The 288,358-nt window shown below is 39.9% G+C and overlaps 4 protein-coding genes across 9 annotated transcripts; 2 read left to right on the plus strand and 2 right to left on the minus strand.

The window, feature by feature from the left end:
* Positions 1 to 13,141: 13,141 nt before the first annotated feature.
* Positions 13,142 to 19,315, plus strand: LOC308643321 (uncharacterized protein; the record flags this gene model as incomplete). The annotated part of the gene is made up of 2 exons (XM_081283222.1): positions 13,142 to 13,276; positions 17,865 to 19,315. The coding sequence occupies exon 2, from the start codon at positions 17,876 to 17,878 to the stop codon at positions 19,313 to 19,315; it is 1,440 nt and encodes a 479-aa protein (XP_081139348.1). The 5' UTR covers positions 13,142 to 13,276; positions 17,865 to 17,875.
* A 15,901-nt stretch (positions 19,316 to 35,216) lies between these two features.
* ZNF445 (zinc finger protein 445) lies at positions 35,217 to 56,063 on the plus strand. Of its 3 annotated transcripts, none has more exons than XM_081286310.1 (7): positions 35,217 to 35,429; positions 44,611 to 45,247; positions 47,119 to 47,287; positions 47,621 to 47,724; positions 48,001 to 48,127; positions 48,733 to 48,843; positions 49,534 to 56,063. In XM_081286310.1, exons 2-7 carry the CDS (start codon positions 44,819 to 44,821, stop codon positions 51,771 to 51,773), a joined length of 3,180 nt encoding a protein of 1,059 aa, XP_081142436.1. In that variant the 5' UTR covers positions 35,217 to 35,429; positions 44,611 to 44,818; the 3' UTR covers positions 51,774 to 56,063. The 3 variants fall into 3 exon arrangements, with proteins under 3 accessions (XP_081142436.1, XP_081142435.1, XP_081142437.1); XM_081286309.1 differs by having other exon boundaries at positions 44,686 to 45,247; XM_081286311.1 differs by having other exon boundaries at positions 44,704 to 45,247.
* A 17,709-nt stretch (positions 56,064 to 73,772) lies between these two features.
* Positions 73,773 to 109,256, minus strand: TCAIM (T cell activation inhibitor, mitochondrial). Of its 4 annotated transcripts, none has more exons than XM_081288051.1 (12): positions 109,098 to 109,256; positions 102,204 to 102,399; positions 99,373 to 99,508; positions 96,080 to 96,233; positions 91,213 to 91,465; positions 84,616 to 84,738; positions 82,672 to 82,769; positions 82,321 to 82,412; positions 79,297 to 79,529; positions 78,441 to 78,572; positions 75,548 to 75,784; positions 73,773 to 74,305 (listed from the first exon to the last, which is right to left on the minus strand). In XM_081288051.1, exons 2-12 carry the CDS (start codon positions 102,230 to 102,232, stop codon positions 74,128 to 74,130), a joined length of 1,665 nt encoding a protein of 554 aa, XP_081144177.1. In that variant the 5' UTR covers positions 102,233 to 102,399; positions 109,098 to 109,256; the 3' UTR covers positions 73,773 to 74,127. The 4 variants fall into 4 exon arrangements, with proteins under 4 accessions (XP_081144177.1, XP_081144176.1, XP_081144179.1 ...); XM_081288050.1 differs by having other exon boundaries at positions 109,010 to 109,256; XM_081288053.1 differs by lacking the exon at positions 99,373 to 99,508 and having other exon boundaries at positions 109,010 to 109,256.
* Positions 109,257 to 110,082: 826 nt separating this feature from the next.
* Positions 110,083 to 179,744, minus strand: TOPAZ1 (testis and ovary specific TOPAZ 1; the record flags this gene model as incomplete). Its single annotated transcript, XM_081283223.1, has 20 exons — positions 110,083 to 110,302; positions 113,619 to 113,802; positions 116,596 to 116,799; positions 119,783 to 119,947; positions 133,619 to 133,784; positions 135,820 to 135,920; positions 136,536 to 136,710; positions 139,872 to 139,938; positions 148,804 to 148,919; positions 150,603 to 150,695; positions 150,879 to 151,030; positions 155,410 to 155,473; positions 157,133 to 157,258; positions 157,921 to 158,006; positions 159,417 to 159,553; positions 163,013 to 163,077; positions 168,116 to 168,240; positions 168,880 to 168,941; positions 176,464 to 178,975; positions 179,414 to 179,744. The coding sequence occupies 20 exons, from the start codon at positions 179,742 to 179,744 to the stop codon at positions 110,083 to 110,085; spliced, it is 5,151 nt and encodes a 1,716-aa protein (XP_081139349.1).
* Positions 179,745 to 288,358: the final 108,614 nt, after the last annotated feature.

Consider the following 288,358-nt stretch of genomic DNA (forward strand, 5'->3'; position numbering starts at 1 on the left):
AAAGGTATAGTAACAGTACTCATTTATCTACCTTTGGTTACATAGTATCTTTGCTTAGGATGTTTCTAAGGGAAATAGATTGGTATCCCACTCTTATTGCTTATTTTTGTAGATCCATTAATATTTACCTTATATAATTTAAAGCTCTACTGATAAATGAAGAAGTACATGTGAGTTCACTACAACTCTTCAATACATAGCAACGGAACATTTACTTTGTAGCAGGCACTGTCCAGGGTCCTGAGAACACAGTCACAGACAGGATAGAGGCGCCTCCTAGTGGAGAAAAACAAACAAATCACAGGAAATAAAGGCTGTGCAGAGAAACAATAGAACTATTTGAAGGAGAATCCTCAAGTATCTGTTTTCATCATACTTCAATATTTAACAGACTAATATTAGTAGTCCACACATTTGGAAGTTTGTTTATAAAGGTAATAAATTGGAAGAAAGTTACAGTAATTCTTATGCTTTTATATCTACAGATATAATTTTTTAAAAATTCATCCTCTTGCTGGTCATGACGGCACACATCCATAATCCCAGCAGCTTGGGAGGCTGACGCAGGAGTATTTTTGAGGCTAGCCTCAGCAACTTAGAACCTGTATCAATAAAATATGTGTGTATGTATGTATATATGAATATATGTATACATATATATGTATATATGTGGTGTGTGTGTGTGTGTGTGTGTGTGGCCTAAGGGGATGTTGCTCAGTGGTCAATTCCCAGTCAATCCCCAGTACTGCAAAAAAATCATATTCTTGTCTTAGGAGGTGCCATTTAAATTGAACATGAAATGAAAACATGTTTCTATGCCCTTGAAAACGTGGGAGAGGAGCACTCCAGGCAGAGTGACCACTGGGGGTGTAGCTCAGTGGTAGAGTGTTTGCATAGCATGCATGAGGCTCTGGGTTTAATCTCCAGAACCATAAAACAAAGCAACCACACAAAAATGTCAGGCAGAGGGAACGGTTGTTGCAAACACCTTGGGGAATGACCTGTTAGCTGACAGGTAATGGAAGAGAGATGACTCTACCTGGATGGGAGTGACAGCTTCAGAGATGCTGTTGAGTAGGTAGGGGCCTGCTTTCCCAGGCCATGTGGACCAGGTTAATGAATTTGAGGTTGCATGGAGGAAACTGATTATGGGTCCAAATAGGTCAGTATTACAAGATTGCATTTGAGAGAGAATGATGGCTAGGTTTGGACACTGTGGAGAATGGAAATACATGAGTGGATTTACAAGGTATTTTGGAAAAAGAGTGAACTGGGCTTGCTGATATTTTAGAGGTGGGAGGATGGAGAATGAGGGTAACTTATAGGTTTCCTGATGACTTGGAGATTGTTCATTTTTAAAATCAATACAAAATGTTCTGTTTTTAAGCATTTTAAATGCTTATTCTTGGAGTCTGTGTCATCTCACTTTACTATTTCTACCCAGTTTTGTTGTTCTTAGAATTTGTTTGGCATATTTTTCTCCCTCCCTTTTCAACCTTTTCTATTGTTTAGTTTTAGGTGAGTTACTTGCAAAAATCTCTCTCTTTCTGTGCCTCTTAATACATAATGTATTTACATATATTGTGATTAACTAGTGAACATGGACTTTGTGGCATTATATTAGTGTCTCTTATACCCCTTTCATTCCTTCCTGTGTGCCTCCTTTCCTGTTTGTTGATGCAGTGAAAAATCAAATGGGCAAAGCAGAAACAGGGAGGTGTGTGGGCTAGATATACTGGGCCTTTCTAGCATTTCCTTTCCCTGTCCTGTGTCAACCCTCTTCTACTGAGGGCCCTGGTTTAGGATACAGTGAGATAGCACCCTCTTCATGGCCTTTACCACCCATTCCTTGGGTGATTGTTTTTCATCCTCTGCAAGACTCTTGTTTTTTTGTGAGCATCCCTTATTTCCAAATGACACAACTGTGCCAAATCTTTTGGCTAGAATTTCAGATCTTAGGCAACATCAGCAACCACATACTGTAAAAGGAAAGATCTACATATGTAACGTTTTACCTCGAGCCCAGCCAGTGTTGCCCACCAGAGTCCACAACATGAAGAAGTTCTCTAAGGTAATTGTGGAAAATCAGGGCCACTTTGGAGAAGACCCTTGAGTGTGGTAAGAGTGAAAAACTGCAGTGAGGGCCAAAGGCTGTGCCTGCACCAGCGAGCTGCGGTGGGGAGAAGTACTGAGGACAAAAGGTGTATGGGAAGGCCTCAGCCAGAGCAGAAACCTGACAAGGCACCAGAGAACCCATGCTGGGAGAAGACCTAAGAAATCAGTGAGTCACTGCTTGGCCATCATCCCTGTGTGCTCCTTCCTGGTGTGGCTTCTGTGACATGATATGTGAAAAATGACCCAGAGGAAGTCTTTCCCATGCCCACTGCTTTAGTGGCTTCTATCTAAGAGGATATTCTGGTAGGCAACAAGAGCAGAACTCAGGGTGAATACTCCCTCATCTTCAGTACTGTTTTAGTCAGCTTTTTTTTTTTCTATTGTGACCAAAAGAACTAACAAGAACAATTTTAGAGGAAGAAAGGTTTCTTGGGGGTCTCAGTTTCAGAGGTCTTAGTCCATAAACAGCTGACTCCATTGCTCTGGGCCCAAGGTGTGGCAGAACATCACAGTGGAAGGGTGTAGTGGAGGAAAGTGGTTCAGACATAGCCACCAGGAATCAGAAAGTGAGTTCTCAAACACCAGGGACAAATTATAAACCCCAAAGACACTTCCCCAGTGACCCACCTCCTCCAGCCACACCCTGTCTATAATTACCACCCAGTTAATCTATAAGAGGGAATTAATTTTCATAACCCAACCAGTTCCCCTCTAAACTTCCTTGCATTGTCTCACACATGAGCTTGGGCACACCTAATATCTAAACCATAACAAGTACACACATAGAATGTCACTCCTGTGCATAGTTTCTGGTGTTTCCTAAGGCCTGAAATCTGCCCAAAGGATTTCCTATTGATGGAACCAACACATCCCTTCTCCCCTGAGTGACAGGTTGGTGGGTTGTAAGCATGGAACTGAGAGAAGCTTTCTCACACTTCTTAGATATATGGGGCTTCTGTGTGGTATGAATTTCCCTATGCCTCAGGAGAGATAAGCCATGGCCAAAGTTCATGAAGTATCAGCAAGCACCAGAACTTCTCTGCTGCAAGAGAAATTTCTAGGAGGGTCTGCCTGAAATCTGACCAGAAAGGCCTTCACAGGAACTTGCCAAAACTGTGCTTTTAGGGGTTTTCCTTCTTTTGTGCTGAAAGGGTATGTGGTATCTTCCCTTTAAAAATTGGTAGTTATTTTGGTTGGAGGAAAATCACATAAAGATCGTGTAGCTTGTTATGGTTTAGATGTGGTGCCCCCCAAAAGCTCACATGTGAGGCAATTCAAGAAGGTTCTGTAGAGAATCAGATGTGACTGTGTTACTATTACTGTCCTTGATAGAGTCTGCCTGCAAATGGGATATTCTGTCAAGGTACAGATAGGTAACAGTGGACATGCTTGAAAACGAGGTGTCTGCTGTCCTTGGGAGGACTTGCCTGCAAACGGGATGTTCTGCCAAGTGGGCTAGGAGGGCGCTAAGAAAAAACTTTATTTTCTGTTCTTAACAAGAGCAGAGCTCGGCATGCTCCAGGCCGAGAGTAGATTAGCCATGAGAAGCGGGTCACTTCTGATTAGAAAGTAAAACTTCTATGTGCTATGTTTAATTAGCTGAAGGACCTGATTTATTGATGTTGGAAGGCTGCCCTCTTTGTTCACAATACTATAAAAAGATTGCTTGTATACAATAAAGCACTTTTTTTCTGCTGCTGCTTTGCTTGCTCTGCTTCTTCTTTCTTTCTCATGCTGACCTGCAAGTGAAATACTGCAACATTTGGCGTAGTCGGCAGGATCCAGCACCAAAAGGGTAAGCACCCTGGGTTAAGAAAACGAAAGGGTGACTTTCGGAACTAACAAAATATCGAAAGGGTATCGCCCCAGGTTGAAAGAGACTTTAGGGGGACTTTCAGAACTAACATGGGAAACTCCCAGTCCTTAAAGGAACAATATGTGGAGTTACTACAAGGATTATTGTATTCCATAGGTGTGAAAACATCTCATAAGAGACTCAAGGAGTTATTTAAAATTATAGAATGTCATTGTCACTGGTTCCAGTATCAAACTAAGGTCCAGTTAAATTTAGGGGAATGGAAATTGGTTCAAAAAGAGTTCTGTAAGCAGCATCAGGCTGGGAATGTTATTTCTTTGAAGATTTGGACATTGTGTAGCCCTATTACTCAAGCATTACAATTATTAGAAAGCAATAATGAAAAGGGTTCTCTTTGTGAAAGCCAGGTTGATACATCAAATCTGATAATAAGGTTAACAAAACGGAGCCCAAGGAAGATATCTGTGATACTATAGATGATTCTCCTAAATCAGATCTGGGTGATTGTTAATGTCTGATGTGCTTTGGTTCTAGGACTTTTCTTCAACAACAACAATAAAAAATGGCTAACACTGTTCATTATACTTGTCTAATGTTTTGATAAAATAAGTAAATTAATTAGACATAAGATTACTCGTTTATGAGTACTTTTGTTAAACATCTGATTGATTTACAAGGTTAATCTGCTAAATGTTAAATATACCATTAAATGCTTTTAACTCCTCAAATTACATTAGATAACATATTGATAATTTTTAAGTTGGTAAATAATATAAATAAATAAATGGTTGCTTTGTCATCCCTAATATTTAGACACTATATTTTCATAATATGGTAAACAGATGTGTACTACAAATAACAAAATATCTCTTATTAAAATGGGATAATTTGCCTAAATTCAAAAATTTACAAGAATTATTTCAAAGTGTAAATAAAGAAGGGGTTAATAACAACAAAAAAAATTAAAAGGTTGTAGGTATGGATTTAATAGAAAAAAATGTGTTTCTGAAAGTGAGTAAATAAAAGGGTTTAAGCAAGTGATAAAGAAGGTCTATCTATGTTGGCTATATAGGTTTAAGAAAGTGATAAAAAAGGTCTGTGTACGTTGGCTATAATGTAAGTTTTTTGAGCAAATAATCTTGAAAAAATTAAGGATTATACAACTATGGTTAAACAACAACTGTTATTTTGCAATATTCTAATATGTTAATTCTTTAAGAGCTAAACTTAATTGATATAAAAACATCAATATTAATTATGGTACTATTACTCTTCTTTGTATATTAAATGTGTTCATATTTTCCAGGTATATAAGTCATTAAGATAAAAGCTTTTAAAAAATTATATCAGGCTGGTGTTCTCCAAAAGGTTCCATGGTAATTTTAGGCTTATAAAAATAACATATTGGAGATTTATTTATATCATTTAATGTTCTATAACTGGGCTATTATCAATAAGATATATAAAGTTTTATGTTACTTTTTTCACTGAGGTACAATTTAAATGTATTTTTTAAGTTAATGAGAGCCTAATCTACATAGTTTAATATTATAAAACACAAAAACATTTTTCTATTTTTCTACAAAAAGCTAAAAGCTTTCAGCCTTTCTTTATTTCATGTTTTAGATGTGTTTTCATATTGTGTTAGTTAATACTTAAATAAACTTAAATAATTATTTATATAAGATTTATAATATAATATTTAAAAAACAATAATAAACTTTAAAACTACAGCACTTTACTTAATATTTATAAAGAGCCCTGCTTACCTAAGATAAGGCTCTATGTCCTCACTACATGTAAAAATAACTACAAAAATAGTAGGCCAAATTTCAATATATTTTACTCATATTAGAGCACATTCTACACTACCAGGACCATTAACTAAAAAAAAAAAAAAATCAAGATATTGATCAACTATTATTTCCCTTACAAAAGACTCATCTAAAACATGCTTTATATCATACAAACACTAAAGGACTTTATGAAAAATACAAAATAACCAAAAACAAACACATGAAATTATAGCTAACTGTTAATCGTGTGCTCCTTTTAATATTCCTTACTGTCCTCCTAGTGTTAATCCAAGGGGACTCCATCCTAATGCCCTTTAACAAATGGATGTTATTATAATTCAGTCATTTGGATGACTAAGATATGTACATCATACTATTGACACTCATACTCATTTTCAATGGGCCACAACATTATCTTCAGAAAAAGCTGATGCAGTCATTTCTCATTTATTATCTTATTTTGCTATCATGGGAATTCCTAGAGAACTTAAAACTGACAATGCACCTGCATATACCTCACAAAAATTACATTCATTTTTACAAAAATATGACATTACACATACATTTGGCATACCTTATAATAGTCAGGGTCAAGCTATTATAAAAAGGACAAATCATACGTTAAGAAAATATATACTAAAAATAAAAAGGGGAGATATGGCTATGGCTTATACACCTCAAAATATACTTCATAAAACTTTACTAAGTTTAAATTTTTTAAATGTCTGGTCAGCTTCCAAGGTTCCTGCAGCCCAGCAACATTTCTCTACATTTAAATCTCAGCCATTATTTCTAAAATCGGAAATACCTATATGGTACAGGGATGAAAATAAAGAATGGATTTCTGGGTTGTTGCACCACATGGGAAGGGGGTTTACTCTTATTTCTACAGGTAAAACACCTTTCTGGGTACCTTCAATACTTATCAAATTGCAGAATGAGCGACCCATTTGTCAGGCAATTTCAGGAGCTGGTAATGCAGAGAACTTCTACAATGGCAACAAGAACAACAGACCCCCCAACATGGGGAGAGATGAAAAAGTTGACTCAAGAAGCTGAAAAAACCCTTCAAAAGGCAAATCAGCCTTTAAATCCTGTTAATCTTTTTTTTTTCCACTTTTTTAAGAGAGAGTGAGAGAGGGGAGAGAGAGAGAGAGAGAGAATTTTTTTAATATTTATTTATTTTTTTAGTTCTCGGCGGACACAACATCTTTGTTGGTATGTGGTGCTGAGGATCCAACCCGGGCCGCACGCATGCCAGGCGAGCGCGCTACCGCTTGAGCCACATCCCCAGCCCAAAATCCTGTTAATCTTTTATTAGCTATGCTTGCAGATATTAATTGCCAGGTAAGTATAGTTTCTGCCCATTCTTTTGCTTATTGGGCCTATGTTCCTAACCCTCCTTTGGTGCACAGTGTTTCCTGGGGAGAACCTGAAGTTCGTGTGTGTACTAATAATACTGATTTTTCCCCCTCCTGTGTTTAGGGGAATTGAAGATATTCCATTCCATAAAAATCTGTATAATATTTCTAATATAACTGTAGCTATTGAAGGAGTCCCATTGTGTATAGGGGCTCGTTCTTTCTGTTTGCCTCTTATAGCACATAACGACTCTCATTCCTATAATACTTGGGGAATTAATTATTGTAGTTATTCTACTGCTGTTTTTACTGTCATGATATCTTCCCGAGGATTTAATACCTCTAGTATTTATGTTAATCAATCATCGCTATCATCTGAAGAATGTTTTGTCAGAACTCATCTTCCTTTATGTTCAGCTAAATATTTTGAAGCCTTTTTAACTCATTTAGAGTGGGGAAAATGTCATAATCATCACCCTAAAACAGTAGTCAAATATCAAAATATCACTACAAGTTGATTGGAGTCCTGATCATTCTAAATTTATAGAAAGTTGGTCAAATTGTACTTTAAGATGGTATCGACATAATGGGATAATAAATGCTTGGGGTAATGAGACAATTAAAATGCAACATTATGCTTTGGTCCCTCCAATGTTACAGCATATAAAGTTTTCCTATATTCAAGGGGATATATGGAAATTATGGGCAGTATCTGGGAAACTCACTGTATGGACTGGAAATGTCACTTTAGATGTATCCCATTCCTCTCCTTTTGAAGTACATCTGCATAATAATCTGACTTATTTTGCTTCTGCATGTGTTAAATTCCCTTATTCTCTTATGATTGGAAACTGGGAATGGAATGAAACTTGGGGAACAATATCATGTATAGACTGTAATCTTACTCAATGTGTAAATAGAACTAATTGGGAATTAATATAAATTAATAATTATTCTTTAGTTATTGTTAAAGCTCACACAGAATTGTGGGTGCCCGTTAATTTGACTCATCCTTGGTCTGATTCATTGTCTGTTACTCATTTGTACAATGCTGTTCAAGTTTTGTTACATCGCTCTTGATGATTAATAGGAATAGTTATAGCTTCATTCCTTGCAGTTGCTTCTGTAACTGCCACTGCTGCAGTAGCTAGCATTACTTTACATCAAGGCATTCAAACTGCGGATTTCGGGAGAACATGGCATCAAGATGGTCATTTATTATGGCAACAATAAAAGGATTTAGACTCTCAATTGGCTACAGATGCGATCAATTTACAACATACTGTTTCCTGGCTTGGCGATCAAGTGACTATCTTGGCTACCAGAAGTGTTCTGAAGTGTGACTGGAATTCTTCTCATATTTGTGTGACTCCTGTGCCACATAATACCAGTGATTCCTGGGAAACTGTTAAAAGACGGTTAAATGGACATCAAAATTTAACTTTAGAAATTATGAATTTGAAAAAAACTATTATGGACACCTTTAGTAAGACATTACCTGAACTAACAGGATCTGACATTTTACAAAAATTGTCTTCAAGTATTGCTAATTTAAATCCTTTAAGTCATTTCTCTACCTTGTTGTCAACTTCTTTAGGTAACACTGTAATAATTTTTGTTTTGTGTTTTGTTTTGTGTATAGTCTTCCAACACTGAAGAAAGCGAAGGCAACTGAAACATGAAACCTCTCTTATCGCTTCTGCTATGTCTCATTTACAAAAACAAAAGGAGGGAGATGTAGCGAATCAGATGTGACTGCGTTACTATTACTGTCCTTGATGGAGTCTGCCTGCAAACGGGATATTCTGTCAAGGTATAGATAGGTAACAGCAGACATGCTTGAAACCGAGGTATCTGCTGTCCTTGGGAGGGCCTGCTCGCAAACCAGAGGCTTCTGCAAGGTTTAGATAAGGTAACAGCGGACATGCTTGAAAACGAGGTATCTGCTGTCCTTGGGAGGACTTGCCTGCAAACGGGATGTTCTGCCAAGTGGGCTAGGAGGGCGCTAAGAAAAAATTTTATTATCTGTTCTTAACAAGAGCAGAGCTCGGCATGCTCCAGGCCGAGAGTAGATTAGCCATGAGAAGCAGGTCACTTCTGATTAGAAAGTAAAACTTCTATGTGCTATGTTTAATTAGCTGAAGGACCTGATTTATTGATGTTGGAAGGCTGCCCTCTTTGTTCACAATACTATAAAAAGATTGCTTGTATACAATAAAGCACTTTTTTTCTGCTGCTGCTTTGCTTGCTCTGCTTCTTCTTTCTTTCTCATGCTGACCTGCAAGTGAAATACTGCAACAGGTTCAGAGGAGAAATGATTGGGTTATAAGAGTTTTAACCCAATCAGTGAATTAATCCCCCAATAGGGACTAACTGAGTGGTAATTAAAGTGGTAGGGTGTGGCTGGAGGAGGTGGGAATTGGGACGTGGCTTTGGGGTGTATATTTGTATCTGGTAAGTGGACTCTCTCTCTCTCTGCTTTCTGATCATTATGTGAGCTGCTTCCCTTGGCAACACTCTTCCACCATGATGTTCTGCCTCACCTTGAGCCCCAAGGAATGAATCTGGCCTGGTATGGACTAAAACCTCGTAAACCTGGAGCCCCTAAATAAACCTTTCCTCCTTTACAATTGTTCTGGTCGGGTCCTTTAATCACAGCAGGGAAAAAGCTGACTGAAACATAGGTTTATCCTTTGCCCAGACATTGCTTAAAAGCTACCTATTAAAAAGCTTCAAGGGGGCTGGGGATGTGGCTCAAGCGGTAGCGCGCTGGCCTGGCATGCATGCGGCCTGGGTTCGATCCTCAGCACCACATACAGACAAAGATGTTGTGTCCGCCGAAAACTAAAAAATAAATATTAAAAATTCTCTCTCTCTCTCCCCTCTCTCACTCTCTCTTTAAAAAAAAACATAAAAAGCTTCAAGATCCAAAGACAGCTGAAAGATGACCATGGATATGATAATATTGTATTATATATTATATCAATATTATATTATTATTATTATTATTATTATTATTATTATTATTATGGTATTGGGATCAACCCAGTGTCTCAAGTATACTAGGCAAACAGTACCACTAAGCTACCTTGAATCCTAAAATAATTTAAAAAATAGTTTGCCCACTCCAAGCATTAAACTCATTCACATTTCTCTGTCATAGTCAGGAATTTCAGAACTCTCAAATATAACACTAAAGTCTCTCCCTACTCTGGTCCACACTCTGTTTTCTGCCTCCCATCCTCATTCTCTCGGGGCAAACTTGTTCTCAGGGCAAGCTCATGCAAATGAAGTGAGATCTTTTCAGCATGTTCCTGTTGGAACCATTAATCATGCCTCTTGGTCATCCCTGCTCAATTAAGGCACTCACTTAGTGGAAAGCAGTGATCACTTTCTCTACCTTGGGCCACCTTTATAGGGTCTGAACTTTTTATGGATCTCCTGGTTCCTAACAATTGTTAATGTTGGTGGGAAAAGAAGAGATTGGTCTTTGTTTCTCCAAGTATAACACTTAGACCAGCAGGTCTCCATCACCTGGGAGCTTATTAGAAATGTGGCTCTTGGCCCATCCTTGTCCCATGGAACCATAATACTCTTTTTAGTAAGGTCTCCAGGTGATCTGTGTGTGCCTTAGAGTCTGAGAAGTCTTTTATTTGCAATTCCTGCTCCATCTCTAGGAGCTCTGACAGTTCCAAGGAAATTAATAATAATAATAATATAAAAGGGTTTCCATACTGACTTTTAGTCATGTATCACTTCCTCCCTGATGTGAGACCAGATTAGACCAACAACCAGGACATACCCAGATTGTTCCCCTCTCATGTCCAGACAAGTGCTAAATGGTTTCATTTCTCTAACCAGATTTATAAACTAATTCAGCAGGAAATAGCCAAATCAATCATTACCCCCAATCTCTCAAGTTGAGGAAAGAACAAGGGGGTAATTATAATAGGGCCCCTTTTTTAAACTGTCCTTTGCTCCCCACTCCCTTATCCCTCTCTAATACATTTTACTGAAGAGAAGCCCTTCCTTAGGTTTTGTTTAACTAGCTGTAACTAGCTGCAGAAGGTCCAGGTCCATTGCAAAGTCTGGCCAGAGACAAGAAAGGAGACACAACCCTGGAAGATGAAGATTCCACCCAGCACACAACCTTCCTATGCACTACATTTCCTTTTTTTGTCCCCATAAAAGCCTAATCCCTCTAAAAATAGAGCTCTGAGGTTAAACTCACTCCATCCTATTCAGGGCTGACTTTAAATAAGCCTGATTTTTCTTTCTTCCTTCCTTCCATTCATTCATTTATTTATGGTCACTGGGAATTGAACTCAGGGGCATTTATTACTGAGCTACATCTCCAGCCCTTTTAAATTTTTGAGACAGGGTTTTGCTAAGTTGCTTAGGGTCTGTCTCCTTACGTTGCTGAGGCTGGCCTTGAACTTGCAATCTTCCTGCCTCAAGTTCCTGAGTCACTGGGATTACAGGCATGTGCCACCATGCCCAGTAATAAACCTGATTTATTCCATCAGCCTCCATATCCTGAATTTAGATCACTCTGAGTGGTGGACAGAATGAAAATTTGAATCTGGAAACACTAACACCAAGACCTAAGCAAATCCCTTGTCTTAACTCTTACAAAAGTAACTTGAAGTAACTGGATTTTAACCCATCTCCTTTTTCTGTTGTTCTGTTTCCTTATTCCTACCTTACAAAACACATTGTTTTGTCATGTCCAGTGGGAGCTGTTTATCTGTTTTATAGTACAGGACCCTGTCCTGATCCATCAATTCCAAGCAAAGCCAATTAGATTTTTACCTACATTTGTTATAATGTTAGCTTTTGACAGCTTTTGGAACATGAGAATGATTAAAACAGCTTGGAGTACAGGGGAGCCCCTATGGAGCTGGACAGCTGCTCTTTACCAACCTGTACATGAACACTTTAAAAAATGGCAAGAATCAGAAAGGTTGTAACCATATGTACAAACTGAACATTTTATTGCTTTGTACTTTGTTCTACAATTCAAAATGCCACACAAAGCCTTTCCAGGTCATAACCCAGGAAAACAGCCTGTTCTGATTTTCCAGTTTACCTTGGACCCTCATTCTATCTAGTACTTTGAATATACTCTTTGCTTTGATTCCTGGACATGGATTTTAGTTTTTTGTGGAGGTTTGCCCTTTAACCTATCTAGTCTTCCTTATTACCCTGCCTACATCCCTACCCCCGCAGCTTCTCTGATCTCAGCTAAGAGACATGCCAACCCCCATTCTTCCTCCACAGGGAAATAGGACAGGAAGGATTTTATGGGGTGTTATAGTGGGTAGACCAAAGGATATGGCCTCAATGACTATCCAGTTTATTGACCCTATTTCCTTGGGCCACCCAAACTAGTGTGTGGCAGGCAGGATGCTAAGAACTCAGACAAAGGCATCCAAAATAATAATAATAATAATAATAATAATAATAATAATAATAATAAACATGTATTAAAATCAGTCACTCAAATAACCCTATTAATTTTCAATATAGTATTTGTAACTATTTGCAATTTCCATGTGTCATTTCTTACTTATCTGTTTTTTCCACGGAGGTGAAGTTTCTGTAGTAGGTGATTGGGTGTCAGTGCTGGGAAAACAGTCACATGCTGCCTGAGCACTGCTGAAGAGTTGCCCGCTAGGGCTAGGAACTCATCCTTACTAGGACAGCCTTGTTGGGGAATTTCCCTGGGGCGGGACAGTGGAGGCTTTCCTGGGCTTGCAATTCCTACTTTGACCCCCTACTTTGGCTCCCTAACTTTCCTGGGAGGAGAATGCGAAGTGAGCAGCAACCGAAAGCGAGGAGGGGCAAGGTGTTCTGCAGCACGCAGGCCCCCAGGGTGGCGGCGCCCAGCCCGGGAGGAGCCGAGACGTCTACTCTCCCGGTGTCCTAGAGAGGCGCGACGGCCCTGGCAGCGACACGCGTGCGCGACGCGGCGGCGCTGTAGTCAAAAACCAGGACCCCGACCGCTTTCACCTGGCAGTTCAGCTGTGCGGGTTGGACGCCCGAGGGCGGCGGTCTTTAGCTGCTCCGGGAGGGGCCGCTCTGTGGAGCCTCTGGGGTCGGCCTCCGGGTGTGGAGAATCTGGAGTCCGGTCTCTCCAGACGTTCGCTCCCACACAAGTGTGCGCGAGGGCGTGGTCTATGGAAACGGTGAGCGAGCGCGGGTGGGTAGGTGAAGGGAAGTGGAGACCTGCAGTCTCCAGACAGCTTGACGTTAATCCTTTCGGCACCATTGTGCCTGATGTGGAACACCCATAAGAACTTATTAAAAAAAATAAAATTAAAAAAATATATATATTTATATTAGATGGACACTATCTTTATTTTTATTTGTTTATTTTTATGTAGTGCTGAGGATTGAACCCAGGGCCTCATTCGTGCAAGGCAAGTGCTCTGCCACTGAGCTACATCTCCAGCCCCAAGAACTTTTTTTTTTAAAAAATATTTTCTTAGTTGTAGGTGGTACACAATACCTTTTACTGTATTCATTTACTTTTTATGTGGTGCTGAGGATCACACCCAGGGTCTCACACGTGCTAGGCCAGCGTTCTGCCACTGAGCTACTACCCTAGCCCCAAAATACAGTATATAATGTATAATATAAATATATAGTAACCTTATTACATTTAAAGGTAACATCAATTAATATAATTATATAAATTATATAATGTAATACATAATATTATATAATTCATATAATACATATATACACATATAAGACACACACATATGTACATATATATTTAAGCTACATGTTATCATTTCCAACCTATTTTAATGTACCCTTGTCAATTTCGTTGAAATAGTCATAGAATTGAAAACCTGTGATTTAATGGGTTAAATACATGTGCAGGAGCATGTACACTCATGCATGGTACATATATATATTTTACTTTTGGTACATACGTATTTTGATTATGGAATAGGGTCATGCTTCTGCTTTCTAAAAATTTGTGAGTAGTATTGTGATGAAGTATTTGATAAAATAAAACATACATGACATTTGCCATACAGAATCTACAAATTTATCCTTTTAACCTCTTGTGGCATTAAGTACATTAAATTTTTTTTTTTTTTTTTTTTTTTTTTTTTTTTTTGCAGTGCTGGGGATAGAATCCAGGGCATTGTGCATGGTAGCAAGTGAGAGAAGCTAGAAGTGTGAAAGCCATGAGAACCACTGAATTCGTTGACAGAAAAGAAGGAAGCACTAGGCTAGACTTCCAAGAGTGTCCATGACATGGCAGGAACAGGAAGACACCTGAACTTAAGGGACCAGAGACCTGAGGGGAAATCAGGCTTGGCTGGTGATAGGGAAGCCATGGCAGAGAGAACATCGTCAGAAACAGCTTCTTTCAGGAAGGTTGAAGAGAGTGCAGGCTAAGAGGAACACCCAGTTCTCAGTTTGATCAGGGACCTCCCATTATGCCCTTTAAGGAACAGTCACAGCACATGTGAGATAAAGCCTGTAGGAAGAAGGCCCAGAATCAGTGTATAGAGCTGCCTGTGTTCTCTTGAATCTTCTCCTTGGTAATATAATCCTTATGGGAGCCGAGGGCTGGGCTTGGCCTACTTTCTTCCCTCTCTCAACTCAGCTTACATCTACAGTTGTGCCCTTTCCCACATGGGGAACTCAAGAAACCAAGCAGCAGCTCCTGTGCTTCAGATGATCAGTATATTAGTCAGCTTTCCATTTCTGTAACTGCCTGAAGAAATGTAATTAAAGGAAGAAAGACTTAAAGGCTCACAGTATCAAAGGTTTCAGTACATGGTCACTTGGCTATGTTGTTCACGGGAATGTGATGAGGCAGACAGAACATCATGGCAGGAAGCATGTGGTGGAATAAAGGTGATCATCTCATGGTGGCCCAGAAGCAGCAAAAATAAGAAGGGGCCGAGAATAAAATATATTCTTCAAGTGTGTGCCCTTAGTGACATCCCTTTTCCAAATAGGTCCATATCTCCTAAAGTTTGTAGTATTTTGCATTGCCCATTAAACAATGAATCCATAAGTACATGAATCTACTAATGTCAGAGCCCTTATGATCCAATTACCTCCCAAAGGCCCCACCTCTGAACATTGATGCATGGGGGACCAAGCCTTCAACACATGAACTTTTTGGGGAAATAAGATCCCAGTAATAACAGTGAGGCCCCAGATGAGCATGGATTTTTCTTTTTTTTTATTTTCCCCCAAATTCCCATGTCTATGACCCAAATGTGACTGGAGCTTACCTATGGGTCTCTGCCCTGAGGCAGCTCCTGAGGCTCATGCCTAAATGCTTCCCCTAGAGCTGGGTCCCTATTCACAGTTAATGGACTCTGTTTTGTCCTGGATTTTCCATTTCTTTTTTTTACCCCTGTTTTGCAGTACCAGGGATTGATCCCAGGGCCTCATGCTTGCTAGGCAAGTGCTTTACCATAGACTTATCCTTTACAGTTATCAAGAGACTGTACCCTGTGCCCTCTGCACCCTTTGTGTCTCTGCCCTTCAGGCTGGGACTGTTCTTGAGTGGTAGAAACTTGTCATTTCAGGAGACTAAAGTGCATGAGGACCTGTCTGTAGACTATGTACAGAAAAAGTGGAAAGGCTCTGCCCTCAGGCAGAGAGCCCTGTACCAGAACATGATGATAGGAAGTTATTATAGCATGGTCTCATTGGGTAATGATTCAGAGTTCATTCTGTATATTTTTCCCACTATGTTTTCCCCCACTTTTTATTATAAAAATTTCCAAAGTAGAACAGTATATACCGAACCTCTCTGCACCCATACCCAGCTTTAACAATGATGAGCATTTCCTTTACTTCACAATTGATGGGACATATGGTACCTAGTTTGAGTTTTCTAGATTGTAAGGAATTGAGAATCACTTTCTATGGTAGTAAGGAGCTATGTGTTTTAAGGCTACAGTAACAGGAACCCAGAACAAACCAATCAGCTAGACCAGACTAGGAAACAGAGCCTCAAAGAGAATGAGCCACAACCAGGACAGCCCAGGAGCCTCAGCAGCACAAGCAAATGAATTTTATGCCAGTATTCCAGTGTGACTGAAACACAGCTGCTCCCTGTTCCAACTGTTACCCTTTCTTTACTCTGAAACTTGTATCTCCATCATAGTTCCTTCTCAATTCTGTTTTTGGTTTTTCTCATACATTCTTCTTATTGTGGCTTCAAATGGTTTGACTTGGTTCCATGTTTCATTTCAGCTTTAGGTCTCACTCATAATTGCTATCGTTTTGCCGAGTTTTCAGGTCAGAATTTACTTAGAGAAGGGTTCTAATTGCTATAGCTATTAAATATCATCTGTATTTTGGTAGTGTCCTGCTGAGGCCACAGCAGAAGCTAATGACTAACCTAAAGACAAATTACAGTTGGGTCTAGTGCCTAGCTCTTGCCCAATCACCTCATGTGATGCTCAGGGTCACCTGACTCAAAGTGTGACTGCTTGGGCTTCCCTGTCTGCAAAGACTGGGAAAGGGCAGGTTCTGAGATTGACAAACTTACAACAGTGGCCATCTTGACAAAGGGTGGACATGAGAGTCATTGAGCTTTTAACTTTTAACTTTCCATATGGTAATGATATGATGCCCTGGCCTTGGTTAAGACATGATTGAAAGTAACCAGTGTTGTAGTTTTTAGTGATAACTGACTACTCTGCTTTTTACTGTACAGATTTTGTATTCCAGAATTAAAAATTCCATGGAAATACTTATCTGTCTAGTTTCTTTCTTATTCTAGAGAATCAAGATTCCATTCAAGGCGTAGTGGCTCACACCTCTAATCCCAGTAGCTTGGGAGGCTGAGATAGGAGAATCATGAGTTCAAAGCAAGCCTCATCACCAATGAGGCATTAAGCAACTCAGTTTCACCCTGTCTCTCTATAAAATACAAATTAGGGCTGGGGATGTGGCTCAGCGGTTCAGTGTCCCTGGGTTCAATCCCAGGTACAAAAAAAATCCCCAAACATATTTAATTCAAACTTCAAATAATTGATGCTCTCTATATTTCTTTTTCTAATGCCAGAGATTGAACTCAGGGCCTTCTCACACATGCAAGGCAGGTGAGCTTCCACTGAGCTATATCCCTAGGTTTTTAGAGGAGTACATAACTGACTCCTATAGTGCAATGCCCTGGGTACCTATGGTATTCCCACTTTTTTAGCTCTGCTATTCTTTTCAACACTGTTGAAAAGTATGTTCACATCTTGGCACTTTTCTGTCATACAAGATCTCTCCTTTTTAAACATTTTCCTAGTCATATCCTTACAATATAATCTCTCATCAACACACATCTTTGCTGTTTCTCTTTCTTGTATTTAAAATGAGGTGTTTGCCAGCTTTCTTTCTCCCAACATCTTTTCTGAGAAGCATGGAACCATACAATGTCATGTTTAGAAAGGAACATAGAGTTCATCATTTTAATATTGAGATGGTATGACTTCTAGAAAATTGCATCATGCTTTGCCACCTGGGCCCCTACTTTCTGATTGTGTAATTATCTGTTCTGGCTCAACATCTTTCTGTCTTGGTATCTCCTTTTCTACCTCCTCCACTGACCATCTTCCTCCTCTTTGTTTTTCTATCCTGAAGAAAAAAAACCTGATATATTTTCTATTTTCTCTCCCCTTCTCAATGTGTTCTTTTATTCCTTAACCTTATGATATATTAGACTCTTAGTTCTGTTTCCAGAACAGGACATGAAGTGAGTAAAGGTTATTTTCTTCTTTCTTTTGGCAGCAGGTGAGAACAGGATGGAGAGTTCTGAACTCACTCCAAAGCAGACCATTTCTAAAGGATCAGAGTCATCTGATAGGTCACCAGGGGGACTCTTTGGGGTGACTTCTATGGGACCAGAAGCTGAAGATGTCTGTGAAGATACTTTGAGGAAGCTGGAAGGGCAGCCCTCAGATGAAGAGGGGAACAGTTTGGAAATCAATTTTTTTGAAATAACAGATGAGGATAAGAAGAACTCCACAAAAGACAGATGTGAGGATTATAAGGAAGTAGGGGAACATCCAAATCTGTCCCCCAGTCCTGAGGAATATCAAGGAGTCCCAAAGGGACAGAAATTCTTTCAGTGTGATGAATGTGGCAAAGTGTTCAATTGGAGTTCACACCTCATTGGCCACCAGAGAATCCACACTGGAGAGAAACCCTATGAGTGTAATGAGTGTGGTAAGACCTTCAGGCAGACCTCCCAGCTAATCGTTCACCTCAGAACTCACACTGGGGAAAAACCCTATGAATGCAGTGAGTGTGGGAAGACGTATCGGCATAGCTCCCATCTCATTCAACACCAGAGACTTCATAATGGGGAGAAACCCTACAAATGTAATGAATGTGCAAAAGCTTTTAATCAGAGTTCCAAACTATTTGATCACCAGAGAACCCATACTGGGGAGAAACCTTATGAATGCAAGGAATGTGGGGCAGCTTTTAGTCGGAGTAAAAATCTTGTCCGACATCAGGTTCTTCACACTGGTAAGAAACCTTACAAGTGTACTGAGTGTGGGAAAGCTTTCTGTTCCAACAGAAGTCTTATTGACCATCAGAGGATCCACACTGGAGAGAAGCCTTATGAATGTAATGAATGTGGCAAGGCCTTTAGTCGGAGTAAATGTCTTATTCGACATCAGAGCCTCCACACTGGGGAGAAACCATACAAATGCAGTGAATGTGGGAAAGCCTTCAGTCAGATTTGTCAGCTTGTTGACCATGAACGAATTCATACTGGAGAAAAGCCCTTTGAATGTAGTGAGTGTGGTAAGGCTTTCAGTCTGAGTAAGTGCCTTATTCGGCACCAGAGGCTTCACACAGGTGAAAATCCCTATAAATGCAATGAGTGTGGAAAATCCTTCAATCAAAATTCATACCTCATTATACACCAGAGAATCCACACTGGTGAGAAGCCCTATGAATGTCATGAGTGTGGGAAGGTGTTCAGTTACAGCTCCAGCCTTATGGTACATCAGAGAACCCATACTGGGGAAAAGCCCTACAAATGCAATGATTGTGGGAAAGCCTTTAGTGACAGTTCACAGCTTATTGTGCACCAGAGAGTTCACACTGGAGAGAAACCTTATGAATGTATTGAGTGTGGGAAAGCTTTTAGTCAGCGTTCCACTTTTAATCACCACCAGCGAACTCACACTGGAGAGAAACCCTCAGGTCTGCCTCACTCAGCATCATAAGGCATGGCTTTCTGAGACAGAGAACAAGATACTTTGCATGAAGGTTTCCTTAAGAAGGATGTTCACCCTGATCTCCTGTTAGATCCATTAAGCAAAGCAGACTATTGTCTATTGTTTTCCAGTTGGTCACTAAGGTGGGAGAAACTTAGTGTGATTCTTCCCTACATTAGGAAAGTAAGGTCTAGGCATTTAATTTACTTATAGATTGGCTTTTTCTTCCTTCCTTTTTCCTATTTTAAAATTTATCTCATTTGTTAATATGTATCTCATAATCAAATTGTGTGTCAACAGGAATGTTTATATCTTCTGTATTTTATTGCAGCTACTCAATTTCACTACATAAAGTCATTCCACAATATTGTTCCACAGAGCATTTTTATAGTCATTTATAAGTCATTCTATCAGTTTGTTCTTTCCTAGTTCTTGCTATGGCCCTCCACATCCATGTTTTATATTATAATATATATTCACTCATCTCTTGTGTTTTCTTCCTATTTGGTAATCTGGTTTTCTTGTATTTATTGTTCAAAGTCCATCTCATCTCTGAAAGACTTTTTTCTTCAAATGCTTCTGGATTTCTTTTAAACTTATGATTAGATCACAATTCTTTTAAATTAACTGATGCTGCAATGTACAACTGTTGTTAAGTTACCTTGCAAATTGCTCTCAAAATTTGAGAGTATACTCCTTACCAACTTTTCAGGTTTTTGAGATTGGGTGTGGTATCTATTGCTTTTTGCAAAAACATACTATGTTGAGCACTAGTTCTTAAAAATATTTTAAAACCCAACTCCCAAATCTAACCTTCTTTAATGTGGGTGCAGTCTCTCCCTTCCTTACATATACTGGACTGCGATTTTTAAAAATGGAAGTGCTCATGCATGAGGCCCTGAGTACACTCCCCAGAATACAATAACAAAAAAGTATCCATTTCAGGATCTAAAAAAATTACTGAACTAAAAAAAAAAAATTGGGACTATGTCATTTATTAGTATGTATTTATTTTTTTATTCTATTTTCCTTTAAATGATAGGACTGTTTTTTTTTTTTTTTTTGGTGGGGCAGCCGAGAAATGAGCTCCCTGATCCCAAGGAACAACCAGGTGCTATATGAGCTCATGGATCTAGCCCTTCACCCTGAGTTAGACGTTTCTGGTCACATCTTCAGTAGAACTATCTGCCTGTTTAATATTGTAATTTTACCTCCTAGTCCTTGTCTGTGCATTCTCTACCACACTAAATCTCTGGCAGTGGGAACCAACATTATTCATAACTTTTCCCACATCACCAATTGGGTGTATAGTCCAGCAGAAATGAATCCCTTGTATTCCTGAGAAAGCCCAGGCATTTGAATGGAGGGAAAATAGCTGTGACTTTAAAGCCATACTTCCTTTCTTTGTTCATTGTTAGTATAACTTTACCATATATATATATTTAGTTGTAGGTGGACACAGTACTTTTATTTTTATGTGGTGCTGAGGATTAAATCCATGCATGCCAGCCAGGTGAGTGCTATACCACTAAGCCCTAGCCCAAGCCCCTTATTAGTATTATTGTCATCATTACTATTTTGTGGTACTGGGAATTGAACCTAGCAGTGCTCTATCATTCAGCTGCATCCCTAAACCTTTTACTTTTTATTTTGAGACAGGGTCTCACTAAGTTGCTGAGGCTGGAAACTTTCTGTCCTCCTGCCTCAGCCTCCATCCCCAGTTGCTGGGATTACAGAAATGTGCCACCATGCCCAGTGCTAAGTATTATTTATTTATTTATTGTTGTTGTTGCAGTTGGACACAATACCTTTATTTTACTCATTTATTTTTATGTGGTACTGAGGATCGAACCCAGAGCTTCGCTCGAGCTAGGCGAGCGCTCTACTGCTGAGCCACAACCCTAGCCCCCTAAGTATCATTTTTTTAAAAAATTTTATCAGGATCCAGTTACCTTGCGAAATTATTTTTAGTTTTAGTGGTTTTTCGGTTTCTAGGTAGTTACATAATAAATAATGATTTGTTTATATCAGCTTCCAATCTTATGCCACTTTTACATCAGCAAGAAGTTTTAAAATATGTAGCAGATATTGTTTGTCTTTTTTTAAACTCAGGGGTGGGGGACATTCTTAGTGTTTTGTTTTATATGGTGTTCATTATTGGGTTCCGATAAATATTCTGTTGTACTTAGGAAGTTTTCGTTTCTTCCTGCCTTTGGAAGAAGCGGTGTAGTGGTTAAGTGCATAAATTTTGTACCCAGCATCCTGATTCACCTTACTACACCAGACTTTTATGCATTGACCCTGGGCAAGTCACTTAGCTTTTTTCTATTTCAGTTCTTCCATCTATAAAATGGAGCTACCTCACAGGTTGTAGAGATTAAATAAGTTAATATGTATAAGATATTTGAAATAGTGCTTGATACATGGTATGTACTGTAACAATTACTTGGTTGCTAAGTTTTGTGAAGTTTTTTTAAATTGTAATTTTACGGTCTATGTCATTTTAAATTCATGTTGTTGACAAGTTTCCAAATAATTGAAATCTCCTCATATTTCTTGAATAAAAAAGATTTGTTCATAGTGAATTTTTTTCTTTTTTCGTCAAGTACAGAACTAGATCAAACCTGGTGATATTTTGCTAGCTTTTGCAAAATGAATTTGGAAGATTTGTGGGGTTTTTTTAATCACTTAAAATTTGTATAACATGGATTGAAACATTGTTAGAAATAACTTGGGCCTAAATGTTCTTCAACATGGGTGGAGGTTGGATATATCTTAGCAATGGTTTTTAGTCCAGTGAAACTTCCATGGTAAAATACTATGGACTGGTTGGGTAATAGCAGACAATTACTTCTCAAGGACATTCTGTGAGCTTGAAAGTCCAGCATCAATGTGCCAGCGTGATTGAGTGTTGATGAGGCCTCTTCCTAGTTTACAAATGGCCAACTTCTTGCTGTGTCCTTACATGTGAGAATAATAAGAGTCCAGATTTTTCTTTCACTTCTCTTAAGGACATTAATCTAAGAACATTAATCCCATCATGAGGGCCAAATCCTCATGATCTAAACCCAGTAAGGTCCTACCTCCAAATGTATCACATTTTTGGTATTAGGGCTTCAACATACACATTCATAACATTCCACTTTGCCCCCAACATTCATGTCCTTTTATGTACAATACAATTATTCCATCCTACCATCCCCTAAAGTCTTATTTCAGTATCTGCTCTACTGTCTTAAATCCAAACAGTATACCATAGTGGCATGGCCACATCAATGTTTAGAGCAGCTCAATTCACGATAGCTAAGCTATGGAGGCCATCTAGATGCCCTTCAACAAATGAATGTATAAGTAAACTATGGTTTATATACACAACGGAATATTACTTGGCCATAAAGAAGAATGAAATTATGGCATTTGTCAGTAAATGTATAGAACTAGAGACCATCATGCTAAAGTGAAATAAGCCAATCCCAAAACCAAAGCCTGAATGTTCTCTCTGATATGTGGATGCTAATACACAGTAAGGGGTTGTGGGAAGAATAGAAGCTCATTAGATTAGACTAAGTGGAATAAAGGGAAGGGAGGGGGAGTGGGAGTAAGAAAGCCAGTAGAATTAATCAGATATAACTTTCCTATGTTCATATGTGAATGCACAACCAGTGTAACTCCACATCAAGTACAACCACAAGAACGGGAAGTTACACTTCATGTATGTATAATATGTCAAATACAATCTACTGTCATATATATCTAAAACACCAAGTTAAAATTAATTAATTAATTAAAAAGGTATGGGATTGTAGCTCAGTGATAGAGAAACCCTGTGTTCAATCCCAGTACCACACACACACATACACAAAGAAAACTTAAAAATAAATAAAAACATACTATCATTAACATTAGCACCTCCCCCCAAAATGAAATACTTAGGTATAAATCTAACAAAAATATGTACAAGGTCTACATGAAGAAAACTATAAAACTGATGAAAAATAAGATAACTAAATAAATGCAGAGATTAAGATTTAGGTGTTCACAAATTAGAAGATTCAACATTGTTGCTGGGCATGGTGGCCCATGTCTATAATTCCAGTGAAATGAGCTGGGGATGCCACTCAGTGATAGGGTGCTTGCTTATCATGTGCAAGGCCAAGGGTTCAATCCCTGTACCATATATTTAAATAAATAATAGTAGAATATTCAACATTATTAAGATGTCACTTCTTGGGGGTTGTGGCTCAGTGGTATAGTGCTTGCCTAGCACATGTGGGGTGCTGGGTTCAATCCTCAGCACAACATAAAAATAAAATAAAGGTATTGTGTCCAACTACAAATAAAAAAACAAAATATGTAAAAAAATAAGTCACTTCTTCACAAGTTGATCTACAGATTCTGTGCAATATTTATCAGATCCCAGCAAGTTGTGTTGTGGATATTGACAAACTGATTCTAAAGTTTATTTTGAGATGCAAGAAACCCTTAGTAGATGACTCAGTATCAAAGTAGAAGAACAAAGAGTACTGACAAATGCAGAGTCAGTATGAAGCTACAGTAATCAAGGCCATGTGATACTGGATAAAGAACAGACAACTAGATCCATGGAACAGAATGGAGAGCCCAGAAATAGGTGTACATGAATATAGCCAACTGATGTATGACAACGGAACAAAGGCAATACAATGGAGCTAAGTAGTCTTTGCAATAAATGATGCTGAAACACCTGCACATCCACATGCCAATAATAATAACAATCTACACGCAGATCTTACACTCTTCACAAAAAATAAATCAAAATGGATCCTACAACTGAATGTAATATGCCAAACTATCAAACTACTAGAAGATATCATAGCAGAATATCAAGGTGACCTTGGGTGTGGTGATGACTTTTCAGATACAACAAGAAAGACTTAAACCATGAAAGAAATAATTTCATGGATTGAAATAAGCTGAATTTGCAAAAAGGAAAAACTTCTGCTCTGTAAAAGACATGGTCAAAAGAATGAGAAGACAAGTGTCAAATTGGGAGATAATATTTGCAAAAACCATATATCATAAAGAACTGTTATTGAAAAGATACAAAGAACACTTCTAACTAATGATAAGAAATGAATAAACTTTATTTAAAAAATGAACAAAAGACCTGACTGGGCACCTCTCCAAAGAAGATATAATGATGGCCAGTAAGCATATGAAAAGATGTTCAACATCATAAGTTGTTAGAGAATTATTAAACAACAAAATGAGTTACCATCCTATGTCATTTGAATGACTAAAGTCCCGAACAATGACAACACCATTTTTTGGGGTGAGGTACTAGGGATTGAACCCAGAATGTTTAACCACTGAGCCACATCCCCAACCCCTTTCTTTAAATAAATTTTTTTAGTTATAGATAAACACAATACCTTGATTTATTTTATGTAGTGCTGAGGATCAAACCCAGTGCCTCACATGTGCAAGGCAAGCGCTCCACCACTGAGCCACAACCCCAGCCCCCAGCCCTTTTCTATACTTTATTTAGAAACAGGGTCTTGCTGAGTTGCTTAGGACCTCATTAAGATGATGAGGCTGGCTTTGAACTCACAATACTCCTGCCTCAGCCTCCCCAGCCACTGCGCCCAGGTGATAACACCCAATATGGATGAGGATATAAGCAACAAGAGCTCTCCTTCACTACTGGTGGGAATGCAAAATAGGATAGCAATTTGGGAGTTGGAATGCAACATAGTATAGACAGTTTGGTAGTTTCTTATGATACTAAACAACACTGTTTCCATGCCATCCAGCAATTGTACTCCTCAGTCTTTACCTAAACGAATCAAAAACTCACGTCCAAACAAAAATCTGCCCATAAATGTTTAAAAGTAGCTTTATTTATATTTTCCCCAACTTAGAGCCAACCAAGATATCCTTCAATAGGTGAATGGTCAAATAAACTGTGGTAATCCAGACAATAGGAAATGAATTATTAAGCCCTGAGAAAACATGGAGGAAATTTAAATGAAGACCACTAAGTGAAAGAAGCCAACTTGGCAAAGATACATGCAGTATGATCCCAACTACATAACATTCTGGAAAAGACAAAACTACAGGGACAGTAAAAAGATCAGTGGTTACCATGGGATAGAGAAGAAAGTGGAATGAATAGGATGAACATAGTGGACTTTTAGGGTAGTAAAATTATTCCATGATACTACAAGGATGGATATGTGCCATACATTTCTCAAAAACCACAGGATATACAACACCTAATATTGTGTGAATTTTGAGGGCTGATCATTTGTCAGTAAGTTCATCAACTATAACAAAGGTACCATTGTGGTTGGGGACACCTGTAGTGGGTAAGATTATGGATGCATGTGGACAGGGAGTATATGAGAACTCTGTACCTTCTGTTCAGTTTTGCTATGAATTTAAAAGTACTCAAAAATAAAGGTTACTTAAAAGAAAACAACAGAAAGATTCTGTGACAAACTTCATTCACAGGGGTTGACTCCATCAAACCCAGATCTGCTTCCAAATTCATAGCAGATGGTTCACTAGATTTGACGGGCTCAATCTGCTATTTTAGCAGCCTGGGATAGCAGGTAGACTGCAGTTGTGCATAACAGTTGTGCACAACTATGTGACCCTCACATAGTTTCAAAAGAATGTGCCTCAGGCCTGAAATATTTCTTTACATGGAGATAAAAAGATTCCATAGCTGGTGCTGGGTGCTGGGCTCGTTGCCTTGTTTGTTACTGTCTTTCCCTGTTCCAGATTTGATGTGTACTTCTTTGTTCTGTTTAAGTGTGTACATATCATATGGCATCCACTCATCCTTGCTGCTATATCTGTTCTCTGTGGGGAGGAAACAAGTTCTTGGCTAGCAGCACAGAAGATGCATGGCTGTGCAACTGTCTGTGTTGGCGTGCAGAAAGAGCCACCAACCATGGGGACCAACGTTCACAATTGCAGGTAATCTTACTTTGTCTCTTCTTTGTGTAACTTAAGTGTTGTCCCATCCAGTGTCTGTGTCTTTTCTTCCTTTTCTTCCTGTAAACCATGCAGTGGGTTGACATCCCAGGACTGCTGCTCCAGGTGTTAGGTACAGTTATGCTCTTGGCTATCCTCCACATGGGGGACTCCTCTCCTGGAGGTGGGAACAGGTGTCTACTGATTGACATCCAGAGACTGACATACCTTCAGTTTGGAAAAGTACCTATCCCACTCTCAGCAAAATCCATGTGAATGAAGGAATGAAGGAGTATAGGCAGATCTGGCTTCCAAAGCCCATGTTGGCACTTCCTTGTTCTTTGTTTGGGTAAAGAAGCAGGTTTGCTTGAGGCAATTGTGATGAGTGAGTAGTCCGTGATACTGGAAAGAACACATTCTGAAATTAACTCGTTTCTGTTTGTTGTCTCATGCCTTGGAACTCCCACCTCCAGATTGTTCTGAGAGAGCTTTGCTTCTACACAGGATCCTGTGAAACCAAAGCTTTCTGCTTGAGTTTTTGTCTCTTATGCAGACCCAGAAATCAAACACTAACCTGATGGTTTTTTTTTCCCTTACATTCCCATTCTCATAAGTTCAGCACCCCTCCTCTCTTTCCAACACACAGACACACACAGACAGATACACACACTCAGGGTAATGATGTCAGTTAGTAGGAGGAGGATCAAGGCCCTGAGGAAAAATAAAAACTTGCATATTATCAATGTGATAAAAAAGAAAACACTTGCCGTTAAGGGTTGGTTTGTGGCTCAGTGGTAGAGTGCTTGCCTAGCATGTGTGAGACACTGTGTTTGATCCTCAGCACCACATAAAAAATAAATAAAATAAAGGTATTGTGTTTATTTACAACAAAATAAATAAATAAATAAGGTCCATCAACAACTAAAAAAATTTAAAAAAAACACTTGCTATTAGAATGGCAAATGAAAAAGGCAGGATAGAAACAGTTGTCAAAAAACAAAATTATAACAGTTCAATTTAAAGATCCAGTTGGCTTTGATTGGTAATTCTAGAATTGGGCTACATCTCATTCTAAAAAATAGAATAGAGATTCCAATAAGCTGAGCAGATATTAGCTTTATAGGCAGAAAAGGGCTGAAAAGAGAAGAAATAAGGGGGAAAAAGCAGATTAGTTTGCACCAGGTTACTTCAGGTTACTTTCCTTGTAAAGGTTAAGGCTGAGGGGACTTCTTATTATGCTGGCTAAATAAGGCCTACGGGGATTTGGTTATTATCACAATAGAAAAGTTCTAACAACTAGGCTAAATATAGAGATTATTCATTATGTATTCAACAAATATTTATTGAGCACCTGCTATATACCAGTTTTTGAGATACAGCAATGAGAAAAATATGAAGATTCCACAATTTCTCTTCCACATGACTAGGGCCTGATAGACAGATCTCCTGCTTATTACCAATAAAGTTTAAGCTCTCCAAGTTTCTGGCTTCCTGAAACACTTATCTACCATTGTGTCCAGAAGCAAGGAATACCCTCTGCAGAAGAAGATGGGGAAGGGTACTTGAATTCAGTTTTTAAATTTAAGTCCTTTTTAGTACTGCTTTAAAACATCAGTGTTTCTTTGATATATATGAATACACACACACATATGACAAAGTAATTTTAAAAGTAATTTATTTGTGTTAATTTCCTATTTTTCTCCTCAGGGATGGAGTTGAGTTTGGGACCTATAGGGATCTAACCTGACATAACTACAGCCTTCTTGGCTGTAACTGTCCTCTTGCCTGCCTGGTGACCCTGGCACACATTCCAAACCTATGGGATTAACAAAGTTATTAAGACAGTCATCCCAGCATGTTGGGCTGGGCACTGTTGCCTGGACCATCTCTTTGTGTGTGTGTGTGTGTGTGTATGTGTGTGTGTGTGTGTGTTGTGCTGGGGATTGAATCCAGACCTATGTTATTTGAAGCAAGCACTCTACCAACTGAGCTACACCCCCAGCCCCTGGACCATCTCTTAAGTGACACTTGGCATGTTAACATTCTCTGAGAAGGCCCAGGTACGTTCTGGTTAGCAATGGCTCATTTTTGTCTAGCTTAACATAAAAACTCTTTCTTCTTGCTTTGGTGTGGTGATCCTCCTCAAACCATTCAAGACATATCTTTCTGTATATCCCTCATAATTTGCATTCTTTCAATCCTGGATTAGTTTGCCTCTTTCTTCCATCCTCCACTTTTTGCAACTGGTTCTCATACACTGGGTTTTCCTGAAACAAGGCCAGGAAAGGGGTGAAAATCCCACCACAACAATGTGGTTTTTTTTTAATCATTTTGTCCACAGCTGATAATCAATTTTGATATCTTTTCTAATTTTTCAAGTTACTGTCCAGACCCCATCCCTACCCCCAGTGCCCCAATTTCTGTATTCCCTATTGCCCACGTCCACGTAGGCAAGAGAATGGGTTCCCCTCTGGAGGGATGGTCTGGCTGAGAAATAAAAGCTAAGAATAGTACTACAAAATAACCACAGGACACAGAAAAGTCGTTTCAGAGCAGGGACAGCAACATGTCAAGCTGACCAGTTGGGTCCAGCTTCTAACAAAGAAGAAGACTGTTCTTGCTTTATTCATATTGGAATATATATATCCAAGAGTTTCTATAGAAAGTTCTTCACCAAAACAGGGTAGAAGTGGGGGCAGGTAGGCTGCTCCATTCCTAATGGGTCACGTGCATCTCCAGTGCTACTCAGGAACTTTTGGCAGAGCAGAGGGGGAGTTCACTTGCAAAGGGTGATCTTGATAGCAGGGATTGCTGCTGTAAGTTCCCAATTGCCAGATTTACCCCCTCACTGGCTTCAATGTTGAAAAGGTCCTCATGTTTCACAGGTGGCTTCCCACACTTCCCTATTTCAAAATGAGAGAAAAAATTAAGGAGGATCTCCCCTCCCCACACACACACCTTTTATTTGGTGGTATTGGGGATTAATTTTGTTTGTGCTAAGCAGATGCTCTACCACTGAGCTACATCTCCAACTCTCCCCCTTCTTTTTTTTAAAAAAATATTTTTTAGTTGTAGATAAACACAATACCTTTATTTTATTTATTTATTTTTATGTGGTGCTGAGGATTGAACCTAGTACCTCAAATGTGCTAGGCAAGTGCTCTACCACTGAGTTACAGCCTCAGCCCCTACCCCTTCTTTTTGAAAGGCAGAATTTTGAAGCATTTTATTTATTTTACTTTCTTTTGGGGTACCAGGGATTGAATCCAGAGGGATTTAACCACTGAGCCATATCACCAGCTTTTTTTATTTTTATTTTTATTTCAGGGTCTTGCTAAGTTGCTTAGGGCCTCTCTAAGTTGCTGAGACTAGCTTTGAACTTATGATCCTCCTCCCTCAGCCTCTTGACCCACTAGGATTATAGGAATACACCATTATGCCTGGCTTCCTGATGCCAGGATGTTTGTTTTAAATTCTAAAACAAACAAACAAAACCCTTGACATGTATTGTTTGGCATGCAGCAAGGAATCAGGCTAAAGGAAGAAGCTACTCTTAGGTTCTCAAACTTTGAAATTACCTATAGATTTTAAAATCTAGGCATGCCAGAGTCCTACCCACAAGATTTCAATTAATTGATATGGTATATGGATGTTTTTAGAAATATAAAGAGGATTTTAATATGCAGCTAAGTTGAAAACCAGTGATTTATCTTCACAGTTCTTTGCTGCTCCAAGAGTTGTCTGGAACTGCAGCATGAATGTGATACTGGAGACAGAACTTTTGACCAAGTGATGGTAGAAATGAAATTGAGTCAAGTGAGTGTGACTGTAGAGGCAAGGCTTTAATTGGGACTTCAGCTAAAGGGAGATGACACTGATCAAGAAGAGGGACAAGGCTGCTCTCCTAACAAAGGGAGATGCAAGTTTTTATTGATTTGCTGGAGCGGGCTCTAGTCTAATACCTTCCATTGGTAAGTTCCACTGGAAAGGGCACTGTTCCAAAAGATGTTTATTCTTGTATGAGGATCAGGCCACCAGGTGGTCATGGTCAACTTGAACTTTTATATCATGTATCATCATCCTGTGCAAATGCCCTGGCTTTTTGGCTCATTCTGGGCCTAGTGATAGGACTGAAGGACTTTGGGTACTTGAGTTGTTGGTATAGCTGTGGATCAGACAGGAGGGTTGGGTAGAAGAAAACACATACCCGCTCCAAAAAGTAATGCAGAACTTTTAATCTGACCCAAAAGTTAAGGTGGCAAAGGGAATAGTCATAATATTGAAGACAGAAATCCTATCCCAGTCACCCATCAGACATCTGCAGGCTCAAGGGAAGAATCAGTGTTCTTTAGCAAAAGTGACCTGAAAAGTAACTTAGGCAACTGTTATCATTATATCATAACCCACATGTCAGAGGTATTATATACAACAAAACTAGTGGGAAACTTATAATGGATTGCCTAGCTATGTGATCTCCAAAATTAGTGATTTTTTACAATGACTAAGTGAAGTTAGAGAGTTTATTTAGGGCTTTCCCCCAGTAACAATTTCATCTTGTGTAAACATTCTGCTTCTGTGGTTTTATCAGGGCCTCATGACAAATCTTGTTGAAAAGAGCCAGGTGTGGTGGTGCATGCCTATCATCCCAGCCACTAGGAAGGCTAAGGCAGAGGACCCTATCTTAAGAAAGAAAAAGGGGATGTTGGTGGTGCTGGGGACATACCTGAGTGGTAAATCACCCTAGTAACAGAAAAAGAAAACATAAAGGTAGAAAAGCAACATGCCATGCTACAAATAGAAATTGTTCATTGCGCTCAGGGGTTAATTTCATTGTCTTGGTCTTTGTCCCACCATGAGAGTCCCTGATCATCTTAGGTGCACCTGGGAGTTTGTTAGAAATACTCTTTGGCTTTTCTCTAGACCTTCTGAATTCAAATCTGTAGTTTAACCAGATTCCCCAAGTGATTTGCCTTAATGCACATTAAAGTTCAGAAGACCTAGGGCTCTTACCAAGCAAACAGCTCCAATTTGAGAGAATATTAAGCATTCAGGAAATATTGCTGAGAAACTGATGTGACTCCATTTTTAAGAAACCAGCCTCTACCTCAGAGCAAAGCCTGTCCAAGGAAGGGGGCGTGACTCTTGTCCTAGGGAAAACCCACACAGCCTTCCAGGCACATATCCACCCTGCTGAGTTGTTTGTCTGCAAATAACAGGAGAGATCTGTGGCTCCAGGTGTTCCTGATTCAGTTAGTCTAGGTGAGGACCCACAGCAACCCCCTAGCAACACCAATCAGCATGAGACAGGGAAAATACCTGGGATGCTAGATGACCCCCCCCCACCCCAGTAGTTTATGATGGTTGATAACATGTTGGGAAACCATGTAGTTTAGCACATACACCCCTCACGGATTAAACCAATCAATTCAAACGAATCCCCTCTTGTACTAACAAATCACTCACCAGTGAATGTGCTAATCAATGTTAAGAGTTGTTGTTTGACTTTCCCGCGGTGTGAATGATTTGCCTTGTGATGTTGTGATGCATAGAGTATCCCCCAAAACTTATAAAATCTCATTGAACAAAGGATTGGAACTCACTCCTCAGGACCGATGCATCGGAAATGGTTGTGAGTCCAGGCTTGAGCTTGCTCCTGGAGATCTATTGGGGTTCCACAAACCTGGCATTACATTGCTAGTAAGAATTGCCAGAGAAATGAAGAAAACTCATTGTTACAGGTTCAAGTGCTCTGGGCATTCAGAGAAATCACCTAAATAATTAGCAGAACTACTTTGAGCTTCACGATGCTAGTTGCACAAAAATAGAGGCCCTGAAATTAACCCCTGAGTGCAATAAACAATTTCTATTAGCACATTCACTGGTGAGTGATTGGTTAGTACAAGAGGGCTCAGTGGTAGAGTGCTCACCTAGCATGCATGAGTACCACTACCTCTACCAGGAAACAAGTTGAACTGGTTAAAAGTTCCATCCTCAGCACCACATAAATGTAAAAAAAATAAAGATATTGTGTCCATCTAAAACTAAAAAACAAATATTAAAAAAAAGTAGAGACCCAAAGGCTGGCCCTAGAGCTTTGCAAGTGCTAGTGAAGCTAATGTTTATTGATCTGTTTGACCACATCAAATGTGGGTGCTATCTATACTAAGCACCTACCAAGATGAAAAACATCCAGTAAGCACACCCCAAACACAGAGAACCTACAAAAGATCCTCTATGATGGGGAAATTTTGTTCTCAAAACTCTCAAACTCTTTTTTTTTCCTGTTATGGATCATTATGAATCTCTCGCCACCCTTCAAACCAATTATCCAAGAACATTATTTAAAATGGAAATTATTAAACAAATTAGCCAGTAATGATTAGTTCCCACTTTCCGTTTTACATGTTTTTAATATTTTCCAATTGCCCCTCCATATGTACTGTTTGTCCCTCTCAACCCTAATGTGAGACTTGGGAGGCTGACTTTCTTGAACTGCCTCCTGCCTTCCTTTTGGGATAATAGGAGGCCCTGGCAGGAGATCAGAAGATCAGTTTCAGGTTACTTATTACACCAATTTCCTCTGTGCTGGAACATGGGTTGGCTGTATTCCTCACTTGAAGTCCACAGTTTTGTCAGGTACCTTGCTCCAAGGGGTGAACATAGCTTCCAAATACTGACAGCTGTAATGCATTGTCTTAACTTTGTCCACCACCTTTTGGAAATTGCCACTTGAATTCTCCTCAGTTACTCTGTTTGAATGTGTCATCTGTTTTCCTTCTTTAACATCACCCTCTCTCTGGTGTTTGGGAAACATTTCTGTTTTCCTTCTTGGTGACTGGAGTAGTAAAGATGAGTGAAGCAGCTGGGTGCAGTCTGGAAGCTGAGACAGGAGGATCCCAAGTTCAAAGCCAGCCTCAGAAAAGGTGAGGTGCTAAGCAACTCAGTGAGACCCTGTCTCTAAATGAAATTCAAAATAAGGCTGGGGATGTGGCTCAGTGGTTGAGTGCTCCTGAGTTCAAACCCTGGTACAAAAAGAAAAAGAAAAAGAAAGAAAGAAAGAAAAGATGAGTAATGTAAAGCTCTAAGGCACAAATGGACATCATCAATGGAAACAGAAAGAGAGAACTGGCTGCTGAGGCTGGCCACTATGAAGCACATACAGAAGAGTACAAGGACAGCTACCTGGCCATGGACATAGCAGCTTTGCAGCATGCCCAACAGTGATGCAGATAGTCTTATGGTTTAGGATCTGCATCCTAAGTTCTCTGGTACTGGCAAGAGATGACATTTACTCCTAGGGGAAATGGCAGCCTCCCCACATTGCTCCAGCCCGTCTTCAGGCAGCTTCTCTACCTACCAGCCGAGTCCTCCAAGATTCCAGGTACTGATCAGTAGCACCATTCTTCACCTACCAGATAAGCCTAGTTACAGTTTACCAATAGAAGATAATATGTGGAGACCCTGGAAAGCTAAGATTTTGTGTTCCCCTGGGTGTGGAGGTGATGGCAATGAGGAAGGAGTCCTGGTAACTAGTCTCCCATGAAATCTGGTTCTTCTCTTTCAAGGTTACCATGAACCAAGAACCCAGAATCTCATATAAGTGTTTGAGAAAGTGTTTATTTGAGCTAAGAGGACAGCCACTCGGGGAAACATGTATTCTCCTCCAGAATAAGTGCTCTGAAAATAGGTTTGAGGGGTCTGGTTTCATAAGTAAAAAGAAGAAAAAGAGGATACAAAAAAACCCCCAAAAAAACAAAAACAAAAAAACAAAATCCGGGGGAAAAAACCTTGGTTGTTATAGTTGATTGCCCCAGGTTGTTGATTAGTCACTGTTTAAACATCATAGGAAAGCTATAACGGCAAGCAGGAATAGGTATTCTCCAAAGTATTACCTAATGACATCAGTATCTCTACCAGGAAACAAGTTGAACTGGTTAAAAGTTAAAATTAACAAGATTATGAGATTTTGGAATCCATGAGGACAGGACTGCTCCACAGAATGAAATTCACTGACCCTATCTACTATGGCAGTAGATTAGCAAGATTTATTCAAAGCAGGAAAAGGCTCCCGCAATAGGGGAGGTTACTGCTAAGTGTTGTTTTTTTGTCTAGGAATTTTGTAAAGCATGGCTGATGGTCCAGCGGAGGTGATTGGTAGAGCCCGATACTAGCATGGGACAGCGAAGCGCTGATTTCAATAGACCAATTAGAAGTGCATAAATTTAATCCCTTATTTACAAAATTGAGAGGATTCATTCAACCCTGGGGTTTGGCACTCAATCCCAGTCAGAAGCAGTGTTTGGGTAGGGGGTAGATTCTGTGGTTGGCCGTTGCTAGTGGCAGCTAAGGAAGTGCTGTTGTGGTTGAAGCCATCCCTGGCAGCAACAGTATGCTCGCAGGCCAGGTATCTCAGGATGTCATGGTTTCCTTCCTTCCTTTGGGGCCTTTATTCCTATCTGCCTACAGGAGGTCTAGCTTTCTCTTTCAACAGGAGTTTGCAAACCCCCTTTCTTTATTTTTAATTCTTATTTTACATTTAGTACACCGGGAAGGAGGAGGAATGAGCAGTCATTCAGTCATTGTTCCTGCTTCGACTTCTCACCTCCCTTTCTTCCCTCGGGGGGAGAGAGGCCTACAGGGAAGTCCTGCAGACGTACTGGGAGGAATGTGGGAAAACAAGTTAAAGCTGACAGAGCCCTGGGGCCTGAAGGACCTGGGCGGCGGAAGCAATTCCTGCTGTGGCCGCTTAGGGGCAAGAACTCCACCGCGCAGGACCCACAGCGCAGTATTCGGGCCGGGAGGAGGCGAGTCGTTGGCCCTCCTGGCGTCCTAGAGAGGCGCCGTGGCCCAAGCGGCGACGCGCGTGCGTCACCCGGCGGAGATGTGGGCGCGGCGGGGGCAGCTTGTCGGCGCTGACGAGACGGTGAGCTCTAGTGGTGACTGTGACGGTGGCGGCTGTGGGCCCTGGGTCGCGGTGCGGAGGTGTCTCCCCGAGGGCGGCAGTCCTCGGACTGGGCAGGACGGAGCCGCGATCCCTTCCAGCCCCTGGGAAGCTCACCAGGGCCTCAGGGGCGGGTCTGGAGTGCGGAGGATCCGGAGTGGTGTTTCTTCAGCGGTTCTCTCCCACACAAGTATGCGTGAGGGCGTGGTCACTGGAGAGTGGGTAAGTGGAGGGAAAGTGGAAACTGCAGTGTCGCAATCTTCGCGTTCTGGCTGCTTGACGTTAAATATGCGTGCACCGAAGGTGTGCACACTCATACACATGCACACCCATTCACGCGCACACATCTTTTGATTATGAAATGAGGTCATGCTGTTGCTTTCTAAAAACTTGTGCGTAATATTAGGATAAAAATGCGATAAAGCACACATAATACTGGATATGCAATATCTACAAACTTACCTTTTAAACCATTTAGGGCATTAAGTACATTCACAGTACTCCCTAAATATTATAATTTCTAAATTTGCTAAATGCATTTGTTCTTTTTTGTTTGCTTTTTTTTTTTTTTTAAATACTGTGGATGGAACCCTGGGTCTTATGCATGCTAGGCAAGTATTCTACCACAGATCTGCATCCCTAGCCCCATATGTTCATATTTTGGTTACAGTTAGTGCTGGCATGATGACACCTTGACTGCATTTCCCCCCTCCCCCCCAGGATAATTAAGACATTGTGCTTGTAGTTTATTTCCCATAGTACATCATTCCTGTGAAGGAGGTCAGGGAGTGTTTTAGGTGGGGGTAGAGTCTCTGGAGTCAGAGGAGTTGATCATGAGTCAATGGTCTTGGGCATCAGGGGCTGGTAGTCTTTGTAGTAGCCTCTTCTACCAAGAAGAGTCTTTTTTAGGAATCCGCAGGGAGCTTTGGAGGGTTGAAAGTCGAAGTTTTGGAGATGTGCAAAGACAGAGGTCCTATGGGGGTTGCCATATAGTGCTTTGGTGTGAACATTTTGAAATGGGAGTTGTGAATCCAGTGTGGAATGCCCTTTAGTTTGGCTGTGGAGGGGGTACAAAGAGAATGGCAGATAAGGTCAGGAAGACGGAGGGCAAGGGCCCGAAGGAGGGCTTGTTGAAGCCTGTGGAAATGTGGTGTGATGGGATTCAAAAGTGGTTCTGAGAGGGGGCCATGTGCAACTTCATAGAGAGGATGGGCCAAAAGGGAATAGTTGGGAATCCAAGAGTGGAGGAATCCCGCCATCCCCCAAAAGGAGAGAACTTCCTCTTTCATAGTGGGAGATGGTAGGGAAGAAATTAAATTCTATCAGTGGTGATTGCCTTGTGGCTTGGTGTAATAAGACCCAGGTAAGTGATTTGGGGGGTAGATAGCTGAACCTTTGATGGGGAGACCCAATATCCATGGTGAGCTAGGAAGTTGAGGAAGATGAAGGTGTTAAGTCAGACTGGTCTGTAAAGAGGGGCTGCAAAGGAGGAGGTCATCTACATATTGGATAAGTTTAGATTGGGGGAGTGAGAGAGAAGATAGATCCCTAGAAAGGGCGTGGCCAAATAGATGGGGACTATCTCTAAATCCTTGGAGTAAGACAGTCCAAGTTAACTGAGTGGATGTATGAGTGTCTAGTTCTGTCGAGGTGAAGGCAAAAATGTCCTGGGATTGGTGGTGTAAGGGAATGGAGAAGAAGGCATCTTTTAAGTCCAAAACCAAAAAATGAGTGGTGTGTGAGGGAATGGTGGAGAGTAGGGTATACGGGTTCAGAACTGCTGGATGGATGGAGAATTATGGTCCTATAGATGAGGTGAAGATCCTGTATGAGTCTGTAGGATCTGTTTGGTTTCTTGACTGCTAAGATGGGTGTGTTAAAAGGGAAGTTTGTTTGGCATAGGAGGTGTTTTCGGAGAATATCAGAGATTAAAGGTTTGAGACCCCTGAGGTTCTCGAGAGAAAGTGGATATTGGGGTTGTGCTGGGAAATAGGTGGGGTCTTTGAGATATATTATCAAGGGAGGGTGGTGGGCAGCTATAGAAGGGTTTTGGAGGTCCCAGATCGAGGGATCAACCTTTGATGCAGGTAAGAGGTATGGGGTAAGGAGAGTCCTTGGAATTTGTCTGGAGTACAAACAGCAGGGGTACTGAAGGCGAGCTGGGGTTGAGGCGAGACTCAGGCGCAAAGGGAATGGAAGCTCCAGCTTTGGCTAGGAGATCCCTGGCTAAGAGAGGAACTGGGAAGCGGGGAATCACCAGGACCGAGTGGGAAAGGGTAATGCTCTGGAATATGCAGTGAGGAAAAGGGGTTTGTAGGGGCTGGTCTGTGTTCCTTCTACCCTGACATCCTTCTACCCTGACAACAGAGGAACGAGAAAGAGAAGTAGGTCCCCAAAACTCCTTTAGGACTGAATATGTGGCTCCAGTGTCTAAGAAGAAAGAGATGGGCCTACCTGCTACCACAGTGGTTACTCTGGGCTCCTGAGAAGTCAGGTGAGGGGATCCAGGCCTCCTTGGTCATCTGTTGCCAGACCTAGAAGATACGCTTGAAAGGTATCAGAGTGGATGGTCTTGTACCTCTTGGTGTTTGAGGACAGTCGACCGCCCAGTATCCTTCCTGATGGCATTTGGGACATGCACTAGGAGGCTTCTGGGGATTCATTTATGCTCTGGCCCAATGACCTGTTTGACCACATTTGAAGCAGGGGCCAGGGGTCCCCCTGGCTGCTTCCTAGGAAGCGGGGATGCCCAAATGCCCGTGGTTGGGGCAGGTTGAAAGGCTTTGGCCAGCATCTGGTATTTTTGTTTACGGGCCTTCTCATCTCTCCCATTATACACCTTAAAAGCCACTAGTAGAACTTCTGCTTGAGGACTTAGAGGTGTTTGAATTTAGCCTTAATATTGGGGAAGCCCTGGGAGAAGAAGTAGGTCATTAGTAGTTGTCTTCCATCTGGAGTTTCAGGGGCTATATTGGTGTGCTGTAAAAGGGCCTTTGTAAGGCAGTCCAAGACCATTGAGGAGTTTTCATTTTTATCCTGAATAATCTCTTGGAGTTTCTTATAATTAATAGGCTTATGGGCCGATTTTCTTAGTCCAGCCATGAGGCAGGTAATAAATAGGTTCCTACTAGTGATCCGTCCATCCGAATTGTAATCCCAGTGTGGTCACAATTAGGGACTGCTTCAGTGCCAATTGGGAGAGCGGAGGAATTATGAACCTTGTGGGCATAGTTTCTGGCCTGCTCCCAAACTCACCTGTGTTCCTCAGGTAAGAGGGTGTTGGATAGGATCATATGAAAGTCATGGAAAGTTAGATTGTGTGACTGGGTTAGGTATTGGAATTCCGTAATGTACCCTGAAGGATTGGAGGTACATTAGCCTTCTTTCAATTTGAGAGAGGTCACTAAGGGAGAAAGAGACAGGTACCCGAACAACTCCCTCTGACCCTGCTACTTCACGAAGGGGAAGCAGAGGTGTGGGCTGGGTAGAGGGGTCCATGCGAGAGTGAGAGTGAGTAACGGGTAGATTGAAAGTAGGTGAGGGAGGTCCCAGAGGATTCGGAGTAGAAGGTGGAGAACAGTGGTGAGGGGGTTTGTCAGTGGGGCCGAAGTCTGGGATTTCAGGAAGGCGCTGAGGTCGAGGAGAGGGTTTCAAGAGTGAACAGAACCTGGGCTGGAGAATAGGAAGAGCAGAGGGATGGTTCCGAACGAAGGAAAGAGAAAGCCTGAACATAGGGGCTCTCTTTCCATTTCCCTGAGTGCTCACAAAATTTAACAATGTGCCTCAAAATGTTGGGAATCTAGAATGTCCTTAAGTGGCCATTTGAAATCATTGTCTAAGGTATAGAAGGGCCAAATTTAGTTGCAGAGATGAATTAGTTTTCGAACCTTAAGTCAGAGGTAAGGTGGAGTGAATCTAAATTTGCTAAAAGGAAACCCAAAGGGGTGTCCGAGGGCATGGCAGACTTGGCTGCACCCCATGGCAAGAGAGAGAGAGAGTCGGTAGGGAGAAACAGAGGCATCCCTCTGTGTTCTCTTATACCGAATGAGGAAGAGCTAACTGCTCTGGGAGTTGACACTGTTATGGGGAGACGCCATAGAAAGCACTCTAAGTCCAAATTTCAGATCAAAAGAAAGCTTTATTTACTTGGCCAGGGTCTGTCACCCACCGCAGAGTCTCTATGGGAGGACAGCAGCTTCCTGGTCCATCCAAAGAGAATATAAACACAAAAAACACAACTCAGTGACTTGTTTATCGTAATGTAAGGTAGCCAATCATAGAAATTAAAATATTAATAAGTGGGACTTGTGGGCTCTAGGCAGAACTGGAATTTTCCAGTCAGCAAGCAGCGATAAACAGAAACAATAATAAAAAAAAAGCATTAGCTTTGCAATTCAGTTGACCACAGCCCTGGGTTCAAGCAGGTGCTATTGCAGCCTGAATTTGGGCGGGGGTCTGCTGGGTGAGAGTCTGTTTCAAAGTCATGTAGACCCACAAGGGCATTTGTTGCGAGGGGGCAAAATTGTGACATATGCATTCGAGGGGAGAAATAAAGAATGTCCATGCGCTTCTGCTCCTTTCAATGCTTTATTCACTCAAATTACCTAATACAGTTTCACTCTGTAGGTTCTTAAATAAGAAAATGACAATCCTTAATGCTAGGCACTGCATTAGACAGAATCAATTCACAGCAAACAATTCTAGATTAATTCTAAACACTGCAAAACACACTTAATCATGACAGGCTAGTGACAGACATTCCCTCTGCAGGCTAAGTTCAAAAGTCTGAAGCCTTAGGCTTTATGTCCAGCAGATGCACACTCAAACAGTATCAGGTCCAGATCCAAGGCAGGCTTTTCCTGCCGTGGAGTGGATGACCAGTTGAGGAGAAGGTCATAGGGAGAAGTTGCTCTCACCAAGGTCCAGAAGAGGCGGTAGAGTTTGAGGCTCAGAATGATGACAAGTGATGGGATGTCAGGTCCTCATCAGGCTCTCCAGTTCGAGTGCATCCTTGTTTCGGCTAGCTGAATCACTGTTCATTTGCTCTATTATTTATACTAAATTTTAGGGCTTTTGACCCCCCTTTCAATCCTTATCAGCTATCCCCAGATTTCTCAGTGACATCATTTACCCTGGGGTCAGAAACATCTGGTCTGGTGGTCTCCATCCCGATCTTCTAGCCTTTTCCTCTTATCAGGTAAGGACAGCCTGCCAGGGGCTTTATTCTGATTATCTGGGTGAGGGGAAGTAACTTGTTTGTGGTCTTACTGGAAGGCTCTGTGGGTGTGCCTGGTGAAACTGCTGGTTTCAAACTGGAGTTGCTTAGGCTCAGGACTAAGGCCATCCTAACAGCATTCAAACCCAGGATGTAGCTCACCGTGACCACTGCTGCATCCTGAGTAAAGTACAATTGGTTGGGGTACAAAGTACAGAAAGATAATTTTTTTTTTTTTAATAAGAAAACAGCTTTCATTTCAGTTTCTCAGAAACAGCTCTTGTAACAGTGTTTTATAGAAAGCAGCAAAATGGAGTCTTAGGCCTGTCTATGACAGTTCTTGCTTTATAATTGTCTTATCTCACTTATCAAAATCTTATATCTATAATCTATATTTTTTACTAATCTGTAACCTATAACTTACACTCTTATTGGTTGTATTTATCAGTTCACACACAACAGTTACTGCCTCAGGACAGTAGCTGGGGCTAAGGCCTGTAGGGGTTCTTGGTGCCTGGCACCAGGGCATTTGAGCTGAAAGAGTAACCGAGACCCAGAAAGAGAGAGATCTTTTGCCACGGTTGTCAGCCTATGGACTCGGCTGACAGTGGGGACCAACCGTAGCTCTGAAAGCCGTGGTTGGGGTGCCCCTGACCCAACGGGAACCCTGGGAGTGCTGGATGTTCAGCTGTCGCTTCCTGAGACTGGCAGGTTGTCTGAGTTGACTGAAGGCAGGGGAACTTACTCAAATCAGCTGGTGAAATGGAAGGTGAGTTTGTGATGAGGGCTGCCTAGGACCAAGCATAGGATCCCAAAGCAGCTCAGCTCCCCCAAGGGAGAGCAAGTTGATGGGAGAGCCTAATTCAAGTCACTGCACCAGTGAAGGACACTTGCAGAGTCCACGCAAAGTCCAAAGACCACGTCACACACTGGAATCTCACACAAGAGGTTTATTGTTGGTAACACAAGGCAAACCAACAAGGCTGTCCCTCCGAGGAGAGCAGCAGCGAGTCAGCACTCACAGAGCAGCTTTATAGGTTGCAAGAGGAATTTCATAGGCTGCTTAGGAGTTGCAGCATAAGCTGTGGTGGGGTTAATCGTTTAGTAGATACGTGTTCTTACAGGAACTTAAGCAGTATTGCCTCAGAATCGAAACTTTGGAGCCTCTAGATAAAATGGCTCCCGGCCTAAAATGGTGAATCTGATGCCAATATTGATCTGATGCCAGTAGTCAGTATATTTAGGGACTGAAGAATTAGGCTGCTCTAGTATTTTTTTGTAATTCCAAAGAAAGGCAGATAAACTTTGGCTGCAAAAAATTAAATAAATAAATCCATCCTTTCTTATGGTAGGCTGAAAGATGGGAATGTTTTGAAGATTAACTCCAGTATGCACTTAAAAGGAAAGCTGACAAAAGCATGAAAATTGCTAACTGTTCCACCAGTAAGTTTTCTGTGGCTTCTGGTGTCCAGAAATATTAATGTATAATAAACATTCTATGATGTCAGTTGCTTGAGACTAAAAAGATAATACAGTACAGTAACACATAACTTACTGTAATTTGTAGTCTTCAATGTTTTGTCCTAGAAACAATATAAGAGGTCTTGTGAGCATTCCTTTGCTTTCTGCAAGACTGAATTTATGACCTTATTTTTTCATTCTAGGTCTTAAACGTCTCCCTTGTTTTATTTTACTACATACCCCCATCACTGTCTGGCATGCTACTTGCATATCTGTCTTCCCTTAATAAGCTCCTCAAAGCAGTGCTTTTTGTCTGTTTTATTCATTTCTGGGACCTTAGTGCCGCGACATAGTAGTTATTTTTCCATCCTTTCTTCAACTGGCATGGCCAGAACCTCCCATTCAGTGTTTTGTAGAAGAGGTGAGAGTGTATATTCTTGTTTTGTTCATGCTTTTGAGGGGGAATCATCATCCACATCCAGCTTTCACCATGTATGATGTTAGCTGTGGGTTTTTGTAGATGGCTTTTTATCAAACTGAGCAGTTTCTATTCATCAAGTTCTTTTGTCATGTCAGGATGTTTGATTTTGTTAAAACTTTTTCTGCATCTGTTGACAGGAACATGTATTGTTTTTTTAATGGATTCTTCTTATACATGTTATACTTGACATTAGAATCCATTTTGGTAAAATTGTACAAGCATGGAATAGATCCTGTTCTGATTAGGATGCCATTCTTGGGAGTGGGCACCATGGTGGGATTCACTTAGATGTTTTCATATGTGTGCATAGGAAAAATGTTAGCTTTCTCATACTGTCTTTACTATTCCCACCCCACCTTTCTTTTATTCCTCTTTGTTTAATATACTGAACTACTCTTCTTTTTTTTAATATTTTTTTTAGTTGTCAATGGACCTTTATTTATTTGCTTATTTATATGTGGTGCTGGGAATCGAACCCAGTGCCTCACATGTACCAGGCAAATGCTCTACCTCTGAGCTACAACTCCAGCCCTTGAACTACTCTTCTTCCCCTCCCCTGCTTTATTGTGGTTTAACTTCCACATATCAGTGATTGATTGGGAATGTGTGATTTTTGTTTTTTATTTTTTATTCTGCTGATATGTTAATCAGCCTTGCTAGGATACATTCCACTTGTTTGTGGTGTATCGTTCTTTTTATATATTGCTGAATCCCAAAGGTTTTCTCCTTTGGTTGTCCCCCCCCCCCAAAGTTGCACAGTTTAATGTTTAACATTTAAGTCTGTGAACCATTTTGAAATGATTTTTGTACAGAGAATGAGATCAAGGTCTACTTTTGTTATTTTGCCTATGGCTGTCTGATTGCTCCAGTAGTATATGTTGAGAAAACTATCTTTCCTCTTGGAATTGCTTTTGCTTTTTTTTTTTTTTTTTTTAATAACAGATGTCCTGAACTATGAGAGAGAGAGAGAGAGAGAGAGAGAGAGAGAGAGATATTTAATATTTATTTATTTTTTAGTTTTCGGCAGACACAACATCTTTGTTGGTATGTGGTGCTGAGGATCGAACCCGGGCCGCACGCATGCCAGGCGAGCGCGCTACCGCTTGAGCCACATCCCCAGCCCGCTTTTGCTTTTTTATGGAAAGTCGTTTGGGCACATCTCAGGGGTGGACTCCTCTACATGGTGACGTGATCTGAAGCACAAGCCCCTGGGCACAAGCTCCTTTCCTAGATGTGAAGAAACAGACAAACACTATGAGAGCCCACAATGTGCCCTAGGTAGCTTCTCATTTAAATGTCATTATATAACAAGGTAAGATTATGTGGTCATACAGCTAATAAGTGGGGAGCTGGATTTGGCTTGGTTTACTTTCTTTGCTTTCGAAGCTCTGTTGTCTCCTGAAAGTAGCTTGACCTCTTGGATTAAGCTTTGTTATGAGGAGATATGAAAGGAAATGCAGGAAATCAGTGAAAAGTTGGATTAGTGATTTTCACACATTCAATGATTGGCCTTAATCATGATGGGCCATAAAATCAAGGATTTTCCAATCAGCATTTTGTTTTTGAAATACTATATATAATATTAGTAAAATCCTATTTGATGTTTTAAAAAACAAGTTTATCAAATTTGTGTGGGTCTGTTTCTGTTTTTTCTGTTCTGTTTCCATGATCTGTTCTGTTACGTACTAATATCTATTACCTACTAATATCACACAGTCTGGATTACTGTGGCTATAAGTCTTAAAATTATACAGGCTGATTTCTTTCACTTTATTCTTTCAAAATTATTTGGCCTACTCTAATTCCTTTTCTTTCCCATGTAAATTGTTGCATATTTTTCAACTTAAAATTTTAAATATTATTATTTTTTTGTAGTGCTGGGTATTGAATCCAGGGCCTCATGCATGCTAGACAAGCACTTTATTACTAAGCCATATCCCTCATAACCCTCAAAAATTCTTACTGAAATTTTGAAGGTATTACATTAAACCTATAGATCAACTTGGGAAGAATTGATAACTTTACAGTGTCAGGTCTTCTGATACTTGAATATGGTATGTCTGTCAGCTTATTTACATCTTCTTTGATTTTTTTTATCAGATATTTTTGTATTTTAGCTGTATACGTGTTTTACTTTACTCTGGGATGTTTTATTGGCCTACCTCAGTAAGTGACAATCTAGCCCTGCTATGCTTGATACAAGTACATTTGTGCATTATGTGTGCCCTCTTCTCATACATCCAAAGATGATCTCAACCAACAGCATCTAACTGCATCATGTGAGATGGACATCATTTTCCTATCTGTCCACTTCTAAACAGGAACGTTGGTTATTTCAGTGACTTCTGATGTCCCAGCAAATGACATTGGGTACTTTGATGCTCAGAAGATACTCCTGAGGACCCAGTAGCAGACTCTGTGTGCACTTAGCTGGGTCGATCCTGAACAGCAGTGATGCCTCCGGGCAGGTGGTATGCTGTCCATCCAGCTCAGGCCCAGGCTTCAAGGGAGCGAGGGCGCCTTCAAATGGTAAAGAAGGAAGAAGAAGATGAAGGCTATACTTCAGTGCAGACTGCCAGGCCTCAGACACTTAACCGTCCTGGCCAGGAGCTGTTCCGCCAGCTCTTTAGGCAACTTCGCTACCATGAGTCTTCTGGGCCCCTAGAAACTCTGAGCCGGCTCCGGGAGCTCTGCCGCTGGTGGCTGAGGCCTGATGTTCTCTCCAAGCCTCAGATCCTGGAGCTGCTGGTGCTGGAGCAGTTCCTGAGCATCCTGCCCGGGGAGCTCCGGACCTGGGTGCAGCTCCATCACCCTGAGAGTGGTGAGGAGGCTGTGGCTTTGCTGGAGGAGCTACAGAAGGACCTTGATGGGACACCACAGAGGGTGAGTGAACAAGTGTGTGGTACCTGGTGAACTCTACCTGCCTGTCTAGGGGTGGAGGTGGCCCTCTGAAGTTAGCTTGAGTAGTTCAGGGGAGGCCTTTTCTTCTCATTGTGGTGGCATCTGAGCAGCTGAGGAATGGATCCTGAGCCATCACAGTTTTTGTGCACAATGGCTTAAAGTATACAAAGTCCATCTGTACACGTTATCTAATTTGTCTTGAGTCTGACCCCAGACCTGTAAAGAGGTAAGGCAGGAGAAGGACCTTAGGATCAGGACTCTTGGCTTCTGAATGGGAGACTAAGAGAAAGAGCAGTCTACACGTACCAAGTTGCTTCCTCCTCAGGGAGTGTCTGAGGATCTGAGTGGTGGTAGGCGGGTGGACACAAGTGATGGGGGGCAGCCCTGAGCTGGGAAATTGGAAGGCCTCGGGTCTTAAACTTTATTCCAAAATTCTACAGCCTCGGTGTCCTTGGCCATGTTATTGTACCTTTCAGAGTCTCAGTTTATTGAGAAGAAAATGCAGAAACGATCTGATTATGAGAATTTTTTGAGTAAATATTTGAGTGCCTGTTATGTGTCTGGCCCTGGCCTTGGTGCTGGGAGAGAGCTGGCTGTCCTAGGCCTGGCGGGGCGGTAGAGCGGAGGTACATCACCCAGCAGATCCTTCCTGCTCCTTCTGCTGCACACAGGAAGCCAGTAAAGAGATTTATTATTTTTATCATTTTATCAAAACAAGGAGATGTTCAGAAGAACCTAATAATATTATATAAAATGAAATAAGTTACACAGCAGTCACAAAATTATGGCTTGGTTGTATTTAGTTCACTTAGGGCTAGAAGTTAGGTTTTTAAATCCATGGAAACATTGCCAAATGAGCAGAAAGAGCCTTACTAGCTAGTTGAAAACTAGCTAGAAATTTGGCTGGGAGATACCCGCCAAATTCTGAAAAATGAACAGAAACACTTTAAGATGCATATGAAACTGCAGAATCATCCTGTGGCCCATTAAATAATTACCATAGCATGAAAAAACAGGGCCTGGGAAAGTTTGTCTATCTTTAAACTGGTTTGGCTTTGCTCCCTTATTCTTATTATTCCATTTTTCTCCCTTTATTATGGTTTGAGAGAAACAGGAGATAATAAACAATTCATCCTCTGCAGCCTTTTTCTCTATCAGATGTTCATTGGCCTCAGGCTAATATTTGTCCATATCACCCTAGAGAATGTCTTTACCACAGGGTCAGGAAAACTCGAAGTTCATTGGCATAGAGCCCCGAAGTTCATTGGCATAGCTCATTTCTGCATCAAGGACAGCCTTGCCTCAGAGACCAAAGCTATTTGAAGTACCAGGGCAAGGATCTCTTTCCTTAGAAACTTTTTCTTCCATGGCTCTCTGGCTGACCCTCTAGTTAGCATCGCCTCTCTCGGGTGTTACTGTTTCATTTAGATTTAAATAATCTGAGCTAGCTTGATGAAGTCACTTTGCATTTCAGTCCTAGGACAGTGCTTGAAGGAAGATATTGCTTGGCTGCATGTTTGCCCAGAACCATTATCCATGTACTTTTCAGGGACTAATTCTTTCTCTCCGATTTCTCAATTCTAGGCAAGGTAGGGGCTGAGAGGTAGTTGGAGGTGTCATTGGGGCATCTGAGGACTGTCAGTAGTGCTATTACTGATGGCCAAGTGTGTCCTTGGACTAAGGCCAAAGGGTGAGAGGGGCCTACCTGGGTTTTTCTCTGACTGGAGGTAATAGAGTTTGATTTGCTCATCCTTTTCCCCGTGCCCTTTAGAGATTGGCAATGTTGCCTCTTTCCTGAGTTTGATTTCTGATTCCCATGGAGGGTTCCTCTCACAACATCATCTTCTTGCTAGGATCCAGGCCCTGCCCAGAGCCCAGATGTGCATTGGATGGGTACAGGACCCCTGCAGTCTGCACAGACATGGCCCCCTGCTTCACCTCTCAGGAGCAGCTCTGTTTTGGGAGACCACCTGGAGCTTCCCTATGCAATAGGAGTGCGTGACTTCCTGGCTGAGCAATCCGGTACTCTCAGCCTAGCTCTAAGACCCTAGCCTCATGCCATGTCCCCCAAATTTCCCATAGTGTTGTTTTGTCACTGTCTGTCTTCTCTCTATTTCTGTCCCTTACCTCTGTGTTCTCTCAAACCCCACTGTGTCTCACTAGCTCCTCTTCCCAGCATACATCCCCTGCCCCTTTCCCAGTCCCTGTGAGACACTGAGGTCACATTGTATGGGTGTTTTAACAACAGTCAGTACCTGCTTTTGGTCCAGGAGCCCTCTAAGAGTGGGAAGAATGGGTTTCTCAGTGGGTGGCCAGAGCTGGACAGCTCTCTCATGGCTCTTTCTTCTCCCTCAGCTCCTCCTGCTGCCCAGGTGCATGCCATTTCCCAGAGCGAAGGGATCCCAGGAAGCCCAGGAGATGGGGTAAGGGCCACCAGGTCCCTGACGGCTGAGCCCCAGGTGAGTCTTCTGCCCTTCCTTATGTCTCAGCATTGCTGCCTAATGGTGAAGTACACCTTCTCTCCTCCTGGGTTTCTCTGTCCAGTGACTTCATGTCCAGGGACCCATGTCCTAGAGACCCAATTATCCCCCTTGAGCCCAGAGCTCTTCTGCTGGGTGATGGTCTTTCACCTTTGCAGATCCATCCTGGGGTTACTCCCAGCCAACCCCATTCCTCCAGCCCCTCCTGAAAGCTGAGAGCTGTGGACCAGCTCTAGAGCACAGTGTTATTTTCAGGAGGCTATGACTTTCAAGGATGTGGAGGTGACCTTCTCCCTGGATGAGTGGGGATGGCTGGACTCAGCTCAGAGGAATCTCTATAGGGATGTAATGCTGGAGAATTATGGGAACATGGCTTCTCTGGGTAAGTCACCGACATTCCCCATGCTTCTATCAACCTTTACTTTTGTCTTCTTGGTTTTTGTTGTTTTGCATAGAAAGGGACCTGACCTGGGTTTAGATCCTGTAACTACTAACCAGGTCAACTTAATCTATCACCTCATTATCCTCTTTTGAAAAATGGGATAATAATGCCTATCATGCTGGGTGATTATAAAGATTGAAGATGTTTCAAGTACCTAGTCTATTTAGGTATTCAAAAACTGTTGGGGCTGGGGTTGGGGCTCAGTGGTACAGCGCTCACCTAGCACACATGAAGCACTGAGTTAAATCCTCAGCACCACATAAAAATAAAGGTATTGTGTCCACCTACAACTAAAAAATAAAAAAATAAAAAAAAATTGTTGACTCATTAACCAGTTGAGTAATTGTGTGGTTCCCACCTCAGGAGAATCTTAGCAGTCCTTTGCTCATGGCTATCAGAAATGGCTTTCTAGTTCTCCTGCCCTCACTTCCTCCACCTGCCTTCCTGGCCTTCCCTTCTCCTTCAGGACCTCAGACTGAGAGGGTCTTAGAGAGTAGTTCTGTGTGATCCATCCACCTTTCCACCCTTTCCCTCCTTTTCTGCAGTGGGCCCATTCTCTAAACCTGCTCTGATCTCCTGGTTGGAAGCAAGGGAGCCGTGGGGCCTGAATATCCAGGCAGCTAAGCCTAAAAGGGATCCAGGTGCTTCCCCTAGAGGTAAGTTCACAGAATTTACTAGACCCTTCCCTCTTGCATCTGCTGCTCTCTCTTAAGGTCAAGTACCTCACTAGGGACTAGTGATCATTGTTTGCTAGAAGGAATATCTTTAAGTGTCATTAAGGGGTGATGGGCCCCTAGGCCTTTTTCCTCCTGGCTGGACTATGATAAGCCATTTGTTTCTAGCCTTGTCCCTTCCCCCAGTGGCCCTCTTTCTAACAGTTCTTGCCCATCGAAGGACTTACTGTTCTTCCCTTTTCCACTCAGCCTCCTGAGTTGCTGGGGCTGTTCCTTTGATTATTCTTTGACAGGTTTGATCTCTCTAGTCCTTTCAACCAGAACCTACCTCTTAGCTTTTGGGTATCTTTCTACAGTGCCCCTGTCCTAGTCCCATGATTCTTCTCCCCTTTCTTGCTGTTTAATACTCTTTTCTCAACCCTTATTCTTTTCCTGCTGGATAGGATTTCTGCATGTCTGTGTCTGCTATGCTCATCTTGCTTCTCCTCCTCCCTTCCCTGTTATCTGGGGTACTCTTCCGTGTTTTGCCTTATTCCTGACTATTTTGTAAAAGTACTGGCAGTCGGGCAAGAGCCTCACCACCCACGTCATGGCATTACATGGGCCCTTATTGCTTTCTCTAGTTCCAAGTATGGGAAAAGAGTACATTCTCTCGTTCTTAATTTTTGTCAGGAGGTAAGCTCCAGATTGAGACAAACAAGCTCATCTTAAAACAGGATCCATTGGAAGATGCAGAAACGTTCACTGTGCCATCAGGCTGCCCTGTGACTAGTGCTTCTGAAGGAATAGGACTCAGAATATCTTTTGAACAGAAGAGCAGGCCCTGTGGAAAGAAGTACTGTGAAAGCCCCACACAAGTGAAAAATAAGAAGGAAGAGATTGATCTCAGTCATAAAGTGGGAAAAGAATTTGAAGTACTGGGAAGAAGTAATAGTTTTGACCTAAAACACGTTACATATTTGAGAGTTTCCAAGAGAAAGCGATCCCTTAAACATGGCTGTGGCAGACACTTCAGAAAAGGTTCACACCATTATGACTACAAGAAATATGGGAAGGGACTCAGACACACTATTGGGGGGTTTAGCCTCCATCAGAGAATTCATACTGGCCTGAAAGGGAGCGAGGAGGACACAGGTGGAAAGGGCTTCAGCCTCAGTGCTCATCATCAGCATGAACAGAGCCTTTACCTGGTGGGGCCATTGTACAGATGCCATTACTGTGAGAGGACCTTCAATCGCAGCTCCCATCTTGCGTATCATCAGAGACTTCATACTCAAGAGAAGCCGTTTAAATGTAGGGTGTGTGAGAAACCATTTAGGTGGAGCTCAAACTGTGTGCGACATGAGAAAATCCATACTGGAGTAAAACCTTACAAATGCAATTTATGTGAGAAAGCATTCCAACGTGTGTCAGCCTACCGTCTGCACCAGGAAACCCACACTAAGCAGAAATTTGAATTGAATCAGTATGAAGAAGCTCTCACCTACAACTCAGGACTTGGTCACCATTTCAGAGACCAGCGTGGGGAGAAACCCTTTGACTGCAGCCAGTGTAGGAAATCCTTTCACTGTAAGTCCTATGTGCTTGAACATCAAAGGATTCACACGCAGGAGAAACCTTATAAATGTACCAAATGTAGGAAAACCTTTCGGTGGAGGTCAAACTTTACTCGTCATGTGAGGTTACACCAGGAGGAAGAGTTCTGTGAACAAGAGAAACATCGAGAAGACTTCAGACAAAATTATAGTCTGCTCCCACTGACTACTGTTGCCCCCACCGTGGAGAAAACTTTTTCATGTCAGCAGTGTGGGAAAACTTTCACTCAAAAGAAAACTCTCAGTGAGCACCAAAGAATTCACACAGGCGAGAAACCATATCAATGCAGTGAATGTGCAAAAGGATTCACCTATAGGTCAGCCTTCATTGTTCATAAGAAGCAACATGCCATTAAAAGAAAGCCTGAGGCAGGGCCATCTGTTAGTCAGGACACAGTGCTCCAAACTCCTCAGAGCAGCCACACTACAGAGGAGCCCTACAAATGTGGTCAGTGTGGCAAAGACTTCCGCAATCACTCATTCCTTCTCATCCATCAACGAATTCACACCAGAGAGAAGCCTTATAAGTGCAGGGAGTGTGGAAAAGCCTTCAGATGGAGCTCCAATCTCTACCGACACCAGAGGCAGCACTCTTTGCACCAGAAGTACGAGAGTCCTAAAAGTAAAGAGACCCCTGATCTGCAGCCCAAAGTCCTCCCTGATCTGCAGCCCAAAGTCCTCCCTGATCTGCAGCCCAAAGTCCTCCCTGATCTGCAGCCCAAAGTCCTCCCTGGTCAGAAGCCTTTCTGGTGTCAAGAATGTGGAAAGAGCTTTACACGTAAAAGAAGTCTTTTAGATCACAAGGGAATCCACAGTGGAGAGAAGCGCTATAAATGCAATTTGTGTGGGAAATCTTACGATAGGAATTATCGTCTTGTTAATCATCAGAGGGTCCACACCACAGAGAGACCTTTTAAATGTGAGTGGTGTGGGAAGGATTTCATCGGGAAGCACACCCTTTCTGTCCATCTGAGAAAACATACCGCGGCGCCACAGTCTGAATGCAGCCAAGCGGGTTTGTCTTCCTATCAGGACGTGGGGCTGAATGTACAGGAATTAGAACCAAGGGAAGAGAAGCCCTTTAAGGATGGTAAGGAGCCTTGTGACCAGAGTGTCACACTCACTGGACTCCACAGTGTGCCCACTGAGAAGAAGTGCCACAAGTGTAGCATATGTGGGAAAACGTTTAACAAGAGTTCACACCTTGTTAGCCATAAGAGGTTTCACACCCGGGAGAGGCCCTTCAAATGCAGAGTGTGTGGGAAGACCTTCAGGTGGTCTTCAAATTTGGCTCGGCATATGAAAAACCATATTTGAGATTAGCTTGGGGCTATCAGTGACAGTGGGGTGGGGAGTGGTTCCTGACTACCCTGCTAGAGCACCCCTGATTATAGGCATTGAGGGGGAAACCTTCACAAAGGGCCCAGCCCTATCTATTTTGGAAGCTACTGGCAGGGAATCCTGAAGATTTCAATGCTCAGAGAGTCCCCAGCATCCCTGCTGGGAAGTGATACTATAGGGAATAGCATCACCATATTCTTTGGGGCCTTTCTGGAGACCTAGGCCCCTACTAACCATCTTTTTCACAATAGCCTGAGGCTCCCCAAGCCACATCTCCTTTGACAACTCTAGATAGACCATTGCCTTTTGGGGTTGGACAACATGGCTGTGACCTGGGGGGCTTTGTGCTGCTGGAAGGAGCCAGTTGGATCCTCAGTCTTTTCTTAGGTTTGGCCCGTGACTGTGCCTGTTCTGTTGACTTTAAAAGCAACAGCGTCGAGAACTCCTGGTCTCCTGAGCTGCCTCCTGAGTTCAGGCTGGGACTTCAGCTTCATAGCTGGGTTTCTGGATATCCATTAGGGCCTAGATTTGTCTCAGCAGCAGGTAGACGAGAGCAGGGTGGCGGGCTCAATTGCTTGGATAAGGGAGCTCCGCCAGTGCCTCATCAACATCTCCACCCCACAGGTCTACGCAAGCAGCAGCCGTCCGTCAGTTCAGCAGAAATGTCCTGAGCACCTCCCTAATGCCAGGCAGTGACAGAACAGACAAAAGTCACCCAGCAGTGATTGGAACAGATAAAAATCCTACTGTCTTGGATCTTTACAGATGATAAACAAATGACATATGTAGCATCCTGGATGGTGGTGTGTGTTAAGGACAAAGTAAATCAGAGAAGAGTGAAAGTAAATGCTAGATTGGGAGGAGGGCTGTGATTTGAAACAGGTTGGTTGGGGAGGGCCTCAACAGAGAAAGGGAAATCCGAGTTCCTGAAGGAGGCAGGAGCAAGCCAGGTGGATCTCTAGATAGAGTTCCCGGCAGAGGTGGTAGGATCTTGACCCATGTCCTCAGAGGATAGCAGGGAGGTCCCAGGAGCAGAGTAGAATGAGAGAGAGGGCGAATGTCCAGAGTGTCCAGAGGAGTGATGGGTCAGGCTGTGTGGGCTTCACAGGTCATTGCGGGCTGGGGCCATCTCAGGGAGGTGGAGCGCCTTTGGGTAGTTTGGAGTGGAGTGTGGTCTGAATGTGAATTGCGTTCTGCAAGTGTTAACCACAGACCCGAGGACTCAGTAAAGTGTAGCTGAAAGGTTTTTATGCAGTTGTTTCTGCTGACAGTTCCCAGGATGGGACTTTTTACCCATCTCTGACTTCTGTTAAGACCTGAGTCCTGAGCACACATGAAAGCTTAAGTCCCTGTGCGTATATCTCTGGCCTCTGTGCATGGTAGTTGTCATCTCCACAGCTCGCTGTGTGTGCGCTCCTTGCTGGTATCAGGCGCAACACAAGAGTAACTGGGCATGCACCTGTTGCCCTCAGGAGGCAAAAGGGGCATGATGGGGGAAGCATCCCCTCACTTGCCCACCCGCTGATGTTGAAGCAATAAGCAAGAATCATCTAAATGACACAAATGTGAAGGAGTGACATTTCTGAAGTGTATTTAAGTAATTTCTTTGAATTATTGAAGAGCTCAGATTACAAATGTGAGGATAAAATGTCTCAATTATGCAGTGATGTCTCCTTTTACTGCTGTGAGTTGGGGCACAGACTGGGCAGGCCATTTCTCATAATGAGAAGAAACCAGCCTGGTACATGTCTTTTGTTTATGTGAGAGTACTGAGTCTTCCTATCTTCTGGATTGCTGTCGCCAGGAGAAAATGAAGAATAAAGTTGTGTGGTAGTGTGTGGGTAGAGACAGGTAGGGCATCACTCAGTTTTCTGGTGGGAATTCGGTGTTGCCATCTTGGCCCTCTACAGCAGCAGTTGCCCATGGCCTGAAATCAAGTGTTCCCCCTCTGGCACAGATGGGGTGCTAAGACTGGCGCTAGATGTGGCTGGGCAGGGGCCAGTTCATGGGAAGGGCCTTGGAATCATCAGACCTGGGTTCCAGATGCCAGGCTTCATGTACCTTCTGCTGGCAGGATGATCTTGGGCAGGCAAGTGCACCTCAGTGTCAGTTTCCCTGTGTACCCTTGTGGTACTTGGCTTGTGTGGGTTGCTTCCTGGGCCTGGCTTGGGTTGCTGAGGCTCTGGATAGGTGATCAAAATCTGGAGGTTCAACTCAAATGTCACTTGGTGGTACAACCATGGGAAGACCCGTTTTTTTCTGTATCACCTGGAGTTCTTATTCCAATAGGTGTTTCCACTGCTGTTTTTATAGAATGAGATGTACTTATTTTTAAACATTCTGACCAAAATCTAAAACATACAAGTGATGAAGTAAAAAATTAATGGGAATCCTTCTATAATGAAGTATGCTGTTACTGTTTGGGGATTGTATTGGTGCAGTGTGTTTAGTAGCCTGGACTTGCAGATTTTCTTAGTTCTTCAATAATCAATTATTATAGAAATATTAATAAAATCCTGACTCCTTAGAACTAACTACTAAACATTTTGATAATCAGTGTTGGATTTGACTAGTGACCCTCCCTGCACACCCTGGTCTCTCCAGCTTTGTATATCTCCCTTTACCCAGAGTGCCACATTTCTCTATGCTGGTTCATGTCTTCAGCTTTTGGGGCCCTCATCATTATTAGGCCTGCTCCCCAGCCCCGCCACTCTTGCAGCTCAAGTCTTGCTCTGTTGGGTGTCATCTGGTTTCCAGTCTGTCACTGCAGCCTAGCCAAGTACTCTGGAGGACAGGGTTGGATGCTTATTTGTTTTCCACACAGAGGAACTTTTCCATAAAATTGTCCCTCTGAAGGAATCTAGAGCTGACAGGTTCAGCCAACTCAGGGGTGCAGTCTTTTGAAGTGGCCCTTGAGTGAAATGTTGACAGGAAGCCACTGCTCAGGTGCACATCTGCACTTGATAAGGAGCCCAGCTGTGGATGGTTCTGAGCCACAGGACTCCAGCTGACAGTTTCTGATGGTTTCAGCCACAGCCTGGCCTGGACAGCATTCAGGCTTCCTCCAGCCTAGCCCACCTTCTCTACCCTCATGAAGAACTAAAGCTGGGGTTGGAGAAAGCCAGATGGGCTGGGTCCATCACAGAGAAGAGTGGGTGCCAGAAGTTCCTTTGGCCACTGTTTGGTGGTTAGCCTCACCCTCAATGACAGAGACTTTGAGACAGACAAGTGTGTGCAAAGCAGAAAGCACAAGAAATATAAAATATTACAAATTGAAAGCCAAAATATGGGCAAGTGTGTGAGACAACTGAAGTTCATATTGCTTTTGGTGACAACTATGGTGCCAGATGATTTACAGAGTCTTGTAAAGTGGTGAGTACTGCAGTGGCCCTCCTGGCCCTCCTCCAAGAAGAGTACCATGTGAAGAAAGGAATGTTATGCTCTTTGTTGCAGAGCTATTTAGGAAAGAGGATTGGCAGAACCCTGCATGCCATCAACAGAAGAACAGGTAAACAAATGGGTTGCTTTTTGGTACTTTAGAAAGTGAATATAAAAGACTTACATCTCTCAACCCAGATAAAAACCAGGCTGAAGCTGGGCGTGATGGTGCACGTCTGTAATCCCAGCTACTTGGAAGGCTGAGGCAGGAAGATCGCAAGTTCAAGGCCAAGCCTGGACAACTTAGCAAGACCCTGTCTCAGAACCTAAAAAGGGCTGGGGATATAGCTCAGTGGCAGATCGCCCCTGGGTACAATCCCCTGTACCATACACACATGTACACAAAACGCTAAGAATTGCAGAAGCTATGTACTGTGTACCATTTGTGTAAAGTCACATACTGTGTGTTCATGGGCACACACTTTTATTGGTTTGTGTTTTTCTATGATGTGGATAGTAGTGCCAACCTCACAGAATGGTTGGGATGGGGGGCAATTAATGAAATAATGCATGTAAAATGCTTAAAATGTTGTCTGGCATGTACACATTCTTGATATGTAATAGTATTATTTTGCACAATCCACTTTTCTGTGGATTCAAATGACATGAAATAAGAGTGTAAAATCATGAATTGTAATGATGGATGCATGTCACTGCCCTGCCTTTCCAGGGCAGGAGATGCTGATGGAATCAAGGAGAGCACTTGGGGACTTCACTTGTGTGTTCTTTCTAAAAACTGATGCAGATGCATCAGGATGTAAGATTTAACGGGATAACGCGGTCGCTTCTTTTTAACTGTTAGTTAAAATATGTCAAAATAAAACATTTTAAAGCATGGGTTCTGTCATTTCCATGATGTTACTTAGAGTAAGTAAGTCACTTAATCTCTTACGGCCTCAGAGACCTCACCTCCCAAAGTTGAAAGCAATGCAAATGGCAGTGACGGATGGTTAAACAATTGTGCCTCTGGGGAAATACCATGCAACAGATTTGAAAAATGAGGGTGTTCTGTGTGTATTGATACATGGTCTCTAAGACAAACAGCTTATGGGAAATCGTACGTTCCATTTTCTTTAATAACTCCTTGCTGGAAAATAGGAAGTGAAGCCAGAAGTTGTCGACTCATGGTTCTGATGAGGAATGGGACCCTGGGGATGGAATTGTCAGCTTTGTCAGCCATTCTACTCTATTAAAGAAACAAGGGAAAGAGTAAATGTTCACATGCCAACTCCTGCACCTTTGAAATTAATGCTAACTCTAATAGAATGGCAGGATTTTCTGTCAGGTTCTACTCAGGAGTCAGAAATCATGCCAATTACTTAAAGAGAACTTAAGAATTGTTGACTAGGTATTTTAAAATAAAGAGGCAAAAAGAATGCCACAGTGTCATGGAGGCAGAGTCTGCTATAGTCTGCCCTCATCTTTGATGTGTGGCTGCTGACAATTTTTAAGCACTCCCCTCATGTTGCCCCACATTGGCGCAGGCTGAGAGGCCAAGCACGTCCCCTCAATGCCAGAGTGTCAAACCATGCAAACCTGGGTTTTGGCAGTTCACTGAGATCTATCCTGTGACTACAATAACCAGAGCCACTCTCTACCCACAAGAGAAAGGTGCCTGCCCTGCTTCTGCCCAGAAAGCCTCAGTTATGAATGGTCAAGTTTTTCATGATCCCATGTGTGCAGTGTCATTGTTCTCAACATCTGAGCCAATTTGGGGGATGGCAGTGTTTGAATCCCACCTTTGTAGGGGCAGACCACCAAAGCAGGAACAAACAAGTGCTTAGAATGGTTGGAGGTTGGCAGAGAGGCCTGTGGAGCTAAAGTGGAACCATGTGGAGAGAATGCTGCTGTGTGGGTGATGGTAGTGTCAGAGCTCAGGAGGGGGATCCCCTGGTGGCTGGACCTGCTTCTGGGGCGGGGTACCAGCCACTGTCACTAGAGTCTAGGGAAGGTCACCATGAGACTGAATTGCAAATGTTGATTGGCCCCTTTCTGCATGAAGAACATGTAATGAGGTGTGTGCCTTCCAAAACATGGCTAACCCCTCAGGGCCTTCTTCCACTACCTTTTTTTTTGCTTTTAAACCTACAACCAGACTTATGTTGCAGTAGGCTTCAAAGGGTAAAGAGCCAGTGTAACTGAGGACATAACAATATGCTCCCCCAATCTGCATGATTTTGCTAGTTTTTACTGAGAGAAACCTTGGGTATATGTAGGAATGGATGTGAAGAGTGTCATCATGGTACAAGGAATATGAATTCAGATCAGGCCAAATTTATTGACTTGGACCCATTAGGGAGTGACTTGGGTTCATCATTTCTGAGAAACTGAGAATAGCTCTGTATATTGGTTGATTGAAATTCAGATCCAAACCTAACCTACACTAAATAAGTTAACATGCCAGAACTTTATTGGTACCAATGCTTAGGGAAATTGGAAAAAATGAGTGTCTTTATTATGTAATTCCTGCCCAGAGAAGGACAGTAGGGAAGGCTCAGGAATGTCCTAACAGGGGTTCTGGAAACAGTTCTCTGAGACTTTCTTCAACAGGATTTCCATAACCAAAACTCTTAAACTTACTGTATTTGGTGGTGAGTGAGAGTATATCTTTCTCTCTAGTACTGGGAGTTGACCCCATGGATGTTCTACCACTGAACTATATTCCCAGGCCTTTTTATTTTATTTTTGAGACAGGGTCTTACCTTACAACTGAACTCTGTTGAGTAAGTCAAGTTTTCAAAAGAAGGAAAAAAAAGAGGAAGCCAGGCAGGAAAAAATAGAGAGCAAACTGACTGTAGTGGAGACTATTCTAAAGCCATGAGAAATTTAAAGCTCAATTTATTTGTGGGAAGGAAGAAAATGATGCCTTCCATGTGAAATAAAGTGACTGTTGCTGATAAAGCCTCATGAGGGCTGGGGATGCAGCTCAGTGGTGGAGCACTGGCCTAGCATGTGCAGGGTCCTGGGTTCAATCCCTCATACCACCACCAAAAAAATGAAAAAAAATTATACAGCCTCATGAGGGTTTTCTCCTTTTTGGTAACTAGAGTATACTTAAAATGTTTTGCCAATCTTGACACTTTGCAGTGAAATGAATTGCTAGCCAACATTGTTGTTTACCTAATATTCTATGACTTAAACCATCAGCATGATATGGAAATGGCACCAGACGTGTCAACATCTAAAGCTAATCCTGAATCCTGAACACTGTCCATTGGTGCTGATGAAGGATAAGATGCTTGTATTTTATGTGACCTGTGGCTAAAGAATATTTTAGGGAGGCAGGTGTTCTGTTCAAGTTGTATTTGGAAGCCTCCTACATAGCAGACCATTGGGCACTCAGACCTTTGCTTTTTGTTTTTTTTTTATTTTAGGGCAACTTGCAGTTGAACCATTTTATCCATATCACAGTTCTCCCAAAGTGGTCACTCTAATTCAAAGTTATTTTTGGTGTAATTGTGCCAGTCAGAAATATATGCATTCGCACTATAGTAAGAAAACATAAAAGGAGCAGGTATGTGACATGGAAGTGCCAGAGTTTTAGATGGAAAAGACCCCACGGGGACTGTAGCATGTGTACAGACTGATGTGTATGTACTTTTGCATATGAAAACCTGTTAAAGACCAGCACTCGCCAAGAGAAGTTTTCAAATGCTTGGAAGACAAAGTTCTCAGAGCATACTTATCAAGCATAGGAAATTGATCGAAACAAGTAAAATTGAAGCCTGATAATACTCAAAACAAGCCACGTTTTCAAGATCCGGGGGGATGTGGTGATGGGAAGAGTTAATATTTCCTGAAAGACCTGTCCTGTGTGGACAGGGATGGAGCAGTAAGAAGGCAAATGGCTTACCCAGGTCCCCCCAAGTGCGGTGGCTGGAGGGGATGAACTGAGTCGGGGAGGGAGGAGGGGACAGAGGGCTTCTCCCTCATTTTAGCAATGGCCTCATTTTAGGGATAGGCCCACAGTAGTCCCTGGGAAGGCTCAAAGCTGCTGACACCATAGGGGAAAGTTGCCCATGGCAGGCTGGCTAGTCGTGAACACATGGGGACATAGAGGAGATTAATCTACCACTTAGATCCAGAGTGCTCATGGACTGCCCCACATCAAGGGGGCACCACCAGACAGATGAGGAGAAAAGCCAGGTTGGATGACCAGGGGCCAGCCAGTCCAAGAGAATGGTCATTCCATATCCTGCCAGTGAGATGGGCCATCATCATGACACATAGCCACTTAGGGACCCTCATCCAGACCCCACCCCACCTCCGTCAGCAGAGCTGATGTAAGCCTAAGGATTCCTCCTTTCATCTGGCCCTGTTATGGTTATCAGAAAGAGCCAACTTCCTGTAAGTGTAGATAGCAAGATCCTGTTTTTCAAGATTGCCCAACCATCCCAAGGAACATGGGCAGAGGCCTCCAAGTTTGACCTAAAGTAACCTAAGAAGGGGAAGTCATTTAAGACCTCACATATATTACTTGTATGTCATGCATCTGATTTCAAACCTGGGAATGGGCATTTGGCACATGTATAGAAAGCATAATGGACAAGGCACGGGAGTCTGTCAATCACCTCTTAACAGAACTCCCATCAAAGGCAAAGACCTGAAAGCACAGATAAGCCCAGATCCCCTCTCAGCCCTGGGGGAAAATCCAGTCATGCCTCTGCTGCATCCTTACTGTGAATCTTCCTTTGATAAACTCTCAACTGCTTCCCTTTGTCTTAGTGAATTCTTCTTACCACCTGTGCACTGCCTATCACCCAGCTTCCTAGACAGCCCCTGGGTCTGCAGAGTGAGATGCTCCAGCAGAAGCAGCTTGCTGAGGGTTTAAGCTGGGCCTGAGCTGGGGCAGGGTCTCAGCCACTGGCAACCCGGGGACAAGATCTAATTTTTAGAGAGACAAGGGCATAAAGAGGGTGTGAGGTCTTGGGTGAGTGAAATCCAGGGAGTTGGTCTGAAATTCCAAGAAACACTCGGCTTCCTCTATAATGAACATAAACCTTCAGAGGAGCATATCCTCACTTTTCTATAAATTAATGTTCTGGAAACAACAACAACAACCCTGATGCTGTTTGTGGGGCCATGTGATGGAACTGTCAGAGAACTGTGGGAAAGGAAGGGCAAGAACTTCAGGAAGGGAAGGAGAATGATGGGGACACCCCCAGGCTGGGAACATCAGGCACCATGACAGACAGGACTGAGCAAGGGTGAGGTGTGTCTGTGTGTGTGGACATTCTGGAGTGGGCTGTGATCCTCCAATGGAATCCAGACTGGGATAGGGTGGGATGCTTTACATAATAAAGGTCAGGTTGCTAGGAGCCCCCAGCCTTATAGTGCCCCCTTACTATTCTGAAGCTCCCTTCATAGACTCCTCCACCCCAGAATCTTCTGACAGGTGAGACTCAAACCCTTTTTTACCTGTTTAACTCATGCGCTGGTCCAGCCATCCTGATTCTGGGACTACCTTAGAATGTGCTGACATTCCCGAGGCCTGTGGACCTCCAGGGGATGATGGGCAAACCCTCTTTGCCTGGGACAGGATTCCAGAACACCTGAATTTCCTATGGCTGCTGTAACAAATGATCACAGATGTAGCTGCTTGGGATGTAGCTGATTTTCTCAACAGTGCTGCTAATCCTGAGTCCAGCAAGCTGGCTTGGTACACTGCCTAGGGTTTTGCAAACCCCACATCAAAATTTTGGCTGTTTTTTTTTGTTTTTTGTTTTTTTATTTCTTTTCCCTGATTGAACCCAGGGCCTCAGAAATGGTGGGCAAGTCCTTTACCACTGAATGATACCAACAGCCCCTTTTTTATTTGGGTGGGGGGCAAGGGAGTGGGGTGGGTATGGAGTGGGGAAGTGTACTGGGGATTGAACCCAGGGCCTGGCATATGCTGGGCAAGCTACCCCTGCTCCTCACCCCCCGCCCCCACCACCAGCCCTTTCCATTTACTTTAAGACAGTCTTACTAAGTTACCCAGGCTGTCCTAGGTCTCCTGATCCTCCTGCCTCAACGTCCCAGGTTGCAGGGATTACAGGCAAGTGCCACTTCATCTGGCTCCCCTGGGTTTTTATCAGGGCCTCTGGGGAAAATCCACTTCCAGGCTTATTCGTTTTGTTGGTGATTTCCTTCTCCTGGTTCCTACTTAGCCCCTGCCATGGTAGTTAGCCCATAATAGGTGGTGTTGGAGCAAAGGTGCTCTCATAGTCAGGAAGCAAAAGAGAAGGGTTGGGACAAAATACACCCTTCAAGGACACACCTCCAGTGACCTACTTCCTCAGGTTAGGCCCCACTCCCTGGAATGTCCTCCACCTCCCAATAACACCACCAGCTGGGCACCAAGCCTCTACCTATGAGCCCTTGGGGGACATCCCAGTTCCCAAACTGTAACACCATGTAATGAAACATATTCACAGGTTCCCAGGATTCCTGCATAGCTATCTTTGGGAGAACCATTCTGCTGACCACACACGGTCATGATTTTATAAAATTGTAAGGATGATTTTTTGTTTTCTTTTGTGAATGGTCCAGCATTTTCTATTTTTGATATGAGACAGTGTTTTTCAAGTGTTTTCAAGCTTTTCATTGTTGCTTTCTTTCTTTTTTTTTTTCAACATCATGAATTTTTCTATTTATTTTATAAATGTAATTTTTTAATCAGTACATACTTAGCTTTTAGTGGTGAGATAATATCCTATCACATAGGGATTGAGGATACAACTAAATAGCAGAGTATTGCTTAACATTTGCAAGGCTCTGGGTTCAATTCCCTGCACACTATCAAAAAATAAAATTTTATATATATATATATATAAATGGATACATGGACATGGATACATCATAATTTTTTTTCTTTTTTTTATTGGTTGTTTAAAACATTACAAAGCTTTTGACATATCATATTTCATACATAAGCTTCGAGTGAGTTATGAACTCCCATTTTTACCCCAAACACAGATTGCAAAATCATATCAGTTACACATCCACATTTTTACATAATGCCCTATTGGTAACTGTTGTATTCTGCTACCTTTCCTATCCTATACTATCCCCCCTCCCCTCCCCTCCCATCTTCTCTATCTACCCCATCTACTGTAATTTATTTCTCTCCTTGTTTATTTTCCCATTCCCCTCACAGCCTCTTATATGTAGTTCTGTATAACAATGAGGATCTCCCTCCATTTCCATGCAATTCCCCTTTTCTCTCCCTTTCCCTCCCCCTTCATGTCTCTGTTTAATGTTAATCTTTTCTTCCTGCTCTTCCTCCCTGCTCTATTCTTAGTTGCTCTCATTATATCAAAGAAGACATTTGGTATTTGTTTTTTAGGGATTGGCTAGCTTCACTAAGCATAATCTGCTCTAGTGCCATCCATTTCCCTGCGAATTCCATGATTTTGTCATTTTTTAGTGCTGCGTAATACTCCATGGTGTATAGATGCCACATTTTTTAATCCATTCATCCATTGAAGGGCACCTGGGTTGTTTCCACAGTCTAGCTATTATGAATTGTGCTCCTATGAACATTGATGTGGCAGTATCCCTGTAGTATGCTCTTTTAAGGTCTTCAGGGAATAGTCCGAGAAGGGCAATAGCTGGGTCAAATGGTGGTTCCATTCCCAGCTTTCCCAGGAATCTCCATACTGCTTTCCAAAGTGGCCGAACCAATTTGCAGTCCCACCAGCAATGTACAAGAGTACCCTTTTCCCCACATCCTCTCCAGCATTTGTTGTTGTTTGACTTCATAATGGCTGCCAATCTTACTGGAGTGAGATGGTATCTTAGGGTGGTTTTGATTTGCATTTCTCTGACTGCTAGAGATGGTGAGCATTTTTTCATGTACTTGTGATTGATTGTATATCCTCCTCTGAGAAGTGTCTGTTCAGGTCCTTGGCCCATTTGTTGATTGGGTTATTTGTTATCTTGTTGTCTAATTTTTTGAGTTCTTTGTATACTCTGGATATTAGGGCTCTATCTGAAGTGTGAGGAGTAAAAATTTGTTCCCATGATGTAGGCTCCCTATTTACCTCTCTTATTGTTTCTCTTGCTGAGAAAAAACTTTTAGTTTAAGTAAGTCCCAATTGTTGATTCTTGTTATTAACTCTTGTGCTATGGGTGTCCTATTAAGGAATTTGGAGCCCGACCCTACAATATGTAGATCGGGGCCAACTTTTTCTTCTATCAGACGCAGTCTCTGATTTGATATCAAGGTCTTTGATCCATTTTGAGTTAACTTTTGTGCATGGTGAGAAGAGAGGATTTAGCTTCATTTTGTTGCATATGGATTTCCAGTTTTCCCAACACCATTTGTTGAAGATGCTATCCTTCCTCCATTGCATGCTTTTAGCCCCTTTATCAAATATAAGATAGTTGTAACTTTGTGGATTAGTCTCTGTGTCCTCTATTCTGTACCATTGGTCCACCCGCCGGTTTTGGTACCAGTACCATGCTGTTTTTGTTACTATTGCTCTGTAATATAGTTTGAAGTCTGGTATCGCAATACCGCCTGATTCACTCTTCCTGCTTAGTATTGCTTTTGCTATTCTGGGTCTTTTATTTTTCCATATGAATTTCATGATTGCTTTCTCTATTTCTACAAGAAGTGCCATTGGGATTTTGATTGGCATTGCATTAAACCTATAGAGAACTTTTGGTAATATCGCCATTTTGATGATGTTAGTTCTGCCTATCCATGAACAGGGTATATTTTTCCATCTTCTAAGATCTTCTTCTACTTCTCTCTTTAGGGTTCTGTAGTTTTCATTGTATAAATCTTTCACCTCTTTTGTTAGGTTGATTCCCAAGTATTTTATTTTTTTTGAGGATATTGTGAATGGAGTGTTTTTCCTCATTTCCATTTCAGAAGTTTTGTCGCTGATATACAGGAATGCCTTTGATTTATGCGTGTTGATTTTATATCCTGCCACTTTGCTGAATTCATTTATTAGTTCTAGTAGTTTCTTTGTAGACCCTTTTGGGTCTTCTAGGTATAGAATCATGTCATCTGCAAATAGTGATAATTTAAGTTCTTCTTTTCCAATTTTTATGCCTTTAATTTCTTTCGTCTGTCTAATTGCTCTGGCCAGTGTTTCGAGAACTATATTGAATATGTTGCTTTCTTTCTGAGTTCAAGAAGTGGCAACCAGGGCTGGGGATGTGGCTCAAGCGGTAGCGCGCTCACCTGGCATGCGTGCGGCCCGGGTTCGATCCTCAGTACCACATACCAACAAAAGATGTTGTGTCTGCCGAGAACTAAAAAATAAATATTAAAAATTCTCTCTCTCTCTCTCTCTCTCTCTCTCTCTCTCTCTCTCTCTCTCTCCTCTCTCACTCTCTCTTAAAAAAAAGGTAGAAAGATTAAAAAAAAAAGAAGTGGCAACCAGCATTTTCATAAGGAATACAGACTTTAATCATGTAGAAAATATCAGTACATTTCACCATCTGATTTCTCATGAAATTGTGAAGTGTGCACACTCGCATATGTCTTATTGCCATCTATCCTAGCTGGCGAACTAATACTGGGTTCACAAAATTTAACTATTCCAATAACTTAAGAAAATGGCAAAGAAATCACACAAACACACAGAAGTTCCTTTTCAAAATCCATGATGGCTCTCCAACCTTAAGGGTCCATGGAAGGAAAGAGGGCCACTGGAATTCTTTATTCTTATATAGGGGACCCACAAGGGGAAGTTATGGAACATTCTATCCCCAAAAGGGAAAAGGGGTAAGATTACAAAGGAACAGGTGAGTGTAACTCATCCCTATCACATGAAGCCTACTCCTGGAGCCACGCCTTGCTATCTGAGCTGGGGTAACACCCAAGTTACTGTGACCTAGCACTACCCTGCCAGACCGAAGGCAATGATTGTTCAGAACCCCGGTGCATCAGGATTTAAAGGCGTCTGCATCCAGGGCAGCTCCTGACAATATCTGAACTAGGTCAGAATGTAAAGTACACTTGGTATATACTCCTCCCTAAATATCTCCACAGGATTGGTACCAGGACCCACAGTAGGTACACAATTCAAGGATGCTCAAGTTCCTTAGATAAAATGGTATATGTAGTATTTGCATATAGCCTATGCACATCTTCCCGTATACTTTAAAATCATCTTTAAATTACTAACACGATGTAAGTGTATATAAGTAGGCATTATATTATTTAGGGAATAATGACAGAAAAATAAATCTGTGCATGTTCATACAGATCCAACTTTTTTCCTTTGAATATTGTCGATCTGTGGTTGGTTGAATCTGTGGATATGGAACCCAAGGATTTGGAGGGCTAACTGTACTTTAAAATTGTTTAAATTTAACTTTAAAATTTTAATTTTAAAATTAACTTTTTAATTTTTGAAGAGACGATTTTAAAAAAATCTGGAGCCTCCATCTGGGCCTGTTCCTGGTCCTGGGAAGATTTCTGGAGTACGGTGAAGAGCAGGCCCCAGGACAGGTAGGCCTTAGTGCAGGTGTGCATTTGTGGATGCCCAGGTGCCTCCTGCTGCCTCTGACCTGCCACTCCAATGGCGCACCTGTGTTGCCTCTTTTTTCTCCCTTTTAGATATGTCTAGGAGTCAGTTTGGACAGGGGAAGAAACCTCTAGATATATTTTTCTGGCTAAATGAGATAACTGGAGAAATCACCTACCCCCCAGAGAACCCTGACACACCGGCGGCTGCTGAGAAACAGGAGAGGACCGTCGCCCAGCACGGGGGCACTCAGGAGGCCGTTCAGAGGCCCCTGGGCCCAGCCACAGCGCAAAGGCCTGCCCCTCCACCCACTCTTGATGCTCCGCTGAAAGACCCGGACTCTACAAACTTCCTCCGATCTCCGCCAGCCTTCAGCCAGACTAAAGCTGGAGCAAGGAGCCCCCCGCCTTTTGCAGCAATCCCTGTCACCATCTCACCCCCAGGAGGGGCTCTGCCAGCACAGGGTCCCCTTGGACCAGCCCCTCTACCCTTATCTGCTACGTGCAATCCCTGTCACCATGTCACCCCCAGGGGGGACTCTGCTAGTCCGAGGCCCCCTTGGACCAGCTCCTCGGCTCCTACTGGCCAAATTTTCTCCCAGCCCTTCTCCCACCTTGGCCTTCACCGGCAAACTGAAAAATGTCCTTACTGGGAATAACCGATTTACCTTTTGAACCTTGAGAGCATTTGTCTGGCTACACCCTTTAAGTACCTTTCTGAGCATCAGAGCCAGAGTAACCACCTACCTATACCTCACCTCTGTGAGGGCCCCATCTACCACCTGCGTACAGGAATCTCCCAGGGTTCTGAGCAATCTGCCACATGCTCTCAACTGAATATAAAATTTGACTTAGATTTTGACACCCAATGTCTTCTGGAACTTTCTTTACTTCCTGAGCTGTCTTGGTATTTTACTCTGAACTCTTTGCAGTTCAGGAGTTCAGTTCTGATGTTGGAATCAAAGCAATGTGTTTCGTTTCCATCCAGGGTCAGAAGGAGACCCTCTTGATGAGGATGAGAGCAGGTCTGGATAAGTGGAACCCACAGGCCTATTGTCCCTGGGCACAGCCTGGGCTGCCCTGGCTTTTGCAGGCAGCACTCGGGACGGAAGGGGGCTAGAGCCCTGTTGCTCTCAGGTCAGCTTTTTCTCAGCTCCATTCATCTGCTCATGGGAAACGCTCCCTCCTGCTCTGTTCCTCAAGCTCGGACCCTAGGACAAGTTTCAAGGTCAGAATTCCATGCAGGACTGCCAGAGTTCATGTGGACAGACTCGGTGAGGGTCTAGAGGGGGCATGGGCAAGCCACATGGGTCCTGTGTACTCATACAGCGGGGAGGAAGGCATCCTGGTGAGCAGGAACAGCCTTAGAAAAAATATGGAGATGGGAAGGTAAATTGGGTCCTGGAGCAGGTTGGGGCACAGCTGGGGAGAGGAGGTAAGGCTGGGAGGGGAGGGCTTTAGAGAACTATCAGGGAAATGCAATAGCTCCTTTAATCCTGAGGACCACAGAGGGCCTTGGAGTAGGGAGTGTGGCTCTGAGGGGAGTGAAGGGCAGGCAGGTGGGGTGTTGTTCAGGTGGGGCCAGGGATGAACACAGAAGGTGGCCATGGAGGGGCATGAGGCCTGTGGGAACCACTAAGGGCTGAAGATGCACCCTCAGCTTGGAACTGCATCTTCTTCTCCAGGCAGTAAACTTGGTGGGGCAGGAAATCTTATATCCTTTATGTACCACTCTCCACGTTGGGGATCCCGGCTACACAGGACCACCCCTGTGACCCTTCACCAGTGCAGCTTCCAATACCTGTTGGCCGGAGTCCAGCGCCTGGCCCAGAGGAAGCATGGAAAACCCTCAGCCAAGGATTTCAAGGCCTTCTGAGTACATGACTCCCTCAGGAAGGTGTGCCCTCTTTCCTATTCCTGCCTATACCGGGGCAGGACGCTGCTATCTGTCCCTTGGGCCTGTGCATCCCTAAGGGTGACCTGCATGAGTTCTAGGGTTAGAGGAAGGGAAACTTTGAACCTAGGTTTTTGGGATACTGGATTTGTGGATGTGGGCAGGTGGACCTCAGGAGCCTTTCACCTTCTGTTAGAACAACTGAGTCTGTGTGTTTATTGAACACCTGTTAACACGTAGGAAACCCAAGGTCAGGGACACCTGGTGCCCTCAGCTGGATGGCCGTGGAGGTCTGTAGTAGTCTATTTGCTTCCCAGTGATGGGCTTACCATATCCTGACACTGGCGAGGCCTCTGATGGCTAGAGAATTCTTCTGTCTCACCGCTGCCTCACCTCCTTTGACTTAATGCCAATCCCAGGATAGCTAACTGGTTAATCAGCCAGGACAAAGAACATGCTAACCTCAGGCTGTGAGCGGGGGAATGGTCCCGTGGTTATCCACATTCTCTGCTGCATCCATTCCCCTCACCTGAGGAAGTATTTTTGGTCAGAACAGAAGGTGATATTGAGGGTGATGACCCAGAACAGGGGGCCCCAGTGAGCTCCAGACCTGGTTGGCTGGCCTTGCAGATGGAGGCAGTGGGAGGGGCCTGGGTGGGCTCCTGGGTACTATGACTCCCTGGGGCAGTTTACTGATAATCCTGATGTGGCCCAGTGCCCATGGTACTTGCTGGTCTGGTACAAAGGCTTCTCTGCTTGGTGTCTGTGAACATGTGGCTACAGATGTTCTGGAACCAGCTTTACCTCTCTCCTATGGTGACAAGTGTGACCTTTCTGCTGAGGGCCATGGAGGGTTATACCCAGCCACAGTGAGAGCATCAGTCAATAGAGTTCTGGGGTCTTCGGGTCTGGGTTTGAAGCCCAGCTCCTTCACTTCCTAGCAAGCTAAGCAACACCTACCTACAAAATGGGGGTGAGAAAGGGGGCCTGCTCCAGGTCACCAGGGAGGTTGCAGCAAACACTCTCTGGGGTGTGATGTACACAATGGAAGCCCAGCCCTGGCTGAGGAGGGAGGTAGATTCTGAGAGCTGAGGGATTGTTCCGTACAGTCCTGCGCTGCGATACCTGTATAAGAGGGCCTGCCACTCTCCGCTAGCTCAGCTGCTGAGGCTCATAGGCTCAGTGTGGGGATAGGCAAGGTGCTTCCTGGAGGCGCCTTGAGTCCAGCCCTCAAATCCCCCCGGCTGTCCCTCTGCTGGAGAGCTGTTCAGGTGGAGGGAGTGGGTCCTGTTCTGACCCTCATAGATATGGGCTCCTAGCCAGTGTGCCACTTCATGACCCAAGGAGACTACAGGATGGGGACAGTTCCTCCCTGGGACCCAGTCTGTGCTATCACCTGCTATAGGCCCACAAAGGACAAGGAGCCAGCTTATCTTCCTGGACTCATCTTGGATTTTAGCTGGTGGAAACAAGGGACCTAGTAAGACACAGTCTCCGCATATGATATGGGCTTTTCTCCTAGATTCCACGTGGTAGGGGTTGGGGGCTGGCCAAATAGGCTGCACCTGGGCTGAGGAGGCCCGTGTGCTGTCTCTCACTGGGATACACAACAAGAACAGGCCACTCCCGGGACAGTGGGCCAACGTAGTGAATGTGCAGGACCTGGTTCCTATAAGCCCATGGGCTCCATGCTCCTCACCTGCACACTAGGGAAGCCCCTGCTTTATGCAGCCTGGGACCTTAAGCATGCCTCTGTGCCTGCTCATCCCTAGGTCTGTCCACTAGACCACAATACGGCAGCAGTTCTTCCCTCCAGAACACATCCGGGCTACCCTGGGTGGAGACAAATCAATCACAAAGCCCATGCACCTTGCTTTGAGGAAGGGGTGGGCTGCTAATATCAGGTCATCAGGAGCAAGGCTGCTATATCTCAGTGTCAAGGATGTAGATATTCAATAAGATTTGTTTTGTTTTTGATAAATGAGTAATATGCTAGCAAGGCTCAGGAGCCAGGCCACAGGAATGGGGACACTGATAAGTCAGTATTATCCACCTGGGGCCAATTGGTACTGAGCAAGGGCTTGCTGCCCCATGTGCATATAAGCCTAATACTGTGGCATGCTGGTTTTTGCAAAAAGAAAACATTTTATCGGAGGTTAACTGATAAGGAGACAGGAGGCATGCTCAAATCCATCTCACATCGGCTGTTGAAGAGGGGTTTTGAGGACTTTTTGAAGTTGAAGGGGACTGGTGATGTCTTGGGTCTTGATTGGATGCTTCTGTGTCTTTCAAAATGTTAATGAAAAATATAAATTCTGCTTTCTTTTTTTATATTTATTTTTTTAGCTTTCAGTGGGCATAACATCTTTATTTTTACGTGGTGCTGAGGATCGAACCCAGCGCCCTGCACATGCCAGGCGAGTGCGCTAGCGCTTGAGCCACATCCCCAGTCCCCTAAATTCTGCTTTCAAGGAAAAAAGAAATAGTTTATTATGAGCCAAATGTGAGTGCCTAAAGCCCAAGAACAGATTCAAGTTATTCTGAATGATGAGCTCCGAAGAGGAAGAGGTTAAATCAACTTTTATAGTCAAAGAACAAAAAAGTTATCAGTTATCAACATCCAACAAATTCATTGGTGGCTGTGTTAGGTAGGCAGTTATAGCGAGGCAGGGAAATCTTTTCTCTAGGGTTCATACATTATCTTACAGCATTGTTACCTTTTGGGGTTGGTGGAGGCTAATGGTGTCCTTTCCATGGGACCAAATAACAAACATTAACTAAGCTTAATAATACCTTTGGAGATATTTACCTGTTAGTCATAAACCAGACACAAAGGTTAAAAGCAGATAGCTATTTTCCTAAAGTGACTATGACAGTCCAAGATAATTTTGGCTCTACTTTTGGGGGTGGTAGTGGTGGTGGTGGTAGTACTGGGGATTGAACCCAGGGGCACTTAACTGCTGAGCCACATCCCCAGCCCTTTTTATTTTTTATTTTGAGACAGGGTCTTGCTAAGCTGCTTAGGCCTCAAAGTTGAGATCCTCCTGCCTCTGCCTCCTCATTCGTTGGGGTTACAGGCATGTGCCACCATGCCTGGTGATAATTTGGGTTCTAGACATGCACCATTCCATCTCTCCACAATCTTGATGTTCTACTCAGCTGAGATCAAACAGCCTGCAAGACTGAATATGGAGGCAGCTTTTTAGAGAACTTCAGCTTTACTAAGGTTTTTGCTATTTGAGTCCTATGTTATAATTTCATGATTAGTATCCCTGCCCTTGGTTGCAATTCATGTAGCTCCCATTCCTGAATCTAAGACTTTTAAGTTCTGTCCAGTTTGGGGTCATTCTTAGGTTAGATTTTAAGGCGCTTCACAGGACCCCATGTTACGCAAATATATAACAGAAAAGAGGAAGTTACTTAAAAATGTCTAATAGGCAAAGATCTGAGCCTCATAATGATTTGAATATTTTAAAGGGAGGGATGAATATGGGGCTCAGTAGAGTCAGAGGAGGTTTCCATAGCTGCTACATGCAGTGCCACAGGGGTGCACTGACCAGGAGTGCTAGAGGGTACCGCTCCTCCCGCAGGTAAAAGGCTAGAGCTAAACCAAAGAATTGGACTGGCTCAGTGGAGGCTGGCACTTATGGGAGACCCTAACCTGGGAGCTGTGAGTGAATGTGAAATGATATTCATGGAGGACAAGAGAGTTTGCATCCTGCTGGGGTCTAAGACAGACTTCATGATGCCCACGATGGTGGGTTCTCTCTGCAAAGTCCTGCAAGGGCAGAATACAACAAAGTAAGGTTTTTTAATGGTGATCCCAAGTTACCAGGTATGGGGGGGCTTGAATTGTGGCCTGCAAAATGATATGCCCATGTCCTCATCTCTGGAACTGGTAACATTACCTTATATGGCAGGGTTTATGATTATATGGCAAAGTCAAGACTCTTGAGAAGAGGGACCTATCCTGGATTATCTGGTGTGCCCTACGGGTTTTCTTATGAGAGGCAGAGAGAGTTTTGAACTGATGCACAGAGGACGCAGAGAAGAGGAGCAGGTACTGATGACAGGCAGACATTAGAGTGATTGGGCTACAAGTCAAGGAGTGCCCACGGCCAACAGAGGTTGGCAGAGGCAAAGGAAGGACTCTTTCTGGGACAGCAGTCCTCTCAACACCTGATTCCTGCTGTATAAACCAGCTAGTTTGCAATTTATTCCAGCTGCTAATGCACCAAGAAAAATGATGCTTTTTCATCAAACTGAGCTAAATGATGCTCAGTCCTCCAGTGTCAGCTCCTCACAACAGCTTTCTGATTGGTCCCTGCCATGTCACCAGTGCCTAGGATCTCCCTGTTTGTTAGGAATCTAGGAGGAAAGAAAAAGATTAATGATTTTATTTCCAGATTTTAAAATCCTGAGTTCTGGAGTGAAAAATAAAAGTGAGGCACTAGGGTTGGTCTCTACTCCTCTGGTCACACTGTCCTTCCTAAGGCCTAGCTGGTTGTCCTGCTGACCTCCAAGTCTCTGGCTCATGCACACAGATACCAGGTCTAGGCCAGTGCCTGTGGTAGCGATAAAAGAGAAAATGCAAAACCCTCTACCTCTTGAAGATTGGATGGTGAAAATCTGATGGCCCCTCCAGCTTGCACCACATCTTGTACTGAGCAGCACATCCCATGCCCTGGTTGGAACAAGGGCAGAATGAAAAGGTGAGGGACAAGGGTGCTGCCCAGCTTCTCTTGGAGCTGGAGGGTGCAGAACTGATGGGCTCCAGATCAAACACCTGGTGGGGCAGGCTTGCCCAGAGCTGGGGTGTTCCTCTTGCTCAAATCCCTCCCTGGCCACAGGACACCTGGGCTCCAATGCCAACTCTGCCTGCTGCAGTCTGAAGGGTTTGGACAAACCTTTTCCTTATTTTGGGTTTTAGTTTTTCCACTTGTTAACCTCTGTCAGCTCTGGGGAAAAATCCCTAAAACGCTCCATTGTAGGAAGCTCACCGCGGGGCAAGGATTTTGAGTGGCCAATGGAAACAGGCTGTGGCTGCAGAGGCTTGAGGGGAGGAAGGGGTGGCACTCTACTGAGCTGTCTCATCTGTCTGGAGCACTGGCTGTTCCATCTCCTTCTCTGTTCTCACAATTGCTAAGAGGGAGGGATCCATGGACTGGTGGCCCAGGACCACCCATGGCAGGATTCTGGCTTCCGGGGACAGACTTGCTCAGGGTGGACAGAACCTCCAAGAACATGCTCTGCCTCTCTTTTTATAGATGGCCAAGAGTAGAGGGGTTTTGCCAAGGCCACCTAGCATGTGGAGCCACTAGGACTAGAACTTTGGGTCTCCTAGGGCTTGGGCTATGGGATGGTCACCTGCAGTGATCAACTGTGTCAGAGGGGACCAGGTTGGGATCTGCATTGCATCTGATGTTAGGTGACATAGGTAAGAGGGTGGTCTTGGAATAGGCCAAGCTTTGGATGGTCAGCTAATCCTCACCTGATACATCTTTGGCATCCCTGGCCTGTGGGTGGGAGGTTTCCATGGTCCACAGAGGAGCCTTGAGGTCCCATCAGTCTCTACTGGACTGATTTGATCTGTTGATTTGCTCAAGGGAAGCCTAGTCAGAACTGCCCGGGGCAGCTGGGGGTGAAGTGGCAGCCTCCATGACACAGCAGTTAGTATGGAAGAAGTGGGGGCACTGCAGCGACCTGAGCTGGATGGGTTTACCCCAAGGACACTAATCTTTAGAAATTTCAAAGGTGAGCTGGCCCTGAAACTTCTTATCCTACCTGTCCACTCAACCAAGCCTGCCACCCTCTTAATAGCTCAAGGAGGCTGCCTGGAGGTAGCGGGCGTTTGTCAGAGGGAGGAGGAGGAGGAAGATTCTTGGAGATGCCGTTTGGGCAGCAGGCCAGAGGGTGCAGCTCCCCTGGAGGGCAGGACCCAGTTCTCCCTCAGGACAGCCTGAGCTGTGATCTGGAGTGAGGTCCTGCTGGAGACCATTTCTCCCTCGAGGCTTTATAAAACAGAGGCTGGGCGCCCCTTCTCAGTGGTCGGACAGTTTTCCCTTTTGTGTTAGGTCACCAATTTCTTGTAATTTCTTACACTGCCAAAGTTGTAAAACTACTAATTGGACACTATTGAAACTACTAGTAATTGAAAAATCAGCTCTCTGGTTGATGTAGGTATTGTTTATTATGTAATAATGAGTTCTGAGACAAAATCCAATTCAAAACATTAGTATTGAAGATTCTATATTAGTTAATTTTAGCAATGGTACAACTGAAACCTAATTTTCCAATAAATCTTATATAATCTTTGAGGAATTTTTCACTCCCATTATTTGGCTCTGGAAAATGTTTACATGCAACACCACTTATTTTACTAGAAAACAAAATCTGAATATAAGTTGTTAGGCACAAGTTAAAAGGGATGATATGCATAAATGAGTAATTACAAAACAACACTTCTTTTGAACACATATTTGCAATGTGAAGCTGCTTCCATATTTGATGTTTTATATAAATTAAAAACTTCAAGAACTGATTTTAACATCTTTTTGTTTTAATGCACGATGGAAAATAATTCCTTTCTGATTTCTACAGCAGCAAGAGTCATAAAAATGGTCATAAATCCCAAACCAGGATTCACCTTGTTCTCTTGAGAAATGAGCTGAGAGGTTTTGGATCTGGTTAAGGAATCTCAGGAGAAATCTGCAGAGAGAGGGGTACAGAATCTAGAACTGGTCTCTTTGCTGTAGACACCAAAACCCATACCTCTTTGGGATTAAGCTATATTTCTAAGAATGAGAAGTGACTCAGAGAGGCTTTAACCCGGCCAGAGCAAAAGAGGGGATTTCCAACACCTGCAGGAACAGGAAGGTGGGGTTGAGAGAAAACCTGGAAGGTCTGAACTACTTTATACTTGACACTGCTTCCTTGAACCCTCTGGGAAGCTGGCAAGGATTTTCCTGGATAGTCTTTGCCCATGAAATCTAGTTAGAACCTTATTAAATCATTCAAAAATATCTGTTTTTTGGTTTCATGTTACCAAGAGTTACAATATTTTATTCATTTCATTTTTTCTGGGGATTGGACCTAGGGACTCATGCATTTGCTAAGCACATTCTCTCTTGCTGAGCTATATAATCCCAGCTCCAATGTTTATGAATTTTAATGAGTAGGATAAATTATAGGTTACAACTAAACTCTGTCAATGAAGATTTTTAATAAACTGATATCAGACTCTTAAGAACAATGTCAATACTATGTATTTGTTTTTTTTCCCTTCTATTCTTTATCTTAGGCAAAATTTGGTTATCCAATTTTTGCTACCTACCAGTTATCTATTTTGGATAGCAACCGGCTGTTACTGGAAAACACGTGTGTATATATATCCATGAGATGAACTATGAGGATGAGTGTTGGGCTAATGTAATGGTTTCAATACTTCAGAGATGTACTGGGTATGAGACCTGTTTATACTTACATACATACTTGTTCAGCCCCAAACCAACATTCACTCATATAAAAATATATGACTCAGAGAATCCTTCATTATATATCACTAAAAATATTTTCTTTCACTCTAATATCATTTTACGTAGTCTTGTCAATCAACATCATAGAATGGGGGACAAAATCTTTTTAAAACAGGTTTCCTTGAAGAAATTAATTAAAAAAATTAAAAAAAAAATTTTAGTTGTTGATGGACTTTATCGTCTTTATTTTTATGTGGTGCTGAGGATCGAACCCAGTGCCTCATGCATGCTAGGTGAGCACGTTACCACTGAGCCACAACCCCAGCCCTGAAGAAATTAATTTTTAAAAGTGTACTTTTAAAGCAGCAGTTAGGAACTTTGTTCTTGTAATACATAAGTGATAGTGTCATATCAAACTGTGGATTTAAATTAAGTTTAACAGTTTCTTATCTCTTTTAAAAAATATTGCTGTTACTTTATGGCTTCTCCATTCTTCCAATTCCAAGGAATACAAAGGTCTCCATCTTGCATAACAGAGTAAAAATGTGAAACGCAGAGGTGCATCCCATGTAGATAAGGCAGTGACTGTTCTAGAAGTCTCTTACAACAATCCACCATTTGTATACTAGAAATGCTGGGCTCCTTATATAACTTCTCCAGAGAAAATTTCTTTGTTGAAGCCTGTATCAATTCATTTTCAATAACCTTTAACCTATTATATTGAAAATAAAAGTAATAAGGCCATAAGTTATAACTACATAAAAGAACATAAAATGTAAATATTTTCTTATATACTGGGGCTGTAACTTTCTACTCAACACTGAAAATGACATCCATAAATGTCAAATTATATGTTTAGAAGATATGACAACAGTTATCATGTAGCACTCAAAATTATTTCCACAGGTATCTCTCAAAATATTTGTTTCATCTTTTTAGCAGTAATGGGGTAAAATTAATGCATAATTTAAAGAGGTCTTATTCTTCCTCACCTAGTGGCTGCTAGTGACTGAAGAAAGTAGAAAGTGAAGAATATAAAATCCCTAACTTTAGGAGCCACTGGCCAGCTCACAACAAAATCAATAGTCCAAGGACAGGCGCTCTTCATTCTCCTCCCACCTCCCTCAGCCCTTTTGGTTCCCTCCCATTTGTCTGAGGTTGTACCATCCCCCTTCTGGCTCTGTCGGGGCTTCAGGTAAAGCCTAGGAAGGAAACAACTCCAGAGCAGAACTGGCGTCCTTTCCCACGTAGGGACCTGGTGCTCATGTGGGGTGCACGCCCTACGCTGGGGGGCTGAGACCTCCACCTTGCTACACCATTCGGACTATACCTAGACTGATACATGTGTCACTTGGGAAGCCCACCTGACAAGGTATGGCAGACCTTAGGAAAGGCCTCCCAAGAAAGTGAATGTGAGCAGGGGCAGAGGGAGGCGAAGACTCCTGGGAATGGCCAAGGGCCAGGGAGGGAAGCGCCTGGGGAGCCAGGGAAGGCGAGGGAAGAAGACAGGGCTAATGAGGCTAGGGCTGATGAGAAATTAGTAAGGCAGAGTCCTAGAAGCTGAGCTTGGCTACAGGCACCAGCCCAGGACTGTTCCCCAGGTTCACTTAGAGGATAAGAATGGACTGGGGTGGGGGAGGAGAATGTGGAAGCTTGATGACTGGGTAGGAGGTCACCACACAATAATGCAGCCCTGGTCCAGGTGTGGGATGAAGGAGTGAGACTTGGTAGGAATCCGGATATACTCTGAAGTGGGGCTGGGAAGTTGGGGATGGGGAGGAATCTCGAGGACTCCCGGGCTTTCATTTGCCTGAGCAACTGGCAGTTCAGGAGCAAACACAAAGATGGGTGGTTGGGAAAGGCTGGCTAGAACTGCTTCCCAGCGTTTGAGCAGAGGAGCAGTTCAACAGAGCAGTACCACAAACACAAATGCTCGACACCACTCGGGAAGCAGGATTTTCATGTAAGATCTGAGTGAGTTGTCACCAATCCCACAAACAAAAACAGAGATGCAGTTTCTTCATTTATTTTATTCATAAAATGAGTCCCTTATCTCCTGTTAAAGGGACAGTTTCATGTTCTTAGCTGCCATCCTTTCTCTTTATCTCATGAGCCTAGCTTTGGACAGAGGCATCGTGTGGGGACTGAGTGTGTGAAGGCCCCCCCCCCCCCCCCCCCCCCCCCCCCCCCCCCCCCGTCAGCTAACCATCCTGCTCCTCTCCCTGCCAGGCTCCATATCTCTGTCCTCCTGGTCTCTCCTGGAGCCGCCCCTCCCAAACGTGCACAGTTGGCCTCCTCAGTCTCCTGCCTGCTCTCTGCCCTGGACTTCCCTTTATCCTCATCTGCTAGAGCCTTAGCTTTGGCTCTTCCTGCTCGGCTCAACCCTGTGGTCTGGCTCCCACTGCCATATTTCAGCTGTTAAATCTCCCGCAGAAAATGAATTCTGGAAGGCAAAGGACAGGTCTTCATCTGACCATGGCACCTGTCAGTTCCAGGCACACAACAGTCACAATAAATGATGGCTGAATGACTGTACGAACAAAATACTTGACAAACTTCCTCGGGGAGCACTTTACAACAACTGTCTTTTGAACTTCAGACCCTCCTTCCTTCACAGCAGACACATAACACATTACTGGGCAATATCTTACCACTCAATCAGGAAACTCCTGGCTATAGAAAAAGGCCTGCTTATGAACTAGAACAATTTTTATTGTAAAATTTCTTCTGACTGTAACTAAAATGCAGATAAAGTTCTCTTTATATCAGGTAGTCTCAAAAATTTTGAACAATAAAGATTCCTGTTAAGTAATGGCTACTTTCTCCCTTTGTTGCCACCTTTTCCCTCTGTAGAATCTCTATTTGATATTCTTGTTATTCTGTTGCTGGCTTTAAATTTTTTTTTTTTTTGGCACTGGGGATTGAACCTAGGGGTGCTTTACCACTAAGCTATATCCTCAGCCCTTTTTAAAAAAATTATTTTGAGATAGGGTCTTGTACTTTTGATCTTCCTGCTTCACCCTCATGAGCCACTGGGATTACAGGTGTAACCCTACTTTCTCAAAATGTATTATATAATATAGGTTACTATGCTTATAAAACAGTTCACATCCAATCTCTTGCAGGTGTGTGTGGAATAAAAAATATGGAATACCCACAGATTGGTTAATTTCTGATGTTCAATTCTGTTTTTTTTTTTCAGTGTTGGGGATTGAACACAGGGCCTCACACACACTAGGCAAGTGCTCTACTATTGAGCTCAGGCCCTTAGTACAGTTCTAATGTTCCATATTTGTGAATTCCAAACATCTGATTCTTTAAAAGTTAGATGGAACTCCATGACTTCACAGACAGCTAGTAGTACTTACTCCTCCTTTCTTTTCATGTTCTCTCTTGCCTGCTGCACTCTGGTGTGAATAAACCACTGGAGATTTGCTGGATCACAGAGTACTGGGATGTTAAAATGGCCGAGTTCATGCAAACTTGGAGCATATCTGTCACTGCAATGAAACATATATATAGGGAAAATCACAGACTCTTCCACCCCCTGCCAAGAACTGAAAAGGAATCATCAAGAAAATCCACCTTAAAAACAAAAAACAGGGGCTGGGGATGTGGCTCAAGCGGTAGCGCGCTCGCCTGGTATGCGTGCGGCCCGGGTTCGATCCTCAGCACCACATACCAACAAAGATGTTGTGTCCGCCGAGAACTAAAAAAATAAATATTAAAAAAATTCTCCCTCTCTCTCTCTCCTCTCTCACTCTATCTTTAAAAAAAAAAAAAAAAAAAAACAAAAAAACAAAAAACACTGACTTAAACCTCCAATGACTAATCATGTACTACTAAGCCCTGGGTCTGTCCTCTGTAAAACAGCAGTAGCAACTGCCTCATGGTGAGAGTGCGAGATGGAGAAAGAATGCATTTAAGTATACAATGCAGGGCAGGGAGAGCACATGTGCAGTGTGGGCTACTGATTTAATCCTGTGAAGTGTGACTGTCTCCAGCATGAGGCGATATATTCAAAGAATGTCCTAGAGATCCAAATACTTCAATACTCTCATGTTGGCTTGTGTCGTGTGCAGAAGAGGGTTGCTAACATAGTAGTGACATTCTTTTCTTTAATTACTAAGATCCACACTCTGGAATACAAAATAATCTAAAGTCTTTATATACACAATCCCCCTAAAAAAAAAATCAATCATTTGGCCTGGTTCAGGAATTTACCTGTTCAGGATCATTTGTAAGCCACGGAGACTCCGAGGGTGGAAAGGTGCTCGGCTTTTCAATAGTCTACTATAGAACACGTTGAGAAGAGAGTAATATTCTTCAAGTGTCAACACTGGCTGTAATTCTTCGATATAAATGACCTGTATGCCACCTAGCAGACAGCTGATTTGATCTTCTAAAAGCATCAGCTTCCTCTGTAGGTCAAAATAACTTGGCAACCTTTCAAAAAGCTATAGGATTAAGGAAAAGGAAAGATATATTTAGTTTTATGTTACCATAATAACTCGACCTCAGCATCCCAAAAAATGGCATTGAGAATGTTTAAGAAGAAAATTATTTTTCTAAAAAAGAAAAGTCAAGTAGAAGAAAAAAATTTAACGGAATTCTGGAAATATTTATATTAAAAACAAGTAAGTAAGTCTAGAAATTTTAGATGGGAGTTGAAGAGAATGCAGGAAAAAAAAATAAAAGAAATAAGTTCCAAATAAAAACATTCTTGGTAGGAATCTTAAACTAGTTTAGGTGACTAAAGAAGACTTTTAGAAATAAAGTATATGTATGTATTTCAACTCCACATCTCTTTCTTTAAAGTTTACTCTTAACTAAATTAAATTAAAAGCAATAAATATTATTGAACATCTACTGTGTTAAGTAGTGGAATGGGCACTTTCAGCATATGATTATGAGTTTGCTCCTTTGCCAGGGCCTCAAAATTGGGGTGCAAGGAAACAAAAGATTCAAATTTAGTGAACTAAGTGCCACATCAGGGCATGTTGATAGGCATTCAAGCAATGGTTTCCAAGGAAGTCTAATTTGACCAATCTTTTTTTTTTTTTTTAAGTATATTTATTCTCAAGTTTTAGGTGAACACAATATTTTACATTTATGTGGTGCTGAGGATTGAACCCAGTGCCTCGTGCATGCTAGGCGAGCACTCCACCACTGAGCCACACCGGAGCCCCTAATTTGACCAATCTTAAAAGGTAAATCGGATTTAGGAAAAGTGGATGAATGTGGTTTTTCTGTGAACATAGTTTTTCCTTCCTCTCATATAATTGCCCAAGAGTATAATTACCAGGTCAAATGCTGAGCACATTTACTTTCATAAGAAAATGCCATGTCCTTTTCCCAGAGTGCCTGCATAATTTTGCATTCCCAACAGCAGGGCTAAATGATCCAGGTTTCTACATCTTCAGTAACATTTGGTGGTGATGCTATTTTTCATTTTGGCCACTCTAGTGTGCAGTGATATCTCATTGCAGTTTTTTTTTTTTTTTTTTTTTTTTGTGGTGCTGGGGACTGAACCCAAGCCCTCCCACATGCTGGCAAGTGCTCTAGCACTGCACTGAGCTGCATCCTCATCCTCACTGTAAGTTAAAAAAAAAAAAAAATATATATATATATATATATATATATATATATATTAATGTATATATATTTTTTAGTTGTAGGAGGACACAGTACCTTTATTTTTACGTGGTGCTGAGGATGGAACCCAGTGCCTCATTCATGCTAGGTAAGTGCTCTACCACTGAGCCACAACCCCAGCCCCCCATCACTGTAAGTTTTGATGGCATTTCCCTAATGGCTAGCTAATAATGAACATCTTCTTATGTGCTTGTCATCTGTATATCCTCTTTGGTCTTTTCATTTCTTTAGTAAAAACAAGCTGTTTCTTGTTTTTACTGCTGGGTGTTGAAAGTTCTTTATGTATTTTAGATACAAAGTTTTATCAGATATGTAGTTTGAACAGCTGCTTGGGCAAAAAACATGCAGATGGCAAATAAACACATGAAAAATGCTCACCATCACTTGTCATTAGAGAAAGGCAAATCAAATTCATAAGTAGAATCACATTCCATTAGAATATTTAAATTCAAAATTTAAAATAAAATGAAAAAGATGAATATCTTTAGGCATTTTCTTAAAAAATTAAAGTACTTAATGAGATGATCCAGCCATTCCATTCTAGGTATTTACCCAAGAGAAAAAAAAATATATCCTCATATTTGTACACTATGCTTATAATAGCTTTATTTGTAAAATTCCAAACAGACCAAACTCAAAGTCCAGCAACAGGTGAATGGATTCACAAATAGTGATACAGTTACAGTATGGCACAGTACACAGAAATGAAAAAGAGTAGCTCTAAATATTTGTGACAATATGGGAAGAGTCTCAAAATAAGTAAGCAAAGGAAACCAGAGGAAAAAGTACTCTACACTTATAAAAACTCTGAGAAGGCAGCTCAATGGTTGAATGGGGAGGGAGTGGTGGAATGGAGGGGAGGGTTTACAGAGGGCCACGAACATCCTTTGCAGGTAATGGATGCATTGGCCATCTTGTTTGTGGTGTTGGTCTCATATATACCTGTCAAACTTGCCCATTACATACTTTGTTTTTTTATTTTTTATTTTTAATATTTATTTTTAGTTGTAGTTGGACACAATACCTTTATTTCACTTATTTATTTTTATGTGGTGCTGAGGATTGAACCCAGGTTCTTGTGCATGCAAGGCGAGCACTCTACCGCTGAGCTACAACCCCAGCCCCACTTATATACTTTAAATGTGTAATTTATTGAATGTCAGTTATACCTCAATAAATCTGTTAAAAACAAACAAAATAAAACAACAGAATGTAGGCTTGTGGGCTGGGCTTCAGAAAAGACCACTTAATATTACCAGACACAAACTACCTTGAAAATCAGAAAATCCTCCTAAGTATGTGAACTACAGACTACTGAACATCTCATTGGAAAATAGCTAGTGCCATGGTTTAAGGTTTTGTTAGTTCACAGCAGAGGTGTGCACCTGTAGTCCCAGCTACTTGGGAGACCAAGGTGGGAGGATCACCTGTGCCCAGGAGATCAAGACCACCCTGGGCAACACAATGAAACCTGTTTCAAAAACAAAGACAAAACAAATAAAATTCTGTTAATTTATGTAACAGTACTGCTTGAATCAAAAGTACAGGAATGACAACCCAATGATGATTTTTTACTTTTCAGCTCTTTCTTACTTTTGTCCAATGGTGATGGACATCCATGGTTCCCAGCATCACATGGCCCACTGCACTCATGCCAGAACGGTCTGTAAATATGACTGTACATCCTGATGACAAAACATAAACCTTTTGGTAATGATCTAGAGATGCTTCATTCTTTTAGCACTATGCAAATAATTACTTAAATTTAGTTGTAAACTCGGGATAAAATTCAGGAAAAGCCTAAAGACTAATTTTAGGTCTCTGCTTTATTCAAAGGATCAGATATTAAAATTCAGCTCTGATAAAGTCACTTAGTTTCCACTATAATCTACAAATGTGTATAGCAGCTAAGCGATACTATAAAAGAAAGTAGAAAATGTTTACCTTTTGCTTTCTGAAGCGTTTCCAAGTTCTGCTGAGCTAGGCGGCCTAAACTATGCAGCTGGCTGCAGCGGTGGGCAATGCCCCAGCTCCTCTGCCACCTAGGCCAATAGGGACACAGGTGCATTAGCAGCTGGAACCCCTGAGGGGAGCAAACTCTCACCCCAAATGACTCATTCCTGAGAAAGCTCATGAATTTCTTTCTGAAGTAGGGATAAAGTTATAATTGATCTCACATTTCCAAATGAGATGATCTTTAAAGAAGCGATCAAATGGAAAATGAATTGTTTGCCAGAAGGTAAAAATATTACAACCATTTTCAGGTATCCACAAATTTAAAATAAGCAAATGCACTATGTTGTTTCTATATTAAAATAACAGGGTGGGGCTGAGGGCAGAGCTCTGTGATAGAGCATGTACTCAATGTATGCAAGTTAAGAAAAAAAAAGTCTATGTTCTAGACTGCTATAGTTTTGAACTTAAATGTCCCCAAAAGGCCCATGTGTTAAAGGCTTAGTCCTCAGCTGTGGCACTATTGGGAGGTGGTAGAATCTTTTTTTTTTTTTTGGTACCAGGGATTGAACCCAGGGGTGCTTAACCACTGAGCCATATCCCCAGTCCTTTTGATATTTTACTTTGAGACAGGGTCTCACTAAGTTGCTGAAGCTGGTCTTGAACTTGCAATCCTTCTGCCTCAGCCTCCCAAATTGCTAGGATCATAGGCATGTGTATTATGCCCAGCAGGTGTTGGAATCTTTAAGAAGTGGGGCCGAGTGGGAGGTCTTCAGGTCTCTGAGGCCACTAAAATGGATAGTGGAACCTGCTCCTGCACCTTCCTTTCTTTTTTTGCTTCTTGGCCATGAAGCGAGAACTTCTGCTCATCATGGTGTGCTGCTTTGCCACAGGTCAAAAAGCAACAGACCAACCAATCATGGACTGGAAACTTCAAAACTGTGAGTGAAAACAACCTTTTCTCTTTGTAAGCTGATTTATCTCAGGTGTTTGTTATGGTGACAGAAAACTAACATACAGAATATGGAGTTAGAACAATCCTCATATCAGGATGGATTGATAAAAGAGCAGCTATAAGCACACAAACATCCCACATGCTGTGAGTCTAACAGCTTTGCTCTGAATTTTCTTATAAGCTACATAAAAAGGTGACATTATGGTACCCAAATAGTCACTGGGTTCAATAAAAGACAAAAATACTGAAGATGATGGTTGAAAACAATAAACTGTTTGAGCATGAGAGTGAGTGACACTTCCAGGGCTCTAGTAATGGAAGTCCCAGGACAAAATCATCTGGCCCCTTCCTTACTAAGAGCTGTTAAGTCTGGTTTCATAATAAATTTCTACTATATATAATTTCCAAGTTCATGAAAACTTAAATAGTTGTGCTATATATGACATGAAATTAAGAATACAACATCCACTTCCTCTTTTTTAAAAACATTTATTTTATAGTTGTAGGTGGATAGAATACCCTTATTTTATTTTTATGTGGTGCTGAGGATCTAACCCAGTGCCTCACACATGCTAGGCAAGTGCTCTTCCTCTGAGTCACAACCCCAGCCCCATCACTTCCTCTTTTGCCCATTTTTTAAAGTCTCAAATACCAAGTATACATGATAAAAATTACATATATATATATATATTTATTATATATTACACATATATGGAAAAGGGCATTTTTTTCACAAACTCATCATGTAAAAAACTTAAAGCATTATTCTAAACGTCAGAAATTAAGCAATACTTTAAGAAATTAATAATAATTTTCTTATATACATGAATAATTGATTATGTTCATAAGAAGTCAACTGAAGAATACTTAATTATCAGAATAATTAAAGTTAAAGATGCAAATTTTAGCAGCTGGGAAGTCTTACTAGTAGGTGATTTGTGTGTATTTTAACCTCTAAATTAGGTTCTCTTTTTTATTACCTAATATCTGAGAGTTGTAAGAGATGGGACAGCTCCTCTTTTAAACGATCCAGTTCTTTTCTAAGGGGCAAACTATTCTTCAGCTTTTTAACAGCACTTTTCCCATTGTTATCTAACCAGGATCTAGAAAGAAAGAAAGAGTCATACACTTTGCAATGCTAACTAAAATGTTAAAAGACATATATGTGTTATCTTAAAGCAGCTCCAATGTTACACCGAGTTTTCATTCAAACCTTTACTTCTAACAAGTCATTCTTCTTAAGAAATATCTACTTTTAAGAGAGGCTGTCTGGAGGACTGCCAGCACCTGCCAAGTAACATTCTAGTTATGACAATTTCCTTTATAGACTATAAAAAAATAAATTTAATTCACACCAAAACTGTCACTAGATTTCTGGAGATGGGATAATTTTTAAGAAAGTAAAGATAATTCTAAATCTTTCATTTAGGTTTGCTGCAGCATTCAAGAGACTGTATTATATCAGATCCTCATTTATATCAGCTACACACATGAGAGCAGAACTAATAATTATACAGCAAGTGAGCAAATAATATTATAGTAGGGCTCATAAGCTGTTAAAATCAAACCCAAAGAGTTTGACACCAATGACATTAAGAAGTGGCCGCACCTTGAGGAAGGAACTTGAAAATAATTGTTTGTGGACTGTAGCTTTGTAGAATTCAATTTCTCCCTTTATTTTAAGCTTGGATTTCAGTACTCCAAGTTCTCAGTGCATCTTCCCTTATCCCTCTATCCAAATCCTTCCACTGGTCAGCCTTACAGATTTAGTTCTTTGGCCACAAGGTTTCCCAAAATACCTGCTCCTTCCAGGTGGGTCTCTTCACTAACCTGGTGCTCATTTGCACCTCCATTTCTTTTCATCCAACTAAATGCCCAGTGTAAGTCTCATTTCAACTACATCAGCTATATAATACAATAGGCTCAGTAGAAAGATGTTCTCCAATTCTTATTTCTTAGAATATTTTCCTAGATAGTCTTATAAGAAAAAAAATATAAAAAAATACTTTAAGGATTAGCAGGGGACAGCTTTCAGAAAGGAGTGGAAAGAGAGGCTATGTGGCTTTCCAGAAAGCAGCACTGCCTAATGGAGACTGTCTCTTACTGGGTGCTCTGAGCATCATGACATGGATGTTTTTGCTGGTGCTCAGGGACTCTGGCTCCCCAAGGGAAGTCTGGAGAAATGAAAAGACCTGGGTAGAGCCCTGTGGGCTGAAGAGCTGCTGCAGATGTGTGGGCGGGGGTAGAATGGCAAGGTGACTACAGGCTGAAGGAAGGTTTCAGAGTCCTAGATAGAGTGGTGGGTTGCGATCTAGGCATAGGTGTGCAAGAGAAAACTCCAGAAGAGTCGGGGGAAATATATCCAAAGAACAGACATGTCATGGAGCTCATCACCAAGGGGGCACCTGAAACCCTTCTGGAATATGTCAGTGAAAGTCACATAATAAAATCATGCTGCAGAATTCACATGTCCATCTCAAAAACACGGGCAAAAACCTTTAAACTTTCCTTCATAGTCACTTTAAAGGTTTAAGATGTTGTTATTCTCAATATATATTGCATTGAGTTGTGGATAAAAAGAAATAAAGTCCCTGCTGTAAAGGAAGACATACCTAATAAGGAAAAATAGAGAGAAACAATAAAAACAGAATAGGAGAAAATAGAATACTATCAGAAGAGAGGAAGCAACAATTAATTCTCCCTGGAAGGTTCTGTAGAACAGGTGATGTGTGATCTGGAACCTAAGACATGTATCTTGATTTTCCTAGGTAGATAACTAAGAGGGGAGGGCATGCCAATCATGCAAGTACATAGGACCTATGAGATAAATCAATATGCTCAGATTATACGACACCCGCATAAGGTCAGGAGATGAGACTGAAAAGGTAGGGCAGGAGGAAGCAGACCACAGAGGCTCTTGCATGCCAGGATTAAGAAGTGGGACCTCATCCTCTAGGAAAAGGTGTTTAAAATTGATTCATGAATTTGGAACAGCAGTCAATGATCATTCCTTTAAGAATATTAGCAAACATTTTGTTACTTTTGAATGGTATGTGATAAATAAGAAACTAAATAAAAATATCTTAATTTATATCACTATTATTAGGTATTGATTACATTTTCAACCTTTCTTCACTTATTAATACATGTTATTCAGTTTACTTTAAATCATGTAAGAGAAAGCATAATGAATGAAGTATCAAATGACCTACCATGTTTGGTTTGGGGATCAAAATGTCTTAAAATGTAGGTTGAAGGGCTGGGGGTGTAGCTCAATGGGAGAATGCTCACCTAGTATGCACGAGGCCCTGGGTTCCATCCCCAGTTCCGCCAAAAAAAAAAAAAAAAAGTATATTGAAATATAATCTTTTAATTATGCATTCATGACTCTAGAATTCTTACTATTAATATATAAAAATCAACTAGTCTAGTTAATAATTTTTATTAACAAATTTTAACTATTTTGGAGAGAAATATGTTTTTTAATTCACAAAGATGAAGATATGTGTTTCCTAGCTCTGGCCACAGAAGATCAATAGCAATTAAGTATGTGGAGCACACAGATGCTGGTTTCTAATAAACACTCCCTACTAAAAAGAACCAAAGCTTCTTAGAAAAATGGCTGAACCAAACAGTGGGGCAGAGACAGTTCAGATGAGCTTGGAACATCTTGATGAACTAGAATGAAATGGAGTACTCAAGGAATGCTGGGAACACAGGAATCAGTTAAAAGGAAACATTTGGCAACCAGGAAAGCAATGTGATTCAGGCAAGAATCGTCAGTGAATTAGAGTTAGAGGGTAAATAAATATCTGATAAATAAAAGGATATTTACATAGTCCTAAGTATCTCCTCAAAAAACAAACAAACAAACAAAAACTAATTAAAGGGGAAAACAATAACTTTTCTGTGGAAAAAAAAATGGGTGTTGTACTTTGGATCTTGAATGCCCCCAACTGCTCACATGTTGAAGGCTTGGTGTCTAGCCTATGGTGCTATCAGGAGGTAATGGAACTTTCTGGAGGTGAAGCCAACTAGGAGAAAGTTAAATCATTGGGGATGTGCCCTTGAAGGGGACATTGGTATGCCAGCCCCTTCCTTTTCTATCCTTTGGCTTCTGGTTGCGAGAAGGTGAACCAGACCTCCTTATTACATGCTCCTTCATGACATACTGGGCTGCCACAGGCCTAAAGCAAGAGGGCCAATCAGCCGTGTACCAAAATCTCTGACACTATGACCCAAAATAAACGTTTCCTCCTTATAAGTTGTTTATCTCAGGTATTTTGTCATAGTGATGCAAAGATAACTAACAGAGTTAGGGAAATAAGAGATATGAAATCCTTCAAATTAATATAGGTGTAACTTCACCATCAGCACTCTAAGGCATGATGGTGAAGGCATTTAGTCTATACTACAGTTCACTTTGAGGGCCCCAAGAGAGAATTTCTTTTCTTGTCTTTGTTCCGCACAGTTCTGATCTCTCTCATTGTACCCTGCTAGGATCCTCTACTCTAAAATTACACTTTTTAAAAGCTAAATTCAAACCACGTGAGGTGTGATGATCTAGTTCAGGTTACAAAGATAATAATGCTCAAGAAATATAATCTAAGGCCCCTAAAATAAGCACTAAAAACTGAATACAACTATCCACTATAATTCTATGTCATTATTAATTTCACTTTTGAAGCTAAGAAAACAAAGATTCTATCTGGCTAATAATATATTTACATCAATGTCTGTCAAGATAATCAGCTATTGACAACTGGATTGAAAAATAATGATCAATAAATTGGAGAGTTAAATTTTCCCTGGCTAATTTCTAAAAAAATGTTGCTGTCCTTTTTAAGGGTAGATGAGGAGACAAAAATGAATTTTTTGAGTCTGTGTTGATAATTGTCAAAATAAGACCTTGAATTTAAAACCAAGTATACCTTGGAGGAGATCATAGTATCACAACTAATTCACCTAAACTCAGACCTATGACATGTGTCTCTTGCTAAAATCAGCAGTTATCTTTTAGTGAATATTAATGAAATTAACAGGGCACTATAAGAAAAATGACCATCTACATTCATTAATAAGATACTTCCATTGCTACCATCTTTATTAAGCTACTTTATGTTTCCATATTATTAAACTGTGAGTCCTCCAACACATTCATATTAATTCTTTTTTTTTTAAGAGAGAGTGGAAAGAGAGAGAGAGAGAGAGAGAGAGAGAGAGAGAGAGAGAGAATTTTTTAATATTTATTTTTTAGTTCTCGGCGGACACAACATCTTTGTATGTGGTGCTGAGGATCGAACCCAGGCCGCACGCATGCCAGGCGAGCGCGCTACCGCTTGAGCCACATCCCCAGCCCCTCATATTAATTCTTAAAAGTTATTTTTTTGTTGGTACCAGGGATTGAACTCAGGGACCCTGAAATACTAAGCCACATCCCCAGCCTTATTTTGTATTTTATTTAGAGACAGGGTCTCACTGAGTTGCTTAGTGCCTCGCTGTTGCTAAGGCTGGCTTTGAACTCTCGATCTTCCTCGTCTCAGCCTCCTGAGCTGCTGGGATTACAGGAGTACACCACCACACCTGGCTCTTTAAATTCTTTAATACAGGTCAATAAAATGGATGTATGAGTAAATAAGTTCACAAAGAGATGATTAAAACATGTTTCTTACTCTTTTTTAAAAATATATATATTTTTGTAATTATACACGATAACTTTATTTTATTTATTTTTATGTGTGCTGAGGATCGAACCCAGGGCCTTGCACATTCGAGGCGAGCGCTCTACCGCTGAGCCATAACCCCAGCCTGAAAACATTACTCTTAAGAGCCTATCAGTATAATAAAACAAAGTCTACTGCATTTATTAAAGACTAAAGATTTTTATTAGAGGAATGTTTAAAAAGAGAAATGATAAAGACTCTGAGTAGACAAGAAAGTCTGATGAATGCCACTTATCTTGTTGAGCTTCCATTTTATAGTTTTAATTTTTTTCTCCATTGTTTTGCCAGCTGACTAGCTCTTGGTTCTGGGCACTTGGGGACAGTCTTTTCATAATGGCTACATAATCTCTAGTTCACTCAACTGAGCCACAGACTAACTGCTTCTTTGAAGTTCTGACACTTTTTCCTTAAGCCCCTTCAACTGTCATTTGTGTCTTATCTTATCCAATCTCATTTCCTTTCTATACCCTTTAGGCCAGACATTTCCCAGGCCCCCCCTCCTTTTTTTTTTTTTTTTTGGCTCAGCACATAGGTAAGCAGAGCAACATCCTCAGAGGGTAAGAAGTTGGACTTGTATCTCAGGCATCCAAGGCTGAGCAGATCCCTGTCATCCCCTGCTCATGGCAATCATTTCAATTCCCAATACAGTCTCTAGGGCAGCTGCCCTTCATCCTTCCCTCTGTTTTTCCAAATCAAATTTCCAGTATATCAACTTTTATCCCACCCTGATGCTTTTCACTTTTACCCTTCTTACTATCTCATTAATTCTGGACTAAAATTATCATTCCCAATCTCATGTTTTCATTTCGGTTTTGTTTATAGAATAGAATTTGAACAATTAAAATCTAGGTTTAGGGCTGGAGTTATGGCTCAGTGGTAGAGCACTTGCCTCAAATGTTTGAGGTATTGGGTTTGATCCTCAGCACCACATAAAATAAATAAAGGTATTGTGTTTATCTATAACTAAAAAAATTGTATTTTAAAAACTCTAGGTTTAGGGAGGTGATTTATCTATCCATTAGTAGTAACACATATGAACAAATACCATGGCTGGACTCTTACACAGGTACACAAACATGTGCCCTCAGATGCACATTTGTCCCCCTTTCTGGACTGGATTTTGGAATCTAGATAGAGAACAAGTGAGGAGTTCTAGAGTTAGTATAGATAATCCCCATGAAGCAGATAATAAGCCACTGGATAGTTAAGGCTCATTTCCTAAACTGCAGCAAGTCAGAATCCCTTGGTAAAGGACTGGATGCTTTAGATACAGCCATAGAAAAGGAATGTGATGGGTCCTTATGGAGTCTAAAAATGACTTTCTCAAAAAACATTAATGGTGGTTTAGCAAACAAGACACGCCAAAAGACAGAGAAATATTTTGTATCTGTTTTTCATAATTAAAAACATTAGTTTGGCAAGTAATCTATTCAAGATGACATTTTATAATGCTTTACTGTATTTTTTTGAATATACTTCTTAGTTGTAGATGGACACAATACTTTATTTTATTTGTTTTTATTTTTATGTGGTGCCAGGGATCGAACCCAGTGCTTCATGTATGCTAAGTAAGCACTCTACCACTAAGCCACAACCTTGGCCCCTCCTTGTATTTTTTCAGTGTTATGGATTATTATACTAAAGTACACCACTAGTGTACTCTCAAAAAAAAAAAAAAAAAAAAAAGAAAAAAGAAATGCTGCTCAATATGTAAAGAAGCTTGAAAATCTTCCACAGTCTTAGATACAGTCCTATTCCATATACTAGGTGCAACTTGGAACAGAATTTCAAAAACTTAAAATAATCTCTTACATATATTTAGAATCAAAAGACTTAATACAAACTTTTACATACGTTAGGGTTGTTTCTATTCTCGAGACTTGTTCAAGGTCTTCTTCAGGGTCCTTGAATCCAGTAAAGGAGTAGTAAGACTTGTCCCATTTGATGGGCCTGTCAGACATCCTTTTAGTTTCTTTGAGAGGCTGGGAATGCACATTAGTGTTCATGCTTTGGATATGTTCAACAGATAAACTGCAGGAGTTGAGAATATATAATACTGTGCTTAGAAGATCTCTGGTGTGCAAAGTAAATTTGACTGCTCGAAATCCTAGAGAATATAATTCCCCCAAACAATTAATACAGATGATTATTTGCTGTAGCTTAAAAATCTTTCCATGCAACATTTATAAAATCAAAATCTTTCAAAACATTCCATTACTGATTAAAATTCATCTGTGAATGGGAAATTGCTGCTTCTCTCCAAAACTATACAATGCTATTTTTACCTTCACAAATTGCTTTAACATTAGCTGCGTTCTAGTTCAGTGACTAACCCCATTCCCACCCAAGAAGGGGTTCAAATTATCGTCAATGCTGCCCATGAATGTGGTCTCTGAACAGATAGGAAAGCTGCTCTATGAGCAGGTCTCCCCAAAGTCCAATACAGAGAGTGAGCATGTGAGCTCCTGCAGTGTTACAGTGGCTCAGATGAGGAGGGTAGGTTGTCTAGTCTGTGCTTATAGAAACCCATCTTGAATTTTCTTGTCCATTTACTTGCCCACCCAACTAGCTAGTAACATAATACTTTTAGTAGTGATTAAAAATTACCTAATTGTTGGGCTAGGTATGCAGCTTAGTCATACAGCATTTGCCTAACCATGTGCAAAGCCCTGGGTTCCAGCCCCAGTATTGCAGGAAAAAAAAAAAAGATCTAATTGCTTAAAAGTTAGTGCTTTGGGCGGGACCTGGGTTCGATCCTCAGCACCACATAAAAATAAAGGCATTATGTTGTGTCCATCTACACCTAATAAATAAATAAATAAATATATTTTTTAAAAAAGTTAGTGCTTCTACAGTCTGATTTTGATGTTGGGCAAAGTTTGGAAACCTAAATTGTTAAATCGTCAACAGGAAATCCATTGCGCTGTTTTCTTCCTTGATCAACACTCGCTACCTTGGAAGTGCTCAAGAGCTACACAGACTATTTCCCTCATTGCAGAGTTTTCTTGGACAGTGTTGGTCTAACCTTTTCTATGTGCTTGTGTATTACACACACACATACACACACACACACACACACACACACATGCATATGTGCTTACATGGTTTGCATAGTTCATTTTTAATATATAAATGGTGTCAATCTGGATGTTATTTTGAAATTGCCTTTGCCACTTAATGTTGGTGACTCTTTCACATCTGTATGTATAAATCAGCTTCATTCGTTTTAGCAGCTACATACTAGTTCACTTCATGACTTATAGTATAATTTATTTAATGATTTCCAATAGTGATGGACTTATAAGTTGATTTCAGTTTTTCACCATTCCATACTAGACTGAAATGTGTTTTCTTGTCTTTGCAACTGATGATACCAAAATTGAAATCATTCTCAGAGATACATCTTCTGTTTGCCACAGACTTATAAAATACACAATGTGCAAACTGAGAGATTTTTAACCTAATTCATTTGATGATGAAGTGAATGCTACAGGAAAGAGAGTTTCTCCAGTTAGTGAAGGAGGATAAGAAAATCCATATCCTGCATTATAGGTGAGGAAGAAATACTTTTTCCTTAAAATAGCTAAGTCAAGGAAGAAATTTGTTTCTCTCTTAATTTATCAATTTATTATTTAACCCAATGAAAGGACTGCTATATACTGAGGATTGCCTATATCAGAGTGCACATGTCTTTGGGTAGCAAATAGTACTTAATTATTTCAATTTGTACCTGAATACTGAGGCTAAGCATTTTTAAAATTTTTATTTGTTCTTTTTAGTTATACATGGCAGAATGTATTTTGATATAATATATGTACATGGGAGGCTAACCATTTTTATTGTCTATATATTTGGATTATTTCCTGAGCTGTTCTTCATTGACTTTGCCCATTTTTTTTTTTTTTAATGATGATCTGCTGTGTTCTCTTTTTGATTTGTAAGAACTCTTTATATATTAACTTTGTCTTTTGGTCATGTATGTTATGTTTTCTCTCATTCTTAATGTTTTTCAATAACTTAATTTTGTTTAATAAATAGTTGAAAACAACCTTTAACTGAAAGTAGAAGATTTTTTATCTTTATATAGTCAGAGCTGGCCACAGTGATTCGTTTTACCATTAATTCACAGAAAGTTCTTAAAATAAAACTTATTTTAACAATAAACCTTATTTTGTCATGGGCAATCAAGAAAATATGGAACTGAAGAAATGACTAGGCCTTTAAAAATTTCAATGTCTTAATAATATAAAATGGTTCTTAAAATTTCTGTGATAAAAAAACAAGAGTAAATGTTTTATCTTACTAACATCTTAATTACCAATGAAAGGCTGATTAATGATTTTTAGTATTCTAAGAAAAAAATTGATTTTAATTTTACAATTGGATAAAAATGTTAAAGAAAAATGTGTTTAAAGGCTTTGTTAAAGTGCCAATATGTGTCATAAAGGCAAAGGCAAAAAATGAGTACTAGCAATATTTTAAAGAATCATCAATAGACAGTATGGTTTATAAATCAAACCACTGGGCTAGGAATAAGGGAACATTAGCTCTAGTATCAGCTTTGCCCTTAATTTGCTGTGTGGAGCTAAGTTTCATTCTAAGCTTTCAAATTCAGCTTATTCTTTTTTTTTTTTTTTTTTTTTTAAAGATAGAGTGAGAGGTGAGAGAGAGAGAGAGAGAGAGAGAGAGAGAGAGAGAGAGAATTTTTAATATTTATTTTTTAGTTCTCGGCGGACACAACATCTTTGTTGGTATGTGGTGCTGAGGATCGAACTCGGGCCGCACGCATGCCAGGCGAGCGCGCTACCACTTGAGCCACATCCCCAGCCCTCAGCTTATTCTTTAACTACATATATATTCAATATTTAAGCTAGTGGTGATAGTGGCAAGTAGGAGTTGTAGACCTCAGAGTGACTCTCCTAGATACATACAAATAGACTGGAGACACTATTTTAAGAACTGTAAAAGGTATAATTTGCCTCTATTAATTTCATCTGTTTTCTTGGAGAAACCTAAGAATACTGATGTTATTAGTATGATGTTTCTTCAATTCCTAGCCTTTTTTTTTTTTAGGTACTGGGGACTGAACCTAGGGTGATCTACTGCTGAGTTATACCTCAGCCCTTTTTTTTCATTTTGAAATAGGGTATTGCTAAGTTGCTGAGGCTTGCCTCACACTTTTGATTCTCCTGCCTCAGCCTCCCAAGCAGCTGGGATTAAAGGTTTGCGCTATTGAGCCTGGAAAATTCCTAGACTAATCTTGAAGTTTAATAATAAAAACACTATCCATTAAGTAACACTATGAACACTTGGTCTGAAACTAGCAAACAATATGTCTCAGGTGACTCTCATAGCTAAGAAGGGCATATTTATAATGTTTAAACAAATAATGATTATTTACACTTTCAAATGGAATTGTATCACTTAAAATGATACAGTTACTATTTATTATTATTTACAGCATTCTTCAACACAGCTGTTTCTTTAAAAAAGGTCTATGAGTTGACTTTTTTCCTCTGGATAATGACAAACAAGGGGTGATTTTAAGTAAAACTCTAAATCAGAGGTAGATGGAGAACTGTCAAGAAAAGGAATTTGTGATTCTTGATCTCCCATAGGAGAGGAAAAGACTGGAGAAAATATAGCATGAAATTCTGGTCCCTGAAAAGGCCAGGTGTGAAGCCATCATCAGCATTGAGACTCTCCTCAGGCAATCTTTAGATGGAGCCCTTCCCTTTACACCCTAGGTCCTGAGCGCCTCCTGAACATTAGGCAGAAGTGAGGGATCTCCAGTGGTCTCTACACAGCACTCTGGGGTCTTCACCTTGATCAATGAAGACCCCAAAGTTTTAAAGTCACACAGCTCATCACTGGTAGAGTTAGACACAGATTCTAGGTCTCAAAAGACTTCCCAAATTCTGTTCCCAAAACAAATAATAGTTTGTTTAAAAAAATTATAATGCATTTTCTAATTGTTTTAGCCTTTACTCACAAAAAGCTCTTAGTAAATCTTCAAATGGTTTTAAGTTTATTCTAAAAATAAGGTTACTCCCTCAAGGATTGCCAAAGGAGATCTCTCTCTCTCTCCACACAAACACACACACACACACACACACACACACACACACACGGATAAAAGATAAGCCTTCAAAGCTTTTTACCTACCAAAACATTTGTCCCCAATGAAGAATTACTGATCATAACTAAAACCTTGACAAAAAGTACTGGGAAAAAGGCTGTGTTACAGTTGGTTAGATTTTCAAAACAGCATGAGGTGGGAGTTCAGAGACCTGGATTCAAGGTCACAGTCTATCTCTAGGGTCTTGGGAAAGTCACTGAACATTACTGTTACAACTGGGCAAATACTATCAACCTCTTAGGTACTGTTGGCACTAAATGAGAGAATACAAACTATAGTTTTTAGAAGTATAAATTGTTATAGACATGCTTAACACTTAAGACAACACTGAAATAAGGAGACAAACAGGTACTTCAGTTTTACAGACAAGACAGTTAAAAAAAAAAAAACAACACAAAAAATGGCTTATCCAAAGACATGCAGTTAGGAATAGAATCTAACTCTAGAAAAACAATGAATTAAGTGATACTATTTTTCAATGACCAAGGCTTCAATCCAAAGGTATTCCTTAGCAAGGTCAAAATTAATGAATATATGTAGCATGCAGTTTGCAAGGGACACACTAGAAATAAGACCACGTACCGGGAGAACTAAAGGGTTCCTGGCCATCAGAGGGGTTCTGGTCTGTTTCTCTTACATAAAATGTAAGTGGAGTTGGTTTCAAAGACTTGAAGCCTGGTTTCTGGAGGTTTTCTAAGTAGACACTTAATCTCTTAAGAGAATTTTCATTGACTTCCTGGAAAAAAGTATGAATAGCATTTAAGACAAAATAGATAAAGGACACAAGAGAAACTGTATCTAACTTCTTAAACACTATTGAGGGTATTTAATAATCTAGTTTAAAAAATTGGGATTTTCCTTTTTCTTCGTGCAATGGGGATTGAATCCAGACACTTGAACATGCTGGGCAAGTGCTCTACCACTAAGCCACATTCCCAGCCCTATAGAGCTCTTATCAATGAAGTACTAGGGAATCAAGACGAAGACAAAGTTGATGTAGAAGATATCTATGAACTGCTATGGAGTGATTTCCAGCATATACTGTCATGTGAAAAGAAGAAATGCGCTTTAGTGAAGGAACAGCTCTATAGAAGAATGGCATCAATAATCATGCTTCTTGTTACTCTAAGCCTCCTCCCAGGCACACAGTGTGATTGGAAATTAGAAGTAATCATTGTTTATTTTCATATGTTGAATTTATTATAATATGATGTTCTTAGCTATGAGAGTCCATAAGTCAGGTACATTTTTTGCTAGTGTGATGAAATCTTCCAAATTATTTTTGATACATGTTTCTATTTTTGTCAAAAAACAAAGGAAGAATAGGGGCTGGGGCTGGGGCTCAGTGGTAGCGCACTTGCCTGGCATGTGTGAGGCACTGGGTTCAATTCTCAGCACCACATATAAATAAATAAAATAAAAGTCTATCAACAACTAAAAGATATTAAAAAAAAGAAACAAAGTAAGAATAACATTAAAATTAACAAAAATGATTATCTATAGGAAGTGAAGAGAAATGGAATAAAGTAGATAAGAATGGAAACGAGACTTCTCAGTGAGCTTTATATTTAATTTTGACCTTTCAAATTTATAAATGTTTTACATATTTTAAGATTAGTTAACGAGGATTTAAAACAACAACTCTGCATCAGTGTGAGATCCTGGACCTTGAGCCTGATGCTATGACCAAATGGGACTTGGGTCTGCTTCTTGTAAAAGGGAAGACTGGGTGAGTATGTAAGAACAAGTTCCTGCATCAAGCCTGCATTTCAGTAAGGGTAGGGGAAATAAAAAAAACCAATAAACTTCGTAAATAAGGACATAGGATACCCGGAAAAGAAAAAATTAAAAAGAGAAAAAGCACTGCAGTGTAAGGAGGAAAAGGACTGCAGGAGGCAATGTGGGGTAGTAATTTTAAATAGCCTGGGAGAGCCTTACTGAAAGGTGATGTTTCAGTGAGAAGGTAGAGGGCAAGCGTATCAGGGATACCCTGGGGAAGGATGTCCCAGGCAGAGGGAGCAGCTTATGCAAAGGATTGCACAGGGAAGGCACTCAAAAATACAAGGCAAAAGAGTAAGAATGTAAAGTCAGAAGAGCAATTAAACTCCAGGCACATTGTCAGGGAACCCTAGATCAGACTGAGATTCAGTGATTTGCTAGAAGGATTTGCAGAACTCAGAAGAGCAGTTATGTTCACAACTACGGTTATTACAGCAGAAGGATGGCAAATTAAAATCAGCCAGGGAAAAGGCACAAGGACAAGTTCCCAGATGTTTTTTCTCAGTGGAGATTTACGGACAATGCTTAGTCCCCCAGCAGTGATGCACACGAAAAATGAGAAGTGCTGCCCGTTAGGGAATCTCATTCAAGCCTTGGTATCCAGGGTTTAACTGGGGGCCAGTCATATAGTTATGTAGTATCCATGTTACTAACTTTAGTTTTTCAGTCTTTAGCAGACCCCAGCAGTCAAATTGATAATGTGACCCAGGGCCTTATATGAGGAAAAGATGTATTTACCATGAATCACACTGTTAGCATAAACTATGTGGCATGGCTGACAGTTCCTGTTAGATGGTCTTATCCTATAGTTCATTCTCATCAGGTAGGACATTCCAAAGGCTCAAGGTTCATCTCCCAGCATTGAAGCCAGGTCTTTGCAGTGTGCAGGGCTTAAGCAACCCAAGTTCACTGAGTTAATCCTTTACAGCACACAGAGGCTGTGATTTAAGGATATTTTAGGTAAGGGAAAACACTCAATCATTAATAGGTTCATTTTTTTTTCTTCCAGGTTTAAAAACTTTAAATTATTAACAATTCCCCAAGGTAACAGATAACTTTCTGTTGAATCAATTTAATAATTACTTTGAAAGTTTGTGACTTTGTGTAGTCAACATATGTTGGAAATATCAGTAAGGATTATCTTCCTAGAGCAAATAAGTAAAATTGGTATATTTTTGACTGTAGATAGCAAAGGTCAAAAAAAAAAAGTACTAATTTTCAAGAGTTTAAGTTCCTTTTCAAGTTAAATCAGGTACTGATATTGATGAAGATGAAAGGAACCAATAAAATAATTCCAAAGCATTTGGCTTTGTAATTCTATTATTATCTAATGTTAAAAATATTGACTGTCCTAAATTTATCATGTGTTTTTCCTTATCCATTTGTACACAGTAACTGAAATTGTAAGAAGGCAATCCTAAAGCAAAATTACTAGGGCACTGCAAAATATTCCTTGAAACATCCTTAAAAACAGGACTGACTATGATGATAGAGGTTTAAGTTTTATTTCAGATCCTCAATTTTAATCCAAGAACTGGTACAGAAAATATGACTACTATGCCGGCGTGGTGGCGCATGCCTGTAATCCCAGTGGCTTGGGAGGCTGAGGCAGGAGGATCGTGAGTTCAAAGCCAGCCTCAGCAAAAGCAAGGCTGTAAGCAACTCAGTGAGACCCTGTCTCTAAATAAAATATTTAGAGCTGAGGATATGGCTCAGTGGTCTAGTGCCTCTGAGTTCAATCCTTGGTACCAATAATAATAATAATAATAATAATAATAATAATAATAAAATAAATAAAATTTTAAAAAAGAAAATATGACTACTAATACTCCAAAGTTTACATGGAAACTTTATGGCCTGTATAAGAACAATGACAATTTTCATAAAAAACAATCATTATTTTTCCAGTTTCCAGTATTTACTTTTTATTAATTTTATTTGAAAATTTACTAATTTTCAAGTTTCTATATTTCAAATTTGATCAAAGCACTAATTATATCACCATGACAGAATAATCCAAATTTACAGAACTCTCTATATTATATAATGTCAGAGATAAACAAATAGAGACAACAGGTTAAAAAATAAAGATTTACCCTTTCTCGGGGATGCTGTCCAAAGAAATCTGGGTGGACTGCAAAATAGAAAGGCCTCAAGGCATTGACTGCTTCTGCTCCTGATAAAGCTCTTGAGTAGTGGAACCAGTGAGGGAGAATCTTTTCTAGACAGAACCTTTCAAAGAGACGTGGCCTGATTACTCTGAGCACAGACTCATATCCCCAACATGTGCAGTTATAGTCAAGTTAGTACTATACATGGGAAATATCAGAGAACCAAGATAGAAACCTGTGGTTTTCTGAAATCTATTAGGGTTCTGAAATAGTGGTTATAATAAATTCCTCTGATTCAATATGAGAAATACTAAATAATAATAAAATTTCTCTTTCCTAGTCCATTTTGAAATATTAACTGGTTTCATGGCAAATGATAATTTTCTTTGTAAATTTTCTGCCTCAGAAAAAAAAAAAATTCAATATCCAATAGTGTAATTTCTCCATAATGAAAATAGTTTGATAATTACGATGTTTATAAAGAGATGGAAGACGTCTTTTTATTTTAAAATTACTAGTGTGTTAATAACATTATTTTAGCTGGATAACAATATTCTAATTGTGAAATCTTGGCATAATCCACCTGGAATGTTTTTATAATAGTTTTTCCTCAACTAAAAGAAAAGAAAATTTTTTAGGTCCAAATGAAATTATCTGCAATTTTTGGAAAGCATGCCATGAAACCTGTTTTGCTTTTAGTTAACATTTTTGAGACATGGTCTTGCTATGTTGCTCAGGCTGGCCTTCAATTGCTGAGCTCAAATGATCCTTTTGCCTCAGCCTCCTGATTAGCTTGGACTAGGTGTCATCATGTCTTGCTATACCTATTTTTAAATGTTATAATTTACCTTTACTATTCTAAAAGTTCTAAAAAGAAGATCTAGCTTTTATGCACACATTCTTTCTGATATGGTAGGTGTGCTGAGTCTTTGGAAAGGTTTTATATCTTTTTTTTTAAGGTTTTACTTTTTAAAATAAGACATTATTTTAATGTATAATAATTATTAAAATTCTTATTTAATAAGAAAAGAATCTTTTCTGGAGATTTTTCAACAATCTGGAGACTACCAACATATTTTCAGATTACCTTTTGTTTTTTGCATGTATTTGAACCTTTCATAAAGTCAATGTATAAGTTCCACATTAAGTATTTCAACAGGCCTTTGAACAGTAAGTAAAGGAAACAATAAGCCAAGGATTAAAGTCCTCAACATAAGTTCATCTAAGTAGATGACAGTGACAACTCTTCTTATTCCCCCTCTAAGCTGTAGTTCTCATTTCCAAGTATATGACGGACACTTGGTTCTGCCAATCTCTTAAATTTTACATATCTAAATAAGGAGGAGTTATTTTTTTCCTTTCCTAATGTTGTCAAAGCCTAAAATCCAAGCTACCTCACTACTCGTACCCATGTTCAATTACTTTGAAACTTGTCACTTTATAGTTCCTTGAAATAATTTCTTCTTTCCACTTTCTCTGGCCAATTAGCATCACCACAGAAACGGACTGCACGGTACCACAATTAGTCTACTTTCCTGTTTCTTTCCCTAACCACACTGCCTGCCACCAATAGGTTAACTTTCCTAAAACCCACTCACTGTAGTCCTGACACAAACACCTATAATGGCTCCTGCTAGGAGCCACAAGCAAATAATATGATGCATGGCACTTTCGGTTGTAAGGTGACGCCAGCTAGCCATTGAGATGATATGATTATGTTAAGATTTACATTCATATGGAAATTGGACTCCTGCTGTTCACCTTGGCCTGCTACGGGACTCATGTTACGGGACTCCTGGAGAGTTCCCATTGGTTGGGGAAGGATAGTAGGAGGGAATTCCGGGGGAGGTCCGCCCCCCTTCAGGTAGACGCGAGTGGGTGGACTGGTTTTTGGCTTGCCGGCGCATAGGGAGTATTGGCAGCTTTTTCAAAAATAAAGTTTTGTTCCTGCTTGAGTGGCTCGTGATTCTGTGCCCAGCCAGACTGAGGCAGGCTTCCATAATTTCTGTAGAATAAAATCTACTACTTAGTCCTGTATTTGAAGCTGCCCAATCTATCTTTCCAACGTGATCTCCAATTCTTACAGAAACTCCCAGTCATGTCCCCAGTGATCTTCCTCATTTTTTTCCCTTTCTTCTACATAATTATAGAGCCCTAATAATCTTCCCTGCCACCCACTTCCACCTTTCTAAGTTGTATTTGCTTATTTAACAATTACCACATACTACTGTGTACCAGGAGGTATGGTACCCATTCCCCCTAGAACCTTCCCTTTTATATTCTCATTACAAATAGTCATTTCTTCAGGGTACATGTCTCTGATCCTAGCTACTTGGGAGGCAGGAGGATTGCAAGTTTGAGGCCAGCCTAGGCAACTTTTTACCCTGTCTCAAAATAAAAAATTAAAAGGGTTCAGGATGTAGCTCAGTGGTAGGGCAGCCCTGGGGTCAATTCCCATTACCACAAAATAAATAGGAATTTCCGCTTCTAAACTCTAAAATAAGAAAAAAACACTATGTTCTGCATATTTGAAATATAATATCATAAAGTGACTGTGCTAAAGGGAAAGGTGATCTTTTTTTTTTCTCTTAAAAAATTTTACACCCAGTAATATTCTGAAAGACAGCATTCTTTTTCACTTTCTGCTCTGAGTGGACTCTTGGAGGACTTGGCTGTTCATGTGAACTTTGTTTTCCTTTTTTGTTCCTGCCTTCCACTATAACATAAAATAGCCTTAGAATTTGAAATTAACCAAATGCGTAACAGATTCCCCCCTCTTCCCCAATGTTAACTATAAATTGGACCATGAAGCTTACCTCCTCCAAGGTCTCAGGTGGCAGAACATTTCTGAATATATATGTATGTCAACTTCCAGGCATCCATCAACTGCTTAAAAAGTTAAGCAGGGGCTGGGGATGTGGCTCAAGTGGTAGCACGCTCGCCTGGCATGCGTGTGGCCCGGGTTCGATTCTCAGCACCACATACAAACAAAGATGTTGTGTCTGCCGATAACTAAAAAATAAATATTAAAATTCTCTCTCTCTCTCTCTCTCTCCTCTCTCACTAAAAAAAAAAAAAAAAAAATAAAAAGTTAAGCAGAAGCCACAAATGAACAAGTGGAATTTGCAATTAAAAACACATTGCCACTTACGTTACCAACCCCCCAAAAGGAAATATTTAGGTTAGTCTAATAAAATATGGATAAAATTATACTATAAAACTATAAAACTCTGATAAAAGAAATCAAAGATATAAATAAATGGAGAGACATCCCATGTTCATGAATAAGAGGACTCAATATTGTCAAGATATCAATTCTTTTCAATTTTGTCTATAGATTCAGTGTAATCCCAATCAATATATCTCAATTATTTTATGGATATAGAGAAATGGAACCTAAAATTTATGTGAAGAGCAAAAGATTCAGAGTAGCCAACTCAATGTTGAAGGAGAATAAAGTCGGAAAGACTGACACTACTTGACTTCAAGACTTACTCTAAAGGTACAATAATCAAGACAGTGTGGTACTGGCAAAAGAACAAACTGACCCATGGACAGAAAAGAGAACCCCAAAATAGGTCTATGTAAATATAGTCAACTGATTTCTCAAAGGAAAAAAGGCAATACAATGGAGCAAAGATAGTCTTTTAAATAAAAGATATTGGAACAATTGGATATCCACATGCCAAAAAAAAAAAAAAAAAAAAAAAGTAAACTAGACACAGAACTTATACCCCCGATAAAAATTAACTCAAAATGTATCATGGACCCAAATATAAAATGCAAAACTATGAAATTCCCAGAAGATAACACAGGAGGAAATCTAGATGACCTTGAGTATGAAGATGATTTTTTAGATAGACTACCAAAGGCATCACCCATGAAAGAAAGTATAACTGACAAGCTAGACATCATTAAAATGGAAAACTTCTGCTCCATGAAAGTCAAGAGAAGATGACGAGGGCTGGGGATGTGGCTCAAGCGGTAGCGCGCTCGCATGCGCGGGGCGCTGGGTTCGATCCTCAGCACTACCTAAAAATAAAATAAAGATGTTGTGTCCACCGAAAACTAAAAAATAAATATAAAAGAAAAGAGAAGATGACGACAGCCATATATTCAAAGTATCACATATAAAAGATGTAACTGATACTGGACTGTATCCAAAATACACACACAAAAAAAACCTCTTAAAACTCAACAATAAGAAAGTAAACAACCCAATTAAAAAATGGACGAAAACCTGAACAGACACCTTACCAAGAGGATTTACCAATGGCAAATCATATGAAAAAAAGTTTAACACGTCATCAGGGAACTGGAAATTAAAGCGCTAATGAGATATTACCACATACCTATTAGAATGATCTAAATCTACAACACTGACTACACTGACAACAGTGTACTGCACCTACAACAGTGCAGGCAGGGACTTTGAGCCACAGGAGCTCTCATTCACAGCTGCACACTCTCTGTTGATGGGAATGCAAAGTAGTACAGCTTGGCAGTTTCTTACAAACTAAACATACTCTTACCATCCCACCCAACAATTGCATTCCTTAGTATTTATCCAAATGAACTGAAACTCATATCTATACAAAATCCCACACAGATGTTGATAATAGTTTTATCCAATGTTTGAAAGCAACAAATATGTCCTTTATATAGGCAAATGGGTAAACTATGGTACTTTCAGACAATGGAATGTTATTCAGGCTAAAAAGAAAGAGGGTATTGAGCCACGTAAAGACATGGAAGAAACTTAACTAACTGCATATTAGTAAGTTTAAAAAAGGCCCAAATTAGAAAGGCTACAATTCCAAATATATGACATTCCAGAAAAGGCAAAAGTATGGAGATAATAGACCAGTGGTTTGCCAGGAGTCAGAGTTAGGGAGGAATGAATAGACAAGACCCAGAGGCTTTTTAGGGTTGTGAACCTCTTCTGTATGATACTACAATGGTAGAAACTCATCACATTTGTCAAAATCCTTAGTATGTGCACCACCAAAAGAGAACCCGATAGTACAGACTTAGGGTAATAACCATGTGTCAGTGTAGGTTCACTGATTATAACAAATGTGGGACTTGGGCAGTGCGGGAGGTTATGTGTGTCTTGGGACAGGAGATAAGTGGGAATTCTGTTTACTTTCTGCTTAATTCTGCTGTGAACCAAATTTGCTTGAAAAGCCCAAATTACTGAACAATTCAAAAGCTGCATTTAGGCCTATGACGGTAACAATGCAATCTGGGTTTAACTGTCTTGAGTGATATCTCAGTTTATGAAATCATGGGGGATTTCCTCCATTAAAAAGAAAGCTTTTGTGGACAGGCAGAGTTCTTAGAAAAAAAGTGAAGCCCCACCCCCAAGCAGTTACCTCTTTGGGTTTCAGCAGCAATGTTGGCACTGGAGTATTTGCCTACTATGTGAGGCCCTGGGTTCATCCCTAGCACGAGGGGTGGAGGCAAAGGTGTTTTGTGGCTTCATGAAAGCATTACTACAAGTATTACTTTAAGTATTATTACAGTTTCCACTGTATTGAACAATGAGGAAATTTGCTAGTATACATAAAAAAGCTGAATGTTTCCAAGTCTTTTAAAAAAATAATTACTAAGGCTATTCCTAGATTGAAATTTTAGTTTTGATGAAACTGGTCTACACTAGATTTAATATGATTTTTGTTAAGGCTCTTGTAAAATTCAGTAAGTTCTAAGTGGTGTGTAGCTCCCCCCGCATAAGCCCTCTTACTCTAATGCATTATCTCTCACGATGTGAGGCTTTCCAAGAACGCATGTGTGACTGTATGCCAGAAACACCTGTATATTACACTATTACTCCAAACTGCCCTTTAATTCTGAATTAAAATTTTTATTTACTGAATTAACACAATGCTATAGTTTACCAGACTGGAGTTTAGTTTAGTCAGGGAAATTAGTGAATATCTTAATGACTTTTGTTTTTATAAAAAACAGAAAATTACAATTCTAGTTCCAGCAATAAAGAACAAGAATAAAACAAATTAAAGAATAACAGATATATCTATCATGCTTTTATCTGATGCTCACAAGACTAAAGTCATTTAGACTGTGTATTTAAGAAAAAAAATGGCTGAAAGACACATACAAAATACTAGAAATAACCATTAGAGATATTTTAAAAGGAAATATATAATTTAGAACATTATGATTATTGTTTAACACTCTGGATATGGAATCCCACATCTAATTTTTTGTACATGTTTTCAGGAGTACATAAGGTATGAAAGTTGGGGTTAACTATTTCACAGGATTTGTTAAGTAACTTAAGAAAATTCACAGAAGTGGCAACTATCATTATTATATAATTAAGGGTATATAAAAATTGCAGAAGTCTTTTTCCAACTTAGTGAGGGCTTACATATAGATAGAACATGTAGTTAACTATAGTATTTTATTTGAAGACAAATTCTGGGACTGTAAAACTCCCAGAATTATCACAATAAATGATCAATGTCTGAAAATCTTAAAATGTACAATGCAGTAGGTAATTTTGCTAAGACTTCATAGAAGTCTTTTTATTTATTTATTTTTTAGATGTAGTTAGACACAATACCTTTATTTTATTTTTTGATGTAGTGCCGAGGATTGAACCAGGGCCTTGCACATGCTAGGCCAGTGCTCTACCACTGAGCCACAACCCTAGCCCCTGAATACAAGTCCTAAGTACATTAAGTACAAATGACTGACTTAAGTATTACAAACTTTTTAGTAGGAAAAATTATTTTGAATCTATCAGAATAAACATGGCTAATTGTTTATGTTTACTATTTCAAGACAAAATTAGTGCCTGCTTAGTAATAAAACATTCGTTTTGATAGAAATAGTATTTTTTTCTCCTCAAAAAAGAAAACTGATGTGGGTATGATAATGTTGTGGTATGGGAACTGCTTCTTTATAAATTAATACTGATTTTTAAAAACACTGTTCCTTGGAGGACAGTGGAACAGTGAGAGGGAATGTAACTTCTTTTGCTGCTTCCAGCAATTCTCCCTTTTCACATACACCTTCCTATAGAAATATGTCATCAATCATATTGAGAAAGGAGAAAATTATATGTGTGTGTATGTATTCATATATATATTCAGTTAATAATTCTGACATCTACTTAAATTATTGTTTTAACATAAACATTTCCTACACAAATCACGGGAAGAATTAAATGTATATTTTTTGGTTCTTTTTAAGAATTGGAATGGAAATGGATGTTTTCCCTTGGAGACCTGTAAGTGGGAAATAACTATCACATGTTTCCTGTAAACTCTCCTTTAAGCTCTGAAGACTTAAGTGACAGGGAAACTGTGATTTGATCTAGCTCCAGTTTTGGAAAAGGGAAAAGGATAAAGGAAGAGAAAAAATACAACTTTAAGGGCCGAGGTCTCAAAGCAAAAACAGCATCACCAGGAACTTGTCAGAAATGCAGATTATTAGACCCCACCCCAGCTTTCCAGAACCAGAAACTGGATAGGATCCAGAGATCTCTGCCAAGACACACTCTCAGGGTACTCTGATACATGCTCAGTCTGACAACTGTTGCTTTAGGTTCTCAGAGGATTCTGAGGTGTCTGTTAGAAAGCTTTTAAACTTTAATTCACTAAAAATACCTAATACAGGGTTGGGATTGTAGCTCAGCGGTAGAGTGCTTGCCTAGCATGTGCGAGGCCCTGGGTTCCATCTTTAGCATCACATTAAATAAATAAATAAAATAAAAAATAAAATAAAGGTATTGTGTCCAACTACAACCAAAAACATAAATAAAAAAAATTCCTAATACAAACACAGGGAAAGATCTTTAGATGCACAATCATATGCCAATCAAGTAATTTTAAAATTGTTCTTGAACCAGTTCCTTGTTCCCTGTATAGCTTATTTACTTTTTGAGATTTTTAAAAATAAAATTCTAAGTGGAGACAATGAAAGAGTCCAGCAGGCTGTGAGGCATGGCTGCTTGCCTTTGTGTGTGACACAGCTCTTAGTCTTAACCTTGCAAGACCAAGAACCCAACTGTACCGCTTCAGGCATAAATAAGCAGGCCCTGGAAAAACTAAATCAGAAGAGGTCTGTCTGATGATGAGAACACCAACCTTTTAATCTATGTTGAAAGACATACTGCCGAGAATGGTAGAAGATTCAGATCTCATGTTTTCTTCCCTTATAGAACCAGCTACACAGAAAGTCATGTTACTATCAGCTGAAGATACACTGCTAGAGTACTTGGGTGCTCTCCTATGTAGTAAAGTGAGCTGTGAAAGCTTGGGGCATCCACATCAATTGTAGGCTTCTTGTCTTTAAACTCTTAATGCAAGTGGTTCCTGTCCATATTTCACTTAACCGGATAGCCTTCCATTTGGAAAAGGCCTTAGGCATGCTACAAAACAACCAAAGAAGTTAGGCTGTCTTACCAGACTTGGGAGGCATTCTGGGTCCAAGAAGCACCCACCCAAGGCTCATGTGCGTCCTGTGTAAAGTTCTGGGAATAGGGGGAAAAAATCAAGACAGGGCTGGGTTTGTGGCTCAGTGGTAAAGTGCTTGCCTAGTATGTGTGAGGCAGTGGGTTTGATCTTCAGCACCACATAAAACATAAATAAAATAAAGGTGTCCATCTACAATTAAAATAAAAACAACAAAAAAACCCCAAATCAAGACAATTCCAGCTCCCAAAAATCTTAAGTATACAAGAGGGAAGAAGTGGAAAAACAGACACACAGGCAGATGATCATAAAACAATACAGTAAATGTAAGGATACAGATATGCACAGGGTAAAATAGGAAACGGCCAGGTCTACACCTAAGAGCAGGGGCGCTCTGGAAAGTCATGTTCAAGGAGATGGGTGTCCTCCCTATATGGGGACTGGAAGATGGGAAACAATCCATTTACAGATCACTTAGTGTCTGTGCAATTCCAAACCAAATTTATTGGAAAGATAATTGGTGAAAAATCCAAATTATGGGGCAGTGTAAGAAAAACTCTTACTTAGATTACTTTCGCCAGATACAGAAACAACAATTAACAGTGTTTGCCAAGTGGAGGTCCCAGGACTGAGCTTTGACCTCTTGGGACAATTTTCATTTTAAAGTAACTTATTTAACAGTTAACCTTAGGTTACTCTCATTTAAACTGTGACTTCCCTTAGTAACCATCTTGTAAGGTTTTTTTTTTTGAAAGCAGTTTGCTCCATCTGGCTCTTTTCTAAATCCCTTGCTATGAAATTATGTCGTAACAATTTGCAGTAAGACAAACACTTTGGTAAATCTTAAGTCGGAAACAATGAAGCCTAAAGTCTCTGTGTTCTCCTTCCAAGGAAAGATGAAGCACATATAGATACCCGGGCCCCGGACGAGCTTTAAAAGTTCAAAGCCCAAGCTGAGGTGGTGCGAGCTCTGCCTCCGCTTTCTCCTCGGAAGGGACCGACCTACGATCAGGGACTCGGCCCAAGCTCCTCACAGCATGGGCGTTCCAGGAGGCCGAGCTGTGCGAGCGCGCGCTCGCGGGGAGCCACCGCCCACGCCAACCAAGGAGCCAATAGGCCGCGCGCCGCCGTATCCCCGAGCGCCCGCACGCGGCCGGGTGCAGGTCAAGCAGCCTTACCCCAACGCGCCTGCGCGCGGGCCGAGCATCGGGGCGCCCCGCCGCGCTCACGTCGGCGCCACAGCCCTCTGCTTCCCTGCCTTCTTACCGGCCGCCCGGGGGGCTCCGCGGAGAGCGTTAGGAGGCGCTGAAGAGCGCTCCGGAATGTGCGGGACTAGGCCGCAGGGAGACGGGTGGCTAGCCGGCAGGAGGTGGTCTGGCCCGAGGGCCGGGAACCACGAAGGGCAAACTGGGCGCGCGCTGGGGGGCGGGGCACGCATGCGCAGCGCCGCTCCGCCCCGCCCTGCCGCTTGGCGAGGGATGCCGCAATCTACGCACTCTGGGGACTCCCTGAAGGTTTCGCGCTCCAGCCCCCGTCACGGTCACATCTTGTTCTTTATTCATTTTTTTCCTCTCTAAATGATATCAATTTATGGTTTTAAGCACCAGATTAAAAATGAGGGCTATTATGTTGGCGAATACGCTGCAGATTTTGAAGCTGTCTTCGGAAAAGAAGTTTTAACTTCCAAAGTGGTTTGGATAGTTCTCGTATTTGTTACTAATGTAACAAAATACAAACATTCAAAAAGCAGTATTCTAAGATGCACCAAAGGAAAACTTCAGGAAGCATGCCTTTAAATTCAGAAGGTACCTTGAAAGTTGTGTTCAAGTCGCTTTAATATTATTTTACCATTTGCAAAGATTAGTTGTAGGTTAGCTTAGACTGAACTGAGGACACACTAATCCCTTTCATACCCTTACAGAAAAACTTCAAAGTTTTTCTGAACACTTGTTACCTGCTTGCAATGTTCCTTTTTATTAAATGGTGCACAGTATTCAGTGATTTTTTTCACAGTGAAAAAAATGGGGATTTACCACACCGAAGTTCTTCTAAATTAATTTGAAAGGTCACTTTCAGTGTGGATAAAACTATTACAAATTACATATATCAGTACAAACTTTTACTGCTTGAAAACAGTTAACTTGCTATAATTTAAAAAAAGTACAAAAACTCAAAAGTGAAAACTTTATTTTTATTGCTTTTTATTTTCAACAATGATTACTTGAACTTAAAAAAAAAAAGCCTTTATTAACTAATGGTTACTGAAAAGCCAAACCTTTCCAGCCCATTTCATATTCTCTTTCAACCATTTCAGGGCAGAACAATGTTCCAAACTATAAACCTGTTCCTTATTAACATTGACAGTCATGTGCTTAATGAAAAGCTTTGGATCTGATATTCGAGCAGCCATAATTAACCTTTCCACTGCAGCTTGATAATCATCCTTGCTCCGAGGCTTGTTGTCTTCACATCTATAAAGGGAATATCTCACAAAGTCAGAAATTCTAAAAAGCAACAATATGGTTTCTTGAAAAGCTTCATTTATATTGGTACTAAGCCATGACACTCCTTTCACTTTATTGTTTTAGAAGTATCTTTCAGACAATGACCCATGCATGGGAAGAAAGGTATTGTAAATTTTGACCCAGTAATATAAAAATTTCATAAAAAACGAGAAATCTCATAAAATAGTTACTCTGATGATGTACATTTTATATTGTCTTTCAATTTTAACAATGATGGTGGCAACACCCTAAAATGATTGCATCACAAACTAGGCAGCAACTGATGACTTGTAAAATACTGATCTAAAACATAATTACCTATCACTTTGTATTTGCAAAGTTAATGACTGTATAACTATTCACTATAATGCATGAAAGAATATTAAATGGAATGAAGTTTTGCATTACTGACAACTGCATGTTAATTTTATCTTGATATTGACTATTGTTAGTTGAAAGCAAATAATAGTGGCTAATATTTGGTATCGAACTGTATTGCTGTATATCTTAATTTAATGAAGTAACAAGTCAGGACTGAAGAAAGTAAGTGCTAGAATTTACTTTTCTAATAAATACATTTTCTACCAGCTCTCTGCTATCAGTTGTGACTGTGGGTGCTTGTGTAAAATTCATTCTTTAGGGCACTTTTTCCTCTGGGATATAGGATGGGAAGTATTTAAAATAGAGATGTAGGTGTTATATTAGCACTTGAAACAGGAGCCAATGGTCAAAGAGAGGAAAAAGTGGCCAAGTGCCTTCTAGCTTAGCAAGTGGTGCTCTGGTAGACTGAGCATATGCCAAATATGTGTAGTGTTTTGTTTTTTTTTTTTTTTTTTTTTAAGAGAGAGTGAGAGAGGAGAGAGAGAGAGAGAGAGAGAGAGAGAGAGAGAGAGAGAGAGAGAGAGAGAGAGAGAAAGAATGTTTAATATTTATTTTTTAGTTCTCGGCAGATACAACATCTTTGTTTGTATGTGGTGCTGAGGATCGAACCCAGGCCGCACGCATGCCAGGCGAGCGCGCTACCGCTTGAGCCACATCCCCAGCCCATGTGTAGTGTTTTGAAAAACAAAAGATGAGTAATATTTTCTCTCAGAAGAGTTAATATTATAAGGCAGAGATCAGCATGATAATAATAAGAGAAAACATACTCAGCTTGGATAAAAAAGAAATCAAGTTCTATGGATGTCACTAGTTATGCTCTAGGGCCACAAATACTCCCCAAATTCAACAGTGAGAAAATAGACAGCATGTGTGAGGAATGGAATGCTACCAGAAAAATCAAGCCCTCATTAAGATGATGGGAAGCCCAGTTGCCTCAGGCACTATAGTTCACAGTGGTTAAAAAAGGAAATCATCAGAAAACAAAGCTATTAAAAAAAAAAAAAGTGTGTGTGAGGGGGTGCTAATTTTAGTGGGTTTTAAAAAAAAGGTGGAGCTGAAATTATTTTCTTTCTAGTGAGCTAGACTAAATGACTTCTATAATTAACAGAAGAAATCCAAAGTTGTTCACTGTCACTTTGGTTACTAGGTTGTTGGGATGACAATTTTCCATGGTATCCTGAAATTTGGGAAGTTTTTTTGAAAGGCACCAACTATCCTTTGTTCATTATATATAAACATCTCTGAAATTTGGAACAATCTTGAAAGTCAGGATAATTTCTCCTTCAGGAGAAAAAGGCATGTTTATTTACAGCCGTAGAAGATGGAGATAGTATCTCCCTGCAGAACAAAAAGTAGGCATGCTATTTCCCATTATAAAAGATTTGGATTCTCTTAAGCTTAGGACTCCTCTCCTGTAACAGAATCCAGTGCATCTGCAGGTAATACACAAAGGTCCATTTGTGGATTTAGGAATGAGAATGAATAATATAAATATGCAGATAGTCATGCTGTTCCCTGCACCACAATAAAGTACTCTTGTCTCAGGAAACTGTGGCATGCTAACTTGTAACTTAAAGATAGGGTAAAATCTGACACCATTCACAGTTCTTGCTTGATACAGGTCACAAAAGGCCTTGCAGTTTTCTCCTTTTACTCAAGCAACCTATGGAAATGCTCATGTGTTGAACTGAGGCTTTTGGACAATAGGCAATCAAGAGATTCAACTAGGAAAGGCAATGTCTAGATGCAGTCAAGGCATCATGTAGAAGACTACAGCTCCTGACATTCTGACTCCAATTACATGAAAAATTCTGAGTCTCGTAAAAGATGCTGAGCTTGAACCATCCAGCTAAACTGTTCTGAAATTTCTGACTCACAAAAACAAAGATAATATTTGCTATTTTAGGTCACTAGATTTTAGGTTATTTGTTATGCAATAGAAAACTATGCAATAGTATTCAATCTGAGGATCTGATTCATTACATCAATAAACTGAAGCAAAATTCTTGTCAAGAAACTCTAAAATAGGAGTCCTGTGAGATCCTTATGTTTCAGGTTTCCTGGGTTAGGCAAGCAAGAAATCAGTGGTATAAGTCTAAATTCAGGGGACGTTAAAGTGTCACTCTAGTCTAACACCTATATTATAATATCTATGCATATATAAAACATTTTAAAATATGGAAACTAGGCTGATGGCTTCATTTTCAGTAGCATTCTTGACTGAACCAAGTAAAATATCACATATTTCCCTTTTAGACCTGTGGGTTCCCCCACTCCCCTTTGGTACCAGGGATTGAACCCAGGGTGCCTTAACCACTGAGCAACATCCCCAGCCCTTTTTAAAATTTTTTATTTTGAGATAGTAAGGCCCTAAGCAACTTAGCAAGGTCCTTAGTTCCTGGGGCTGGATTATAGGTGTGTGCCATTGCACCTGGCTTAGACCTGGTTTTTACATCTTTCGGGTTACCAAGAAGAACTTTTAGGTACCAATCTCTAAACAATTACAATTTCTAAACAAATAGGTACAATTATAGGAAAAGTGGGTATCTGAAGATCGATCTTTTTCAAATCTAACAGCTTCGAAGTTACTTGAAGTGTTTGAATGCTACTAACTTTTATTTTGGTGGTGCTGGGGATTGAAACCAAGGCTTTGAGCATCTTAACCATGTACCCTACTGCTGAGTTACATGCCCAGCCCCTTAACTTGTTTAGTTTTAAGTCTCAAATAAATCCTATGCTTTCTTAAATATTAGCAAATTTTGTAATACACATATGTTTATATATCTATCTACAGAGTATATGTAAAAATAAAAATATACAAGTACAAAAAACATTTGTAATGTAGGACACATATGGGAACCCATAATCTGCTTTCAGAATGTAGTTAGTTTCATCAACCAACCTTTTCAAAACTATCTGTAACATCTGTGTGGACGTTCCAGGACTCTGAATACTACTAGCATTAGATACCAGGAAGATTTCAATAGCTAAAAGCATTTCAATCTCAGATAAATAAGAAGGAATCAATAGAAGTTTTCGGTATAAATTTCCCTCCAGTGGTGGATAGCAACCTAATGAAACAGCACCTGAAAAATCAAACAGGTCAAACTTTACTAAAGCTCCCATAAGTAAAGACCTAGACATCTGAAATATCCATAGGTGACAATTACATTATGATAGAATAATTCTTCACATTAGATTTACTACACAAGTTATATGGTAGTGAGTTTCTTAGTACACTTGACATTATTCTTTATAAAATACTTTTGAAACATTAGATATAAAGTGGGAAATATAAGACTATCTGAAAAATGACGTTTTTGTGGCAGGTATCATTTTAAGCCAATTACAACATAATTTCAAAAAAACAAAAAACAAAAACACCAGAATAGTTCCTTAGGATTTTTTTTTCCAATGACATCTGGTTTTAGTGTATTTATAGATATTGCCTATTTTGAATTATGAATCTAAAACATGAATTATAACATTAAGTTTTTGCTTGTTATCAAATATTTTTAATTAACTTACAGAGTCATTACAGTTTATACATTACTGTTTCTTACTATGTCTTACATTGTGCTAAGCACTAGATTAAAATATATTTTCATTCTATAGCACTAGGTGTGATATTACTATATTCATCAATTCATGTTCTAAAATAACTTTTCAAGGAGATTGAACTTTGAAACTTATTTTTAGGGGGTTATTAGAAGTGTTAAATGGGGGAAAATCCCTTTAAAACTCCTAGGACATCCAAACTGTATATAGGCAATATTGTTATATTTTACCAAAATCCATTCAAATTAAAATTTAAACAATTAAATTTTAAATAATTAAAAGTTGTTTATGCTTTAAGTTTTTTCAAGCTAATATGGATGATGATTTACTAAACTTTGTGAAACTACTATGTGCCTGTTACCTGTGTTAAATACATAGGTGTTGTCTCATTTTAATCTGCCAATTTACTACCTTTGACATGAGGTACAATTACTCCCATTTATTGATGTGACTGTAAGTCATTAAATTTTTTTTTTTTTTTTGCAAATGTTAAGCTATGTCTGAAGGTAAATCCAAAGGATGATCCCATTGTGTTTAATATATCAACACTGAAGTGTCTGGAGGACTAATTGATGCCTATAAATTACTTACTTGGTTTTCAAGTATGTTTTTGAAAAACCAAGAAGATTCTATACTTCCTCACCTTTCTTGCAAAGTCTCGGAAGTTACACTGCATACGAAATAAGGCATAGGTGTAATTAGGTAAAATAAAAGTGCTAATAAGAAAGGTACTGAATTATATGTAGACACTAACTGCTTTAACATATGACTAAAAAAACTTTACAAGTAATTTTTATTATGGATGAAAGTACAGAAGGCAGGGGAATAATGAATAACTGCTAATGGATATGGAGTTTGTTTTTGGAGTGATGAAAATATTCTAAACTTGGTTGTGGTATTTGTTGTACATCTCCACACTAAAAACCATTGATTTGTATACTTAAGTGGTGAATTGCATGGTAATTGAATAATACCTCAATAAAGCTATTAATAACATTTAAGAATAATTAAGCTTAATTGCTTTAATACAAAATTTTATTTCCAACTAAAAACAGATTTATAGGAGTCACATTTAAATGATTCCAGATTTATATTTTGGTTCTATGGCATATAAATACCTTCTGACAGCATTTCCCAAGTTTCAGAATTAGTTATTTAAAAATAAATTACCCCAGTAACTTCAATTATAAAAACTAAAATCACGAAGTTTTGCATATAGTACGTGTGTGTGCGTGTGAGTAGTGTGTGAGGGGAGTGGGGTTCTAGCAATCTTCAGGGAAACAGTATAAAGAGCTGAAACATGACCACAAAATTACAATGAAGTTTTATGAACAAACAATTCTAGCTCTCCTCTAAATTTCTGATCACCTTTTAAAATATATTGTTTTCAAACTTTTTGTTTAATACATACTACAAAATGGCTCAGCACACACATGTGTATGTATGTAACTGAAGTAAAAATCATACTACCTGAAATGCACCTAATATTTTCTTTACCATTTCTCTGGAGAAAAAAGTTACCACGTGCTAAAGTGATCATAAAGTGAATGTTTTTCATAAGAATGAAAAAGAGTTCCAATTCCCAGATAGTGTGGCTAGGATGTTTGGTACATCTGGCACAGGAAGACAAATCATGGGTACACAAATGATTATATATATTATACAAATGTTATACACACGACAGTGGTAGAGATAGAAATTTAAGACAAATTAGTTCATGAAGGCAGGAAAAATTTCAGATTTAGATCCTAAATGAAATTACTTTCTAGTAAAAGTACCTTTGAGGTGACTGAGACTAGAGAAAGTACTAGTTGTCTAGGCTTACCTATTAGAGAGAAACAGCTATAAATAGACTAACAAAGTTTTATTACTAGAAGTCACGCAAAAAACTTATGTAGCATGTTCCATCGACATGGCAGCTTCTTTACTTCCTATATGACCTTCTATGGGACATTCCAAGCTATAACGACCAGGGATATGTCAGGCATAAGTAAACCATGAAGATATTCTTTAATTTTTTCACTCTACCCTATATTGTTTTACTCCTGTATTATTTATAAGATATGTCAACCTAATTTCACATTTTGTCATTCATTTCCTTTGCTCACCCTCTAGTGGACTTGCCAGTGTACAAAGAAAAAAAAAAAAAGATTAAGTGGAAACAGGAGAAGTAACAGGTTTTGAAAGACAGCACTCATCTGTTCAGACTACTATCTTTGAATATATTTAAATGTCTAGCATTAAATATTATAGATGGATCTTTGTTAAAAAGTAAAATTCAAAACCAATGTATAAATTAATTTTTTTTAAATGGAACTTACTTTTGTAGTGGGTTCTGGCCTTAAGCCATAAACAACTCCTTCCCAAAGAAGTAATCAATCTTCTAAGAAAGGAAAAATCAATAGGGATATTCTTTGAAATCATGAATTCTGCTACAGAGGATGACATGCCAAGACTGTTGCTTTCTATACAGGCATCTAGAAGTTTATTAAAAAGAAGGCTATACTGTGAGACCTCCATATTTTCTGAAATAAAAATAAATTGATACAATGAAATTTAACTATCTCAGTCTCTCAAACTTACTCCCTTCTTCCCCCACCATCCCCACAGACTCCCCTTGATCCTTTCTTACCCACTACAGAAGACACAGTCATTAAAATGCAATGTTATATATTCTCTTAAATAAAAACGCATTTGATGAAACAAAGCTTCATTTCCTTTGTAATGGAGAATATGAAAGGAAGCTGCACACAGGTTTCAGAGGTTGCATTAACATCTCTGTATTTGGTCCCCACAGGAGAATGTGTATCTGCGGTGTCTCGAAAGACTTCATTCCTCTGCATAAACTACAGCTCAGCCTTACACTTCCCATGACCAAAACTACATAATTAACTAAAAAATATTCACTCTTAAATTTAAAAAATCCTTTAGTATTTCTATTCCTTTAGTTATTCATAGAGGAAAGAGAAATTATTGTGGAGACTTCCCAACATTTTCCCCCTTCTATTCTGTTGGGTCTAAGAGCTAGATTTTGTCTTTATCACTTAACGAATTTTTTTTTTTTTTAAAGAGAGAGTGAGAGAGGAGAGAGAGAGAGAGAGAATTTTTTAATATTTATTTTTTAGTTCTCGGCGGACACAACATCGTTGTTTGTATGTGGTGCTGAGGATCGAACCCGGGCCGCACGCATGCCAGGCGAGCGCGCTACCGCTTGAGCCACATCCCCAGCCCGCACTTAACGAATTTTTAGTGGTCCAGGCTTTATCAGAAAATTAATCTCTTTTCCTTTAGCCTCTTCTTAAATATTCCTCCCACAGGAATTTTCCTAACACCAACTTTTTTTACATCCTTCTTAAACCTCAACCTCCAGTGACCCCTTATTCAGAGATGGAAACTCCTGTAGCTTGCCATTTAGGGTTTACTAAAAATCTGGCACAACTATCTGTAACTCCTTATGGTTACTTTGTTTTATTACTGACCCAACTGTATGTTAAAAGTCCATTAGTAGGGATACCAAGATAAAGCTTCTTGAAGGAGCTCACTATCCAGAAGGAGCAACAGATAGGAATGCTAATTGTAATACAGGATCTCTGAGGAATGCATGGGAAAATGAAGATTCAAAGAGAATGATAAAAGCACTGAGGAGAGTCCTTAAATTAATGTTTTCATCATCCTATAAACCCATCTCATGGCTCAAAAGTGATTTCTCATGAACTCCCTGTTCCTATCCATCTATGACTTGAGCTTTAACCTTTAAGAGAACTATTTAGGATTCCAACATGGCGGCGGGCGCGGAGAGATCAAGTCTCTGACCTCTTCAGCCGTGCAGGCATAGGGAGTCGTAAACAACCTAAATCTGTTTGCTCAAGGACCTGAACAGACACTTCTCAGAGGAGGACATACAATCAATCAACAAGTACATGAAAAAATGCTCACCATCTCTAGCAGTCAGAGAAATGCAAATCAAAACCACCCTAAGATACCATCTCACTCCAGTAAGATTGGCAGCCACTATGAAGTCAAACAACAAGTGCTGGCGAGGATGTGGAGAAAAGGGTACACTTGTACATTGTTGGTGGGACTGCAAATTGGTGCGGCCAATTTGGAAAGCAATTTGGAGATTCCTGGGAAAGATGGGAATGGAACCACCATTTGACCCTGCTATTGCCCTTCTCGGACTATTTCCTGAAGACCTTAAAAGAGCATGCTACAGGGATACTGCCACATCGATGTTCATAGCAGCACAATTCACAATAGCTAGACTGTGGAACCAACCCAGATGCCCTTCAATAGATGAATGGATAAAAAAAATGTGGCATCTATACACAATGGAGTACTATGCAGCAATAAAAAATGACAAAATCATAGAATTTGCAGGGAAATGGATGGCACTAGAGCAGATTATGCTTAGTGAAGCTAGCCAATCCCTAAAAAACAAATACCAAATGTCTTCTTTGATATAATGAGAGCAACTATGAACAGAGCAGGGAGGAAGAGTAGGAAGAAAAGAGTAACATTAAACAGAGACATGAGATGGGAGGGAAAGGGAAAGAAAAGGGAAATTGCATGGAAATGAAGGGAGACCCTCATTGCTATACAAAATTACATATAAGATGGGAGGGGAGGGGGGGATAGTAGGGGATAGGAAAGGTAGCAGAATACAACAATTACTAATAGGGCATTATGTAAAATTGTGGATGTGTAACCGACGTGATTCTGCAATCTGCATTTGGGGTAAAATTGGGGGTTCATAACCCACTTCAATCTAATGTATGAAATATGATATGTCAAGAGCTTTGTAATGTTGTGAACAACCAATAAAAAAAAATAAGAGAACTATTTAGACAGGTGCAGTGGTATATGCCTATAATCCCTGGTATCTGGGAGGCTGAGGAAGGAGGATCGTCTGAGGCCATGGGGGCAACTTAGTAAGACCCTGTTTCAAAATAAATAAAAAGGGATGGGATATAGCTCAGTGGTAGAGCATCTCTAGGTTCAAGCCCTAAAATGGCAGGCGGGAAAAAAGACAAATAGTACTACCATTGCCAGCACTGGTATTCCTTCTTCAAACTTGCCATCTGCTTCATTTCCTCCATTCATTTCAAATTTATCTATGTTCCAAGGTGATGTAAACTAAACTTTATATTTATAAAGTCAAAAGAGAAAAGTATTCTTCATTATTCCACTGCCATGAATTTTTTAAGATACAAGGCTTGCTGGGAGTACTTAAGCAAACTGTTTACAGATGACAAGAGGCAGGGAAAAGGGAGTGATGAAAATGTTTGTGTTAGGAACTGCTGACAACCCAAAGATAAGCATCTCTAATTTTCTGAGACCATCAGGAAAGCGTATTCAGTTTGCAGAGAATACATTTTACAGAAAACAACTTCATTAAAAAAATATGCTGGAATATAAAAATTCAACCAAAACAGGTGTAGAATTGTTTCTTATTAACAGTTAAACACCAGATGGGCAAAAGAAATTAAGGCAGACTTTGCAAAAACATACCTTGAGAATTTTGAAAACCTGGTAGATTCTGCAAAACTTCAAATGTCTGTCTGTAAAGGCTCTTGGCTAAGATTTCATGTGCAATTGTACAAAGCAAATTATGTCGATTAAGCACATCCAGTCTATCACAAGGCCAAAGAGGTGTGTTGATTACCCATTCCGATTCTTCCAAAAGAAAAAAAAAAAAAAAAAGAATATTTTACACCATGGAAATTACCCTTAGTTTAATCACAAGTAATGTTTTAAAATATCTTTTGGAGAAAGTAGCAAAACCTAAGACATGAATACTGAGAAAAGATAAATATAGCTCAAATTTTAGAAACAAGTTATAAGTGAGGTCATCAGCCTAATAGTATGCAAACTAAGTCACTTTGTTATGCTTATTTTAAAATTAATACTTCATCTAAGTGTATTAGGCAGTGATAAATTCTAAGTTAATGTTTATTTTATAATGTTAAATTTATAATGAATATTTGGTTTAACAACATTTGTGTGGCCAAGTTTAACAATTTTACAATAAAGAATACTTAATTCAATTAGTTTTTGATCCTTTTGGGGAATAGCTCATCTCCCCCGATTTATTTTTTTTTAAAACAATTTCTACTGTGAAATATTTGATATGAAAGAATATCTAACATGATATAAAAGCTTAATGAGCTCATGTATCCATCACACAGCTTACAAAATGAAAAAAATTACCTTATGTTACAGTTCCTTAATTTCTGCTCTAATTCTTAGATTGATAAAAACAATTTGCTATAATTTATCTAATTCACTCAGTTTTACACACAAAGACTCAATGATGAGGCAACAGGGCATAACATGTAAGTAACATTTTTCTGTCCCCCCTCCCCACTCATTGCCTTCCCAGAACAGTGACTACAAAAGGTGAATGAAGAAATATTTGATATCTATCTGCACGCGCACGCACGCACGCATGCACGCACACACACACACCACACACAAGCTTTCAAACAGGAGCCTGTTTTAAACATACTATAGCCCCTTTGACTACTGATTTACTTAACAGGCTGATACTGTGACAGATAATATTCTAAATACTTTATGAATATTAATTCAGATATCTCCATTTACTCCAAAATATGCTAGAAACTAAATAAACTTAATAGAAAAATTAAGATGAACTTGGTATCTTCAAAGACTGTATAAATCACCTGTAAATATAATTCCCTTTAAAAGTAAAACTGCTAAATAAAACAGAATTTATTTTGATCAAGTTCAATTGGTTTTTGTTAGTCATATATCAGGTAGATATATCCCACTTATAAAAAGTAGTCTATGTATGTAAAAAATTGCAATGTTGGGGCTGGAGTTGTGGCTCAGTGGTAGAGTGCTCGCCTAGCATGTGTGAGGCCCTGGGTTCGATCCTCAGCACCACATATAAATAAAGGTATGGTGTGCATCGGCAACTAAAAAATATTAAAAAAAATTGCAGTGTTTTTCTTTAGTACTTATTCTTTATCAAGATATAATAATGGTTACATTGTTTGAAAATATACCTTACTAGGTTCATTTTAAAACCTTAGCAAATTCTATAGCTATATTAAAAATTCTAAATAAGGTAGTTATTTCATATATTGAATCTACCAACCAACTGGTAATTCGGAAGTAATTAGGAAATTAATAGCTTTTGATTTAACTAATCCACCTAGTTTATCACTCTACCACTGTAGATATATTTATGAGAACTCCTAATAAAAAGTTCACTAATACGCTTAATATTTTTATAGCAATAATAGTTTTTATTGAATTCATCTTCATGTTTTTTCTCTATTCTACAGTTGGGAAATTCGCAATCTTGTGTGATTCCCAACACCACACACACATGCAAATCAGAGTGAAAGGCGTTCATTTTTTTTTTTTTATAATAGTCACTCTTTATCCTCTTACCTTCCAATATATACATATTCAGTCATTACTTGTACATTTGAATACTGGCACTGGGAATATAAAAAGACTATTAAGATGATTTCTGCCCTAAATGAATTTTCAGGCTAGTCAGTGTGATCAAATAACCATCTTTTACCATGGTAAATACTGTGATGAGGGAATATCTAAGATATCTGTTCTCACCTTAATGTGTACACTTATTATAGTCCTAATCAAATTTCCTATAGAACTATATTAAAACCTGATCCAGCAATTCTGAAATTAATTAAGAAGAATAAACCTTGAGGATAATAAAGAATAGTTTAAAAGAGGAGGGTGGTCTTGCCTAAAAAGATAGACGTTACATATTCTAATTGCATATCATACTAGGGGGATCCAAGATGGCAGGTTAGAGGGAAGCTGCATTCTGTTGCACTCCATGACCTGGGATTTAAGTAGTGGGAATACTGTTTCTCTGTGAGTTACTAGAGGACCCCCCAATAGCTGCTCCCACGCAGGACCCCTGGCTGCCCACCCGCAAAGGAATCCCAACTACTGTTCCCATGTGGACCCCCATCAAGCAATGTGGGGCTCCCCCAATCGCCTCCATCTTGGGATACTGCAACTACTGCCATAGTCCCCTACATGCAGTGGCCTGCACCTGGGGACACTGGACAGAGTCTGGGGACAGCTGCCAGCCACAACACTGCATACCACAGAGTTGCATTTCTGAACATGCTGCCCAGTGCCACCAACTGGCCCAACCCGACCTGACACCCTTCCCCCCAAATCTCTGAAAGCATCTGCCTCCATCTTGGGACACCCTTGTCGCCATCTTTAGTTGGGGCAACTCCCAGCTTGGGATACTGGCTAGGGCCTAGAAGGAACAGCAAGGTATCTGTTGCCCCCAACTCCCCTCCCACCCACCCCTCCCAGGCAGCCACTAACCCAGCACAGTGCTTGTGGCTACACAGCCTTGCTCACAAAGCTTTGTCTTGAACCACCCAATACAAAACAGCTCTCCCAGGCAGGTGCACAGCCCATAGAGCGCAGCCCACAAGACCTACAGAGCGAGGTTCCTGATTGGGAAATAGAAAGGGCAGGGGTGAGTGAGATAGAGTTTGGAGACTAATAAATTAGAGACCAGGAATTGTGAGGTTTATAGGCAATATAAGGAGATAAGACTAGGTGCCCACATCACACAAGCAGGCCCCAAAGGAGATCCTTGGGGTGCAGTCTCTCACAGGGGACCGGCAAGTGCTATACTCCAGCTCCAGGCACTCTGCCCCCAAGACCAACTCTTCCACCCATCCTGAGGGTGGAGATACATAACAGCAAACAACAGACAACCCCACTTGGATAAGGAAAACAGGAAAGATACGCAACTCCAACAGAAACAATCTTTGTATTTTCCTTTGAGATTCCCCCCCCCCCTTCCTCTTCTCTCGCCCTCACATCCCCAACATTTGTGAAACCAACTACTTTTTCTACTGAGGACTAGAATGTCTGAATAGTATATTACAGTTGTGTTGTATATTCTTTTACCTCCTATTTTTTATTTTTCTTAATATTTCTGTTTGTTTTTTTGTACTCTATTATGGTCTTCCCAGTTTTCTCCCCCAAATCACTTTCTCTTTCTCCTGCTACTAACCAACATCTTTTTTTTTTTTTAAAAAGAGAGAGTGAGAGAGGAGAGAGAGTGAGAGAGAGAGAGAGAGAGAATTTTTAATATTTATTTTTTAGTTCTCGGCGGACACAACATCTTTGTTGGTATGTGGTGCTGAGGATCGAACCCGGGCCGCACGCATGCCAGGTGAGCGCGCTACCGCTTGAGCCACATCCCCAGCCCCCTAACCAACATCTTTAGATTACTCTTTCAAGCTTCCTAAGATCTAATAACTCTATATCCTCACCTCCTACTCCATTAACACCTCATCCCTCACCTTACCCCAGGTTCTCTTTGTCCACCATCAGAAACTGTAGACCCTTTTGAAAACCTACTGTTTATATTGTAGATAATAATTGACTTACCATTTCTGTGTATTGTGACAAAACTGTAAACATCTTAATAGCAGCTATGTGGTTTAAGGCTGTATATTATTTGTATTGGGATCTACTAATATTGTTCTCCCCCAGAGATACTGGAATCCTGAAGGGACACTATAAGCCTATAGGGTAAAAACTAATACCTTGGATCTGTAGTGCTAGAAGGCAAGACACATGAACAACATGAAAAAACAAGGGAAGAAAGTGCCCCAAAGACACTACATTATTAGAATACATTGGCCAGCACAGCAGAAGAATTGACAGAGAAGTAGTTCAGGATGTAAATAATTAAAATGTTCTGTGAGTTAAAGGATGATATAAGAGAGCAAATACAGGAAACAAAAGATCATTTTGATGAAGGGTTACATAAGCAAATACAGGAAGCAAAAGATAACTTCAATAAGGAGATTGAGGTTCTGAAAAGAAAACAGAAATCCTCAAAATGAAAGAAATAATAAACCAAATTAAAAGCTCAATAGAAAGCATTACCAACAGATTAGACCACTGGAAGACAGGACTTCAGACAATGAATACAAAATATATAATACTGAAAAGAATGTAGCTTACACAGTCAAACTGGTAAGAGGCCATGAGAAGAACATTCAAGAAATATGGGATCTATGTAATGTTTTGAACAACCAACAATAAAATAAAAAAATAAATAAAAAAAAGTAAAAAAAAAGAAAAAAAAAAGAAATATGGGATAACATAAAAAGACCAAATTTAAGAGTTATTGGGATAGGAAGGCACAGAATTCCAAACCAAAGAAATGAACAATCTATTCAATATTAGCAGAAAAATTTCCAAACATGAAGAATGAATTAGGAAACCAAATACAAGAGGCTTACAGGATACCAGGTGTACAAAATCACAACAGATCCACACCAAGGCACATTATAATGAAATTGCCTAGTATTTAAAATAATGAGAGAATTTTAAAAGCCACAAGAGAAAGGAATCAGGTTACATATGAGGAAACCAATTAAGATCTCTGCAGATTTCTCAACCCAGACCCTGAAAGCTAGAAAATCCTGGAATTAACATATACCAAGCTCTGAAAGAAAATGAATGCCAACCCAGAATCTTATTTCCAGCAAAATTAAGCTTTAGATTTGATGACAAAATAAAATCCTTCCATGATAAGAATTTACAACTAGAAAGCCTGCACTACAGAACACCCTTGGCAAAATATTCCATGAGGAGGAAATGAAAACAACAATGAAAATCATCAAAGGAGGTATTACACTAAAGGAAAAACCAGTCAAGGAGAAACCAAATCAAGTTAAATACCAAAATAAACAAAAATGACTAGGAATACAAATCATGTCTCAATAATGGCCTAAACTCAATCAAAAGACATAACTGGAAGTTTAAAAAAAAAAAAAAAAGGACCTAACAATATGCTGCCTTCAATAGACTCATCTCATTCAGGAAAAGACATCCACAGACTCAAGGTGAAAAGTTGGGAAAAATCATACCACTCATGTGGTCTGCAGAAACAAGCAGAGGTTTCCATCTTCATATCAAATAAAGTAGACTTCAAGCCAAAGTTAATCAAAAAGGATAAAGGACATTTCATACTGCTCAAGGGAAACATACATCAACAAGACATAACAATATATGCCCCCAAACAATGGAGCATCTACATTCAAACAAACTCCTCTCAATTTCAAGAGTCAAATAGACCACAACACAATAATTCTGGGTGACTTTAACATACCTCTTTAACCACTGAATAGATCTTCCAAACAAAAGCTAAATAAACTATAGAACAATAATACAATCAACAACTTAGACTTAACAGACATATAGAATATTTCATCCATCAATGAGTGAATACACTTTCTTTTCAGCAGCACATGGATCCTTCTCTAAAATAGACTATTATGCCACAAAGCATCTCTTAGCAAATACAAAAAAGCAGAGATATTACCCTGCATTCTATCAGATCATAATGGAATGAAATTAGAAATCAATGATAAAGTAAAAAATAGAAACTACTCCAATACCTGGAGACTAAATAATATGCTATTGAATGAACAAATGGATCACAGAAGACATTAAAGAGGAGATTAAAAAATTCTTAGAGGTAAATGAGAACACTGATTCAACATATCGAAATCTCTGGGATACTATGAAGGTAGTGCTAAGAGAGGAAAATTTAGTGCATGGGAGCTCATTCCTTAAAAAGAATAAAGTCAACAAATAAATGATCTAACATTACATCTCAAAGCCCTAGAAAAAGAACAAATCAACACCAAAAGCAGTAGATGATGTAAATAATTAAAGTCAGCTGAAATCAATGAAATTGAAACAAAAGAAACAACTGAAACAACTTACAAAACAAAAAGTTGGTTCTTTGAAAAAATAAAAATGGTAAACCCTTAGTCATGCTAACAAAGAGAAGGAGAGAGAAATTTCAAATTACTAACATCCGTGATGAAAAAGAAAAAATCACAACAGACACTACAGAAATACATAAGATAATAAGAAATTATTTTGAAAAATTTTACACCAATAAAACAGAAAATATCGAAGGCACTACAAATTTCTAGTATCATATGATTTGCCAAAACAGAATCAGGATGATATATATACATACACACACATATACATACATACACACAAGTTAAACAGATCATTTTTAAGCAATGAAATAGAATATGCCATCAGAAGCCTACCAATTAAGAAAAGCCCAGGACCAGATGGATACTTCTATAAGACCTTCAAATAAGAACTATTACCAATACTCCTCAAATTATTTCATGAAATAGAAGAAGAGGGAACACTTCTAGATTCATTCTACGAGGCCAATATCACCCCAATTCCAAAACCAGACAAAGACACAAAGAAAACTTGAGACCAATCTCTGTAATGAACATAGATGCAAAATTTCTCAATAAAATTCTGGCAAATTGAATACAAAAACATATCAAAAAGATGGTGCACCACAATCAAGTGGGGTTCATCCCAGGGATGCAAAGTTGGTTCAACATATGGAAATCAATAAACGTAATTCATCACATTAATAGGCTTATAAATAAGAATCATATGATCATCTCAATATATTGGAGAAAGGATAGCCTTTTCAAGAATGGTGCTGGGAAAACTGGAAATCCATATGCAGCAAAATGAAATTAAGCCCCTATCTCTCACCATGCACAAAACTCAACTCAAAGTGGATCAAGGACCTAGGAATTAGACCAGAGACCCTGTGCTTAATAGAAGAAAAAGTAGGCCCAAATCTTCATTATGTCAGATTAGGCCCCGACTTCCCTATCAAGACTCCTATAGTGCAAGAAATAAAATCAAGAATCAATAAGTGGGATAAATTCAAACTGAAAAGCTTCTTCTAAGCAAAAAAAAAAATCAGTGAGGTGAAGAGAACTGCTCCTACAGAATGGGAGCAAATTTTTACCACACGCACATCTGATAGAGCACTAGTCTCTAGGATATATAAAGAGCTCAAAAAACTTAACACCCCCAGACCCCAAATAACCCAATCAATAAATGGGCTAAGAAACTGAACAGACTTCTCAGAAGATGATATACTATCAACCAACAAATATACGAAAAAATGTTCAACATCTCTAGCAATTAGAGAAATGCAAATCAAAACTAAGATTTCATCTCACTCCAGTCAGAATGGCACCTATTAAGGATACAAACAACAATAGGTGTTGGCGAAGATATGGGGAAAAGGCACCCTCATACATTGCTGGTGGGACTGCAAATTGGTGCAGCCAATATGGAAAGCATTATGGAGATTCCTTGGAAAACTGGGAATGGAACCACCATTTGACCCAGCTATCTCACTCTTTAGTTTATACCCAAAGGACTTAAAAACAGCATACTACAGGGATGCAGCCACATCAATGTTTACAGCAGCACAATTCACAATAGCTAAATCATGGAACCAACCTAGATGCCCTTCAGAAGATGAATGGATAAAGAAACTGTTCTGTATACACAGTGGAATATTACTGAGCATTATGAGAATAAAATCATGGCATTTGCAGGGTAAATGGATGAAGTTGGAGAATATTATGCTAAGTAAAGGAAGCCAATCCCCCTCAAACCAAAGGCTGAATGTTTTCTCTGATGTGGACGCAGATCCATAATGGGGGTGTGGGGGGGAAGCATAGGAAGAATGGAAGAACTTTAGATAGGGCAAAGGGGAGGGGAAGAGAGGGGAAATGGGGGAGGAAAGATGGTGGAATAAGATGGACATTATTATCCTAAGTACATGTATAAAAACATGAATGGTATGACTACTTTGTGAACAATCAGAGACATGAAAAACTGTGCTCTATATTTGTACTATGAATTGAAATGCATTCTGGCTTGTATAACAAGTTAGAATAAATAGATAAATAAAAGTTTAAAATTTCAAAAAGTCAAAAAATAATAAATAAATAAGTGTACAGTGCTAGTACCGAAATGGAGATCCCTGGGAGAAAAGTACAGAAACAGACCCAAGCAGATCCAAAATTTTAATATGATAAAAGTGGCACTTCAAAGAAGTGAGTAAAAGGGGCTGGGGATGTGGCTCAAGCGGTAGCGCGCTCGCCTGGCATGCGTGCGGCCCGGGTTCGATCCTCAGCACCACATACCAACAAAGATGTTGTGTCCGCCGAGAACTAAAAAATAAATATTAAAAATTCTCTCTCTCTCTCTCTCCCCCTCTCTCTTTAAAAAAAAAAAAAAAAAAAAAGAAGTGAGTAAAAGATGAACTGGGACAACACTGTAGGGAAATAAACAAAATTAGGTTCCTACCTCACATCAAAATTTAAAACCAACAGAGAATCCCCAAATTTTGAAGAACATATGGGTGACTGAATTCTCAGACAAATAAGAACTCCCAAAGCATTATACAGAACAAAATTTTAAATTAAAATTTAAAAGATAATTTGTTAAGTATAAAAAAATGTAAACTGGGTAAAAAAAGAAAATAAATATGCAAAAAGCAAATGTTTTCATGGAGGGAAATAAAAAGCTGAGAAAAGCATAAATACCAAACAGATCAAGGTCTAATATCTTTAATATGTAATCTACTGCAATATAAAAGGGCATTACTATGCAGCATGATATTTCCTAAGTATGACATACATATTATCCATGTTATCAGAACTAATATTATGTGTATTATAATTTATAAAGCTGCTGGTACAGTGGTGCATGCCTGGAATCCTAGTGACTTGGGAGGCTGAGGCAGGAGGATTCCAAGTTGAATGCTAATCTCAGCAACTCGGCGAGACCTTGTCTCCAATAAAATATAAGAAAAGGTCTGGGGATGTGTCTCAGCATCCCTGGGTTCAATCTCCAGTATAAAAATAAATAAATAAATAAAAAAGAAAGAAAGAAAGAAAGGACTGGGGATGTGGTAATTCAGTGTGAAGTGCATCTGGGTTCAATCCTCAGTACCAATAAACAAATCAACCAACCAGAAAAGTACAAAGAAGGTAGTAGGTCTAATAAGTAAATACAGGAGAAATAAAAGAGACTGTTGTATTAAAACAGACTGAAGTTGGCTTAGCCTAACAAGATTTGTGCTAAGAGATCCATTCAGAGATTGAAAATGAGGACAACACATTTTTCTTAATAAATATTAGAAATGTTTATATGCTTATATTAGTACTGGAGTCATAGTCACTAGTCTAAGTATTTGAGCAAACCTTTATGTTAAATTCTGTAGTAAAAAATAGTTAACACTTCTAAAAAACAACAAAAAAAGCAAAAACACATACATATGCACTTTCAAAACCTCCAGCTATTTCCTCCTTAGAAAGGTACAAAGATACTTAAGAAAAGTCCATGCACCCACCTCAACTAATGTTTACTAAATATTTATTCTGTGTCAAGTTCTGCCACAGGTGGAAGACTCACAAATTTAAATAACTTAAAAAAAAAAATGAAAGTGGTAACATTTATAACAGTGGTTAATTAATGGGGGAGGGGGGGTGCAATAATCTGAAAAGGTATGGGACACACATGAGGTAAGCAAAAATGTCATCATAAGAAGAGTGATGTAGGGCAGTGAACTGGAATTCCTACTCCAAACTTACTTGCTGTGTGATATTAATCTGAACCTGTGTCCTCATCTTGGGATACCACTATCTTAAGGAGGTAGTGTTGATTAAATGACAGTGACAGCACAATGCTAGATACACAGTGAATATTCATATTATCAAATCAATGAAGAAAAATACAGATATCAGAAAACAGACCAAGTTCATGAACAGACCACTGACAGAAAAAGAACAAATGGGAAAATTTCTCTCTAATGGTCAATTAAATGCCTAAATTAAAAGTGAAGCTGTGAATATCATATTTATCCTGCCAAAGTAGCAAAGGAGTATGGAATACTCACTGCTGGCAATGGTGTTGCATAACTCACATTTTCGCACACTGTTAAGATGACTACAGTTACTATAATATTTATTTAAAATGTAGAGGACTTTTGTATTTACCCACAGATATAAGACCAGGAATGTATGTATAGCCATCTTTTAAATATTGAATAGCCAAATTAGGGGTCTGCATAATTTGGAACACTGCAGTCTTCCTGAAACCAAAACAATTCTGCAAATCTGAATAGCAAGAAGGGCAAATTTGACATTTACTGAAGAGCCTTATGATGCCCTTATCCTTTACTACAGTGATTCCATCAGAATTTATCTTAAGGAAAAAAAAAAGATTTAGCAGTGATGTTTAGCAGGGATCATCATCTATAATAGAAATATGGAAATATATTAGATACACCCATCCATCTATAAGATGGAAAACCAAAGAAGCCCTTTTTATAAAGACTGCCTGGAAAAAAAAATGTAGGCTATGAAAGTCTGTAAAGTAACACTAACGTGGATAATAATTATTTCTGAGTGACTAAGGGATTTTAATCATCAGTTTTGCTTCCACTCTAATTTCATATTACATATGAAATATGAAAATCATATTACATATAGTAACATATTCCTTATAAAGGCAATAAAATTAAAATTCAAAAGGCAGTTTCTCAATAAGTGTCTTAACTTTTTACAAAATTTGAATTACAAAGAATTAAGATACTTATTTTTCAAACTCTGGACCATGATTATAAGATTGTTTTAAGACTTTATTTTATGCTGGTATTGGGAGAAGACATGGTAGGAATCTGTTGCTCCTTTGCCAGGATAAAAAGTACTAGTGCTGAGAAAAAGTTTAAAATGGTAAAATGAAGTTAAAACAATAGAATCTGTCTCACCATCAAATCTACCATCCACCAAACCAACAATGTGTAAAATATTCTCCATTTCTCAACCTTGATTAATGTATGTATTTACACCTTTTAAGAATCTTAGCAGGTAACAAAGATAGATTTTTTTAAAAAGGAAAAAGGAATCTTAGCAGGTAACAAAGATAGATTTTTTTAAAAAAAACAAAGATAGATTTTTAAAAAACATGTGAAAAGATAATGTGCCTCTCATCTCTTGTCCTGAAAGCACTCAATTCCTCATCCTGGAGGCAACCATAATTACCATTTTTTGGTGCATCCTTCTAAAAATATTTTAAGAGTATATATGCAAATATGTTTAGGCATCCATTTTAGTATCATTTTTTACAATAATGGTAGCATGTACTTTTCTACGTATTTATTTTTTCACTTGGCAATAGATCTTTGAGATCATTCCAAATGACTACCTATGGATCTGCCTCATTCTATTCTAGCATATGGCTATAATACAGTTTAATTAACTGGCACTCCATTAATGGACATTTAAGCTATCTGGAATCTTTTGTTATTTTTGTGTAACGGAAGATTCCAGACTTACAATGCATACCCTTTTATACTGGCATAAATGTGTTTGCAGGACAAATTCCTAGAAATAGAGTCAATAAGTGAAAAGAGGGGCTGGGGATGTGTCTCAAGCGGTAGCGTGCTTGCCTGGCATGCGAGCGGCCCGGGGTTTGATCCTCAGTACCACATACAAACAAAGATGTTGTGTCTGCTGAAAACTTAAAAAAAAATATTTAAAAAATTCTCTCTTAAAAAAATAAGTGAAAGGAAATATGCATTTTTAACTTTTGGCAGGTATGTTGCTAAAAAGCCCCTCAAGATAATGTCTCTGAATATCCATTTCTTCAAACTCTCATGAAAAATGTACCATTAAACTTTGACAGCATGACAGGTTCAAAATAGTGTTTTGTAATTTTAATGTATATTTATTTAATGAGAGATTAACTTCACTTATTACAAGTAAGATTGATTCATTTGTATTTTCTTTCTATAGAAAGACCAGTTCACTACAGGACCCTTTTAAGCAGGGTGCAGTGGCATACACCTGCAATTCTAGAGGCTTGGGAGGCTGACACAGGAGGATCACAAGTTCAAAGCCAGCCTTAGCAACTTAGCATGACCCTCTCTCTGGGAAAAAAAAAAAAAAAAGAGGGGGGGATGTTGCTCAGCTTACCAAGCTTAGGTTCATTCCATGGTACTAAACAAACCAACCAAAAAACCCTTTTAAGAATTTAAAAAAAAAAAAAAATCTAAGGACAACCGACCATACTTCCATAGTGCCTTCTTTTGAGAAAATAAAATTTTACTAATAGAAATTACTTTCCAGGGAAACTGCCATCGTGAAAGAGAATACTATGTTGATAATTGATAAAACCTAAAAGATAATCAAAGTTGAAACATCAAAATTTACAAATATCTCCAGAGACCACTCCACATTGCTACCATAAATTCTCTCATTTTCTAATTTAAGAAAGAATAGTTTTGCCAGAAATGTTTAGGAAGAAGTTTCCTATAACAAGATTTTACCCAAGCCCATTTTATCAACTATTTACCCTTCTCATTTCTTGCCACATCTCTTAAAAAAAAAAAAAAAAAAAAAAAAAAAAAAAAAAAAAAAAGGGAAACTGTGTGCAGACTTGCATTTCACTAATTCTGTTTCTATATCTCAGTTATTCCCACTTAGGAAACCTTTCTGGCTGTTAAGTTGGAGAAAACCTTTTCCAATGAGCTTCTGATCATGTAGTCTTATTTACAACCTCTACATACTATAATTTCTCAGTACTGAACAAATATAAAGGATCATGTGTACGTGTGTACTAGCATACTAGGCATGGGTGCTAGCATATGTTTTTGATAGCATATATTAGTAATCCATTTGCTTTATTCATATCCATTCTATCTTCCTATCTAAACAGACTCTTATATTGTCTTTATTTTTACCCTACTTTATCAAATCTGCCTGATGGTCCAATTAGCCAGAGCCATTACTGCCTACCATGTAGGGACACTATTGTGCTCTGTGAATTTTTATTTATCTTACAAAGTAACTTTAGTTGCTTCTGCTGGCTTAATTTAATTGTAATTTCTGCTAAATGGACTGCCTTATAGGGAAAATAAGCATCTTCGTTTATAGTCACCTTTGCTTATACTTGTGAAGACAGAGTTTACATTGACTGCAGTCATCATTTCACATAGCAGCTGAAGCCTGGACTCTGAAGCTGGACTGTCTGGGTTTGAATTTCTGTCTGTTCCTTCCTTGTTATGTCATTTTGGGTCAGCTGCTTAATATCTCTGCTAACATTTTAAATGTATAGAATACAAACTGTAATAGTTCTAAACTCTATGAAGATTAACTGAGATAATCCACATAAACATTTAGTATGGTGCTTAGGCCACAGCCAGTACTAGCTTGTAAATCAGCTAAGGCTCATAAAATTTCCTCTTGACAACCAAGTCCACTTTCTCCTTTCAGTGTGTACCACAACCACTCTTTTTCTATACACATGTTCACTAGTATCTGGACTAAACTATCACCCAAAGTTCAGTATCAACTTAAAGCAACGACAGATAAGAATTTAACAAATTTAACAATTATTTTATGTTTGTGGCATATGAGAACTTACCCCTTAATACCCAAATGGCACCATCTAGGCTTCCACTTTTTAGAAAAATTTCTGCTGCAATATTCACAATCTGACATCTTGGTGCTAACTTCTCAGGCCCTGTAAGTCCTTTTAAACTTGTAAAATGTATTTTTAATTCATATAATTTATCTAAGACCTTCCTTCCCTAGAGTGAAAATAAAGAACACTAATTGAGTATCAATTATAGTATTAGAGAGATACAAAGTCAATGGTAATCATGCAGAAGGCAATTATCCATTTTGATTTATCATCCTAGACTGATGGTTGCCAAACTGCTCCAAGACTAATTCTGGAAGCCCCTTCCTGCTGAGCCCTAAAGATGGAAAGGGAAGTGGAATAAGCAGGCCTTTGTCATATTACCTACCCTCTTACTACCACTGGGCACCCCCTTTATCAGTGGTTTTCCTTTCTACTGTTTTATATATGCTTCCTCTCAAAATCTCATTTGAAAGGATTTCATGCTTTCCTTGGAAAACTACTGATTATATGGTTTTACTTCTGTTTTGTTGACCAGTCTGACAGGGAGAGAGAATATAAAGGAAGATATTTTGTTATCAAATTTAGATAAAGAGTGATAGTGGGGGGAAAAGGATAAAACTGTTAGCAGAAAAAAGTCCTCAATTCAATAAAAAAATTCACATATTCTACAATAAAACTGTCTTCATTTTGGATATTAGGAAGTGAACATACATTATTATTTTATACCAGCAGCTAGAAAACTTTCTTGTAAACAGCTACAAAGTAAATATATTAGGCTTTGCAGAACACATTTGGTCTGTTGTACATTCTTTTTGATGGTCCTTTTTAACTTTTAAAAATGAGAAAAACATTTTTAGCTTGGGGGCTCCACGAAAGCAGGCTGCAGGTACAATTTTGCAACACTTGTTTTTATATTTAGATGCTTACTAACTAATGCTTACTAACTTATTCAATTTGACTGAATAAGTTAATACTTTTTTTCAGGATAAATTTAGCTTAATTTCAACATTTTTCCTGTGATGCTGGGAACTGAAAAAGGACCTTGAGCATACTAACATTAAGCATACTAACTGTATACTCTGACACTAAGTGATATCTCCAGGCCATTTATTGCTTTGTTAAAAAAGGAATAGGCTTCATTAAAATAAATAGGCTTCATACTAAATAAGGTGATAATTTTTCTAAATAAGGTAAACATTTTTAATTAACAAAAATTCACTGACATCTTGATGTCTTAAGAAATAATAACCCAAGAAATAAAAATATACTCTTGAATTTTCCGCAAAAAAAGTTTTCAGAAAGTGTCTTCTTTAGTAGTTCTTCTGGTCTAAGTGAAAACTATGACAGTTTGAGAAAGCAGGGACAGGGTACATCCTGCCCACCCTAGGCCTGCCACATACGTGTTCAATCTCCTGGAGATCTTCTGTACCACCATTTTGAGTTAATTTTTTTCTAAATTCATGAATTTTTTTGTGTATACAAGTGATAATATACTTAAATATTATTGAACAAATATTCAATTATAAAATGACCTCTTTTAAAAAAGTAACAGGTAACAAAAGGTAAGTTAATTAATTCAATAGTTACCACACTTTCAATAACTCTACTTTATCAACTCCATTCCTTAGCACTTTCTATTTTGAATTTTCTTGCCCACTACTTGGACTTTATTGAGTCTATAACTCTGCTCACCACCTCAGGGAAATCTAAAGAAGAGAAATACAATATGGTCTTGATCACTAGTCCATTTACTTGGTAAGCTAAGCCTTGAAAAGTTACGACACCAAGATACAGGGTATACAGTGTTCTAGAGCATTTTAAGAGGTGTTTTTTAAAGGAATTTTGTTAATTTTAAAGGAATTTTTGTTAACAAAGGTACCTTGAACTCTTCCAGAATTATAATGCTACTGACACTGAGTTGGCCAAAAAAATTATAAACAGAAAATTGCTTCATATAAATGATTTAGCACAGCCTCTTAAGTCTTACCTATAATGAAATTCTATGTAGTATTCAGTCTCATGTCATCCCCTTTTCACATTTACTTAGTGTTATCATTTAACAATTAACTTATTAGTGTGGGTTCCATTCTGTTGCCTGTAATGACTATTAGCAAATTCTTAATTTCAAGGTTAACCTTTATTCTATTCATATTTTTTAAACTATCCCTATTCAGAATGAAAACAAACATTTAATGAAGTACCTTGGACCACTGCAACAGCTTGTGATAGAAGTACATAGCACTGATTCCAATTCTTCCCAGCAAAGTTTTATCTACTTCACTATTTTGTGGATCTTTGCTAACTGAAACACAAGGTAGGAATATGGAAGAAAATGAAACAATTATTTAAAATGATGGAAAAGGCAAATTAACATGAAACTGATACTACTGAAGCTTGTGAGCTAACAATAGTTTTTATTTTAAAAAGTAAAGAGAACTGTGTGATATCATACATGGTGTGTGCAAAGCCTAAAACTTTATGATCTGGCTTTTTACAAAGTTACTAACCCCAGATAAAAACTGTAGTAACAAAGTATTCACACTAAAAAAACAAACACGCAAATGAACAAAATTCAGTTATGACTTTTGTTGCCTTACAATAGTAAAGATGGTAACTACTTCAGTGTTTCAAAAATTCAGGTGCTCCAGTGAGATTTTCTAGCAATAATTTAGCCACTATAAAGAAAAATAAGAATATAAAACATCTGATACAACTAAGCAGAATTTTAAAAAATCTGATACTAAAACACCAGTTCTTGCCTTTATACCATTATAATATAACTTAACAAGCAGATAGAAAAATTCATATGAAACCTGCAACATTAACTTATCCTTAACATGAAAAATATTAAAAAAGCTTTATCCTCATATCACTGCACCTTTCTCATAATGTTCAGAACAATACAGAGATATTTTACCTGTTTCAGCAAATTCACAAAAAGGAACACCTGGTCTTTCTTCTTTACAGTCTTTTGTGAGTGTTTCAGCAATACAAGTACAAAATTTCTGGAAATCTGCAAATTTTTCACAGCCCATTTTTACGCTAATGTATAAATTTCCCAATTTGGTCCAGTCACCTTTTTCTTTACAATTCTATCAAAATTATTAAAAACAAAACAGAAGAACAAAATGAAAACTATGCAAACATATTATGGGCCAGGCACACATAGGCATTAGATTTTATACAAAGATTAATAAAACAATCTCTGCAAATGTTATAAACTTAATAATGAATATCACATCAATAAAACTGTGGTAACTTTTTAAAAAACACATTCTGGAATGATCCTTTCCATCTTTTAAAATGTAAGGTTTTTTTTCTTTTTCTTCCAGCAAGAACATTTACTTTCTACATGCCTGAAGTTCATGTTCCATCTTTCTTTTCATTTACATTGATGTTTTCTATATCATCACAAATTTATTGTTAACATTATTTTCAATGGTACAGAATATACTTTTGAGCAGGTTTACATGTTATTTGTTCTTCAATGTTGGGCATTTAAGTTATTTACAATTTTCTGCTATTATAAATAGCCCTGTGAATAAAACCTCTGCCAAAAACTTGATCAGGAGTGTTAGATGACTTCCCGAGTGAACTATCAAAACTTCACTTTTTCAAATGAGCATTTTAAAACTGTTTCAGGCTTTTGTAAATTAACTCATTAAGCACATTTTTCAAAACCCTTGTTTTCTTTTCTCTGGATCTTGAGCTGATAGTTCTCAGTTCTTTAGCTCTTATATTTCGAAAATTTGCTCCTTAGAGGAGGAAGGCTACATGAATATGTAGGGAATAAATAATGTGGTCCCAGACACATGTTCAATTATTCATACATTTATTTATTTATCAAAGTCAGTAAAATAGAGGAAAGAAATAGGGCACCGGGATGAGAAACAAGGTAGATGGTCCTGCCTGCCAGGAATGCCACAAATATACCTTTATTTTAGGTTTGACCTCCACCCCCTTGTAACCTGCAAGGCTTCCTCAAGCTGCCCAGCTCTGCCTCTGCACATATCTGTGTGTGGAGAGTAGGGAAAAAGAGCAATCCATGAATCATTCCTAAAGATTATGACCTTGATGAGGTTTACGAAAATGGAAAATAGGGAAACTCTCTGAGATTTTACTCATCTTTTTTGTTTTTACCTACTCTACATGTTTCTTTCCTTGAGCACAATATCTCAATTACTCTCCCCTCAAGCAGGTCTTAATCCCCATGATTTGAATGTATTGACTATTCTCATCTAGGGTATATTCATGATCCAGACCTAAGTAATCAGAGCATTCCATCCAATGGCCATGATGACTGGTGACTAGCTCTAAGGAGAATGTTAGCCTAATACTGCCAGAGTCCCCAGGGAGAGATCCTTCCTGATAAAAACATCTCACAAAATGCAGTCATTCAGTGGGGAGAGAACCAACAAGGGAACAACAGATAAGGCTAGCAGGTGTGTGACAGAGAACACATCTGAAGGGAGACATGGCTTTAAGAGAACTGAAATCTAACAATCAATATGAATCTGCATGGCCATTTAGACCCCTTTTTTTGAGAAAGGCTATTCTCTGAGGAGACTTGACACACCCTGGTATTGAAGAAATCATCAATCTATTCTCATATAGGAGCAAGATCCAAATCAAGGGATATTTCTATATAAGGGATATTTCTATTCCTTGAAAAATGTACATCCAGAGTCAAGTCATTTTTTTCTTATGACTTTTGAGAAAATATAATTCAAATAGCAACAAAGAATTATTTTTCCAAAAACACATATTTAGAGGGAAGGTTAGATTCTGAGGAGACCATAGCCTAGAGTATGTTTAAATCTTGAAATGGTTTTAGCTTTGAGAAAAGCCTTCATAGTTTTTCATCTTAATGATTTCCTATCTCATTCTCCAAGCTGTCCAAAACATACATTTTAGAAATGGAGAAACAGTAAGGGTCTTATGCTATCAGTTATCAAATTATCTACTGAGTGCTTTTTAAATATATCCACAATTATTGGCATTGCTTGCTTTACAGGGGCATTTTCAATTCACTGGACAAATTAAAAACAAAAACAAAACAAAACCTAATGCCCAGAAGTCACCCCCCAGAGATTCTAATGTAACTGATCATAGCTTTACTTTTCTGACTACTGAAAAGCCTCCATGCCTTCCAGATAGCAACATACATGTTTTTTTTTTTTTTTAAAGAGAGAGTGAGAGAGATGGAGAGAGAGAGAATTTTATTTTAATATTTATTTTTTAGTATTCGGCAGACACAACATCTTTGTTTGTATGTGGTGCTGAGGATCGAACCTGGGCCGCACGCATGCCAGGCGAGCGCGCTACCGCTTGAGCCACATCCCCAGCCCCATACATATGTTTTAATCACCTAGTTCTTAAGGAACTTAATAATATTATTTCCAAACCTTAACTGGGCAGTGGAGAGATGAATTTTATATAAAGCAGATGGTGACTAGCATGATGTAAGTCATCTCCACAGTAATATGCAATTTTATTACTTTTGGAGACTGCATTTTACTATTACTTAGCCATTTATAACTTGGGGCCTACATATCATTTTGGGATACAATTCTACAAAAGGGGTTACAAATCAAATTTTAGTAAATTTACTATATTCCTACTATTGTTATAAAATCAGAAATAATTTTCCAAATCAAAAAAGTTGCTTTATGGATGTAAAGATACTAATGAAGAGTATACTAATAATTACTAGAGGAACAGAAAACTGATATTAAAAAGTAAGATCATCCTGAATGTCCTCTACTTTTTATTTTCCACACTCTTGGAGAGCTCAGTATGATCCTAAATTACTCTTGTCATTTCACATACTATAGCCATCTGTGACACTATGAGTCTGCTTAGCCACAAAAATTAAAGACTAAACTTGGATTATTATTTTACCTTAACATAATTTTGCAACTGAATATTTTTAGAATAGTTCACAACTCAATAAATTAGAATGTCTGCAATTTCAAAATATTAACTTGTGTAAACAAAATCAAAGTTCTCTTCCTTGAAGATTTTCTCCAATAGCCACATTTCTAAAACTTCCTAAAGTGGGGTTTATTCCAACATTTTTTGTTGTTACTGATTTTCAGAGATCCCAGCAATTTATTTTAAAAATAAATGTTACAGGGCTGGGGATGCAGCTCAGTGGTACAGTATTTGCCTAGCATGTGTGAGGCCCTGGGTTCAATCCCAGTACTGAAAAAAAAAAAAAAGTAAAATAAATGAAAATATAAAAATGTCATACCTCTATTTCATTCAAGGCTGAATCTAAATCATACTTCCAGTTCTTTTTAAATTGCCTCTTCTGTAACCTTTAATAGAAAAAGGTTAATTATACTTACATTCACCCCCCCAAAAGTCACTATTGCTAATTATTCATAGTTTATATTAAGATAGATGAGAAAAATGAATGCATAAAGTTTGTCATAAAAATATTTAGAGTTGAATAAAAGGACAACTCCTTAAACCATAGGCAACAATACGAAGGAAAAAATAAATTTCATGTGAAACTGTATTTTCAGCCTACCAGAATGCCCACACTTCAAAATAACTGAATAAAAACAGAAAAAAAAAAAAAAAAAAGATCAACTCCCAGCACATGATCTCTTTTGCTCCTACCTTGCCCTCACTGCTCAATAAGGATCTGTGGCAAGCAAAGACAGATCAAAGGAAAAACAAAGGAAGCAAACAAAACCTGGAGGAAGAAATGAGAAAAGATGTACTAGAAGGTCCTGATATTGATTAAAAAATACCAACATCATAGTGGCACATGCCTGTAATCCCAGGGATTTGGGAGGCTGAGGCAGGAGGATTGCAAGTTTGAGGCTAGCATAGGCAATTTAGTGAGGCCCTAAGCAACTTCGTATGATCCTATCTCAACAATCAAAGGGCTGAGGATGTAGCTCAGTGGTTAAGCGCTCCCTGTACTGACACACCCCCCTCCACCAAAAATGAAGGCCAAGACTAAATCCATACTAAGTCATGCAAATGAAAACAAAACAAAAGCACCTGAGTAGATGAGAACACAGACCACACAGGGAAAGAACCTAAAATTCGGTGTGATTTTAAAGAAAGCAACATTTGAAATGCATAGTTTTGGGGAAAGAAAAATAAGCAACCTTTGGCAACTGAAAAGAAGAAAGAGGAGTTCTGTAGAATACCCAACTTTGGGGTTTATTTTCATAATTAGTCCTAATGCTCTATGAATTATTCCAGAGTGTTAAAAAGGAACAACTTCCCAGTTACTTTTAGGAAGCAAACATAACACTTATATCCAAATTCAACAGATAAAGGCTGGGGTTGTGGCTCAGTGGTACAGCGCTTGCCTAGCATGTGTGAGGCACTGGGTTTGATCCTCAGTATAATATAATAAATAAATATCTTATTTATTAAAAATAAATAAGCAAAGGTCAACCAATTCAACAGACAGAAAAACAAACAAACAATTCTAAAAAACAGTATCAATCATAGCCAAGCATGGAAGCACACACCTGTAATCTTAGTGACTTGAGAGGCTGAGGCAAGAGGATAACAAGTTTTGAGAGTAGACTCAGGAATTTGGCAAGACCCTATTTCAAAATGTAAAATAAGAATGGCTAGTGATATAGCTCATACCAAAACGAAACAAAAAAAGATCATGAGAGGAAATAAAATGTTGATGAGATTTCAAGCCCACATTAAGAAAATAATACACTAAGACAGAAGGGAATTTTCTAAATGCAACCTTAGAAAATCCATAAGTATCATATACAATAGTAAAAGACTAAAATAAAAATCATGATTAACTCCATAAGTACTGAAAAAGCCTTTGAAAAAATTTGACAATTTATGACAAAAACACTTAAGAATGCAGGAAATTGAGGAATGCTTCTTCAAAATCATTAAACATAGCAGGGCATGGTGGCATATGCCTACAATCTCAGCAGCTCTGGAGGTTGAGGCAGGAGAATTACAATTTCAAACCCAGCCTCAGCAACTTACCAAGACCCTGTCTCAAAAAAATAAAAATGGGCTGGGGATGTGGCTCAGCGGCTGTGCAGCTGGGTTCAATCTCTGGTATTTAAAAAAAAAAAAAATTAAATATATATACCTTAGTCTGGAAGCCAGTGTCATATTTAATAAGAATTCTAGAGGCATTTCCACCAAAATCAGGAACAATGCAAGGATATCAACTCTATCCACTATTATTCAATCTGTACTAAAGGGATGAGCCAATGCAATCAAATGAATCATTTAAAGGCTTAATGGTTAACAAGTCAAATTATCTCTATTTGCAGATGATACGATTGTATACCTGGTAAATCTCAGAGTCCAGAATAAGACCAACTCTAACCTCAGAGTAAAACAGAATATAAAATTTGCAAACAAAAATCAGTACCTTTTCCACCAAAAAAAAAAAAAAAGGGATTTACAGAAAATTTCACTTATAGCACCAAAAATATTAAAATACATACATGAGGAAAATTATAAAGCACTCCTGAAAGATACAAAATTTGGATGTTATGGTTTGGATTCGGAATGTTTCCCAAAGGCTCATGTGTTCAGAGGTGGGGCTTTCAAGAAGTAACTGGATCATCAGGGCTCTGACTTCATCAGTGGATCAGTCCATTCATAGATGAACAGACTAATGGACTGAGTTGGAGGAAGTCAGTCACTAGAATGGTTTATATTTTATCCAGGCCCTTCCCCACCCTCTTCTTCCCAGATGTCATGAACTGAGCATCTTCCCTTTACCATTCCCTTCCACTATGATGTTCTGCCTCACCTTAGACCCAAAGTAATGGAGCTGGCAGACCACAAATGAAAACCTCTGATAACATGAGCCCAAACTAATATTTCCTTCTTAAAAAATTTTTCTCAGGTATTTGTCACAGTAATGCAAAGCTGACTAACATTCTGAAAACAATCCCTATTCTTGAATATGATATAATTGCTCAGATGTCAGTTTTCCCAAGTTCATTCATAAATTTAATACAATTAGGATAAAAATACCAACAACTACTATAAGTTAGGAAGTAGGAAATAAATACATAGAAAAATATAAATATAGGAAGAGCCAGGAAAACACTGGAAAAGTAAAATAATGAAAGAATTATCGCTACTAAAACTATTAAAGCCTCTGTAATTAAAATAGTGTAGTACTAGGGCATGGACAAACAGTCCAGTGGAATATAATAAAGTATAGAAACAGACCCAAATACATGTTCAATTTAGCACATGATAAAAGTGGTACCCCAAGTTACTGGAAATAAAATTTTTTTTTAAAAAATAAACATTACTGGAAAAGTTGAATGACCATTTAGAAATGATAAAATTAGGTATCTCACAATACACAAACTCTAAATAGATAAGAAATCTAACTTTAAAAATGACATCACAATAGAAAAAAACATGGTTGACTTCCTCTAAAACCCTGGGGTAGGGAAATTATGATTTGATATACAGAAGCAACAAAAATTATCTTGACTCAAAACTGGGGCAATTTTTAAAAAGGATATATTTGGTTGTATAAAAATAGAAGTTTTTGCATGGCATGGCAAAAACCACCAAAGTCAAAAGACAACTGACAAACTGGGAAAAAAATGGCAATGTATGCTATAGACAAGGGCCTAATATTTATGTTAAATTCTTTAAGGAATAACCCAATAAAAAGGGGGGGGGAGAGCAGACAAATCACACAAAATGTGTAAAAATGGTCTTCAAAGTTATAAACAGAAAAATTTCAAACTAATTCTACTCAAACCACACTGTGTTCATTATTGTAGCCATACAGTAAGTTTTAATCAGGTCGAGTGAATACTCACTTCAGAATTCTCTTTCAAAAGTTGTTCCAGCTACTCTAGTTCTTTTAGCTTTGCATATACACTTTAGAAAAATCCTGCTATGATTCCAAAAGGAATTGCATTAAACAAATGGATGAAATTTTGTAGAAATGACATTTTTATTATGTTCAGTCTTACACTTCATAAGCATAGTATGTCTGTTTAATCTCTTCTGGTCTCTTTCATCAACATTTTCTAATTTCCAGCATAGAAGTCCAGTATGTGTTCTATTAGATTCTTACCTACAGACATTTCATTTTTAGGAGCCATCAATAAATGATGCCATTTTAAATTTTTATTTCCTCAGTTCATTGCTATTATATAGAAACATGTCTGATTTTGTGAGCTGATCTTTATTTTGCAATCTTGCTGTCCTTGTTAAGTCTCAGGATTGTTTTTGAAGAGTTCTTGGCATATATATATATATATATATATATATATATATATATATATATATAAACTATAATGCCAACTACAAATATGAAGCTTTATTTCTTCACTTCCAATCAGTATGCCTTTTGTTCTGACTCTTGCTTTACTATGCAAGAGTGGTATGAGCAGGCATCCTTGTCTTGTTCCCAGTCTTAGAAGAAAAGCATCCAATCTTTCAACTAAGTTATGTCTGCTTCAGATCTCTTCAGATGTCCTTTATCAAGAAATTCCTTTATTCCTAATTTTGCTAAGTATTTTTGGTCAAGCACAGATGAATTTTGTCAAACGCTTTTCTGTATTAACATGACTTTTTTCATGCTGCTGTTGATACATTAAACTATCTTTGCAGTATTAGAATAGCTACTTAGTCATATTGTATAATTCTTTTGTATTTCTGCATTTGATGCGTTATTTTTTTCTGAGAATTTTTGCATGTAAGCTCATGAGATTCATTCCACTCTCTCCTTCATACTCTTGTTGTGTTATCTGGGTAACACTGGCTTCAAAAATATGCTGGTATTTTTTTTGGGGGGGATGTATAAATTCACGTTGATTCTTCTTTAACTGATAGAATTCTCTGGCCCTTTGGATATCTTCTACAGCAGCTTTTAAAATATAAATTTCTTCAGTAGTTATAAAACTACCTTGATGATAGTTCAGATGGGGTACACTTCAGTACCATGTGGTTTTTGAAAAATTGCTCCACATATCTATGTTGCTGTTTATTATGTTGAAGTTTTCAAAGCAATCCTTTTAATGGCTGCAGGATCTGTACTGACAAAGGGCGGGCTGATTTCTGATGCTGATAATGTCTATTTTTAGTCTTGTTAGAGGTTTACCAATTTCTTTAATCTTCAAACAGTTTTTTGTTTCATTGATTTTTATCACTTTCAGATTCAATTCCAGATTTTGTCCTTGCTTATGTTTTAAGTTTATTTTGCTTTTTTTATTAGTTGCTTAAAACATTACAATGATCTTGACATATATCATACATTTGATTCAAATGGGGTATGAATTCTTATTTTTCCCCACATGTACAGATTGCAGGATCACATTGGTTATACAGTCACGTTTATACATACTGCCATACTAGTGTCTGTTGTATTCTGCTGCCCTTCCTATTCCCCCTCCCCTCCCATCATTTCTCTCTACCCCATCTACTGTAACTCATTTTTTCCCTTCCCCCTCACATCCTCTTATATGTAATTTTGTACAACAATGAGGATCTCCTTCCATCTTCTGAGCAATTCCCCTTCTCTCTCCCATCTCTCGTTCCCGTTTAATGGTATTCTTCTCATGCTCTTCCTTTCTGCTCTGTTTTGAGTCGCCCCCCCCTTACATCAAAGACATTCTGCATTTGTTTTTTAGGGATTGGCTAACTTCACTTAGCATAATCTGCTGGAATACCATCCATTTCCCTGCAAATGCCATGATTGTTATTTTTTAGTGCCGAGTAATATTCCATTGTGTATAAATACCACATTTCTTTTATTAATTCATCTATTGAAGGGCATCTAGGTTGGTTCCACAGTCTAGCTATTGTGAATTGTGCTGCTATGAACACTGATGTAGCTGTATCCCTGTAGTATGCTCTTTTTAGGTCTTTTGGGAATAGTCCGAGAAGGGGAATAACTGGGTCGAATGGTGGTTCCATTCCCAGCTTTCCGAGGAATCCCCATACCGCTTTCCAAATTGGCCGCCCCAATTTGCAGTCCCACCAGCAATGTACAAGTGTACCCTTTTCTCCACATCCTCACCAGCACTTGTTGTTTGACTTCATAATGGCTGCCATTCTTACTGGAGTGAGATGGTATCTTAGAGTGGTTTTAATTTGCATTTTTCTGATTGCTAGAGATGGTGAGCATTTTTTTTGTGTATTTGTTGATTGTATATCCTTCTCTGAGAAGTGTCTGTTCAGATCCTTGACCCATTTGTTGATTGGATTATTTGTTTTCTTATTTTTTGAGTTCTTTGTATACTCTGGAAATTAGGGCTCTATCTGAAGTGTGAGGGGTAAAAATTTGTTCCCAGGATGTAGGCTCCCTATTTACCTCTCTTATTGTTTCTCTTGTTGAGAAAAAACTTTTTAGTTTGAGTAAGTCCCATGAGCTTAGAATATTTATTGCTGTAGATTTTCCTCTCAGTGCTGCTTTAATTATATCCCCCAAACTGTGATACTTTTTTTTAATTTAGCTCAGTTTTAAGACTTCCTTTTCACCTATGGACTATATAGAAGTATGTTATTTTATTTCTGTTGGGAGATTTTCCTGTTATTTTTCCATTTTGATTTCCAGCTTGATTTCATTATGGTGAAAAAAAAATTGGAAGTACAGATCATACACTCTAAGAAATTTAAGGTTTATTATTCAGGATATGATCCACTTTGGTGAATATTACAAGGGTACTTAAAAAAGAGAATATGTATTCTGTTGCTTTGGAGTAGAATGGTCTATAAATGCCTATTAGATCCTTGATTGTTGGTACTATTTTAGACCCTTGCCGATTCTTAGTACTTTGACATCCCTTTCTCAGGTATTGATGAACTATAATTATAGTTGGGTACTTTTGTCTATTTCTCCATTTCTATCACCTCACCTCATGTATTTTGAAACTGTTAGGAGTCCTGTATGTGCACACACCAATGTTTTCTTGGTGTACTGGCCATTTTATAATTCCTTTTGTCCCTTTGCTCTAAGGTCTGATAATACAGTGACTTTTACTCTTTAAAACTTATGTTTGTATGGCATCCTTTATTCCTTACACTGAAAAGGAATTTCTTAAAGGAAATGTAGCCATGTTTTTATATACACCCTGCCAATAACTGTCAAATTTAGAATATTTTCACCAACAGTATTCCCTGGGTATTTCAGTTCCAAGTATACTCCACTGTGTAGATATCTAGATTATTTAACTCATGTCCCCAGTATCATGAAATTGTAAGTAAAGCTGCAATGAATAATCTTTGGTATATTTATTTTTATACTGAAATTTTCAGGGTTTGTTTCTAGATTTGGGAAAACTGGGTCAAAAGGTAAGGGCACTAGAATTACTAATAAAAACCTATATAAAAAGACTTAAAAACAGTATAGGTAATAATAAAATTCTAAAGATTGCTCAGGTGATTCCTATAGGAAGGAAAGAGAAAGAACAAACAAAACAAAACAGTAAAATGGCAGATATGTCTATCAAATCAATATTAACTTTAAGTGTTTTAAAATAAATCACTGAATATATATATAATAATTTCCTAGATTATAGGCAAACTTACATTCTAATAATCTGAATATAAATGCCAAAATTCTTTGTGACAGCCATATAGGCTGTAAAAGCCTTTCAAATGAACTGTAATTAAAATACGAAGAATGAATATCCATTAAAAGTCATTTCCCAAGCCAGGAAAGAAAGCATTTCAAAAAGAATTAGGAAATTCAAGTATAATATATAATTTTTCCCTTTGTGTTGGGGTTAGGTCCATATGCCTAACCACGTTCCATATCCCTTAACTGCATACAATTATTTCTCTGCTTTCTTAGAACTCCTCAAACAGTTCACCAATGTTAATAACTCTTCCAAGTGGGAATACAAGAAGAGGATGTAAAAGAAACTGTAAGAGTAACTGCATAATTGTATTATTTTGAAAGTTAAAAGCTGGTTTGTTCTGGAGTCTTCCTATACCAACAGATCCTATTCTCAATTACTTGTAAAAAGAGTTCTGCAGCTGCCCAGGGCACAAGGATAGTGCCACTCTCGAGCCCTGGTGTGTACATTTTCCCTATGCCAGCAGCTAATCTAGTGGTAGACTAAAATTTGCTAGCCACCTGATCTCTTTACCATAGTAACTGCTGCCCCCAAATGGGTAAAGTTTTTAGAAAGAACATCCTTAATGTTACTATATCAATGTACCCAGTTTATAAATAATTGTATCCCAGAAGTATATGCTAAATGAACAGTAATTTTCCTCATGAAAATCCCTAAAAATCTATTTAACCAAAATAGCGTTTAATACCATTTGTTTCTATGAAAATTGTAACAACTATCAGTAGCTAAAGAATTCAAAGAACTCAAATTAACTTCAATACTGGTCCTTGAAGGGAAGTAGTATTACTTTGAGCTGTACTTCTCTAATTGCACCAAGGCACAGATGGCACTACAGAAAACTCATAGGGATACCACACGCTCTTTGACATTTTCAAGTGATATTTTGTCAGACCTTGCACAAATGCTGATAACTTCTTTGGACCTAACTATTTAATAAATGGCACTACTAATGCATTTCTTTTGACCTTGAGATGCCGTGAACCCAGAAAGTCTGGGAATCTCTGCATTAGAAGAGAATGGAGACAGAAATAGCCATGGAATCTATTGGTAATTTTTGAAAATTCCGAATAACCGCAGGGGCTGATGCCATTTGCTCTTATATCAAAGCTAAATTCATCTTTGAAGTTATGGTTCATTTAAATACTTGTAATTTGTATATTTTCTATGTATGTTATACTTTAATTGAAAAAAGTATGAAAAGTCACAGCTTTCCTTTTTCTCAAATCAGGTACATGGTATTACTCATAAGTATCAGAAATTTTTTTTTTTAAAAAAGGCCTTTTGGAAACTCAAACTGAATAAGAAAATAAAGAGGCATTAAGGCATTTTATTAAATATGACAAGGAATAAAAAAAATTAAGGAAATCTATATGAGCTACATGAAGCAAATTTAAATGATAAAACAAGATGAGGATCTGAGAAAGATATGGCAAGGCTGAGCAGAAGCAGACTGACAGATAGGACCGGTCAAGACATGGAAGAAAGGGTTATGATGGGCAACAATCCAGATATCAAGGCACATGAACAGTCAGAAGTGCTTTGCCTACATCCTTTATAGGTCTCCACCAAAATAGATGTATTAGCTTTAATTATGATTTTTCTCACCTGGATTTGATTTCCAGAACTGCAGTTATTTCTTGTTTGGAAGCCTGTACTTGATATAAAAGCTTAACAATATAGTTAAAGTGCTCTGGGTCAAGCATCATTCCAGCTTCAACAAGCTGTAGAAGAGGAAAAGAAGTAGTCATAAGATTGTGAAAGAACTGGGAAGCCAATATGAGTGAAACAATGAAGAGACTAACAGAAGAAGTGAAATGTGGAGACAAGTGGAATTAAAAGTCATTTAAAAAACTTGAAAGGTGTTTTCTTCAAACATTTCAGAACCACAGAAGGATACCCTAAGAATTTAAAGCAAAAGTGAGAATATAAAAAATGAATTTTCTTCCTGTTCTCCAAGTCATTTCAGCCATTTATCAACCTCTACCTCTTATTTGCTACTTGATCCTTTAGTGTAGCACTAGTGTTCGTACATCATTCCTAGCTGTACCTTCTTGAGAAATATTCTTCCCGAGCCTCATTTAGGGCCTCAGCCACAGGAGGAAAAAAAAATACCCCATGTGACTCCAATGTTCAGGTGACATAACAGTAAAAAAGATCAGGTGAAAACTCAGGGAACATGTAATATAGTATTTGACTAAAAAAAAGAATTTTAACATTTTTTCATTCACGTATGCCTCATTTCCTATCTTCCTTATGTACTCCAGGCTCTCATGGACTGAACTGAAAGGAGAACTCCTTCTGGTCTGTGTTTACTGATGATGCAGCACCTTTTGATAAGATGGACAGGGCCAATTACAAACAAGCCTGGCAAAGAACAAATTGGTTACCTGGTTACCAATACACTTTAAAAAATATGCCCTTTAATACTGCTCTAAAACCAGGGTGAATATAAATTGTTTTTTTTTTAAACATTTACTTTTTAGTTATGTTTGAACCAATACCTTTATTTATTTTTATGTGGTGCTGAGAATCAAACCCAGGGCCTCTCATATGCTAGGTGAGGTTTCTACCACTGAGCCACAACCCCAGCTCATAAACTGTTTCTTGGTAAGTCAGGAACCCAAAGCAGTACAAAAAAAGCTCTTCATTTCTCTCTTCTCCATGGTAGTCATGTTAATGAGATAGGGGTATTGTGCACTGCTAGAGTGATAAGGTGGAAAAGCATCTCTTCCATTAATTATATGGCTTTATCACTGAACCCTGATAGTCTCAACAGGGAAGTTGAAACTAGCATTAAACAACTTTTAGAAATGATGGCTCCATGTTAAACATGCAAAAATGGAATGTCATTGTCCTTGTTAAATACTTTCAGTAAGGCCAATTTTATTTGGACAGTAATGGGGATACATTTTGCAGAAAGCCAAGTTATTCAGTACCAGAGTTTGTGAGGTCCTTAATGAGGTTTTCTATAATTACTACAGAGGATAAGCAATTTTTGATTTGAAAAATCTCCACTCAAGTAATTCTTTCAAATTTTGTAATGGGGTATAAAAGATCTTAGCTACTGTGTTTCTATTTTGGTCACAATGTTTTATTTTACATACAAATTTAGTTATAAATGACCTCAAATGTTTCAGAGAAAGAATTTTCTTTAACTATACTTAAAGAGTAGAAACGAAGCTTTTATAAATCAGCAGTCACTTGGTGTGCTTGAAATATTTGAGGGGAAGCCTTGTCACCCGCTGGAGTCTGTTTATAAACTATTTTAGGAGAAAAAGAACATTTCTGAAAGCAGAATTCTTTGGCATGAAGAAAATGAATAAGAGGCAGATCAAGGGTACGTGTGGAAGTAAGCATTTTCTTGGTTATTCACTATTAGAGAATAAAGAAAATAAAAATCATACCTTGCAAAAGGTATCAACTAAAACAGGTACAGCAGTCCTTAATTTCATAGTTGCCACATGCTCAAATATTTTTAGTAATACTTTCAGAGCAGGCTGGATAAAACAAAAAATTACATTCATTTTTATATTGTCTTTCAGCACACCTTTAGTTTCTCAAATTCGTTTATGCTAAAAAACACAAGTTTTTTTCTAGGGAATATTAAAAAAACATTTAACTTCTAATTTCAAACAACAAAGCAATTAGAATATTAAAATATATAGTTTCAAGTTACTTACCAGTATTTTAATCATTATGCTGAGGTTTACTACCTGAAACACTTCTTTCAGTAAACAATGTTTGAGTAAAGAAATTAGAAGATCATTCAGCACTTGTAAATCAAAATGTATACCTGGAGGAAACTTTCTGTAGTATTCCATAAATATATTTACTGAAAGCGAGAAAAATATAGTCATCTATTGTTTTTAAGATATCCAGTTTTCCTAAATCAGATAATCTCTCCATACTTAAAGTAGTATGTCAATTTCTTTGAAAAGCATAGTTTTAGTATCAGAAACATCTGATGAAAATTAAGTTAAAATGGCATGTTCAGTAATGAAGGCAACCAAGCATGTTCAGCATTACACTGAGCACTAACTCATGTATTATTCACAAGTAAGTCTAAACTGCCAAATATATCATGGTGTCAATATAAACTCCCGGGGAGCTGAGCTTCCAGGGAGTCTTAAGTCTTTTATCTGACCTGGATAAGAAATTGTATAATTATAAGAAATTGTATAATTTGGTGATGGGTGAAGACTATTTTTGACACATACCCATTCTGGTTGTTTCAATCCCAATAATATTAACCCTGGTGATGTTTCTGATTCCAGCTTATTGTCAGTTTTAGTAAATTGCCCATAATCATAATCATAATCATGAATTTCCTTTGAGAAAGTAGTCCCTTTATATTCATCCAATTCCATAATCTATTTTCTATACAATGCAAACTATTTGTAATTTGTTCCCATTAATTTTACTAAAATTAACTGGGATAACTGCATTATTCACTTTTTCCCCCATTCCAAAATTCCCAGGTCAAAATCTGTATATGTTAGTTAGTGCTTTAGTAAAAATTACTTTTGGCTTTATATTTGTGTTAGTTATTCCTAGAAGAAATACTTATTAGCTGAATTACAAAGTCTAGCTAATGACAAAATTCAGTAGCAAGTTAATTTTTAACAACCTTAATATGTGCAATAATACTCAACTTTGTTTTAAAGGTGCTTTACATACAATTGTTTTTCCTGGGCACATACAAGATAAATTCTTGCTATTTATAAAAATAGATCAACTGATAATATGGGAAATTCAGAGTGTTAACTATATTTCATTAATTATAAACTGGTATTGTAGATGTTTTAAAAAAGTGTCATTGGAAAGACTCTAGATTAGATAGTGTTTATATTGTCTGCTAATTGCCATTTAACCCTTCTGTCATTGTTAAGAATTTTTTTTAAAGAAGTTTTAATAGAATTTCTCTTTTTAAAATGATCATCTCCGTGAAACTATTGGGTAGAAAAGTTGGATATTTTATGGCTTTTGATATGAACTTCTACAGTGCTTTTAAAAATGTTTAGTCAATTCAGTATATTACTTGATCAATGATCTATCAGAACTGGGTACTTATACTCCTTTTTTGATTGAGGGTACAATTTATAGTATCAGTAACTACTGGATATTCCTTTCCAAAGCTGTTTCCTCACAAGAGAAAAGAGTTTATGCCTTTGTAAACAGCTGACTGAAATTTCATTCTAATCCGAATACTTTTGCATATTATTGATAAATCTAGTTTCGGTTTAAATTTATGATAAAGTTCATCTTTTGTACTTCCTTTGACTACTATAAATCACAGAGATTACCCAAGATGGATCAAAATAACAATTTTTCTAATTACTATTATGTTGATTCATTTTGGCTTATGCTAAACAATTGTAATCTTTCAAATATTTTTAGCCCAAAACTTTTGGATAGAAAGTTTTATATAGAAATTCAAATATAAAGCATAAAAGAGAACCTGTAACTCCATTCCTAGGTATATACTCCAAAGAACTAGAAGCAGAGACTCAAAACAGATATTTGTACATCCAGGCTCACAGCAACATTACTCTGCATAGCCAAAAGATAGAAACAATTCAAGTGTCCAATCCAAGTGTCCATCAACAGATGAACAGATAAGCAACAGATATTCATATAATGGAATAATATTCAGCCTTAAAAGAAAATTTGAAACATGTTATGTATAACATGGATGAACCCTAAAGACATTAAGTGAAATAAGCCAGTCACAAAAGAATATTGTATGACTCCACTTACATGAAGTACCTAGAATAGGCAAATTCACAGAAACAGAAAGCAGAGTAGAGGTTGCTAGGGATTTCAGTGGGTAGGAGCAACAGAGAATTACTATTTAATAGGTAGTTTCTGTTTGGAATGATGAAAAAGTTCTGGAAATTGATAGTAGTGAAGGTTATACAACACTGTGAATGTACTTAATGCTTGTGAACTATATACTTAAAAATGCTTGTTATTTTTGTATTTGTTTTTGGTACTGGGATGGAACCCAGGGTCTTGTGCATGCTAGGCAAAAGCTTTACCACTGAGCTACATCCCCAGCCCTGCTACCTCCCCTCCCCATGAGTAAGCACACACTCACACAAAGACTGAAAATACTGCAGATTAAAAGGCTAAAACGATGTGACAACTAAATGAATACCCATCCTAAACTCTGTGTCCTAGACTGAGGAAAAAAATTGCTAAAAAGGATGTTGAGTCAAATGACAAACAGATTAGATAAAACTATTGTGCCCATGTTAAGTTTACGGACATGGACAAGTGTACCAACGTTATATGAAAGGATATTGTATTTTTAGGCAATATGCATTGAAGTACTTAGTGGTAAAGTGCCATGATAAATGCAACTTACCTTCAAGTAGTGGGTTGTATCACTCACACACACACACACACACACGGGGCTGGGGGACAGAACAAGTACAATGACAAAGTAAGTTCATATGAATATTCTTTGTGCTGTTTTTATTTTTGTAACTATAAATTTGAAATTAAATAAAAATTTGAAAGATTTAAAAATAATTTCTGGAAGAATTTCGATGTGGAAATTCAAACAAAACTGATAAACAAGGACCCGCAGTTCAATGATGGGAGGAAGTCTCATCACCGAATTATTTCCCTTTATACATCAAAATGGTCCCCAAGGCCTTGAGACCTGAGCAGCTAGGTCAATGACTTACATGAATGGTATTCAGAGTTTCTTTCTAGGCTGCTATCCAGGTATCTTATCATTTATTAAACAACTCTTTTCCGAAATCCTATGGTCTTTCTATACACTAAACTCTCCCCTTTATATATAACATCAGGTCTAAGCTATCTACTCCATTGATTAAGCTTCTTATAATAAAGAATATCCACAGGTTCTTGACAACTTCCTATATTAATTTATTCTTTGCTATAGGCCCTTATTGTTTTCTGAATTCACTGTTCTAAAACTAAGTTCAGATATTTCTCCTGTGGCCATGGTGAATCTTCATACAAAACTTCATTTGGGGGAGTTTTACATCTTTTTCATGTCACCCTCTTTTTTTCCCTTTCTCATGTTATAGAATAATTTCTGAAATTTCAGAATTCATCCACATCTAACCCCATGTAGCTTGTCTTTGGCTATTACATCCCTCAGATAAGTATATTCCCATAATGACTACATTCTCATACAGAGTTTTATGTATGTCTTTGTTACCTATGTCTGTTAAATGCTTTCTTTAACCCTGGAGAAATGATAATGGCAGCAAAATAAAATAAGCTTCTCAGACTGTTTCAGCTGTAGTAAATTTCAAGTAGATGAATATGAAGCTGCAGTACACTATTATCACCATACTATGTGGCTTTAGTTGCTGTGTCAGGTGACAAATATAAATAGAGTATGGTCCCTGTCCTCTTGGATCTCACGGTTTAGTAGAGGGAGATGGAGGCCCAAGTTGGGATGGGACTGTGGAATCAGACAAGGCTTAATAGGGGAAATAATCCTATTTATTATGACTAAATTTGAAAGCTAACTAACAGTCTTTGCCATGGGAAAGGGTATAGAAGGAGAGGCATCCTTAGCAGATGTAATTCAGTGCTGCCACTGCTCTAACACAGCCTGTCACGCTTAGAAAATTGCACAAAGTTCACTAGGGATAGTGAACTGATAAGAAAGGGAAGTGTAAAAAGAGAAGGATAAAGAGGGAAGATTCAGGTTCTGAAGAATCCCTTTAGACTGGTATTGTTAATTAGCCTTTAAACCTTTTTTCTACCTTACATCTGTAAATAAAAGTTATGAAAATATTAGTACAAGCTGGGCATGGTGGCACATGCCTGTAATCATAGTGACATGGGACACTAAAGCAGGTGGATTGCAAATTTGAGGTCAGCCTGGACAACTTAGCAAGATGCTGCCCAAAGACAGAAAAGAAGAGCTTGAGATGTAGCTCAGTGGTAAAATTCTCCTGGGTTCGATCCCTAGTACTACTGAAAACAAATATTAGTAGATAGGGGAGTTATGGTGTTAGGTGGATTATAATTTTTTAAATCAAAATACCATATTTACTTTTAATCCTTTCTAAGGCCAGTAGAGCCACTCTTAGTATGAAAACTGGATACTTTACCTTAGTATTAAAAGTTTATTTTCAAACTATAAGATACAACAGCACAATGTGTGAAACACCCATATTAATAAATTTCTGACCATATTAATAAATTTCATCTGACTCCTACCTGCACGTTGTAGCAAACACAGCTCATTGATACTTATATATTTCCTAAATACATCCATGCAAACCTGCAAATGTTACAAAAATGTAAAATTACCTTTCTATATTTCATAAGAACTATAAAATTTCAATTCTGTTTGCTTATTTCAAAATTTTTAAGTGAGCTTAAAGCACTGAAATAAAGAAGGTGCTATCTGGTCAACTTACAGTTTGAAATGTATATTGAATTGATTTCAAAATCCTTATTTAGTATGTAAAAAATAACCATTTACAGGTGTAAGGATAAATATAGTGACTGATTATTAGAACAAAAAGCCTAGAAAGAGACCCATTCGTACATACATCATCAGCTGACTTATGACATGGCAACACTGGATTACAGTAGAGAAAGGACAGTCTTTAATAATTGGTACCACGTCACCTGAAAATGCACCTGGGAAAAGTATCTCAACTCCTATACCAAACAAAAATGAAAAAGATTAAAAAAAACCAAAAAACAAAAACAAAAAATAAATAAAAACAACAACAACAAAAATATAACAACGTAAGAACACTTTTGGGGGGGGGGGTACTGGGGTACTTAACCACTGAGCCACATCCCCAGCCCTTTTTTTGTATTTTATTTAGAGACAGGGTCTTGCCAAGTTGCTTAGAGCCTCATTGAGTTGTTGAGGTTGGCTTTGAACTCTCGATCCTCCTGCCTCAGCCTCCCAAGACACTGGGATTATAGTTGAGTGCCACAGCGCCCAGCTAGGAGCACATCTTTATGATCTTGGCAAAGATGTCTTCAACAGGTTATAAGAAGTTAACACTATGAAAGAAAATAACTGACAAATTAGACTAAAGATATCTGCAATTTGACAAAAGAACCTATATCCAGAGTTCCTGTAGATTGATAAGAAACAAACTTCATAAGATATAGGCAAAATATTTGGGTACTTCCAAAGAGTATATCCCAATGTCCAAAAACATTTTGAAAGATGCTCACTTCATTGATCATCAGGGAGGGCATCAGTCATTACCCATTCACCAAGATGGCTAAGATTTAAAGGTTGATCATACTAAGAATTGAAAGAATATGATACAACCAGAACTGATATTGCTGGTGAGAGTAATTTGATACAACCACTTTAGAAACCTGTTCAGCAGCTAAGACTGAACATTTGAAGACCTATGACTCAGCAGTTTCAGTTTTACGTATAACCCATCAGTGTATTTATAAGTTCACCAAAAACCATGCAGAATATTGATAGCATCACTACTATAATACCCAAATCTGGAAACCACCCAACTGCCCATCAACACTGATATTTTATCCACAAAACTGATGTTCACACAACAAAATATTTACTATATAGTAAAGAAAAAGAAACCCCTACAGTTAACTAAAAATATAGAGGTATCTCAAAAACTTAAAGCAAAAGGAGGCAATCCAGGCACGGTAGGGCACACTTGTAAACCCAAAGTACTCGGAAAGCAGAGGCAGAATTGCTTGAGCCCAGGAGTTCAAGGTCAATACCTGGGCAAAATAGCAAGACCCCATCTCTTAAAAAGAGAAGATTTTAAAACCAAAGCCAGACATAAAATATAAATCAAGTTTTATTTATATAAAAAACCTACAAAAATAGGCAAAGCGCACCTATGCTATCAGAAGAGAATAAAAATCTAAACTAAAATATATGACACATTAGTTAGTGTATTTCTACTTCAAAGACTTTATGCATTACCTTTTCATTCCCTTGTTCAGGCACATGAGCAAACTTGCATTGCAATCTCTCACAGCCACGTAATGTATTAAAATGAAACTTGCAATATCTATGGGGTATCATCAACCCTAAGGGCTTCTGGAACACCTAGAAAATTAGAAAAAATCCCTTTCTGTATTAACTGTAAAACAAAGTAAAGTGAAAAAGTATTTGAAGTAACAAAAATACACACATTTTGTGTGCTGGGGCTTGAACACAAGCCCTCATACATGCTACCCTGAGCTTATACTCCCAGTTCCTAAAACAGAAATATTATATACCCCAAACAACAGTATCAAGATAAGCTGTTTGCTAATTTGCTAAGGAAATATAGAACTCTAAACAATTTACATTCTTAAGAACACTTAAAAACCAATTTAAGAGTTATATATATGAATTGAAATCAGTTTTCCTTAGTGTACAATACTCAAATAAATAAATAAAATGATAGGGGAACCAGGCATGGTGGCACACACCTGTATCCCAGAGGCTCGGGAGGCTGAGACAGGAGGATTGCGAGTGTAAAGGCAGTCTCAGCAATGGCAAGGGCCTAAGCAACTCAGTGAGACCTAATTTCTAAAATATAAAGTAGGGCTGAGGATGTGGCTTTGTGGTTGATCACCCCCACCCCCGCACCCCGCCCCGAGTTCAATCCCCAGTTTCCTCCCATTCCACACCCCCCTCAAAAAAAGGGGGAGGGGGAAAAGACAGGTTCAAAGTATGGGTTATAACTTAGAAAATTACTGTTTTTTCAAAAGTGGAAGACTTACCCCTGCATTTTTATCCCTTTTAAATATTTCACAAGTATCAGGATTCTGCAGCCTTAGGACAGAATGTTTTCCTGGAAATCTGAAATCTAGAAATGATTTAGAATGTCATCATACACTAATATGTTACTATGAGTTCCCTTTATAACAATGGGGTAGATCAGCACTGCTATTTGCTTTAAAGTTTCACTTTGGAATATTCATGTACAATTTACAGACTGTGCTGCCAGGTGTATCACTATGAAATACAGAATGATTTAGATCTTAGTTCCCTTAAGCATTTCTAGACCCATATTTTAAATTATAGACTTACTATATGCTGCAGATAAGTTTCTTAAAAGCCTTTATAAATAAGTCTTTCTAAAGGAGAATACTGTCAAACCAAGTGCTGTGGCTCAACTGGGTTCATGCCAAATTTACATACTATAAAGCCCTAATCTCCATGAGACATTTGGAGATAGGGCCTCTATAGAAGCAATTAAAGTTAATTAAATCACGAGGGTAGAAGAGTGGGGGTCCTTACAAGAACAAAGAGCTCTCACTTTCTCTCCTTGCACACACTCAGAGAAGGATATGTGGTCTTAGCAAGAAAGCAACCTTCTGCAAGCCAGAAAGTTCTACCAGAAAGTAAACCAGCACCTGGTTTGACAGTATTCTTCCTTTAGAAAGATTTATAAAGGCTTTTAAGAAACTTATTTGCAGCATATAGTAAGTCTATAATTTTAAATATGAGTCTAGAAACTTCTTAACTCAAGATCTAAATCATTCTGTATAGAACCCTACTTTTGGACTTCCAGCCTTCCAGAATTATAAGAAATACATTTCAATTGTTTAAGCTACCATTCTGGTATTTTGTTATGGTGTTCCCAAGCTGACCATTATATCAGACATCATATGCCATAATGGAGGTATTTTAAAGTGGAAAATAGGACATTTAAAAACATTCTTTTCTAAGGATAAAATAAAAACTTTTAGTTTTTTAAACTTCAGTAGCATCCAGATATAATCTGGAACAAGATGAAGTTTTGCTGCATAGTTTTGCAGTAATTTGTATTATGAAAACTGAAAGATTTTGAAATAAAACACATGACTACTGCAAGCTTTATGCTATATAGCCCACAATAACTAGGCAGCATGAAGGAAGCACTGGGAAAGTCTTTAGAAGAGTTGGGTGTGGGCTACAAAGTAATTTGATAGTTTCTAGATTCATCTTCAGGGAAGCTTGTTCCTAGCATTATGAATTGTCAGGAAAAAAAACTTGACAAACGCTAACAATTAAAATATGAATATTTTAGGTATTTCATGAATTTACTCTTACTACAGTATCAAATACAGATATTTCAGAAACTATCTTATCAAAGTACTAAATAAAAGGTATATAAGTTTAATCTTAACATATTCCATACTTGTTCCTATTTTTCTCTTTATGTCTATTTTCAGTGGAAATGTCTCCCTATTATCAAAAGCCAACCGGATTTTATTTAAAAAATAAATATTACCATTCACCCAAGGCTTCGGTATTATGTCTTCTTGACCACCCATATTCAAAGGAGGCAATGATAAGCAGAGAGGTTTGGTGCCCAGTGCTGCTGATTGACATTCAGCAGTCATTATCTCTGCATTTCTAGACTCTGTGCTGTATAAGCAGAAAGATCGGAAAATTTTTAATAGAATTCAGTAAACAAACACCTTGTGCTATGTACATGCTATATATTATGCTGCATATATAACTACATATTATTTTTCAATATTTTCCTTTTTTTGTGGTGCTAGGGCTTGAACCAGGTCCATGTGCTATTTCAATATTTTCTTTTTAAATATTTATTTTCTAGGTGGACACAACATCTTTATTTTTATGTGATGCTGAGTATTGAACCCAGTGCCTCTTGCATGGTATGCAAGCGCTCTACCTCCGAGCCACAATCCCAGCCCTCAATATTTTCAATATAATGTTCCTGACCTAACAGAAAACCAATACTTATTAAATTGTTGAGGCAGGTGTAGAAATGGGGTATTATGGTTAAAATCAGAGGAAAAAATTTTGAGAGGGAATTTTGCTATGCTGCTCTTACTTCATTCTCCTAACTGGGACTATATCACTTTGTGGTTGGCTCAAAATATTTTTGATCATTCCAGACAAAAGGTTTGAGAAGGAACTAGGTTAGCACTCTAATCCAGAAAGGCCATCCAATTATTCTACGATAATGCAATGAAATGAGCTGTAGAAGTTCTCCCTTACTCAAGGTTTTGCTCTCCATGGTTTCAGTTGTCTGTGGTCAACTGTGGTCTGAAAACATTTACAGTAGTCCTCCACCAGTGGTAAAGCGCCTGCCTGTCACTTGTGGTCTGAAAACATTAAATGAAAAATTCCAGAAAAAAAATTCACATTTTACATTGCACACTGTTCCTAAGTGTGACAAAATCTTGCCCTGTCCCTTTCTGTCTTGCCTGATATTTAACTCATCCCTTTGTCCAGTGTGTCCAAAGAGCATATGCTACCCACCCATTAGTCACTCAGTAGACACATCTTGTATCAGAACAACTATGGCAATACTGCTTGTAATCAAGTACCCCTTACACAGTAACCTAATGCCATTTGTATCACAACACCACCACTATTCACTTTTGATCTCTTTAGAGACATTGTATAATCTCACATCATAAGAAGGCTAAGTACAGTGTAGCAGCTGTATTCATTCATGCACTTTTTATTATAATATATTGCTATTATTTACAGCTTTTAACTCTTGGTATATCATTGGTTACTGTTAATCTCTTCCTGTGCCCAATTTAAAACTAAACTTTATCATAGGTATCTACAGGAAAAAGTATGCTACATACAAGGGCTTGATAATACCACAGTTTCAGCCATCCACTGGGGGTCTTGAAATATATCCCCATGGACAAAGGTGGAGGACTACTGTAAATTATTTGGGGTGACTGCTCTAAATTATTATTATTTTTTTAAGAGAGAGTGAGAGAGGAGAGAGAGAGTGAGGAGAGAGAGAGAGAGAGAATTTTTTAATATTTATTATTATTATTTTTTTAGTTCTCGGCGGACACAACATCTTTGTTGGTATGTGGTGCTGAGGATCGAACCCGGGCGAGCGCGCTACCGCTTGAGCCACATCCCCAGCCCCCTGCTCTAAATTATTTTTTAAAATAATATTTATTTTTTAGTTATAGTTGGACACAATACATTTCACTTATTTATTTTTATATGGTGCTGAGGATCGAAACCAGGATCTTGAACGTGTGAGGTGAGCACTAAATTATTTTTTAAGATAAGTATATATAATAAATCTAGATACATCTGAGGGCTTCTTCTGAAGAGGCATTAAAAATGTTATTGTTCCAGCTTTTAAAAGCTAATTTAAAAGCTTTAAATGTACTTTAATGAATGACATTCTATACAACCAATTTTATAAAAAATTTAATCTGGGGACTAAGGCTGTAGCTCAGAGGTAAAACGCCAGCCTCGCATGTGTGAGGCACTGGGTTCGATCCTCAGCACCACATAAAGATACTGTGTGTTCATCTACAACTAAAAAAATAATAAAAAAAAACTAATCTGGAGGCTACTTATCTACAAAATTGGGTCAGGAGGACTAGTAGATACAGATAAATTTGCTTTTTAGGAGAAAGACCTCAACATTTAGATACTATAGTATTTTAACCTTAAAAACAATTATAATAAGCTTTAACAGCAGAGGTTTTCTGAGACAGAGGTGTAAAAAACAGAAGTGGGGCGAGTTTATCCTTGTTTGAAATGTAGTAGCACTGACAGAGTTTAAAAATTTCTCACAAAATAAAGATTCACTTCTCTCCTGAACTTCAGATGTCAATAATAAATTAATCAACATTCCCCAACCCCAAACAAGAAGTGGTGACATACAACAAATTATGAAATATTATAGATGGAAGAGATCTAGAAAACCCTTTTATTTTTGATTGGGTAACTGAAGTCCAGGGTGACGTGATTTGTCCAATGTTATACTGCTGAACACTATGGTAGAGCCAAATTTATGATAAACCTTTATAGATTATAATACCACCTAGTAAGCAAAATCCTTCCATCAGGAAAATAAAGTTAGCCTTCTTACTTTTCCCCTTTAAGATTTCCAAATGGTCACAAACCATGTTGGACTTCAACACACACCTAATTATTACCTACCCTTGCCCTTAACACAATAGTTCTCAAACTTCCACACACATTAGATGAGTGCCTGTGGCATACAGATTGTTGGGTCCCATCCTTAGAGTTTCTTTCTGGTTTATTGTTTTGTATGGATCCCAATAATTCTATTTCTGACAAGTTCCCACAAGATGCTGCTGCGCCAAGAATCACTTTGAAAACCACTGCCTGAACATAAAAGGAGTTGAATACATTCATCCTGACATGGAAGGGCCTTACCTCTGCAGCAAATGAGGGTGCAGAATGGATTAAATGATTGCTAAGTGGGGGGGTCCTCCAACTCTAAATTTGGTAGTTTTATGTGTTCCAGTCAGCGTGCTTTTAACTCTCACTACTAATCCCTGCACCCACATAAAAATATTTGCAAAATACAATGTTCTTTTGATTTCAGCCATTCTTCATGGAAGTCATATATACATCCTTTCTTCTTTTATTTTACCACCACTTATCTTTCTCAAAAATATTTTAATGACTCAAAACAATTTACTGACAGTTTTAAAGTAACTTACAATATCCTTTATATCTGGGTACATCTGACTCATTAATTAAATCATACGTATGAATGGCTTATGGCACAATTGCTCAAGTATATATAACAGAATAAAAATACTCAAAATACCAATTAGATGGGTGACCATTTTAAAGTTGTATTAGAAATGGTAAAGCCGGGCACGGTGGCACATGCTTATAATTCCAGTGGCTGGGGAGGCCGAGGCAGGAAGATAATGAGTTCAAAGCCAGCCTTAGCAACTTACTGAGGCCCCGGGCAACTCAGCAAGACTGTCTCTAAATAAAAAATACAAAAAAGAGCTGGGGATGTGGCTCAGTGGTTAAGCACCCCTGGGTTCAATCCCCAGGACCAGAAACCATTAACAACAACAACAAAGAATTGTTACAGACCTTTTACAAGCTTCGTAAGTACTTTCTTTTTCTTCTTTGTTAGTCGCCTTATCTGAAACTCTACACTATGAAGAGATTATGGTTAGATAAGAAGTGAGTATCTATATATTAAACTATGATGTTTACCATATTAGAATGTATTATAGGTTAAACGATTATGGCTGATCATAAAAACAATTCTACAGAATTACTGAATATTCACTTAATTTCTACTATCAAAGAGAAAAATATATGTCATTATTTCAAGTTATTATGAACATTGAAAGTTGCGCTTCTTCCCCTTCCTCCCCCTCCCCACCCCAAATTAACTTCTGAGTGACTTTTCAGGTGGCATCTATAAACAATTTTTCATTAGAAATATTTAAAAGCTTCTTGAAACTTTTGGTGATACCAAGCATTAAACCCAGGGGTGCTTTACCACTGTACTACAACTCTTTTTATTTTGAGGTAGTCCTGCTAAGGTGCTTTGGGTCTCATTCTGTTGTTGAGCCCGTCCTTGAACTTGTGATCCTCCTGTCTTAGCCACTCGAGTTGCTAGGATTATAGGCATGAGCTACCACTCCTATGACATTCTCAACAGCTACACTTAAAAAACCAAAACAAACAAATAAACAAACAAAAAAAAAACCCACAACCCAAAAAAAACTACTTGTGAAATATTTTGAGAACATAATTTCTAATTATAATAAAGTCATACATGCTAGGGGCGAAGAGTGTAGCTTAGTGGTATAGCACTTGTTTAGCATGCACAAGGCCCAGGGTTTGATCCCTAGCACTACCCAAGATCAAAAACAAAGAAAAAACAACAAATGAAAAGATACACAACATTCCTGGATGAAAATACTAGGTAAAGAGTTCAACACATGAAGAGTTCCTATAAATAAAAAGATTGAAACTCCAGAAGAAAAGCTAGCAAAAAAATAGGAAGTTCACAGAAAAGTGAGATGGCTTTTAAACACGCTAAAAGATACTTAACTAGACTCATAAGGGAAATGTATATTAAAACTAAAACAAGGCCATTTGTAAAAACAAAGGTGGACAAAAACCAATTCAATGAGTTGTGACGTCCTCATGGTTGTGCAAACCTGTAATTCTAGCTACTTGGGAAGCTGATGTAGGAGAATCACCAATTTGATGGTGGTCTAGGCAACCTAGAAAGACTGTCTTAAAATAGAAAGGTCTTCGGATGTAGCTCAGTGCTTAAGGTTCTGGGTTCAATACCCTGTACCACAAAAACCAACCAACCAATACATAAAGTGGTAAGCTGTAGGGGAGAAAAGTGACATTCTCAATGTTGTTGGAAGTATAAGTCAATGCAATCTCTTTGTAGGGCAGTTTGACAATTCTATTTCTAGCAATTAATCTAAAAATGCTTGCATGTATGCAGAACTCTTTATGTTTAAGGATGTGTAATATGTTAGATAGAAAAAAAGGTAAACCAAATGTCCATCAATGGTGGACTTCTCCGAGTACAAAGTAGTAGATAGTTATGTAACTAGAAAAACATGGCATCACTACATTGAAAGGAAAAAAAAGTCCATTTTATATTAAGAAAAAAATGATATGCTAGCATCTGCATAAAGTTTAAAAGAATGAACAACAGATCGACTAAGAAATGGCAGAGTATCTCCTACTGGATTAACCATTCTACAGTAAACTATGATCTATGGAGAACATATCTTAAAACCTATACCTGAAAGCCCTGGATAAATGAAAAGCAGAATCTAGAGGGAAGTTCATACTCAAAGAGAGGATGATACTGGATAAGTGTCTTATTTTTATGGCTGTATTCCCAAAGGCAGGCATTATTGGGACCATTTTAGGAGATTAAGAATTTGCCCTACTGACCAAATAAATAAATAAATAAATAATGATAATTTCAGGAGACAGAATTAAGGGCAGAGTAACAAACTGAAAAGTGAGGATGGAAATCCTGAAAATATGAGAGCCTAAAAGATGAAGCCCCCAAATCTAATTATAAACAGATCCAATCTGGCTGGTCCACAAATTATAGCTATACAGACTCCAAACAACCCAGCTAAGACTAAAAGAATTGAAGATTTCAAATGCCCCAAACCACAGGCAGTATCAGGTTCAATTCACCCAAATTAAAACCTAAGCAAGCAACTACCATAGATAAATAGCCCATTTATCCCAGAGAAATGAAAACTTTGGTATGTACCAAAACTAATGAGTATTTGTAGATAGCAACTTTATTTGGAATAGACACAAAGTGGCTACAATCTAGATGTCCTTCAATGAATAGAATAGCTCAAAGTGGTATAGGTGTAGTACTAAGTAGTAAGCAACTATTGACATGTGCAATATTCTGAATGAATAATCCCCTGGTTGAAAAAAATTAAGGATGTAAACATACTGTATGATTTCATTTATACAGCATTCTAGAAATGACAGTAGTACAAATGGAGAACAGATTAGTGATTGTCAAGGGGCTACGGGGGGGGGACAGAAGGGAAGGAAATAGGTGTGGCTAAAAAAAGGGCAACATGAGGAATCCTTTTGGCCAATAGAGATGTTCTGTATCTTAATTTTTTTACTGTCCATATTTTGCAATATTTGTCAAAGTTGGGCATACCTGGTCTTAAAAATCTAAAATTCAAAATGCTCTGAAATTTAAACTTTGAGCACTCATATGATATGAAAAAGGAAAAACAACAAAAAAAATCCACTTTTGGATTTTGGTGCATGTCAGATTTTGGATTTCTGAAGTAGGCATGCTCAACTGGTAGAGTCTATGAAAATATTCTAATCAGAAAAACTCTGAAATCTGAAAACACTTCTGGTCCCGAGCATGTTAGATCAAGATAAATTTAAGAAAGGGGGATATGAAATGTTGGAAGAAGGTAGAGCATTAGAATTTTAGGTTAGATGGCCAGGGAAGGTTTCCTTAAGATTATGAAGTATGAGAAAAGACCTGAAAGAAATAAGAGTCAGCCATACTATTTTATGGGGAAGAGCATGCCAGGCAGATTAAATGGCAAGGAGAAAGGCCTTGAAGTAAGAGGAGGCCTGGTGATGTTTCAAGAACAAGGATAGTGGATAAGTGTCTTGTTTTTAATTGCTGTATTGCCATAAAAGGAGAGCAAGAAACTGGAGAAGTGACAAGGTCAGAAAGAAGTTTGGAGTGCAAATACAGGGCACTGTAGGTCACAGAAAGGATTCTGACTATGAATGGCATACAAGCCTTTGGAGGGTTTGAAGATAATGAAATGATCAAACATGTTATACAGAGAATAAACTACCAGAGGGCAAGATTAGAAGCAGATCTATTAGGAAGCTACTGCAATAATTCAGGCAAGAGAAGAATCTCATCTGGACCTGTGTAGTGTTGATGAGTAAGAAAATATGAACAGTTTCTAGACACTGTGCGAGTATAAAACCAGTATATAAAACCATATACTCTGCATATGGAGTGAGAACTAATGAAAGTAAGGATACCCAAGGTTTGGGACGTGGGCAATTATGAATGGAGAAGCTGTAAACAGAGAAGGTTGTTTCAGGAGAAGCCAATTTGTGGTAGGGTAGGGGATATATATCCCAAGTTCAGTTTTTGATATGTTAAGATAAAATGCCTAACTAGTTATCCAAGTGGTAAAAGCAAGTAGGCAACTAAACAAAGGTCTGTAGTTTAGACGTTTAGGTTATAAAGAGTCTTATCACATAGAAAGTATTTAATGCAATAAAAATGTATGAGGCCACCTAGGAAGCAAGTCTAGATAGAAAAAGAACAGATTTATGATTTGGGATCTGAGTTACTTCAACATGCAGATGTCAGGGAAGTCAGGAATAACCAGCAAAGCTAACTGAGAAATGGCAGACAAAGTAGAAAGCAAACTGGGCAAATGTGTTTATTTTTGAAACCAAATGGAAAAAAAATGATTCAATGAAAGCAGTCAATTGTGTCAAATACTGGTGGTAGGTTAAGAGTAAGACTGAGAAATGCCCATCAGATTCAGTAACAAGGATGTCCCTGGAGAGGTTAAGAAGGGTAGTCCAGGTAAGTTCTCCTTTGAAGGAAACTGTTGCACAGAAACAAGATAATGGGCATAGACAAGCCTTCTGGGACTGTTAAAAGGGGCAATGGACCATTAAAGGTGTTTTGTTTCATTTTATTAAAAAGATGGGAGAGAAGCATGTTTATTTGTTGAGAATGATTCAGCAGTGAAGGAAGAATCTGGAGTAGTATTTTAAGCTAGGGAAGAAATGGAATGTAGTAGAGATGAAGGAAATTAATTGACTAGTTAATCTGTTAAGAAAAGCTAACATCTGGGAGCAAATGCAGGTAGGCAATTTAATGTACTAGTAACAACTTAGGATATTCTTTTCCGATTCAGTTTTCTTGGTGAAGTATAAAACAAGGTTATTAGTGAGGATGAATGAGGATAAAATGAAGGTTTAAGGGGAAAGAAGAAAGTATGAAACAGTTGTTTAGGAGTCAATTAAATTATGAAAGAGGATCAAATAATTACACATTATCTGGAAGAAATTTTTTTTAATATTTTTTAGTTTTAGGTGGACACAATATCTTTATTTTACATTTATGTGATTCTGAGGATGGAACCCAGCGCCTCATGCATGTTAGGTGAGCACTCTACCACTGAGCTACAATCCCAGCCCCTGGCAGAAAATTTGAAAACTTGATACCAAAATTTTCATACATCAGTGGTATGGCATTAAGATAGGCTCAGCTCTAGTTTTTATGCCTTCTACATCTGTGGTTGTACAACATTCATGGCCTTCAGGAACTATGATATTCAAAAATTAAGAAAAATTTTATATTCAGTAGTTTATGTTTAACAAGGTAGGAAAATACAGAATATTTACAAAGTCATAGGTTTGTGATGAACTTCAGCATACTAAAAAGGTTAATATGTAATTAAATAGGACATCTTATTTTTCCCAGATAAGGGAAACCCTGTCTATGCTGTTTACAAAAAGCATTAAGGGATATATACCATTGTCAGAACGATAAGTCTCTTACTCAAAAGTAGTTACACTTGTCATTTGACAGCAATGTTGATATGAATTCTGCATTAGTATTTAAGATCAAGAAATAAGAAAAGGCAAAAAATTCTCTAGTACCTTTTCATCCAAGTCTGAAACTTTTATTTGTTCACTGAGATCTTCCAGTTTTTCGTTTTCGGAGGTCTCGTTAGTAACTTCGAAGGAAATGCTTGCACCTTTGGAATCATGTTCTATCTCATTTGCTGAAAAGAAATGGTATTCAACTATAGAAACTTTAAATAAGTCAGTCAAACAGTGTTCTAAATAACAGAATTTGGAGGCTCTTAAAATCTAATGACAAAAATGGAGTAGAGTTTTCAGCAAATATGTAATTCCCTTCTTGTACCAAAATAACTCTACAGCATGGTACAAAAAGAACTGACAGTAGAGATTTAAGATTATGTCCACCTATTCAAAAATATTTTTAAGACTTAAAAGTCAAAATAAAAGTAACTTTTGCATCAAGTTATAATTCTGCAAAGACTCAGGTATTTAAACTTACGATTAGCTGTTAGATTTTTAATGGCTCAGATTTATAATGTACATTGTAATATGAAATATATAATTCCAAAATAAGACTACAAAATTGATGAGGTAAATTACCTATCTTTTGTAGATAAAGCATAGCAAAGTTATGTACTGAATCAAATCTCAAAATTTAACCTGCCAACTATTCAATTCAAACTGAGAAAAACCAATGAACTATAAGACATATGATTAGCAGATTCTAAAATTAAAAGCTTCCTATTCTAATGAATTCATTTTGATTTGGCCTGAATGGAGATAGATACTTCAATATTGCTTATTTTGTTGGGGCGGGGGGGGGGGAAATCAAATTTTACCTGCCAACAGGGAAGAACAGATCTCTGACTTTGTCATTCCAAGGTCCAGTACAGGTAGTTCTCTATTATAAGCAAACAGAGCTTAAACATTGTAACATATTCTAAACAGAACTCTCTACTTCTCTAAAAACTATATAATACTAGTGTTAGCAACTGGTGAAACCCATCAAGTTCTCAGGACAGAATAATATACTGGTACTCAGGACCCAGCACATTTACACGGATTCCTCACTTGGATCTTTACCCACGTGCGTCTCAATTGTTAGTAACACAGTTGGACAGCAGCACTTTCTAAGAATCAGATAAGACAAACAAGCATTTAAAAAATTTTTTTTACATTATTACATCCATGAAAGAATGCTCAACTTCTACCCTCAAGCATATATGTCATTACTAGTGTAAAAGAAGACAGTTTGAGGGTTTTTTTTTGCTGTTATCTCTTATAGACAACTTACAACCTAAAAATTAAGGGTATAGAAATCATAGACCAACCTGGTTCCAATACTGTTCAGTCACTTTGTGTAAACTGTGCCCAAAGTACTAAACTTCTTTTGAGTCTAAACATATCTATAAAATGAGACTAACACCTATCCACAGGGTTACTGTGAGGACTAAATGAGAAATGTTTTAATGGGCTCAACAAATAAAAACTACAAACACAGGAGTCAAACAGAACACCAGTAAATACTATTCTGTTTTAAAAAACAGAAAAAAACTTACATTAATGAAAATACAAAGAATAAAATATAAATACCCATAATTTGTTTATTTAATAGATGAATTTTAGTTAAATATAGCTTGCAGGTCTATACAGCTCACTGGTTCAGGATTATTTCTTATCCAAGAAAGAAAAACTGAAAACAATCTGTATTTATGGTTCTTTGAAGTCTTTGGAAGACATGTTTTCTCCCCCCAACATAAATCCTAGAAACAGAAGTACAGTTTAAAGGATGGGAAAATACAAACAGAACACCACATATACAAATCTCTTTAACGCAGGCCTCTCCAGACTTGGAATAAAACAAAATCATTCTAGTAGACAGGTATCACAAAGGCCTCCGACTCAAAACGTCTAAATCCAATCTCCCCAATTCTGACCCTCTGCATCAGAAAGGTTGAGGCCTTTCTGAGAAAAGCCAGGTATCATCTTTATCTCTTCTTCTGCCTCACACCCACCCGATTATCAGTCTTCACTTAGTAAACCTCTTAAATCCATTTACACTTTGATGTTAAAATAATTAGACAAAAAGGACTTGGTAACAATTCCTTGACAATATTTATTGATACCAGGGATATGGATTTTTTTTTTAGTGTAAAATGATCAACTTCTCTCTCAAGTCCTTCAATGAATTTCTATATACTTAAAGTTTAAACTTGGCCTAAATTCTAGTTTGCCAAGGTTGGTCCATTCATGCTTGTTGTCCTGGCATACTAATAGCTCCCCATTTGCCTCTCAAAAGTTGAAATTAAGATATAGTCTATAGTCATTTTACTTTTTAAAGCCCTTCATAACTGTTTATAAATTCTGTAACATTTCTTGATATCTGAACACTTACCATGGGACATTTTTTCAGTTTCTCACTTTTCTTCACCAGTTAGCTAATTCCTACTTTTTTTTTTTTTAAAGAGCGAGTGTGAGAGAGAGAGAGAGAATTTTTTTTTAAAGAGAGAGTGAGAGAGAGGGGGACAGAGAGAGAGAGAAAATTTTTAATATTTATTTTTTCTTAGTTCTCGGCGGACACAACATCTTTGTTTGTATGTGGTGCTGAGGATTGAACCCAGGCCGCACGCATGCCAGGCGAGCGCGCTACCGCTTGAGCCACATCCCCAGCCCTAATTCCTACTTTTGACACTCAACCTAAGTCACTAAAGAAGGCACTGCCTCTTTCTGAAATCTTGTTCTATATTTTATTGTACTTAAATACTTGTCTCCCTTGACAGACTAAAAGCTCTATGAGGGCAAGACCCTATATATCTGTACTATACTCTCTGTACAGGCAGCATCTAACATTCCTGGCACAATGCCAGATATGAGACACAAATGAAGATACCCCTTTCCCTTGTAGCAATTCCTAAAATAGAGTGAGGTTCACATGTAAACAGACATAATAATTGGAACAAAACCCTGGAATAACATCTCAGATGTGATTTGATGGCTATCTGGAGATTAAAAGACTTTCAAATAAACATGCAAAAGGATCAAAGTACATAAATAGATAGCACACTGTGGAAACATTGAGCTGCTTGCTGTCTATCTCTCATAAACCTCTCAACTTCTTCCTTCACTCCAATATTACAGTTGTCAAAAAAAAAAAAAAAAAAAAAAAAAAAAGCCAAACAATTTAGACTATCTTCAGGTGGCTGAAAGTCTGTGAGGCACTCCAACAAATTTCAGAATATCACTATGGCAGATGATATTTAGAAGAGTTCAGGAAGATTAGGAGGTTACAATAATCTAAAGATAATTAAGATAGTAACAGTGAAAATGGAAAGGAAGAAACAGTATTGAGAGATATTAAAGTAATAGAATGAAGGGACTGGGGTTGTGGCTCAGTGGTAGAGCACTTGCCTGGCATGTGTGAGGCCCTGGGTTCAATCCTCAGCACCACATATAAATAAACAAAGTGAAAAATTCATTGGCAACTAAAAAATATTTTAAAAAAATAAAGTAATAGAATGAAGAAAATTATGTTAATCCATAAAAGAGAACTAAGAGATGCTTTGGTAGTTTCCAATTATCCTGAAAGTTCCATTTATAAGTAGGTACAGCAAGTATACTACTTTAATTTTGTATTAAGATACTATTTATAATAATATTGTTAGCTAAATTTAAACAAGTATGAGAAACTTTACCACGTATAGCTAAGTTATACTGAAGATAAAAATTACATATGGCATTCTTAAGAAGTAGTTTTATTTTGAATCTGAAACAAAAGTTATATCACCTAAATTTAAAAAGTGAGCAAAACTGTAGTATGCAGAAATATTTTGCACTTCTGCATCAGCAGAGGAGCGAAAAGAAGTCCTGTATTGGTGGAATGGGAGAGGGAATAAACGAAGAGTAGAAGCAGAAAAGGAAAGAAAACAGACTTGGATGAGGCTATAGAAATAGAGAAGTAAAAGACCCAAGCCAAAAAAAAAAAAAAAAAGAGAATGAGACTTAAATCAACTTTGAAGATCTCTACAGATAACAAATTCATCCTTTACCATAGCATTATTCAAATTCGGTAATTTCCAGATTTTTAAGTAAACAAAAATACAATGAAATTATATCATTTGTACTGTTTTTTATAAACTTACTATTTCACATATTTGTAAGTGTGTACTGTATTTAATATAAAATATATAGTTACTTTGGGTAACTGACAAACAGGTTTGAAGATGACTGCTTTAGAATGATTACTAGCAGAAAAAGTTTGGAAACTATTGCCCAAGGGAAAAAAAAACTAAGAAGGTCATTGCCTCTTTTTGAGATGCTAACTGTAATCAGGGTTCATCTATTCATATATTCTGTTTCTAGGTAGGATGGATACAAATTATTAGAACAATATTTTGCAGAGAGCAGTGGCCATAAATAGAGAAATATTACAGTATTCAATTTATTGGACCAGAGGTTCCCTAGCTTGATGCCATGCTGTGCAGTTATAGATGTCCCGATTTCATAAACAATAGTTTATTAAGTACTATTCGGTTTATTCAGCAAAGACAAAGTAAGGTCTAAAGTGGCCTAAAAGAAAAAAATGGAAAAAAAAAGAAAAAACAAACCAGAATAATGCTTTGGACTATCCTACCTACTATTTTTAAGAGAAACAGATTAAAGAAAAGGGATCAAAAGTAAAATATTGTTCTGTGGCAGTTTGTGGAGTAATAGCTCAGACCCTTAGAAGCTTTGTGTGTCGTTTAGAAAGTTAACCATCTTGATTCAATTACAAAAACAGGTGAATTTCAACCTCAGAATTGTTCCACTATATATGATATGACATGGTGGACACTAAACATTAGCTCTTAAAATTAAGTCTAAAAATCTGTATTAGAACACGTCAGCTATTCAGTGGAAAGGAACAATAGAGGCAAGGAGACTCAATACAAAAGACAAAAAATGACCTTTATTTCTGGTGTAACTTTTTTCCATCTGGTTTGGTAAAAGTAATCTATTTTACAAAGCCAATCTCCCAGGGACTAAACTGGGATTATATTAGATTATGAAAAGTGGGATTGATTACTTGAGACCAATAATTTGCCCAGGACGGATCCATGCTGGGGATGGATGGATCTAAGGGAACTCAAGACCTGGGCAAAATATGGTAGGCTTGTATTTTCTATGCAATGGCATCAGGCATTTCCCTTTCTAGAAGTATTTACCAGCTCTAGAATCTACAATGGTTCCTTGGACTTAAATTGTAAAAGTGGTACAACTCATGCCTACTCGCTACCACACTGATTCTATACTAGAGTTCAAGTTTTTATGCCCCAAATTTCCAATCTCCTTAATTTAGCACCATGCTACCTACTTCTCTAAATCTTGTTTAACCACTGTTCTTAAAATATCAATTATTTTCTCTCCGTCAGCATATAAGGAACTGGACTTGCAGAGAAACTTAGAATTCTTGAGTGTAGGAAAAGTGTTTTATCAGGTTAGATACACAAAAATCATGAAAATCAGAATAACTGAGGTAGCATGAGTACTACAGGAACACATAAGGGCTTCTACTCTGCCTGAAGGAGTTAGGAAAGCCTTCATAACCATCCCTGTACAAATGTATTCATATCTAAATTTTTTCTGCCTATGAATTCATTATTTCTTCTCAAACTTCTTTCCTTCTTTCCCTTTGTTATTCTCAATCAACCCAAACTCTGAGAATCAATATAACTTTTGCTTTACCAACTGCCTTTTCATCCCTCCCTTTTTCAAATTCCTACTATTCTTGGTACTTCAGTTTATATATTTTTTGTTGCAAACACATCAACTCCACTCCAGCTATAAAGTAATTCCCTCCAAAATTTTGGCAGGTTCTTAGGAAAAAAAAATCCACTTTATAGTATCATTCAACTGATATTTCAGCATATAATACACATTCTAGTACATATTATCTGTTTCATGTTCTATTAACATTCTCTGATCATTTCCAATGATAAAGGCAAAGTCACTAGATTTGCTAATCTTAGCCATTATTCATTTGCAAGCTCAACAGTTAAAGTTTTAGTGAATGAGTTCTAATATGCTTCTAATGCTTTGATTTTAACATGGACATTCCTCACTGTGGAGGGTTACAATGTATAAGCATCCTATCATGATCTAAACACCTTATGAATTCTAACCAGGTCTGATAATGCTTTCCCCAACAACTCAGCTTATGTTTGTCCACTTGTTTTTAACCAATAAGAGGCAGCTCAGAGCTTCCAAGTATTTGTTTTTATTTCTGTAAAATAAGAACTATTTAGAAGCCTTCAACCTCTATTTGGGCACAGTAGAGAATATGAACTAGTAACTAGTAAGAGGGACAGAGCTCAAATTTGATATATTTTAAGTGTCAGTTTCGAACTGTTAACCTTCTGTGCAACTATTGGCAGATCCTCCGATTATCGTGCCCTTCTTTCCCTTTTAAGGTTTAGCTTTTATTACCATGAATGACAGCAAAACTGGTTATTTTTGTGCAGAACCAAAATTAAAATATTTTTTAAAAAGTCACTGAGGAAATTTTCAAGTTCATTTAAAAACAATCTTCAGAAGCAGATATACTTTTATTTGCTCTCTTCCTTTTGTTATTAGTATTTTAAGTGAAGGGAAGTGAAATTTTAAAAAATTATCTGAAATAAAAAGTGAGGGCTGGGGGTAAAACTTAGGAGTAGAGGGCACTTACTCGTCTAGCATTCACAATGTCCTGGGTTCCATTCCCAGCAAAAAAGAAACTTTCTGTACTGAAGTTCACAATTATCTCTACCTTTGGCTGTATGTAGTTTTCTGTGAGCATTTTGCTGACAGAGATGCCTGCTCCTAAGTGCAGAATTTTAGTTCCTCAAAGGATGAAAACTTTAGTAGGTAAAAAGCAAATGAAGAAAACAACAACAAAACTTTATGCTCTTATTGCTTAAAGCTATGTTAAAACCTTTTTCATTCATTCTTTGATTTAATCCTCAAAACTCTAAGGGAATTATTTTCTTTTAAATGATAAGGTTAAATAATTTGCTTAACATAGCTATTTCTGTAGCATGGAAAGATTTAAAATCCTTAGATTATGAAGGTAAAGGTCTTAACCACTAGTTTTAGACTGAAGCATTGGCTCAAATCCAGATTGTTTTACTACTAGCAGTGTGACTCTAGAAAAATGAAGTCCTAATCCTTAAAGTGGGCAAGATTACCATCCCAATTTCACTTCACAGTTAAAAACAAAGGTCTTGGTCTTCCATTTGGCACACAGAAAATATTCTGTTTGGAGGGGTGTGTGTGTGTTGGAGATTGAACCCAGGGCCTCGTACATGCTATGCAAGCACTCTACCAGTGGTACCACTGAGTCATATCCCAGCTTTAAGCTTCAACTCTTGCAAGTCCCAAGAACATAAATTTCTCCAATGTAACTAAAATTTTATAAAAATGAGAAATTTAAGTCATGTGGCATTAAATTTTAGTGAAATGTTTTCATATTTCCTTCTGAATCTGTTCATAAACATTCTAATATTCAAGCACTATAAAATACAGATATAAAAAAGAGCTTGAACAATGGTAATAGTTTAGTAAAATGAAATTATATAATATATTTTGGTTGGCCAAAACTTAAGTTCTTAAGCATGAAGGTTACTACTTAATTCATGTTGCCCTAGGCAAACTTATCATTTTTGCCCCCCAAATAGGACAACTTAAAACTGTCACTTTAAAAGTAAAACCATGAAAAAAAATTATGTTCTGAAAACTAAATTCGATTCTACTTTCAATATCTAATTGCCTCAAATTTCTACAGCATCTATTCTTTGGAAAAATGAATTTGTTAATCTAACAAGGAAGTCACAGAAAATGGGTTAAGATAATGGGTTAAGATACACAGCACCAATCTTAAGTAATTTGATTATTATAAATGTGCAGATAAAATTTTAATTTTAAATAATATACAAGCCTGGCATGGCACGCCTGTAATCCCAGCTGCTCAGGAGACTGAAGCAGGATTACAAGTTTGAGGCTAGCATGGATATCTTAGTAAGACCCTGTGTCGAAAAAAAAAAAAGGGCTGGGGACATAGCTCAGTGGTAGAGCACCATGGGTCCAGCCCTCCAGCCACAAAAAGACAAGCAAAACTAAAAACGACTGATGTTTTAAGACTCTCTAATTTCAAAAGCCACTTTATAAAAACCATCATTTAAGATTTTAAAAGCTGATCTGCTCCATGTTTTCCAAGATATATAATATACCATCCATTACTTGAACTCAAATTTTAGCACATGGCATTTCCAGGTGTCAGCAGTGATATATTACATTTATTTAATAACTGTGTTATTTATTCAATGATCACTGAATATCAGTGACATCTAAGCAGAGTGCGCTTCTGAAACCCCCAATGATCTGCACCAAAAGGCACATGTGAACATGCATACCTCAAATCACCCAATTCGTTTTTTTCTGTAAGTTCCATGTGCTTGGAGTCTGCCGAGTGGTGCTCTTCTGCAACATTGGGCTCCTGGCTTATCTTAGGGATCTCTGAGGCAGATGAGAGCTCCCCTTCATTGGAGACTCCAAAGAGGTCTGGGTCATCTTGAATTACATCAATTAAGAGAACATCATCTTCATAAGCCTTAAGAATATCTGGAAACTCCACTTTGATTTTTGAAATGCTCTTAGTCATTTTTCTACCACTAATTTCATAGGAAATTGGTTCAAATACTTCTTGTTCCTTAGAACAGAAGGAACTTTCCTCTATAAACCCAGGACCACAAGAAAAAGTATTATTTTCAATCATGAAAGAAACAGGTTCCTTATTGGAAACAATATTGCCTAGTTCAGAAATATAATTGGATGGTTTATCATCATCACCTTGCTTCGTAAAGCTTGGAGAAATACTACAGGGATTCTTATTGTAGAATGAGTCAGAATTAGCTTGCCCTGGAGTCACACCATTTTGTATACCCAAAGACTGACGTTCTGAAGTTGCTGTGGAGACATTTTTATTCCTATTTTGTTTTACCTCTGAGTCAGATAAATTGTCAAGAAGTTTTAGGGGACTGTAAGCTTCTCTCTCTGAAGACTTGGCATTTATTTTTCTTTTTTCTGTCTTATTCTTAAGTAAAGGAATTTTAAAATTAGTCAGCCGTCCTGTGTTTAATATTTTAACCAAGTCTGGAACCACAAGTGTTTGCTTAGTAATGCAAGCTTTGCGATGGATAGTTTTGCTTGCAGAGTTACTTACTTCCTGGCCATCCTGGGAAGTCATTGTCAAATTAGGTTTTGTTAAATTTCCTCTTTTTTTATTTCCTGTTAAGCTCTGAATCACATTAGTTAACTGAGTATCTTCAGTAGTATTAGAAACTACCTCTGACCCATTTCTGCTCAGTTCCTCTGACTTTATCCTTTTATCATTCTTGATTATAGGTTCCTTTATAACCAAAGTAGGTTCTAAAACTGAAGACAAACAATTTAAATTAGAATCTAGTTTTTCTTTAGTTGAGGATTCAATTTTTTTTTCTGGTAAGGAATTTTGTAACAAAAATTTGGAGTCAGTTAAGTGAGTTTGGTTTGTTGTTTGGCGTTTAAGAAAATCATCTTGCCCAAAATTTCCCTGAGACCCAGGAAATAAGTAATTTGAGTCTGGCAAGGAAGCCTTTTTCCAACACTGGGCAGATATTCTAGCACATGAATAATAAGGCCAAATTCTTTTACCAGTCATTGGTGTTGTTCTGCGACAGCTTACCTTTGATTCTTCACCTTCGTCTCTCAAATCTTCCCGAGAAGATCTCTTTTCGGTATCATGGCCATCACTAGGCAATATCACTAGAGAGCCTGTCATTGATTTAAAATACTCTTTGGGTTCCATGTTTTTATGATTTAAGGACTCTAAGGTAGGCATTGTTTCTTCTTTCAAAAATGGTTCAAGAGTTTTCTGAAACATAGCATTTACATGATGTCCAGGACTTGGTTTTCTTCCTGCAGTTTCTGGCAGACTTAATAAATGATCCATTGGAGAGAGTATATTAAGTCCTTTTAAAGGACTTTTGCTTGCCTCTAATGTCTCTGCTTCTTTCCCATCTGTACTCATTTGGTTTTCTTGCAATATCAACTCAGACTTGTTAGACATATTAGAGAAATCCATCTCACTAACTGGTTCTTCTTTATCACACAATTTCATCTTTTTTCTGGGTTTTCTGCCACCATTGCTCTCCTCTGACAAATATTTATTTTTTTCACTTTGAAAACCATTATTTTTACTTTGGTATAAATCACTTTCTTCAAGCAGTAAGTTATTTACTCCCATTAAGTTTTCTTCAGTTTGTAAGAGAGTAGGAATACTATTTGGGTCACTTTTTCCTGAAGGATTCCTAAGGTTTTCTTTCTTTGACTTTGAGGAATTTTCTGCTACATGTATACATCCATCATCAGGTTTATATGCAAAGTTGTTTTCACTACAACAATCTTTGGAATTAAGGTTCTCTTTCTTTGAAGAATTTTCTGCTACATGTATACATCCACCATCAGGTTTAAGTGCAAAGTTGTTTTCACTATAACAATCCTTGGAATGGGGAAAACAATTGCACTCATGTAATTTTAAAATAAGATTATTTTCTACTCCAGGTGACAAGCTGTTACAAGAATATTCTGAAGTACTCTTATACAGTTCATCTTGGAATTCAACCTTAATATTTTGTGTAGCCTCATTTTCTGTTATTTTGAGAGGTGGGCTTTCTAAACTTTTATGTTTTTTAATTTGAATTCTTCTTTTAATACTTTCTACCAAACCTTCCTTAGCCAAAGACTGCAACAAAGCCATATTTTGAAATTCACTGCATTCCACTCTTTGGAAAGACTCCGAACTGGTTAATGATTCCTTTCTTACCAGGTCAATCCCTGGCTGTGAATCATCACTGGAGACTTCGGTAACTTTTCTTTTTTCCTTGGCTGATCAAAACAACAAAAAACATACCAGAAAACATTTTACAATGAGGAGGAAAGAGTAATACAACTTTACCTAAATAATTGTGAAGCTGTCCATTTTTTATTTCCATGAATAGTATATGGAAATATACACTTAAAAATGAAAAAGACCTAATTTCTGTTAAGGATTTACATATAAACCTGTATGAATTCTAAGGCAGTTGGAAAAACCCCTATCATTTCACATTAGTCAAAAATGGACCACTAGCAGGGCCATTCTACAGTAATTCTAAATCAAAGGCAAACGTCTTTAAGAAAAAAAAAATCTTTCCCCCCACCCTTCTTGGTCAACCATGTGCATTGGAAAACACCACGCGGATGAAAAATGAAGACTAGTAATAAAGATGGAGCAGGCCCAGGTAAAGAGGATGGAGAGAGAGTGAACTCGGAGAGCTTTCTTACCAGGTCTTCCAGACTGCAAGGGGAGCTCCGCCTCCTTCACTGCTTCGATGTCCTGACCGTCCGACCGGCCCACGGGGCACCGCGGTCCCTCTGCTCGCCGCCTCCCAGCCTTACCAGCCCTGGAAGCCTCCCCGGTCTGGTCATTTTCCGCCTCTGCTCTCCCAGAGGCCCGGGCCACCATTCTCCTCTTCTGCCTGCTCTCCTCGCGCCCCCTGGTCTCAAGGCCGCAGCCTCCTGCCTCGCCGAGCCCACGGCCTCGCTTTCTCGGGCCTCGTGCTTCGCCTTCGCGTCCTGGGGCCGTTGTGGAGCCTCGGGGCGGCGGCCGCCGCATCCGCACGCCGGGGGCCTTGCTGGCCGGCTGCGCTAGCAGGAGCCCACCCGCCAAGCGAGGGCTGCTTTCGCCGCTCGCCTTCCCGCACTGTCCCGCGTGTCGGAAGCGGAAGCGGCACCAAAGGTCTGTGGCCGGAAGCGGAAGTAGCATGTGGGGCCGAGCTGGTTGATGGGGTAGGTTCAACTGGCTTGCTCGCGCGAATCCTGCTTAAAGAATCTCTTATTAGGGGGACTCCTCGCGGCGCCCCAGATTGACTGCGGCCTTGACAGTGGCGTTCCTGCGCTGGGGGCTATGTGGACTCCCACCAGCTGCTTCGCATCTTCAGGAGATCAGGACAGCTGGGACAGCTCTAGGCTCATAGGCTGCTTCTCATGCCTTGGCTGGTTTCAGAAACACATGAACTGCACGCCTTGTCCTTTGGGACCTTTCCAACTTCCTGTTCATAAATACACCTGGATGTTCTAGAGGCACCTCCTACTCAAATGTGAAAACAACTTGTCTTTCCACTCGAGGTTGTTCCTTGTGTGGGTACCCACCATCTGCTCAACGTTTAAGCCAGGAACCATGCCTCTCCAAATGAGAGGGGAACATGACATTCCCTAGCTTGGGCCATTTGTCAAGCTCAAAGACCTTTTGCTCAAAGACTGGGGCTAACAGAAGTACAGACTCCTTAGTGTTATTTGTGATCCTATCTGATGTGGCCCCTGGGCAATTTTACCAGTTTTGTCTTACTGACATAGGGGAAATTTTGTATTTGGATGGAAAATTATGCAGAGAAGTCAAGCTTTTCAAACTCTATAGGTAGTAGGTAAGTGTTTGCATGTCTATAGAGCATTATTTTGAATGCTAATTTGGTCCAATAGATGTTTAATTGACTCCTCACCCCACTGTGGAAGAAGCCTCAATTTCCACATTCATTTAAATTCCATTTTTTTATTGGATTGATTTTGATTTTTTTTTAAATACACGACAGTGGAATGCATTACAATTCTTATTACACATATAGAGCACAATTTTTTATATCTTTGTATATAAAGTATGTTCATACCAATTCATGTCTTTATACGTGTACTTTTAAAAAATATTTATTCTTAAGTTTTAGGTGGACACAATCTTTATTTTACATTTATGTAGTGCTGAGGATCAAACCCAGTGCCTCATGCATGATAGGCAAGCACTCTTCCTCTGAGCCACAACCCCAGCCCCAAAACATGTGCTTTTTTTGCATTACAATTCTTACTACACATATACACCACAATTTTTCATATCTCTGTAAAATAGGTTGACACCCAATTCGTGTCTTCATACATGTACTTTGGATAATGATATCCATCACATTCCACCATCCTTGCTAATTCCCTGCCTCTTCCCTTTCCCTCCCACCCCTAGATTCCATATTTTTACCTCATTTCCACATTCCAATATTTGTGGTATATAAGCTTGTTTAGTCTTTGGACTGAACCTGTCTGATGAGAGAATAGGATCTTGAGCACATTTTAATTGTACATCTATGAGAGCCATGATTTAATCTTTTCTGAAATCTTTTTAACACCACGTTAGAGGAAAATATTACTTTATAGCTTTGGTCTTTGTAAGAGTGTTAATTAATGGTCTCTGTAAGAGTGTTGTTTAAATACCCCTTTAAATTGTAAGGTTTCTATGCTAGGTTTGAATTATAGCTCTTAGGAGTGTAAGTTTGCAGTTATCTCGAGAAACTGCTGCCTTGATAAAGGCCACTTCGTGATATCACTTGCAGATGTTTCTCTGCCTTTGTTCCACTTTGGTAAATTGTTTATAGAAAGAATTCCCTCCACAAGCTTCCCACCCTGTCCTAACCTCTATTCCAGCTTGTGGAACCCCAAATTTCAAACCCACCTATGAACAACCAGTACTGCCCTTGGAACCTTATCTCCTGCACTGCCCTGTTAAAACCCTGTAACCCCACTGTTCAGGGCCCAGAATTTCGGAGAACTAGCTCATCTGGGTCCACTGGTGTAATATACCGGAGTTCCCTAATACTTCTAGTGGTGCTTGATTTCTTGCTGAATGTAATTTTCACAATATAACCCAAACTTAGGCCACATTGGACTACTTGAATTCCCCAGATTTCATGTTCCATCATGCATGTGCATTTCTACATGCTAGTCCTGAAAATTCTTTCTGTGTATATATTCCCTCCTTCCATACTCATGCAAAGGTCACCCCCTTGAGAAAGCTTCTATTACCCATCTGTGGTTAGCTTTTGTGTCACTGACAAAAATACTTGAAGAAAAACTTAAGATTAGGGGGTTAGTTTCAGAGGTCATTTCATAGTTGACTGGTTATACTGCTATGAGCCTGTAGTAGTGTCACTGGAGAAGAGTCTGAGGAATTCCTAGAGAAAAGGGGGAACTTGACTCAAGACCAGCAGGATTCTTAGCATATGATGGAAAGGAATTTCCAAATGCAAAGGCGTAGACAGGTTTATTTGGAAAAGTAGATACATATTCAGGGAAGAATCGGGGGATGTCTGAAGACGGATGGCTTTGAGGTAAAGCAAGGAATACAGATTCTAGGGAGAAAATGTGAGGTATCACCAGAGAAGACACAGCAACCCGCTGGTGTGTGGGATGTTAGGGTTTATATAGGGACTGTTGCTAGGAACTGAACTAGAGGTGGAACTGGGGCAGAGTTATACAATTTTGCTTCAGTTTTCCCTGGGCTTGCAAATTGCTCTCATGTTACAAGGGCATGTGAGGGAGATATAGAAGAGCCCAGGCAGCCAGGGCAAGACCGTGAGTGAGGAGGTTGCAGGCAGGGCTAGAACAAAGCAGCATAAAGAGGGTCTTCTAATGAGGTTAACTTCCTGCTTGATAAAAGTGCTAGTGGACACAAGCAGAAGATCCAGACAGACAGTTCTGGACTCAAGCTCCTAAGTGGGGGATCCAATAGTAAAACTGAAACAGATGCATGGACAAAGGAGGCCCAATTGATAGTGTGGAGAGCATGGACATAGGAGATGAGGAAATTCCAGAGATCCTAAAAGCAAAACAAGACAAAAACAAAACCATACCAAGTCAAGACTACCCCACTGGATTCCTGACTCTGGGGTCCCTTCTCTCTGGGGAAGTCTGCTTTGAGTGGTGTTGTTTGCCTCTGTCTGCTGCTTGCTTGCTCTGTCCTGTTCAATCATTTGCTGAACAGAGACAATAAACCTGGCAGTCATAGATGGTAACACATGAATCAAGAGCGCTTTGAGACTCAGCATCTCTCCCTTTCTTCCCAAATTGCTATCTCAGTAAGGCAGAACATCATGGCAAAGAGAGTGTGATTGAGCCGAGCTATTCACTTCATTGTGCTTGGGAAGCAGAGAGGCCAAGAAATGGGCTGGAGATGAGCCATGCCCTTCCAGGGCATGCCCCTAGTGACCTACTTGTACCAGTTAGGCCCTACTTCCTATAGTTTACATCACCTCCTGAAATGACACCCCCTTTCTCCACAGGAAAGTCTTAACTGGGCTTCTCCAGAAATATTTACCATGGCCGATTTTGGGACTGTCAGCAAAAGTGTCTCTGCAAAAGAGTTCAGTGTAGATAAACTTCCTATTTTTGTGTCACCCTGTTTTACTTGGCCACTGGCCAGGAAGATATCAGCACTCCTGGTGCTGGACACCCCCTACTAATTTTTCACAAACATATCCAGTATAGCAGTTTGTAGAAATGTGCAAACAAGGCCTCTGGCCTTGAGCTAGGCTTCACAGAGATGTCTACTTTTTTAAAGATAAATTACCAACTGGACTGCATGGTAACAGATGGTGGGGGGGAAGAAAGGGGAGAAGGAGCTCTCCCCTTCTCAGGTATTGTCCTTGAGGTGTTAACTTGCCCAAAACATGAAAGAAAAAGCCTCTTTTATGTGAACTTCTGCAGACTGAACTTCTGCAGACTGAACTTCTGCAGACTGAACTTCTGCAGACTGAACTTCTGCAGACTGAACTTCTGCAGACTGAACTTCTGCGCCCCTCCCCTTACATGCTGAAACTCCCTGAACTCAGGTTTCAGGAGATTGATTGATTATAGCAAAAGCTGTGCCCTTTGAACCTGGCTGCAGCCAAATAAAACAGTTTCCTGCTATCTTTGTTGCCTTGCCTTGTTTGTCCCTACAACACTCCCAATAATCTAAATTATGACTCCCCCAATGGATTAATCCATTGATAAGGTCAGAGCCCTCATACTCTAGTCACTTTCTCAAATCCCCATCTCTGAACATTATTGCACTGGTGACCAAATCTTCAGAACATGAGCCTTTTGGATGGCACATTTCAGATCCCAAAGTCACCTTTTCCTTGCACTTGGAGTCAGATGTTCCTTCCTGATAAAGTTTAACCATTTTGTATCTTCTTCAGGACAGATCATTTTCAGTTAATCTTTGTATTTGAATTCATCATAACCCTCTTTAAACACCCAGAAAGCACTGTGGGCTATGCTTAAAGAATAGTAGGTATAATATCACTAGAAGTTTAAGAAGCCTCATGGGGCAGAACAGATTATCCAGGTGTGCTTACTTGCCAGATTCCCTGTGTGGCAAAACCCTTCAGCAGGAGTACAAATTTGCCTTATCAACCCACTCCTGAGCATGTGTTTGATTTCTTGCGGCACCTTGGTACTTCTAACAAGTGAGAGGAGGGAAGTCGGCAAGAAGTACTTGTTGCTTCTAAATTGGTCAGAATTAACAGTCTGGAAAGTTTATTTATAAACAGGGCATTGTGACCCTGATGGTCAGCCATGAGGAGATAAAAGTTAAGGTTTCAGCATACATTCAGGAATATGAAATCGTCTTTTCCCATAACTTGTTAACTGATTAATCACCAGTTAGAAGATGGGAAGAAAGATGAGAGAGATTAAATTTAGGACATCTCAGAACTTTTATCAGTAAGTTAGAACAATATCATATTGTTACCTAAAGGTCTGTACTTGTCCCCGATGCCAATTCAATAACAGTGACTTTTTAATATTTATTTTTTGTTTATAGGTGGACACAATCTATTTTTTTTAATGTGGTGCTGAGGATCAAACCCAGTGCTTCACACATGCTAGTTAAGTGCTCTACCTCTGAGCCACAACCCCAGCCCAATGACATGGTTTTTGAAAAAAAGAAAAAAATAGGTTTCCTTTGCTTTACTAGCAAAGGGTAAGCACAGAGGATTCCCATTTCAGAGGCTGTAATTCTGTCCATCAGGGAGAACAGAGGGCTTTTAAAAAAGCTATTCACAGGCTATGTTCTCTGTAAGGGGATTGTGATTTGTTAATTTAAGAGAGGGAGGAGAAAACATGTCCCTTTTAAGATAAGCCTCAGTGGCAGAGTGGCAAGAGCTATATTCCAAGTACAGACCACTGTGACACTAGCAGATGGTAACATTAGATTTGTTAAATAAGTGTTGAGGGCTGGGGATGTGGCTCAAGCGGTAGCGCGCTCGCCTGGCATGCGTGCGGCCTGGGTTCGATCCTCAACACCACATACCAACAAAGATGTTGTGTCCGCCGAGAACTAAAATAAATAAATAAATAAATTCTCTCTCTCTCTCCCTTTCCTCTCTCTTTAAAAAAAATAAGTGTTGATTATATCAAAGATAGAATTCTGATATTTACTACCTTCAAAATAAACATGGTTGCTAAGATTTCAGTACAAGTAAAATTTGAGAGTCCATCTTCTTTGGTCTCAATAAAAACAGATGGTCTTAAAGTCAGCTATAGGCCCAATAACCTAGAAGCTTTTATGTATTGCTCAACAGTTATGGCTCATAAAACAGGAATTCGTAGAGGTAAGTGGCACAGGAAACTGAAGGGAAAAAAAAGCATACCGAGTGTTCAAAAGCTGTAATAGATTTTTTTTTCTTATTTAGAAGTCCTTATGTGTGACTACTTTTCACAGAAAACTTGAAGTGAGGTAGGGTTATAGAAGTTTTCACTCATCTTCTGTTCTCTGTGAAAGGATTGTCAGGTATTATGCATGGCAATGTCTGGAAAAGGCTGGGATCCTCATCTACTAGAAAAACTTGTTACTGAAAGACCCCTTTTCTGGGGATCCAACAAATCAGGTTTGGCCAACTCACCCCCAAAAAACAAATGGAAAAACGACAATTAAAAGCAGGAAAGAAACTTTAATCAATATGGCCATATTGGAATATGACTGAGATCAAGTGACTCAGCCCCATCTTCTGGGGTACTGAAGTGAGCTTTAGGGTTAAAGAGGAAGAATTGGGGCAGAGGATGAGAGGTATGCACAGTTAATCTCTCCATTGGTCAAATTGAGGTCTGGTTGATTATTTCAGTTCTGGGGTTGCAAGGTGGCTCTGGAGAAGTCCCTTTTATTGTGGGGGGGTATCTTCACTAGCTATTTAGAATGTTTATTAGCCTGTGATTTTAAAGGGAACAATTCAGTTTTCATGAGATGATTGCTGCTGCTTAGGGAGTATAGTCTCATCAGGAGGCGATCTTTCTGCAAGATTCCACTGGTTTCTGGAAGATAAAGGCAATGATGGGAGACTTCTAGGTGCCATTTATGGTCTCTATAAAGAAGGCTGTAAAAGCTTGTAGTTTAATGTCCCTGAAAGTCTTGAAAATACCTTACTCTTCTCTTGATGTCTTCAGTCTTGAAGGTAATTTTAGGGCCAATAACCCTTGAATTACCATGCCTACAAAGCAAAGCTGGGTGACTAAAAGTTCAAGGTATTAAAAAAGGCAGACATTTCAAATTTCACCCAGCTTTTAGTTACCCACCAGGCCTCTGTAGACACAAATGGAGAATGTGTTTATATCTGATGAATTGATACTCTGAATGGGCTACTGGGAGATGGTGGAACCTATAGGAAGTGGGATCTAATTGGAGGGCATGGGTTCTTGTGGGTATGTCCTTAGGGACTATAACTTGCCCCCACCTCCTTACTCTTCATCTGCTTCGTGGCTGCCATAAGCTGAACAGCCTTCCTTTGCCGTGTCCTTTCATCATGATATTTGACTCCCCTCACGTCCATAGCAACAGAGCCATAGACCATGGACTATTGAAGACTAATGTGGTAAGGGGAGGGGATAAAAGCATTTTTCTCCTTTAGGTTGTTTATGTCAAATATTCTGTTAATCAGCTTTTCATTGCTGTGAACAATGATTTTTTTGCAAAAGCAACTTTCAATTCTGCTATAGACTCAGTATTTTTAGTGTCAGATCTCATACTTTGGAATCCAGAAGATAGATTTCTTTATTTTTGCGGGTACTGAGGATTGAACCCAGGGGCATTACCACTGAGCTACATTCCCAGTCTCTACCACGCGGCCTGCGCAGTGGTTTCATTAATGAGGTTCTGGCATTCAGTTAGTTAGAAGAGATCAAAATAAAACACACAAACCAGTACCTTATTTTACATTGCTAGGTCCGAGACAGCTCGCCTCCCTGATTCCCGCCTCTAGCCGCCCAGCAGGGCAGCGAGGATTACTCTGGGCTAGCAGGAGAGAGAGAGAGCCAACACGCCGGGGAGTAGCCTTTTATTTGGGGGACAAGAGATTCAGGGGAGAATTCCATCCAATGAAGGTTGAGGGGGGGCTGTACTCCAAGGTCAGGGTCAGTGATTGGGTCTCCAGGGTCAGTGGTTACGCACACCCCCACACGGATGGGCTCTCTCATCAGGAAAGGGTCAGGAAAGCTCCGACACAGCCAGAGCGCCTCAGGCCCTTAACGGGAGTCACAGTAGACCAACGCCAAGACACATGAAGATATCCAATATACAGAACAAAGAGAAAATATTAAAAGCTACAAGAGAAAGGAGACAGATTACATTGTCAGAATGGCTCCCCACACCAGTCCTTTAATGTTTTTTGAGATAGTCTTCCTAAATTGCCAAGGCTGGCTTTGAACTTGTGATCCTCCTGCCTTAGCCTCTGGAGTCACTGCAATATTTGCCACCATGTCCAGCAAGATGGAGATTATTTGCCCATACTGATTGGGTTGCTGACCTTATATGCAGGCACAGGTGTCCTTTCTCTTCTAATCCCTTCCCTCCCTTTTCTTTTCTCCCCTTCTGCCCTTGCCTCTGGATCCTGACTGACACTACTACTCAGCTCTTGAGTAAACTTCAAGTTCACCCCATTTCTGTGCATAACCTGTCTCCTTTCCTGGAAAGGGAACAGCATAGCCATATTCTCTGCATTCTATAACTCCAAGCTGAATATTATTGATCCAAAGGATTGGCTACATAGCTGGGGGGTCCAGTAAAAATGAAAATTCAAGGCCCCCTGTTCCAAAATTAAGAATGTCAAGGGGCTGGGGCTCAGCGGTAGAGCGCTTGCCTTGCACGTGCAAGGCCCTGGGTTTGATCCTCAGCACCACATAAAAATAAGTAAATAAAGGTATTGTGTCCAACTACAATATATATATTTTTAAAAAGAATGTCAAGATAGTGACAGAACATGAGACCATGTACAAGGGCCCTGTGCAGGGACACATGCCTTGTGCCCATGAAATTGGCCCTGTAGATCCATGTTCTACTTCTATAAATATCTATGAGACTAAACTTCATTGCTGATATTTTTAATCGACCATAGCATCATAACTTTTATTCCTCATTGTGCCAGTCCTTGGCCAGTTAGCAGAGAGCCAATCCTCTACCCTTTCTCCACACTGAAGTACAGGGACCAGTCTCTGCAATTTGTATTTTTCTAAGCTCCTTAGCCAATGGTAGTGTTAGAGCTGGAGCCTTCCAAGCAACTGAGGCAGTGCAAAGACCCCCCCCCCCTTCAAACCCCGATTTTTGCTCAAAGATTTCAGATGTGTTGCTCAGAGGAATGAGCAAATTGAAGGTATAGGACACTCTCAAGGGGAGAGGGTGGGTTCTCTCAGGGGCGAGGGACAATGTACTTTCTTCTATACTCCAGTTTTATTGGGGATCCCAGAGAAGTTTCCAGAGTCCCACCCAGGTCCATCTCTTGACTTTTGACTGACAGCAGGGTGACATCAGACTTTCAAGACTGTCATGGCAACTCTAGGTCACCTTGTTCTAACTAGATTCTTAAATCATACATTCTTACAGAATTCATGGTTAGGAGGAACTATCATCTCCAAGAGATTTAGGATCTAGTCAAAGTGTCTCCCGGGTTCTTCCCATTGACATTATCTTGGGCCTGTGTTTCTCTTGCAGTTAACAGATGATTTGCTTAGGAATGTGACACATCCTGTCCAGGCAAGGCAAGGTTGCAGGTAAAAATAGCTTCTTAGAGATAGCATGTGGGGGTTAGCACTGTGGGCCCATTTTGTAGAATTATTCTCTTCATGTTCCCACCATCCGTCTATCTGTTCCCTAACAATGAAAATAACTCCCTCTAATATAAGTTAAAAGGATCAAAGGGGATGAAAGGAAAAATTTGTCTAGAGTGGCAATAGAGGTTCTTATACTCACCTTGAAGTTCGTGTTTATACGACACAATCACAAGTTTGGTGTTCAAGACATGGCTATTCATCTTTTCTCCCGATTCTTTTGTTGTAAGGACAAACAAGGCAAGGCACCGAAGATAGCAGGAAACAGTTTTATTTGGCTGCAGCCAGGTTCAGAGGGTATGGCCTTTGCTGTAATCAATCAATCCCCTAAACCCAGAGTTCAGGGAGTTTCAGAGTTTTATACCCAGCATGTAAGGGGAGGGGCTCAGAAGTTCACAGTTTGCAGAAGTTCACATAAAAGCAGCTTTTTCTTTCACTGTTCTGGACATGTTAACTCTTCAAGGTCAACACCTGAGAAGGGGGGAGCTTCTTTCTATCTTCCCCTTGCCAGCTGTTACCATGGAGCCCATTTGTAACTTATCTTAAAAATGTAGACATCTCTGTGAAGCCCCAGCTCAAGGCCAGAGGCCTTGTTTGCACATTTCTTCAAAGTACTATACTGGATACGTTTGTGAAAAATTAGTAAGGGGGTGTCCAGCACCTGGAGTGTTGGTATCTTCTTGGCCAGTGGCCAAGTAAACAGGGTGACATGAAAATAGGAAGTTTATCACAATGGAATCTTTTGCTGACAGTCCTAAAATCAGCCATGGTGAAGAGGACTTTTCTGTGGAGAAAGGGGGTGCCACTTCACTTTCCCACTGTTTTCTCCAGGTCTTTATTTAGTCTGTGATACTGTGCTATTAGCAAGAGATGGACTAATACAATAATGTTATTGGCATGTTAAAATCTTGGGGGGAAAAAACCTGAAAAGTTTTTCAAAACCTGCCATTTATCCCAAATATTTTACTTCAGATTATTTAAATCCAGATTTGGGAATCTATTTCTGTCCACTAGAGGGCCCCAGATCCAGAGGAACCAGCTAACAATAGCTCAGGCTCCAGACACCGCAGGCTCTTTAATCTTAAAAGCCTCTCCTGGCCTGTCATTGAGTTGGAAGTACTCAGTAACTCAATGTAATAAGTCCAAGATGGAACACAATTGGAATTTGTGAGAACAGGACCTTAGAAATAATCTAGTGTAATTTAGACTACCACCGAGAGGCAAGAGAAGCTAAGTAATTTAAAAGTGCTGTGAATCAACCATTTTCTAAGCATTTCCTCTTGGTTTGTGTTCAGGCAACTGTGCTTCCAAGTGACCATTCTTCAGGAAATGAGAGATGAAGACAGATGAAAGCAAACATTTATTCTTAAAGGGTTATGGAAAAATACAAGGGTGGGGGACATAGAGAATAGAAAGATGGTGTGGCTTGGAGGAAGGAGGAGAAATTAGCCAACCATTAAACCTCTCCCAGTAAATCCTTTTCCCAAAACAATGGGCCCTCAAGGAAGGGGGCGGATACTGAATGCTGGGCTCTGGACTTTCATCCTCCCCTGTGGCAAATTAGTCCCAAATGGAGGCACTGTAAACAGCAAAACTCTGAGGGAAACAATGAATTCCAGTGTAAGAAAAGCAATGGGTGGAATTTGAGTATTCATTCCCTCTGAGCTCCTCTCTCTCCTGGTAACAATAGTTTCAAACTTTCTACAACTAGTTTTAACCTACACAACTACTTCTCTGACCTCTGATCTGATCTGTCATGTCCATGGTTTCCAGTGGTTGAACCACCCTCATTGTACCCTATAAAACTAAAATCCTCTGTAACTGACAGCCATTTTTGCATCCAGAAAATGAGCCCCTATAGTGAGTCTGAGAATGAATAAATGGCTTCACTGAATCTGTTCAGGTCTGCATCTGTCATTTTGCACTTACATTTTGGTTCCCTGACCCAGAAGTGGATGTATGGTAATATTTGCCCTTCCCGTCTCCCACAAAACCCATTCCCTTTCACCCCAGTTACATTAAATGGCTGATGAGGCCTGGGGAGTGACCATTGAGAGTCTTGCACCCCTGTGATCCTCTGAAGTTGGGGGTGGTCCTCTGAAGTTGGGGGTACTCCCCAGCCACTGCTCATGCTATAGGCTGAATCCCCAAAGTGACTGTACACCCCACCACAGAAAGAGACCCTCTACACTCTGAGTCCATTTGGCTGAATGGCTGCTGGTACTTGACTTGTAACTGACCCCAATCCTAGGCTAGGTTTCCACGGCCTATGCTATGTGGAAAGAACAAGGATTTGTATTAAGTCCTTTATTGGTGCTGGAGGCATCTTTTTGGCCCCCTCCCCAATCCCTACCTTTACAACCCCCTGGAGAGACCTCCAGATCAGAGACCTCTTTGCCATTTTGTTCTTGCATTCAACATCAGCCTTTAAATTCTCTAGAGAAGTCTCTAGCAGATAGAAACCCTTCCCCAAGACCCTGCGGGTCCTCCCACCATTGAAATTGGGGTGAAGACATTCTCCCATTTTCCAGTGGGACTATCCAGTCAGGTGTCAAGAGTTCAGGGGACACTTGTCTCAAACCAACACCCCAGTCTTGCCCCCCACCAATATGGGAGTCAGTCAATTCCATGGGACTCCCCTTTGGGTTATCTTGTTGGGAATTTTAAGACCTTTAACTCCCAAAATTACCTAAAAAAAAATCAAATGCTCATTAAAAGCTCAGCATTCAAATTTGGCCACAAGACAAATTAAATAATTGGCACCAATGGCCCAAGTATGGGACTTTGATCAGGAAATTCTCCAAAATTTAAAAAATTACTTATTGCAGAATGGCAAGTGGTCTAAGTTTCCTACCACCAAACCTTTTTTATTCTTTGCTCAAATCCCTCATTATACAAACCTTGTCCCACTTTGCAATTAATTCTTTATGAACTCACAACTTTCATCTTTATTTACAGTCCAGAAATGGCAGATGAATCTTCTCCTTACAGATCCCTTACAATCCCGATTTCCGAGGCAGGAGCAAAGATACTTAGGCCAAACTGATACTTCAGCATCTCTTATGTCCAATGTATCTTTACATATTTAGAAGTGCAGATTTCAAATTAGGATATGCTCAACTAAAGTAACATGTGTGACTCTTCACTTGAAAACCTTTCTTTTTGCTGGATATCTTGTGTTACCCAATTCTAGCAATCAAAATGATTTATTAGTATGAAGAATGAGAAAGTAAGGTCATAGTTATTGGATATGGAAAATGACAAACCCCAACGTAGTATGGCCTGGGGAGATGGAATGAGGGAGAAGGCAATATATTGATCCTTTCCCAATACATTCTTTCCAATTGACAAGATAGGCCCTGGGGGAGGAGATATCCATCAAGTCTGCAATGACATTCTCTGGGAAGAGGCCAAAGCACTGATCCTTCCCGAAACAAATCCTTTTCCAGATACTGACTGCTGACCTCAGACCCCAGATTCCTGAGTGCCTAAAGTGACACTTGTTACTTAAGTCTCCTCTCAGTGCAACCTATATAAGCACAGACTCCCCCTTTGGCCAGGGGCTTATTTTCCACCAGGAAAGTAGGTCCATCACAGGCATGACTGTTCCTGAATAAAGGCTTTTGTTGATCTGTGAAGTTTGCATCTGGCCCAGTCCTTTTGTGTTAACAGTTGTGGCTGTTTCCAGGAAAATAGGCATAGAAAAAACATGGAGAAGGCTTTTGGAGTTGGTGAATTACAAAAAGGAATTCTTGGGAATACAGTCTTATTTTCAAGACTTTGATTAGTATCCCTTTCTGGAAAAAAAAAAAGTGTGTGCTTTGTTAAAAATTCAATGTCAGTTTAGAAACACTTTTTTTGGGAGGGTGGTACTAGGGATTGAACTCAGGCACTCGAAAACTGAGCCATGTCCCCACCCCTATTTTATGTTTTATAGACAGGATCTCACTGAGTTGCTTACTGTCTCGCCCTTGCTGAGGCTGGCTTTGAACCTGTGATCCTCCTGCCTCAGCCTCAGGAGCTGCTGGGATTACAGGTATTAGAAACACTTTTTAAAACCACGTTTTAAAAATTGAAATTCACTTCACCCAGAGCGACTTTGAGAAGTTGGAATTCTGTATGGTCAATTAAAACTCCAGTTCTGATAGTTACTTTTTTGTAACTTCTGCCAGAACTTTCAACATCCTTGAAGTTACTTGGGATAAAGAAAAAGCTATACTTAGTCATAAAAATGCAAATAAATTTGAAAAAAATAAAACCACATAGTAATCTCTCATAAGTTAAAGCTGTCAGCCTATCATTGATATTGTAAGGTGTACAATGTGGCCATTAAATGCAAACTACCTATAGAAAAGCAAAGCAGCAATTTCCCCACAATATACCTGACCATGCAGGTGTAAGTGGCAGAAAAACAGGTAATCAGGTTGAGGAAGGGAAATTATGCAAATACCTTTATCTAAGATGTATTCAGGTATGTGGTGCCTATACAGGTGCTTCATTAACATGCTAATGAGACAAAGCAAACCTCAGCATGGTGGTTCTAGTTTTTATTTCTTTTTTTTATTTTTTAAGTTTATTTATTTATTTATTTTTAATTAGTTACACATGACAGTACAATGATCTTGACATTTCATACATTTGAATCAAAAGGGGTATAATTTCTCATTTTTCTGATTGTACAGGTTGCAGAATCACATTGGTTATACGGCCACGTATATACATACAGTAATAATAATGTCTATTTTATTCTGCTGCCCTTCTATCCCCCCTTCCCCTCCCTTCCCCTCCCATCACTTCTCTCTACCCAATCTAATGTGACACTTTTTTTTCCTTCTCACAACATCATACATGTATTCTGTATAATGATGAGGGTCTCCTTCCATCTTCTGTGCAATTTCCCTTCTCCCTCCTTTTCCCTCCCACCTCTCTTCCCTATTTAGTGGTAATCTTCTCATGCTCTTCCTCCCTATCCCATTTTGAGTCACCCTTCCTTATATCAGAGAAGACATTCTGCGTTTATTTTTTAGGGATTGGCTAACTTCACTTAGCATAATCTGCTCTAATGCCATCCAGATTCTAAAAAAGAAAAGCTACTCTAAAGGGTTCAACGTTAACACACGCACTTTCCTCCCAATCTCCTGTAATTCCTAAGGAGTTACGTTGAAGTGACTTATTGACCTTTATCTTACCAAAAGAGAAAGGTAAACGTTTATTGATGAGCAGAGGGATGATTAATGACATGAACACATCTACTTCTGTACCTGTTGCGATGGGCAAACGTGCAACATCTGCAGTTGACGGGAAAAATAAAGAATGTCCACACTTATGCCCTTTTCAATGCTTTATTCACTCAAAATAAATAAAAAAATAACTCAATACAATTTCACTCTATAGGTTCTTAAGGAAATGACAATCCTTAATGCTGGGCACTGCAATAGATATAATCAATTCAAAGCAAACAATTCTAAATTAACTTCTAAGTACTGCAAACACTCTTAATCATGGCAGACCTATTAAAGACATTCCCTCTGCATGCTAAGGTTAAGTGCTAGGTTTAAAATCTTAAGTCTTAGATCTTAAGTTCAGCAGATGCACACTCACTCAGACCACAGCAATCTGGTCAGGAACGGATGGTTCCTATCAGCTTCTCCAGGTGTGGAGTTGACAGCTGGCTGAAGAGACGGGTCCGGTCGTAAGGAGAAGTTGCCTTTCTCACCAGGATCAAGAGGCTGCTGTAGAGTTTGAGAGAAGTGAGGACGATGCAGAGGATCAGGCAGATGAGAAGAGCCGAGATGTCAGTCCAGGTCCTCATCAGGCCCTCAGGCATGTGTGCATCAGTATTGGCTGGCTTGAATGTCTATTTATTTGTTCCGTTCTTTATACTAAATTTTGGGGCTTCTGCACACCCCTTTGGTCCCTATCAGCTGATACCAGGTTTCTTAGTGACATTTTACATCTTAGGACATATGGTCTGGTGGTTTCCGTCCTAATAGTACCCTGTCTCTTTTTTCAGGGTGGGCAAATGACATATGACTTCACCCTAACTCGTTATCAGGGTTGTAGAAAGTGACTTGTTTTATCAGGCTATGTCAGATAACATATTGGAGGGCTCTGTGGCTTGCTTGGTGAGACTGCAGGTTTAAGATAGAGTTTTAAAATGGAGTTGCTTAGGCTAAGGCCATCCTCTCAATACCCCAGCTTCCCAGCCTACACCCACCCTCTCCTCACTCTTCATTAGTAATGGGGAGAACCTTGTTAGGGGACAGAAGAGGATGGTGGGAACATGAGGTTGAGAGAATTCTATGAAGTGGACCCACTCTGTTGACCCCTACATGCTTTCTTTTCTAAGAAATTCACCCGAAGCCCTGCCTGGCCTAAGTAGACAGGATAGATCACATTCCTTGGCAAACTTAACTGCAGGAGAAATACAGTCCCAAGATAATGTTGATGAGAGGAACCCAGTAGACTTTGGTGACCAGATCCTGTGATTCAGTTGAGAATAATTCATTTTAACAAAAGTCTTAAGAATTCATAGTTAAGAATCCAAATTAGAGCTGGGTGTGGTGTTCATGCCTATAATCCCAGTGGGTCAGGAGGCTGAGGCCGGAAGATTGTGAGTTCAAAGCCAGCCTCAGCAATTTAGCGAGGCACTAAGCAACTCAGTGAGACCCCTATCTCAAAATACAGAAGGCTGGAATGTGGCTCAGTGGTTAAGTGGCCCCGAGTTCAATTCCCAATAACTGCCCTCTGCCCCCCCCCCAAAAAAAAAAACCCAGTACAAATTAGAACCAATCAGCAAGGGCCAAGGTGACTTTGCATTATCCTGCAGTGGGGACTTGAAATCCTGTCATTTTGCTGTCAAAAGTTGAGAGGTGGACCTGGGCAGGACTCTGGAAACTTCTCTGGGATCCCCAATAAACCTGGAGTGCAGGAGAGTCATACTGTCCCCCTCCTCTGAAGACCCATTTTTTCCTCTTAGGTGTGTACCCTTTTCCCACCCCCAATCCCTTCAATAAACTCATGCCCGTTATTTGGAGCAACAGATCTGGAATGTTTGATCACAAGAATCAGGGATTGAAAGGCAGTCTTCATACTGCCTCAATTTCTGGCAGAGCCCCCAACTCTAACAATGTGAACTAGGCAACACAATTTTGAAACATATCCTCCATCTTGAACTACTGTCACCTCAGTCACTGACCCAGAACAACAGTCAGCTGGACCTAATCCCGACAGTAACTTGTAAAGAGAATTGTTACCTGGGACTGAAATGCTGAGAAACACTTTGATGTGGAACAGCGATCTCCACAAAGAATGAGGGTGACGACCTCAAAAACCCTTTCAACCCCCTAGCACTGGCCAAACTGCAAAAATTCCTTCATTTCCCTAAAACTTTCTTAGGCTGTGAGCAGAAGACAGGTTCCAGTTTCCACTGGGCCCCCATCTGCAGGTTTGTGGGAATAAACCTGTTGTGTGAAGCTTCCTCTCCTATCTCTATTTCCTCCACCTGAGTCTTTCCTTATAATTAACATCCTCTAAAGAATGAGGACTCAGGTTCAAGTGGGAATGACTCTGCAGTGCTCACTTGACATTTCCCCTTCATTTAAGAAAAAAAGTTTTTTGGTCATAGGTGGACTTTCATTTATATGTAGTGCTAAGAATCAAATCCAGCGCCTCACACGTTAGGCAAGTGCTCTACCACTGACCTACAACACCACCCACCCACTTCATTACCTGAAAAGGGGTTTCTTTTTGCCAGATTTTATTTTTGTACTAGGGATTGAACCTAGAGGCACTCAACTATTGAGCTACCTCCCCATTTGTTTTTAATGTTTTACTTAGAGGGTCTTGCTAAATTGCCGAGGCTGGATTTGAACTTGCGATCCTCCTGCTGCAGCCTCCTGAGTCACCGAGTTTATAGGCATGCCCCACTGCACTCAGCTCTTTGCTGGATTTTGCCCTTTGGCATGCCGGGCTAGGTCACATATCGTTTCGCTGGAGATACTACCAGTTGTTTAAGGAGGAAAATTTTTAATTCACTGCTCCCACCTGTTAAATCTGCCTCATCTTCTTTCCCTCTTGCCTCCACATCCCCAAATGTTACATTCCTTAACCTTTAATTCAGGAGAGCTCAGAGTTGGCTATTTCAGGTAGCCTTTCCCCCACCCCCATTGGTGGAAATCTCTAAGACAGATTTCTCTCAAAACTTGCCTTATGCTTCCCAGAAGAAGGAAAAACAAGAGTTTTGCCTTCTGGCCATTTTGAGCAAGATTTCGGGAAGGAGAACTTCTTAGAAATATGGCTTTCAACAAAATACTGGATGACGTGATTTTTATAAACTGGGAAAAAGTCTTAAGTATCCAAAATCTGAGGCTCTCAAATCTTTACATCTTACACTACTTTTGAGATGGACCCCGCCCACCTCGAATCCCCATTAAAGAGGCACCAACTGGAAGGTGGTGGGTGTAGTAGGGTAATGAGACTCTTCACCTGTCACTGGTCAGGCACCCCTTTGAAGGAAGCTGGGAATCCTTAAGTCAGAGGAAAGAATCTGCCCAGGTAGAGCAAGACGGAAAAGGTTAGGACCAAAGTCAGGATAGGGAGATGATTCTCCTTAGCGCCTAGGGAATAAGTATGATCCTAAACAGATTAGGTTGCCAATACTCAGGTTAAACTGGGATCGACTGGGATGGGGACGCAGTTCAGTGGTAGATCATGCACTTAGCTTGTGTGAGGTCCAGGGCTCAATCTCCAGCACCCCCCATCCCACCTCCACCCACTCCCACCAAAAAAGGTGGAATTAACTTACTTTTGGTCACAAAATTTTAACCACTTTCCAGGCTTTTTAATGCCCTTTCTCTTGGTAACTGACCACCCTGTAAGGAATGAGAGAAATCTGAGAATTCCTCAAAGAGCAAAAGTCCATTGAAGAAAAAAAGTGTTGAACTAGAGTAGCCAACCAAAAACAGGTGAGCATTGTGAGCTTTGATTAGAGTGACCAAGAATTAAGAGAACAGGGTGGTGGTGCCATACCCAAACTCCCAGCAAGTAAGCAGCCTTGATACACAGCTTAATAGATTCCACCTCCTCCACCATGTTAAAAACCCTTGGAATGTTGCACCCCCTTTGCCTCCCATACACCCCAATCTTTCTGTAATTTTTATGTAATCGAGCTTCAACGTCCCCTCTCCCCAGGCCTACGCTCCCTCCAGAATCTGTTCAAAGAACACGTCTCTCTAGCAACTCTCCCCAACACACCTAAATACTTTAGGACGCGCACAAGCGCCTGCTGAGCCCTCCTCTTATATCACATTCCAGCTTGTTAGCCAAATCGGTTCAGCTGAGTGAGCAGCGACGTGTTCCCAATCGGCAATCAGCTAGATGAATGCTGAGCTCCCCTGTCTCCTTCTCCTTCCCTCAATATTAGTGCCCTAAGTTAAATTGTCTTCCACAGTTTAATATTAAATTTTCTTTTTCTTCTGTGGGGCCAAATTGAACCCAAGGCTTTGTGCATGCTACGTCCCTGGCCCTCAAGTTTTAAAAATTTTATTGGAGATGAAAATCATAAAACTATATTCTTTTAAAACTTTAATGGAGATGAAAATCATAAAACTATATTCTTAGTGTGTTGCTTATTTTAGTTTAAAAAAATCTTCTGAGAGGCAAAAATGTCATACTTTAGACCCAACTTATAATTTGTTGGATATTACTGAGGTTCAGGATTTTTTATATATTATTTCTTCTTTTGTGAATTTGTGTTCATAGCCTTTGCCAATTTTGAGGTGGTCTTGTCTTTTTTCTATGGGTGCCTAAGTACTCTGTCCGTATTATGATTTCTGTCGTCCTGAATATACATATTACTACTATTTTTTCCCATAGGAAGCATGTCCTTTAATTCTGCCTATGATATTGTTCATGAAATAAAGGACTTGGATATTTATTTTGTTTCCTTTTCCACATTTGGGTTAAATAAAAACCTCTGTTCTACAAGGAGGAACAAGATCTCCTTTCTAAGAGATAATCATTTCATAGCTAATAAAGAGACAAGTAGGTTGGAGGTTAATCTTTCTCTTATTTTAATTTGGAAGCCCAAATTCTCACATATAAAACAGAAGCATAACATCATGTCAAGGTTAATATTTTGTATGTTTGTTTCCATGTGCATTTTTTATCGACTGAGTTTAGCATGCATCACGTAATTTTGTGATTTGCTGAATTTTTAGATAGTTTAATAATTTAAATCTGAATCAGATTTTTAAAAAGTGACGCCTTAAGGGTGTATATTCTATCAAATTCCTTCTACTCCTTCAACTTCCAATTTAACCAAACTAATTAATCATTGTGTGATTAATACAACCTATTTTTAGGATTCATGACCACATTCCAGTAGCAGTGTGTGGGGGGCCTACATTAGCTTTGTCTTTGATTTGGACTCCTATCATTCAGTTTTTACAGGCAGAAATCATTGTTCTCAGGACCTGTCAACGTTACAACTCCAACATTATAACATTTAATAGCTGGTGAAACTGAGGTGCAGAGAGATTATAGGGTAACAGATGAGGTTTTTTTTTTTTTTTTTTTTTGGTAATGGGGATTGAACTCAGGGGCATTCAACTACTGAATCACATCCCCAGCCCTTTTTTTTTTTTTTTTTTTTTTGTATTTTATTTAGAGATAGGATCTTACTGAGTTGCTTAGGGACTTGCTAAATTGCTGAGGCTAGCTTTGAACTCTTGATCCTCCTGCTTCAGCCTCTAGAGCTGCTGAGATTACAGGCATGTGCCCAGCACCACCAAGGTTTTTAAAAAGAGTCTGCTGTCAAGTATATTTCAGTTTAGAATAGCCCGAAGGTACTTGATTGTGGTTCTTATTTACAGTTGACCGCTCTGACTCCATTTCCACAGAAAGGTTTAGATGTCATCTCAAGTGCTCAGGTATACTTAGTTGTTGTCTAACGATCTAAAGTAGAAAACATACCTTCATGCTAAAGGAAATTAAGCCCTGACTTTTTTTTTTTTTTATATCGGGAATTGACCTCAGGGGCACTCAACCACAGAGTCACATCTTCAGCTCTATTTTGTATTTTATTTAGAGACAGGGTCTCACTGAGTTGCTTAGCACCTTGCTGTTGCTGAGGCTGGCTTTGAGCTCGTGATCCTCCTGCCTCAGCCTCCAGAGCTGCTGGGATTACAGGCATGTGTCATTGTGCCTGGCTGAGCCCCGATTTATTGATAGGGCATTCTGGTTCAGGATAGCTTGATAGTACTGAGTTCACATCTCTGGTCCTCATGACCTGGCTTCTTAATGATGTTTACCTTAACCTCAAATCAGTAGTCACTGAGCTCTTCTAAAGCCATGATTGATTTTGTCATCAACTGTAGCCCTGCCTACACATTCCCAACAACCTTACTGCCAGGAGGACACAGATTGTCTTCTTTTCCTTTGATCATCTGTGTGTTCCTGACATCTCAAATTGCATGAACAAATATCCACCTTGAAAGGTTTCTGTTACTTGTTTTCCTTTATTGCTTGTCTCAGCATTGGGCCTGCTACAAATGCTGGCCTTGGACCTTGGGAGACACACCTGAGACTTGTACTCCAGCAGCCAGGTTTACCTTGGTGTGGGAGAATGGGCCTGTTTTGTACCTGATTATTACTTTCCACTGGAGCCCAATTTTTGTTTTCCTTTGGAGCAAAGCCAGAGGAGTAAAGAATTTTAATCATAAAACTAGGGATAACATTGTAAATCTAACTTAGTGACAGGATATAGAAAGTGCTGCATAAGCATCTGCTAAGTTCTGCTCTAAGTCTTTACATGCAAGAACTCATTTAATTCTCAAGAAAGCCCTTGAAGGTTGGTACTGAAGTGCAGAGAGATTATAGGGTAACAGACCAGCTTTGAGATCTAGATGATCAGTGCCACAACCAGGTTTATAATCACTAAATTGTGCTGTGCAATTGTTATTTATTTAGAAGCATTGGAGTCTGACTTTCGTCAGAATAAGAGGAGGCCTATACGGTGATGGCCAAGATATTAGAGTGAATCCCTATGAAATTAGTCCAAAGTAAAATCTGGACTGTATTATAAAATGACAATACAAAATATAAACTAGATTTTTTAAAGTTTTTAATTTTAGGTGGACAAAATATCTTCATTTTATTTTTATGTGGTGCTGAGGATTGAACTCAGTGCCTCATCCATGCTAGGCGAGCACTCTACCACTGAGCCACAACCCCAGCCCCTGAACTAGGTATTGTTTTAAAGATCTTAATACAAGTTCTTTTAATCCTCACAACAAGTATATATAAAAGGAACTACGATTATCCTTGCTTTACAAATGGATAAACTGAGCCCAGAGAAGTGGAGTAATTAGTTTAAGGATACACAGCTTAAATTGCTTACTAGTGACTCCGTTATTACTCCTAACCAAACCATTTGTCCCCTCTAAAGATTCAAAGTTTTTTTTTTTTCCCCTCACGTATCATCTCATTTTATTCTTAATAGTACAGCAAACTGTTCAGTATGTCAGGGCTCAATTTCCTTGAGCACGAAGGTATGTTTTCTATTTTAGACCATTAGGAGACAACTAAGAATACCTCAGCTCTTGAGATGAAACTCCAAAAAGGAGTCACGGCAGTCAACTGTTAGCAAGCATCGAAATCCAGGGTTGCAGGGCTTGGGAGGGAACATATGGAACCCCCAGATGGTCAGGACAAGCTCAGGAAGTAAATAGAAATGCTTCCAACCCAACGGGGAGGAGAGCCAGCACTCCATATCTATGGCCACACGTGCTCCTGGCTCTGGCCCTCTGTGTGCTGTGCATTTCAAAGGAATGATCAAGGGGCTTCAGGGACTCAAAGTGGGGAAATGAAAGACAACTACATTTGATGTTTTTGACCCGAGGAAGGGTCAAGAGCATGGCTCATCTCTCCTTCCCAGGCTGGAAAACACTGGATCTGAGATGCAGTTCTCATTGGGTAGGGCTGCTATGTATTGCCGAGTACATTGTTGAATGTACAACATGCCCAGCCATACATGGTGGCCCTGCTTGTATGAAATGCACTTAAATGAATTCCTTATTGAATAGATCTAATTATGAAACAAATCCACCAAAAAAAAAAAATCATCAAAATACCGAACAACTTTGCTTCCCTGGCCTTTTGTCAGTTTTATTGCATCATTAAAAATAATGGCTTTGAGATAATTCATATATGGTACCACTAACTCATTTAAAATGTATAGTCAATGGATTTTAATGTATATTAAAATGTTCAGAATAGGCAAATCCATACAAAGTAGATTGGTGGTTACCTTCAGCTGGGTGGTTGGGGAAAGTGGGGAGTAATTGCCAAGAGTAAGAGTTTCTTTTAGGTATGATGAAATATTCTAGAATTGATTGTGGAGATGGTTGCACCACTCTGAATAAATATATATATATATACACACACTCAAGATCCTCCTGCCTCAGATTCCAAAGCTGCTGGGATTTTAGGCATGTATCACCATGCCTGGCTAATCCTCGTTTTGATTTTATTTCCCTAGTGATGAATCATGTTGGGTGTCTTTGTGGGTGTATAGTCTATTTGCAAATATATCTCCCTTGGAGAAATGTCCACTCAGACACTTTGCCCATTAAAAAAAATGGGTTATCTGTCTCTTTACTGTTGATCTAGAAGCTCTTTACATATTCTAGATATGTCTCTTATCATATATAAGATTTGCACAAATTTTCTTCCATTCTGTGGGTTGTCTTTTCAGTTTCTGATGGTATTCTTTGAAGCCCAAGAGTTTTAAACTTTGAATAAGTCAAAAAGTTCTATTTTTTCTTGTGTCATTTGTACTTTGGGAGGCATATCTAAGAGATAATTGCTTCAATTCACATCATAAAGACTTACACCTGTCTTCTTCCAAGAATTTCATGGTTTTAGCCCTTACTCTTAGCTGTTAGATGACTGCAGTGTGAATGACAACCTCTTCATGTTATATCTCTGTGCAGTGCACATTCTGTGCAACCCTGTATGCCTTAGGAGAACTTATTACTAAAAATTGAATCTTTTTATTTGGATGAGGGTACCGGGGTTGAACTCATGGGCACTCAACCACTGAACTACATCCCCAGCCCTATTTTGTATTTTATTTAGAGACAGGGTCTCACTGAGTTGCTCAGTGCCTCGCTAAATTGCTGAGGCTGGCTTTGAACTCGTGATCCTCCTGCCTCAGCCTCCCGAGCCGCTGGGATTATAGGGGTGTGTCACTGTGCCTGGCCCAGATCAGATCTTTAGATACTTGTAGTGTGCCTTTTAATGTGCAAGTCACTGCACTTGTCTAAGGGGTCATCTTTGAGGGATGTGCAATTGCAGTAAGTAATTTTTTTTTTAGAATTTTAATATTTAGTTTTTAGTTTTCGGCAGACACAACATCTTTGTTTGTATGTGGTGCTGAGGATCGAACCCGGGCCGCACGCATGCCAGGCGAGTGCACTACTGCTTGAGCCACATCCCCCGCCCGCAGTAAGTAATTTTAACAACTCACGATTGAGCATCTACTGCATGAAAGGTTCTGCTGGGGGCATGGAGATGAATAACACACAGTCCTTATTCTCAATGGGCTTTGGAGGCAAGATGGACATACTGACACCTTAGTGTATAATTCAGCCATCCTTGTGGGCTGACTTCCATTTCAATGATAAAGTCAGGGTCCTTTGCTCAACAATCAGCATCACCTTCTTCCCCAACTGTCCACAATGAGCACTTGATCTAAGCTCAAATACTACCCTTCTGATCCCTGTGGCTCTGGAGTCACCAGACACAGGCCTGGAGTCAGTATACAGTGGCACCCAAGAGAAATCGTACAGGAGTCAGCCTGCTGTCTAGTCACGGGACATACTCCTGGAGACGTGAGGTTCGACTTGGGCTTCACGGGACCTCAGACTTGTCTAAGGGCATGGGGTCCATCTTTGAGGGATGTGCAGTTGCAGTAACTAATTTTAACAACTCACGAAGGAACATCTACTGCATGGAAGGCTCTCTGGGGGACTAAGATGAATAACACACAGTTATATGGATTGAGGGTTTACGTGATGCTCCCCTGGTGTGGGGCCCGGGACACTTAAACATTCTTATCAGCTGGTGTTAATACATTCATAGATGAATCTCAGCTTCTTGGTGGGTAGGCCCAGGAATTGGCACCCTGATAATTTCTCTGGTGAGACTTGTAGCATAAATTCCGAGGACCACGTACCTAACCCTTACTATTTAAAAAAAAAATATTAGTGCATTATAGTCATCCATAATGGTATGGTTTGCTTGAAATAATCGTGCATGCATGGAATGTAATTTGCTCCATTTCAGTTCCCAGTATTTCCTCTTCCCTCCTTTCCATCTCTCCCACTCCCTTTCCTCTAATGCCTAACCCTCACTTCTAAATTCTACTACTGTTTGGGCAGAAGCTTCTCCCAGGGGCCTATCAGACTGTGGAGAATGGCTCTGTACTTCCAGAAAAATACAACCATCCTAAGTTTTCTGACGACCTCCCCTTTGCATATTCTTGGTGGTCATAAGTACTAATGGCTGGTTGGAAGACGATGCACTGCTGTTCACCTGAAACCTCCCTCGTGTGCGGCAGCTGAGGGGAATTACAGGTTGCAGCTGATCAGGCTGCGTGGTCAAGGCTTCAAAAGCCCTGGACTAGGAGCCTCTGCTTCTTCAGACAGTGGGGAAGCTGCCTGGGTCGGGAGATCTCTGTGCAAGCCTGCTGCTTGGGGATCTAAGAGGAGAGCTATAGGATTCTGGGAATTGAGCTCATGGTGGACCATTGGGCCTATAGGAAAAGCTAGGTCTCAAGAACAGAAGAGCTAAGGTCAGCTGTGTGTCTGTCTTTGTTGACAGCTGAGTCCCCCATGTCTTTGGTTTGCTCTCCTGAAAGTAAATTCTCTAAGCTACTGTGCTGACTATCCACACTGTGCTGAAGAACCACGGTCTCCTATGTTGCAGGGGGGAAACAGGGTTCTGAGTCAACTAATGTAGGTTGATGGGGGTGTCTGAAGAGCCACACCTTAGGGACCAGTAATTCTACAGCTGCCTCAGTGGAGTAACTTTTGGTTTCAAGCTATTCTACATTTAGCTTCTGGGCTTTTCTAAAACTACTGTTATTTTGTTTTCAACCTGTAAGTGAGATAAATCCTCATATCTAACATGAGGCCAGGATAATGGCACTTGAAAGGAGACTGGGCTGTTAACATATTTCCCAGATGCTTGTTTTGGGTTTAGATACAGAAATTTGAACTGTAACAGTCACTAAAAAAAGGAATAAAGTGCTGAGTGTGGTGGCACATACCTGTAATCCCAGTGGCTCAGGAGGCTGAGGCAGGGGGTTGCCAAATTGAAAAGTGGCCTAAGCAAATTAACGAGACTGTCTGAAAATAAAACAAAAAAAAGGCTGGGGATGTGGCTCAGTGCTGCTGGGTTCAGTCTGACACCAAAAAACAAAATGTGTGGAACATGTAGGGCTCACAGGGACTACCCTCATTGCCCCCCTCCAAGGACGGGCTCATCCGCAATTGAATCACCATGGCAACGTCACCTAGTCACTTAAATTTTAGTTGTGTCCTATGAAGACGCCAGATGGAAGCTATTTTAGTTGGTAATATTCTCACAGGTTTGTTTTCAGTTCAGGTGTTGGGTCTTGATTCTGTCTCATGGCTATAAATTATCTGGGGGCAGCCAGGATTGGGTCCTGCCAAATTTTGAGTATTCCAACAAAGACCATGCTGCTTCAGATACCTGGTCTGGTTGGTTAACTCTTGTTTCAAGAAAACTTATCTGCATGGAATACCCCTCTCCACCTTGGCTTTCCATGTAGCCTGCCAAAGCCACAACAGCCCTATGCTTCTCCAAGTCTACCTGGCCAGCTATGTACACGGCAAAAGTTCAATGGCTCTTTCCCCTCCCTTTCATGGGAGGTCTCTACTGCTCTGAAGGAAATGTTTCATGAGAACCCCCCTTGACATCTAACTGGAGATGTCCTGTACTTCTTGCCCAGTGTCAGGTGGCTTGTGAGGCAGTACCCAACCCAGGGAATGAAATGAATACAGCATAGGTTTTCCTCTGTCCTTGGAAGGTGGATCTGAACTCCTGTAATGCCAAGTTTGACCTTTACAAAGGATTTTATTTTTAACTAGTTTTTGAGCTACAGTGGATTCTCACTGTGACTTTAAGGAGCAGGCCTCGGTTCCCATGATTGGAGTGTGTTACTTTGAAGTTCAGTGTTGAAGTAGGTACTTAGCAAGTATTGGTGAGGAATGAGATGCTGGGGTGGGGGTAGCTCAGTGGGAGACACGTGCCTTGCATGCACAGGGCTTGGTTTAAGCTCCAGTGCAAAGGGGAAAAAAAGAAAAGATTCTGGTATTTGGAGGTGTTCAGAAAATTCCAGGTATCCTTGACCGAACTCTCATCTCTGGATACCACAGCAAATATGTAGACCATGTATGATTGGTTGAAAAGAAATCAAAATATGCTTAAGAATCCTTTACTGAGAAAAATATTACCTAAAACTTGAGTTGAGCACAAGATAAGTGCTTTAAAGGCCAGAGAGAAACTGAGAAAAAAGAGGTTTAGTGATAATCCTGTCTTCCCCATAAAATAAGTAAATTTTTCCTAATACATGCCTCAATTGATGTTAGAACTTTCCATAATTAATGGCAGGCTGCCATGGGGTAACTTTTGGTTTCAAGCTATTCTACAATAGCTTCTGGGCTTTTCTAAAACTTTTCTCAACCTCTAAGTGAGATAAACCCTCTAACATGAGGCCGTTTCTGGAAAGTTGTAGGGCCTGGGACGACTTAACCTATGTAGCCTGCCCAGGATAATGGCACTTGAAAGGAGACTGGGCTGTTAATATATTTCACGGATGCTTGTTTGGGGTTTAGATACAGAAATTTGAACTGTAAAATCACTAAAAAAGGGAATAAAGTGCTGAGTGTGGTGGGACATACCTGTAATCCCCAGTGGCTCAGGAGGCTGAGGCAAGCGTTGCTTGCCTTGATCATATTGCACATTCTATCTCCTTCACTCCTCTGTGGCAAGGTCACGGCCCTGGTCAGCAATCTACTGCACACCTTCCTTCATAAGGCTGTGAGCTTGTGCTATAGGAGCCATGGTCTTCTCTGGATTTGGACTTGCAGTTCTTGGTGTAGATGCTTCTGTGTTAACAATCAGACAACTCCTGCAGAGTTAGATGGTAAGGGCCCCACTGGCTGGTCAATTTCGCCACGTCCTTTCCTCTTTCAGAGGTAGTCGATTCCTTCTGGCCACCCTCCAGCTGTGCCTCCATCTACCTGACTTGTCGACACCTGGCACAGGTTCAGAAAACCCTAATGGACCCCTTTATGGTGGAAGAGAACAGGTTGGTCCACTCTTCCACGATCGTTGAATTATTGCTCTTGGCAGAAAGCACTAGACCATGTTCTTGGCTGGTGTCGGTCCCCTTAAGACCCAGTTGGCACACTTAAAGCTAGAGCTTTGAGTGGCACCTCTATGGGGAGCTTCAGTCTTACCTCTGTCACCTCTTAATTATAACCGTATGAATTATGCATTCTTGAAGATGGTGGATCACTACGTGTGAGATGTATGCTTTTTCTCCATCTGCTTTTCTGTGACATGGAACTGCTAACAATAGGGTTTCTAACCTTCCCTTTACTACTGAGTTGACTCCTTGGTAGTTCTTTTTCTTTTCTGGGTAGCTGTTATGACCAGCCTCTGTGGCAGGTTGTGGAAAGGAGCTCTTTGCCGACTTCCCTCTCTGCCAGGACTCTGCTGAACACGTTTTCTTTAATCCTTACAACGTGTCTGAAGGGCCTTCACAAAAAAGACACAGGGAGGTTTGAATTATCCAGTTATTTTTTATTGCATCCTTCTGAGAATAGTGTTCTCCAAGTAATATGATCACTGTATTTGTATACAAATTATTGTAGTTCTAAAAATGATAGGAAGTGTTAGATGATTATTATAGCATATAAAACGGTAACCAATTTTTTTTGCATTCATCTGTTGCTCAAGAGGTACATTATTGGCATTACTAGTTTTAGATTATTGGACATCTGTCTACCAAGAAGTAGGCCTAAATCCTTGCCATGACTATGTTGGTCCTGAGAAGGCATTTCAGGGACAATGTTCCATTTAGGTCAAAATTGTAGGTTGAGTGAACCTTGAGCTTTGTTGACTGGTCAAAATGAGAATGCTCCATCTAGGGAGTGGAGGCTTTGGGTCTCACAGTGAACTGTCGAGTTACTTATTCAATCCTTTAACCCCTGGCTGGCTTATTTACTGAGCACATGTTTTGTGACAGCCTAGAGCAAGAAAATTTTGACCATCTTGCTCCTGAGATGCTCATGGTCTGAAGGAAGACGGACTTGTAACCAACCGCACCCTAGAAGTAGATTGCGTATTCACTTGTTCTCTCTGTCCCTTTTCCCCTCTGTCAGTAGCACCCACACCACACCTTTGGTATCTCAGAAAACCTCCAGGATAAGGAAATTTGCTATGCAGGTGTATTCAAATGCTAGTGCTTACTGGTTGCCCTCCACGAGAGCCAGAAGCTGACACCAGCTAGCAAGAAGTCACTCTCCTAGCAATCGGTTATTTTACCAGCTTGTTTCCTGTGAGTCCCTTACATTTAATCAGAATTTTGAAAAATGAGGTTAAATGTCGGGAGAATCCAAAAGGTGTTTAAGCATCTATTGACCTTTATTTTACACAGATTATTCCCACATATGAGATTTTTTTGGGATCTTTTTGATATTAAGTCCAAATATGAATGGCCTCTTCAAGTAAACATGTTTATTTGTTTTCTGCACATGTTTCCGGTGGAGACCTTCAATGTCTCCAGCGTGAAGAGAAGTGAATTAGAAATGAGCATCCCTGACTCTAGTCTCCTTTGGTCCCTAATTCTAGGAGGCTGTCTTGCTTGGGTTGTGGTGGGATGGCATAGGTCTCATTTTTTTCTAGATTAAAAATCTTACTTTCATTGCCTTTAGCAAATAATGGTCCCTGTTCTAAATTCTCACTGAGGCCTTTCACTCACCAGCTGTGCCTTGCCATCTGGAGCAAAGTCTTTGGGAATAAGTGGCCACCGTGGGAGGAGGCTCAACTAAACGCTTGAAGAGCGCAGTTCCATGAAAGACAACCAACTGAACAACAAATCAACTGAACAACAAACCCTCTGAAAAAGAACTGATGGAAAAGATGGATCAAGGACTTAAATAGGGATGATCAATAAATGAGATAAAAAATGGTGTGTGGGCTAGGGGTACAGCTCAGTGGTAGTTTGTCCTGGGTTCAACTTCCAGCACTATACCTGCTTCCCACCAAAAATGTGCTTGCATCATGGAGTAAGAGCCCACCCCCCTCAAAAAAAAATATATATATATATATGAAAATATAAAAACAAGTAGAAATGAGAACAAGACAAAGTAGCAGACACAACAGAAGAATGAGCTGGTGAGGCACAAGTTCAGATGAAGGAACAGAGAAGTAAAGCAAGTGTAAAAGGATACCCCAAGACGTGGAACATGGCCCTAATGTCCGAGAGACAGAAGGGAAAGGTGGGGGAACTGTGGCTAATAAAAGGCTTTGTGTGGTATGACAACCCACAGAGGTGCTGATTGGCTTGCACTGAATTTAGAGAAATTGAAATCAAAATAATAAAATGAAACTTAAGCTTCTCTTAAAGTATACTGAAATACTTCTATTATAGCAATTTTTTCCCACCTTTCCATATGGGTATATGATATTTGATGTTGGATGGACAGCATTTCTGATGATCATTTCTTTACCCGGATCCAGATGTGTCTTTAAAATTACTGACCTCTATAAAAAATATTAAGTGATATCTTAAAAATCACAGTGAACCATGTATAACTTCTGAGTTTGGAGAATGTGTATCAGGATCCTGCAAGCCAAGTGTCGTGATTCAAGAGTGATTGGAAATAGGGTTGGGAGAAACCTAGTTTTCCAGTGAAGTTAGGTCACCTCCTAACTTGGGTACCTGGATGTGTGTGTGTGTGTGTGTGTTTTAAATCTGGGTAGCCAAGCTTGCTGGCAATACTGGATAACTTTTTTTTTAAAATCTTAAATTGCCTGTCAAATGCCGTGGGGTGACTTTTTTTGGGGGGGGGGTCTGTATTTCACAGGCCTTTCAATCTCAGCTTATAGCTGTCATACTGCCCAAGGCTAGCCCCGCCCCCAGCTCACTCCCCACTTTCCCTCCTAGCCACCTGCCCACTAGGAGGAGGGAGGCAGAAAAGCTTGAAAAACCATCTAGAAAGAAAAGTAAAACAGCACCCCCCCAAAAAAAAATTCCACCTAAGGGCCCCTGTCCCCCTCTAAGGGTAAACTACAATTACTGTGTCTGCACCAGGGCAAAGGTTTGCTAAGCAGGTCACTTTGCAGCTCAAGTGTGAACACACTGCACGACCATTTACAAACTCTGGGTGTCTTCCTTAGGAATCTGGGATTCTCATAAACAAAACAAAATGGTCTGCATTGGTCTTCCCTGTCAGATCTTTGGACATTTGCGGCACAAGATACTCTTCTTTATGGTTGCTCCTGAAAGACTGAATGATTCCGAGCAAGAGCACATGCCCTAGGACAAAGATGAGAACGAGTGCGTGAGTAGACCCAGCACTGGCCCAACATGCTTCCCTAGGCTGAAAGGAAAGTCCCTGCTCGCCTGTCTCCAGAGGCTCCTCAGCCTCTATGGGAGACCATGTGAACCGTGGGGTTGGTGGACTGTCCCCAAATCAAAAGCAAGATTTTGTGTTCACTCCTCTGGTGGGCACATATGTTCTACCAGATTCCTAGGGGTGTAGGTGAACCCCCAAATGGTTAAAACTACAATTCTATGTTCTAATGGCTTTAAACTTCATTGACTCTTGCCCTTGCTCAATGGAAGTACTGCTTTCTCTGCCCAGGCTTTCAGCCATGTATATTTGGGGGTTCTTGTGGAGAGCAACCCTGAAAGCCTAGGTGGGGTGGCTTAACCCTGGCGAGGGTGAGTGAAGTTTTATTATTTTTTATTTTGGTGGGGGTAGTACCAGGGATTGAACTCTATGGCACTGAACCCCTGAACCACATCCCCAGCCCTATTTTGTATTTAGAGATAGGGACTTACCGTGTTGCTTAGTGCCTCCCTTTTGCTGAGGCTGGGTTGGAATTCCAGATCCTCATACCTCTGCCTCCTGAGCCGCTGGGATTACAACTGTGCACCCACATGCCTGGTGCAAGTGAGGTTTTTAAATGGAGGCACTTGATTGGCATAATGCCCAATCTAGCTCTGCACTAGACAGAGAAGCCTTGTGAATGTGAATTATCTTTAGGGATGGATGCTGTTTTCCTCACCTGAGAGGGTGAGAAGTGCCCGGATTCTAGAATGCACGAGCTGTCCCTTCTCTCTAAGGAGTTGAAGAAAAAAGGAGGGAGCTTTTTGGTTCTCCTGAGACACCACTAGATGGCGGTGTACCAAAGGCTATTTCCTTCCAGGACGCTGCAAGCCAAGGACTGCACCTTAGTTTTGCTTGCAGTTTGGAAGAAGAGTTCTAGGATTGAGCTGAGAATCTCCCTCAACCAACCCCCTTCCCACTCCATGTTGCCCCATAATGATTCAAACTAAATGTTTCTTTTTTTTTCTTTTTTTTTGTTAGTGAATCTCTTAAATGAAGCACACTACCTGCTCCTGTTCCCTGAAGTAATTCTGGGTTTTCATTTGCAGAGCATCTGCAAAGGTGAGATAACTGCATCCTCAGTGTGTTGTGTTACCGTTTTGCAGTGAAGGTAAGCCATTTCACCCTAACAATGTCTTTTTACAAAGTTTTTCTGTGGCCCTCAGATTCTATTGCATTGAAATCTCGAGAGTGCAGAGTTCACAAGCAGGCATAGAAACATTTTATTACTGAAATCAGGAGTTAAGAAAGTTATCACTTGTTTTTTGCTCTCTTAAATACTTTGTCTTTTTTAAAAAATATTTTTTAGTTATAGATGGATGCAATATCTTTATTTTTATGTGGTGCTGAGGATTGAACCTCCCGTTTCAGCTTCCTGAGCTGCTGGGATTATAGTAGTTCACTCTTATGCACAATTTGTTTTCCATGATTTTATTACTTGCAGTTGACCATGAGATGGAAAATTTCAGAAATCATAAGGTTTAAATAACTTTCACTACTGAATATTATTGTTTTTATTTTTTGCCTAATTTATAAATGAAATTTTATCATAGTGTGTAGGAAAAAGCATACCATCTGTAGAGCCTGGTGTTACTTGAGTTTTCTGACATTCAGGAGGCATCTTGGAATGTAACCCCTCAGAGATAAGGGGAACTATTGTACTACAATGAGACCAAAGTTCTTTCATTCAACTTAGTTTTTCTTTAATCAGTAGTACTACTTTAATGGCTGTTGCTATTTCTGTAGGGCTACAAATGTATTTTTATTGCACCCTTTCCAGTACTTACAAAGATGATTCTCTTATCTAAAGAGCATCTATGAAACCATATATAATTCACATACTAAGTGGCAAAACTTGACCTGTGCCTCTTTCATAGGAATTTAAAATGTAAAAAGATTGTTGAGTGATCAGATCCCCTTCCTTCTCATTATGCCTAAGGGAAACATCCTCTAGTCCTGAGCTGCTTGCTTCCAGAAGAGAAGGAAAGGCCAGGTGTGAAGCATTCCTTTCGATGTATGTTCAGGGCTCATTACCATTCCTTTACAGAGTTTTGAGTCAAAAATCAATCTCAATTCTAATGAATCTGTATGTTCCTACTTTGAGGTGCTTATTCATAGTGCCCAGGTAATCAGATGACTCTTTCCAGCTATCCTTTCCTATTGAAACATGTAATAAGCACTACTATGACTTACATTTTGCATCTACCAGAAAACATGTGCCAACCAATTTTGCAAATACCATGATGAATAGCAAAGTGCTTTCAGTAACTACATATACTTTTACTTGCTATTTCTGTGAAGCAAACGGGCTATTGGACTTTCTACTAAAGCAATGTCTAGAATCCTTAACACTGGCATGGTGTGCTGGTTACACTTACTCTCAGAATGGCATCTACATTCAAACTCCCATATTTCAACCTGTTGTCATCTGTGAGCACTGAGTTGATGATCATCTCATGATCCCATGTCTTTCTTGCCCCTAAACCCTACTCCCATCCAACCACAGCTATTCCAATACATTTAATAAGGGGTCCTTGGGATATGTATGATGTCTTCAATGTATCGTGGATTGTGTTCCAATTTGATAGGCGTTTCCACATCATGACTTTTATTCTTTCCATTCAGTGCTTGCTTCAGCTTTATTCATGGCATTTAACTATGGTAATAAGCTGTAAGGTATTCACCAGCTGCACCTGTTTATCTGATCACTGTCAGTTAAGGTAATGTCATTGTTTGGTGTTGATTAGGGAAATGCTGGCCTTATAATAAGTCAGTGTCATAAATTTTCTTGAAAATTGTGTTATACAAATTCTTCCAAAGTTTGATATTATATACTAATGAAACTATCTGGGCCTAGTTCTTATTATGGGAAGCATTTTGAAAACACTTTAACATAGGTTTTATTCTAAATTTATTTCCCCTTGTTATAATTTCAGTAAGTTGTATTCTGAACTAAATTTGTACATTTCATTTGGATTGCTTAACTTGGATTTAGGTCCACTCACTGTTCTGCTATTTGTACTATTTTTCTTAATTGTTCCTCTCCTTTGTGTTAAATATTTTGAATTCCATTTTAGTTTATTTGCTGGCTTTTTGTTGTAGAGGTTGCTCTGGAGATTACAAAATATAGCTTTAGTGTTTTTATAGTCAACTTTGAATAAACATACTTTCTCACCTGAAATGTATTTTACAGCCACCTATTTTGATTCCTACCTTATACTTTATGGGGTAGCTCTGTGTGTATACACATATACAACATAGCCTATAATTTTGGGTTGTTTTTTCTCTCCAGTACCTCAAAGTTGTCATTACACTAACTTTTTGCTTCCACTGTTTTTTGATACGCCAACAATAATTCCTAGACTTTCTTTCCTAAATGTAAAGGTTGTTTTTGTCTATTTATCTTGGGTTTTAGTAGCTTCTTCTGATGTGCCTAGTTGTAGTTCACTTGTATTTATCTTGCCTAGGACTCACTAAACTTCTTTGGTCTATAAATCTGCATTTCTTTACCACATTTGGAAAGCTTAGGTTATTTCTTCAAATATTTTGTGCTCTCTCTATCCCACCTCTTTGTGGGACCCCCAATTACACCTATTTTAGACATTTTGATATTTTTCCTCAAGGTTTTTGTCACTTCAAATTGGATTTTAAGCCTATCCAATGAAATTTGAAACCCTTCTGATACTGAGAGTAGCGTGTTGGGAAGATTTGGCTATGTCAGTGTTTTGTGCAAGAATTTATTGTGTATATTTCACTACATTGCATGTAACTTATGCCTTAAAAAAAAAAGGGCAGTGGCTTCCTCCTGACAATCAAATAAAGTTCACATGCCTTATCTTGGCACTCAAAGCTTTCTACAATAGTTATGTGCATCACTTGTACATGCAAAAAGTTTCTGTGATTGGCAAGTAGATTAGAACTACATGGCTGGAGAGGGTAGGGGAGCAACTTTCCAAAAGGAGAGGGGCGACCACTTGTGACCAAAAATATTAATACATACCCACAGCTTCTTCCCTGACAGCTGCCATGTCCACTGGTCCACCTGTGTTTCCCATGGTACTTTTATGTCATGTGTTTGGATGATGATGTAGAGTGTGCTTGTGTCCTTTAAATTCTGTCATGGGTTCAATTTAACTGCCTCCCCCCCACCACTAAATTTTATTCTGACCAGATTCTAAGCATTGCAAGCAACAGAACCTGGCACAGAGATGAGGGGTGTTTAGGGTATTTCCTAATACATCAAAGCTGAAGTTGGAGGCAGGATGCTCTGATGGATCCTAGCGTGGCTGCTTAAAAATCTCTCATTCAGGGTGACCATGACGGACAGTTTTGATTCAAGCACTGGATTGAGCTGTTTCTTGAATTAACAAAATGATTTGTCAGTGCCTGTGTGGAGGTTATTCGCATCAGATTCGCCATTTTAGGTCGGGAGCCATTTTATCTAGGGACTCCTAAGTTCTGATTTAGGAGCCATTTTATCTAGAGAGCCTGAGGCAATGCTGCTTAGCCTCCTACAAGAACCTGTGCCTGCCAAAATGTCGACCCCACCCCAGCCCACAACATAACCCCTAAGCGTGCTTGTGAAATTCCTCTTGTGGGCTCTAAAGCTGCCCTGTGAGTGCCCACAGGCTGCTGCCTTCCTAGGAGGGACAGCCTTGTCGGTTTGCTCCCTGCTCTGACGAAAAATCTCTCGAGTGGGATTCTGGTGTGTGATGTGGTCCTTGGACTTTGCGTGGACTCTGCAAGTGTCCTTTCAGAGGCCCCCTTACACCTGGCACATGCTCCATGGATATGATAAGGTGAGGGACCCTGTATCATATCGTGGCTCCATCACACTTCTGGGAGGTTCTTGAGGGAGCCCTACACTCAAGGAATCGCAGGATATGGGACAATGGCATGCCACTTCAATTGAGTCTGTAGAATACACTCTCCAGCCCCCAATACAAAGTCTGAAAAGGTCCGACTGGACCATGAGGCATAAAAGGGTCGAACCTTAAATAAAGCCTCTTCTATGCCCCAAACACAAATCTCAAGACTCCATTTTTCTCTGCCCAACCTCAGGGTAACTAATTTAAAACAATGACATTGTGTTATATATAGGAAGAGACCAAGAGCTTGTGGGATCTGGGTCTAGTATCCCCTGGGGGTTGTGATGCATGTTTTAGAAATAACTTGAAAGTGATCAAGCTTGGGCAATAATTTCTAATTTTAATGACTATGCTGCATCCCATAATACTAACCTTCTGAGATGCTTGAAGTGTTTTGAAAGCAGTACCAGGAACGATATCATGAAATCCCTCTGGCCTCCCCCTGACTCCAGGCACAGCTCTAATGTGCAGTTTGTAGGTGCCGGCACTTCCTGCCTACAGCACCATGCCTGTCCAGGGGCTGCCCTTGCCTCCCAGGGGTGTCTGTGGGAACTTGCTTCACAGGGTTCATGTGCAACCTGGATGTAGAGAATGCAGGCCACTCAGCCAGTGGACAATAGAAGCCCATTGTTAATGCTTCTCCCTTTTGTTTCTTAAGCACATGATTCTTGGGTGCAGTTCACCTGATTTTCTAGGTCCAAGTAGGGCAGATCCCAGTGGCTCATGCTGATGACCAACCTGATGAAAATAATGTATCTTTGTTTTAGTCAGCTTTTTTGCTGTTGTAACAACAAAGACTTGACAAGAACAATTGTAGAGGAGGAAAAGCTTATTTAGGGGCTCACGGTTACAGAGGTCTCAATCCATTGACAGCTGGCTTCATTCCTCCGGGTTTGAGGTGAGGCAGAACATCCTAGCAGAAGAGTGAGGCGGAGGGAAGCAGCTCAGATAATGATCAGGAAGAAGAGAGGGAGATCTCCACTTGCCAAATACAAATATATACCCCCAAACCACAGCCCAATGCCCCATCTCTTCCAGCTACACCTTACATGTTTCTATCACCACTCAATCCTATCGGGTGATTAATTCACTGAGTGGGTTAAGGCTCTCATAATCCAATCATCTATCCTCTCAGCCTTCTTGCATGTCTCACAGGTGAGCTTTTGGAGGACACCACACATCCAAACCATGACACTTGTGATGGCTTTCCCTCTCACCCATATCTCACTCTCCTTTCTCTCGCTCTGATCCCTGGGAGGCCTTGTCCAGTCAACTGTCTATAGATAAGTACTGCTTTCAGAGGGATAAACTCAAGGGAGGGGGTCATCTGAAATATCTAAAGTAGAGAAGCATGTGTTTCTGGCTGGGAAAGTGGCTATTTTATGTGTTCTTTGTTATTAATCAGAGATGGTGGCTCACTCTCTACCTTCCATACCTGCCAGAGGACTACTTCCAGGCATGGGCCACATCCTTGAAAGAGTTATCATGGCCCATGTTGGAGGAACAATACTTCAAACATGTATTCAAGGCCACCACAAATAGAGGGTACCAAATGGGCAAAGGATGCATGGAATTAGGGGTGTAATTCTGTTTGGGGAGACATTCGAGTACCCCCCACTCCTTGTGAAATAACTTTTATCTGTCCCCGGAGGCTGTTGAAAGTCAGATTTTTGGGTTGCAAGTGCTGATTCTGGCTACCTTAAGCAGGACTTAAAAACAACAACAAAACAATGCAGGACAGATGAAGACAGGTCTGATGGCTACCCAGGTAGAAACAGTATTCCAAATGACATCATAGGACTAGTTGTCCTAAAGGAAGTGGCCACGTGTCCCAACTGTTGTGCCAGATCCTGGGTTTTGCAGTCATTTAGCCTACCGCAGCTGTCATTAGCCATAGAATAAAGCTGCCAGGTCCCTGCTGGCATTTCCATGGTATTTTGGCTGCTCCCAGAGAAATCGCCTCCCTGGGCCACAGAACCCCTAGAGTGGACAATCATTCCACAAATAGAAAACAGGCATTGGCATGGGCAGCAAACAAGAGACCTCTTTGGCCACATTCAGAAACACCATTTAGTGTTACCATGTGACTGACTAGGTTCTGCAGGACTCCAGATGTCATATCCCCTCACTTAATCAAAAGTTCCACTTTTATCTGTGGGAGGCCAACCTTATGGGTGACTGAGTTACACTCCCCAGCTGGGTGCTGAGGCGCTCAGTCACAGAAATGGGTGTGTCTTGCTACAGCCCCATGGGTGGAGCTATGCTCACCTGTTCCTTTGTAATATAACCCCTTGCCCTGTTTAGGATAGAATCTTCCATGGAAGTGCCTTGTGTGTGTCCCCTCCTCTTACTGTGCCCTTGGGTGTGGCCTACCCAGGTGTCAGTCAACCTGCTGACAGTGGACATCATGAAGATAGACTCAGCCCCAGGAAACCTGACCCCTTGCCTCATTTGAATAGCTTCTCCTCAATAAAAGGGGTCAGCACGTGCTCTCGCTCTCTCTTTCTGCAGACCCTTAAGGTCAGAGGAGCCGTCACAGCGACCCCAAAGAAAAAGGTATTTGTGTCTCTTGTGTGGTTATTTCGTGCAGCCCAATTAGCCCAGTTTAACTAGAGTGACCCCTGAGCCTTTTAGTCGTGAGAACAGAAACCGGCATTTATCTGTTCTATACAATGATGATTTTGTAATTTTGTTTTTAGGATAAGTTTAGAAACCTTTGCCTTATGGAAATAAGCATCGTCAAGTGTTGAGACCATGGAATTAGTACCTACTAACAGGCTCCCATTTGTCCATGTGTGGCCCAGTCATGGCAGGAAGAGGCCCCCTGGTACATTACCAAAACTAAGATCCGGAGCAGCCATGACCTCTGTTGCAGCCATGACCTCTGTTGACAGCATGGTCAAGCTTTGATGCTAACCTAGTGCAACCTCCCTTGTCCCCATGGTAGCTCTAAACAAATGGTTTCAAATGCCACACAAGAGGACTGAAGGTAATAGATGAGCTATTTTAGAGTCTCAAACTTCCAAAACTTTATGGCCCTAGGCCTAGTGATGTGGAGACTTTGCATTTGTTCTTGATGGTCAGATAAGCAAAGGTTTTTGGATTTCTTGCAATGATTCTAAATCTGGGTGGGTCAAGCCTCCCACAAGCCCAAGGTGCATGAGTGGTAGGCTGGATTCTACCAGGGAACAGATGGAGTAGTGGATTCAAATGGTTTCAAGAATTCACCTTCCTGAGGGATGCGGAACTATGTCGATTCTGTTAGAAAGTTTTCGCCAGTACCCGTGTCCCACCACACCATTATTTGGGCTCTAGCTACTCTGTCCACTGTGTCGCCAAGCTTCTAATGACCTACTTTCATTGAAGTAGATCTTCTGGCCTTACCCACAGATGCTTAGACTAGTTGATGGAGCCAGTAAGAGCTGTCTCCACACCATTCCCAGTCCTTACCTTAGTCTGCTTTCTCTGCGTCATCCCTTGCCTTCCCAAATATCTTCCTTTCAGTTAGGAAGCAAATCCCCTCTATCTGTATCCATAGGTGCAAAGAAAGACCAAAGATACAGGGGGTTGTTCACTTTGACCCTCTGTTAACACTCGACAGAGGTCACTCTTCACAAGGTGACCTTCTCCTGATACCACAAGCTCACATCAATGCTCCCCAGCCTTCCAGCTCCCAGATAAGAGATCAAAATCAAACTTAGTCCTTTGTGGAAAAAAAAATGCCTTTTCGCAAGCTTAACATGAAGAGTCATCAGAGTAGAGGTGATGTGAATTCTTGAGAGGAAGCCCTGTGCTAATTTAGAATTCTTTGAAGTCTCAGGATTCAAAGTGAACTTGTTTAGGACTGAAAACTTTAAAAATGGAAATAGAGGACAGTGATGGGACTACCTGGAACCTATGGTTTAGTAGAAGACAGTTGGGGCATTCAGGAAGCAACCCCCATGGGATGCTCCCAGGACAGAAGGGTGGGTGGGGGTAAGGACTTAGGTACTGAAGAAAGCCCATGGAAGATCTCTCCCGGGAGGCCTGAGTGACATGTTTTTCCACTCCAGCTTCTATCTTCTAGGGCTCTGGGTTGTGCCCACTAGCTTCATAGGCTATCGGGGACAATGTTAGGCATGTCGGGGTGAAGTGCTGGGTGAACCCACTTCAGTGCTCCGGCATGTAATGACTTCCACAGCTTGTCATCAGAGTGAGTATAGAACTGATTAATGGCTACTTTGAAAATCAGCACGCAGCATAATACTCAGTTCCCAAATGACAAGGGGGCAGATGCTAAGGCTCTAGGCACTAAAAAAACAGCAAATGTTCCCCTTCTGTGTTTAAAAAAAAAAAAAAAAAAAAAAAAAAAGAGTAGGAGGATGGAGAAGTGACTTGCAAAGATTCGCTGCTCTTGAAAATTTGGTCTTTACCTTAAATCACCCGACTTGATTTCCGCGCTGCCCAGTCTGTGGGGCTTTGGCTTGAAGCTGCCTAGACACCTGAGAAAATGCTTAGCTTCCCGACTGCTATGTCCCCCTACTGATGGATCATTTCTATACAGGATTTGTTCTGTAATTTCTATACAGGATTTGTTCTGTCACGCCCACAAGTGCCTAGTACAGACTGTGGCTCGATGTCTATAGCCAACTGTCCACCTGACTCTTCTTTCCTGAGTCAGTTCTTCCAGCAGAGGGCTGGCAACGTTACTTGGCAGAAAGAGGGCAGTACTTGTGTACTTTGCTGTTGGCCAGTCATCTATTTCCTAATTTGCCAGGTTCAGCATCTACTTCATCTGTTGATGTGGGGTGTGAATTGGTTTTCTGTTACTGTTACAAATTACCCAAAATGCAACAGTTTGAAACTTCACTTTTTATCTTCGTTTCTAAGGGCCAGGAACCTAGGAGTGGCTTACAGGCTGTGGTTCAGAATTCCCCTTGAGATTGCATTCAAGCTGTCACCTAGACTTATCTCGAGCCTCTATGGAGGATGAAGAATCTGTTTCCACGATCACCCATGTGGTTGTTGGTCTGAGGGTCTCAGCCATGTGCTGATGGTTGTCAGAAACCTTTACTACCTCACTGCTGGGGTCTCTGTCTCTGCTAAAATTGTTCACACATGGAGACTGGCTTCTCCCAGAGTGAGCTATCAAAGAGCTGTGGTTTTTTTTTTTTTTTTAATAACCTGGTCCTAAAAGTAACTGACATCACTTTTGCCATGATATTGGCCACACACAGAGACCAATACTGTTACACTGTGGAGTGTCTACACTAGGGCACAAATACCAAGAAGGGGAAAATTGGGGGGTTGTCTTAGGGACTGCCTATCATAGTGACCATTCAAGAGGAGTTGGGCTCAGATCTTCATCTTTAATCCTTCTCTAGAGAATCCAGGTTCAACCTCAGTCCACCCAGATTCATGAAAAATAATTTATTTTGAGCCTCCATTCTTCTGAGTCTTAGGAAATTTCAACTACACTTTCCTGGGGAGCTAAGGTATTGGGAAAGATCTCCCTGAGTTTGAAGAACTTGTCTCCTCATTTTCCCATTATGGCATCCTGGGGCCTCTGCTTATAGACTGCAGTGGGGAAGTATCTGGGCAGCCATAGAGAATCTCAAGTGCTTGGATGCACCTTGGCAGGTGGGTCCTCTCTGGGGTTGGACTACTTTCTAGGTTGCTCTTCCTGGGAGGATATAAGGAGCAGGCTTCTCCTGCCTTGGGCCTTCAGACTTTTATGATTGTTTTATTTTCATCGTCTGGAAAAAGCTCTTCCTAGGGTAGTCTCGGTTATTGCTTTTGAATTGCTATTCATCTTCACCTTCAGCATCTCTAGAAAAGCCAGATTCAACTTCAGTCCATAAACCCAAGTGTATCAAAAATCAACTTTTATTTTGAATCTCCATTCTACTGGGTTTTAGGAAACTTGAGCTTCATTCTTTCTTGGGGGAGCTAAAGTATTGGGAGGGGATCCCTCTCCCCCACTGGCTTTTTTTTTTTTTTTTTTTTTTGGTACCAGGGATTGAACCCAGGGGTGCTTAACCACTGAACCATATCCCCAGGTTTTTTTTTTTTAACTTATTTAAAAACAATGTCTGAGTTGCTTATGGGCCTTGCTGAGTTGCTGAGACTGGCTTTGTACTCATGATCCTCCTGCTTCAGCCTCCTGAGCCGCTGGGATTATAGGTGTGCACCACCATGCCTGGCTAGGGACCCCAATTTTTTGACCAGAATACCTTTCTTGAGGATTCTACCCTTATCTTCATGGGTTTAGAGTTAAGGCTTAAGCCCTGTGGAGTCCCAGGTTTCTTGTGACTTCAACTTCAGGGCAAGGAGCACAGGGATATCTGTATTTCTTTCTTTTTTTGGGGGGAGGTATTAGGTATTGAACTTAGGGGCACTCAACCATTGAGCCACATCCCCAGCCTTATTTTGTATTTTGTTTAGACACAGGGTCTCACTGAGTTGCCTAGTCCCTGGCTTTTGCTGAGGCTGGCTTTGAACTCAAAATCCTCCTGTCTCGGCCTCCCAAGCTGCTGGGTTTATAGGTGTGCGCCACCGTGCCTGGTGCCTGTATTCCTGAAAGGTGAACATAAATGAAGCAAAAAAGCAGATGAAGCATCCTGTCACACCAGCATGCTTCCTGTGTTCTAGCTGACTGGACTCCAAGCTGCCTGTTGACCCACTTCATGAATTTGTTGTGCTGTCCCCACGTCTGGCAGGTGAACACACACCTACCTATAACCGAGTCTCATCTTTTACGCATTGTCTTAAGACCTATCTTTTCTGATCCCTTTCCTGACCTCAAGCTTGGGAGGCCACAATTTCTCATTATGCACTTTACAGCGCTCCCTTGGTCTCTAATTTGCTCAATGTCAATTTAGAGGTCACAGATTGCTGGCTTGTTTGCTGAATTTGCCTAAAGATAGAATCCATATCATTTTTTCCCATCTATATTAGGTGTCAATTAAAAAAATGGTGACTTCACATAAAACATCACTTCTGGTTTGTACTGAAAAATTTGGATCTGGTCATCGCAGACCTATATCTCTTTGGAACAGGAACTGGCTGGTGCTGAGCACCAGCTGCCCTCTTTAATGGGTCCTGCCTCTGCCTGCTTTGCTCTTCGTCACCTGCTAGACCTGTGTGTGACTCCTGCTCTAGTTTCCTGTGTAGTTAACTCATCTCTCAAAGCCCAATTGCCCTGCATGCCCTTCTTTTCAATTTAATGATTGCTTAGCCCAGTGGGCTGAAGTGGATAGAAAAGAAGAAAACGAAAACTGTCACCTACATATGGAAAATTGTAATAGTCAGCAAGTTTCATCCAGAATCCAAGGGATAAGTAAGCAAGTCTGTGTGATGGAAAATGTCCAATTTATCACTGGTTTATAGCTAATCACAAGCAATACTTTTCCTTATTTGTCTTGATACCTACATATTGTAACTTGTTTGCATGAGGTGGAAAGCTTCCGTTAGAAGTTCACTGTACTCTCCAGTATGGATCTGATGAGGGAAGCAAGTGCAAAGGTACTGGGGCAAGAGTAGAGGAGGGAGAAAGTAGCAGGAGATGAGGTCGATGTGCTCATAAGAGAGGGGTGATCGTGCAGGTGACAGGAAGTGGTTATATTCTGAATTTGCCACGGGATTGGCATTTGCCTGGGCCCTGTCTGAATGAGGTTCCTCTATCCATTCTGTACGGTGGAGTGGTATAGAGGCTCTGGAAGTTTACTTTGAGAACATTCCCAGGGGAACATGGAAACTACCTGCTTATCTGTCATTCCATTAGCAGAGCCCAAGTGTAGGCCTTGACACCCACAGTGCAGAATTGGGATGGCCTTTGTACCCAGCACCCTCAGGAAGATGCAAGAGTTCTGGGACTTATCTAGTGGAGGGGGCTCTTTCCCATTCCCTCTGGTTACTCAGAGCAACCTGGCAATGGTCTAGTAACCCATTTTCTTGATTCACAGCCCTCAATTTCCTCCTACCCTGTTCTTTCTGTGCCTTCTGGCTTGTGTTTGTGACATCCCTCTGTCTAGAATGGCTCCAGTCTGAGCCAGTTTGACTTTGGGAGGCTGTTTTGCAAACCAAAATGAAGAGCCTGCTTTGACATGGCTGAAAGGAACACCCGTGAGCGAGCTTCAACAGCGTCAGTTGCTTCATTCAATTCCGGGATACAACACATGCTCCAAATAGAGCCACACATGCCCAGCATCGCGGGCCTTTCCTCCCAGCCACCCAGCAAGAGGCCATTTAATCTCAATTGCTCCCCACAGCGTGGGCCAATTAGAGAGGAAGCCAGCAGGGCAAGGATCACTGGCGAATCTTTTGAGGGAAGGAGACCCCAGGGCTGCCTCGCCAAAGGCTCTCCCCCTCCATTCACACGCTGTGCAAGAATGCAAACCGTGCGGCTGCCAGTTGGATGGAGGGCTGCCCCAGAAACGGGAGCTGAGATTCGGTCCAGATGGCAGCGAGAGTGGCAGTGCCACAGAATAGTATCCCCAGGGCTCGAAACTTCCAAAATGAGATTTACAGTTCTGGCCCGCCCCCTTTCGGGAGGAAACACCTGCTCCAGCAGCTCCGGAACGGCCTCTTATTGTCGACTTCTGTGCTGGGATCAGATTTTTTTTTTTTTTTTTTTTTTTTTGCAGCTAACTAGTGCCTGGTGTGAAATCAAAGCTATTTTGAGGTGGGAGGAGTTCTCAACCTTTCCTCTTTTTGAATTTTGTGTCTTGATTAATTTCTCTTTAAGCCTTTATTTCCAGGTTCCTTCCCCATGCTCTAGCTTCCTTTCCTCTAAATTTTCAGAATGTGCAGACCGAACCAGGGCTTTAACAGTGGTTTCCAGTACCTCCTGCCCAGCCGAATCATCCAGGACACATAAGGGGCTGGACCAGTTCCCAGGCCACTTAACTCAATTTCTAGGGGCAACGCCCTGGCGGAGGAAGGCAAGTTTAGCCAGCAGATTCTAACATGCAGCCAAGGTTCAGAACCATTAGCCATATATATATAGAAGTGATGCTAAGAGTTGGACTGATCTGATCAACAGAGGTCAGCTTGATGCCTTACCTGCATGTCTCTAGAAGTGGGATTTGGTCCCAGAGACAAGCAGTGAGGCATCAAATTATTTTTTCTTGGCTTTTTTCTATTATACAAATGATAGAAGTTTATCGAAGATGATTTTGGAGATAGAAAAATCTACAGCCACTCAGAATTGGGTTACTATTTTGGTGTAGGTTTTAATGTATATTTCTTTTTATTTTAATGTACATGGACAGATTAAGTAAAAATGGAATCAACTATACATAGTAATACTTTTAATATCACAAATCCCTTTTCATGTGAGTACGCTATACGCTATATGACATATTTTTAATCGGTGGTTTTGTTTAATCAGTCTATCAATGGATTTTTGGGCTACTGTTTTTTTGTTATGTTAAACACCATGATGGAGGAGAGTGGAGGGAGGGGTAGGACTCTGGGGATGGGAAGGACGGTAGATTGAACCAACATCATTATCCTATATACATGAATGACTACACTACTGGAGTGAGCCTGTACCTTGAACAGCCAGAGGAATGAGAAGTTGTACTCTATTTGCATTCAGTATGTCAAAATGCATTCCACTGTCATATATAACTAATTAGAACAAATTAAAAAAAAAACATGTCCACTCTTATAGCCAAATTTTTGCCCACATGCGTGGGATTGGTCTCGTCTTTTCTCTGTAGTCTTGGGTCTTCTTGTCTCATGACTTTAACATTGCAAGTGCTAACACTCTAAAATCTATGCACATTTCAAATTGCTTTTGTTCAAGAGAAGCTGTTAACAGTGTCCTTCTGGCTGCCCCAACCTCCTTTTCTATCTATCCTCCTCCCCTACATTTGCTTTTCTTTTAAGCCGGAATTGTATATCACCCTTGTTTCTTTCTCCCAGAACAGAGCCTCTCCTCACCATTGAATTGACAGTAGTGCATATTTAATCTTCACATTGTCCTAAATCTATCTACATCTTTCCATTTTTTCCCATCTCCTAGTCAATTGGTCCTCATTTCTCATTAACTAAACTTTTTACTTGACATCTTTTCTTCACAGTGCAGCCATATTGCATATTTAGGCCCAAGTCAGTTACGGAATTTCTGACCTCTGAAGAGTCTCAATGGCTTTCTTGGACCTTCTAGCATAAAATTCAGGACACCTTATGATCCAAGGCCCTGCTACCTTGCCGATCTCTTCATTCTACATCTCCCTTGATGCCTGTCTCTAGACACACTTGTATTCTTCCTGCTGTTACACATGCTAACTCCTCTCCCACCTTGGGACTGGATGCTTGCAGCACAGTGTCCACCTGGTGTCAGAAGCCAGGCAGATGTGAAGTTCATGTTTCTTGTTCCATGAGAAAGTTCTTTTATCTGGGGTCTTGTTTCTTTGCCCAAGAAAGAGTGGCAGGTTAATTTATTAACTTGCAAGTAGGATAAATCTCAAAACCTTCATTATCGATACTATCTACTTCTACCTCCTAGGGGATCAGATGTGCTTGGTTGCTCATTGAACACATCACTATTGAACAGATCTGGCAATTCCTAATGTACCATAGTTTCCCCTTCCCCCTTCCCCTCGATACCCACTTTCAACTGAGCATTAAGCAGCACTGCATTAAGAAATTTTAGCTTTAGTGAGATAAGTGGGAGAAGCAGGAGTGATAAATTCTGATAAAGTTCCTATTTGGCTTATGTGTAAAGTGGGTGGCTCCTGGAGATGTTGGCTGTCCATGGCTTCTCACCAAGCTAGACACAGGAAAACTATTTAGGAAGTCCAACAGACTGAGAAAGCATTAGCTTGCTTTCCTATATGAATTTTGAAAGGAAGCCAGACACAATTCATTTTCTGAAGGAAAAGGATGTAGTATGCATTTGCCGCTTTTTGCCAAGGGTGCCTAAATTCTCCAGTATCTGCTCTTAACCTGTGAGAAGAGATTTGGATTTGAGTACCATCAAAAGTAAGTTGTTTTTTCACATTGAAATTCTGATGACCTTCATCAGAAGAAATAAGGAAGAATGAACATGATCAGAAGATAGTTAATTAACTTGGCTAAAATGCAAGGTTCAATCAGTTTAAATTTGGGGTTGGAATAACTTGGGCCAAGACTGTGCAGAAATTATCACTCGGGGTGCTATTTCAGTTACTTGGAATTTAAATATATTTTTTCCTCCCTCAAAGACGACACGTGCTGGATAGTGACTCACCTTATGGGTCTAGACTGACTGAATGCTGCCCAGCGGCCCATTTGTATGGATTCCTCTTCTTTGGCTAGTATTCCTCCTCCTCCTCCTCCAGGAGAATGCACAAAGGGGAAGATGGGTGAGGCAGATCTGGACTACAGGGGGCCAGGATGGCCAAATCCAGAGATTCAGGTTTATTGTCTGGTTTGAGATAATGAAGGGACAAAGGAGAAATTGTGACAAATGGGAGTGGAACACACAAATAGCCAGCAATACTGGGAAAGGATATAATGTCACTGTTTTCTCAAGATAGCATCTTGGAGCAAGAGAAGAATGCTTAGATGAATGTGGTGCCATGACAGATGCTGCGAGAAACCCCTGGATCTGCTTTCTCTTTATAAAGAGATTTGAGCTGAAGCCAGAATAAAATTCTACCAGGTTGATTTTTTTTTTTTTTTTTTTTTTTTTGGGGAGGGAAAAAAAAAGAAAATATAAAAAGTTACCACCCATCAGTACCTCTTTGAACAATTTGAATAATAGGCTGGATTATCATTTTATTTTAATTTTTTTTGACTGTAAACAGTGGTTCCTTTTTGAAGCCCTTTCCTTTTAGCTGGGATGGATATATTGTCCTGTTGTGCCTGGCCAATGAGGATTATACGCTGTTCTACACATGCATGTCATCCAAAACTGGTGATTAAGTAATGAGAATTGGCAATGGTGTGCAGGTACCCTGAAGAATCAGGTTGGTTATATATACCTGAAGGGCTACTTGGCATAAAGCCATGGGATACTAAGGGACGTTGGCTTACCTGAGCTGAAGTCATCTGGACTCACTCGTTCTGTCTCTAGTGAGCACATTTTTTCCAAATTCAGGATGTCTAGGACTCTAGAAGCTGTGCCCGGGAGTCGCAGGATCTCTGCTTTGCCATTACAGTGGTGTGCTAGGATACTTACTGTCCTCTGTCCTTTAGCAAAAACTTGGTCCTGGGAGAGGTCTATTGTGTTTCATGAGTTTGTCTACCTGAAATCAAATCGATGTGGCTTGTAAAGCACAGTGTTATTGCCATTATCTTAACATTATTTATTCTTAGTCACGGTGTTTAATTCGTAGCCATAATGAAGCACTGGTGGAAAGTAGTTCGTACAAGAAATATTGCTGTTGAAATGTATGTAAGAAATGGCAACTTCTCAAGTTAGCTTCGAGACACTTTTGGATTCAGAAGTTGCATTTATCTGATCAAGATCTTTATACAGCAGATCAACATTTCTCTCTAAAGCAACCAGTGCTAAAGAGAAAATATGGTGAAAATTACTCCAAATTGGCTTTCTTTTTATTGGAAATAAATACTATCCACATCTGTAATGTGTTATTTGTAGAGAAATGTCTGCAAATAGCATCCTGAAACTTTCTCCCTAATCTTGTCATTTAACAAAAATCATGATGGTGGGAATAAATATGTATTTTTGTCTTTGTTCCCAAAAATATATACTTGGTCTTGTGTTCCTGGTACACAGCTGCTAAAATCTGGTGGCATTGCCCTAAGTGATAAGTGTCTCTGGTATGCTAATGAGATAACACTTTGCCTAGTGGCTTTTTAGATAGCTTCAGGATGAGTGCTAGTTACCAGAGAGACCAACCACATGATTAGAGGGTTAGAACTCTGCCCCATCACAGAAACTTGGGTCCAGTGATTTCATCAGTCATGTCTGTGTAAGATGATCTTCCTAAAGCCCCTAAATGACAGGGTTTGATGAGTTTTCCAGGTTGGTGAATGTATCCACATGTCAAGAGGATGGTCAACTCAAGTTCATGAGGACAGAAGCTGCTGTGCTCAGGGCATAAGGTTTGATTCTTCTGTATATCTGTTTTTTAAATTTTTTATACCTTTTATTTATTTCTATGTGGTGCTGAGGATTAAACCTAGGGCCTTGCACGTGCTAGGTGAGCGCTCTACCACTAAGCTACAACCCTAGCCCCTGTGTATCTGTTCTTCTATTGAGTTTTGTCACATGTTTTCATGATGTTAGTTACCCTTTGGTTTCTATGAGAGGACTCCCTCAAGTATTTCTTAGGGGCTTGTCTGGTGATGATGAATTTGTTTCTGCTTATCTGTTAAAGGCTTTATTTCTACATTTTCAAAGGATAATTTTGCTGGATAAAATACTCTTGGTTGATAACTTTTTTAAAGTAATTTGAATATAGGATAGCATTGTCTTCTGGTTTGTAAGATTTCTTCTAAGAAATCTGCTATAAATCTCATGAGTATTCCCTGAGATGTGACCTGATGCTTTTCTCTCTTGATGCTTTGAGGATTCTCTTGTACTTTTGACTATGCTATGCTTTGGTGGAAATCTATTTTGGCTAAATCTAGTTGAGGCCCTTTGAGTTTCTCTCATCTGGATGTATATTTTTTATTGAAGATTTGGAAAGATGGAAATGCTAATTCCTTCAGAGCCCTTCTTCCACCCTTATCAAGAACCTGCCCCTGCTCCAACCTGTTGCCAAGGTAATCTGTCCCAGGAATTGCCCCTCCCTACTGGGAGCTATAAGGTATTTAATGTGTCCTTGGCTGCACCATCCTGCCCTTCACCCTTCAGCCCACCTGTTTCCCACCTTTTGGCCATCCCACCAAGCATTCCTGGGCCTAGTCACATAGGTAGGAAGGGAGAGGTAAGTGGAAGAGGGCAGAACAAAGGAATCTTAGAACATATAAAAAGGGGGAACACTTGCTTCTGGGGACACCAGGATACCAGCTATAGCCTCCTTTTCCCTCCTGGGAGAAGTATGTACCCTTTTTAAAATAAACCCTGCTTTATATGCTTGTCTCAGTGTGCTTCTCTAATGTTCAAACCTCAACATTTGAGGGAGCAGAACTCAACCGGAGTAGTGGTCAGGGATAAAGTATAAAGCCAAAGTCATACCACCAGTGACCTACTTCCTCCAATCACAGCCTACCCTTATATTTACCACCCAGCTAATCCATATAAATGGATTAATCCACTGATTAGGTTACAGTTCTCATAACCTAATCCTTTCACCACTGAACATTCTTGCATTGTCTCACACATGAGCTTTTGGGAGACACTTCACATGTAAACTATATGAATTTCTGATACATTTCTTATTATGAATTGTTTTTTTCTTCTTTATATTGTTTGTTTGTATTGCATCTGAGTTTCCTTAAGATCATTATTTTGAATTCTCTAAACATTTCATAGATTTACTTCAAATTGGGATCTATATCTGGAGAAGTATTGTTCTCCTTTGGAGGTATCCTGTTTCTTGTGTCTCTATATTAGTGTCTGCACATCTGGCGTAACATTTTCCTATCAATTTGATGAAGTAGATATTGTAGGAAAATTTCTCATTTGAATGAGATGTCCATTGGATAAGTGCTTTGGGTTTGGTTTTAGGGGAGCTCAAAAGTAGTTTGTGTAATTTCTTTTACTTTGTCAGTACTAAGAGTGCCCAAATAGTCTAGACTGCAGCAGTTCATAAAGGATATAGGATTCCAAAGCAGTGGACATAAAATTCTAAAGATGTGTGTCCTGAGGATCCATGAAATTGAGCACTGATGATATTGTGGCTTGAAGTGGCAGCTGCCACCTTCTTGATAGTGTGGGATCTGACGAGGACTATACCTGATTCCTTCAGGGCAAACACAGGTGACGCCAATGCCTGCACTGATGACTATGATTCTTGAACCAGGGGATGTGAGGAAGACTTTCCCCAGGTCCTGTATGATGATCACAGGCAATCCTAGGGTCTGTGGCACCAGTAACCATGGGCTTGATGTTGTAGAATGCGAAGGGGACATTCTCTAGATTCCATGGGGGCAACTGTGGTTGGTGCTGGGGCTTGTAGTGCTCTTTGCCACATTCCCATTTTGGGACCCAGAAGATAACCTTCTCCAGGTCCTAAAGGCCAAGCACAAGCTATCCCAGGGTATTTGGAACTAGTAGCTAAGATCTCAAGTCCATGGGCTGTGGAGAACTTCCCTAGGTCCTCTGGGGCATGTGAAGGTAACATGTTGACTTGTGGCACTGGTGTACATGCTTCTGGAGGTATAGGATGTGTAGATCCCACTAGTTGAGCACAGTTGGTGATAGGGCTTGTGCCTTTAGTATCTATGGTCCTGGAGTTGCAGAGGATATCCCTAGGTCACATGGGGTATATTTTGTGGCATTGGTAGCCACAATTCTGGAGCTACAGGACACTGATGAGACCCTTTCCTGTTGCCCAGGGATAAGAGTGGGTGAGTCTTTTGGCACCAGCAGCTGCAGGTCCAGATCATTGGCTAAGAGGGAGACCTTACCTAGTCTCAGCTGGATGAGTGCAGGCGAAGCTGGGACTTAGGGCTGCTGAAGTTCTTGGAAGTGGTTGGCCCCTTCCCCAGCTCCTGTGGATAGATGCAGGTGAAGCTGAGATTTTGCACCTATAGTCCCAAGTGTGGGAGGCCATCCTCACACATGATTTGAGTTACCTCCCTGGCTGGGCAAGAGGCGCTTAGGCACATACTGTGTCCAGAGCTTTCCCCACCCTTCTCGGGTCTGAGGGCTTGTCTGTGTGGAGGCGTGTCTGGCCACTACCCTGAAGACCCAATCTGACCTTGGGATGCTGCCCCCCTTAATCTTCATCAGATGAGGTTTTCCCCAGAAATTTTTGTTCCCAAAAAATGTCCACTCTCTGGCGTGTTCTCTCTCTGTCTCTGTCTCTCTCTCTCTCTCTCTAGCCTTTTCAGTAAACCTCGCTACCATAATAGGTGGCTGGAGCCTGGAGCTAGGAGGAGCCATCCTGGAGCTGGTTTAAAGGTAATTAGAGTCTTGCCTCCTTAAATCAAAACTCCCTAGAGAATTATCACGAACCTTCATTCATGAAGCTGGTACTGGTTTTGGGCTAAACCCAAGGTTGTGGGTTGGCCAGGAGACCTTCTCAAGTGCCTGCTGGCGGGGTGCAAGTGAGGGTGGGGATTGAGGCCACTTCTAGTCACATTCCTAGAGTTGTGGGTGGTAGCTGGAATCTTTCCCAGCTCCTCATGGATAGGTGTGAGTGAAGGCTGCACTTGGTGCCAGTCGTTACACTGCCAGCACTGTGGACTGGGGGAGAGACCCCTCCAAATTCCCGTGCAGCAAGTGCATGGGGGGACTCAGGCTTGTGGCTGTGGCAGCCATTGGTCCTAAAGCTGCAGGACTCTGAGGGGCTGGTCCAAGGCTTCTGGCAGTGTCAGGGTGCTGCCTACCATCCCCTAAGTCAAGATGGCATCTAGCAACCGGTTATGGTTGTAACTTGAGTTTGGGGGGTTAGGGGGAGGCTCGAGGTGAGCTCCATCTTTGGAGTAGAGCACTCACTCTTAAGTCGGGCAGCTTCCCAAACTGGGTTTAAAGCTGGTTAAGGAACGTGGAATTCTCTTGAAGTTGGACTTCTGGTTTGTTGCTGTAGTTGGGGTTGCTGAAATTTTCCTGCTTACCTCTTTCTGGCAATTTGGGACTTTACCCTCACCTCTTAAAGCTGCAATTTGCTTTCTTCTCTAGATCGATCACTTCTTTGCTGATTTCCAGAGCTCTCCCTCAATTACCATCTTTGAAATGTGTTTTTCCTGTTGTTGTCCTGGTTTGTCTGTGCTGTATTTTTTTTTTATTTTATTAAGTTTAAACCTTGAAATAAAATGTTGGGTAGTACAGATGCAATCTGGAATAATGGGATTGGTTTGTAACTATATTATTTGCATATTACTCTATAATAACTGTTGAGAATTAACAGCTTAAAGCATCAAACCCAATGAGCTCAATTTCTAAGAATTAGAAATCTGGGAACAGCTTAGCTAGCAGGCTCTGGTTTAGTCTTTCATAAGGTTGCAGCAAGTTGTGGGCTAAGACTGGAGTCATCAAAAGGATCAACTGGGGCTAGAAGGGCCTGCTCTGTGGTTCTTGGAAATTTTCAGTTCTTCACTGGCTACCAGCAGGAAGCTTCCATTTCTCAGCATGTGGGCCTCTCTACAAGTCTGCTCACATCATGGCAGCTTGCCTCCCTCAGTGACAGATCTGAGAAGGTAGGTAGGGTGAGAAGGAGAAAGTAAACTTGGGGAAGGAAAACAAAATGAGAATGTACCCAAGATGGTCGCCTCAGTCTTTTTCTAATCCTAAACTTAACTATATTGGTTTGTTTTTTCATTACTATAATGAAATACCTGAGGCAGGCCAACTTTATAAAGAAAATAGGTTTATTTACCTCCCAGTTTTGGAGGTTGAAAATCCAAATAAGATTGTGCAGTTTCCTGCAAAGGCTTCCTTTCCTTGACCATCATCTCATGAAGGATAGCAATGGTAGGAGCATGTTTGGGAGGAAGAGGTCACATCTCAAATCGGGAAGCTAGAGAGACTAGCTTGAGAATGCTGTGTGGGGTCCCATAATCCCTTCCTAGGGTACATCCCCAGTAATCTACAGATGTCTCTGCAGGCTCTACTTCTACACTGAGGAACAAGCCTTCAGCATATGAACATTTGAGGGATACATTTAAACCACATCCAAAACATAATTGTGACATCTCATTATTTATGCCATATTCATTATAAACAAATTACTAAGTTCAGGTATGGGGAGGGGAATTAAGCTTCACCTCCTGATGGGGAGGGGTCTCAAAGAATTGTGGGTACACTTTAAATGTGTAGATTTAAGGCACTGGGAGTTCAACTTTTACTGAGTAAGATCAGAGAGATCACATGGTCTTAATTGAAGGAGGGACATTTAAATAAGTGTTTAAAATGCAGAGTTTTCCAACTGTATATTTAAGGCATCTGACCCACAGAACACTAGAAAGTGATAAATGCTTGGTCTCATCATTGCGGACCAAGAGGAGAATCTAGAAAACAACAAAAGGAAAATTTGTATGAAAAAATTTAAACATTTGTGTGCTAAAATAGTTAATAGCTTAAAAATATTTGCAATGAGATAAAGATAAATCTCTGTAATATAAAGAGCTCATAAAAACTGACAATAGACAATCTGCTAGAAAATAAGCAAAGAGCATTGAATCGGGAACGTGTTTGCTGGTGACAGATACCTGTGGTGGCTTCAAGACTTGAGGGTTTGTTTGCTTTCATAATAGGTGCAAAGGGAGGAAGTTGCTGGCATAGGCTCAGGGCTGAGGTGTTGCATTCACTTGGCCTTTCCTCATAGTTACCTAGGCTGCAAGAACACCACACAAAGTATGCACATTCTTCGCTTCCAGAAGTGCAAAAAAAGGGCAAAAAATTGTTCTGCTGAAAGTCCTAGCCAATGATTTCTATTTCCATCCTATTAAAACAAAAACCAAAACAACACCCACAAAGCACTCCTAGAAATAAGCAAAATCATCTGTAACAGAGAAGGTGCTTTTTGGTCTCAACAGAGAACTCAACATAAAGAATGAAGAAATCTCTTTACACATAGTCCTGAGGTAGGAAGATTCTGGTGTTAATTGAGTGACTCGGTGTCATCAGATATCTAGAATATTTGTCTTTGTCTCCTCAAGAGTATTTGAATTTTGTTCCTAGACTATTACCCCAGTCACAAGAAGGTCAAACTACAAGTATCATTAATTCTCAAAACAATGACTAAAGGCTAGAAAAGGCAACTATTTTGCACCAAAAGTAATTCTGACAAGGGAGTCGGGGGTAAGCATGATGAAATTCTGGACTTGACCAAGAGTGTCAGCTTGGCAGGCCAGTATTTGAAATGACTATAGTTCTGAGAGTTTGATCCTTTTGGTCTTTAGGGTAGCCCTGGGGGACATGTCTGGAGCCTCCCAGACTAGTCATCCTTATCAGGATAAATGGAAGCACATTTAGAAGCCTGTTTGGTGTGGCCTTGACGGGAAGCAATGGCCACCAGTAGTTCACATGCACTCCCAGGGCTAGAGAAAAGACAAACACTGGCTGACAGAAACCTGAATAATCTGGTTGTATCATCCATGAGTGGGAGGAAGAGGTCACATCTATATGTATGGTACACCTATAAAGGAGAATCAGATTTCATTAAAACCCTGGTCAGTTTTTCTAGAATATGATAATAGAACGACTGCTTCAAAGTGGTGAAGGATAAGAACTTTAACCTGGAGCTTTTATACCCAATAACACTGTTCAGGGATTGTAAGGAAACAGACGTCAAGATTAGCAAATGGGAGTTTTATGGGAATTGACCCATACGGAGGACTATACAAAAGGAAAAGTTGGGCTACAGTGGAATCCTAGCAAGGGCTTCTGCCACCAAGTGGAGCCCTGAGGTGAGCTGCTCCACACTGCAGGGAGGACTGGGTGTTTGTACTCCCCTATGGACCAGTCGCTGGATGCTCCAGGAAGAGCTCTCTTTAGCCAAGTTCAATTTCTGGGAAGGCTGGGAGCTGGGATATGTCTGCCAGCAGCACTTTTCACAAATAAGTAAATTATACGGTTGAGTGTCAGTGTCTGGCCAAGAAATAAAATCCATTTAGAATTTTCAAATAGAAGGAGTTTTATATAGGGAGTCAATATCAGTGTTGGAAAAGTGGGACAGCTCATTGGAATGGGAGGTAGGTACCCAGAGTTAGCAATGACAGGAAACTTCTACCTAAAGGGCTAGAGAGACTAAGGGTCTGGTAAACCTGCCTCTTAACAGTTGAGGTCATGGGAGGGGACTCGGTGGGGACCCCACAGGAAGGGGGGAGATGGAGCCATAGGGAGACGTTCTTTGGGAGGTACCACAGGAAGCTGAGAAAGTCCCCGGCCTTTGCTTTTCCTTGATACCACCTTTCAATCTCCTGCCAATGCCTCTCCTTGGTGGAACCTCCCAGAAGTCAAAGGGAAGACAGCCTGGAAATTATAGTTCCCTGTGCTACAGAATAAGGCAAGGGAAGGAAGGATGCCTATGGATCTGAAGGCCAACCATCCATGAATAATATAGAACATTAGAAAGTGGTAAGGAACCAAGTAAAGGGAACTGGAGATGGTAGGGTAGAGGGGGATAGGAAAGTTGGGGGAGACCTTACAGGGAAGGTGTCGATTGAGTGGAATCGGGTGATGGGAGTTGGCCAATGATTAGGGGGAGATGCGGTGTTCCAGAGAAAAGAGGGAGAACAAAGGCATGAGGTGACATGTTATTGCCCATACTGGAGGGACAGCAAAGCCAATGAGCTGCCAGTAGAAGTTATGGTCAGAGTGCGATGAGAGTTAAGTGGATCCTGGGTGGGAAGATGATCCATTTCACCTCTCGTGATGTTAAAGGAGGGACATTTGAATAAGTGGTTTAAAGGTACTATTTTTTATATGTGAGGATTTTAAGCACTCTCAGACTCTTTCTGGGAAGAGGGGAAAAAAATACTAAAGGCTGTAGTTCAGCCAGAAGAAAAATGAGCACAGGAGGAAGTAGATCCAATGGTGAATAAAATCCGGAGTTGTTTAAATATCTAAGAACAAATTTTAAAGAACAAACTGGAATTAGAATTTCGATATGGTGGTCAGGCAGCTGGTGCCAGGGGGGAGTAGAGAGGCATTATGCTTCTTGACTTGGAAGATATATTGAGATCTTATTAGAAAAATGCAGGGGCTGGGGTTGTGGCTCAGTGGTAGAGCGCTTGCCTAGCATTTGTGAGGCACTGGGTTCGATCCTCAGCACCACATATAAATAAATAAAGGCCCACTGACAACCACCTTCCCCAAAATGCAGGTGGCCTAAACATTCAAAGAATAAAATTTAAAGATTAAAAATTTAAGAGTCAACTGGGCGTGGTGATTCATGCCTGTAATCCCTGCAGCTCAGGCTGAGGCAGGAGGATGGTGAGTTTAAGGCCAGCTTCAGCAACTCAGGAAGGCCCTAAGCAACTTAGTAAGACCCTCTCTCTAAAATAAAAAGGGCTGGGGATGTGGTTCAGTGGTTAAGCAGCTCTGGGTTCAATCCCCAGTATTCAAAAAACATTTTTGAATGTTTTGAACAAACATTTTTTTTAACTCGATCATTAAAAGAACAAACATAGAATGTGTAGCTTTCTGACTAGTAGAAGGAAAAAATGGGAACTAGGGAGATTTAATTTAATGAAAAATGGGAAAGAGGTGTGTGGGGATAAGTACTGGTTTAAAAAAAACAAAACAAAAAAAACTTAAGACGATTTTATAGCAGTAATGTATTAAACAGAGTGACCACTTGACCCAGCAGTTTCACTAGTAGTTTCATCAACTGAAGAGAGAATGAAAGAAAGAGTCCACACAAAGTTGTACACAAATAACGTACAAGTATTATTGTATGTTAGAGCAGTAGTATTCATAATGTCTATTGATGAGCAGGTGAACAAAAGGTGGTATAGTCATACCACCATTGTATATAACACTAGAATATTATTTAGTATAGAAAGTTCTGATGCATATGGTAGCCCGGATGAACCTTATAAACATGATGCTAAGAGAAAGAAGCCAGTCACCAAAGACCAAATATTGTGGGATTCCATCCTGTGAGATACAGAGAGAAGACTGGTGGTGGTTTAGGAAGTGTGGGTGGATGAAGCCTATGGGGGTGATAGCTGCAGGACGGAACTCTAGAGGGAAACTGACAGATTTGCCCTAGTGACAGAAAGATTTAATTTCTCTGGAAGCTGCCCCCTGAGTGTGGTGGGCTCCCCTGCATCTTTCACGGTGCCTGGTTCCATTTTGGGTGTTTTGCTAACTCATTGGTCAAACATGGATAGAGCATGGGGAAGGGCTGGACAAAGAGGCCACAGAGAATCTTGCCAAGCATTGGATGGCTGGGGTCCCCTTAGGAAGTATTTATTGATGGGAAAGCCTGAGGAAATACATTAAATTAGAAAGGCCCCCAACACACAGGGTGTGGGGAATGACTGAGCAGAGAGAACCAGGTTTCTGGTGAGATGGCGCGGATTCTCTTTATCTTCAAAATGTTCTTGTATACTTCCTGTCTTTCATTTCATGTTCTTGAGAGATTCTCACAATTACTTGGGGGCAAGGGGGAGGAGTTTAAAAATAGGGATGCAACATGTAGTTTGTGGAGGAGCAAAGCCAGCGAAGGTTTTCTTGGTTTGATTAGAGTAGTACTTGGCCAAGGTTTGGGATATTTTGGTTGATACTTGGAGTTGTGGGTTCAAGTGTCTGCAGGTTCAATCCTGGCTCTACCTTTGATTTAATTGCGAGCTAGTAAAGGTGACTTGATCACTCTTGGATACCGAAGGTCATTTCAGCACCACACACCTTTCGCATCACATTGGCATCCCTTCAAAAGAGAAAATGTGTAAAAAGCATTCACTTTTAAGATGGAAACAAGTAAATTATTTTTCATTACCCTGAACCTAGAGTTTATAACCTGCCCATAAAAATGAACCAAGCTGATCTGTCCTTTCTTTAGGGAGTGTGCTGAGTATGTGCAGTGGGATTTGTGTCCAGGTTGGGTTTTGGCGCTCGCTCGCTCTCTCTCTCTCTCTCTCTCTCTCTCTCTCTCTCTCTCTCTCTCTCTCCTCGCACTCTCTCTGCTTCCTGTTAAGGGGAAGGCTGCTATCAATCACCTGCAGGGGGGCAGTTGGGCACCTGTCATGTTCTTTCTGACCACACATCTCTGGCCATTATTGTCTGGACTTTGTGAAGTCCAACTCTATGCTAGTCAAAGGCCTAAGTGGCCAGATTTGAAAGGATCAGCAGAGCCAATCAGTTTCTCCTTTGTAGATGTGGATTTAGCTAACAGACTGAGGCAGACAAAGTAAGAAAGAGGAGAGCACTGCCATCACACTGAACAGGGACCAGGTCAAACAAAGCCACTGGATAAGGGTATGTTATGGGGGTGAGGGGAGGAGGCATCTAAAGGGCAGTGAGCCAAGTGCCAATGTCAACCACCAATCTGATCTGCTCAGATTGATTAGTGAAGGTCTCTGTGTGTGTCTCGCACACAATATCACAATTGGCAGCTTCACTGCTTCCTGAGTCTCCGACCAAATTTGATCAAGTGTCCCGACTGTGTTAACAGATGTCTCCCAGCCTGTTTGGAGTGGAAAGAAGTCTCTCTTGCCGTCTCTTGCTCTCGCTCTCTCCCCTGGCAGGTCTACAGTACTTGCATGCAAGGAACCCTCCCCAACAGATGGGACATCTTCAGGTTGGGAGGTGGCAGTATCCAAAATATATTGAAAAAAGTTATGGCTTCTCATACACAGGAAAATCAAAATGCCAAGGAAGCATTTTATTGCTTCTTTGAATTACAGATTTTCTTCTGACTCCAGCCATGTGTGTAGTAAAGCCCCATTCACCACAGTATAATTACTCAAATTCAATCCACTTGTTTTTTTGGTGTTCTGGTTCAGTCCAAAATGGAATTTAATCCAATCTTGAAAACTGCAAAGAGAAAGCTTGGTCTATATACTAGTTGACATGAATATGTTCTGATTATTCACTATGAAGAATTCTCCAGGAAAATGGAGAGAGAAGATTGTATTCATTTATTGGAAGAAAAATGACCCCCTGGATGGGTAGTAGTATTTCCATTTTGTGATGAGGCAAACATTTCTGAGAGGTTAAATACCTTGCCTAAACACCACCCAGCAATTAACTAGCAAAAGCAGAATTCCAAACCAGGTCTTTGACTCCACATCTGTGATACACTTTATTTATTTATTTATATTTTAGATATATGACAGCAGAATGCATTTTGATTTGTTGTACACAATGGCAACACAACTTTCCATTTCTATGGTGTACACAATGTAGTGTTGCACCATATGTGCAGTCATACATATACCTAGGGTAATGATTTCCATCTCGTTTCACCATGTTTCTTACCCCCAGGTCCCCTCCCCTCTCACCCCTTTGCCCCATCAAAATTCCTCCATTTTTCCCATGTCCCCTACAATTATGGATCAGCATCCACTGATCAGAACATTCGACCTTTGGTTTTTTGGGATTGGCTTACTTCATTTAGCATGATATTCTCCAATTCCATCTATTTACCTGCAAATGCCATAATTTTATTCTCTCTTAATGCTAAGTAATATTCCATTGTATATAAATACCACAGTTGCTTTATCCATTCATCTATTGAAGGGCATCTAGGTTGCTTCCACAGTTTAGCTATTGTGAATTGAGCTGCTATAAACATTGATGTGGTCGTGTTACTATAGTATGCTGATTTTAAGTCCTTTGGGTATAAACTGAGGAATGGGATAGGTGAGTCACATGGTGGTTCCTTCTAAGGAATCTTAGAAGGACCTAGGAATCAGACCAGAGACCCTGTGCCTAATTGAGGAAAAAGTAGGCCCAAGTCTTCATCAAATTCGTTTAGGCCCCAATTTCTTTAACAAGACTCCTAAAGCGCAAGAAATACTGCTTCCCAGATTAGTTGCACCAATTTTCAGTCCAGCAATTTCCACCCCCACATCCTTGCCAACATTCATTGTTGTCTGTATTCTTGATAACTGCCATTCTGATTGGCATGAGATGAAATCGGAGTAGTGTTGATTTGCATTTCTCTAATTACTAGAGATATTGAAAATTTTTTCATATTTGTTGATTGAATATATATCTTCTCCTGAGAAATCTCTGTTCACTCCTTAGCCCATTTATTGATTGGATTGTTTGTTTGTTTTTGTTTTTTGGTGTTAAGTTTTTTGAGTTCTTCATATATCCTGGAGATCAGTGCTCTGATGTCTGGCAAAAATTTGCTCCCCAAATGTAGGCTCTCTGTTAACCTCATTGACTGTTTCTTTTGCTGAGAAGAAGCTTTTTAGTTGGGGGTCCATCCCATTTCTTAATTTTTGATTTTTATTTCTTGTGCTTTGGGAGTCTTTTAAGGAAATTCGGGCCTAAACGAATGTGATGGAGATTTGGGCCTACTTTTTCCTCTATTAGGCACAGGGTCTCTGGTCTGATTCCTAGGTCCTTCATTGTGGTACACTTTTGAGGTAGGAGTACTTCTGCCTATCAGAGTAGAGATATAGGTTTTGATTTCTGAGCAGATAGTGCTGTGGTTTAACTTTGAACAAAGGACAAACTTGACAATCCATAACTAAAACATACTGTATGAATTAGGAAAGGAGGGCTAACCAGACATCAGTGGACAGAGACGCAAGTCTTCCATAGTGTGAATCTCCTTTCCCAGTGTGCTTTGAAGGAGTTGGGAAAGCCTCAAAGACTAAGCCAAGGAGAACCTGCTTGCTGCTTCCTCTGAAGCAGGCCAGAGACCCTCCACTCAGAAGACCCGTACCATAATTAAGGAGAACCCCCCCCCCAACACACACACCATATTTGTGGCATGTAAATTCCTCTTATCAGAGAGCTTTTTGCCCAGGACATCAGCTATCAGCAAAAATCTATAGAAAACATTATGGTTTGTAGCTTCCTCTTTGTTTATAAATGCCAGGTTTGCAGAAAAAAAATTGATGAAACCCCTCTCCCTAGAGGATGAAATGAGATGCGTTTATCAAATGAACCCCCTAGCCCCTCACCCCCAGTGGGTATAAAATACCAAGAATTTGTATACTCATTATTCAGAGGAAGAATTCTTAGGCAAGAGCCACCTCTGAATTTTGCAGTCAATAAATTTGCTTTCTGAAAATTCCTCAGGTGTCCAGCCTCTTCCGTCCCACTTCAATTTCACCTCTGAAGAGTGCTGCCTTAACAGGAACTTCTTTGTGGGGACACTTCATATCCAAACTATAACACCTGGTGATCAGTTGGGAAAGCCCGGCACCTACAGACAATGCTGCTGGCTGCCAGCCTGACATCCATCTTCCTGTGTTCTCCCAACCTAATTTTCATAAATCTACATTTCAAGGGTGGCCGATTCACCTTGTCCTGAGGGGTGAGTTTGATTAGTGTATTCAGGAAAGCTACATGCCAGAAGATACAGTGAATGGGAGGAAGAGGCAATTATGCAGCCTTGAAAGGCATCCTCACTCTTATTTTTGCTTACACTGCCTCTTTTGCAATTTAAACTATAAAAGGGGAGCAGATCCTGGCTCAGACCTTGGATCAGCACATGGTTTTTGTTTAGCAGTGGTGGAATGACACTTTTTCAGGGAGAAAATGTGACTAGTTACAAGAGGAGGTCTGTTTTTTAAGGAGTCTTAATGAGAGTTAATCTTAGCAGAATATGTAGTGTGACTTAATCATTTGAGACTTGGGACGTGCTGATTGGGCAGTCAGGAAACTAGTTGTTCAGGTTAAATATCTAACTCAGGAAAAGACTGTAAAAACTTGAAACTCATTGTTACTGGGTCAAAAGACCTAAAGACTTGTATGGATGGAGTTGGAGAATATCATGCTAAGCAAAATAAGCCAATTCCCCCAAATCAAAGGCCAAATGTTCTCTGAGTGGATGCTGATTCATAATGTGGGGTGGGGGTGGGGGGACATGGGAAACATGGAGGAACTTTGGGGCAAAGGGGAGGGGAGGGAGCACAGGGACAGGAAAGATGGTAGAATGATGAACATCATTACCCTAGGTACACATATGCCTGCACATATGATGTGATGCTACATGGTGTGGTTGTACAATGAAAAGTTGTGCTGCAATTGTGTTCAACGAAGGAAAAAAAAAAGTATAGAACCCAGAGCTCATTTGTTTGCCTTCCCCTCCAGGACTCATTCTTACTGGGAAAGGATGAAAGATGGAGCCCAGGGCCTAATGTTTACTTTCTCTCTCCTGGGACCCATTATCCTACCTCTTCCCTGGGGGCTGTCATTCCCCTGTTCCTGGAGAATGTTATTTTTCATATCCTTCAGGCGGACCCCCTTTAGCCTCTTGCCTTGCCTGCATGGTGGTGCTGAATGGCTCTTGCAACTGCAGAGTTAGAGTTGGCTTAATCACGTTGTAGCCTTTGGAAAAGGTAGGCTGTAGTGATGGGTTGTGATCTGTCATGGAGCTGCCCTGCTCCCTTTGGGCTTCTTTTATGTAAGACTTTCTTGCAGTCAAAGCCACTTGAGTTTTCTGTTGCCTGTGGGTGGAGGTGATGTACCTGTGATGGTGGGTGAGGGAATTCCTGGTGTTTTAGATGGACTTTTGGGGAAAACTTCAAAAGTTTAAAATGAAGAGGGTCCAATTCCGCCAAAAAATACTCCTGGAACAAATGAGTACATCTGGTTCTTCCCTCATTCCGGAGCTCGCCACCAAAATGCCTTCTTGGGACCTTTCAGGTCAGTTTAGTGGTGCTGTCTCTCATGGTTTTAGTCAGGTTTTTGTTTTTGTTTTTTGGGTTGCTGTGACCAAAAGATCTGTCAAGAATAACATAGAAGAGGAAAAGTTTATTTAGCTTATGGTTTGAGAGATCTCAGCCCATAGATGGCCGACTCCATAGCTCTGGGCCCAAGATGAGGGAGAACATCATGGTGGAAGAAAGCTCAGGATATGGCAATTGGGAAGCAGAGCTCCACCCCCCAGGGACAAAATATAAACCCCAAAGGTTCACTGACCTATCTCTTCCACCCAATTAATTCCTAACAGAGAATTGATTCACTGATTAGGTTAAAGTTATCATAATCCAATCATTGCACCTCTAAACTTTCTTGTCTCTCACATGAGCTTTTGGGGGATACCTTGTATCTATCTAAACCATAACACTCATGGTCCTAAAAAATACTTTACCATGTTTTGGTAATTTGGGTTTTCTGGTTGCACAACTTTTACTTGTTATGGGTAAAGAAGAACAAAAAGACTACAAATTACTTGTTATCATAGCACTCTATCAGTAATTCAGGGGGCCTATGGCAAGGTGTTTCAAGCAGAAGAACCCCACTATCTATGTGGGACATTTTATATGAACTCTCCAAATCCATCAGGTCCTACCTCTTATTCTACCACTGCTATAGCAACTATGTTGGGCAACCTTCAACAACATCCTCCCACTTGCCATGGCCATTCAGTATACTCCTTATTTCTTTCCCTAGCACTTCTCTGATATTGATGTGAAGCACCTGAGGGGAATACATAGGAACCAGGAAATATGAAGGAGTAAATGCCCATGTGGTCACCTTACCCAATGGGTAGAGGAGCTGGGGATGGATTCCTGCTATTTTCTTTCCTTGGTGGATTGGGATGGATTCCCCAGAAGTTTTTTTTGGAATCGAACCCTGGTTGACAATAGCAAATCCTTGTACTGTCTGTTTTAGCAGTTCTTTGCTGCTGTGACTTAAAGACCTGACAAGAATAATTTTAGAGGAGGAAAAGTTTATCTGAGGGCTCATGGTTTCTGAAGTCTCTGTCCATAGACGGCTGGCTCCATTCCTCTGGGCTTGAGGTGAGGCAGAACATCATGGCAGAAGAGTATGGCAAAGTGGCTCACATGATCAGGAAGCAGAGAGAGACCACTCACTAGATACAAAATACATACCCCAAAGGCACGCCCTCAGTGCCCACCTCCTCCAGCCAAACTTCATTTACCACCCAGTTAACCCATCAGGGGATTCATTCACTGATTGGGTTAAGGCTCAGAATCCAATTATTTCTCCTCTGAACTACTTTATTGCATTGTCTCACACATGAGCCTTTAGGGGACACCTCATATCCATTCCATAATACAATTCCTTCTTCTAGGCTTCACTTCCCTGTCACTCCTGCTTCCTCAAATCACTTCCCAAATAAACTCTCTAAGACTTTGTTTCAAGTCTTGCTTTGGAGGAGCTCAGGGCAAGATGTTCCAGTCATGTTAATCTTCAGAAAGGATTAATTCATACTGGTATAATAGCCATAAGGACTGACCCCAAATATTTTATTTCTTCTTCCATGCTATAATATATGATTTGTCAGGTTCCCTCAGTCCCTGAGGTGGAGATTTGTGTGCATGTAGTTTATAGAGGGAGGGCTTTCTACAGAAACCAGTAATGGAGTCAGGGATATAGCACAGGGAAAGATGAAGGAAAAATGCAAAAACATTTTTGGGTGAAATCTAGTTTCTAAGTGATCCTGTGGTGAGCTCTGGAGTGATAATTGCACCACAGAATCTGTTTGACCTGAGGTAAGCAGAAGGATTTATATTCTAGCCTGCCTCAGCCACTACCCATGGGCCCCCTGGGATATGTCAGTGTAGCTCTACACACTTGTGGCAAGATACGTGCAATTGCCCAGGGATGATCAGTTCTGCAGAAGACAGGCAGGGTCAGTCATGAACTGAAGGACATGTGGTGGCAGAGGATGGGAAGCCAGCCAAAGGAACATAAGGACATCTGGGTGGGGTGCTAACATCATTTGCTATGACAGGATTAGGATAATTCCTTGTTCCTTTTGAAATCTGGAGTGAGCTCATGACTGCTTTGGCAGAGGGACTGTGGGTGAAAGGAATTTTTTTTCCCCATTAGGTGGATGCCTTGGGAGCCAGTGTGTGAGTAGCCTCCATTCTGTTTCTTGCTTTGATGATCTTGGAAACCTTTTTTGACATAGGTCTTTGATCATCCTAAAATCCTGAACTACAGTGCCAAACTAGAACCTCCCTGCTGACCCAGTGTACATGCAGCATAAATAAGTTTTGTTTTGAGTTACTGAGAGGCTGCAAAGATTTTGTTATCACAGCAAATCCTAGCTCTCTCGACTGATCTATATCTGGATGTTGTGCTCAGAGGTGTGAACATGTGGAACATGGGGAGGGGCAAGGGTTGCCTGGGAAAGTCACTTGCGTTCCGTTCCGTGTCTGAAAGCACTGACTGGAGTGATACAGCAAGGCCCTGGTCATCTGAGGGCTTGAGTTTCTCTATGGGACCATTGCAAATTCCAGCATCTCAGTTCCCGGGATCACAAGGCTAATGGTAGTTACCAGGAGTCTCATCCGCTGCCAAAAGAGTGATCCAGAGAACACTGGGGAAGCTTGTGGGGAGCTACATAGGCCTCCCAACTAGAGATCTCTCCTGCCAGCATCTGAGCAGTGGTATGGTTTTTGGATGTGGTTGGGCTCACAGAGCATTGAGATATTTCTGATTTATATGATTTATGTGACTGTCAGCACTCCATCACTGTTATAAAACCTGAGATACACAACTTGTAAGGAGGAAAGTTGTGTTTATTTATTTATTTTAAACAAAAGCATGTTTTACTTAATGTTCTTCCTCCTCCTTCTCCTCCCTCTTCTCTTCCTCTTCCTCCTCCTCCTCCTTTTATGCTTTTAAATTTGAATATTTTTTCAGTATTGGGGATTAAACCCAAGGCCTAGCATATGCTAGGCAAGTACTTGATCAGTGAACTACATTCCCAGCCCAGAAAAGATCTGTTTCAGTTCACAATTTCAGGGATTTCAGTCCATGGTAGCTTGGCCCTGTTGTCTTAGGCCTGTGGCAGCACACTATATCATGGTAGGAGTGTATGGTGGAGAAAGCTGCTCACTTTATGGTGGCTATGAAACAAAGAAATGATGTGAGAGATCAAGGTCCCATCATCCCTTTTGAGGGTTCGCCCCCAATGACCTAACTTCTCCCACTAGGCCCCACCTCCTAACGTTTCTACTTCTTCCCTACTGTACTACAGGCTGGGACCTAGTCTTCAACACATGGGCCTTTGGGAGCATCCAAGACCTAAACTATGATGACTAAAGAAGGCTTTGCATTGTCTTGGATTCACTTATTTATAATGGCAAGAAAGTCTGGCAAAAGAGGTGGTGGATGGTTGTCTTCTTACTTCATGATAGATGTCGTCTTTCCAAGGAAATCTTCTCTCTCCCATTCCCACAAAATGAGTCAATGAGGGAATGCCCTGGCATCTGATCCTCTTCCACTTGGCACTTTGCTGTTGGGAGCCCCCAAACTGAAGAATATTCTGCTGAAGAGCCAAGAACTCTGTGCTCTCACCCAAACTCCCATCTTTTCAGTGAGTAAACTAAATTGTTTAGAGAGAAAAAAACAGTTTATTCCTTAAGTCCCTGGCTTGAACCAACCTCTAATACCTGTGGTCCTCAGGACTCAATTCTGATTTATCTCCTGGCCAACATTTTTATTCTTCCCTGGACTGTCTAATTGCTGACTCTTCCTGAATTTTATCTTTGCCTTTGACTTTTCTGAGACCTTGGCCTCAAACCTCCAATTACCTGCTCAAAATTTCCACTTAGAAGTCCCACAGGTAAAACTTATTTTTCTCCTTCTCTAGTCTTTGCAATATCAACAAATGGCTCCATTCTCGCTCTATTTCCTACATCCAGAAACGGGTTGACCTATAATCCATTTGTTAAGAAACAGAAAACCTTTTTTTAAAAAAACTTAAAGTCAAGCAGTTTGGATATGAAGAAATGAAACTACCCCTATTTACAGATGACATGTTTTTCTATGGGGAGGTGAAATCCCAAGGTGTCTACAAAAACCTTCTGGAACTAATAAGTGGTTTCAGCAAGGCTGCAGGGTATAAGGGTATATATAACCTACAAAATCGCATTTCTAAATACTAACAACAAACATGTGGAAACTAAAATTAAAAACATAATACCATTTACAATAATGCCAAGCAAAATGAAATACTTGGGTATAAATCTGACAAAACATGTGCAGAAACTGTATACTGAAAATTACACAATGCTGGAGCAAGAAACTGAGCACCTCAGTAAATGGAAAGCATAATGTGTTCATGGACTTAGCATTGTAGAGATGTCAGTTCTGCCTGAACTGATCTATAGGTTTAATGCAGTTTCTACCAAAGTCACAGCAAGGTTTTGTTTTTGGATATTGGGGATTAAATCCAGGGGCACTTAATCACTGAGCCACACCTCCGGCCCTTTTTATTATATTTTATTTAGAGACACAGGGTCGTCTTGAGTTACTTAGAGCCTTGCTAAGTTGCTGAGGCTGGCTTTAAACTCACAATCCTCCCACCTCAGCCTCCTGAGCCATTGGGATTACAGGTGTGTGCCCCTTTTGTTTGTTTTTTATAGCAATACATGAACTTAATCTAAAAATTTAACTGAGAAGACAAAAGAGTTAGAATATCTAGAAAAAATATGACAAGAAATAAAGTTGGGAGAATCTATCCACCCAACTTCAAAACTTATTGTATGGATATAGTAATCAAGCCAATGTCGTATTATGGGGCATTAGACACAAAGATTGACTGAACTCAGAAAATGTGCAATTACCATATGGTCCAGCCATTGAACTCTTGGTAAAATGTTGTCTCAGAGAAATGAGAACTTACATTTAAATAAACTTGTATACAAATGTTCATAGTAACTTTACTTGTGATGGCCAAAAAGGAGGAATGACCCAAGGGTCCTTCAGTAAGTGAATAGCTAATAAAATTATAGTACATTTATATCATGTAATATTTGACAATTAAAAGGACCATATTATCGATATTTGCAACAACTTGATAGCTTACAAAGGCATTATGCTGAGCAAAAGGAGCCAGTATCAAATAGTTGCATACCATGTGATTCCTTATGTAAAACAATCTTGAAATAATATAATGATGGAAAACGGGTTATAGGTTGCCGAAGGTTATGTGGGAAAGGAGATGCATGTGGCTATAAAAGGGTAAGTTCAAGGGAACTCTGTGGTAATGGAATAATTCTGTATCACAACTGTGATAGTTGTATATGAATTTGTGATAAAATCAAAGTAGAACTATATATGCTACATACACAAGTACATGTAAAACTGGTAAAATCTGAGAAAGTCCTGAAGATTTTACATTGTCAGTTTCCTGGTTTAGATATTATGCTATAAATATGCCAGATGTTTCCATTAGGGGAAACTGAGTAAAGGTTACTGTATATTTTTTCAGCTTCCTGATAATCTGATTACTTCAAAATAAAGTTAACAATTTGAAGTAGATTTTCTTATACTCTTTCAATATTTTTCCATTGCTATCAAGAATAATTTCTTATTACAAATTACAAGGCCTTTGTGATCTGCCCCCTAACCCATCTCTCCCCTTGCTCACTATTCTGTCCCTTAGGCCATGTGTCAAATCCTAGTCCACACCAATAAACTCTTCCAGCCTCAAGAACTTGACTTTTCCTTCCCTCTTTGCATGCTTCCTTCACATGGTTATCTCCCTTTCAATATTGTAATTTAAATGTCACCTCCTCAGAGATGCCTTTCCTGACTATGCTATTTCTCATGCACGATGATGTTAATTTCATTTATAGTGCTCATTACCATCAGGGTTATATTTCTTCCTTGTTCTGATGCTGGGGAGTGAACTCTAGCCTCTCACATGCTAAGCATGTTCTCTACCACTGAGCTACACTACCAGCCTTGAGTTATTGCTTGTTTACATCTTACCTGTTCTCCATCTAGACTGTAAGACTTGACTCTTAAGGAGCTTATTTTTGGTGGTACTCTAGCATCTAGTACTTTGCCCAGCACATTGTTCCAACTGAATGAGTAAATCCATGAATTAATGGCAGAATCAGGCAAGCACCCTGGCCCCCTATCTGTTACTGCTATACAACTTGAACAGTCCCTGATGCTCACTCCTTGCCAGGTAAAAACACAACAACATTTTTGTTGTTGCTGCAAGGCTGCAGGGTTTAAGTGGCTTAAAACAACAGAGATCTATTATTTTACAGTTGTGGAGGTCAGAACTCTGAAATATATGTCACTAGGCTAAAATCGAGGCCTCAGCAGGATGTTCTTTTTTTCAAGACTCTGGGGCAGGGACTCAATCCACATTCTTGCCTTTTCTAGAAACTGTCAGGGTTCCTGGCTCATAGCTCCCTTCCATCTTCCAGGTCAACAATGGCTGGTCAAGTCTTTCTCCCATCCATCACTGTGACACTTACTTTTCTGTCTCCCTCTTCCACATTTAGGGATTGTCATGATTACATTGTCCAGGATAATCTCCCCATTTCAAGATCAGCTGAAATTCACCTTAATTCTCCTTTGCCATGTGACAGAACATGCTTACCACTTCTGTGGATTCAGATAAGAACATATCTGTCTACCATGCTATCAGATGTGAAATACCATGAGGAAAGTGACTCCTCTGTTCATATTGAATTCCTGGAATCTGACAGCCAGTATCACTCAATAAAATTTTTTTGAAGAAGTTTAACTAAAATAACCCAAGGAAAACACTGGTGCTTAGCATATACATATATTCTTGACCCACCAATGACCCTTCTTCCCAGCCCATTCCAACCTATCCAACCTTGGGAACACTGCTTAAGCCACTTCTTCCTGGGAGAATCCACACTTCTAAGGGCACAAATATGGCGCCTCTCTCATATCTGAATTCTTCTGAGCTCCTGGCTTGGGGTGAAGCTTTAACACTTAAGAGAGGTTCAAGAGGAAGGTCACAGCAAGACAGCACTTGAGTGTGAGAATCAAGGAGGCCCCTCCTACCCCCCAAACCTTCCATTTCTTCTCACTAGAGAAGAATCTCGTTGCAAAGGGGTTAGAGTGCTGGCACCATGAACACATTTATAGTAAGATGCTAGAATCAGATTCTTCCTCCCCCATTCCTTCATGGAAGCATTCAGTTCCCATGAGAGGCATCCATCCCAGAGCCTGCAGCCCATCTGAACTGAATCTTTGCTGACAGTGAAAGAAGCTTTGGACCCCATGGTGATGGCTCTGCTTCCTGATCTAGCTGTTTCCTTTTGTGTTCTCTCCAATATTTGGGGGCATCTCCTTTGCCACTCTGTCACCTCCACCATCTACTTGATACACAGAGTGGCTGCCCCTTGCCTGTTGGAGGTCATGCCTGAAAGCCCACACCTTGACTGAACACTTTTTCCCTTCCAGAAAGTGCAGAAGGTGACTTCCGTGCAGTTTAAAAAAGTTGAGTGTACTTTTATTTTTCTTTTTTTCTTCAAAGACACTTTAAACTCTTTGGTCAACATTTTCATCATTTTCCTTTCAGATGCCCAGGGTCAAGTTCTATTTTTAGCCATTGTTCTCCCCAATGGGGTTCTCCTCAGTGCATCCTGACTACTGGGGTTATACTTTTATAAGATTCTTCAAGGGATAACACACAGGTAGCCACATCTCATTTCTCCCCCTTTTAAGTAGGTTAAATCTTCCACAGATCATTTGCTTGTTGCTTGTCTAATCCGTGAATAAGAATAAGTTAAATAACTGGTAGTGGGGATAAGAAGAAAAAATGGTTACTTTGAGAGAATGCATTATTTATCAGATATTTTCTCACAGGAGCACTTGATGAGTTTGAAAGAAATGCTTTGTTAAGCTGTTAAGAAGCAGGTGAAACTGGGGGGAACATGAATGAGAATAGAATAGCCTGTGAAAGAAAAGAGGGAGTGTGTGCAGATGGATTTGAGTTTTGGAGAAGCAGGGAGTGAATAGGTATGGAAGAGGCTGAGGGAGAAAGAGGGAATAACCAGCAAGATGGCAGAAGGCCATGTTCTAAGATGTGACCTTGTACATGACCCCTGAAATCCCTGGTGCAATGTGATTCAATCACAAACTTCTTGATGTGAGTACATTCTAGTGGGAACTGGTGAGGTCAGATTTGTACTGCACAAATATGGGACAACCTACACTGTCAGTTGAAAGCTATGGGAGATAAGAGGACATAAGCCACAGAAGCTTTGGGAACGACAATATTAAAATCAGAACTACAGCTGCCTCAGTTGATCCCCAAATCCATGAGTGAGAAATATCCAGGGGTGACTTGTTGTACCTCAGTTGTGCAGCAATAGCTGACTGATGCAGCCCTTTTTAGTGAGATCATAGTTCACAACCCATCTGTGTTTCTACTGTCTCGAAAGTGTTTTCTCAATAGTGTCCTCCTTCTCGAAAATTCTTCTGCCTTTTTAACCTTTGGTACATAATTTAGTGCTTAGAGTTAATATGTTAGAAGAAATTTAAAAACATTAGTCTTCAGTAGCTTCACAGGAGGGTAACAGAGAAGGATGTGAATGTGTCAGAAGGATGCAAACAAGTGGGAACAACAGAATTGTCCTTGGTGGTAGGTAGTGTCAGAGGCAGAAAGATCAATTTTTTGGCGGTGGCAATGGTAACATTTTGATTAGTGATAATTGGAGTCCACTACAATTCCTAGAGTTCACAACTAAACAATAGTGCTACTAAGTAGCCACTAAGTCAAATGTAGAACATGAATTTGGGCATTGTTCATGTATATAGTTTCTCAGGTTAGATTCTAACCCTCCTTGACATTCTATAATCAATATTCTTTTAAAAACTTAAATCAGCCTGATTAAAGTTAAATAACCAGATTTTGTTCCCTCCAAAGAATAACAACCTATATAGTTACACAATGGATTTTCTCAGCACACACCTTTTAATTTTAAAATTAAACTCATTCTTACAATTTTATGAATTAAAATTAAATGAATTTTAATTAAATTAAAAAAAGAATTTCATAAAATTTTATTTTTTAGTTTTCGGTGGACACAACATCTTTATGTGGTGCTGAGGATCGAACCCAGAGCCCCGCGCATGCCAGGCGAGCACGCTACCACTTGAGCCACATCCCCAGCCCAAAATTTTATGATAAATTCTTAAAGCTGGATTTTAAGTTCTGAGTAAAATGGAGTAAACACTCTGTCCTTCACTCCCATTGAATATGACTGTAATATCTAGATGGAGTGTGCATAGAGAAGCTATTTTAGGACTTTGGAAAGTAAATAGCAATGGGTAGATTGGAGAAAAGGACCAGAAATTGAAGTACCACCAACCTTACAGTTGACCAAATTTTCCCCTCCAGTTTCCCTCAGTGGAATTCACTGCTGCTAGAAACTTAAAAGAAAAAAAAAATGAGCTCAGAAGAGCTCTAGGGGAAATCCTTCAGTTCTTTTGGACTGAGGAATTAGAGAATGTTTGAGACTGTGTGTAGAAACCCTCCTGGATTTAACCTTTATTCTCTCATACCCCAGCCCCAAGGTGATCCTATAGTACAGGGGCAGTGGTGGGTGGATCCTCTGTACCAAGAGGGTATGGCTAGTTGTTGCTTTAAAAAAAAAAATATTTGTTTTAGTTGTAGGTGGACACAATAACCTTTATTTTAAGGTGGTGCTGAGGATTGAACCCAGTGTCTCACATGTGCTAGGCAAGTGCTCTACCACTAAGCCACAACCCCAGCCCCTGTTGTTGCTTTTTCTAATCTGTCTTCCTACCACTTAACCCAAATATATAATCAATTATGGAAGTGTGACGCAGAGTGGGACAACTACACCCTCATGCTTCTGCCTAGAAGACTGAAATGGGGAGACCTAAGAAACCCAGAAAGTATCAGGCAGACTATAAAGAAGAGCTCAGGAAAGTGTGTGTGAGAGAGCTGTTGCAAACAGTTGTCTGAGCTCCCAAGTCCCACTCCTAAGACATGATGTGTGCATCTGATTGCAGTTGGTATACCAAAGATGCTGAGAACTAAAATGATGGCTAGATTATCCCATGGGTTCTAGAGTGAGTGGTATACATTCATGACAGATATGAAAAGCATTGCTAAAGTTTTGATGACTGAATTAATGTTGAACCCACCTGAACCCAACCAGTTCCATTGTCTGCTGAAACAATTATTTTTGTTTAAATTCTATGAAGAATTTAAACAAGTCTCATAATATTTAAGGTGTCCAGGGTACAATCTAGAATTATTCAACATATGAAGAATCACAAAAATTTTAACTTGCATGCAGAAGGGCAATTATAGAAAGAACACATAATGATCAGGAAGCAGAGAGGGATCTCCCCTTGTCAGATACAAATATATACCCCAAAGCCATGCCCCAATTCCCACCTCCTCCAGCCACACCCTTCTACTTTAGGGTGGTAGTGTCACACCTAAGCACTCAGTTTCAGGGGATTAATTCACTGATGGGTTAAGACTCTTAAAACACAATAGTTTTTCTTCCAAACCTTCTTGCATTGTCTCACATGTAAACCTTTGGGGGTCATTACCTCTAAATCGTAACATATAGTATTTGCCTAGGATGCACAAGACCCTGGGTTCAACCCCCAGCACCGCCCCCCCCCAAAAAAAGAAACAAAAACAAAACCAAAAAAAAAAACTCATACCTAATAACATACTTGTAAGACTGAATGATTTTTCCTAATATTGGAAATAAAGCAAGAATGTCCAGTCTCACCACTAGAGGACTTAGCTAGTGTGATTGGTGGGGGGAGGGAAAGAAAGTAACAAACCAAAACAAACCAAACTACAAGACAAAACTATATAGATTGAGAAGGAAGAAATAATCTCGTTTCACAGACCACTTGATTTTTTTCTATATAAAAAATCCTAAGGAATCTCAAAAAAACAAAACAAAACAAAACAAAAAACCATGAGTTAAGCAAGTTTTCAGGATATAAGGGCATCATACAAAAATCGGTTTCATTTCTACATACTAGCAGTGTTCAAAATTTAAATAATTTTCAATAGCTTTTCCCCAAGTAAAGTACTTTTGTGTGCAACTGAAAAAAAAAATGTAATGGGCTGGTGTGCCAAAACCCACAAAACGTTAATGAAAGAGGTCAAAGATAGCCTAGGTAATGGAGAGAGCTTGTTCATGGTTAAAAGACTCAACATAATAAAAATGTCAATTTTGCTCAAATTGATCAGTAAACTTATTACAATATCAATCAAAATACCAGCAGGGATTATAGTAGATAAAGAAAAAGCTAACTATGGGGAAAAAATGGAATAGTTAAAACAATTTGGAAGAAGCATAATATAGATGGAGGAATTATACTAAAGACTTTTAGGAATTGATAGTATGATAAAGTGATAGACAAATCAATGGAATATAGATTGGAGAGTGGAAAAATACATCCACACAAATATGCACAATTTATTTTTAACAAAGTATCTGTTCCATGGGGCGGGGGGACAGTCTTTTCAACAAATGGTGCTAGAACAATTGGATATCCATAGGCAAAAATAAAAATAGTAAAAATTAGACCTTAACATCATACCTTATACAAAAGTTAACTGAAAGTGATCATAGATAAGGCTATGAAACTAGACAATAAAACTCAGAAAGATTTTTTTCCTGTTCTATTCTGACTTGAAGTTAGGTGAAGCGTCCTTCGGTATGACACCAAAAGCATGAACCATAAAACAAGGTGAGTTGGACTTAATGTAGAACTCCTGATCTGTAAAGAACACTGTTGAGAGACTTCTCTGACAAAGGACTTGTTTCCAAAATATTCAAAGAACTCTCAAGTTCTAATGAGAAAACCAACCAATGAAATTAAAAAATGGGCAAACCCCCTGAAAAGACGTCTCATCACTGAGAGGTAGGAAATAAGCACCGAAGGTGTGTTCAACATCATTGACCCTGAGAGAAATGCAAATTGATGCCATGAAGATCTATCAGCTCTATGCTTAATAGAATGGCAAAAATGAGGAATAAAATATTGACAGTTGATGATGTTGATACAGTTGAAGATATGGAGCAAATGGCACCCTTCCCTTGTTGGTGGGAATACAAATCTTGAAAATGGCTTGGCTATTTGTAATAAAGCTTATAAAATTTCAACGTAGGTGGAAATTATTATTATGTTATTCCAGTGACTTGGCTGGCTGAGGCAGGAGAATCGCAGGTTCCAGGCCAGCATCAGCAACTTGGTGAGACCCTAAGCCACTTAGTGAGACCCTATCTCAAAATAGAAAATAAAGGAGGCTGGGGATGTGGCTCAGTGATTGAGCACCTCTGGGTTCAATCTCTGGTACCAAGGAGGAAGAAAAAAAAGTTCTCACTGTCTGCAGGGATTGCACCGGGACCCCTACTTCCAGCATATAACAAAATCTGCTCAAGTCCCTTACACAATGGCACAGTATCTGCATATATATATCCTGAGCACACTTTCCTGAATGCTTTAAATTATACACAGATTATTTATACCATCTAACATGTAAATGCTGTATAAATAATTAATATAATGTTTAGGGAACAATAAAGCCTGTACATATTGAGCATGGGGAATTTTTCAAACATTTTCCAACCAAGATTTGTGAAACTATGGATTCAACATCCACAAATATGGAGGGTTGACTGTACTTTATGATCCAGCAATCCTACACCTGGTTTTCTACCCCAGTGATAGTCACACAAAAGACTTATATTCACACAGAACCTATATGTGAATAGCAGCTCTGTTCATAATTGCCCCAAATGATAAATAACCCCAAAATTCATTCAATTAGTAAATGGATAAACTGTAGGAAATCTATACAATTCTCAATGACTAGTTTAAAAGTACAATAACTTAGGTGAATCTCTCAACACATTAAGCTGAATGCAAGTTACATACCCTTTAATTTAGATGATATTTTGGAAAACACAAAACTAGAGAGAAGAATAAATCGGTGGTTGCCAGGGGCTTTGGAATGAGAGAAGGTAACTGTTAAAAAACAAACAAACAAACAAAACACAGAACAGTGTTTTGGTATATCCGTGTAGTGTTTGATTAATATAATCTATTAAAAGTCATTGAATTATTCACCCCCCAAAATTTTCTAAACATGGACTTTGGGGGTGTCAAAATATATGCACATATTTAAGTCTTTTGGAGCATATTTCCATTTTGACCTTTAGAAGGATTGCAATAATTTACTCTCCCATGAGAAGCACCTAAGAATACCTGTGCTCCATTACCCTCGCTCACCTGCCTGGCATTTGTTGTCCTTTATTACTTCCCCACCCCCTGCCCCAGTGTAATAGGTGTAAATGTTAGGTGAGTGTTTAAAAAAGACTATGTGTGGGTACAACAATCAATATCCAAGCCTAGTTTATTTGCATTTGCATGAATCCATCTCAGGCTATATCCTCGAATGTCTTTTTATATTTATGAAACGTCTGTGCTTGTTAAGTAGTGATGGAATACATTTGGTAGTCGGGTCATTCTGTATTCAGAAACAAGGTAGATAATTTCCATGTTGGATTTTTTTTTTTTTTAATATCTGAGCAAGGAGCAAAGAACTCTTATGAAATCAGGAACTCCTAAAAAGAATTTGTTGTTATTTCTCTGAGGACTTAACAGAGACCCCTAAAATGTAATTATCTATCATATAGTTGCCCCAAGAATGCCAATGGTTGAAAACATAAGCTACAACCAATAGAAAGTTCCAGGTGAAGACGAGAGGCAAAATTGTTCTCTATGCAGAGTCACAGGAAAAATGCCATGGACCTCCAAGCAAAAATTTCAGAAAGGACCTCTGTCAGCAGGTGATGAGACCTTCATCTACATCCCCTTCATTCACTTTTTTTTTTTTTTTTTTACTATTTTTAGTTGTAGATGAACACAATACCTTTATTGTTCAGGGTTTTTTTTTTTTTTTTTTTAATGTGGTGCTGGGGTTCGAACCTAGTGCCTCATGCATGCTAGGCAACCACACCACCACAGAGCCACAACACCAGCCCTCAGTCACCAGTTTTATGCACATGGGCTCCCAGAGTCCTTTCCTTCCCAATAGTCGGCGCTGGGTTTTTCTGTTGGAGGGTTGCTGCAGGCTACTGGACCCTGCTCTGCTGGTGTCCTTGGATGTCTGGAAGGCCCCAGGGATTTATGTTCTTCTGGGGGCATAGCTTCACTAATGATGTGAGTGTAGGGTGTAAATTCTGTAGCTCCCTGGCTGTGATTGCAACAACTTGGGCCTGACCTGTACTGATTGTACTGTCCCCAGAACTCCTCTAGGGATGGAGCCTGGTGACTCTCCATGGGACTTTTTCCGAGATGATGCTGTTGCTTGGCTGTCTTCTCACTTTCCAGCTCAGCTACCAGTTTTTTTTTTTTTTTTTTTAGTAGAAATGTTTTATAATAAATTGTAAATCACGTTGACATGGATCCTCACATCAGAATCTTTTATAAGAAATTCAACTTTAATCCATCACTCAGAGTGCAATAGGATTATAAATTTTCTAAGGAATTTTGTTACAATAGTGGTTTGACTAACAGTACCCAAAATAATTTGGCTTACATGGATAGATGTTTCTTTCTCTCTTCCTGAAATAATCTGGGCAGTTTGATGCCGAGAGCTGGATCCTTCTGTACTGTTTTTCCTCCATTCCTTGGATGTGGCCTTCATCTCCATGGACCACCATGGAACTCTACCACCCCCACACTGGGAAATGGGGAAGGAGACACCTGCTTACGTTCATACTCCATTGGTCTGAACTTAACTGCATGGCCACATCTACCTGGAATGGAGGCTGATTAGGTACACATTGTCCAGCCTATAATTTGGGGCTTCATGATTATGAGCCAGAAGGAAGAACAGATTTTGGGGTAACTAGTGGCCCCTGCCACAGGTTTGCTCTGGATAGAGAATGAATTGGCACCTACCTGGGCATGTTCTCTGCTCTGGTTCTACCTTATTCTCTCTCCTCCTGTCCCCCTTTAGGCAAATGATGAGCTCACCAGTGGAAGAGTTGATCTTTAAGAAGATCCTTCTTGGAAGTGGAGGGAATTTACTAGATGGTGATGGTTCACCATAAAATATAACATTTACCTTTTATACTGAGAGCTCAGCATGTTGGGCACAATGGTTTTGGGTGGGATAAGCCAGAAGCATTGATTTCTTTTATTCTTTTAATCAGAAATCATTTAAGGAGCCGGGGGAAGCTCAGCCTTCACTTGACACTGCACAGAACTCGTGGAGCATAAATTATACTTGGGCTAGAGGCAAGGGAGCTGAGGTCCTCACTCTTGCACCCTGTCAGGCAAAGGCTAAGGGCTGCCTCAGGGAACAAGTTCTCAATGCCTGCAGGCAAAGTTGCCCTGTAGCCTCTGCATAGCCATCCCAAGAGCTTTAAGTAGATTACAAACCAGGAAAAGAGATTTGAGGAGATCCAGGAAAATCCCCAATAATGTCTCCTGCAGGCAAGGTTTACTCGTGAGCCCAGTAGCTATTTCTGTGGGACTGCCCTCTTGGAAGGACTGGTCTTCCTGTGCTGTGGGGGGTGGGGGGGTGGGACTCAAGTTTTGTGGAGGCTCCCTGGACCTTTGTTTTGACCCCAGATCAGGATCTTCCTTCTGGGTCCCTCTTTTATTTTGGAGGCAGAAGTAAATCAGCATAGATCTATGAAACCAGAGCCTTGCATGTTGTCAGGGATGGCTGACTTCATTGTCTACCCGCAGGGGGAGGCAAATGTCATGACACTAGACCTCCCAACCCAGGCATAGCCTACCAGATGAAGCGAGTAGTTAATAGGAGCTTAAGTGATTCTCCCATGTGGCTGTTTCTAGGTACATCTTTTAAAATTAGTTATGCTTAAATTAGCAGCCGCTTTACTTTTAATATTCTTCTCTCGAAGCAGCTAGCATAGTTTCAATCAGGCACCTGATTAATATGCAAAAAAATGATTTGTTTTGATTTCGGTCTAGTGGGTTTTTTTTTCCCCTTCTTCTTTGCCAGGCAACTTCTTTATCAAATTCCTCTGCTTTTAAGGGATGAGAAGAAATGTATCTCTTAAAGTCGGAGGGCACAGTTTCCTTGAAAGTGGAGATGGGGTGGCCTCTCTGGGAGCTGTTCTGAAATATCAACAGCATAATTTTGCCAGCAGCAAAATATCTTTTTGTAATTTTCAGTCTATTAAAAAGCACCAGCCCCTCTTTAAGTTATAATCAGCTCCATAACTGGGCCATGCGGTATCATCCTTTGGAAATCAATTGACATGTACTTGTTCTGTCAAAGTGCATAATATTTTGTAATATATTGTGCGACCTTGGGCAATTAACATCTCCAAATCTTTTTTTATCTTTAAAAATGAAGATGATACTTATCCCCTGTGATTCCATGTAGTATGTCTAAAATTCCTTATCTGAAAAACCTCCATGTATTTCAGAATTCAGAATTTTTTGGATTTGGGGAAGACAATCAAAAAACGTATATATCATTAACACCCCCAGTGGAGTACAGAGAAGCAGCCTATCATCTGACAGCCAAACTTATGAATATTCTCATGGAGTGGCAGTAAGATTAAAAATAGCCTTCCATCAGTTGAGGGCAAGGTTTGGACCTGAGATACAAATCTTTCAGATCTCTTTGGATGTAGACAAGAGGAACCAGAGGTTGGGCCCTGCAATGAGATGGTCTCTCTGCCTATCTATTTCCCAGGCAGAACCAGGAAGGACCAATGAGGTTCAAGACAGGAGGATCATGAGTTCAAAGCCAGCTTCAGCAACAAGAGGCACTAGAAGGGCTGGCTCCCCACATATTCCTATTTTCCTCCTTGCTTCTGACATGGATGGGCTTTTGTCAGCTTTTGACACTTTTTTTTGGTATGGGGGATTGAACCCAGGGGCAATAATCACATCCCCAGCCCCCCTTTTAAAATTTTTATTTTGAGACAGGGTGTCATCAAGTTGCTTAAGGCCTTGCTAAATTGCTGAGGCTGATTTGAAATTGTGATCCAGCTGCATGAGCTTCCCGAGTTGCTGAGATTACAGACATGCGCCACCATCCCAGGCCTCTTTGACACTTGGATCCTGATTTGCTTCTTCTAGGAGCCTGATTGCAGATCACTCTACCCTTTTGTCACAAATTGAGCACACAGGGGGAAGAAATTTCTAGAGACAAAAACAAAAGTAATGAACCTACCAACCGTTGATGGATTACATTAAGCAATAAATTGAATTGGCTAAAAATTGGTAGAAAATTCTAAAAAAAAAATCCTTTGGCAAGTTTCAGGAATTTCAGAACTAAATACACAGCAAAAGCTTATTAATATACACAGGGAGTTGGAAGCCTTTGGCAAAACCCCCAAGCACCCCTGGATCCCTCTACTCCCCACATGCTGAGAAGTTCCTGCTTAACTGCATCCGCCTGTGGCAATGGTTCACTTTTGCTTGTTACATCAAAATACAATAATAAACTGGGTGCAGTGACTTACGCCTGTAATTCCAGCAGCTCGGGAGGCTTGAGACAGGAAGATCATGAGTTCAAAGCCAGCTTCAGCAACAAGAAGCACTGAGCAACTCGATGAGACCTTGTCTCTAAGATACAAAAAAGGGCTGGGGATGTGGCTCAGTGGTTGAATGACTCTGAGTTCAATCCCCAGTACCAAACAACAACAACAAGAACAACAACATCAAAAAAAAAAAACCAATAATAATACTTACAATGATATATCCAACAAGATAAATGTACAGATTTATGGGCTTCTGTTGCTATCACATATTCTTCTGAAATTTTCTAGTGAAAATATTTTGTAATGAAAATTTGGGGTAAAATTTTGACAAAGGGATAGTAAACCAATGATGTTGATCACTTTTGGAGGTGTTTTCTTCTTTTACTACTTTCATATTTATTTTGTAGAAAAAAAGTTCTTGTTTATTGAGCAGTTACTGTATGGACTGTTTTAGTACCTACATTCACAGGCTCAAAGATTCCTTTTCTAAATTGCTTAGGGCTGGCTGCATTTTGGGGTTTTATTTTTATTTATTTGAAAATTATATTAACATGTATTAACTACAAGCATTAATGTGATATTTCCATACATGCATGCAGTATGCACTAATCAAATCCAACCACTCTTTTCCCACCCCACCCCCAGCTTCCAGATATGTTCTATTTTCAGGCCAGTTATTTTTTTTTCCCCCAGCTTCTACATAGGAAAGAAAATATGGTTTCTTTCTGTGTCTGGTTTATTTCCCTTAACCTAATCTCCAGTTTTACTTGTTTAGCCTCAAATGACAGTTATATACACTAATTTTTCTTTATGGCTGAAAAGTATTTATCTCACTTGCTTTATCTGTTCATCTGTTGATGGGCACCTTGGTTGATTCCCTTGGTTGATTCCCTATCTTGGCTATTGTGAATAGTGCTGGGGTAAACATGTATGTGCAGGTATCTGCTTGGTATATGGCTTTCATTTCCTTTGGAATCACACCCAGAAATGGCATATATAAATCATGTGGTAGATCTATTTTTAGTTTTTTGAGGAACCTCCATACTGTTCTCCATAGTGGTTGTATCAATTTGCCTTTCCACTAATAGTGAATAAGAATTCCTTTTTTCTCCAACTCCTCACCAGCATTTATTAACTTTTTATTATAGCCATTCTAACTAGGGTGAGATTGTATATTATTGTGGTTTTGACTTCCCTGATGGCTTAAGCTATTGAGCATTTTTCATGTGTTTTTTAGGCCATGTGTATATTTTTCTTTCAAAAAGCGTCTATTCAGGTCATTTGTCCACTTTTTAATTGGATTACTTGGGTTTTTTTTTTTTAGTTCCTTATATCTTCTGTATATTAACCCTCTCTCAGATAAATAGTTGGCAAACATTTTTTTTCTTGTTCTATAGACTCTCACTTCCCTATGTTGACTGTTTTCTCAACTGTGCCAATGCATCGTTTTTAGTTTGAATCTAGGAATGTCCCCTGAAAAGCTCATGTGTTAGGCAATGCAGCTGTATTCAGAAGTGAAAAAATTGGATTATGAGAGCTGTAACCTCATCACTGGATTAATCCACTTAATGGATTACTGGGTGATAATCGCAGTGGGGTGAGTGTGCCTGGAGAAGGTAAGTCAGTGGGAGTGTGCCCTGGAGGACTGTAACTTGTCTCTGGCTCTTCTCTTTCCTTCTCCTTCCTGTCTGCCATTAGATGAGAAGTTTTCCTTTGCCATGATGCCTTTCTGCCCTGAAGCCTACTGACCATGGAGTGAGCCTCTGAAACTGAGCCAAAATAAACCTTTCCTTCTCTAAGTTGTTCTTGTTAGGTATTTGGGTCACAGCAACCACAAGTTGACCAGCAAAAGCATTTTAATTCAATGTAATTCCACTTGGCAATTCTTGCTCATTTCCTGTGCTTTGGTGTCCTATCCAGAAGGTCATATATACCAATATCTTGAAGTATTTCCCTGATGTTTTCTTCTGGTAGTTCAAGTCTTTTCAGGTCTTTAATTCATTTGTCTTAGTTTTGTACAGAGATAGGGGTCAAATTTCAAACTTCTGAATATGGATATCCAGTTTTCCCCATCACTTATTGAAGATGTTGTCTTTTCCTCCAATGTATGTTTTTGGCACCTTTGCTGAGAAGCAATTGGCTATATATATGTGATTGGCTATAGATTTATTTCTTGGATCTCTATTTTGTTCCATTGGTCTGTGCGTCTATGCCAATACTGTGCTGTTTTTATTACTATGGCTCTGTAATATGTTTGAAATCTCTAGCTTTGTTCTTTTTGCTGAAGGTTGCTCTGGCAATTTGAGGTCTTTTGTACTTCCACTGGGATTTTAGGATTTTTTTTCCTAGTTCTGTGAAGAATGTCATGGGTATTTTGATGGGAACTGCCTTGAGTTTGTAGTTATCTTTGGTTAATATGGACATTTAGACAATATTCTTTCAGTTCATGAATATAGGATATCCATTTCTGTGCCATTTCAATTTGTCAGTTTATAATTTTCACTGTAGAGGTCTTTCACTTTCTTGGTTAAGTTTATTCCTAGGTATTTTTTTAATGTGATTGTGAATATGATTGCTTTCATGATTTCTTTCCTAGTGAATTAATTATTGGTATACAGAAAAGCTACTGATTTTTTTTTTTTGTATACTGCTATTTTACTGAATTCAATTATCAGGTCTAATAGTCTTTTGGTGGAGTCTTTAGAATGTCCTATGTATATGATCATATAATCTGAAAATATGGGTAATTTGACTTCCTATTTGCATTCCTTTTGTTTCATTGTTTTTCTCTGGCTAAAACTTCTAGTAGTATATAAAGAAGAATGGTAAGATGGATCATCATTTTTCTGATTTTTTTTCAGTATTATGTTGGCTCTGGGCTTGTTATATACAGCCTTTTATTACATTGAGGTACAATCCTTCTATACCTAACTTGTTCAGGGCTTTGTATAATTTCTAAAATTTATAGTTGACTTCTAGTTTTATTCCATTGTGATCAGACAAGATACAGAATATGATTTCGATTGCTTTGAATTTAAAACTTGTGACCCAATATAAGGTTTATCCTAGAAAAATTTCCATGTGCTGATGAAAAAGAATGTATGTTACGAAATTATTGGATAAAATGTTCTGCAAAGTCTGTTAATTTGAGCTGTAGTATAGATTAACTCTGATGCTTCTTGGGTGATTTTTTTTTTTGTGTGTGTGTGGGGGGAGGAGGTCTGGATGATCTACTGAGAAAAGGGATGTTGAAATCCCCTTCTATTTCTTTTTTCCTAATATTTATTTTTAGTTGAGTTGGATACAATATCTTTAATTAAATTAATTTATTTTTATGTGGTGCTGAGGATCAAACCCAGGGCTCACATCATGCCATTTTTGTTACTGTAGCTCTGTAGTATAATTTAAACTCTGGTATTGTGATACCTCCTGCTTTACTTTTCTTGGTGTGGATTACTTTGGCTATTCTGGGCCTCTTATTTTTCCATATAAATGTCATGACTGCTTTTTCTATTTCTATGAAGAATTTCATTAAATCCATGTGGTGCTTTCAGAAGTATAGCCATTTTGACAGTAATAGTTTTGCCTATCCAAGAACATGGGAGATCTTTCCTTCTCGGGTCATCTTCAATTTATTTCCTCACTGTTCTGTGGTTTTCATTATAGAGGTCTTTCTCCTCTTTTTAAGATTGATTCCTAAGTATTTTTTTTGAGGCTTTTTTCCTAATTTCTCTTTCAATGGGTTAATCACTGATGTATAGGAACACAATTGATTTAGGGGTGTTAATTTTATATCCTGAATTCATTTGAGTTCTAGAAATTTTCTGGTGTAGTTTTTTGGGTCTTCTTAATATAGAGTGTCATCAGCAAATAGGGATAGTTTAAATTCTTCTCTTCCTGTTTGTATCCCTTTAATTTTTTCTTTTGGTCTAATTACTTTGGTTAGAGTTTCCTAGACTATGTTGAATAGAAGTGGTGAAAGAAAACATCCCTGTCTTGTTCCAGTTTTTAGAGGAAATGTTTTCAAATTTTCTCCATTTAGAATGATGTTGGCCTTGGGCTTAGCATATATAGCTTTTACAATGTTGAGGGATATATCTACCATCCATAGTTTTTCTAGTGTTTTAAACATGAATGGATGGCTGTATTTTGTCAAATACTTTTTCTGCATTTGTTAATGTATCCATCTATTATATCATGTGATTCTTTAAGTCTATTGATGTGATGAATTATGTTTATTGATTTCTGTATGATGAACAAACCTTACATCCCTGGGATGAATTCCATTTGATCATGGTACACTATCTTTTTAATATGTTTTTGTATGTGATTGTCCAGTATTAAGAAGTTTTACATCTATGTTTATCAGAGAGATTGGTCTGAAGTTTTCTTTACTTGATGTGTCTTTGTCTGATTTCAGGGTATTAGGGTGATACTAGTTTTATGGAATGAGTTTGGAAGGGTTCTCTCCTTTTCTATTTCATGAAATAATTTGAGAAGGATTAGTGTTCTTTGAAGGTTGGTCTAGTACATTCCATCTGAGAATCCATCTGGTTCTGGGGTTTTCTTAATTGGTAGGCTTTTGATGGCATCTTTAATTTCATTGCTTGAAATTGATCTGTTTAAATTTTCTTTTTCCTCCTGATTCAATTTGGGTAGGTCATGTGTCTATAAAAAAATAATGTCTAGAGTATAAATTTTCAAAATAGGTTCTGATTTTCATGTATTTCAGTAGTGACCATTGTGATATTTCCTTTTTCATTGTGAATTTTAGTAATTTACATTTTCTCTTTGTTAGCTTGGCTAAGGGTTTATCAATTTTACTGTTTCTTTTTTCCTCAAAGAACCAACTTTTTGATTTAAAAAATTTGTTTGGATTGTTTTTCATTGATTTTTAGCTCTGATTCTAATTATTTCCTGTCTTCTGCTTTTGGTATTAATTTGTTCTTTTCCTAGGGCTTTTTGATTTAATGTTAGGTTATTTATTTGTTGACTTTTTATTCTTGTAATGAGTGAGCTCAATGCAATGAACTTACCTCATAGCACTGCCTTCATAGTATCCCACAGATTTTGATATGTTGTAGTGATATCTCGTTTACTTCTAAGTATTCTAAAAATTTTATCCCTGATTTTTTTCTGCTATCCATTTGTCATTTAGTAGCACATTATTTAGTCTCCTGGTGTTAGAGTAGCCTCTCTCTCTCTCTCTCTCTCTCTCTCTCAATCTCTCTCTCTCTCAATGAAATCTCCCCACTATTTATTGCATTAGAAACTATACTCTCCTTTTAGTTCTCATGTGTTTTATATGATTGGGTTCTCTGACATTAGGTACACATAGATTTGCAATAATTATCTTGTTGAATTGATCCTTTCATATTATATCATGATATTTTTGTTTCATAGTGCAGTTTTTGTCTTAAAGTCTACTTTGTCAGATATGAGCATAGTTCCTCCTCACTTTTTCCCACTTGCTTGGAATATTATTTTCCATCCCTCCTCTTCCAGTCTGTTTCTTTACTGGTGAAATGAGTTTCTTGGATCTTGTTGTTGGATCTTATTTGTTGTTGTTGTTTTTTTTTTTTTAAATCCACTCAGCCAGTCTGTGTCTCCCTTTATATTCAGGGTTATTATTGATAGGACTTATTCCTGTCATGTTAATTTTCTTCTAGTTTTGAATATTCTTTGTTCTTTTTTCTCTTCTGTGTCTCTACTATTCTAGTGGGAATTACGCTTTGACTAATGGGAGTTACCCTTTCTTTCAGTTTTGGATGCAGAACTTCCTTAAGCATCTTTTGAAAGACTGATCCTGGTGGTCCTGAATTCCCTGCATTTTTTGCTTATCTTAGGAGTTCTTTATATTGCTTTCATTTCTGCAGGGTAACCTTATAGGGTATAGTATACTAGGTTGGCAGTTATTTTCTTTTAGGACTTAGAATGTGTCATTCCTTTCTTTCCTGGCCTGTCATGTTTCTGCTGAGAAATCTGCTCTTGGTCTAATAGGGAGATCCTTAAATGTGACTTGGCACTTTTACAGATTTTAAAACTCCTTGACTTGTACTTTGACAGTTTGATCATAATATACTATGGTGAAGATTTTTCTGGTCTATTTGGAGTTCTATAAGCTGCCTCTACATAGATCTCTTTTTCTTACCCAAGATTAGGGAAATTTTCTCTAATTATTTCACTGAATAAGTTTTTAGTGCTCTGAACTTTACTCTTGTCTTTTGGCATTCCAAAAATGTGCATGTTTATTCATTCAGTGGTGTCCCAGAGGTCTTACTCACTCTTCACTCTTTTTTCCTTTTCCTTTTGTCTGAATAGGATATTTCAAAAGATCTGTCTTCAGGTTTAGATACTGTTTTTTTTTTTCCCCCTTGACCCAATCTATATTGAGGCTTTCAACTGTATTTACTAAGGTTCTTCATTTCTAAGATTTCTGTTTGGTTAGTTTCCAGATCTCTTCTGAATTTCTTAGTCATGCTCTGCATTGTCTTCCTAATTTTCATTTAACTATCTGTGTCCTCTTGGGTCTCACCAAGATTTTTAAAAATCATTTTTTACAATCATTTATCAGACATTTAATTTATCCATTTTGATTTCTTTGGAATCTGTTGCTAGAGTTATTATGTTCTATTGGAGTTGTCATATCACCCTATTTTTTCATATTTGTTGTGTTCCTATGTTGAGATTTGTGCATCTGGTGAATTGGCTATCTCTGCCACTTCTATAGGGTCACCATTGTAGTATGTGGCTTTTTTCTGAATGTATGTATTCAGGTGTTGGTTTGTATGTAGTGTTGGCTTCAATTCTAGATAAAACCATAGTATAATCTCTCTATAGCTGCTTTGGCTACGATTTATGACTTTGGGTAAGGTGTGTATTGTAACAGTGCTGGAGAGAACCACTATCTGTGCAGGTCACACGAGAGTAAGGACACTAACAGTTATGGCAGGTGTGGTATAGACAACTTGTTGTGTGGCTACTCCACAACAGTAGTAGTAATCCGTATTAGACAATGGGGGTTTCTTCAGGCATGGTTGATGTTATCTCTACTTCTAGGAGGGGACTGGCCATAGCAGGGGTGAGGAGCCCCGAAGCATGTGACTTCTGTCTGGTTAATAATATGGCCCAGATCCTGAACAGGGAAAGATTGTGGTGGGAACCTCAGCACCTCCTCTGTGGCACTCAACACGGTCCTGACAGCAGTGTGTGGTGAGACCGGGTGTGAGGATGTGGTGGGAACCATGGTGTATTGCAAGGTGACCAGCACCCTGCCAGGGTAGGTTTCTGCTCAGGAGGTGGGAGCCACCTGGGAAATTAAAAAAAAAAAAAATCTGAGATAATTAGTAAAAAAATAAAGAGAGCCAGAAATTAGATATGAAAAAGTGGAGTGCCTGATGGGTCTTCCAGTCCTGATGGGAGCTGGAACTGAACAACTGAAAAAGGGCCCTGATTCTTTATTTATGGAGGAGCACAAGTTGATTGGCATTTTGGCAAGCCACACCCAGAGGGGCTATGTGGCTCCAGCAGGTCACCCCATCTCCAGTGCTATGCTGAACTTAGATGGATAAAGGCAGGATGCCACATGTACTAGGCAGTCTCAAACCCATGGGGTTGCTGCCGGGAGTTCCTGATAACAGGCTTTCCTGCCTAATGAATTTAACATCACTTTAATTCATGCACTGTTCATGGATAGCTTCCCGCAGTGGTGTCCCTCTATTGCCGTGGTGGTAGTGACTTCCCAGGAGCAGAACCTCAGCAGGAGCCAGATAAAGTTGCGCTCTGCACTCTCTAGTCATGGGCATTCCGAGGCAGTGTGACTGCTGGAGTCATGGAGTCCCTCAAGGCCACTTCAGCATGCCCCTGTTGCAGCAGTGGGAACCTATTGTTCCCTCCCCACCTGTTAGTTACAGATGCCTGAGCAGGGCACAAGAAAGAGGGGGAGTGGCAGGAACAGCCTGGGTATCTGTCTTTAGTCATGGATGGTATGTCATGCCCTTGGTCTCAGAGGGCAAGTACCTTAACCTCCTGGTTCTTGAGGGTGTCACTCTATGTTCCCCTTCATGTTACAATGCCCTACAATGAGGGGCATTCAATGGGATTAAATCCCAATAGGCAATATGGGGGATGATTGCTCATTACTCCCCTCCTGGGTTTGGAGTGGCACAGTCCCTGAAATCACAGAGAAATGTTTCTCCAGGAAAATGTATGAAATTCCCACTAATGAAGAAAAAGATATAAGATATGTCTCATAAGATTTTCCACTAAATGATTTATGAGAAAACTTTTGTTTTCAGAGCATTTGGGATTTTGGATTTGCAGATGAGCACTGGTAGACTTTTGTTATCTCATTTAATCCATACATCCACCCCACAAAATAGGAACTATTATTCTCAGGTGATAAAAGATTAAGTGAACCCAAAGAGAGGTCCGTCCTTTGCACTGAGACATCTCTAGGCCCCCTGGAACATCTTTATTGACAGGACTCCTTATTTGCTTGGGAGATTTGGTCCCAAGATAGTTTAACAATGTGATTTATGATGGAGAGTTTGGGCCATGCAGTATCAGTTTTGATTCTTGACGGAATTTACAACTAAATTCCAGCCCTTGACTGAAGGTCAGCCACCTGGACAATATGTGATCAAACCCCAATAAACAAAAGGGGCAGCAGAGGCTCAGATGACCTTCTATGTTTGACAATTCTGTGTCAATGATATGCTGTTTCCAAGAGACTCACTTCATAGGTTTTCCTATCCTTTTACCTTCAGTCTGTGGATATCTTTACCTATCATTCACATGGATCTTGTAAATAAGCAGGGATTTCTAGTCTCATACCTGATATAGTCGACTTAAGTCCAAGTTATGCAGAAGAGACAAAGAAGGCCATTTCATACTGTTTAAGGGAGTCATACACCAACAAGTGACAGTCATAAATATCTATGTCCCAAACAGTGGAGCACCTATGTACATCAAACCCTTCTCAATATTAAGAATCAAATGGACCACAACACAATAATACTGGGTGACTTTAACATGCTTCTTTCATACTAGACAGATCATCCAAACAAACTTAAAGCTATAGAACTAAAAAAAATACAATTAATAATTTAAAGTTTTTTTAAGATAGAGAGGAGAGAGAGAGAGAAAGAGAGAGAGAATTTAATATTTATTTTTTAGTTATCGGCAAACACAACATCTTTGTTTGTATGTGGTGCTGAGGATTGAACCCGGGCCGCACGCATGCCAGGCGAGCGCACTACCGCTTGAGCCACATCCCCAGCCCCTACAATTAATAATTTAGACTTAACAGACATATATAGAATATTTCATCCATCAGCAACTGAATACACTTCTCAGCTGCACATGGAGCATTTTCTTAAAATAGACCATATTTTAGGATATGAAGCAACTCTTAGCAAATTCAAAAAATAGAGATAATACCCTGAATTTTATCAGATCATAATGGAATAAAATTAGAAATCAGTGATAAGTTAAGAAGTACAAGTTACTCTAACACCTATAGACTAAGTAATTCACCACCGAATGATGAATGGATAGCAGAAGAAAACAGATGAAATCAAATGCTTAGAGGTAAATGAGAATAATACAACATATCAAAATCTCTGGGACACTATGAAGGTGGCTCTAAGAGGAAAGTTCACAGTATTGAGCTCATAGATTGAAAGAATAGAAAGATAACAAATCCATAACGTTACATCATAAGGCCCTAGGAAAAAGGCCTAAACATAAACACCCAAATCAGAAGACAGAAAATAATTAAAATCATATGAATACAGTTAAGGGAAAATCACTGTGATCCTGGAACATCTACCCTATTGTTGAAAAGCAAGACTACTTTTAAGGATGTCTGTGATAGCCCTGAAAGGACAAGGAGGTCAATTTAAAGGGCTTCCCACTGGCCGTGTTGTGACAGCTAGAGAGTCTCAAAGAGAAGTATAGCTAAAAGTAACTATAACAACTTAAATCTGTCTTGCCATGAGTTTGATCCTAAAAAAAGAAACAAGTGAATGTGAAGGGTATTAAATAGAGCTGTAGGAAAAAGGCTGGTGAATACAGTATCTAAACTTTAATTGAATACATAAAGTTGGTATAGGAAAAGCTTGCATCTTGGAGCAGTCTATTGTGGGACAAAGGGTGGCTTTGATTGATCTGGTGATACTTCCCAACCTCCTGTCTCTGATCCGCCAAAGACTTCCTCACAGGGCATGAACTTTCCCATTCTCCAGGGAAGCCCATAGGGAAGCTGGAGCTCTGGGTGTCCAGTGTAGCCAGTGTGGAGGCATAGCAGTCGGAGTCTCCCTGTCGGCCATTCCTGGCAGGGGGACTTTTCTTCTGTCTATAGCAATGGCAGCAGAGGAAGGGCCAGTCCTTTACAAGTGTGGAATAAGTGTGAGCCATGGCTTGGCCTGCACCAGCCATAAGCAAGCAAAGAGGCAATAGTCCATGATGAAAAGGGCAGGGTCTAGTAGGTTGGGAATGTTTGGGAACTAGGTCCAGAACATGGGATGAGCAACGACTATAAATTCAAATTCTGTCAAAGTAATTTTAAACTAGAAACGTTTTACCACAATATTATGCTAAGGAACCCTCAATAGGGAGTTAGGTCCACTTGGATAAAAGTAATTCTGACTATAAAACAATTATAATTCTGTTTACATCCATGATTTGAACTGTTTGTAAAACACCTTATTACATTTATAATCTCATTTGTTCCTTATGCCATTCTATAGTGGGCGGCGAGCCCAGTTGAAAAAGCATAGCCATTGGAGCCTGATGGACATATTGAGCCATTTCCTGGCTCAGTAATGTGTGTGATCTACCTTTCTGAGCCTGTTTCCTCAGCTGCCAGATGTGGATACTGATATGAGGCTGTCTTGGATGTGTGTGGAATAAGAATGTATGAGAATCGCCTAACCTTTCACAGGTGTTCATCTAATGATGGTTGCATTATTTTGCAAATAAGAATGAGACATTGGGGCTGGGGATGTGGCTCAAGTGGTAGCGCACTCGCCTGGCATGCGTGCGGCCCGGGTTTGATCCTCAGCACCACATACAAAGATGTTGTGTCTGCCGAAAACTAAAAAATAAATATTAAAATTCCCTCTCTCTCTCTCTCTCTCTCTCTCTCTCTCTCTCTCTCTCTCTCTCTCTCTTAAAAAAAAAAAAGAATGAGACATGTTGGGTGACTTCCTGAGATTACACATTTATATGTGACAGGACCCAGATTTAGCTTAAAGTCCCATATCCTCATGAAAGAGCAGGGTAAATATCATCTAGGCCCAAAATTTTCAAACTTTTAAGTTTCAAAGGAAAACTCTAAATTGGGAACCAGATAAAGGCAAATTTACTCTAGTTTAGCTTGACTTGACCTCCGCTTGACTTGAACTTGACCTGAACTGCTTAGTAACTTATGAAGGGGCTGAAGTTCCCTAGGGTTCCTTGGAGCACTGTTTGAATATCTCTGATCTAGTTCCCCCCTCTGCTTTACAAAGGAAGTTGCTGAAGCTCAGATGTGTCATACAGCTGGTCCCTAACATGGATGGGTAAGTCTTGTTGACAAGATCCAAGCTCTCCCCTCTCTACTTCATCACCTCTGTGGATCAAAGAGACCTAACTCCACATGAGACAGTGCCATCTGGTGACCTACAGGGTACATTGCTCTCCATACCATGAACTGTCTGCTGGTCCTCAGTCTCATTGCCATTCTTCCATGTTCACCTTTGCAATGTGAACTGAAGCCTGGAAGTGTGGAGCTGCATTTCCAGTTAATCTTTCCAATTGGATTTCTGCAGGCTTTGAAAATATGAAACACTTGCTGGAGGCTGGGAAGGAGGGGAAATAGCAGTCACCCTGATCCTCGTTCTAAAGCTGTGATGGACTGACAGTGACTTTTGAGACTTCAGCATTCACGTTTCTGGGAACAGCACCCATGGAAACCACCTTTATCTGGTTTTGTGGCAATCTCTTCATCCCCCCCACTTGGCACTTAAATAAGTCCTTTGAACACACCACCTACTTCCCCTAGCTAGGAAGAACCAAGAGGAATATGCTGCTCCATTTGATGGTTGCCCAACCACGGAGGGAGAAGACAGAAAATATTTTGTTCTGCATCTCTGGCCTATTTTATTTCAGCACCACGGCAACGGACAGTTCCAAAGCCCCACTGATGGTGTTACTTTCAGGTCCTCCTGGAAGCAGAGGCTAAAACAGGATTAGAGGATCAAGAGATTTACTGGGAAGCACCGGTGAGGCGAAAAAGTGGAGAAAGCAGGAGTCAGTAAGGAGAGCCTCAGTCAGTAATGCAATCAGACACTTGGGAAAGAAGAGTAGTTCTGAGACACGCACTCTTGCCCTGGCCAACAGGGAGACCTGTTGCCGGTATCTTTACTGAACTCAGTTGTTGACTGGGAATGCTCAGGGGAAAATGTGGACCTTGGGCAAGTGTTGCAGCACATGAGGGTGAGGCAGCCAGAGACACCCCCCACGATGGGTTCTGTGGAGACCTGAGTGGCCTACTATACCGACTTGTTTTCTTAAAGGAGGCTGAGTTGCCCAACACTCTATTTTAAAGTATCTCACCTTTTTATTTATTCTGGTACCAGAGATTGGACCCAGGGGTGCTTAACCACTGAGAAATATCCCCAGCCCTTTTTATTTTTGGAGACAGGGTCTTGCTAAATTGCTTGGGGCCTTGCTAAGTTGCGGAGGCTGTCTTTGAACTTGAGATCCTCTTGCCACAGCCTCCTGAGTGGCCTCTTCTTTTTAAATCACAAGGTGGCTCTCTCATCCACTACACAGGGCCCCTGTTCACGTGGTATTTAGCTTTTTGATCTTCCCCACATTGATAGCACTTCCCAAACTTCTGAAGTCCATGCTGCTTATGGAAACCATCAAACTTCTCAGGACCTGCCACCTGTCCTGTCTATTCTTTAAGGCTCGCCAATGTCGGGGGCCACTTCTGTTTTCCTCTGTGAGAATTCTCTGAACTTTTCTTTTTACACTTGCATTCTAAAAAAGCCTTACACTCCAGTCCACTTGAAATTATATTACAGTGCTCCTGTACATATTGACTTCCCCCAGGGTTCAATCTTCTTCCTTCATGTTAAGAATTGCTACATTAGAAATATGGTGATGAGAGTAGATTTCCTTCTTTCACTTCTGTCTATGCTTCCTTCTGGCCTCCCTCTCTTCTCTCAGTCTTGCTACTGACAGGAAGTTGTTTTTGATAAGACGGTAAAGAGCCATAGAATGTTATTAGCCTTAAGTGTAGCTCTTGCTGCTGGTGCGCTGCTCACATCAACTTGTCCTTACCACCCTGCCATTAGACTCTAGTTGCCTACACATGCATTTTGCCACCTGAAGGTTGTCCTGGCAGCAGAAGTCCCCCCCCCCTCCGATTGCCCAAAGCTCAAGGAATTAACAGTCCCTGGGAGTACCCCCAACTAATGGATACTTAGTTTTTTGAGGTGTTTCTTTGACACTAGCTTCCATAACATCCTTGTGGGTGACATTAAATTCCAGTGGCCCCACGGGTAAACTAGCCTGATAAAGGATCGTTCCATGTCCCACTTTGCCATTTCCCTTCTTTGGGAAGTGACCCAGTTTTTACTGGATCACTTCTCAAGTTCAATTTCTTGTGCCCAAATCCAGGATCTTTCTGCTGAGAGAAACCAAATAAAGCCATGAGTTGCCCAAGCTTTGTTCTGAGGAGACTTTCCAAAGGGAAAGTATTTTGGAGAGACTTTTCTAGGAAAAGAACCAAGGGGAAAGACGGAGGGAGGTGAAAAATGATGGGATTTGGGAAGTTAAGGGAGGGAGGGAGGAAGCTGGTGCTAAACAATGATCTGGTAGTCTGGATCCCTGTCCGATGGGAGCTGGTGGAAAATGTGGTAGATGAATCACATGATGTATTGTAATGTGGTTGATTCTTCCAATTATGAGAATGATTCCTTTCCAGAAATAGGTGGACCTACCCCTTCTTTGGAACCAAGAAGGCTTACCTAGAGTTATCTTCTGTATCAGCTTGGGGGTCTATGGCTCCCTGGGTGTCTGTGACAGCATTGATTGAGGAAGATTGGAACATATTGGAGCTTTTTCTCTAACTGTAATCACAGGACTTCCTGGCTCCTGGTCCTTGCCTTCCTCTTGGTATAGTCTGCGGCACTAAATATGTGTGCAGACCTGGAGGTTCCCATTCTCCAGAGTCTTTCCTTAACCCACTGTGAAGGAGGAAGCTTCTGTTTAGACCCAGTGGAGCCAACGAATGAGCTGGGTGGTGTGGCAGCCCTGGGTCATGTTGAAAGGTGATCGATCATGGATTCTCTAGTAATAATCCTTTTGAAAATTTTATTTTATCATTAGCTATCTCGATGCCAATAGTTTCTATTTTTTTTTTTGAATCTTGATCCAAATGGAAATTATTGTGTGCTAAATAAGAAGAGTGGGGGTGCACATGTTTGGTATTCCTGAGAAGAAATACTGGATGGAGTGCAGGGTTGTTCTTCTGATGTCAGAAAAATTCCAAGAGCTCCTGTCTGCAGAGCATATACCTGCCAGGTCCATGTCAAACACCTCCAAGGGGCAGCCTGTGCCTTCTGTTCCTATTTGATGTAGTACATGCTCTTTTCAGAGGGCGTACATTATGGCAGGCTCCTACTCTTGGAATGTCTATAAATAATCAAGGATTTAAAAAATCATATTCATGCAATAGACTAGAACTGTGCCAATTGGTTCATTTGTGGGCTTTTAATCCTTGAGGTACACATTTCTTTGTGAAGCACTGGATTTTTAAACTGTTCACCTTTGACAGGCAAGAAGCGGCATTCTCTGATCTGTTCAAATACCTCTGGGAGGTTAGGGGAACCAGGGCATAGGTGGGCAGAGGGGTGTTCTAGGGACACCTCTCTTTAAGAAATGCTAATTTAAAGGGACAAACTGAGAATCTAAAGATGACCTTTGTTGGAATGGCCAGCATCTCAGTTTGTAAAAGAATCTCAAAGCCTATCCTAGACCCACAGAATTGGCCTCCTGGTGTGGACTGGGGAATTGCATTTTTTTAAAAAACCTCCCTTCCCTACAACTCTTCCTCTATACTAAAGTTTTAGTATCTCTGTTCTAAATAGGAAAGGGAGCTGTGGGTGGAGAAGGCAGACCTCTCTTTAAATTTCTAATTCAAATATTCTGTTGCATGTGTCTGATTTATTTTCTTAAAACACAACAAAGCAGCCCTGTAGAATTTGAGGACACAAAAGTCAACAGATGAAACAAAATCAAGGAGTTTCCTATTAGAGGTTGAAAAATGTGACTCCTAGTGAACATGTTTGTAGGTTTGTTGACCCCAATTCTATTTTCTAAAATAGAGGTCCTCTAAAGAGTAGAATTTCAAAAGCTACATGAAACACCCAGCTGAAGCAGGGTATTCAAAAGAAATTTTAAGCCTTGTCAAAGTGCAATCTACTTCCAGACATCCTCTGAGACGGCCAAGGCACATGCTCATTCTCCTCAGTGAGGGATCCCTGCTGCAATGGAAGGTGGTCAGTCACACCTTAGTATGAATAGGTTCATGCATAGTTTTATTTTTGATAGCTGGGCTAAGGCAGATTTAGGGAGAACAGTGAGCCTGCCTGAAAGATAAGAGGAGGAGGAGGAGGGTGCTGATTGTAATTTTGCCTAAGGTCTTACCTGCTTCATACAACCTCTGTTCTGAGTTATGTGGGGATTTTATTAGAAACACTGATCTACAAAATAGATTTCTTCTCAATGATCTGTGTGAGTATCAAGAACTTGATGGAGGAGCTGGGTGCCTATAATCCCAGTGTCTCAGGAGGATAAAGTGGATAAAGTGGCCAGCCTCTGCAATTTAGGCTCTAGACAACTTAGACCCTGTCTCAAAATAAATAAAAATGACTAGGGGTGTAGCTCAGTGGTAAAGTGCTCCTGGGTTCAATCCTCTGTATCAAAAATTAAAAAAAAAATAATTTGGAGGAGCATTTATAGCTTTATAGCATTGATAGCCAGATTTAATCCTGAGCTAGACACCTCCTAGATCAAGGGATATATAGAATACCTAATGGGCTCACAAATGTACAAAGTAAATACATAGCTAAACTCCACTCCATCCCCAAGTACTACATTTAATAATTGGTACTAGATGTTTAACAAAGTGGTCACTGCTGAGAGCTTGATATGCATCTCCCTCATTTTTCCCATATAATGTGATGTGGTATCTTAGGTTGGGGTCTTTCCAAAACAGACTGAGTCAGACTTGTTTTTAAAAATTATTTTTATTTTAAAATAAACATTTAAAAATGATTTTCAATTGTTTTTTATTTTTCTGGTTCTTTTTAGTTATACATGACAGTAGAATCTATTGTGACATAATTATGAAAGCATGAAGTGTATCTTATTCTAATTCAGTCCCCAGGACTTTTCCTTCCCCTTCCATCCCCCCATCTCCCCCCCCCCCTCGTTTCCTTCCCTCTATGGATCTTTCTGTCATTTACCTGTAGTTACTATTTTTTTTGAGGGGGGGGGGAGAGAGAGAGAGAGAGAGAGAGAGAATGAATTTTTAATATTTATTTTTTAGTTTTCGGTGGACACAACATCTTTGTATGTGGTGCTGAGGATTGAACCCGGGTCGCACGCACGCCAGGCGAGCGCGCTACCGCTTGAGCCACATCCCCAGCCCCTGTAGTTACTATTTTTAAAAACTAATTTCTGTGGATGTACATGATGGTGAGATTCACTGTGGTCTATTGAAATACATACATAGGAAAGTTATGTCAGATTCATTCCACTGTCTTTCCTATTTCCTGCACCCCCTCCCTTCCCCTCATTCCCCTTTGAAAGACTGTTTTGTTCACTTGGTGCTCTTCAAGGATGGTTGCAATGGTGTGGGTGTGGTTCCTGTGTTGGAGGCTGTATCGTCAGTGTGGCGATGTTAGAGATGATGGAAACATTAAGAGGTGAGGACTGGGCCAGGCACAGTGGTGCACGCCTGTGATCCCAGCAGCTCAGGAGGCTGAGGCAGGAGGATTGTGAGTTCAAAGCCAGCCTCAGCAATTTAGAGAGGCTCTAAGCAACTCCGTGAGGCCCTGTCTCTAAATACAAAAATGGGCTGGGGATGTGGCTCAGGGGTCCAGTGCTCCTGGGTTTAATCCCTGGTACCAAAAAAAAAAAAAAAAAAAAAGTATTGACACCTAGTGGGATGTTCTTAGGTCACTGAAGGCAGATGCCTTTGAATGGATTGTGGGACTCCAGCTCCTCTCTGCCTTCATGTTTTGGAGAATTGATTTCTTACCCACATGTTCCAGCAGTGTGTCATCATCCATTTGCCTTAGGGCCTCACTAGAGTCTGAACCCATGAAACGATCCAATTTTGGGCTTTCAGCCTCCAAAATAGTGAGCTAAATAAACCTTTTTATAAAGTTAGCCTGCCTCAGATATTTTGTTATAGTCACAAAAAAGTGGGAAAACAAAACGGTCAGAGCCCACCACATCCCACCATCATTAACAATTATTCATTAGGTACTCTGTGCATCAGGTGCCTTAAATTATTACTGAAGTCTCCTGAAAAACCTGTGAGTTGGGTTTTGTTATGCCCACTCCACAGATAAAATCTCAAGGTTAGAACTAGGAAGTAACTTAACTAGCATAGCAAGTGTAGGGTGGTGAGGCCCAAACTGTGCTAAACCACTGTAGCCTCTGTCCAAAGCCCACCAGGTCCTCAGTGTTTGAAAGCTTCAGCTGTGTTAGCATTGCACAATGGAGAAGTAAGGGCTTTTGCTAATGGAGAAGTAAGGACACCACTCAAGGTACAAAGAAATTTGAAATCCGCATGGGCCAGGGATATGGCAAGGGGGACTTGCAGAAGTGAGGCTGCTATAGAACAAACTTTCCCTAGGGTCCTTCCAAGATAATTTCTTTCAGATTTTTTTCCCCTTTCCTCCTTGGGGTGGAGGTGCCCTCCAGGTGACTTGGTCCTACCCAGACTTCCGGGCACCCTGGTTTCTCCACTGCAGGGCCTTGGGGATGCTAACTCCCTATGGGCTGTGGGAAGTTGAGCAAGGTGGTCAGCAGGCTTTCAATGGCAGCTTCATTACCTTATGTCCAGGGCTGACCAAGTCTTGACATGTGGCTGAGGTTACTCCAGAGGAAATTCATGACGTCCAAGGAGATGCTGCAGCTCTCCAGGCCACCTGGACAGAACCCAACACTCCCCATTTGTCTCTGAACCTTTTTATGGATTGCAAAGTGAAACTGCAGAAACAGGCAGGCAGATTTTTTTGTGGGGACAACTGGAGACAGGTATGTTGGGTTGACTTGTTGTTCTAGGCATTGGGCTGGACTGCATTCACATGGGGCTTCTTTCTTCCTTCCCAAGGGTATTTTCTGTGTGACTTAGAATAAGTATTGGGTCATGTGAATGTTACCATGGCAACTGGCATTTTAAATAAAAATAGTGCTACACCCCCAGTAGCCTGTCAGTGTGAAATGTGCCTATAGGCGGTGAAAGGCTCTTGGCATCTGCATCCCTTCCATTCCCAGCAGCCTTCTGTGGGCACCCCCAGGTCTTGAGAGCAGAACCTGTGGCTCTGACACAGGAACTGGGCTTCTGGCTCATTTTGGGGAGAAGGTGGGTGGTTTGCACAGGCAGGATTCCCTCAACTGCCGGGGGCTCTGCCTGGGACTTCCCTCCTGGACTTCAGCCAGCAGTAGGGGGGTGCTGCAGTCCTCTAAGTCTTTCTGGGAGAAACTTTAATAAAAATGGGTTTTGTCTACTTCTGTGGAAACACAATCTGAGACAAGGATTTACATGCAAATAATCTATTTGGAGGTGACCCAAATAAACACCCATAGAGTGGGGAGGTAGGAAAGGGGAGGCTCTTGGTAAAGATCAATTTCAAAAATGACTGCTGAGAAACTTTGGGAGACCATGTAGGATAGGGCACCTCCCCCAGGGGCAAGGGAGCTGGTGCACTTACTTAGCAAATCCCTGTGGGTCATTGGATGAGAGCTCCCAGGATCATTAACTCTCTGTACTTCTAGATTTTTTGATCCCTCAAAACAAAACCCCACAAAAACACCTAGATAGAGCGCCAAGGGTATGGGCAGGCAGGAACCTTTAGCCTTTAAAGGTGAACACCTGCCCAGACCATGCGGGCAGGGTACCACATCACCTGCTATGGGCCTCCTGGTAGGTGCTGCTGCAAGCTAATGGATTTCCCCAACCGTGGGAAGTCATTTTGTGTGGAGATGAGGAGTTTCATCAAAATTAAAGGGATATGAAATGACTTTTAATGATCTCGATAAATCTTGAGATCTCTGAGGGCCTGATGATGAAATCCAATCAGTACTCTCAAGGTAGATTGTTCTCCATCACAGAAAGTAGAGAGGGATTGGGTGGGGAGGGACTGTTCTCTTTGGGGGGGGGGGGGAAGGGAGGGAGGCTAATTACATTAAAAAATCAGTGTTTTTGAAAGTGTTTGAGTATGTCCTTCTCAAGTCCTTATTGATACTGTGGGGGATGACAAATTTTAAGATTAGACATAATGACAATGTAACCAAGAGGCTCAGACACTTAGGGGAGGAACCGATGGTGGCTTAGGCAGGAGTGAAGCGGTAGAAATGCATTACTGACTGTTCTGAAACAACCCAGTCCCAGAGCATAACTGACTCCAAGGTGCCCTGAGGCCAAAGGAAAAAAGGCAGGCATATCTAGGATGGCACAGAGTGCAATTTATTCAGACACTTACTGACAGAAGGGTGGTCCTGGGCAGCAGCAAGTTCAGTTGGATCACTGCAATCTGAGTCAGAAAGAAGGGATTTATATATGGCTAGGACAGAAGTGATTTTTTTTTTTTTTATCTTAGCCAGAATGCACCTACCTGGCTTATTGTAAGTTAACATCAGAGTCATACATATTCCTGGTGGCAGGGTCTGTTGTAAAGTCTCATACACTATGCTAATTGTTTTGTCTATTTATAGTTTGCTGGGAGCCCAGTTAGGGTCACTCTGGGGGAAATCCTGGAGGTTAACATTCAAGATGGCTCCTGTCATGTCAAATGAAATTCGTATATATAGAGAGAGACTGCTTTGAGCTCTTGGTAAGAATTGAGGCAAGGTACATTTTTCCTTTTCCCGTTGGGTTCTATGAAATTCTCTGGGTAGAGGTAGCCATTTGGTAGATCTAATCACTTTCTAATGACAGGTACCCTTGTGAGAAATAGGAAGTCCAGTGGTCCATTTTCAGAATACAGTTTTTAGTCTTAGGATGTAAGAAAGTCAACTGAAGAGGAAATAGAACAAATGTTTACCAGCAATTAACACCAGAGTGTGACAGCCTCACAGCCCCTTGACAAACAGGAGGTGAGGGGGAAGGGGCTGGCCTGACCAACAAAGATAAACTTCACATGTGCCAAAATGCACTCAATCCTAAAGACCTTTCTGCCACAACAAAACAAAGGGAAGTAGGAACAACTAAAGGTCTATTTCTTCAACCCATAAGGAGACAGTAAAACCTAGGGGACGTTCCAACATCCTGGAAGATTGTGTACCCCACAGTACTCAAGCCATTGAGGAAGGAGGAGGCAGGGGGTGACCTTGTGCTCTAGGGGATAAAATGCTGATTGTAACAGACTGGGGTGTGCCTGCTCCCCCCTGCCCCAGATACCTGATCTTGTAGGACTGTCATTAAAGCTTGACCACACCTTTGTGTCTCAGTCCATTCTTTGGGTTTGGACAGGTGAGCGTGTTTCTCACACTCTGATCTTGCTTTGGATGCTGCTTTAATGGAAGGAGAGTTGCTTTCTGTTTCCATGGGTTGCTTTCCAAAATGCTCTGCCTCCGCCTGGCCAATGAGACACCTTCTCCTTGGAATTTGAACACTGGGACGTTAGAAGCACCAAAATTTGCCTGGAGTTTTTTGACGTCAACAGTGGTGTTATGAAGAAAAGAGCTCACTGATTCCAGGAGATCACAAACTGTTGCGTTCTTTCTTTTTCAGTCTGGTACTTTGACTTCTTAAGTTCTCTGAGTATCCCGTGGCATTCTGGTACATTCTTATGCCTTTTCTTAAATTCACTAGAGTCTATTTCCACTGGTTGCCACAAAAGATCCCTGACTATTCCTGATTACTTTGGAGAAACACAAGGGGATTAAAAATCTGAAGGCCCTCAAGCAAAGTTCTATGAAAATCTGTCTCTGTTACTACTATTTCATGCAGCAGGTGCAGAAACAGAAGAAGAAGGAAAAGAAAGATGTGTTAGCATCATCTTTTCAGAGGACCCAAGAAGAGGAGGCAGAGGAAAGGGATGCCTGAGAGTGATAAAAAGGGAAGGAAGCAGGACTAGGCAAGGAGGACTCGGGATGTTCTCAACCAGTCCAAGGGGGAGCTCCGACACAGATGTCTACTTGGGGGAGTTCCTTGTTGGATGGAACTGGCCTGGCCCAGTTCTCTGCTATGCTTAGTCATTAGCTGAAGGCTGCCTGGAAAGAGCTGGCCTCAGCTCAGAAGCTGAGGCATATTGGAAGGTGCTGTAGCTGGGGGCTCACTGTGCTCCTTGTGGCTGAACAGCAAGTCCTTTCTCATAGGGACATCTGAGCCACACAGCTCCAAGGCTGCCTTCTGCTGAGCACATACCATGTGCCAGACACTCTCCATTGTATCTTGCTCAGGGCTCTGACTTATCAGATTGAGACCCAGCAAAGTTATTTATCCCTGAGATTATTTGTGTTAGAGCTGGGATTTGTCCCTCGGTCTGTTGGGCTCGAGTATGGCTGCTTCAACATTTACGATGATGGCTGTTACTGTTACCGTGTCATTCCTGTGATCAGAACTTGGGTTCTGGAGCTTACTGGCAGCTTGCTGTGCCCCAGGCATATTCTGTTTGGGTTGTATGTATGTGAATGCACCTGAGTCTGTTTGGGGTTAAAAAACACAGATTTCACGGGGCATGGTGGTGCACACCTGTAATCCCAGCAGCTGGGTAGGCTGAGGCAGGAGGATTGCAAGTTCAAAGTTAGCCTCAGCAACTCAGCGAGACTTTGTCTCGAGGTAAAAAATTTAAAATGGCTGGGGATGTGGCTCAGTGGTAAAGCACCCCTGGGTACTAAAAACAACCATAACATCAATAAACCCCCCCCCCCAAACCCACAGCTTTCTACTTAGTGCTGAATAATATTCCATTGTCTGGATGTGCCAGTTTATCAACCATTTATCTACTAAAGGGCATCTTGGTTGCTTCCATGATTCAGTAATTAAGAATAAAACTGCTATAAACATCCATATGCAGGTTTTTGTGTGGACCTCAATTTTCAACTCCTTTGGGCAAAATGCCAAGGACTGTGAATACTGGATCCTGTAGTAAGACATGTTTAGTTTTTTTTTTTTTTTTGAAGAAAATGCCAAACTGTTTTCCAAAGTGGCTGTACCATTGTGCATTTCCCTAGCAGTGAATGAGAGGAGCCACTGTTGATTCCCGTCCTCACAGCATTTGGTGGGGGCCATATTCTCTATTTTGGCTATTCTGATGGGGGTGCAGTGGGGTTTTATTACTGTTTTGATTGGCATTTCCCTGATGACCTGATGTTCAGCATCTTTTCCTTTGCTTATGTGTCATCTCGTCTCTTTGGTGAGGTATCTGTTCAGGTCTTTTGCCCATTTTAAAACTGAGTTTTCTTAATGCTGAGTTTTAGGAGTTCTTTGTATATTTGGGACAAGGGTCCTTTATTATGTCTTTTGGAAATATTTTCTGGCAGTCTGTAGCTTATCATTTTGCTCTCTTAACAGTCTTTCATGGAGCAGAAAATTAATTTTAAAGAAGTCCAGCTTACCAATGTTTTCTTTCATGGTGTGTATCTAAAAAGTCATGACCTATGCCAAGGTCATCTGGCGCTCTCCAAACAATGAAAAGACATGAAGGAAACTTAAATGCATATTAATAAATTAATGAAAAGGCTACATACTGTACGATTCCAACAACATAATATTCCAGGAAAGGCAAAGCTAACATCAGTGGTTGCCAGGGTTTAGGGAATGGGAAGGATGAACAGGCAGAGCACAGAGGACACCTGGGGATATGAACCTTGTGAGAGACACATGTCATTCTATGTTTGTCCAAATCCATAGAATATACACCACCAAGAGTCAACCCTAAGCTGGGCACAGTGGTGCACACCTGTAATCCCAGTAGCTTGGGAAGCTGAGGCAGGAGGATTGCGAGTTCAAAGCCAGCCTCGGCAAAAGTGAGGCACTAAGCAACTCGGTGAGACCCTGTCCCTAAGTAAAATACAAATTAGGGCTGGGGGTGTGGCTCGGTGGTTGAGTGCCTCCGAGTTCAGTCCCTGGTCCCTCTTCACCCCCCCCCCAAAAAAAGTGAACCCTAATATAAACAATGGACTTTGGGTGTCAATCATGTGTCACTGTAGGTTCCTCAGTTGTAATAAATGCACCACTCTGGTGAGGGATGCTGGCAGCAGTAGCTATGAGTGTGTGGGGAGGGAAGATACTGGAAACCTATATACTGCAACTCGATTTTTTCTATGAACCCCAAATTGCTCTAAATGAATTAAATCTACTAAAACAAAATTGAAAAATAAAAACAACAAAATCCCCAGTTTTCTTTCTCATGTGCCTTAGTTTAGATTCCATCAAAAGGCAGATTCTGAGACCTGTAGTTTATTTGGGAGAACATTCCAAGAAGCAGGAGTTTGGGGATTGAGAGAGGGTATGAGAGAGGGGAGGAGTTACGAGCCAATAAAGCGGGCACCGGTGGTCACATGGGCAATGGGGGCTCCAACTTTCTGGGGAATCACTTGAGGACTGGGCAGAATGTTGGGGCAACTGTGTCTTCCATGCTTGCTTGGTGAAAGGCAGCCCCAGGGGTGTTCCCAGGTACTTCCCAGCAGATAGAGCCTGCACTTAGACTGAGCAGACCCCGTGGCTCCAGAAACAGCCTCAGGTCCAGCACCTGGGTGGAGTGGATACAGTCAGCCTCAGGGACACGTTCCATTATGGCAACAGGGCACTCAGAGGTGGCTGGGTCGATGGCGGGGGGCATCCATGGCATCTGTCACTCACATATTCAAGAAAATAAAAGAATCTGACTGTAGTTTCAGGGTATCTGATACCTGTGGCTCAGGATTCTGGAGGAGTAATAGCCTTCACCATACCTGTTAGGGCAGTGGGTTAGTTTGCTAGAGCTGCTATGACAAAATATTACAAATGGGGCCGCTAAGACAGCATACACTTATTTCTCTCAGTTCTGTAGTCAAGAAATCCAAGAGGAAGGCACTAGCAGGCTTGGTGTCTCCTGAGGCCTTTCTCCTTGCTTGCAAATGGTCACCTTGCCATCTCCTCACCAGGTCTTTCCTTTGAGTGCTCCTCCTTGGGTCCCCTTCTTAGGAGGTCACCAGTCCTATTGGATTAGGACCCCACCTTCGAGACCTCATCTAACTCGAACCACCTCTTTCAAGCTCTGTCTCAAATGCAATCCCATCCCAGGTTAAAGCTTCCACATAGGATACGAGGGAGACATAATTCAGTCCGTAACTGACTTGATGACTGGTGAGGGGAGCTGGCTGAGCCATACTTCCTCTTTTTACTGGTCCCAGAAACAGTTAAGTGAGAAGCCGAGGGTCATACAGCTAGCACGGCAATATGGTGCGGAGTCAGAGGTAAATCTGTCCAGGATGACTTCCACACCTGGGGACTGCCCAGACCAATGGCCTTCTGGACATCACGCCCCCAGGGTCTCCTGACCTTGTTGTGGGCCTTTCGTAAGTGCTTCCTCTGTTCCCTCAATCTGGGAAATAAGGGAGTGAGTTAGGCTACCAGTACCTAGACCTGTTCCCCCTGTGTATTTTTAAATTTTTAAAATTTGTTCTAATTATACATGACAGTAGAATTTTTTAAATTTTATTTTTTTAATTTGTCCCGTTTTTTATATTGGTGAAAACTCGGGGGGGAATGGGTATTGTTACCTGTTAGGACTGTTCTAACGTATAATCCATCTTTTAGGAGAGCAATTTGATAAAATATTTCAAAAGTTCTAAAGAATGTGCACATCTAGGATTCTTCTCTTATGGTACATTCCCAGAAGGGAATTGCTGGGTCAAGGTTGAGCTAGGAGGTGAGTTGCTATCGTTGTCTTCTCACATTTTACTTTTGTAAACATCAAAATGCCTAACACCAAGGGACTGAATAAACAAATCATGGTACCTTATTCAGGGGAACATGCGGTCCTAAAACGTGATTCTGCAAAGAACATTTAGTGACTTGGAAATCATTTTTGTTTTAAACAATATCAGAAGACTAATTACAGAGCAACCCACAGTGTGGTTCTCTCCGTGTTAAAAAATACAAAGAGCTTACAGGATACCCAGGGGAAAAAGTGGTTACTTCAGTGTGATGGGATTGTAGAGATTTTATATTTTTATTTTGTGAAGTCACACTACAAATCATTGCTTTTGTAATAAGAAATCCCATAGAAACAGGTGTTACATTAGAAAATAATCTACCTCATTTGGCAGATGTTGCTGGTCGGTGGGCTCTTCAGTGATTGCTAATCCTTCCTTTCTTGCTGCCTAAAAATTTCCACCTTCTGCACTAGAATCTTTCCCAGTTCCATGGCTGCTGGGGTAGTCAAGTGATATGGTTTTAGCCAGTGGAAGTGGAAGTGGAAATCTGCTGGGTGGAGGTGGATGTTTCTGGAAAGACTGTTTTCAGATAAAAGTGTTCTTGCACCTTACTTTTCTCCCTCCTGGAATGCGGAAGTGTTGACTTGAATGTCAGCAGCCCTCTTGTGACCATGAGGTGCAAGGGTGGTAGAACAGAAGGGTAGTGTCCAGGCTTTTGATGGCATCCTTGATTATTTCAGCACCTCCCTACAGCCAGGTTCTTGCAGTGGGTGATAATTCTGATATATTAATTTGGGTTAGTTCACTTATGAATGCTTTTGGCTACAAGCAACAGAGCTAAAGTTTTTCCTTTAGGCCCTGAATCAGTGCCTTTCCCCTGTCCCCAAGCCATTCCTCACTACCTCAAGGAGAAACGGGGGCCTTCTCATCCAGGCACTTTTCCCCCAAGCTGGCTGTGCCTTCAATTTGTCACTGGTCTGAATTTGTTTGATGGCTCTTGGAGGAGAGGAACACTACATGTCTTTTCTGACAAAGGGAATAAGGTAAAAGTCCTGTGTTCCAAACTGATCAGGGACTGCATGAGACAGCCAGCTGGCCTTTAGGACTCTTAACTCTGTGCAGGACATTGCACTAGGGAGGAAAAAGAGCCAGAGCCCCACACCTTGGGCTCCTGTCTTGGTGGAGAAAAGGGATGTTGGAACACCACAGTTATTCCTTTGCATCTTGATGGTTGTGCAGTTTTGAAGTACGTGGTGCCACGTGAGAATGTAATGGGGGAGCCCAACTGGCTCTGGGGTTCAGGGAATGCAGCCTGGGAGCTCTTCCCTGTGTCTTTAACTCAGCAAGATGTATCCAAAATTCCTGGGCTTGTGTGTGACAGCCTCTGGGTCACAGTGCCCGATGGAAAGCAGTCTTTCGTTTGACAAAAAGAGCCCTCCCCTGTGGGCTAGACTGCGCACACTGGTAAAATGGGAGAACTGGGTGCACTGGACTCCCAGCTTTGCAGAGCTTAGATTGACATGAGACAGCGCCGAGAGGAGCCATCCATGGGAACAGTGCAGACACAGGGGCCTGTTTCCTTCCCAGCCTTGGCAGAAAGGGTCCCATGTTCATTCATTCAGATCATACATGTTGGACACCTACTGTGTGCCAAGGGTTGCTCTGCGTGCTTCAGAGCACATCAATGAACAAAGGAGCCAATCTCCCTGCCCCTGGGCCGCTAAGGTCTAATGGGAGGAGATAAGATCACAAGCAGCTTATGTGGGGGTGTCAGGGAGATGCCTGCCAGGGAGGAAGGAGGAGCAGGGCAAGGAGGGGAGGTGACATGTGGATGGTGGCACACATTCAATGGGGAGAGGAGAGTGGCTTCCACCAAGAGGAAACTCTCCTAAGGTTTGAAGGAGGGACAGAGGGCATGGAGTTGATACCTGGGGGAAGAGAAGCCTCCGCAGGAGACAGTGTGCAGTAAGCCTCAGAGGCAGGTCTTCTGAGGAACAGCAGGAGGGCCAGCAGGGCTGCGGTGAATCCTGGGTGGATGTGGCCTGTGGAGATCAGAGCCCCAGGACCCGACTTATGTTTCAAAAGGATTTCAGGACAGCCCTTGCCCAGTCTGTTAGCTCTCAGAGTAAAAAAAAAAAAAAAAAAAAACAAGGTGGTCAACTGCGGGAGACCTGGTAACCCATGCAGCGAGTTGCACTGATGGATATGGACTCGGGAGGCTTTGCCCACCAAGGTAACTGAGCAAGGAGGCTGTCATTTGAGTTTGATCTGATGGGTCTTTAAATGTGCATGACTTTTGTAATCATGAGAAATATCCAAATTAAAAATAAAGGCTAGAGGTTCCCTCAGGGGGTAGGATTATAGAGGACTTTCACATTCCATCCTTTGTGTCTGTAATCTTTAAAGTGTGGTTCTTCAACAGTGCTATTGCTTATCATTCTGTGCCTCTAAACATGCAGGGTACCAGACCCAGCAACGGGCTGATAGCACTAACTGAGCTCAGCCTTTGAAGCCAGCCTTGCCCGCACTGCAGCCTCCAGTGGAGGCAGGCATAGGGAAGGACCTGAGGTCCACATCAGGAAGCCAGTACTTAATTTTCTCCACTGCCATTGTTTTCTCCCCTAGCTCCAGTGTTTCAAGGTGGAGGCAGGTAGAAGCTGGTCATT

This window comes from Spermophilus citellus (assembly GCF_964194105.1).
Source record: "Spermophilus citellus genome assembly, chromosome: 3".
NCBI classification, from domain to species: Eukaryota; Metazoa; Chordata; class Mammalia; order Rodentia; family Sciuridae; genus Spermophilus; species Spermophilus citellus.

Excerpts from the sequence above, each read along its gene's own strand:
- ZNF445 (XM_081286310.1), top strand. The coding sequence starts at position 44,819 with ATGCCTCCGGGCAGGTGGTATGCTGTCCATCCAGCTCAGGCCCAGGCT. Across the intron at positions 45,248-47,118 it reads TTGATGGGACACCACAGAGG|GATCCAGGCCCTGCCCAGAG; the intron begins GTGAGTGAACAA and ends TCTTCTTGCTAG. Across the intron at positions 48,128-48,732 it reads TGGGAACATGGCTTCTCTGG|TGGGCCCATTCTCTAAACCT; the intron begins GTAAGTCACCGA and ends CCTTTTCTGCAG.
- TCAIM (XM_081288051.1), bottom strand. The coding sequence starts at position 102,232 with ATGTTCTGCCACCTGAGACCTTGGAGGAG. Across the intron at positions 91,466-96,079 it reads GGAACCCTTTAGTTCTCCCG|GATTTCGAGCAGTCAAATTT; the intron begins GTACGTGGTCTT and ends TATATTCTCTAG. Across the intron at positions 82,770-84,615 it reads TTACAACTCTCAGATATTAG|GTGGCAGAGGAGCTGGGGCA; the intron begins GTAATAAAAAAG and ends CTATTGGCCTAG.